Source organism: Sturnira hondurensis, unplaced genomic scaffold, assembly GCF_014824575.4.
Source record: "Sturnira hondurensis isolate 20B ecotype Veracruz unplaced genomic scaffold, ASM1482457v3 Scaffold0004136, whole genome shotgun sequence".
Classification (NCBI taxonomy): Eukaryota; Metazoa; Chordata; class Mammalia; order Chiroptera; family Phyllostomidae; genus Sturnira; species Sturnira hondurensis.
This window is the reverse complement of record NW_028076767.1, coordinates 22,481,245-22,725,037: the sequence shown is the minus strand read 5'-3', so window position 1 is coordinate 22,725,037 and position 243,793 is coordinate 22,481,245. Positions and strand designations below refer to the sequence as shown.

The 243,793-nt window shown below is 46.2% G+C and overlaps 1 protein-coding gene and 2 pseudogenes across 2 annotated transcripts; 1 reads left to right on the top strand and 2 right to left on the bottom strand.

Moving 5' to 3' along the window:
- Positions 1–505: 505 nt before the first annotated feature.
- CTNNBL1 (catenin beta like 1) lies at positions 506–150,722 on the bottom strand. Of its 2 annotated transcripts, XM_037044034.1 has the most exons (17): positions 150,570–150,722; positions 120,956–121,144; positions 117,507–117,566; positions 116,957–117,063; positions 105,038–105,177; positions 95,926–96,023; positions 88,046–88,139; positions 85,365–85,456; positions 78,677–78,749; positions 78,382–78,440; positions 76,790–76,938; positions 55,582–55,763; positions 26,895–26,992; positions 24,794–24,874; positions 10,244–10,381; positions 9,936–10,008; positions 506–697 (listed from the first exon to the last, which is right to left on the bottom strand). In XM_037044034.1, exons 1-17 carry the CDS (start codon positions 150,597–150,599, stop codon positions 609–611), a joined length of 1,752 nt encoding a protein of 583 aa, XP_036899929.1. In that variant the 5' UTR covers positions 150,600–150,722; the 3' UTR covers positions 506–608. The 2 variants fall into 2 exon arrangements, with proteins under 2 accessions (XP_036899929.1, XP_036899930.1); XM_037044035.1 differs by lacking the exon at positions 117,507–117,566 and having other exon boundaries at positions 150,570–150,721.
- LOC118985822 (heterogeneous nuclear ribonucleoprotein K-like) lies at positions 113,129–115,837 on the bottom strand (annotated as a pseudogene).
- A 12,544-nt stretch (positions 150,723–163,266) lies between the features above and the next one.
- LOC118985971 (40S ribosomal protein S15-like) lies at positions 163,267–172,200 on the top strand (annotated as a pseudogene).
- Positions 172,201–243,793: the final 71,593 nt, after the last annotated feature.

Sequence of the window (243,793 nt, the reverse complement as noted above, 5' to 3'; positions counted from 1 at the left end):
TCTTAAGCACCAAGTGGCTACTATCACTCCCACTCTGCAGACAAAAGAAGTGAGATTCAGGAAGGTGGCGTAGCTTATCCAAATTGCCAGGCCTGGCTACTCCCAAGTGTGGCCCTTACCTTGCCACTGGGGGCCACCTGGGAGCTTCGAACCACACCAGCGCCTGGGCCGCCTGAGATTCTGACTTCCTCCTTGTGGGGTGGGACCCAACAGCTAGGAATGCCCCCACCCCCACCCCCAGCGATGCCGATGCGGGTCGGGGAGGGTCCAGTGGCCGGCCTCACCGTTGTGAAAGCCTCCGCAGGGTGTGTCCGTGCGAGCCCTGGCCTCCTGTGAGGCAGACTCTGGGTCAGGGCAAAAGCCCCAGGGGGGTCGCTAGCACACGCCTCCCCCTTCCCAGCTGCGGCTGCGCCACAGGCAGCGCCACCCACCACCCTGAGCTGTGTCCACGACAGGTGCTGTGTGAGGACCTTAGAGGGCTCTGCTACAAAGAATGCCAGCCTGGGACTGAGAAAACTAGTTTTTATTTGTCTGAAAGTCAGGCGGAGCAGTGTGGAGACCGGGAGGAGGGCCCGGAGAGTGTCCACGTGGCACAGGGCCGGGCTGGTCTAGAAGTTGTCCAGCAGGCCCAGGATGCGCTTCTGCTCGCTCTCCCGGAACTCCGGGCTCCGGCCGTCCCCGATGTTCTCTGCGTACTCTGGGGAGACAAGGCAGGGTTAGGTGTGAACCGGGGCAGGGGTCCATCATCTCGGGGTCAACTCCACACCCTTCCCTGAATCCCAGCTCCCACGGAGGCGCGTTGCTGTTCTAATGTCTCCTACAGCCCCCAACAGGGCGGCTGCACCAAACTCCTTGACTTTGTCTTTGAGGCCCTCAGTGAAAAGGGCCAACTCACCTTCCCCTGCTCACATTCCCCTCCCGGCCACACATTTACTTGCTCATTGTCCCACACACATACAGTGTGGGCGCCCACTGTGGGCAGCACTGTTCCCGACAAGTGGTCCGCAGAGCACACCCCGACTAGCGGCCTCAGCATCACGCAGGAACTCACTGGAAGGGCGACCCGGGGCCCGGCAGTCTGTCTGAACAAGGCCTCCCGGTGATGCTGGTGCTGCTCAAGTCCCAGAACCACTGTCTGAGGCAATGGGGGTAAAGTCATGACGGAAGGAGACGAAAAGCTCCATTCTGGTGGAGCCCCCGTTTTAGTGGGGGAAACACACCATGTAAATAAAACATCGAGGGTGGTGGTCAGAGACTCACACGAACGGGAGGTCTGATGAAAGAGCCGAAGGGGCAAGTTAGCAGAGGGACACCCAGTGCAGGGGAGCTTGCTCGGTCCGGAGCTCAGAGCCCGGGATGGGGCTGGGCCCAGATCCTGCGGGGACCGTGGCCGCTGTACAACGTCTCCATCACAGGCCGGACTTCCGGTTTGTCCTCGCCTGTGCGCACTCCCACTGGACTGGAGCTTCTCTAAGGTAGGGGCTCTGCCTTACTTTCCACCACATCCCCCAGTCCCAGCAGGGCCTGGCTGAGAGCCCACTGTCAGTCTGGTGTGGCGAGTAACAGGGCAGTCGGGCAGGAGGACGGCCCACTGCGTCAGACCATGGCTCCCAGACTGGAGCTGCCAGAGACAGAGCAATGGAGACCGCCCTGGTAAGAGGCTTTTGCATAATAAAACATCTCCAGATCCCAATCTGACAAAGCCCAGGGAGAGAGGAGAAGGTGTGCAACCGTTCCCCCTCCCTCCTCACAGGGGAAATAATCTTGCTCCTGCCACTTCTTCATTTCTCCTCCTTCCTCTTTATTACTTTGGACATGTGCAGGAAAACGGGGTTTGGGATTCAGACCCGTGCCAGCTGTGTCTCCCCCCGGAAATCACTCTTTTCTGTTAGGCCCATCCATCACCTCCAATAGCAAATGGCTGTGATGCCGTCTGCTAGGGCCCCTAAAGGAGAGGGCTGGGTGATGGGAGAACAGGAACGGCGGCGGGAAGGCTGTGGGGCTGCAGGTGAGTGCTATCTCTTACTCACTTGTGAATGACCTAGCTGCTGCCCCAGGAGAAAGAGAAATGACCATTACAGCATTGAATACCCCCAGGGGCATGATCTGGAAGCTAGAGGCTTAATGGATTGAACTAACACTTTGCTCTGCTAATGTACTCGCAGACCCTGGAGGGAAGGAAGTGGAGGAATAGTCTGATCCTTTGGGGCAGTGATTTCCCAAGTACAGCCAGCCTCCCTGGAGGGACCTAATCTCTTTCTAGGTACACACACAGTAGAGGAAACCAGAGTTTGCATAAACCTCCTTGTTGGATCACCTCTGCCAAGGCCTTAGGAACAAACACCTGCCCCTCCTGTACACGAGCACCGGTCCCCAGGGCTGGTCCCCCCTGCTGCTCCCTCTGGCTACAGTCGGGGAGGAAACAAAGCCGGAGGGCCTGCTCTCTGGAAATGGGCCGTGAAGGGAGCCAGCTCAGCATGGGGGGCGGGGGGGGGGGGGTGCCTCTCACGGAGTGGAATGGAAACCCACATGCAGTAAGCACTGATGGGTGCCAGGCACTTATAGACGCTGTCTCATTTAATCTTCGCAGCAGTCCTACCAGGCAAAGAAAGCCATCTGTTTACAGGTGAGGAGACTGAGATTTACTAGAGCCAGAGCGATCTGCCCACGTGTGGAAGGGCACAGGAGCCGAAACTCGAAGCCCAGGACATGTGTGAGTGGTGAAGGGCCCGTGAAAGCCATCGGGGTGGAGCCGGTCTCCAAGGCGGCATCGCCTTACCGCAGTGGTATCCTGCCCTGCGCGTTTCCCATGTTGTGGGGACAGCTGTGAGCACTCATGGCGCCCAGCAGGGCACTGCATCTGGCTGCAAAGCTAAGACTCTAGAGGGAAGGACCTGTATGCAGGGACCTCAGGGGGCACATAGGCAGAGTGGGTCACTGAGGCTGCAGCCTTTCAGCCAGGTCACCACATGTCAGAACTGGCAGGGCTGGTCGTGAGCCAGGCCCACACGCAGCGTGACAAGCCCCCAGGTCTCCCCCACTGCCCCAGCAGCTGGTATCAACTGAGGGGTGCCTCGCCTGCCCCTCACCCCTGAACCGTCACCCCTCCTCATTCTCTGTCTTGGAGTAGAATCCTATTTGGAGCAAATCTTGGTGGTAGCAGCCACCTCTTGTTATTATGGCTGCTGCAGCGGTTTATAAATATTGAACAGACTCCTCCCAGAGGTCTTAGGAAAGAGTTCTCTTTGCTGCGTGTGTATGTGTGTGTAAGTGTGTGTGGAAGAGAGGAGGAGAGGAAGAGAGAATGCAGGAGAGAGATGCTAGAAGGGAGGAGAACCACGGGGCGGGGTGAGAGGGGGCGGGGGGAGGGGGCGAGAGGAAGAGAATGAGCTGGGCACACATCCACTCCCTCCTCCACTTCCCCATCATTTTCAAATAACAAAGGCTTTGCGGGAGCTGAAAAGAGGAAGCAGTGCTGAACGCATAAATATTAAAGCAAACTTTGGACAGCAGGTTTACTATTCAGACACGGAGTACAAGCTGTTCTGTTGATGTTAAAGGGGAGAGGGAGGGGCACCGGGGCTGGTGAAGACCTATCTTCCCCAGCAGGGACCCGGACCTGGGCTCACCAGCCAGGTTCTGATCACTGACCCTGAAACCCATATGCTCACCCTTTAAGAGATGCGGGAGGAAGAGGAAGGGGAGAGATGAGGAATCCCAGTATTTCCATATCAAAACACTTGAAGACACGGAAACAATCACAAAATAGAAACTGAGAAAGGCCTCAAGTCTATCGGGGACTCTCGCACAAAATGATGAATATGGAGGGTCTGATGTCACGGCTCTCGGGGGCGGGCATTTCACTGGGGCAAAGGATAGCACTAAAATGAAACCCACTGACAAAGAAAGGAAACTACCCTCCGCTCACAATGTGAGCAGGGTCCGCAGGGTCCTGTTCTCTGAGTCCTGAGGACATTTCAGCTGGTTGGAGAAGCATCCCCTCCCCTCCGACCCCGAACCAGGCCCCCAGGGAGTCTGGGCCGGGTGCAGGGCCTGCCCGAGTCTGAGTCTGGGCTGCTGCCAGCCCCAGGCCGCAGGATTAGGCCCAGGAAGGGAAGGGAGAGCCTCCATGCACTGACCACACACTCTATTCCTGGTCCCCAAATGCATGTCCACCTTGGCCTTCCTGTGAGGCATCTCCCCTTTAGGTTTGGCTCTCACAGAGGAGGAAGCCCAGGCTCAGACACGCTCCCCAGCTCGCCCAAAGTTACAGAGAGCCAGGGTTCACGCTGCCCTGAGCTGCCCCGTTATGCTTACTGCGGGGTTAGCCCGAGACTAGCCAGTCGAGGAAGCTGGCATTACCAGGCAGGCACTGTGTGTGGCCATCGGGCAGTGCTTTCCACACTGTACCCCCCCATTCCCACAGCACCCTTCTGAGGTGAGATCCCATCTTAAGAGGTGAAAGGCCTGCGGCTCAGAGAGGGGAAGCAGCTGCCCAAGGCGAACCCACAGGCCTTCCTCAGGTCCCGGCGGCCACCGAAGCCACGACCTGGTGCAAATCACATGCACGCCAACACGTGTCAAAAGATAAACACTGTCAGCTTCTGCAGCCCTGAAACCACGGAGGAAAAGCGCAGGCTGCCGAAAGCCCCAAACCAATATGGAAATACATGTTTATGAGCTTCTAAGAGATTTCAAGCCATAAAGAACACAAGCAAGTCAAAGGGCCAGGAGCCAGTTTCTGAAAGCGCGTGGAAGTCTGGCTCGGTCTTCCCGTCACTGGCGAAGAAGCCTGGAGCCAGCCATCCTCCACGCTTTCCTCTGCAAATAGCTTGGCACCCACATCCCCTCCTCACAGCTTTCCCCAGTGACCAAAAGCACTTAGAAGCGTCAGCGGCCTCCATGGTAACTCTTGGCACAAGAATTTATACTGAAAAGTATCCCCAGGTCGCAGCTCCTACTCCATGCCCAAGGAGATGACCACTCAATCTCTGCGCCTGCCAGTGGGGTCCTTCACTTGCTTTAAGAAGCCACCCCCTCACTTAGTTGCCAACTTCACAGAATGAGACAGAATGTGCAGGGTGGCTGCGGGGGCTGGGGGTGGCCGGGGAGCGGGGGAGTGAGTGAGTGTGGGTAGAGCTGCAGGACTGTGGGATAAGGGAGAGTTATGTGGACAGACGGTGGTGATGGCTGCAACAGTTAAAACGGTGAATCTTAATAGAGACGAATTTCACCACAATTAAAAAAGAAACAGCAAGCGGCTCCTCTGGGCAGCACTCAAAGCTCCCTTTAGTCTCCAGCAGAAGGGACTGTGCCTTGTGGTTCCCACTGCAGTCTGAGCGCGGACTTGTCATTCTGCTTCGTGCTGTGGTTGGTTACTTCTCCTGAGATGGGGCTGTATTCCCTGGGGATGGGACCCCCTCCATGTCTCATTCATGTGTTAGATGCCCACCAAGTTCCCCGCGATGCCAAGTGGGTGTTCTGCACAGGTAAACACCTGACTTTCTTTTCTTCAAAGGCTGTAGGAGTGCAGCAGCCGACCGACACAGTTAGAGCATCCTTCGTGCCAGGTGGACCAAGGCTGGGTATGGAAGTGAGTCTGGACCCACTTTCCAACATTAAGAGTGACTTGGGTAATGGCCCTGCCTCCCCTTAGCTTCAGACTCTTGGTTTCCCTACCTGCAAAATGGAAGTTGCAATCCTGCTTTTTGGGGCTATTGTGAGGACCAGAGAATATACACTAAAAGCCCGGCACAGAGGGTATGCTCAGGAGTGGCCACTCTACCTACTGTGGTTCTGCATTTCTGGAACGCACAAAAAAGCCTGAAGCCCCACCCCAGCATGCACCCCCAGTGAGCATGAGCTGAGTCCCCTCTCTGCGCCAGCCAGCAGCCGGGCACCAGGACAGGACAGGCAGGAAGACCGTCACTGCCCTTGCGGAGCACGGTCTGACCTGCCCTCCAAGAGCGAAGACACGGCTGTCCCCATGTGGGCACCATGGTCTCAGTCCCAGAGCGGCTACCAGTCCCGAAGAAGGCGGGTCTTCAAGCGCACTGAGTAAGCAGTCGCATAAAGAGGGACTTTAATGAGCTGTCAATTACTGCCGGTTCCCCTGGCACCCCCAGCAGAAGAGGAGGAAGAAGATCCCCAGAGAGAGGACCCAACTATTACAGGAAAAGGCCCCTGCTGGGCTTGCCTCATCAGCGCTTTCCTGAGACCTCAAGGGATACATCAGCTGTCATCCTGCCAGCAAAACTTAGGAAATATATAGGCCATAAAATCAAAGAAAGAAGCTTGCATCTAATTAGTATGTTAGAAAAAAAGGAAGCAACCCAAACTGAAAAACAAAATTAAAATCAAAGAGGACAGACTGATGAGCTGGTTTTCTTTATGAGGTTTTTTGCGTGTGTGCTCTGTGATGGAAGGAAGGGAGGGAGGGAGGGAAGGCTTTTTAAGAGGTGGGCCTGAGCACAGCCCAGCCCCCAGCCCCACTGCTGCCCTGAGGGTGCTCACCGCACCTGCTCAGGGGTGCAGAGAGGCAGGCCACATGCGAGGATCCACCACACAACTCTGCAAGCAGATGGGCTCCCCCCCGGGCAGGTGTGAGCCGGGCAGGGGCATGCAGTGCGAGGGAGGTGGAGAACTCTTACCTTTCATCTGAACAGAACTTTCAAATATTTTTTGAAGGTTTTATTCATTTATTTTTAGAAAGAGGGGAAGGGAGGGAGAAACACCGGTGTGCAAGAGATACATCCATTGGTTGCCTCTAGCATGCCCCCAGCTGGGGACCTGGCCTGCAACCCAGGCATGGGCCCTGACTGGGAATCGAACCGGCGACCTTTTGCTTCACAGGCCAGCACTCAAGCCACCGAGCCACACTAGCCAGGGCTAGAGAGCTTTCTCTGTTTAGTGGTCAGTATCCTGTGGGGGCCTCTTTGACCTGGGCAATGGCGTCCAATCTCCTGAGCTCTAGTGCGGACGCCCACTGCTTTCCGCTGCAGCCACTACCCGTCCGCCCAGACTCACTTTGCACCTGCCAGAGCTCAAGAGCCGCGCCCAGCACACTCCCAACCCCACCCAACGCCCCAGCCTCCGCACCCTTGCTTGGCCCCCGCTCATGTGGCCAGGGTTCTTGTGAAGGCCACCGACGTGCTCTGGGACCCCACGGTATAGCCTGTGCCTCCGGTACTGCTCCCCACTCCTCCCCGGGCACACTGTTCATCGTTCCCACAGCACTCATCGCGTTGTAACTACTTTAGAGTACCTTTCCCCACGAGACTGGGAACGCCTCAAGGGCAGGGTTCTTGCTCACTCTTTATTGCATCTCTAGTACTGGACACAGAGCCGGGACCGGCAATGCTCCCTGAGTGGCTGAGGAAACGTGTGTTTCATTAGCTTGTGCCACGGCCAGTGGGTACCTATCTAGGTCCCCAGGAGGCTGTGAACTCCAGGAGGGCGGGTGCTGAGTGGCACCTTAGTAGCCAGTGTGTAGCACTTCTCGCCCTGGGGAGGGTCTCAGTAAACATTTGCCAGTTTAAATTCGCACAGGGTTAGGGTTTAATTCAACAATGTTTAAAATGTTCATCGGGTTCCCACTGTGTGCCTGGCATGGCCCTAGGTGCTGAGAAGACATGGTGAATGAGCCAGACAATGTCCCTACATCAAGGAGCTTGCATTTTCATGTATAAGACACACAGAACGAGTAAACAAGGACATAAATAAAAACAATTACAGATCCTGATAAGGGCTGGGAAGAAAACAAACTGGGTACTGTGACGGGAAGTAACATATGGAGAGAAGTGGAAGGATTCAAGATTGAGCTTGGAGGCAGGACTGGCAGGGTCACTAGTGGGTTGGCTGCGAAGAGTGATGGGGGGGAACCCGAAGGGCTGGACCCCAGTCCAGAGGGATGGGTCTGCGGGTCTGGACAGAGGAGGGAACGAAGGTCACAGGAGAGAGGAACAAGGGTAGGGACTGAGCACGACTTCTGTGCAGGCCATTCACCGGCTCGGGTGCTCACCCAGCACTCCGTCAGCAAGTCACCGCTCAGCATCCGGGACGTGCCGGCACTCTGCTAGGCACCGGCGGCAGGGAGGAGGGGGAAGGGGGCAGAATAAACCATGACCAGAAGGAAACAAAGGCAGGCTCACAACAGAGGATTCTGAATAACCTAAGGTATATGTGTTACATGTGTTAGGGTTTCAGAAAGCAAAGCCCACTTACTACGCCCATTAAAAACACTTCTTTCTCCGAAGATCACTGTTTTGATTACAGGGACGGAGGTGTATGGAGAAGCCTAAATGCAAGAGAGTAGAGCTCAGAGTAGTAAAAAGCAAATGGCATTTAAAGGCTAGAGTTGCAAATCACCACAGCTACACCCCAGGGAGGAGGCGGCATGACACTGAGCAGTTAATTCGTGTGAGTGTGACACCAAGGCCGAGACGGGAGCACCCAGATGCCACCGTGGAAGGCAGGTCCTGGGCAGGTTCCTGAGCACGTTCCCCCCTTCTTCTTTCTCTGAGAGGACTCCAACACCTCCTTTGCTCCACCTGCAAAACGGGCGCCACCCACCCGCCATTTCCGCCTGCCTGGCAGCGCTGTGCTGACCACGTGGTTTCCGGTCCCCGGGCCACGCCTCCACTCCCACTGTCCCTCCCTTCCGGAGTGTCCTTGTCCAGGCCTTTAAGACCCAGCTCAGTGCTGCTCCTGTCACAGGGCTTCCCATGGGATTTTAGCCACGTCTCACTTACAACGATGATGATGCTAATTATCACAACATTTCATAAACCTCATTATAGCTAACACTTACTGAGAAGTTCTTAAGGGTCAGATATTTTCCACATATCATCTCATTTAATCCTCTCACCCATTTTATGAGGTCACAGAGCAATCAGGTAACTTGCCCAAGGTAACCCAGTTCTAGGGGCCACACTCCCCAGCCCCAGGGCTCTTGACTTCTCTTCACAACTATCTGCACATTCGCCTCCCACCTGCGACAGGAGTTATAGCCACTTACGGGCAAATGCTCTGCGTACATATAGCCTAATCCCTCACCTTAGAAATGGGCAGAACAAGGGCCAGAGAGAGAAAATGATTTGCCTGCCATTACTCAATCCATCCTGACTCTCTCTTAAACCTGGTTTATCAGTACTATACAGACCGACATGGGCCTCTATCCGCCATGTGCACTAGTCTGTGCTAAGTGGCCCGAAAGCAGAGATGCATCACAGCGCTCAGCTCAGGCACCCTGTCTGGTGACCGAGAGCTTGCTCACTGCCTGGAGGCCCCTCGAGAGCCACGCCGCCTGAGTCAGGACCAGCCAAAGACGATACGGCTTTTGAAGGACTTGCTAGGGCAAGAAGGGGAAACTTGTATGACTGAGCCAGGCACCAGACTAGACACTGTTATGTAGTAAGTGTCTCGTGAACCTCTGCAAAATTTCTGCTGGGTCATGCTCACCGCCGGGGGCAGGCAGGGCTCAGACCGAAGGCAGGCATGTTCTTCCTCTTATACCACACACCCAAGTTCACTGCCTTCTGGCCTGCATAACTCCAAGTATTTCTGGTTACTTCTTGTTTTTATGTCCTTAGAAAGCAATTTCCTTCTACTACATGCAGTTTAGAACTAAATTTTTTTTTTCTTACTTTACCTTAAAAATTTTTTTAAATGACTATTTCCAAGCTCTAGTGCTTCTTGTTTGTTATACGTTTTTTCAATTCTGGAACCGGAGGGTCAGAGGTAGGTAACAACTAGGTTAGCCTATGGTCCTCTGACAACGATGCTCTGGTCACAGTCGCCTGGTCACAGTCGCCTGGACAACACACTTAAGCTTTCAAGGCAGAGAATGCTGCGCCCCAAATCCCGGGGACACCGAGTCACAAAGAAAGCACCATCCGATCCCCCAAAGCCCCGGACACAAGCAACGGCCAACTCACCCTTGATGATGTGCCTCACAATCTTGATGGAGCTTCCTCTCATGTTCAGGATCTGGTGAACCCTCTGACGAATCTAGTGGGGGGGGGTGCGGGCAGTGAAAGGAGAAGTATCACTCGTCTCGGCACACACCCGAATACACCGCAGTGCAAGCATTCACCTCACCCCCATCCCTGAAAAAGAGGGCCCGTTTGGAGTGAAGGGATGCAAGGGGCGTGGGAGCCACCTCTTTCTCTGAGAGTCTCTACCTAAACAGGTGGCAAGGAAGGAGGCAGGGACAGACAGGCCCGTCCCGGGGAAGCGCCCCTACCTGGGGGACATTGGCATTGCAGATCTCCGCCATGATGTAGCAGATGTGCTGGAGCACGAAGAGCCCCGCGTCCAGGCGCCGCAGGTAGAACTCGTCCTCGATGTCGTTGTCAATGATTTCCCCTCGCCGGACCATGTCCTGGACGTGAACGAGTATTTGGAAACAGTCAGCGGAGTAAGGAAGTCTAGGCTTCTAGTCCACCCATCACACCCGAGAGACTGGTGACAACAACAAAGCAACAAAAGAAAACCCCTCCCCCCTGATTTATCTCCTCTTGTTCTAATGTCTTCCTCATGTTCTTACTGTTAATGGAGACGAGGCGCCCAGGGAGAAAAGAGTAAAGCCTTTTTTTCCCTATATGAGTCAAGGCCAAAATGATCTCATCCACAATTTCACCAAAAAAAATATGCTGACAGGGTCACAAATCTCAGCTACCTGAGAGTGAGTTTCCACTCACTCTTTACTCTTTGGTTCTGTTCTCCATAAACCACCTCTCTACATCAGACCTTAACTCTCTCTTCCAAAATCGACCCAAACACAGGGGAGAGAGTCCCCTTTCTCCACTAGTCTGTCTTGGAACCCGGTGAAATCGACGGCACATGTGCCCAACTTCCGTCTGTGTGTCACTTTGGGCTTCCGTTTTATCAGATGCAAATGCTGCCAACCTTCCCATCTCACTTCGTAAGTCCCCACGCCTCAGGCCAGAGCCCTAACAGTCTCTTCCTAAATCTCTGAAACCCTAGACCTGTCAGACTCACTGTCCCCATATCTATTCCTCTCTAGTCCACTCAGTTTTTTAAAGCTTTATCGAGATGCAATCCACACACCAGGCGATTCACCCACCTAACACGTACCACTGAATGGCTACAGTGCATTCAGAGCGGTGCGGCCATCACCCCGACCGCCCCACTGAAACAGCTTCATCGCCCCTCCCTCCCCCTGGAGCCAGCTCTGCCAAGACAGCTCTTCTCCCGACCCAGGGCCTTCACCGCCTTCCTTCCTGGGGACTCTGGGGTACCCCTCAAGCCAACACTGTTTTTAAGCAACCTCTGCCTCAGAGCCCTCCCTGACTACTTAAGGCTCACAGCGCCTCCTTTCCAAACCCAGGTGCACTCTTGACGAGCCGCTTCACTGCGTGACCTGTCCTTGCGCACCACACGCACAGCCACCTCGGCCACCATCGGCTCCCTGTTTCTACGCCTCCCTTTACCTCCCGAGGCCAGACTGTGCGCTCTGTGAGAGCAGGCACTGATCTTGTCCTCATACTCCCAGCTCAGCGCACACCCACGCCGGAATGAAAGGAAAAAGACACATCTATGTGTGGGGCTGTCAGCTTTCGGAAGAGCCGGGCGAGGGACGCAGACTTCCCCGAGACGACAGGTGCTCACCGCAAGCTTCTGATGACAACAATCCATTCCTTAATTCTGTCAGTAGTTTTACGGCCATGGTTGTCCTCCGACAACTGGGGCTTGTGTCACTGACGGCCGCCCTGGGGACTCTGCTCTCCACTCTTCCAAACTCGAAGGACTTACCACAATGGCCATCCATCTCCAACAAGAATCCTTCAGAGACTATTTAGACGCAGATAATGCACATTTTTATTTGCCCAGGGGGCCAGCCCGTAGCAACACAAGGCTACTTTTCATCCCGTTCCTAAGGGCCTCTGTCTAGGAGGCAAAGTGAGGCTGCAGACTCGCCAGGCTCTGCCCTGCCGGACAGATCACGGCCTCCAATCCCGAGCTTCATTTACTAGCAAATTCCTTGGTAATCTGGTAACAGTGTTAATGTTATGAGCATCATCAGGACTGATGTTCGTGAGGTAGCACTGGACTGACGTCCAAGGAGTTTAAAACAGAAGAGCCTCTTTAGTTTCTCATTTACGCCCAACCATAACTTCCTGCTCAAGGACTCCGACGCGTTTGGCAGCTTGGGCACCGGAAGGAAAATTACCCCTGACTTCCATTCAGGCAAAATGCATTTGCTGCTCACACTTTACATTTCTATAATGTTGTAGAGTTTAGGGCTGTTATATATGTGGCCCTTACTACCAGATATAAAGGGAGCAAAAAAGGGATTATTAATCCCATCGTGCAAATCAGAATCTAAGGCACTCGGAGGTTAAGTAAATGGCTCATAATTACAGAATCTTCAGTTGCCAGAGCATGGACTCCCTGGCGACAGGAAGCCTGTCCGATTCTCTCCGAGGTGAAAAAGAGGAACGTGCTGCGAACGTTCAGACCCCTGCCCTGCTTAGTGCTGTGGCCAGGATGCCAGTCTCACATCCAGTGAAGCAGAAAAAGGAGGAGCACGGGGGTAGGGGGTCTTGGTCTTGATCACCAAGGAAGGGGCTGAATGTCTGTCTGGGGAGGCCACAGGGACACAGGAAATGACCCAGAAGTAAAGGGTTACATACAGTGCGCCCACAAGTTACAAATAATTCCAAGAGGTGGGTGCTGATCAGGGCTGGTTAAGATGTTAGGGCACCTGGGAAGAGGGGACTTCGGGGTAGAGTTTCGAGGCTGCTGATGGGCAGGCTGGGCAGAATGAATGCTCTGACAGCGAAGGCCTTCCCGTGCTCTAAGGCCTCGGGGACGCCTTCCGCTGTCCCGATTGCTGCTCACTAGTCCCACCCGTGCCCCCCTGCTCTGCCTCCTTGCCTTTGATGGTGATGTTGGTATTCTCCCCCGCCCCACTTCCACCGTCCCCCGATCTCTATCACAACATAAAGTCTAAAATGTGATATTCCTTACAAAACTTCTCCTGAGATCTTTGAAAAACTTTTCAAAGGTTTCCAACTAAATGTGATTTTTTCAGTCCTTGAAACTCCCAAGCCCTGGGTTTGTACCTCTTTCATGGGGCGCCCCCCAGAGGCTGCCCTGTGGCCGCCCTTCAGGCGTGTGCCTCTTTCCTGTGCTGGTCCCTGAAAACAAGTCGTGTCTCACCCGTATTTGTTCTCTAGAAAGCACCGTGCGTGCTGTTTTTGCGTAGTAGGCTCTTGGAAAGCCTTTGTTAAACAGGACTCACGGCAGAAGTTAAGCGCCATTCAACGAGCGCGTGTGCAGACTCGTGTGGATGAGGCGGAAGAGGAAGCACTGGGAAACTGTGAGGGACGGTACCCTTGAAGCGAGCTGGTGGGTGGCTGAAATGCTGGCCAGAGGAGTGAGAGACGACGGGAGCGGACTGCACTGCACAGGAAAACGTCATGAACAAGAACGTGCAACCGCCTGCATGATGGACAGGTGGCTTGAGCACTGAGAGGCAGGCAGAGGCCACGAGGTCAATGGGTGAGAGAGGCAGACAAGATAGGGAAGAGGAGAGGGAAGGAGATGAGCCCCTTAGAGGTCTGCACACCTGGGAACTGGGAGTGGAACACACTCGTTCACCTACCCGAGACCTAACTATGGCCCAGGTGTTATACAATGGGCTGGGACCAGCAAAGATAAATACAACAGTTCACACAAGCAAGGAGATTACAGTCTAATGAGGTTAACGAATGGGAACAAACTGTTTTTTTAAAAATGTATTAATGGCTATTACAAGGTCTTCTCAAACTGCACTGAGTGTTGTGGGGACCCACGAGATGGATGGACTGACTGTCTAGAGAAGCCAGGACAGTTCAAGGAGAATGCAACATTTGAGCTGGATCCTAAAGGGGTTTGAAAGCTGGAGAGCATTCCATGCAGAGGAATAAGAGCACAAATAAAGGCATAGAAAACTCAAGTTGTCCGGCGTAGGAGAGAACAAGGCAATATCACTATCACTGAGAGGAAAAAAGAATACGTATGTATACACACATACACGCGTGATTATCAGATCCTAGCTAGCAACAGATGACATTATTTTTTTCTTTACAATTTTTTCCTTTCCTATATTGATTCTAGAGAGAGGGGAAGGGAGGGAGAACGATAGGGAGAGAAACACTGATTGGTCGCCTCTTGCGTGCACCCTCACTGGGGGACTGAACTCACAACCCAGGCATGTGCCCGACCGAGATTAAACTGGACACCTCTTGGTTTGCAAGACCACACCCAACCAGCTGAGTCACCCGGGCCAGGGCATACCCATTGTGACTGATTACTACATACTAGGCATTGTGTGGGGCAGTCTGAGTGACAACCACTGTTACCGCCACCTATCTACCTAAGAGGGGCAGCCAGTGTTCACTGAGGGCTTATTAAGTGTCAGGCTGTGCTAAGTGCTTTGTATACACTTATTCCTCCTCACACACACTGGGAGGTAAGGATTATTATCCCCATTTGGATGAGGAAACTGACTCGGGCAGCGCAACCTCCCCAAGGCTAGTGGGCGGCAGACCAGGGTTCAACCCAAGTCTGCCCTTTTCACACTACCATGTTCACGCAGGAACAGACTTCAGAGTTGTCCAGAGAACAAAGGACGATGCCCAGTAAGAGTGGTAGGAAGGCTTAAGAATGGAGCTCGGCAAAATTAGGTTTCTCCAGTTAGGCCAGAAATGCCCCTGGTGATTTTTCCTTTTTCACCCTCTGCCCCACAGTCTGAGTTCCTCTTACCCAGGCAGACACATGCCCTCCCTTCCGGTCTCTCTAGATGCTGTCATCTACAAAGGGTCGACCCAAGAGAGCAATGCCAAACCCCATTTTCCCTCTTTCTTCAGAACTTCAACACTCTGACAGCGCTCAATTCAACATTCTACTTTTAGACACATGGTCGCATGATTTGAAAGTGAAATTTTCAAATGTAGATCTGAGATACAACTATAGCTCATCTCCAAGAAAGGCATCACCGTTGCTGCGTTGAACACGCACAGAAATGAAGTGGAGATTGGTTTCTAAGACAAAGTCACCACCCTGACAGCTTCAGAAGCATCTCAGAAACCAACAGACAGAGAAGGCGACTGCCGCCGGGACGGCACCTTATCCAGCCTGTGATGACTCCGCCGCCCGAAGGTTTACTGTTGAGTGCACTCTGGGAAGTGGAAACAAGCGTGCACTCCTCATTTAAAGGGAAATATTCAAAGCAGCAGGGTAGTTCCGTATCACTCTGATGAAAAATAAGAAACCCTGGGGACAGTTCTTTCAGGAACAACTTTTCAAGTTTTGGTCTATTGTAAAAAGAAGTGGGACGGCAAGTCGCCTTTATTACCCACTCCCGCTATTACTATGTGTGGACAGGCTCAGCTTATAAATGGATTAATAAACTGATCTTGGGACAAGGACCCGACGTGGTGCTTTGGGGAAGCATCTGTGTGTGAGGAAGGAGAACCAGACGGCAGGAAAGACTCCCCGGGGCGTCTGAAACTCCAAAACGGCTGCCGGCACAACTCAAATCCCGGTCATCTAGCTGGGACTCAGTCTCTGGAGAAGTAACGTTACGGTAACATAAAAGTTCCAGCAATTAAAAAAGTAAATCATCACACACTTCTCTCCACCCCATTACTTCCCCTGTAAAAGGCTCCCGAAGAACTAAAGGGGTCTGCTCCGGAGACTGACGGTTACGCACTAGTCACATGCAAGCAGACTTGCTTCACCAGTGGTGGGAGGAATGAATCACGCCCAGCGGACCGAGGAGAGACATTCCACAAGTGACTAGACGAAGGACTGAGTGAAGCCAGCCGGCCCACGCACAGATCAAACCTGCAGCCCAACCCCCTTAGCACAGGGCACTGAACCAATAGGCCACAAACGTGAATTCTAAAGAAGGTCTCCAACCTCCTTTGCCTTCTTTCACACTCGGGAGACTTTCTGATAGCACGAGAAACGTGCGTGTTAGATATCAGGACTTTTCTGAACTATGATATACGAATTCTACAAACAAGTTTCTCTGCCAAGGTAGGACAGGGCACCAACAAATGATCTCAGCTCTGACACTAACTTACTAGTGTCCTAGGCAAGTCATTTAACTTTCCTTGGCCTCAGCTTCTTCACTTGGAAATAAGAAGCCTGATCTGGCTGAGGGAAGGAGGGGAGGGTTGATTCTGAAGGTCAAGTCTAACCTAAGTAAGGGCTGTAGAGTACCACATTGGAAAGGGTTGGACGCTGAGTCGGAACAATGAAACCCATTAGCAATGTCCACCCTGGCTGCAGGATAGGGAGTGGTGGAGAGCTTCCCTTCGTCTTCCTTGACCTGGTGCTCTCGAACATCACCCTTAGCTTTGATAACCTGCGACAAATCTAGGAAGGAAGCACCTTCATAACCAAATGTTATCGATTTCTGCCTGTTTACGGGTGTCTGGCTAGACTGACACTGCGGACAGACAGAGCTCCCAGGCCCTCAGAAGACCCACTGTGACACGGGTGGCAAACACAAGGCCTGCGGGCCGAATCCGGCCCTCCACCTCATTATATCCCGCTCGGCACCTTGTTTCTACCCACAGTAGCGCCAAGCTCTCACTTAACTGTTAAGGAGCACTTACATTTATGTGCTCCTAAATTACATTCGGCCCTCTGAAGGCCACCAGAGGCTGATGTGGCCCCCGGTGAACATGAGTTTGACACCCCTGCACTATGAGAAACGCCTCACATAGGAGACGACTCAACAGAACACGATGATCAGCGCTGACAATTAGCTCATCTTCTGATTAATAAATTAGACTCACCTGTAAGAAACAGACACCCTCTGGACCTGCCTTCACATCACACAGGCCATTTTAAAACAATGTGAGCCCATCAGGTGCTCTAACGAGGGAAATACGACGAGCGGAGATTGAAGGGAAACTCCGAACATCCGCACCGACTAAAGTATTGTAAACATGGCTCACTCTACAGAATTTCAGAGTGAAAAATCTACCTATACGGGGAATTGTACTTGAAACAAGACAGGAGAGTTAAGACGTAAAGGAAGTCTCCCTCGAATGAGTTCATTCACCTTGCACATTGGAAAAGAGTGAAGGGGACTGTCTTCTTCGAGAAGCGATGACAACTGAACACCCACACACAGCCCTCGACACGGCGAGGCAGCGTATCTGTGGTAACCTCACCTGCTGTGCGTGCCCCGTGTTGGGTATGTACAGCAAACACCACCTTCAGATTACACAGGTGCAAAAACTGAGACAGATGTCAGACGACTGCCACAGAGTTTGGTTAGAGACTTGCGTGGAACACGATTTCTCATCCAGGACCCTTTTCTATCAGTCCTCTCATTTGGCAAGAGACAGGCAGCCAAAATGGGACGGTACCACTAGCAAACCTCCCTGGCACGGTGCTAAGCACATTCGTGGATCTCTCATTTTTCATCAAACCCTAAGAGATAAGAACTATTACTATTACGACTTTTCATATGGGAAGCTGAGGCTTTATTAAAGAGAAATCTCACAAAGCTCATGGTTGAGGAAGCGTTAGAGACAGGATCAAAACTAACACAAGTCTGGCTCTGAGCCTGTGGTCCCACCCACAATTCAAAGAGGGAAAAAGTCTTTTGTTTTATAGACCTCCAGTCTACCTAATGAGCAAACAGATGGGATTTACGCCATATTGGGGACCACTGCCAATGAACAGCATTCTATGTAAGGTCATCTAGCTTCCTGGCCTGTCTTTTCCTTTTATTTTTCATTCATACATTTAAGAAAAAGTTTTGATTGATTTTAAAGGGAGAAAGAGAAACCATGATTTGTTGTTCTACTTATTTATGCATTCATTGGTTTAATCTTGTATGTGCCCAGACAGAGAATCAAACCCACAACCTTGGTGGATCAGGAAAACACTCCAACCAACTGAGCTACCCAGGACAACTGAGCTGTCCCGGCCAGGACAGACTTTCTTTTTCTTATAAATTGAAGAAACTTAAAAAGAAAAGCAGGGGGCAGGGGGGGTTGGGGAGGGAAACCTGTAGCTAGACTAGCAAATTCCACATGCAATTTGGAAGAGTTAAAAAAAAAATCTCTGAAAGGTTTTGTTTTGTTTATTCTGTAAGAGAGGACTAGAATAAAAACGTAGATGGTAATTCAGGGAATGGCGCATTAAGAAGAACAGATTGCAACTCGCAGTACCATGCGCCCGTTCGGGGGCTGCTAAAACCAACAGATTCATCTCCAAAGATACATAAGGAGGGGTGTGTGTGGCATCCAGGTGCCATTTCTGCAGGGTTGTGTGTGTTTTTTCCTCCCCCAGCTACAGCCTCACTTTAAATGTTAATTTATCTTGGAGAGGCCAAATCGCCACCTTTCCATGGGCTTCTATCTCCCTCAGCAGGCAAGTCACTGGCTTACAAGTGAGTATGTGGATGCCATTTCCAATCTGCCCCTGACGGGCAGCAGAATTGCCCCTGGCTGATGGAAGGAGACAGTCACAAAAGTAGCTGCTACGAAGCCTACAGGAATCCCTCTCACCTTAATAAGAGAGGACGTGACTCAGAGCCCCAACAGAGGTCATAGGCGTGGGCAGGAATTGCCCCACCACTTAGAAGAGGCCACTTTCTTTTTTCTTCCAAAGCAAGGGAAAATTGAAACCAGGAAGAGACGGGTAAGTAGAAATGGGAAGGCACAAACACCAGCAAAACAAAAACCTTCCTTCGGACTGTCAAAGAGCTCAGAGACTAGGTCATTTTCAGCTGCGCAAATCAAGGCTGGAGAAGACACAGCTAACTGACAGCGGCTCTGATAAGAATCCAAGGATCTCAGGCCAGAGCTGTGCCCCCAAAGGAGAAACTGACCACATGTCAGGCTAGCCTTCGCGCATGAGCGTGTCAGGTTTTACAAACAATTGCATTTATCTTCACAATGAGCCTCTAAGGTAGAATGAAAACTAGCACATGCACAGGACGGGGCACTTCCACGGAGAAGAGTTCATGTGCGGCAGGGCCGGGGTCGGACCATGCCATTGTAACACCTCCATCACAGGTGTGTCTTCGATTCCTATATTTACTGAAAAAACAAGCAAAGAAAAACCCTCCCAGATTTTTCTCATTTGAATTTTGACAACATACAAGCTAGCCTTGAAAGAATCAGGTCTTCCACGCATCAGTAGGGAAGTGACAATGAGCCCCACTGACAGGACAGAAAGGACGAAAAAATCAAAACACTGCTCAGCGCCCCAGGGCCAGGTAAGTGGCCGAGTCTGACTTCTGCAACTGCAGGAAGGATGACTGGGACTGGGACTGGGACAGGGGCAGGTGGGGGCAGGGAGGCAGCAGAGGGCGGGTAGGTGGACATGGGGCAGCGTGTGAGGGTGTCTAAGAAAGAGGGAAGCGGGAGAAAGGAAAAAGCACTATGACGCCCCCCCCCCCAACGCTCCTCCCGCCCCTCCCATCCCTGGCCTCTACTGACTCTAAGCTGTGTCTGGCCAACTCACGGACTGAGAAGGCTGGGAACCACTAGTTTAAAGAACAGCCGAGAGGAACTCTCAGCAGGACTCTCTTTTGTAAGCTTACTCCAGAAGCTTCTGGCACAGCTGGCAGAGGAATCAGGGGCAGTCCCATGCTTCCACTGTCTACTTACCCAGTGCTTTAGGGTCACGTACCCCCCAATTTCATTCCTGCACTTTACCCCCCGTCTGTACAAATCTTTGGAGTGTCAAATGCTAAGGAAATCGTCAGAGTCTGTTCCAGACATTAAATCCTGTGGATACTGTTTCATTACACGGAGTCCATCTTTTTCTTTCCAGGATGAAGCCTGGAATGATTGAACTGTAGCAAAATTAGCATGCAATTTGTAAGTCATTATGGAGCAAAGTATGTGGTAAGAACACTTTATTGAATAAACCTGCTGAGAATAATTTTCCCAGAGACTAAAAAAGGGAAAACTCTCTCTCAGACTCTCCTCCCTAAAATCCCTGCCTATAGAATTATGTCTTACTCTTGACAGTCAGGAGCCAGAAGGAACCAAAAAGTCAGGACCTCGTCCTTGGCACTTGCCGGGGCCTCATGTTGTGGCGTCAGGTGAAATCTGCTGAGACAAGCGTCCTGGATATTTGCAGATCACGGAGAACTGCTGCTCACTAGAAGAGTCTTAAGAATTACATGCCCTTTAAAAGCTCAGGTCAAATCTTGTTAACCAGGAACCCCAAGGGTATGTCCACCGACTATAACCCAGAAGTGGTGGGCAAGCGCCCGAGAGCAGAAGGCTCCGCCACTTAGATTACTGCAGGGAGGTGATTTGAGCTGAATATGTACAAAATCACCAATCTGTCGTGCAGACTCCTTTAAACAGGAGTGTCCTTCTGTGTTAAATATGGCTCGTTATGCCATAGACCCCACATAGTTCAATATTTTTGATTACAGAGCTCATCATAGAGAAAAATATTAGGGTTAAAAATGAGAGTTAAGGAATAATATAGAAAACCCAGGGCCCCCTATCTGTCTTCACATCAATGAGCAAATACTCATTTCATCTCACGAGTGGTGGTCCTTCATTTACTGCATGTCAATCACTATGTAAGTCCTAGGGATGTGATGAATGAGAGAGACTACAGTCCCAGAGAGAAAGAATAAACAAATAAAATAATTACAGGTTATAAAGAGGCACTGGGGATGGGGGCGCCAGTTTACACGTGGTGATCACAGAAAACCTCTCTGAGGAGGTGGCATTCGGCGGAAACCTGAAGGTTGGAGGAGGCATCCGTGGGAGAAGAGCCAAGGCAGAACGTCTGAGAAGTAGGGGAGTTCCGATCCTGCAAAATCCTGCAGCACTGGGGAAGGAAATGTGCATGTGTGTTGGAGGGGGGGTGTAGACGGTCCTCATAAATAAAACAAAAGGTTCTCTGGCCACGCCAGGCCCTGCGAAAGTAGCTTTCATGTGTGTGGTATCTATGTCAGCAATCCCTGCATATGTAATTCCTCAAAGCGCACAGTTCGGGACACAGGCCTCAAAAACACACCACCAGTGAAGAAGAAAATACGGCAGGCAATTAGGGTTCGTGTCCAGAGCTGGAGAATCGGGAAGAAACCTGGCTCCAAAGTCCAGCCAGCTCTCCCTCCGACACCTGCTCCTAGAGTTAAATTACCACTCGCCCCCTAACTTACCTTACCTTCCTACTGCCCCTCCTTTGCTCCTGGCCCTCTCCAGATTGGAAATGCCCTGTACGTCTCTAGCTTTCAAGGTTCAGCTTGAATCTCGCCTTGCCCACAGACTGACAAGGGTGACTCTTTGTACAGACGACTTTTTCCTGCTCCACAGGACCCCCAGCCCTCAGCAGCACTCCCAGCCCGCCCCCCCCGCCCCCCCCAGTGCCTAGCCCAGGGCCCTGCACAAAGCAGGTGCTTAAGAAACAACTGCCGAATGACTGGACTCTTGCCGGTATCAACTGCAAACCACGAACACGTGCAGTGTGCCCATGGAAGTCTGAAGTTTGCAGGAGAGATGACAGCTCTGAGACACTAGAAAATGCCAGTGCCTGATCCTGTCACCCGAGTCAATACCTGGCCCTGTCACCTACGATCTTTTTGTGTTGCTGACTTGGCAATGTGAAATACTGATTCATTACTGATCTGACAGTTAATGTCATCAAATGCCTGAGAAATAAGCAATCAGTTCAAGTCAACAAATATTTGCCGAGTTCCCAATGGGTATAGGACATCCAGGTTTCATGGAAGTGGGATGGGGTGAGGTGACAAACTGTTTATGACTTAAGAGAGAAGCCTGCATGAGGAGAGGTGAGAAAGAGGTCACTTTGTTCCGAGTCCCTTTATACCCGTGAGGCGGTTTCGTCTGCCAGGATGGAGCCTGAGTGCTGGCAGAAAGCACCGCTCACAAATGCATCCCTCAGCCCTCACTCTGCCCATCTCTCCGAGCAACACTGAGGTTGCTGAGCACTAATGGCTTTGGAATGTTTGCCAGTGCCCAGCAAAACGGCCTTGGCATCAAGGAGACAGATGTTTGTCAGGGAATGGCAGGGGCTCCGTGCCTGGGGCACACGGAGGCCCTGGGAATGCTGGGGAGAGTGGCTGCAGTGATTACTCTCCGTCACTGCTAATCAATTTCACACCCCCTTCAACGCAGATAATAGATAATCTTGCGGGAAGCAGGCCAAGTTTCCTAACAGCTACAGGCCAGCTGCAACCTGGTGGCCAACAGCTTACCTGGTCTTCCTCAGAACAAAACAAACAAAAAAAGCCTATTTCAGCTGCATTCTAAACAAAGCATCTGATGGCACCAAGACACTCTGGTCTGCTAGAGTGGCTCCTTTTGGGACATCTGGCAAGGAGGGCGTTCTTAGAAAAGCACTGCCTAGTTACTTAAAAGTAATGCAAGAATTCTAAAGGAAGCTAGGAAAATCTAGCAATAGCAGCAGCTTTTAGTTACTGAGCAAGGTAATACTTTATATATACTTATAATCTTCATTACAACACCGAAAGGGAGGTGTTATTTCCATTTTACAGATGAGAAAACCAAAGCTCAGAGAGGTCAACACATTTGTCCGAGGTCTCAGAGCTAGGAAGTGGCATTACTGAAATTCACACCTTCTAGGCTGTGGCTCCGCTCTGCAGAACAGTGGTCCCCAACCCTTTGGGCATCAGGGACTGGCTTCCTGGAAGACGACTTCTCCACGGACGGGGCGGCTGGGGTGGGGAGCAGTAGCGGAGGACAGGTGGTGGAGCTCAGGTGGTAGTTCGAGCAAAGCCCTGCCTGCACCCACAGGCCACTGCAGCTGGGGGTTGGGGACCCCGCTGTAGGAGACTGCTCGGCCACCAAGACTGCTCAGCCACCAATCAACTCCCTGTGCTTTTCATCCATTTCCATAAAATGGCAGCTACCAAAGGGCGTTCGTTCACCTGAACTGGAGGGAAAACATTAAGCTGGAGGGCACCTCAGAAATCACCCTTGCTGACACCCTGTTAGCACTGAGAGGCTGGGGCTGTGTGAGGCGCAGTGACAGGCACGGCTGCGCAGTGACGTGGAGGCGGGGCCTGCGCTAAAAGTCCAGGTCCCCTGACTCCCAGCTGCTCCTGCACCACTCCCCAAAATCTCCTTCAGCAGATAACATGGGGGGATTCAAGCAGACCTATTGTTCTGGTGGTCCCATGGCTATTTCCTTACAAAAGTCTAGGGAAATTTCAATTTGTTTCTATTTATCACTCAGACAAAGAGAAATAATATATTACTACCTCTCTTTAACACTCCCTAAGTGTCCATCATGTACAAGTTATTATAAAGGGCAGAAACGATGGAAAAGGAGCATTTAATCAAAGGACAAAACAAAAGGGTGTGGTGTGTGGAACAAAAGGACTGTGTGGGGGAAGTGCTAACATTTGAAGACCAGCCTCAGGATCTAGTCTCTGCCTCTTCTCTTGTACTAGTCCCACTGCGTAAAAGAAAGTCCCAGTCAATCAATTCAGTCAATCAGCAAACATCTGAGGACGCACTAGGTTTAGGGAGCGCAGGGAAACCACAGGAATGATCAACACAGGGACCTGTCTACGGGGGTCCCAAGAGCCTGGGATCTAGTCTCTCTTCCTGGCCCGAGGCACAGCTGGACAGCCCAGCACAGATGCAGGAGGGCGCTGACACTGGCTCTTCCACCAGTGAGGTTCCACAGCCTCAAGCATATCTCCAAGGCAAGAAGAGAAAACAGAGAACGGAGTAATCAGCCAATCAAGATCACATGGAAAATTAAGTCTACTACAGACTTTGAAAAATGGCAAGAAAAAGATCATTATGTGTTTTTTTAAAAAAGATCTTATTTATTTATTTTTAGAGAGAGGGGAAAGGAAGGAGAAAGAGGGAGAGAAGCATCAATGTGTGATTGCCTCTTGCGCACCCCCTACTGGTGACCTGGCCTGAAACCCAGGCATGTGCCCTGATTGGGAATCAAACCAGTGACCTTTTGGTTCTCAGGCTGGCGCTCAATCCACTGAGCCACGCCAGCCAGGGCAAGAAAAGGATCATTTTGTAATGTGACCAAGACTAAGGAATGTCTTGTAGGAAAGAATATGAATCGAACATTAAAACAACAGATACGAAAACCTGCCCTGATTAAGGAGACAGATGAGAAACTACAAAGGCCAGAGGTAGCAGAGAACAAAACAGAGGCTGATGAAGACACAAAAGGCAGGATAACACCACAGTAAGCAAAGCCTTCAGGGAAAAAAATCTTGTAGGTCTCATTTCCTTCAGCAAACATCAGCAGAGAAAATCGGGGTCAGTCATTCTGAACCGGGTGTGTGGGTTTTACTGCAATAGGTCTGAGCTTCCCTTCTCTAGATCTCCAGCTTTCCCTTGTAAACGGGAGACTGGATTCAACAACCTCACAGTTTCCTTTCAGCCCTTACGCCTTGTGGGCGCCCTCCCTTCAAACGCTGCTCTTCGACTACAGAAGCCAACAAGTGTGTGGATCCAGGCACACTCTGCCAACATGGCACCAACTCACAGCCAGGCACTTAGGTCAGATCTTCTCAGAGATGCTCTCGTCAAGGGGACTGGTACTGTCGCCCAGGGTCAGGCCTGGATCAGCCCCACACACTCTTCCTCCCAAAGGACTTTTACTCCTGTTGGAAGAGCTCTGCCCTTACCACATGTTAGATGGCACATGGGGGCAGATGGTGCCTTTGCCCTTGCCTGTCCTGGGGGTAAATACAAGGCGCACAGGGGACCCAAATGGAGTGCAAGCTAATAGCTGGCAAAAGGCAGGCAGGCATACGTACATGTTTTTCCCCTTCAATCTTCTTGTCGGCCACCTGCATTGCATCCAGATATTTAAAATGCAACTCCATCAGCCTGTCAACCTGAAAGAGAGATATTTCACAGGCGTTAGTGAGAAGGAAAGAGAATGCCAAAGCAAAAGAAAGGCGGAGCTCCTCTACATCTCTGTCACCCTTACAAAGGGAGACCCACTCCCGCGCTTCTCACATCAGAGCCGAGCTGTGCTTAGGTGCATGTCAGGGACGGATGGAGAGCTAAGGAGAGCAGAACAAACACTTGGGGACTGATGCGGCTTGAACACACGCCCGCTCCCAAAGGACGGAGTGCATTCCCAGCCCTTCGAGGACTCCCACGAATTCCAGTTGCAAAAAACAAGTGAGTAAATAAAAATTCAAGCCCCTTCGTGCAAAGAGAAAGGGCTTGAAGTTACATACTTGATATTCACTTAGAACTTTACAGAAATTTCTCTTTTTCGAACTGAAACCTTTCATGTTCAGATTCTGCCCCAGAGCTGATCTTTTTTTTAAAAGGTCTGAGTAAAATTCCTTCAGTTGCTTTTGAGTCAGAAGAGAGTAAAGAAAAACTCCTTCGGCAACTTGAAAAAAGAGCCTGACTTTTGCTCACCAACAACTTAAAAATCAGTTTGAAACTTAACAAAAGTCATGCTTCAAACATTCTCCTCTAAAACTTCCAGAAGACTGAAAAAACACCATGAAGTCAGCCCAGATTCCTAACCTATCTTTTTACTAGGTTGGCATCACCATGGTCCTTGGCACCCTGGTGTTTACCACGAGCCGCTGTTAGTGGTGAAGAGCAGAAGATGCCTCAACGTGGCATCGGCTAGTCCAGGAAGACCGTGCCCGAACCCTTGCGGGGGAAATGGTGGCTCTAAGCTCTTAAGTACTGTCGTGTCTATTATTTCCTTAAACCTTACAAAAACCAGATAAAGTAGGCAGAGGAGATAGATGATAACCTTGATCTTAAAGAGGAGGAAACCGAAGCACACATGTTACGTGTCGGCAGGGTGACTGGGCGGCTAAGACGCTCTGCACCCTCCCCCAGCGGCGCCCCGCCCCCCTGCCGTGCTACACTGCTAGTGAGAGCAGAAAAAATGGTTAGAGCCAGTTTCAAAGACACAGTCTCAACATCTCTCCAAAGTGGGGGAAAATTTCAGCCATACCTTGGACACAGGAAGGAGAGAAATTATTTTAAGTTAAAAGGGGGGCTTTGGCGCTTAATTTTTCCTCATCTAGAATTACCTACTTAGGTCTAGTGTGATGAAATACACAGGCTTTCTGGACTTAGGCAGCCCAGTTCAAAGCCCAGTTGTGCTTCTTAACTGGGAGATCTTGGGCAAGTCACATAATGCCTGTTGGCATCAATTCCCTTTATCTGTAAAGGTGAATAATATTGGATTACCCAATTCACAGTAATCAATCAATAAATGGTAGTTCTTATTACTCTTAAAAAAAAAAAAACAACTAACAGGCCAAAGCTATGGTTTGGCCTGTTTGATAACAATATAAAGTATTTGTCTAATCTCATTTATATGATCAGTCCCATGTTCCACAGCCCATCTCGAATAGGCTCTACCATTTCTTTTATCATCGTTTATTTTTATTACCACTGCCCAGTAAGGCTTCATTTGGTCTTCATCTCATTGACTCATCAAGACGGGTGTCCATGTGCGCATGTTAAAGCCAGGGAGAATGAGGCTCAGAGTGGCCCTCGTCTGGAAAGCAGGCAATCCAGGTTCAAATCCAGACATCTGCGCCCAAAGCCTATGCTCTCAACCACTCTGCTGTCTCTCCCCCACCCCTGTCACCCCCCAATCCTATTATACTCCACTCTCGCTGGGTCTAACTGCCCCTCCACATTCCCCCATCAAAGTCCTAGTTGATACCACCCTAGGTGTTACTACTCTGGGGCGGAATCCATTTAGAGATGGAAGGAAGGCAGAATAACCAAACCTTTGGCCTCCAAAGCGATGGGGCCCAGGTGCTGGAGAAGGTATTTTAGGGCAGGAACACTCAGGCCGCATCTGGGAAAGAGCCGTCTACCCCTGCAGCCTGGCCCCGTTCTTACAGCCCAAACAGCACCCACCTTCTCGCTGTCATTTTCAGTGAATTTATTCAGAAGCCGGGTGCGCTGCTGGCCTCTCAGGTTCCGCAGGAGGGAAGCCAGGATCGAACAGACATGCTCTGGGTTGGGAAGGAGAGAGGAGTACACGCTTTGATCAGAGCAGTAATTATTACCTCTCTTCAAGCTTGGTCTGATTCTATCGAAGGAGGAATAAGTAGGCCTTCCCTGACTGCTGCTATTGATTAATAAGACAAGAACCTAAATTGTGTCATTGGAAGACTAAACTGATCTTCACGTACGGCACACGAAACGTATTCAGGGATGACAGCTTCAAGGACAACGTCAGCTAGCGAATCAACACTAAGTTAGAGTCTCTGTTCTGCCTGGAATTAACTGATTTTTATTGTCCACAACAGAACTTCAAACTAATCCCCCACCTACAGAAATAACCTGTGGACAGAGTGTGAATACTGGCCATGAGATGAGCATATAGTGAACAAATACGACATGCTCTTATCATATCGTCAAATTACCTTGTCACTTTTCCAAGTAAACATCCCAGAATCAAATCAGAAATCCGACAGAACCCAGCGCTCTCACTTACATTCCGGTGCAGCTAAAACCCCACTTCAAGTTTAAAGCAGCTGCACAGTAAGGACTTCAAAACGGGAACAACGCTTTGTGGGTTCACATAACCCACGGAATTTTATTATGAAACGCTGTTCTTCTACCCTGGGAAGAAGAGGGTAATTGAAGGGTGTACTACAGGTAGGCTTCAACTGCAAAGAGATTCTTTCTTCAAAAATAATTTTTAAAAATCAAGAACAATGACCTTGAAAAGGAGGCAGCAGAAGTATTCTCATGGAGAAATGATGGCTGAGTAAAGTTTATTTTGAAATAAAATGCACACGGTGTGGACAACAAATATGCTATTTGAAAGTTGACCGAAGGGCATCTTCATATGCTGAGTTACCTTGCGTTTTCAAAAAGCACTTGAAAATTCAAGTAAGTATAAAGTCTCAAGTAAGTATTCTTACTGTAGCATAGATAGAACGTTATATTTGTTTTATTTCCTCACTTGTATCAGAAGTATTCCCCACATCTTCAGTTCCTTCTCAATGCTGGAGTTATTTAGTCCTTAGACTACTTTCTAGCCACATTCACTTCCGTGGGGATCTCATTTAGCCCCATGGGTTTAAAGCCATTTACATGCTGACAGCTCCCAAACAGCTTCTGTAACTCAGTCCTACCCTCTGAACGCGGACTCCTGCGTTCAACAGTCTGCCTGCTCTCCCTGCTGCGTGTCTAACGGGTCCTTTAAAAACCTAACTCGTCCTGACCTCCTCCTCGACCCTTCTCCCCGCAGTCTTTTCAGTCCAATCAGTGGCAACCAGGTTCTCCAGTTTCTCAAGCCACAGACAGTGAAGATGCCCTTGATGCTCTTGTCACCTGAGCCACAGGAACCTGTGTCAGCTTCACCTTCAAATCACGTGGATCCAGAGTGCCATCTCTTCTTTGGAGGGCCCCACAGGCACTACTCTGGTCCACGCCACCGTCGCCTCTAGCTCGGAGCGTCCAACAGCCTGTCTGTGGGTCTCTCTGGCTCCGCCCTTGCCTCCTCTGGCCTGGTCTCCACAGAGCATGCAGAACGATCCTTTTTCAACCTGAAGTCGGATCCCATCGTTGTTCTGCTTAAACCCCACCCCCCAGGGGCTCCCAACTCGCTCAGCCTACATGCTGCTTCTAATGTCAGGCCTGCTCCCGGAGCCTCTGCACTTGCCATTTCCTCTGAAAATGCTCCTCACCAGATTATCCACATGGCTTCACCTTCAAATCTGCTTTTACTCAACTGCCATCTCAATGAGGCCTTCCCCTGACTGTCCTGTTTCAAGCGGCAATGCCCCCACACGGTCTAATCCCAAATCTTATTTCCTTCCTTTTTCTTTAGCATGCATGATCTTCTAAAGTACAGCGGTATCTCGGTACTAATGATTTTGTTCCAGAACTCGTGATGAGTGCTGAAACTGACGAGTACCCAGCAAGCCACAGGTGATGAAGCATTTTCTCTTGTGGGGCAGAGCTGGACTCATACAAGTTCTAGCGAATGCAACGAGTCTCGAGTCTGGAGCAAGCACAGAGAGCTGAAACCTTTTTTTTTTTTCCTGTCAGAATACGAAGAGTACAGGGTTCAACAAGTTCTGAGGCTGGTGAGTACCGAGGTGTGACTGTACTATATTTACTTATTTATTTACTGCCTCCCTTCGGTTAGTATATAAGATCCACAAAGGCGCAGATTTTAGTCTATTTTGTTCATTGCTATATCTGAGGTCCCAAAATAATGCCTGGTACATAGTAGGTGTTCTGAAAATACTTGTTGAATAAATGAAAGCAGACTCTCAACACAAATTTGGGGGGAGAGAACGAGACAAACCACTCCTGAATTCTAGATAGCTGTCAAATGCCTTTGAATAGCTTCTATCCTTTTGTGTGTGTTTTGCATTTGAGAGTTAAGTGTATGGCTTTTTCCCAGGGAGCTATCAGTTCCAATAAAATATTTCTAACCAGTAGATTTGATTTTTTAAGTATAAAATTTTCCTGAAAATACGCAGTGGGCAGAGGTATGGTACACCTTCTCAAGGCCCCATATTTTCAGACATTTGTGTCAAGCTGGGAGTGAGGCGGCGTAATCTTCACCCTGAACAGAAGGAAGGGAGCAGGGAACAGGGAGAAGGCGGGGGGAGGGCAGAAAGTGGAGTGGACAGAACGGGCCCTGTTTTTGCAGGAAGGTCAAAAATATGGACCCAGGGTAAGACTAGTGACCCAAGACAGCTCAGCAGCTCAGGGTGAGAAAGCAGGATGAGAAAGGGAGGTCTTTGGAGGGACAGGACAGGGAAAGTCCTCTGACCTCTGTGTGTGCCAAGGAGAGATCAGAGGAAGGAGGAGTGGGAGACACGCCAGTTCTGCAATTTCGGGCCAAGCAAGTTGGATGTGGCTCTGACTTCTTCAGCTGGCAAACAGATATAGGACAGGCCATACTAAATGCAGTACATTCTAACAAGCTCAGTTCTAAAACTTTAAAATTAGCATGGCAACTGGTAACAACCTCCATGTATATATAGGACAATTCGAGCACACACATTCTGGCCACTTTTGCATGTATATTCTTATGGAAAATTCTTAGCAGTACAATTGGTCAGTGAAAAGGTACTGACAGCCCTGGCTGGTGTAGCTCAGTGGATTGAGTGTGGGCTGTGAACCAAAGGGTTGCGGTTCGATTCCCAGTCAGGGCACATGCCTGGGTTGCAGGCCAGGTCCCCAATGGAGGCCATGTGAGAGGCAACCACGCATTGATGTTTCTCTCCCTCTCTTTCTCCTTCCCTTCCCCTCTCTTTAAAAATAAAATATTAAAAAAAGAAAAGGTACTGACATATAAAAAGTGAAAGGCACTGATAAATTGTCTTCCCAAAAGGCTGCACCAATTACACTTTCCTTCTGTTTGTGTACACATGTGTCCACACATACAATGAGGGTGGAACTATATATATATACATATATATATATATATATATATATATATATGTATATATATATATAATGAAAGAGTATCTGTTTTCCCTTACCCTCACTCAGATTGGATATTATCCGACTTAGAAATTATGACAACCTGGTAGATGAACAACAGGATCTTCTGATTCGCATGTTTTTATTATTATTGTGAATGAGGTTAAAGCACCTTTTCTGATGTTTACTGACCATGTGTATTGCTTTCTGTGTAAAGTGCCTGGCCTTATCCTTTGACACTTTGGATTTTCTATGAGCTCTTTGTAAATTAAGAATATTATATTTGTTATATATGTTGCAATTTTTTTCCCTAGACACAAGTCTTTTGACAAATTCTTATTCAAAGAATTGAATAACTCTTATCCAAGAGTTAGTACCCCCATATTGCTTTGCTATAAGCCGCTTCAAATTCCTATTTGAAAGTAAGCAGGGTACGGTAACAACTGTCACATTTTCACTGTGTGTCTATGACAGTAGGCTTATTCGAGCCTGTTTTTTCATCGAATCCTCACTACTGAGCTATGGGCAAGGTCCTGTTCTCATCTCTATTTTACAAGTAGAATCCAAGGCTCACGGAGGTTAATTAAGTTACGTAAGGTCATGTCCTTGAGTAAGTAGCATGAGCTTAGACCTGAACCCAAGCTGCCTGACCGCAAACTGCAGGCTTTTCATACTGTATTTCATGCTTCCCACATAAAAGGTCATCATCATCAGAGCTTGCAAAGGAAGATAAAGAGACCCGAAGCAAAGTGTGAAGATCAGCTTCATGTGGGGCTCACTGTGTCCAAAAGATAGAGTCCCTGGGTTTTAGGCAGGTCCAGCCCACAAATACTGAAATAAAACTTCTCAGTCATTTTCCCTTTCAATCTCGCTGTTCAGATGCATGGAAAAGAGCTATAAGACAATGTTCCTTTATACCTCAACAAGACAGGGGGCGGGGCACTGGCAGCACAGAAAGGGGGTCAGGAGCTGTAATTCTCAAAAAGGAAAATGTAACATACAGGCGAATCACTTTCTTCTTGGCACCCGATCACATTAGCATGCATTTCCACAGACCATCCCAGCCTGGAGCAGGAGACACCTTAATCAATTGCAGTGGTACGCTAAGAGCAAATGACATTTACCTATTTGTTTGGGAGTTAAAGTAAAGTACAGGTTGTCAATTTCAGGAGCGCTGAAGCTGCCTCCATTCCTTCCATCTGTCTCTCTGGGTGTTAGGGCTGGCCGTACATCACCTGCACTACCAGGTAGGAAAACGCTTCAGCCACCCCAAGTCTCTCTCTCTCTCACACACACACACACACATACACACACACAGTTTTGTTGGCTACTAATAAATGTCGCTTCCCTAGGAACAGATTTCAGCCCAAGGTGGTGTCAGTTTTTCAAGCACCAAAAAGATGGGGAAGCTGCTGGCACAGAGAGCAGGGGCGATAACAGGCTTACCTGCCGGCCAGCGCTGCTCGGCCGCTCCGTCATTTCGACAGCATGAAATGGCGGTGAAGGATGGCTATGGAGCTGTCAGCACAGACGAGGTGGGTGTGGTGGCTCTAAGGCAGGGCTCAGGAGGAGCAGACCTTGGACACACACACACCCCACCCCACCCCTGTCCACTCTAGGGAGGAGAAGGCGAAGAAAATGTACGTTTTCAAGCCACTAAGCAGGGAGGCAGGGCCCGGGGTGGAGTATTAGAGGCTGAGCTGCAATTGTGCCAGCGTGACCCCCTGCCTGCCGGGTGCCCCCCTCAACCGGCCGCCTCAGACACTGATTAGTGCAACTTCCTAGGGGATCTGGTCCACTCTTACCCAACTCAAGTCTCCTCAGGGCCTCTCGAGGGTGATTAGCAATGGGTTAGACCCCTGGTTATATGCTAAAAGTTTGATTCTCTAGAGTCAGTTAAGAGTCCTGTAATAATTTCAGAGCTGGAAGGAGAATTAGAAGCCTTTGAATTCAATGTCTCTGGGGCTTTGAGTATAGAAACAATAGCCCTGATAAGGGATATTATTTTCTCTGGGTCGGAAGTACCTGTGTGAACCACTGGAATCTAATAGCTCTTTTATCTGTGCATGTGCATGTATCCATATGTGTATGTATGTGTATATATGCGTGCATGTATACATGTACATACATACACATATGTATATATATACACACACACACATATCATGACAGGCATTTTTGAGAACCTGACAAACCTTTATGCATGCTAGCCTTCCAAAATAGATACAAATGTAACATTTCCATGAAGTTTCAGAGTGTTCCACCTCTTAGGCATTGGTTAAGAACCCATGACCCATGGAGACACCCAGACAGGAGGTCTTTCCAAAATGGCACAACCGTGCTGTGGCAGTCGCTCCAACCAGCCTCTGCACATACCATTTTTACAAAGAACAGGATGGCACAGCATTTCCCATTCCCATTCTTTAAAAAAGTCTGGTGCCAATTCCAACAGGTTAACATGACCCCTCTCTGTAAGGAGACCTATTTGTGCACAAACAGGCCTGTTTACCACCAGGCCAGTCAGCGCCCCACTGCTGAGAAAGACTTGGGGGCGCACTGAGAGCACCAGCTCCCTGGACACGCACCGGAAACACCAGCAAGTGAGTTCACTAACCTACGTGGTGCTTTAGAATCAGACAGACGTGGATTCGAAGCTTGCTTCTGACACGCAGTAGCTGGTTACACTAAACCATGTTTAATCTCAGTCTCGGTTTTCTTATTTGTAAAAGGTGGCTGTTCCATCTACTAAATCCATGGCATCAGATGAGATGTGTGCACAGTAAGCACTCAACAGACATTAGTTTCAGGCTGTACAGAAAGAGCAATGCAAAAAGTCTCTGACCTACACACCTGTCATAGGTCACCATCCAACTCCTTCCACACTGCCTCCTGATCACAGGTCCACCACTACACATGTTCCAGTCTGCCTGGGTCCTCTAAACTAGCCCCCGCCGAGAAATACAGGAACTTAGCCCTGGCCAGGGGACTCAGTTGGTTAGAGTGTCATCCTGATACGCCAAGGTTGTAGGTTTGATCCCCAGTCAGGGCACATAAAAGAATCAACCAAGGAATGCATGAACAAGTGGAACAACAGATGGACGTTTTTCTCCCTCTCCAGTCAACAAATAAAAATTTTAAAAATACATAGGAATTTAGATTGCTTGACTTCCTCAGCTGATAGGGCTATTTTCTATAGCCCATGATTTGTTCTAACCCTAAAGTGGAGCGAGCCAACTTCACTCAAACTCTTTGATTCCACAATAAATTAAAATAACGTGCTAATGTGTGGCTGCTCATGAAGCCAAATAACAGAAGACCGGCAGACAGCCCGAGGTGGGTAGTGGCCATGTACTCGTAGGCTGAAGGACACAGCACAGCTAAGCAAAGGTGGTCTTACTTTTTATTACAAATAAAGGTACCTGGCCACAATAATCATTTGTCTTTTGATCTTGCTGCAAGAAATGAAAACAACACATGTGCTGGAGAAGAAATGAAAAATACCCCTCCTTCATGAGTTTTATAACCAAAGGACAAGTAATTATAGGGTATGATGTGGTACACACAGCAACCATTCCTTTACTTAAACTTCTGAGTACCTACTACGTACAGGCCGTGTACCCGGTCCTGGGTCTGCAGACATGAGAAAAGACTGTCCACTTTGGAGAAGTCTGTCATCCAATCAGTAGAGCTCAGAAATACACGCTACAATAAAGTGCACAACTAACCGCCACACATGGAATGTGCTGGGCACACATGTGAAGGGCCCCTAGTTCAGCCGGGGCTGGGGAAGAAAAAAGGGAGTGGGTAGGGGTGGCTATACAGGCTAAAAATTAGGAAGTGAGAACTGAGACAAAAGAAACACGTTTTTCGCAGAGACTCCTAGGGGGGCTGCAGAGCTGGATTCGTTACCCGGACAAGTGAGTGGCTGAGAGCTCTCAGCTCCCGAAGCTTTTTGGTGGTAGAGTTGGCAGACAGACAAAAGCCAGGACTTTGGGTTCTTGAAGGGTAGACCTGGACCATATTTCTGAAGTCAGGGATAAATGGAATACTGCTCCATTAACAAGTCTCCCAAGGTGGGGAGTGGGATGGGGCGTGAGGAACAGAGGGGCAAACGCGACTAGGTACACCGTAATAATCCCTAAATGGGACTTCCTCATTCTTCTGTGCCAAACCCCCAGACCTCAGGGATATCCCGCTTGCACCTCTGCTGAAGTTCTCGGCCCACGAGACAGGGGGAGATTACATCTGCCACGAAGGAGGAGCAGACACTAGTGAGCTGGGCCGGGCCACAGGAGAAAGCCCATAGCCGTCTTTGGCTCGGGCACTGACAATGAATCACCCGTTTAGTCATGAAGCAGAACCCTCCAGTGGATTAGGTAGCAGTGTTTCAGGAAAGACACCGATCTTGTCCGCCAGGGGCCAGAGGTCCATCACATCTAAAGTTACTCGACAGACAGTGACAGTGATGGGAAAGGGCGGACCCTGCTGATGGGGCACGCACTCTCCCAAACTGGGGGTCTGGAAGACTGGTGGGCAAGGGGCCCCTTGGGTTGAGCCCTGAAGAAGAAAAAGAGGCAAGAGAAGAGCTTGAAGGGAGAGAGGGCAGTGGGAACATGTATATTCCAAGTGGGTGGACATACGTGAAGCAAAGGCATTAAGCTGGAACACCCAGGACAGGGATGAAGACATGGGAGGAGATTGGGGTGAGGGAAGGGAGGGTGAAAGGTAATGTGTCGGAAAGGTGTAGGAGGGGTGCAGGTCACGGACAAATGTAAATGCTGGACGATGGGAAGATGGCCTGGGACTTAAATATTGGCCCAGCCTGGCTGGTTGGAGAATGAGCTCAGGGCCGCTCTGCCCACCCAGCTACAGCAATTCCCAGCAGCTCCAACGGTTAAAAAAATATGGGTCAGCCAGAGTTCTATTCTTAGTGTGGAAATGGTCCCTGTGCTTCAACTGTCAGGCCCACGTGCTGGCGAGACCTTGCAGGGCCACTTTAAAATTCAAGGCCACGCTGCAGAGCTGCCTTTGTTTCCACGGAACATCTAAGGCCATCAGCTCTTTCGTTTTAAGGGAGTCACGCAGTTGTGCTCTTCTCTCATTTCTAAAACTAAAATTATCTCTTTTTTTATTGCTGCCCACCTCTCTTCTCCCCCAGCCCCACCCTGAGCACCCCAGATAGACAGACATCCAACTTTCTGGTAGGACTCTGGACGCAAACAGGATGTGTAAAATAACTTAATTAGATTTGATTTGGACTTCAGCAGTGGTGAGTCGGAATACAGATGAATGTGCTCCATGCTTGGCACTGGCAGCCAAAGCAGCAGGAGGCCCTGTCAAATCCAGCCATAACATTGCATGATCCTCTGCCTTTATTATTATTTTTCCCCTTTTTACATTTCGTTGTAATGGACATCTGCTTAGCAGGAAATGTGGTAACCCAAGAAGAGTCACGCGTGCGTGCTCAGCCACTCCAGTTGCATACTGATGCAGGCGAGTCAAACACTCTTCTCAAGACAGATGGATCTGTGTCTATATATAGCCCCCTCCTTTTTTTAACACACACACAACATACATACATTCCTGTTCTTACCAACACTTCCTGAGTCCTGAGTAAGTGGCAGGCCCTGGGTTAGACACTGGGGACTTAAAGAGGCAACATTTACTGTAAACCTACTAGGTGCCTATGTGTGCTTTACACATATTACTTAATTTATTGTCACAACAATCCTATGAACATGTTGTATTAATCTCCCTGTTTTACAGATAAGAAGCTAGAGATTGAGCCAGGAAAATAAGTCTTCCTCGCAGGGTTTCACAGCAAAAAAAGTGACGTACTTAGTTCTACTTTAGTAAAACCTGGTTATTTTCCTCAAGAGTTAAAAACCATTCCATTTCACTAGTACTGCAAATAAAACCATGAGGTAGTTCCATCTGATGAAGTTTTCAAATAGCTGATGTCCACAGGCCGTGGGGAGGGCGCCCTCCCGCAGTGCTGGCTGTGTGAGCATGAAGGATGACGCAAGGCCCGAGGACCCTCTGCACAGGACGGTCCCCACAGAGGGTGGGCTCCTCAAAGGCAGGGCCTGCAGCGCCCTCACCTCTGTGCCTTCCGTATCTAGTCCTGTGCCAGGGGTTCATCCCATATTAAATTTGACACCCTGACAAAACACCATGGTGAGAGTTAGCTGTAGGAGGTGTGTACAGCCCCTGAGCGGGTCTGGATGAGTCAACTCCTGAATAAGGAGGAGGAATTTATCAGAAAGACAAATCGGGAACAGCATTCCAGACAAAACACAAGAGATTTAAAGATACGAAGGAGCACAACGCAGAAAAGGCTACAGGACTGCGACGTGAGGGAAGAAGAGGCAGGATGGAAATGGAGGGAGTAAGGAACACTCACTAACGGGTCAGGACTTTGTATTTGCAGGAATAGAGACCGAAGAAGCAGAGTCAGATCTGGGTCATAATGAGAATGCACATGACACGCGCGCTATGTTATACTTGGGTGTACCTAACGGTGAATCCTCCCTGGGCAAAACCAGTTAGGGATCTTTCAGGAGGAAGTCATGTCCTTGCCCACTTCTTGTGACAAAAAGGGAAGTGTGACATAAAGAACACTGGACTCCGAGAAAATCTCCATGTGACTGAATTGGTCTCATCTCCACCCCCTCTCCGAGCCTCAATATCCTTGTCTATAAAAAGAGAAGTGGCCTGGATGATTTATAAGGTCTTCTCTTATTCGATGATAAGATTCCAGTTACCAAACTCGGATGTGAGCCAGCAACCCCCCTCCTAGGGATCTACTTAGTAGCTAATGAGAACACAGGATACAACTTACGCGAGAATGTCCACTGCAGCTCTATTCGTAACAGCCTAAAACTTAAAAACAGCCTGTCCAAGGAAAGCCACAGCCACTCAATGGCATACTACTCAGCAACAGAAAGAACAAACTATGGATACGTACAGCTACACGGATTAATGTCAGAAACAGAAAGCTTTCCCCACAGAGTGTGCACTGCATGAGTCCCCGGATGAGGTTCTAGACGAGGTTAACCTCATCTACGGTAAAAAACTCCCAACAGTGACGCCTCTGTGAGGGGCATGAACTGACTAGAAAAGGGCATTGGGATAACTTGCTGGGGCGGGGGTATGGCTCTGTATCGACAGAGCATGTATTTGTCCCAGTTCATCAAGTAATGCACTCAAGATCTATGCAGTTCACTCTATGCAGTTTTATTTTAAAAACTGAACTCCAGGTTAATGATATTCATGCTGGAGTATTTCAGGGTGAAGTGCAGTGATGTCTGCAACTTCCTGCACTGGAAACCAAAACGGGTGGGCGAGGGAGTGACAAAGCGAACACGGTGAAATGTTACCTGTGGGTCTAGGGGGTGGATACAGAAGCGTTTGCTACATGGTTCTTCTGACTTTTCTTTACGTTTGAAAATTTTCATAAGAAAATGTCGGGAGGAAGAAGGCTAGTAAAAAAGAGTGAGAGGTGTGATCTTGGAATATAAATGATGAGATTCCTGAAGGCAATTTTTTTCAAAAGGTAGTTTTTAATATGTGTGTTGTTTAAAATTTTGACTGTATTTTCCACTGAAATGGGCACAGTGAAACCCATTTAACCTGAAATATAGCCAAAATTAATTCAGTATTCTCAATTTTCAGTCACAATGAGATTCCACAAACACTGTTTAAGCACCTACTGGATGCAAAGCAATTTGACAGGCGTTGCTTTTGGCTGACTTATTTCACAGTTCTCCTGGGGTTTCTCTCCCTCCTTTCCAGAGTTCTGGCAGCACTGTGGATTTTAAAATGTGTTTAAGTGCTATCTTAACTAATTTACAGCCCTGTATTTGTGGGAAAATGTGCCTTGCACCAAGAAAGGGATATGTATGCTCAAAAAAACTTCTTCCTGCTACGCAATTATTCTCCAAGGGCTCGGGGAGAAGAGAACAGAATGGCTGATGTGGCATCCAACATGCCGTTCCAGGGCTTGAGCTGAAAGCATGAAGTTCCCCAGGTCAAGGGTTCATCCATCGGGGAGGGCCCGCATCTCACATGGGTTGAAGGAGGGGTCCATGAAGCTGGAAGCACCTGGCACGTGTGTACACACCCATCTCCAGTGGAAAATGATTCCGATCTAGTTTGCTCTGGTCCTGCACTGTGAACCAACCCCATCGCTCCCGTGTGCATGGGGAACAATGCTGGTGCTGGGGAACACCCTAAAAACGAGCTGGGCGCCAGCAACTTCAGGAACTTGGAGAAGGCCTGACCAAACTCTGCCTGCGGAAGATGTTGTACACCACGGGGCAGCATTCTGACCAGCTGAGAGTGCCAGCTGCCTCCCCAATTTCTTCTCTTATTCATTATTAATAGAACTCATATTTATTTGAAAATATCTCTATCTTAAAAAAAACATGGCAGTTTCCCTTATTGGTATGACCTATACGTAGGCATGACCATGTGACTAACTTTGGAAAAGAGATTTAAGATGAACTGGGATTTCCAAGAAGAGACATGTCCCCTTCTGCCCTGCCCCCTCCTCTTTTTGCTTTCCTGCTGTCTGGAGTAGACAGAGTAACTGGGACTCTAGTAGCCATCTGAGACCATGAGGCAGTCTTGAAAACTGAAGCTAGTCACTCTAACAGGTGCTTGGGGCACATTAACAAGCACACAACCGTGGTCCTGTGATAATGGTGGTGGAACAGAATGACGGGAACCTGGGCTCCTGATGATGCAGTGAAGCTGCCAGTCTAGTCCTGCTGACCTCTGGACTTATCTCACATGCAAGAGAAACAAACCTTCGAAGTGTTCTGTTTTGTTTAAACCACAATTGTTTCCTAACAATTGCTCTGTTATGAGCAATCAACTGGGATTCCTAACTGATGCACTCACCCAGTAAATTCTTTTCTAGGAAGCACGAAGAGAAACTGTGTGTCTTGAGAGTTCACGTATTTACCCCCCAAAAGCTATGTATGGTCAGTCTTGCTTGTTTTTGGTCCAGCCACACATCCCATAGAGAAAGTTCTAGAAACAGCTGGCTGGTGAAAAGGCACATTCCCCTCTTTTCACCTGTCTCAAAGGATCTCCTTCAAACACTTTTCCATTGCACTTGAGAGAACCTGGCTGGAAGGACCGGCGCAGCTTTTTTAATCAACCCCCATCCTGTTGACGTGGCAGGAATAAGTGCCTGGAGTTTCGGCGCCTCCGTTTTACTTCTGCGTCCCCACCAACATTCACCACACCAGCACCCGCACCGGCAACATTCTGGCCTGGTCTGAGGCCACCCGGGCTTTCTGACCACCAGTCTGAGTCCCTTGGTGAGTCCCTTTCACGAAGACAGCTGTACCTCAGGTGAGGCTGGTCTGCTTACTAAGAGCGTATCACTTTTAGGAGTTTTTCACCTAGATTGATTTAAATAGACTCTGGGGCCTGGAAGGTCTTTCTCAGGGTCTGAAAAGCGTACTAACATCACTCCTCTCACTACGCATGCCCCAAAACAACAAGAAAAGCATTAAAAGTGTTTAGATCCTAAAACGAGACAATTTCCCTGAATATCTGTACTGTGATTTTATTTTTTTAGCGTTCTTTTCGATTAGCTTGCTGTATTCTCAAATAGTCCTAAAAGGCTGGGAAACACAGCAGAACCCTGGGTCATTACGATGACACAGTGCTTGGACTCGGACACACCCAGGGTCAATAAGCGTGAACACCAGAATTCTCCCACGTCCCCAGTGATTTTACTGCCCTTCCAATTTCCCACCTTCCAAGTATCAACCTGCCTCAATGCAGGGGAGCTCATCACTACAGACGCAAAGCAAGAGAGGTGTTTTCACACTCCTCTGAAAGCCATCTCTGGATGCGTTTTAGATCAGAAATTCAGCTTAGAAAAAAAAGGAAAGCGTGTTTCCAGGATGTTCAGGGAATGATCTAAACCCACCTGTTCACTACTTTCATCTTCTCCGCCAGTCCTGCCCTTCACACAGCCACGGTCTCCTCCTCCCATTCTCCCCACAGCGAAGTCCTCCTTCAAACTGCGGCAGCCTCACCAACTGCTAAGCCCCACACCCTCTTCTGCCGGACTCCAGGGCTTCAGCCGATTTCCAGAGAAACCAGCAAAGCCTGCCTGCAGACCCCACAGGCCTCAGGTTCACTTTCTCGAGGTCCGCCTCGACCCTTCTTCCACCAGCCAGGAACGCGACAGAGCACAAGGACAGAAGCGACTGCCGCGCGGCACTAACGCGGCTCCTTCGTTCCTGGTTCGAGACTGATGGACTGAGCCGCTCCACACTCTGGGCCGCACAGCACAACCACTGGAAAAACATGCAGTTGTGCCATGAAAACGCTTCAGGATCACATTCTAACAGGCTCAGACTCATAATCGGGAAAAGAAAGAAGGACCTGGTTAATCCTAAAAAACACACTGCATTTGTGAAGAACGATTTCATGCTTTGTTTTACTAACAGGATGTAATTACCAATTAGCAAGTATATGAAGTATTTTGCCATCACCCTTCTCTCACAAGCGTGCCTTTCCAATACACCCAGCACAAGCATTTTACAGCCTTGTACAAATAAAGAACTCGGAGTCTGGGAAGTCTCCACGCCCTTCCCAAAGGAGGTAAAAACCACTTACTAGTGGTCCACACAGGATTTCTGTGCTAGGTGCTTCACATACAAATTCTCAATATTCGTGACCACCCTTGGAGTAAATTACCCCGTTTCGCAGAGGAGAGATGACGAGGCCCAGAGAGATTATGTATTTTCTCCGAGTTCTCAGAGCCGGTAAGAGCCAGAGACTGATCTGACACTCAAGGCCAGCTTTCTTCCCGTGGCCCCAAATCTGCCTTTCTCATGGGGAACTCAATCTCCGAGCACTCAAGTTTCCAGGATACCGCTTAGGGAACTGGGCTGTGGGGAACAGGAGGAGAGCCCATTTTGAACAAAGCTATAAACGGAAATGCCAACGTCCCTTTGCTTTAAACAAAACAGATGGTTTCTGGCAAAAACTGACTTCTGTGAAACAAATCCTACTTGTCTAGCATTACGGAATCCAAAATGCATTCCCCAAAAAGAATTCCCCAGCCTGCTGCATCACAAATATTTGGTGAAGGGGAATGGTGAGCAGTCCTGGCAGATGCTGGGCGCGGCTGCAGACCGGCAGCAGTGTGTCCCTGCTGGCAGCCGTGTTCCAAACTCCCCCCAGCCTGGCCACGTGACTCCCCCTGCTCAGCGAGACCCTCCCCCTCCCCAGAACCACAGGAATTCTCCCTGCTCCCGGGAAGCCTTTGACATCATGCGTAGCAGCGCAGGACACACACTGCGACAGGGATCAGAAAATACAGATTTTATTCTCTAGAATGACACTAGAAAGCACAGCAATAATCAGGAAGGTACTCTTCTTTTCTTGGATTCAGTTTCCCCAACTGCCTATCAAACAGTCCTCTCAGCTTTCAACACCTATAAAACTCTTCTCTTTATGTCAGTGGTTCTCGGTGTGGGGGAGGGGGAGGAAGACTCCCTTTCTCAACCTCTCAGAACTTTCCTACTCACTTTCCACCTTTCCAGTTGTCCTGATCTCCTCGGGGAGGATCTGCAAGGCTCGCCCAAGGGGACTGGGAGCCTGTTTATTCCTTCACTGCTTCCAACTGCACCTTGCACCCGCCCCCTTCACAGCCTGTGGTGTGCTGTGCTGTAAACGTTATTCACGTGCTGTCTCTCCACTTCAGGACAGGGGTCTAAGGGGGCTCGAGGGACTCTCCCAGGACCTAACACCTTGTTTGGCATCATCAGGTGTTCAGTAAATACCGGCTGAAGACCTGAAAATGGAATGGGCTCACAGAAGAGGCAGCTGAGGTCTCCTCCAGGCCGCCTTCCAGACAAGGGTCTCACATCGGCTTTCTAAATGACAACTGGTTCAGGGCGTGCTCTTTTGAACGTGAGCCTCTTACGACATCAGGAAGTGTTCAGATGCAGGCACCTCTCATTTCAAAGCTTAATCCTGAGCTCGCTGCTTGTGAAACGCTTCTGTGGCCTGGGACTTCTGACAGAGATAAGACATGCTGAGAGAATACACATTTCCAGGTCCACTTCTTAAACAACAGCCGTCCCCCAGGTACATCGGAAAAGGGGGGGGGGGGCAGAGGGCCAGTGGTAGTTCAGCACCGACTACGAACTACAATAAAGCTGAGACAGAACAGCCCGTTCCACAGATCCCTCTACTCCAAGTGTGGCCAGAGGACCAGCAGCAGCTGCAGAGTCACACGGGACTGCGTCAGAAACACACCATTTCGGGCCTCGCCCCAAACTTAGGGAAGCAGAATCTGCATTTTAAAACATCCCCAGGTGATTTGTCTGCAACATAAACACGGAGAAACACTGTTTAAGATGAGGAATCTGGGATCAATGACACCAACTGAGGAGCCTAAGGTTACCCAGCTGGTATAAACTTGCATTTGAACTCAAGTCTGACAGGCATGCTCTGAAAGCTGTGCTCTTCTCACTGCACCGCTTTGAAGAACCATACCAACCTCGTAGTTTAGAAAAACACATCTAACTTAATATAAGATCAAAGGTGGCCCCTGAACAATGTCGGGGTTAGAGGTACCCACCCTCACAGAGTTGAAAACTCACGTATAACTTCTGACTCCCCCAAAACTTAACAGCCTACTGCTGACTGGACACCTCACCGCTGACATCAACAGCAGATCACACAGATCTGCAGGTATATTATACACCGTATTCCTACGGGAAAGTAAGCTAGAGAAAGGAAAATATTAAGAAAATCATACAGAAGAGGAAATAGACTTACAGTATTTATTGAAAAACATCCATGTATAAGTGGACCCACGCAGTTCACCACCACGTTGTTCAAGGGTCAACTGAGAGAAGAAAATTGTTCTAACAAAGTTTATGCTTTCAAAAGTTTAAATTGAAATTATATTTAAAAATTTACATCACACATTACCAAATATCAAAACTTGGTAACAGATCCTTCCTGCCCTGCCATACCAGTATTTAAATCCTCCTATTTTATTTCAAGAAACTACTAACATTATGGGTTGTTGCTTTGGTGATTAAGTCACCTCGCTTTTTGGCTGTCAGATGTCTCCTTGAGAGACTGAAGCAGGGCATAAAGAACCAGGGCATTAGGTTCCAGCAGACGTTAATTTAAACTGTGTGCACTATTTGAGAAAGTACTTAGCTTCTTTGGGGCTGTTTTCCTCAGGAATAAAACAGGTTGATAACACAAAGCTGATGTTAGGGGTAATGACGTCATGTAAATCTTGGAACACCAAACACGCGATAAAGGTGAGAAAGCATCTCCCCCATCATCATCACCCAAAACCTCGACGGGGTGACAAGACACACCATCAGGAAAATCAGCCTGTTACCGAGGCCAGAGAACACGAGTACTCTACAAGCTTGCCAGCCAGCAGGGATCCTTAAAAGAAACATGGTTTATTAGTAATCAAGAACATTCAAGAAAGTTGTAGGCCGATTTTTTTAGTGATTATCAAAATGATATGCTTAATTTATTTTATGGTAACCCTGTAGAAAACAGGGAACAAATTACTAATCATTTTCTTTCTTCTTTGGAGCCAGTGGAAAAAACACTACATGTGATACGCACCACCACCACATTGCACGTGTGCACCATTTCACAGTTGTACAAAGCCCTTTCCCCACACATAACCTTATCCGACTCTCGCACACTGTGAAATACTATTGTCTCCATCTGAAAGGTGGGAAAACCAACATTCAGAGACAGTGCATGACTTGTTCAGTCACAGGGCCTGAGCATAAGTTACAGCAGAAACATGAACCCAAGTCTTCAGAACCCAGCAGGGTCTCCTTTCTACTAGGCTACTTAAGGCATTTAAAGTTACCACTGTCACTCACCTGCAGAAAACCACGCCCACAACAGTTCATAAGGTCCTGTAACCCCACCCCTACGGCCCTTGCCCAACACACACATCCTTTAATAGACTGATATCTAAAAGAGAAAAGAGCTACTTCTCTTGAACCTGCTACCTGAGAATAATTTCAGTTTGGGAATCTATTGTTTGGCTACCAGAAAAGAATGTTCAACATCTTTCCAACCTCCTTCTTATGCTAATTACAGCTCATCAGCATCTGGACACCCACAAGCAAAATCAATCTGAACATAAAAGAGAGCCAAAGACATTTTCTTCCCATAAAAAAAAAGCAAACAAGTAAGACTACAACATGATTAAATACAAACATTTCCCCAACAACCTGAAGGCGGCTGCATATAAAAATCACAGCCTGTATCACAAGAGTCCAGGAAGCTGGACACTAACAATCCCACACATGTAATTGTATTCCTTTTGAGCAGTGAAATATATACAACTTTATTTTCAGTTTACCCCCTTCCACATTATATCTACCGAGAGATGCCAAAATTCAAACACTCAGACATTTTTTAAAAATACCACTGAAAGGCACTTTCACTTCCCGTTATACTTCAACCAAATGAACTTAGACACGTCAGCCTGCAGTCCATAACCTCATTTCCTCACCATGCTGATGTCCTAGCACACTCACACCTCTCGGAAAAGCCAACGTCACTAACCAGGCACCGCTCCCCTGTCCTAACTGGCATCTCTGCCACCTAATTGTTACCCTGAAATCTATGCTGTCTTCTAACAGTAGAGTCTGTCTTCCTACCTGTACTGGAAGACTCACCTCTGACAAATATGTCCAAGACAGAGTAAAAACAGGTTACATAATAGCATATTCCAGTTATACAAATTACAGGTACACACATACAACTCCACACCTAACAGATGTTTGAATGGATGGTGTCCATGATGTCCTCGGCAATGAACTCTGGGAGTGAAGACTAGAGGGCATTTTTGCTGTCCCACCATTCTTTTCCACATGCTTCAATTTTCTACATTAGTTCACTTTATTCATATTCAGAAAAAGCCGCCCTGGCTGGTGTGGCTCAGTGATTGAGCCTGTGAACCAAAAGGTCACTGGTTCCATTCCTCGTTGGGGCCATGCCTGGGTTGGGAGCCAAATCCCCAGTAGGGGGCGCTCAAGAGGCAACCACACATTGGTGTTTCTCTTTCTCCCTTTCTTGCCCTCTTTAAAAATAAATAAATAAAATATTGTTTTTTAAAGAAAAAGCCTTACTGCTATTTTTAACCAGCCTCCCCCCAAAGAGCCACCAAGTCAAGGTCTTCTCTTGGCCCAGAGAGAAAGTCATAGGGGTGCTTACCTAGGCTTGTGCTCTGGGCATTCTGGCCAGGATCTGGGGCTTTCTAAAAATAAGACGCTCAGAGTCCCAGTCCTCAGAATTTCTGGAGGTCAGGGCCCAGGCACATATATTTTGTCAAGTTCTTTGTGTGATACTGAACGATTATGTTCAAAAACTATAGATTTACGTCTCTCATTCTCACGAAGGGGCCCAGAGTGGGAGAAAGGAGGCCCGAGTGCTGAGTGAGGCACGTGACGAAAGGCAGGCGACTGCAGGCTGGCCAGATGGGAACACCAACGGAAGGCCGAAGCAGGGCTGAGCTCTAGACATGAAAGACCATGAGGAGAGAAAAGGCTCTCTGTGGACACATACAGCCAGGAAGAAAAGGACAAAGTGTGGCAGGGCAAAAATTGAGACTAAGAGATGGAGGTTACTTATGCAGTATTGGGGCAGGACTTGCTGAAAACCGAAATAAACTGAACAGGAAAAGACACCAAGCAGTTTAAGTTGGGCCCACTAGAGGTGAGCATTCTGGAATTTATGAAAAGGAAGAGGAGGGAGAGGACAAGGAGAAGGGGCGGCGGGGCGGGAGTGGGGAGGGAGAGTAACTATCCAAAAACTCTGGGTTAAAATCCTAGTAAGACCACACACTAGCGGTGTGACCGTTGGAAAACGACAGCTCCTCTCGCCTCGGTGTTCTCACCCGCAAAATGTGGGTAATAATACATGGCTCAGAGGGTTACTGTAAGGGCTAGACAAAATGAGACAATGAATGTAAAAGCCTATCAGAGTGCTCAGAACACACAAGGCCCCCAAACAGGAACACTAGGAAGCATATCCCAGTGAAGTTTGTGTGTTGAATTTTAAAACCCAGGGCCCACAGTTAATTACTGCCTAGCCCCTCATTTGGGCGCCACCCAAAAATGCTAAAGATAACCTAGGAAGGCTTGACTATTTCTCCACTGCTCCTTCTACAATCCTGGTATTTGTTTTATTTCTATAAAGAAGATACATTGCATACTAAACTATTTCTATAAAATTTAATCGAGATTATAAATGAAAACTAACAGTCATATTGACAAAATAATGAATGTTCCAGTGGAAAATTCTATATCCAAAAATAAGAATTCAGCTAATGCTGTCACTAAAGAACTGAGTTTCTACCTGGCGAAATGAAAAACACAGAAGAAAAAAAGAAGTGATAAATGTTTCTCCTTCATCCTTTCTACCCAGGCCCTCAGTATCAAAATTGAATCCTTCTAAATTAGCTGAAACAGCCAAAATAACTAAATTGAGTACTATACGTATGACCTGTAAAAATTCAGGACAGTTGAATAACATAATAAAACAAAAATAAAAGCAGCAATAACTACTAATATTAATGAGTGCTTACTATGTTCCTAAACATCATACATAAATAACTCAGTTGATTCTCACCCCAGCTCTGCAGGGTCCTAAAGGTACTCCCCAGGAGCGTAATAAAACACGGACCCACCAACATTACACAGACTGGTGGGACCAGAAACTCCGAGGATGCATCCAGACAACGAATTTTAAACAAGAATCGCTCTGATCCCAGAGTGACCCCAGATCATTCTGATGGGCGGCTGGGTTTAAGGCTCACTGCAGTCTGTTCCTCCCAACTTTTATTTTACTCATGCTGGTTTTTTCTTTTTCTTTTTTTCCCACTTGGATAACTCCACCTGGATAACCTCAATCTAAGGTTTGCCTCAAAAGCCCCATTTCTAAGGTAGAAGGGTTTCTTAGTCAAAGACAGAAATGCCTATTTCATATAGTAGGTCGGTTGTAAAGGCCTGTACTGCGGATGCCCAATAAATGTGGGTTGGCCATTAGCCTGTTTCCCCGCTCCTCTCTGTGAAAGAGAATTAGTTTCTTCCAGGGAGACAAACACATCCTCTGTTTCACCATCTTCCTTGTTGAAAAACAACCCACTGTGTTCTGCTTGGGAAGGAAAGGCCCGAGGGCAAATTCTTCACATGCCGGAACCAGTTAGCAAACCAGATGTGGAACAGGCAGAGTCATCCCCTCGAGCCTGATGAGGAACCCCCAAACCCAAACACACTGCTATTTCAGCATCCCTACATTCTATCATCCGAGGTCAGGAACGAGACAAGCAGCTAGCTGGAGGGAGAGAAAAGGAATTGATCCAGAATCTGTTCAATTATAAGGTTTCAAATAGCAACAAAAAGCAACAACAAGACATTTCCATCCTCGTTTAACATAAAGTGCCTGTTCATACATGACTTAATGCCATTTTTAAAACTAAATACCGTTCACTCTTCACTTGCTCATTGTTCTGACCGCTCTAACCAACTCTTCATGATTTTTAAGCTTGGGGAATACAAAAAAAAGGGGGGGAGGTATCTCTGAATTACCTGTTTACAGGTAATATGGAGGGAAGTGGGGGCCCTGGTGAGTCCTCTCTGGGGAAGCTTTTCGTCTGAAGGTCCACAGGAGTGGACGTTTACAATCCACCTCTGCGCATGGCAGATTCAGGGAAGGACAGCATTTCTTCAAGCGAGTGCTTCTAAAATTACCAACAGAGTACAAAGAAGAGGAATACAGATCGGAAATCCATCCTCATCGGTCACTAATATTAGTGAAATAGGCACTGTGCTAAGCACTTTATCTGTATTACTTCACTTAATCCCGACATACAGCATCCTTATAAGATTCCAATATTATTCCAATTTTACAACTGAGGCAATATAGGCTCAGAGAGGTTAAGCAACTTTCCCAAAGACACACAGCTAGTAAATGAGAGGAGCAAGGCACCAAGCCAAATCTTGTCTTCCTCCAAAACCCATGTTCTTAATCACCCATATCACAATAATTGTTTCACATGCCTCAGTGGTCATGGTCCCCTGTGCTGTTCCCGTGACTGGTGTGAGCACGAAAGACTACTTGTGTTTTAGGGAACACTCCAATGCCATTTCTTCTCTTAAGGCTTCCCAGGATCCCTAGAAATCTGGGCTTCCACACCTACTAGTAGAACATGTAGTAGAGCATGCTGTCTGCATCAGCATTAAAATAATCACTTATAATAAACTTACCAATCCCCACACTATGTTAGACTTACACAACACTAATTCTCACAACAATCCAAAAAGGGTGGTGCTAACTCTGATCTTATAGATGAATAAACGAACATGCATCATACTTTACCAGGGGACACAGTCTGCGGCCTACGGGAGAATGACAAACTGGTTAACACGGTAAGAGTTGCTGAATTCCATAATGCTTTAACTACAGGCACGGGTCTCAATCTTGACTGTAAATGGTACACGGGTGTGAAATAAATGCATTTATGCATTCAACCAACGTTTACTGAGCACCCACCACACACCAAACACTGTGAAAGACACTAGAAATGCCTAACAGTAACTTTACCAAGTCATTATGCCTTATAATCTGTGTAATGTGAAAGGGTAAGAGTCCCTACTGCCAAGCTGACCTGTCTCGGGTCAAAGCACCAAGATTAGAACCAAGGTCTTCTGACTAAGAACTTTCGACTTCATGAACAATCCAGAGAAGAGAGCAAGCTAGTTTGGTTGGACCCAAAAGAGCAAACACCGTGGCATGACTTTGTGAATTGAGTGTGAGGTTTGGGGTCAGACGCTGAGGGTCCAAGTCTCGGTTTAGCTATTTACCCACTGTGTGACTTGCTGTCATGACCTCCTTGAGTTTTCCTCACCATCAGAATGAGAAATAACAGCAACTTTGCGGGGCTGCTGTAAGGCTCAAATATGATCGGTTGTATGAGACACCCCTCCACATGCTGAAATGGCCAGGAGCAAAGGCCCTGGTAGGCTGAAGTCCCAGTGCCCTTTGTTTTAACCTACGTCGTCATCTCCTTTCTCCCAGAAGGGATCTTTCTCTCTAAGTCTCCCTATTCTCCTGCACACTTTAATAATGAAGTGCTCTGGTCTGATACGTTTTTGTACTTGCTAATGAGATTTTTTGGTAAATATCTGCAAAATTGCTTTTCTCACCCTTCCTTAAGCTATAAATTCATTGAGGGCTGGGAATGCCTCTCTAATTTGGTTGGCCGCATGCAGGACGGACCTGGGAGGACAGGAGAATTGGGAGACTAAGAGACACACTTATTAAGGCTACGGTGATAGTTCAGAAGTGATGAGGCAATGAAGAAGACCGATTCAAGATTTTTTCATACGGTAGAATTCACAGGACTTAAGATCAATTACATGCTGGACAGTTAGAGTTAAGCAGGGTGCATTGATTTTTGCTGTGGGTGGCGGAGTGGAGAACAGTGACATTTCCCAGGACAGGGAACTAGAAGAGACTTGGGCAGGGAAGGAATGAGCATGGTTTTGCAAGAGTTGAGTGTGAGTATCTGCTGGGGTTGTCTGCTGGTTGGTTGGCTGCGCTGACTAGAGCAGGGGTGTCAAACTCACTTTCACCGGGGGCCACTTCAGCCTCACGGTTGCCTTCGAAGGGCTGAAATAATTTTAGGATGGTATAAATATAACCACTCCTTAACTGTTAAGGAGTTGAAATTACATTAGGCCCTTTGAAGGCAACAGAGAGGCTGGTGTGGCCTCTGGTTAAAATGAGTTTGACACCCCTACACTAGAGTTTGAGAAAGAAACAAGGTCGAAGATTTGGGAATTAATGGCAAAGAGATAGAGATTATGGCTGCAGGTAGTAGAGGAGGTCACCTGAGAAAAGAGGGAATAGAATAGAATAGAATAGAATAGAGAAGGGAAAGGAGGGGAAAGGAAGGAGGGCGGGAGGGTAGGGAAGACAGGGAAGACACTGCCAAGACATGCGACAAGGAACATCTGAGGAACAGGCAGAGGAAAGGCACCTGGAGATGGACACTAGGAAAGAGTAGCTTCCTCCAGGACAGAAACTCTATTTCCTTCCCTTTCTCCTAGGGACCTGTCACATACTAGGTCTTTGTTACATTTTGAACACAGCTGGCCCCAAACGATGCCATGTCATTTACTACAGTTCACCATGGAGACTTTAAGAGTGTTTCTTTCTTGCCTGTGTTGATTACACTCCCTTCTTTCCCGACTGCAGGGGAGGCCCTGCCACCACCCTCTTCTAACCCAGGTGGGCGGCGGGAGCTCTGGCCGGCACTTCCTCACTGTTAGGAGTCCAAGGAGCACTGGCGACGACACGCTTCCTGACATGCAGAGCCCACCGGAATCACCACCCTCTGCGGATGACAGAATGTTATTCTTTAAAGCACTAACCTGCTATCAACTGCTGTCATTGCTCGTAAGGTAAAACGCGTGCACATGCCCAGCATGCACCGCACACACCTACGCACTGCTTGGCAGCTCACCCCCTTAAAGCTTACAACAGCCTCCAGGGGAACCACGTTAAAACAGCGCAATTAACTAGAACTGCTACAAACTCAATGACTCACCTACCTAATATATATAAGAAAAATTGCACCTATTTTAATCAGAATTTTAGAAAGAGACAAGAAGTAAAGGTCAAATGCCATTTCTGGATCCCAGCTCTTTTCTGCTCCCTTTCTACTCTGAAGCAGTTAACACCAAGGAGACAATACACACTGTGATGTTCTTTATAAAACCCAGGAGGCAGCCAATCATGCTATTGCACACAAGGGCAAGTTATTTCTTTCCAACCCATCCCCCAAGTGAAATGCCTCCCCTGATCTATTTCTGAAGGTTTTATTATGCAAACCTGAATGGATTTCAATTACAATAACTCTTTCCCTTCTCCACCCCAACTCACAAAAGAGGAACTAAATTACCAGCAATTCTAGGTTAGAAGGACAGTTTTTGCTTCTTCCTCCTCTCTGGTCACCTTAATGGAAAAGTTCTCCTCTCTCAACCCCTTTTGTTGGCTCTAGGAACACAGCTGCTTTTATATCGCCCTGTTATTTAGCATAAATAAAACCCACACTCTTCCGGTCCTCCCCCGGCCAAGGCATGCACAGTCTGCCTGGCTTTCCCAGGGACCTCTTGGAAGGATGGGTACAGCTGATTAAGCAGGGTGGGCAGCACTAGAGACAGGTTTGGTAGGGAGAACTTAGACTTAAGGTAACTACTTCATTCTGGGATCTATGTATGCTAAGCATACATGCCATCTAGTCTCACTATTTTTACAGATGCGGCACCTGAGGATCAGAGAATTCAGGAATTTGCCCCAAATCACATGGTTGCTAAGCAGTGGATCCATCTGCACCACATCGGTGGTACTGCCACCACAGGAGTCTGGGGACGCTCCTGAGACACGGTAAAGACTCAGACTGACCAGGATAAACTTAAAGGAGGCTGCTAACCCTGGCACGTGACCAGCCCCTGAGGTTTGACAAGACAGGGAGGCGTGCAGGCGGCCCTCAGGGGCGTCCGGAATGGCAGCCTGGTTCCCAGCCCATGCTGTGTCATTAGGAGTCGTCAGACTGCCAAAAGCAGCTGGCCACAGGGCGGCCTCCCCTGTAAGGAAGCTCTATCCACCAAGCTCTATGGTTCTTAAGGACGTGGCCCTGAAAGGGGGGGGCATGCTTCTGCCATAGACTCCAAGTCCGTGAGACAAAGTAAAATTTATGGCTAGCAACCCATTGGTTTTTGCTTCTAAACAAACCGGGGGACAGACCCCTCACTCCAGGAGTGTGACTGACGACCGTCAACATGGAGTCAACTGCACTGGCATTAACATCGCAGGACTCTGAGTTCCAAACCCACGTCTGTTCTTCACGAGCAGTCTTTCAGGAGAGTGGCCATTTACTCACACAGTCGCTGAACACTAACTATGAGTCCGCCACACGCCAGGGCCAGGCTGGGCCCTGGGACTAGAGGTGGCAAGGCCATTGGTTCCATTATCGTAAAGGCTATGAAGGCAAAGTCTGGACACCAGAGCCCACTAAATAAGAGGCTCTATTCTAGTCCAGAGGCTCATGATATGCCTCGCTGAGAGAGTGACAGGCAAACTAAGGAGCTGAAGGGTGACTAAAAGGTAGCCGGGCAGAGAAAATTGATACAGATTGAAGAAAGAGCACGGTGGAAGCCTGGGGGCCAGGGATGAGCTGGGCACATCTGTAAAGACTCCGGAAGGTCTGAGGCTGCTGCGCTCTAGCTTAGTATGCGGGCTGGCCAGCACACGGAGTACGCCACAGGACAAAGAAACCTTGCATGACGTGCCCTGCCCTGCTCTGCCTTCATCCTCATCCTGCTTTCATGGCGCAAGGGCTGGTATGCCAGCAGCAGCTAGCGGGGAGGCCCAGAGCTGTATTTTCTCCTCGGGGGATCACTTCCCTCCGGGTGCTGGTGCATTGGGGATGCAGGGCTCATCCTCACCAGCCACTGCAGTCCACACATGCCTTCTAGGAGCTGCCTTACCAAGCCATTGCCCTCACTAATACAAGGTTATCAAATTCCTAACGCAGGCACTCTAGAGCAAAGCACTGGGACCAGCATGTGCCTCGGCACATTTTTCAGAAGGAAAACAGCTGCTCACTGAACCCGTCACTTCTCCTCTTCTCAGTCCCACACACAGAGCAAGAGCCAGCTAAGGGCTGTTTTCCTTCTCTTTCTTTAAGTATGCTTGAGAATGGAATACTACGCAGCAGAAAGAAAGGCGTTCTTACCCTTTGTGACAGCATGGATGGAGCTGGAGAGCATTATGCTAAGTGAAATAAGCCAGGCAGTGACAGACAAATACCATATGATCTCACCTATAAGTGGAACCTAACCAACAAAACAAACAAGCAAGCAAAATATAACCAGAGATACTGAAATAAAGAACAAACTGACGGTAACCAGAGGGGAGGGAAGAGGGGCTAATGGGGAAAAGGGGGAAGAGTTGTCAAGGAACATGTATACAGGACACACGGACAAAGCCAAAGGGGGGTAGGATGGAGGGTGGCAGGTGGGGAGGGTGGGGCATGGCAGGGGTGGTGGGGAAAATTGTGCCTGAACAAAAATTTTAAAAAAGAGAAAAAAGAGCTGTGGCATCTAGTCTCTCGCTGGAACCCAGTGGGTGAGCCACAACACAGTCCTTGTGGAGCGCGCTGGGTTACAGAACAAAGCTGTGACACCAGGGCCCGGGCCTCAGAATTTCCAGGTAGCAGAGCTTCTGGTTCACTAATCTACGTTCCTCGTTCTAGAGACCAGGAGGGAAAATCCAGTTCAGAGAAGTTACAGAGAGGGTCTAAAGTCAAAGAGTCAGCTAGCTGCAGGACCACAGCTTGCTTCCTTTCTCAACTAATTTCCGAAACAATGACAAAGGTACCACCATCTACTTCATTTAAGGCTAAATAAGACAGCTCTTAACACAGCAAAACTAGGACTGTGGCAGGTTTTCAAGGAACGATGACTGTCTCCAAAATTTTACCTCCTAGATCTCCAAGACTACCTACTCCTTCTCCGATAGCCTCACCTTGCTGAATTTCTACTGAGAAAAGAAAAAAGACCACGGTAGGGCTGTTTATGCCTGGTAAATACGTTTACGGCTGCCAACTGGCCAGCACCTGATCCGAAGTGAACGGAACCCTCTGCTTGTTTTCAGATGCCTGGTTCACGGCTTTTGGGCTGCCTGTTCCTCCCCTGCCAGACCTTCTGTTGTCTCTGGGGAGCTCTTCTGATCAGAGAAGGTTTCAGTGGAGGTGGCGGCCACTGAAGACAGTCACATCCCCTTCCCTTTAGCCACTCCAGGGGGAGGACACTAAGCAAAGTCAATTTGAGAGGGGGAACTTTTAAAAAAAACCTTCGCCCCAGGATATGTTCACTGATTTTAGAAAGAGAGGAAAGGGTGGGGGGAGACGGAGGGAAGGAGAGAGGGAGAAGGAGGGACAAGAGACAGAAACAGAGAGATTGAGGCATCGGTATGAGAAAGAAATATCGATCGGTTGCCTCCTTCATGAGCCCTGACAGGGGATCGAACCCACAACCCAGGTGTGTGCCCCGACCAGGGATCAAACTCACAACCTTTTGGGTATGGGATGATGCTCCAAACAACTGAGTCACCCAGCCAGGGCTGAGAAGGGAAACTTCTATCTAGCAGGGTGAGGAATGCAAAAGATGTTTCAGATGCCAACCCCAATTCTATTACACACACACACACACACACACACACACACACACACACGATCCAAATCATGGGATGAATGTTAACTTTTGACAAGACCACCAAGTTAGCTCAAGTTCTCCTCCTCTCTTACACACACCAGCAACTCGCACCCATCCTTGCCCCGTCCCCACGTTAAAATAACCCTAGTACTAGGGTCTGGTAGCCTCCAGCAGAACTGTCAATGCTCGTAAATCCTGCACCTTCCGGGCTGCACTGTGGCCATTTCCTGGGGGGAGGGACGAAGCAGTCCACTAGACAACAGCAGGAAGAGACTGGCCTGCAGTAACTGCTCTGGTTACAGCATCGCAATTCATGGCAGCATTTTGCTGGGAGTGTGCACCATCAGGGAGGAGAAACATAAAAAGGGGAATCTGGGCTGTAAATAGTTTATTTCGGCAATTCCTGATGTTAGCTGAATCATACTTTAATACAGAAATACATGAAAGCACCACTCCGGAGGTGACATGTGGTGCCATCTCATTACTCTTTTCAAAAGGGTCTTCCATCAGAGAGACACCTTGCCACAAATTACAGTGAAGAAAACAAAACCCTCACGCACAGATGTATTAACAGGCCAGAGAGAAATGGAGCCACTAGGATTCACGCAAGCAGAGAGCCAGTGCGACCAAGGCCATCAGTGACCTGGGGGCTCTGGGTTGCTTTTCCACGCACAGAAAATGGAAAGGTAGGAAAGGAAAAGGTAGCACTCCTCGGCGTAAGAGTCTACTCCCCCAACACGGGTCAGAGTTTTTCAGGGTAGCTCTCATTGCCATCCTTTCTCCCAACGCACCTAAATTAGGCTGAGTGTCCCAGTGAATCCTACCTTCATGTTCCTTCTCAGTGGTCCCCACCTTCTTGATCTTCCTGGGAGATTTCATGAAGAGGGGAAAGATGGTTCGTAAGCCAAGAATGTCGACGAACTTATGGCAGTTGTCTGTGCCCTCGGGGCCAATCATGGCATGGTCCAGTACTTTCAGGGCGCTGCTCCGTGAGATCTTCTTTTCTCTGGGAACAAAAGAGGTTTCATATAAGGCATTTCATAGGGGTGTTCTGGCCCTTTTTTTAAAAAGGATGATTTTTTTTTTTTTAAAGATTTTATTTATTTATCTTTAGAGAGGAAGGGAAGGAGAGAGATATCAATGTATGTTTGCCTCTTGTGAGTCCCCTGCTGGGAACTGGCCTGCAACCCAGGCATATGCCCTGACTGGGAATTGAACTGCGACCGTGTGGTTCGCAGGCCCGCGCTCAATCCACTGAGCTACACCAGCCAGGGCTTTGGCCTTTTTAAAAAAAGGTATTTACAACAGTAATTACTATAATGGAAAAAATAAACAAAAAACAATTTAACTATCCACCAATGAGAAAATTATTACTTTATGTTATATCTACATGTACTACTACATAATTGTGAAAAATTAGGAGAGTTTGTAATAATACTAACAACTCTTCAAGGTCAGAATGATAAATATAAAAGTTAATACATTCAAAATTCTATATGAAGCCATTACCTCAATTATATGAAAAATATGCATTAAAACTGGCAAAAAATGGATCAAATTACTTATACGGGTTATTTCAAGGAGGTGTAATTACGGAATGCCTATTATTCCTTTGTCTTTCTTTCTAACAGCTTTATCAATATATAATTCACATACCATACAATCCAGCCATTTAAAAATGGCCCTGGCTGGTATAGTTCAGTGGATTGAGCACTGGCCTGTGAACCAAAGGGTCACTGGTTTGAGTCCCAATCAGGGCACATGCCTGGGTTGTGGGCCAGGTGCCCAGTAGGGGGCACACGAGAGGCAACCACACACTGATGTTTCTCTCCCTCTCTTTCTCCCTCCTTTCCCCTTTCTCTAAAAATAAATAAATAAAATCTTTAAAAAAAACTGAATGGAAGTGGTGAAGATGAATATCCTTGTCTTGTTGCTGATCTTAGGGTAAAACATTTAGTCTCCCACCATTAAGTATGATATTAGCTGTAGATTTTTTTTAGATGCTTTATATCAAAGGGTGAAGAAGTTCCCTTCTATTCCTAGTTTAAGCATTTTTTATCACGAAAGGTGTTGGGTTTTTGTCAAATGCTTTTTCTGCGTCTTACTATTCCTTTTTTCTACTTTTCAGTGTTTTTCATTTTTCCAAAATGAATGCTCAATACTTTTTAGAATTAGAAAAGATAAACTATTTTCAAGAAAACACAAAGGAGATTTTCCCTCTGGAATCCATAGGTCACAGACTAATCCTGCCACTGGCTACTACACTTGAAGATACTTCTGAAAGGAGTACCATTTTCTGTAACCTTACACTGTCTTCTCTAACACTCTGTGAGGCAGAGAGGAGCGAGTTGGTTAGCTCACATTTTAGTACAGCTGCTAAGTCAGCCACCCAAGCCAATATTCAGTGTTCACTGAGCACTTAGTATTGTGGTAGGCAAAACAGAAAAGCAAAACTGAAGATGTGTCTTCTGCTTTCAAAACCGTTTAATCTATTCAGGTAGACTAAACACGAAATAATCAGGGAACAGTACAAGTCAGTCAACCCCCCACGCATTATCTACAAATATTTAATAAATATGTCTTGTGAACAGGACAGATCAAGTCTCAGTTCTTATGGAGCTTAACTGCAGGAGACACATGGAAAATCAAGATACTTGATAGTGGTTAAGTGTCACGGAAACAAAGCAATGTGAAAGAATAACTGGGGAGAATACTTTGGTTAGGTAATTGAGGAAGGCCTCTTTAGGGGTAACATTTGTATTGAGAGTGGGGTGAGACAGATGTACATTTTAGGGGCAAAACATTAAAAGCAGAAGAAAGAGCCAAGTGCAAGGGCTCTGAGGTGAAAATGAGCTGGCATGATCAAGAAACAGACAAACAGCTGGCATGTTCGAAGCACGCCCCGGAGTGGTGTTTGGCTTAGATCAGAGACAGAAACGAGGGCTATACCGAAGGCCATGCCTCCTAGTCTTGTAGGACACAATAAGGCCTCCAACTAAAGAACTGATTCTAGGAGTTAAGAAGATACAGTTCAACATGTTTGTTCTGAGACTATCACGTGTTAGTTACTTTAGAGAGAGAGACATATATATATTTGGGGGAGTATGGGAAAAGACAGATACATATGTAAATATTTGAAAGGAGGTGAAAAAGGAAGAGGGGTGAGTATAGGCTACTCATTAGCAAATCTTGAACAAGAGAATCCATCAGCTTGAGAAAAAAGCCAGGCTAAAACTTTTTAAATTGTTATCTTTAATAATATGGACAATTTAATCATATTTTTAGGATTTCACAAGTCAATGGTAATGAGGAGACTAAAGATGTAAAAAAAGGGAGAACTAATAGACGGAGCGAGGTGATCGTCAGGCAATGGAAGGCAAGGCTGACCAAGAAGGTGCAGAGGCATACCAGTCGTTATATCGATGTTTCTCTCCTCTCTTTCTCCTCCCTTCCCCTCTCTCTAAAAATAAATATTTTTTTAAAAGGTGGTGATAACATAACACAAAGCCCTTCATCCAATTTCCTAGGTGAAAGCCGAAGAAAGAGAATCAGAAACATCCTTTCGAACAGCGTTTTGTGGAGGGAGTGCTATTAAAACGCTGCACTATTTGAGCACTAACAACAACAAGGCATGTGATCCTGGGTCCGAGAGCCGGCCAGGATCGGTGCCCAGGAGCGAAGGGAAGGAGAGTAGGCACGGAGCTTGCCAACAGTACTGCTCAGGGCACGACCATCCTGTTTACCTGTTTCATTTTTAGCAGTGAAAGTAGTGCATCCTAGGAAATCCCTCAGTTCTGGGTAAACAGAGACAGCTGGTCAGCCCATTGGTGCCACCCTCAAACACCAAGGATGTATTGTGAATATTCCTGCCCTAGTCCCCTTGCTGTGGAATCGATCAAACGATTCACCGATACTCACATACGACCTTCAATCCAGCTATTAAGTTTTAAAAAAACAGGCCACTGCTGAGCCTGTCTCCGTGCAACACGCTCTACACTAGCTGGGAAGAACCACAGGCTCCCTGTCTTCAAGCCACTGAAGGACAGGTAAATAACAAACTTCAAAAGCTTGAAGCAGTGAGAATGAAGACCGAGGAGGTGAGAAGCAGAGATAATTAACTTTATCCCAGAGAAGTCAGTGTAAGTGTCAAGTGGAAGGTGATATCTGAGCTGCATCTAAAGAAAGATCCGCCAGGCAGAGAAGAGAGCGTGACGACAGGGGGACAGTGGTGGGGAAACAGCAAATGCAAAGGTACCAGAGGCCTGAACAGCATGCTGCCCAGGGAACTAGAGGTTGTTCTGAGACCGGTGGTGGAAGACAGCCGAGGAGAGGTGGGCAAGGACAGGCCACGGCCCGCCCTACATGGGCTGCCAGGCGACCTGGACTCCAGGCCACAGATGTCAAGACGCCATGCAGTGTTTAAGGAACGGAGGGAACTAGATGGGTGCACTTCAGACAGCTCAGTCTGGCAGCGATGTGATGAAGGGTCATAGAGCTTTGGGTAGGGAGGACAGTGACAACGGAGTAAGTGAAAAATGACAAAGGGCTCTGACTATGCTGGTGGTATAAAAAAAGGCATATTTGTGAGACATAAAGTCTTAAATATCAGGGGCAGGGTAAACAGGGCTCCAAATTCAACAGGAAAGGTTTCTGCATCAACATAAAATTCTACCAGGAAACTAGACAGAAAATATATACTTGCTTTTACTTCTGCTGGATTTAAGCAACCTACTTTATAAATCTGGATTTACAGAGGTATGCCTAGGGCAGATAGTCATGTGAGCAGAAATTAGGGAATGGAGATAAATATATCCTCACTGTTTAGACACTCAGGAAAAAGTGTCTTGGAATGAATGACGGCCGCGGAACAGGCCGCCTTCAGTTCCCGGGCAGCACGCATTCCAACTGCTTCACGAAAACCACGGACTTATTGGAAATCCTGAAGCCAGAGAACTCTGGTTCAGCCAAGTCTTTTTTTCTCGCCTAAGCAAATTCGACAAACAAAAGGTTTAAAAGTAAAACCCTTCTTCAGGTAGGCAGTGCAAGATGCATTTAAAGGGGGGCAGTAATTGCATATTGATCACCATTTAGGCAAGCCGCATGGAGGTGAACTTTGGAATATTCATCGGGCTTAAATTCAGGCTTTTAGCAATCAATAGCTGACTTTCTTGGTCTGACGTTATTTGAAATATTTATTCTACTGCAGGACAAGTAGTTTATCTCAGTCTTGTCTGGGTTCATCGGGTTGTCGATCACGCCAGGACCGACGTGAAGGCAAAAGCCTCCATAAAAGTGAGTGGCTGTGGAAAATGACTGGGCGTCTCTGCTCCCTATTCTGCTGAAGTGAACCTTCTGATGAGGAGGAGGGGTGGGGAATGGTAAGTTTCCATTCTCGTTTTAATTAGCTTATTCTTTATTACACAAAAACATTTTTGCAATGAACATGCATTTGGAGTGTAATTTTCTGTTCATTTGTTGTTTCATCAAATATTTATGAGGTACCTAACAGGTGCCAGATATTAAGGTGAGGAGGTAGAGACAGGCACAGCTCACGCTTCTGAGGAGCCCAGTTCACAGGGGGGACAGGTAGGCAGAAAATGGATAGACTGAGAACAGCCACGCACTACACCACGTGGAGGTGTATAAAAAGTAGAATGTGAACACGGGAAGGGGGGCCGACCGTGTCGGAGCTGGGGAGGCCTCACAAGGACATGATGCGTGGACCAAGCTTCACTGAAGGTCTTTCCTGGACAAGCGAAAAGGGAGAGGGTGTTTCAAGCAGAAGGAACAATGGCTCATGCGAAGACACGAGAAGCGTGGAACATTCAGGGACGTGACGCAGGGTAGCGCTACAAGAGAAAGGGTACGAGGGGCAGCGGCAAAGCAGGGAGCCTGCTCATCTCGCCTACTGGAAAGATCACACTTGCCACAGTGGGGTGGACAGTATCGGGGGTGAGGGGGTACGGGGAAGCAGAAGAAAGAGAGATCTAAGAAGGGCAGAGAGACTGGTAAAAAAGGCGAAGTAGTAACAGACTAGGAGTAAAAAGGTTTGAGTTCATACTGACCCTGAGGTGCCTGTGAGACACGGCAGTAACGCCCAACTTAGACTTTCGCATCTGAAGTCCAGAAATGAGATTAAAAATGGGGAAATGTGGAAGAATCATTAAATCTATAGGAAGTAACCATGAATCAATGGTGTGAAGAAAACTACCCCGAGAAAGTGCAGAAAGTAAGTACCAGAGAGGGATGGAACCCTGGAAGAAACTTACTCAAAACAAGGAAAAGTCAAGTCATTCCCTCCCTGGCCAAAAGAGACTGAGGAAGGAGAAAAAAGTGACAGGCATTCTATCAAAAAATACTGTGAGCCATAAACTAACCCTGGCCAGGGACCTGAGCAGGGTATGTGAGATCAGTTTTGCTTGCTGTACAAAATAAACAATAAAGTTCACTCCCTTTTTAGCTTCCGAAATATAAGATCACTTTCTGGGATCCCGCATTTCTACATATCAGACAGGCAGACCAGCACGACCAAGTTCACAGTTGCTCTCAGACCACAGTGCGCACGAACACAGGAGTTCCGGGAGACGCTAAGGGGTACTCCATCAGTGGAACAGAATGATGGTGGTCTTCACGTTGCTAGACACGTTTTTTGAATTTTCAATTTCTATTCGCATCCATTTTTCATAAACAACGTTACCAACAACTACTTGACTACCTATGCTGGGAAACAAAACAATGTGTAAAACAGAGGCTAAAATTTTGGTTTCCGGCACCGGGGTGGGCTAGATCGGCAGAGGCCACTCACGGCATGGCTGGGCTGCCAGGAAGTGAGACAAACAGTCATCAAAAATCCGGAACCCCAGAGAGCGCGGGTTGGCGAAGTTCAGGTAAAGGGCCAGACGGAAAGTATTTTAGGCTGCACAGGCCACACGTGGTCTCTGGGGTGTCTTTTTCTTTGCATGTGTGAATATGCACACACACACACTATATGTACATACACACGGGTGTGCAAGTAGGTTTGTAGTTGTAATAAAAATAAACAATACAATAATTAATAAGGAATAATACAAGAATGTACTCTGTTTTGAGTACTCACAGCTGCAAACCTACGCTTGCCCACCCCATATACAAATAAAAAACACTTTTAAGATGTAAAGGCCGTTCTTGGTTTCCCGGCCACAGAAAACGGGCCTCAGTCATATTTGGCCCACAGGCCTTAGGTGCCAATCCCTCATAAAAGGGACCAACAAAGCCCAAATCTGGTTCTTTGAAAAGACCAATAAAATAGAAAAATCTCTACCAAGAGTGATCAAGGGGGAAAAAATAAACAAATACATTAAAATAAAAATGACCAGAAGGAGGGAAACTACAGTGTGGACACTAAGAACAACAGAACACAAGGGATAATTTTATGGCTAAAACCTGGAAAACAAGTGAGATGGACAAATTCCTAGGAATATATATTTCCCCAACTGACTCAAGAAAAATGAAAAAGAAAATCTAAATGTGACTGTAACCACTCAAAAACCAGAATCAGTAGTTAAAAATCTTCTCTCAAAGAAAATTCACTATTAAGTTCTACCAAACATTCAGGAGGGAAATAATTCTAATTTTACCCCAAACTCCTACAGAAAATAGAAAAATAAGAAACACTGTTCAACTTTGTTAATAAAGCTATCAAACAAACAAAACCTCTAATACCAAAACCTTTCTGAGAAAAAGTAAAATTACAAGCCAATCTCATGCATAAATATAGATAGGAAATTTGTACATAAAATATGGAACCCTACAAACATATAAAAAGAAGGGCTTATCCTGGGAAGGCAAGGTCAGTTTAACAGCAGAAAATCCATTAATGCAGTTTTCACTATATTTTCACTTAAAATACATCTTAATAAATGCAGGAAAAGCATTTGATAAAATGACTGATCAAATCTGTGACATAAGAAAAAAATTTTTCTTTTTTTTTAAAGATTTTATGTATGTATCTTTAGAGGGGAAGGGAAGGAGAGAGGGAGAGAAATATCAGTGTATGGTTGCCTCTTGTGCGTCCCCCGCTGGGAACTGGCCTGCAACCCAGGCATGTGCCCTGACTGGGAATCAAACCTTAATCCTTTGGTTTGCAGGCCTGTGCTCAATCCACTGAGCAACACCAGCCAGGGCAGAAAAAATTTTTTCTTAATCTGATAAGTGCTATCTCAAAAAACTCAATCCAAATATTGTACTCCATGGTAAAATGCACTCCCTGGGAAAGACCGGTTTGCCCATTACCGATACTCCTGTTCAATACTGCACTAGAGGTCAGAGCTAGTAAAATTTGAACATATGCACACACAAATTAACAAATTATTAAAATGAAATGTGAAAAAAATAATCCTGTGCCCAACTATTAACTTCTACTACCTAAAAGAGGCATATACCGTGGTTTGCTACAAAAAGTTTAACAACTAGCTACCCAGGAAAAAAGCACTGATGTGCTGTGTGCCAATTTACATGGTGTAAACACTCCCACCACAGCTCACATCACTAAACACTGTGCTGGAAAGAGAGCTGTACAACCAGCTCTCACGAGCCTCTATGAGCCAGCTCACACAAGCCACTGCTCATACATCCCTCCTCCCACTGCAGACATTGGCTTGGTCATGTAACTTTTTACAGTCAATAAAACGTGACTGTAAGTATTATGTGTGTTTTTAGAGGAGACATTTTAAGACTTATCAAATCATTCAGCATTTTCTCCCCGCCATGGGAGGCATGTCCCATTCAGCACTGTTCCTTCAGTCTGAATCCCAAAATTAGATATGGTGCAGAGCTTCAGATGGCCGGTGATGGGTGTACCAGGAGTAAAGGATAAATATTTGTCATTGAAAGTCCTTCAGATGTAGGGGTAGTTATCACAATAAAATGTGAGTGGCATGTTACATAGCAAAGATGCTTAATAAAAAATCAATACACAGCCCTGGCTGGTGTAGCTCAGTGGATTGAGCTCAGGCCTGCGAACCACACGATAGCGGTTTGATTCCCAGTCAGGGCACATGCCTGGGTTGCAAGCCAGTTCCAAGCAGGGGACTCATGAGAAGCAACCATACATTGATATTTCTCTCCTTCTCTCTTTCCCTTCCCCTCTAAAGATAAATAAATAAAAATCTAAAAAAAAGTTTAAAAAAAAAAGATCAATACGCAAAAGTTAGTTGCATTACCATCCACCAGCAGTAAGTAGTAAGAAAATGTAGTTTAGAAAGTATTTTTTAGAAGTATATAATATACTGCTGGACTTCCACTTTGGGCCTAAGGGATTTATACCCCCCTCCAAGCCTAAAACAAATAAGTGAAAGGACAAAACATACTGTACAAAACAGTGGTTTTCCGATAACTGACATCGCGTAGCACAATACAGGGATCCCAGAGAGGGAAACACATGTGAGGACCCCAATCAGCTGCTGTGAAGAGCAATGAGGCCTCAATGAAGGGCGGAGACACCCTGGGGAGTCCAGGGAGACCCGTGCGCTGGATGCACGGCGCAGAGCACCAGGACCGAGAGCTGCACAAGGGTCCCTGCTGAGTCTTCAGCTGCGTGCTGACTAGAGCACGCATGTGGGACAGAACCATGGACAGAAACAACAGTATGGGGATAGCCGGGGTTGGGGGGGGAGGTAAATGGAGGGCAAAGGGGGATAAAGCAGCGACAACTGTAATAGCATAAACAATGTAATAATAAAGAACATACATATGAGGAAACTAACCGTGGCTGCAGAAAGGAATCCTCTGAAAGAAGAAGGGGAAACAACCCCTGCAGCTCGCTGAGGACCAGAAATATCCTGTGTTCCCACCAGCTGCAGCGGGAAAACCCTGTGAACTCAGTCCACCCGACAGAGTCCTCAGAAGGGTGTTGCCTCAGTAATGGGGCAGAATTAGCCACAGACTCAAAGCTAGTCTGGTCCCACCTACCAGCACTTAAAAGTAAGCCTCAAAAGGAACAAAACGTTTTCAAAGTAATCAAACTACATCTCAGAACAAAGCTCAACAATATTTGTAAGGACACCTCCCAAAAAATTCAATATCCAACAAAGTAAAACTCATAATATCTGAATTTCAGTAAAAAACTAAGAGGCATTCAAAGAGGAAGAAAAAGTATTACCCATAAAGTGGAGAAAAATCATCAGTAAAAATAACACGGATGACAAGAACTAAGACAGTTATTATGACCACATTTGATATGTTTTAAAAGATAGAGAAAAACTTCAGCATGTTAACTAGAAGTAGGTTAGATATAAAAAAGACCCACACTGAACATCTAGAAAAGAAAAATATAATGTCTGATGAAAATACAATGGGTGAGATTAACTGCAGATTACATATTGCAGAAGAAAAGAGTAAGTTTGAAAACACAATAAAAACTATCTAAAATAAAACACAGAAAGGAAAAAAAAGACTGAAAATAAAGTGAATGCATCACCCGTGAGCTGTGGCTGGACAATTTCAAACAGCCTAATATACATGAAACTGAATTTCCTGAAAGAAGGATGGGGGCAGAAAGTATGCGTAAATCTGAGAATTTTCCATATTTGATGACATCTATAAACCTATGGATCCAAGAAGCTCAATAATAAACCCCAAACACAAGAGACATGAAGAGAACCACACTAGATAGAAACTATTCAAAATCAATGATACGGAGAAAATTCCAAAAACACCCAGAAAATGGGGGCAAGACTGCATTCGGAAGAACGTCTGTAAGAACAACGGCAGTCTGCTCATCACTCCAGGCACACGCCAGGCACTCCAGGCGACAGCGAAGCAGCACCGAGACTACACTACAGGGAGAGGAAGAGCCCTGCGAACCCAGAAGGCTGCACACACCTAGTGAACGCACCGCTCACAGGTGAAGGCGAACACTCCTGCAGACACAGACGAGCCGACAGAGGCCAGCACTGACAGACCAGCACAACACAGGAAGTGTGGAAGGGAGTCACTCGGGAGGAAGGCAACCGCTGACGGATGGAAGTCTGGGTGTGCACAGGCATGAGGAGCACTGGCCATGGCAAATATCTAGTAAACATAAAAGGCTTTTTTCTTAAAAAAAACCTTTAAGAGTTAACTGACCACTTAAACAAACAAACAAAATAACAGAGAGCAGGATTTATGACATACACAGAGGTATATACACATACACAACCGCAGCACCAAGACCAGGGGGAAGAAATGAGGTTCTTACGTGATACGTGAAATGCTGCACTATCACATGAAGACAGACCGTGCTAAGCTAAAGGCAGATACTATAAGCCTTGAAACAACCACTAAAAAAGCAAAGGGAAAGAGCTAAATAAGTCCCCTAAGAAATAAACATGGAATAATAAAAATATTATAAAATTCATCAAATTACAGACTTAAAACATGTGCGATTTAACATTGGAATGATGGCCAGCCATGGACTCTGATGGGAAGGGCTCGAGCAGGTCCTACACCGTGTCCTGCTGTGTTATCTTGCTCAGTTTAACCTGCCTTCCCAGCCACAGCACTTTCCTTTCCACTGCTGAAGAGGGGACCCTAGCGTGGAGGGCTGGTGGAAGGATTATTTTGTGTTTTTGGAAGTATGTTCCTGGTGCCTTGAGAACAGGTGCAAACCCCTAATACCTGTCTAAGAGAGAACAGCAAGACTCAATGAGCGGAGGAAGGAAACGCTTGTCGGACAAACAACAAACGAGATCTGTGCATGCAGCTCAGGGCACAAACTGTATACAGCCCCGTCGGGAAGCACAGCTGACGTTATTATTTTGCTTTTGCAGTAGAGTCCTGGAGACTGAATGTCAGAAGAAAAGGTGGCTCTTAAAAAACAGTAACAACAACCAACTCTGTAAAGGACAAGAAAAAAAACTGCAATAGGGTTTGCACATTCATATATGTTCATTATGAGCAAAACCACTATTGACAAGATAAAATCTAAAAGAATAAAAGTCCGAGGTTAAAAAAGTTCCCCAGGCTGGACTACCTACCGATGGATGTTTTGGTGCAAGCTCACAGCCCAGAGTTGGGCTGCAAAGACTTACCTTGCAGGTGGCATGCCATTGCCGTTTTGTTTGTTCCCTTTGTCCGGACACTTTCCTTCAGATTGAAGGATATCTTACTGAAAACCACCAGAGACATAAAAAATGGGTGGTTCCTGGAACGCATGTGCCTGTGTACCCTCCTCTCTCTCTTTGTGCCTGTACAGTTAATAACCAAGATGGGTTCACTGTATTTCTGCTGTATAATCCCAGACTGTGTTGGTACATATCCCTTGGGGTTGCGGTGGTCTCTCTCTCTCTAACTGCAACAGGGTTTTACAACAGAAGTAATAAGCTTCATGTCAACATTTTCAAGGAAACTGACAATGTAATTCTTCTGTCTCCCACTGGCTCTGTTGTTCCTTAAAGAACAATAAAAAGTGTTTTGTGGTGGCAAGAAGCAAACGATTCGGAATATGGGCTATAATTAAACTTGATACACTGGAATCTCCTATTTGTAGCAGCCACCTCATCAAAGAGAGACATCTGTGACCAAGAACGTGGAAATAGCAAGCCTCTCTCAATCCAGAGGACAATGAGGGCATTCGGATAGCTTGACCTTACTTCCTGCCAAATTCTAAAATGACCAGTACTGTATAAGCGTCATCTAGTCTTATTTCTGTAAATTGTACCCTCTTCAGCTAATCATTGGTAAACTGCACAATAAATTGTGACTTTCTTAAATTTTATTTTGCTCTCAACTACCCCTGACCACTTGCTTCATAGAAAACTACCACTTGCTTCATATTCATGCCTTCACTGTTCTGCTGTTAGCCATGGGCCATGCGGACACCCTCTCTTGTACCCTAACTCCTGACTCTCAAATCAAAAGAATGAGATCAACCTCCCAGACACACAAGGAGCAACATTCTCTCCAGTGGAGACTGGTTCTCTCTCTTTCCATACATGGTCCTACACTGTCCAAGAGGTTCTGCGCCTCCCACTGTTGCCTCATCTTTTCCCTTTATTGAAACACTACAGTTGTCTAAGAAATTCCCTTTTTGGAGGTTCCTATACCCTACGATGGGTACCTGCTGCTTTTCTCACAGCATGAGTTCCATTTTCAAATATCACTTCAACAATCTTTTCCACCTTTCCAAAATGTCTTCATCTGTCCTTTGGCAGAGAGGGAAAATAACAATAGCTTTCATCCCCCTTATTGATTCTGTCAAGCACTGTGAAATCCAGACGCTCTTAACACAGGAATGGAAACGTCACCTGACAACGAAATTCACACCTGGGTGGGAGGGCAAACAGGGGAAGGGCTATGCAGTAATCGCACAGAGGTACTAGACTTCCAAAGAGGCCAGGCCCCACAAACAAAAGCTGAGAGACCAGAAATCTGCATGAAGGGCTTCTTCGAACCTTGAGCACAAAGGTTGTAAGAAATGAAAACCTAAACCATAACCCTATGTAACTAGAAGGCTCACAGAGGCAGGGAGGTAAGAGTGTCCCGAAGGGAGCTACACTGTAGTGTGGACACCGTGCTGGCTTCTGCTCTGCAGCCTCGTGGGGCACGCACCAACCAGGGCGGCGAGCCCAGGACCACAGCTGAGCCCGGCTTCCTCAGAACCTTGAGGATCACAGTCCCCTCTGGCCTGTTCCATTTTGTTCAGGCATGAAAAAGTTTGAGAAAACATAGGACTAAACACCTTCAGACAGGAGACTGAGTTCTCTCACTTTCATGGCCTTTAATAAGTCACTCCTCATTCTTTGGCTCTACCTGTAAGATTTACCAGAAATTCTATGACCCAATGATTCTAAACAGCAAAAAATGTTTTTCAGATTTTTCTCATTCACTTAGAAAATGTTTACTGGGAGATAAGTGTGTATCTGTTGCTCGGTCTTGGGATACAAAGAGGAAGAAAACCTGATCTCTGCTCTCAAGAGTTGTATAGGACAGCCAGAGACAGAGGTTTACCACACAGTGTGTAAGTGCTTCTAGAGAGGTAAGCAAAAGGTGCCAGAATGTAATCCTAAAAATTTAGGGTGGCAGTGGTATAAGTACAGGGCTAGGGGAAGTGACATACTGGCAGGGGCTTCTGAAAGAAGTTAAGCCTAGCCTTGGCTGGTGTAGCTCAGTGGATAGAGCACCCATCTGCTAACCAAAAGGTCCCTGGTTTGATTCCCGGTCAGGGCACATGCCTGGGTTGCGGTGCCCGGCTGGAGCCCGGTGTGCGGCAACAGATCAATGTTTCTCTCGCACACTGATGTTTCTCTTCCTCTCTTTCTCCCTCCCTTCTCTCCTCTCTAAAAACATAAATAAATAAAGGTTTTTTAAAAAGAAGTTAAGCCTAAACATCGAGGGTGAGCCACCCAGAGGAAATAATGAGATGTTTAAGGAATCTAAAATAGCGTGGTTTGGAGAGTAGAATGTGAACGTGTGGAAAGGAAGATGAGAAGAGATGACCATGGGAGGGTCAGGCAGAGCTCACATCCTGAAATGACGTGGTACCACTTCCAATTTCATAGGAAAGGAAAACCAAAGTAATTTTAAAAAATCAATTTCACTCACAGAAAGAAATGGAAAGAATAATTTCCTTATTTCCACAAAAGAAGGACAATGAGGAAAGAACCAAAATACAAGACAAACAAAATAAAACCAACAAAAAAAATCATTAGAACAAAATACACTGACAAGAAGAGGACAAAGGATAAGAGCCATTAAAATAAAAACAAATACCTTAAATTCATCTACCTGAAGACAAACTTTCACAGTGGACTGAAAAACCAAATAAAAAACCATATGCTCTTAATAAGAGTCATGTGTAGTATAAAACGACATAAAAAGCTAAAGATAGAATGATGGAGTCCTGGATTTGGCAGCACAAATACTAAAACTGAATGACACAGGGCGTATGAGCATGGTCCCTGCACAAGAGGACGTGCAGATTCATGAAGACTAAAGGGTGGGCAAGGACATAATAGTAAACACAAAATTATACAAGAATTCAAGAGTTTATTACATGCAATAAGAGGACTATTTATATAGAAAAAGACAACTAGAGATTAAAATAAAATGAGCATCTACTTACTGAATAAGCAAGTTCAACTATAACAAGCAAGAAGAAGTAGGAAAAAACTCCACAGTCATAGAGATATATGCCTCCTTCAGAATTTGACCAAAAAAGAAATAAAAAGATAGATACAGAAGAGCTAAATATATTTATAAAACTGATACAGGAGATACTTATAGCACTTTATATACCAGGAACACAAATCCTATTCAAGTGACTGTGAAACACTTAGGAAAAATAACCATCTACAAGACCACAAAGTCTCAAATTCAGAAAAGTAGGTATTTTTCAGCCTATATTTTCTGTTAATGTAGTAAGATAACAAGACTGAACCCCTTGGAAATATATGATGAAGCTAAGCAATTTTAAGAGAACATTTCTAACATTATCTGAGGGGTGGGGTTTGGGGTGGGAAGATTGAGCAAAAAAGAAAACGAACTCACGGACAGACGAGAGTGTGGTAACTGCGGGGGTGAGAGGGGGAGGTGGAAGAGGGTGTAAGGGAATGAATGGTGATGGAAAAAATACAGTAAAAAATAAACTATTAAAAGTAAGAGAATTATTTTGAAAAGCACTAAATGTTCAACTCAGAAATTTAGAAAAAGGGAAACACAATGATTGGAAAGTAGAAAAAAAGCCTGAGAAGGCGAAACGTACACAGATACAACACCAAACCAAAAGCACAAACAGTCCCAGTCACTTGTAACAAATCTCACTGAGGAAAAAAGCAGAGGAATTTAAATATAGAACATTAGGAATTTTTAAAGGGATATAAAATACAGGGAGTAAAAAAAGAGGAAATGAAATAAATATATGGAAAAGAATTAATACAAGGACAACTGATATCAATAAACCTGAAAGTTTGTAAGAAACTGACAAATTTCTAGAAAAATATCAAATTATCTTAAGAAAAACTAGAACACTGATAAAAGAAATAAAAAACTGAAATAAATGAAGAATGATACCATGTTCATGGACTGGAAACCATCACTGCAAAGATGTCCATTCTTCCCAAAACAATCTGTAGATTCAATTCAATCCAAATAAAAAATCCCAGCAGGATTTTTCTAGAAATTGACAGGCTGATTTTACAATTTATATGGAAAAACAAAGTAACTAGGCATTTGAATGGAACATTGCAATAAGTGACGCTGGAACTGGCATCCATAGGCAAAAATAATAAAACTGCAGCGGACAGTCAGGCATGAGCAGAGCAGGAAAGATATGCCCAGTACTAAAGGTCACCAGGGCAGAAAGCCCTGCATACCAAGCAAGGGGCAAACCTGGGCTGGGACTCTGGCCCCAGAAAGACCCTTCCTCCCCCAGCATATCGCAGGTAATAATGCTAATGCGGTTTGGACCCCTGAACTGTCATATACCTAGTCACATAGTAAACCCCTCAAAGAGGGAACAAAGTTCCAGAGACAAGCATTATGCCTCAAGCAAGGACAACAGATGATGGGACAGGCCCTGTGAGCCAGCCTAAAGAAGTTGTCAGCCCCTCTCACCTAGCCCCAGGGGTGCGGTGGCCCGGCAGGCTGCATGCAGCCCAAGATAGCTGTGAACGTGGTAAATTCAACTTCATCAAAGCCAAACTTACGCTCTTTAAAAGACACCACTAAAGCATGAAAAGGCAAGACATGGACTAAGAAAAAAACATGTCCAAAGCATGGACCTGACAAAAACTTAGATCTAGAATAAATCATACTTCAAACTCAATAAGATAACCTGAATAAAAAAAGACAAAAGTAGCATAAACAATAAAGGATAATAAAAATAAAAACAAATTTCAGTCTTCCCTGGCAAAAAAAAAATGGACAAAATTTACTTAGAATAAATAAAGTAAGTTTGATTTTAGCAAAAGAAAGGTCAACATGTATATGGGAAAATGTTCAACATCAAATTAAAACTACAATACAAATTCATGCCAATGGCCAAAATTAAAGTGACAGTAACAAGTGTCGCAGAGGATGTAGGCAAGTGGAATCCTCATGACTCGCCAAGAGAAATATAAAATGATACAATCACTTTCAAAAACAGCTTGGTAGTTTCTAATAATAAACTTAAATTGAAAACAACCTAAATGACCATTAACTGTTTAATAAATAAACAAAGTAATATACTGGAATGCAGAAACTAGTGGAATACTATTAAGCATGAAAAAGAAACTACTGACACATGCAAAATGAATCTCAAAAACTACCTGTTGAATGAAATAAGCTAAACAAAACACATACTGTGTAATTCTACACATACGAAGTTTTGAATGATGTGGTTGCCTGGGGCTAGAGGTGGGCTGGTAGGAACTAACTGCAAAGAGATCAAGTGAACTTTGGGGAGTGACAAAATCTATCTATGTATATGTGTATGTTCAAGATGGTAGCCACTAAGCCACATGTAGCTACTGAGCATCTGAAATGTGGATAATGACACTAAAGAGCTAAATTTAAAGTTAAATTAAAAAGTGACACTTGATTCAGTTATTGCAAAATATTTAAGTATGCTTGGAGAAACTTGGGTATGGAAATCTACTATTGCAACTATAAATTTTATGAAATCTAAATATAAATTATGTACTTTAACTGCCTGCATGTAAAAATGATGATTTTTTAATGTAGTGAATTAAATAAAATATATTATTAAAGTTAATTTTGTTTCCTTTAACCTTTTTACCACGGCTACTACAAAATATAAAACTGCACATCTTTCCCTAGCTGGTATAGCTCAGTGCGTTGAGCGCCAGCCTGCAAAACCAAGGGTCATCAGTTCGATTCCCAGTCACAGCACATGCCTAGGTTGTGGGCCGGGTCCCAGGTTGGAGGGCGTGCGAGACGGAGATAATTGATGTTTCTCTCTTGCATTGATGTTTTTCTCCCTCTCTTCCCTCCTTTCCCCTCTCTCTAAAAATAAATAAATACAATGTTTTTTATTTTTATCTTTTACTTTTAGATCGAGGGGGAGGGAGGGAAGAAAGAGAGGGAGAGAAACACCAATGTGTGGTTGCCTCTCACGCATCGCATTCCCCACCAGGGACCTGGCCTGCAACCCAGGCATGTGCCCTGACTGGGAATTGAACTGGTGATCCTTTGGTTCACAGGCCGGCCCTCAATCCACTGAGCCACATCAGCCAGGGTTCACTGTTTCTCTTCAATAGTTAAGAAACTACCCTCACTAACTACTGAGTTTTGTGGAGGGAGAAATCCTGTCTTCTTCATCTCTGGATAAGCCTAGCACTTAACGTAGAAAGTTAATATAGTACAGTATCAATGTTTTAGAAGCTACAGTATTATTCCACACACTTTGCATGTAGTGTAATTCCCACAGAGTCCCTGCAAATTTGGCACTGTTACTCCCATTTTTCAGATGAAAAAACTGAGTCGGAGATCAGAAAGACCAGAGTAACTCACCAAATATCCAGAACCAGTAAGCGAACGAGCTATATTCCAAACCTGCACTCACCTCGACTGCACAACCCTTCTTCTGAGACAGGGATGCGGAGAAGCTCCATAGCTGATAAGGACTACAGGAACCTTCTGAGAGAGAGTAATCCAACCCCCAAAGGATTTATGGCTTTGAACCAGCAGAGATCAGCTCAATCCAACATGGCAACTAATTTCACCTTGCAGTAAACAGTGGCCTCATTTTATGCTCATTGTACTGTATTAACATACTAAACGACACACCCCTTGCTGCCATGATAAAGAGAAGGCCCCTGTGAAAAACCAAAATGGCTGAAAGGACTCCCCAAGAAGTCTCCATCCTGTTCCACAGAAAGATCCCGAATATTCCTCCTCTGTTAGCGAATGCCCTACCCCTCGATTTAATGAGCCCCCATAAAAGACGTGAATCCCACTAGGGAAGGACCGCTCTGTCTGAGGAGCAGGCCACCCTGTGTCTCACTGCTTCACCCACACACTTTCACTTTAAACCCTACACTGGCTCACATCTGAATTCTTTCCTGCGCAAAGACCAGAATCCACAGTGGGTCGCAAACCCCTGGGTCCCCAGGCCCCCAGAATGCCTGCATCATTTCCACACTGTTCTGTACTGCCACCCTTCCAGGGGCACATTCATGACTATTGGATGAATGCCTGAATCTTAGTGAAAACCAGTATTCAGGGCAATGGAACCACAGAAATGTTCCTGAACTTCTAGCGTCAGAGCTTCCTAGTCCTGAACAGGCTCTCTGCAACAGGCTCTCTGCAGGAGAGCAACCTGGCAGCTCTTGCTAGAAGATCAGGAAAAGATGAATCTAGCAGAAAAAAAAAATCCCCTTGCAATTAAACTTCCCATTTAGGAGTCCAAAGAACAAAAATAACAAAAATAACATAGAACAAAGAGCATGAGAAAGAGAAAAAAGGAAATGCTGAATCTGCTAATATAGCTAATTAATGCAAAAGAATTAATCTAACAGTAACTTCAGCATTCAAAAATGAAAATTTAGGAGATCCTAGAGGTAGCTTCTAAGTCTTTTGGAGCTTCTTGTTTAATTAGGCTCCCAGAATCTCAGCATTCTTGTTTGCATAATCCCTATTTTTGGTTCTTTATTCAGCTCCCCACCGCTGCACGTTACCAAACCATATGCTACAGGAATACATCACTTCATATTTGCTCTCAGCCATCCAAAGACACTGGCAGCTCAGACCTTTAAGAAGCTTAGGAAACTAAAATCCCTGCAGAGTGTAGTTTTAAGGTTAGAAGACCCAGGAAGCCAAATGCATCTTCTTTATTTGCTATTTGCTTGAGAAAGGTTGGTCATTTCAACAAAGGACAGGCAATTAGAAGGGTAAAGGAGATAAGCAAACAAAAGACTCAAGAGAATAAAGCTAGCAAAATCACCTGAACTATATAGGCCTCTGAATAAATTTTAAAGCAATTCCACAAAGGAAGATTTTCGATCAGTTTAAGGTCAGGTATGCACTGGACAAATGAAGAGTTCTACTGGGCCTACGGCCTGTACAAGCCTTTAAGAAGAAGATACAAGCTCTGTCCAGAAAAAGTCTGATCACTGTTAACATAATGAGAATGGTTTGGGTGACACCCACGTAACCTGGCAGCCAAGGAGAGTGGACTGGAATGCATATGCATGTGGTATTCGGTCAGTGTATTCAGCCACACTGCAATAGTCAGTGGGGGCGGCGGCAGACAGCGTTGAGCAATCACGTGTACTGTGTGGTCATCACATTCAAAATGACTGAGCAAGTAGAGCAATGAATCTGCATCAAAGTTTGTGCTAAGCTTGAACGTTCCTCCACAGAAACTATTCAGGTGATTCAGAGGCCACAGCCATGGACAACGGGTCCATAGCTATGGACTGGCAGCTTCATAATGACAACGTGTCCGCTCATGCATCTCGTCTTATGCAGTTTTTTGGTGAAACATCAAATCACCCAGGTCACTCAGAGCCCCTGAAGCCCAGATTTGACACCCTGAGACTTCTGGCTTTTCCCGAAACCAAAATCACCTTTGAAAGGGAAGAGATTTCAGACTGTCAATGAGATTCTGGAAAATACAACAGGGCAGCTGATAGAGACTGGGAGAACTGTGTGAGGTCTCAAAGTGCCTACTTTGTCGGGGACTACGGCGTCCTTGTCCTATGTACTGTGTTTCTTGTATGTTGTATCTTCTTCAGTACATGTCCCTGTTTGTCACATAACATGGCTGGATACATTCTGGACAGACCTCATATTTTAGAAACATATACCTTAATAACATTATAAACAAAAGCAACGGTCACCATAGAATTTGTTACAATAGGAAAACATTAGAGGTAACCTCAGTACCAACAACAGAAGAACGCCAGGTGGGCTGTATTCCCTGAGTCCCTCGTGCAGCTATCAAAACTCTCACGAGGAATACGCCACAGGATGGGAAACAGCATGCTAAGTTGAAAAGGAAGCCATGTAGAAAATTGTATATGTGGGCAGGCCTAAAAAGCTGTTAAAAATAAGAAAACAGTTACAGAAAAAAGAAAAGACTAGAAATCTACACCCAAAGTTGGGTTGTATTAGGCTGGTAATAGTACCTTACCAGTGTTTTAACAGCAGCTTTGAATGCCTACATCCTAAATTGCATTTAACAGATATATATTCAACTTATAAAAATATTTTGTCAAAGAAATGGTTTGACAGAGTTTGCAGTGTATTGAAATAGAAGTTTTAAGACAACAGACTCTGGCTCAGTTTCATAAAGAATAATTCAATCATGATTAGAGTCTTCCAACCATGCAAACGTGACCTAGTCTCCCTCACTCTAGAAAACTGTTCTTGACTCTACACCACATCCTGGTCACCACCCTTCCCCTGACCCCCATCGCTCTACTCTCTTTCCTAGCCAAATTTTTCTAAAGCGTTATGAATAAAGATACCTCCCATTTACCTCCAGCCTTAGGATTCTGTGCAATATATTAACATGATATCTGTTTTAAATACTTTAAGAAATTAGAACATAAAAAATAAAACATACAAGACAGGCACTACAAAGAGAAGTTCTAGAATGTCTTGTACATTTTCATATCTGCTATGCTAGGCACATAGCATGTGCACAATTCATTACTGAGGCTAATGTATATTGAAAACTATGTATAAACAACAACATGACTGATATTCTTTCAATAAAATATAGACAAACTTATGGCATAGATAGGTCTATGTGGGATATAAAAAATTGAGCTAAGTTTAGAAATTAACATAGGATATGTTTAGAAGTTTAAGATTTCCCAAAACCAACACACAAGAGAAGGAGAAAATGACACCTCCCTCAATGTAGTGGTCACATCACCAATGGACACAACAGGGCACAAACAGAGCGGAAGACACTTTTGTTCACCCACTCACTTTAGGAAAGACCACACACCCCCCTGAAGACTTTATGGTTTTCTACATCCAGGACTCTCAGGGAATAAGGGACTGTAACTACATGTTCTTGAATCCAGGCAAAAAACAATGGAGAGTTAGGAGGTGAGAACGCACCTGAGCATGAGATTCATCAGCTGCAGGCCCTCACCCTTCAGGAAGCGCTCCCGGTTGGAACTGAGCATTAGGCAGGAACAGAGCGAATCAAACAAATTCTCCATCATCTCCTGCTCCTCGGCAGTGCTGGGATTGTGTCTTTTAAACACCTGTCAAGCAAAGACAACAGAAAGCACAGAGCCATGAGAGAATGTCTTTTCATCAGCCAACACTCAACAATCTCCAAAGCCTGCCTGTCATGATAACCCCACGGCAGAGGGAACAAAAGCTTACCAAACAAAATTCTCATTAGTTTCCACAGAGAAACGGTATTGAATAAACAGCTACCAGTTTATGCAAAAAACCAAAACACTCAACTGACCACTGGGTCCGTGAAAGGTTGAGAGTTCCAAGGAGGCAGATGTTTCAAAAACAAATTTACTATGAACTATAACACAGGTACAGAGAACTCCATAAAGGACACGCACGGCTGAATGAGCCTGGTGAACACCTCGGAAACCAAGTCAAGAAACAACTTTGCCCGTTACCCCCAAAGCCCTCTGCTTGCCCAACCCAGCCGCAACTGTTTCTTCACCTTCAAAAACCCCACCGCCATCCCGAAGGGTAAATCATGCCTCAGCAGGAGGAAGAGTTTTCTAACCATGAGGGCTACTGAGCTGCCTCGTGCAGCAGTTGTGGCTCTAAGTCAGGGGAACAGCTTAAAGCAAAAGCTTTGTCTTTGCCAGAGCTACGTGTGGCATGTTAGAGGAAAGCCTTTTAACAGTATATGCGTGCCCTTACAGTCTACTACAAAATGATCAATAATCTTGCAGGAACAGGACTAAGCACTTTCCCAGAATCGAAAACAGATTCACATTTCAAAGCTCTATTTTATGGGGTGGAGGCCAAGCCACTCGGGCTGCTGGCACCAAGACGGAAGCTGTATGCAAACTGACATCTCAGTCACTCCCAACACTCTCAGAATTTTATCCAAATCGATCTATTTTCAGTCCTGATTTTGGAATAGCAGAGATCAGATTTGTTAGGAGAAATCTTAACAGTATTTTCAGAGTGCCGGCAGAACAACATCCCAACCAGATTTACACTTCTCACAATGAACAAATGGCGACTTCCAATTTCTCATTCTGGCCTCCAGTACCACGTCCTTCCCTACCCTCCTCTGTGACCTCCATCCCTCTGCAGTGGAACCTGCAGTCCTTGAACTTGTCTGGAAAATGCAAAGACTCCACTTTAGTGGCAGACTGGAAGGAAAGGAAGTGAATAACCTTGGAACTGGGTCAACTGAAACTAATTTGGTGTCCGTGGCCCCAAACAGGCCCTTGTGCACGCAGGAAGCACACCTCTTTTGGATTGATAAATACCAAAGGACCGAGCGAGTCCGCGCCAGAAACACAATGCTTTCTGGTCACAAAACACAAATGACTAGGAAAGGGAGGCAAGTCATGTGCCTCCACTGTAACCTCAAACCTAACAACGTACTCCGCAGGCCTTGCAGCACATGGCTTACTCCTGCCCACAATTTCCAGCCCCACCTCCCAGTTAAGGCAGCCCGTGTATCTTCGTGGCAGACAGGAAGCATAAGAATTACTCACGGATAACTGCTGAAGAAGCACATCGATTCCATCCAGCTCCCCAAGCAATTCCCTGTTTTCTAAAAGGGGAAAAAATAGAGGAAGGAAAAAAATGAAGCTAACTGTCAGATTTTACAGCCGTCTAACACTGATACATCAGCAAACAAAATCAATACAGCTTGACAGAGTACAAAAGCTGCACGGAGAGCGAGAGGACGAGCAGGGGGATGCCAAAGGCAAGAGAGCTTGCTGTCATGATCTGAAACAAGCCTGGCTGCTGCCCGAACGGAATACCAACACGGAGAGGGAGCCTCACCATCGTTGTCCTGCAGTAATATGGCCAGCACCTCGCTACAGTACAGTTTGTTGGCATCGAAAGGCATCTTCGCCTGGGAGGAAACGGGAGAGGTGAGAAAAAAACATTATGGGGCCCCGTTTCCCTCCCCAGGATGAATTTTTCACAAGTACTAGGACCTGACTTAGAGAGAAGTAGAAGTTAGAAAGAGAAAAGGCAGGTTAAGGGTAAAAAAAAAAAAAAAAATCTGCCTCTGATCTCAAGAGACAAGACTCAATTACTACATAGTAAAACCATAAATAGCAGATGAGCTCAACGGCTCTCACTTTCCTAAGGCTCTCCTCTCACAGAGGACGTAGATGTCACCTCCTCTGTGAAGCTTTCCCAGAGTCCCCGATTTGAGAGCCTAGAGACTGTCTAGCACATAGTATACACTCAAATGTGAACTAGATGAATAATTGAAAATTTTGAACTTTAAAAAAAAAGATGTTATTTATTTTATTTTTAGACAGAGGGGAAGGGAGGGAGAAAGAGAGGGAGAGAAACATCTGTGTGTGGTTGCCCCTCAAGTACCCCCTACTGGGGGACTTGGCCCACAACCGAGGCATGTACCCGGACTGGGAGTTGAACTGGCGACCCTCTGGTTTGCAGGCCGGTGCTCAATTCACTGAGCCACAGCAGCCAGGGTGAAATTTTTGAACTTTTAAGACTAAAATTCACCATGAAGCTTTGTTCACAAGTTATACTCACAAAATTAGGCTGTAAATTAGCTGACACATTAGAAAAGTTGGAAAGAAAGCAACTTCTTATTTAGATTAGTTGAATGTATTTATAACAAAGTAGTGCCTTTGATTTTTTAATGTTTAAAATTTAATTTGAAATCATAAACCTATCTGCTTGTGTGCCATAATCTGCCTACTATTTAAAAAGGAAACCATATTAAATATGCAGAACTATGTTAATATTTTAACACCCAAATTACTACCCACAACTCTTCCCCTGCTGCGCGGTCTGCTATTTGGAGTTTCAAGGGGACTCATCTACAGCACAGACTCTCTCTCATGGCCGCCCCCGTCGTTGCTTCAGTGGCTAGACTCAAATCTCTCACCGTTAACAATGCCCTTTGGATAAAGGTGCAGGGAGGAGAAAGCCTCATCAGTGTGTTTTTATTTACCATACCCTTGATTCTTAAAATGCAGGAACACAGACAACTGTTAATCAGCAGCAGCCTTGCTACCCAGCCAGGATTTTGAAATGACAAATAAATTCTGTTTCTGGAGAGGACAGGGGAAGTGTTTATCTTGACACCAACACTTCCATCACCTTAGCGCCATTCACAGTTCTGTTTGGACATTGATTTTGTACTTAAGAAGGAAGAGTGGCCCCTGATGAAGCAACAGCAGCCTCTTCTCAGTTTTCTGCGCACGTCTCCCTCGTCAAGCCTAAGTGCACCCCACAGGGTTTCTGGTTTCAGAAGGCTGACCAGGTATGACCCATCTTGGATTAAAAGATCTGTAAATGCAAGGTCTTACGTGTGCTGACTGCAAGGTATGCTCCCTGGCCAAGCTTACAGCCTTGTTTTAAGAAATTCAGTATAAGAACCAGGGTTTAGATGCAATCTGTGCATGTGTACTGTCAGAAAAACAGGTTTGTAAAAATCAAAACACAGAAGTGAAAAGTCAAGGGGTGAGCATTTGCACCAGAATTGAGAATTTGTTAGTCGAATTACTTACTCAAATTATTTAAGTTGCAAGTATTGCCATTTTAAAAGACTTAAGCCAGCTCTGGCTGGTGTGGCTCAGTGGACTGAGTGCTGGCCTGTGAACCACAGGGTTGCTGGTTCAGTTCCCAGTCAGGGCACATGCCTGGGTTGTGGGCCAGCTCTCCAGTGGGGGACACACAAAAGGCAACTACGTATCGATGTTCCTCTCCCTTTTGTTCTACCTCCCTTACCCTGCCTAAAAATAAATAAATCTTTTAAAAATAAAATAAAAGATTTAAGCCACATCAACGTACATGTTTTTCCAGGGTCAGGGTTCTTATTTAAAACAAGATACACTTAACAGAAAGAATCCAAAGCAATCAGGCCACTAGAGCAATAGCCTCTCCATGGTTCCAATGTCTCCTTTGTTTTGTCTTTGATTTTATAAACTCCTGTCTCAAGACAGGGGATAGATTTTCTCTTAAAAAAAAAACACAACAAAAATATTTATGGGGCACCTGCTCTATGCAAGACAAAGAATTGAATATGACGGCAATTTGACATGAACGCTGTCTGTCGTTATGGCATGAAATTACGGCACTGAGTTAAAATTAATTTTACCAGGTGACACAGTCACATTACCAAAAGGCCACGACTCTGGGAGCAGGCGTACCTCGGTTTGGCTAATAAGCACGCACAACCTGTGTGATGTGCACGAAGTCTGCAGCTCCCAGCTGCATGCCGAAGTACCTAAGGTGTCGTACTGAATTCACAGGGGCACCACAGGATATTTTCAATCGCCAAGGAAAGTACAATGACCTTTGACATTTGTTGAACTCTGCATTAACCACTAGCTCCAAATACATCTCTTTTTATGACAGCCTATTTTTGTGAAGTTGGGTTTCGGTGGTCACCGTGATAAAAAGAACTCTGTGAAATAAGAAAGCAGGTGGTGTTGTTCAGCCTGATTGCAAGGGTTTCAAAGCTGTGCAGACCTCAAGTAAGTAACTGTATTTAAGAATGAAATAAACATACATTTTTTAAATTCACGTGTATTGTTTTTTCAAATGGCACTAAACTGTTAAGATGTAAAGATGTGTTGAACTGTCTGGACCTGGCTACTTAATACATGGACCTGTTACGTCCTTTCCAACACAGGGATGCTCTAGAAACCGAACTCTGAGACTAACGGCACAATGAACTGAGAATGGGCATCTATGACCCACAGGACATCTCTTGGTCCCAAGTTTCCTTACATGTAAAATGGAAATAATAACCTCTTTTGGGAGCTATGATGAGCATTAAATAATATGAAAAGTATTTAACACACAGCAGGCACTAAAAGTTTTTCTGATGACTGGAATCAGAAATATCCAGATTAGAATCTCAGCTCTATGGCTACCCACCATTTCATCTTGGCCCAATCACTCTGCCTCTCTGACTCAATTTCTCTCACGTTAAGTGAAAGTAAATAATGATCGCCTCATGTGATGGCCGGATTCATAAACTAGTGTATATGACAGGGGAACCCCCCCCCAAAAAAACCAGAATTATCTTCTGGAGGGTGGGCCCCTTGCAGTGCAGGCTTCCCCCACCAGGTAAGTGTTCTAGGAACCCATCTGCATCAGTGTACCAGCTGGCATTGTCCTGAGAGGCTGTAATTGGCTTCACTGAATTTTTTTATGACGCTTTCAACATGTTTGCCCCTTTCATGATATATCTGCCCACCCCACACTAAGTGTTCAGCAGTTTTTGACAAAAACAAAAAACAACAACAAAAAAACCAGCATGACCCTCGTGCCCCACCCTCCCTATTCACCCAATCTTGCCCCAAGTAATTTTTTTGTGTTTCTTTATTTCCCAGGATGAAAAAAGTCCTCAAAGGGAACTAGTTTACCCATGTGGAAGAGGTGAAACAAACAAACAAACAAAAAAACCAGAAGCACAAAAAGGCATCAAAATTGACAAGTTTCAAAAACTGTTTTGAGCAGTGGAAAACATCTCAATAGGTATATTGCATCAAATGGAGGGTACTTTGAAGCTGACTGAAGTTTAAACATATGAATAAATACACAATTTTTAATAAATTCTGGGGTTTTCTGGGTCCCCTCTCATACTTAACAGGAACCTGAGAGCTGAGTTTCCCTCTATTGAGAATTCCTGACCCCCTCACCACTCCCCCGCCCAAGAAAATCTACAGCTTTTGCTGTGTGACAGACACTTCAAGGTGTTTCCAATTTTCTCAAACTAAATTCAGAGCAAAAAATCAAAATCATAATTTCATTCTTTTTTTCTTAAAATACAGGTTCTTTGATTGAAAAGCTTTATTCCTATAAAGGAATAATCTAATCAGAAAGTCAAAATGATTAGGCCCTACAACCCCCTAACACTGAACCCTGCAAGCTTCAGACCCTGGGAAGGGGGTCAGTTTGGAAAAGGCCAGGCAGAGGCAGAGGCTTTAAAGACAGCCAGGCCCTGCTGTTACAGGCTCCCCCCCACACGTGCCGTGGGGCTGGGCAAGCATGTTCCGCTCTCTGGGATTCATCCCTCACCTGCAAACGGGGGACAGTAGTGCTCACTTGGAGGGTGGTTTGTGGGAATCAGAAATAATGCATGTGCAGCACCGAGGATACCACCTTGCACAAAATAAATAGCCAATAAATGACACGCACACTGGGTGGGGAAAACTTAGTGATGGCGATGGTGATGAAAATGACAACCAAATATTTTAATCTGGTGGAAAAGAAAGAAACTACGGGCTATGTGAGGAAAAAAGGAGAATAATCTTTTATGTCTAGCCAAAGACAAAAGTCACCAGCTAGAGATGACAGCCTCCAAGCTTGCAAAAGACGAAAATACCAAATTACAAGGTCACTTGGTCAACACTGGAAGAAAGGAGCACTCATTTAGCAGGTATGGTCTCTTGGATGTGGCAGAGGAAACCAACGGGACTTGGGCCTTCTGGGGCTCTCTTCTATCCAGGAGCCTGGTGATCCTAAATCTTTCAGCTGTCAGAGTAATTACAGAGTCAAGCATAGGTTTGCACTCAGCATGTACTCGCCTTGAATAAAATTAAACTTCACCTTTTTGAAAGCTGCTGTTTTGGAAAGTACAAAACAATTATGCGACCACCCGCAGCCAGAAGCTTCAGGTTATTTCCTCAGCTCACCTCTGCTACCTGCAACACATGGGGCAGGTTCAGACACGTCCACAGCCCTGTTCAACTGTCAAAGCAGGCTGTGCCCTGCAACATCCCAGCTCCTGGTCCAGAAGCTAAGAACTCAGCATTAACCAGTTGTATGTGTGGTACAATGTAGCCAATGCTCAGTTCATTGGCTCCTAAGCTGAACACTGCAACTGTTTTCGAAGTATTGATTTAATGGGGAAACAAAGAGGAATCTTAATTTTGTTTCTTTAGAAAAGAAAAAACTTTTGGGTTTTCGTGTTACTTTAGATTGAACATAATATCCTTCTAAGTTTGTATTCCCTATTAAAAATCAACTGTGCTGCAGTATCTTTCACACTACTGTTATTTGCTTACTTGCTAAACCATTAATGCAATCATCTGCAATGGATTTCATCCTCATTAGCACAAATTAGTGAGATTTCATTTAGTGGATAAAGAAATCCATGAGTATCTCTATATACTGCTAGGCGACCAATACAAAAAGGGGACTAGCCAATGTGTCATGCACTTTATTATTTGAGGACTACTAAATACATATGGGATGATCAGTTAAATAGCAAGGTTTTACCAAACAACATAAACATAAATAATCTAGGATAGTGGTTCTTAGACATTAGCATGGATCAGAATCACCCACATATTAAAACTCAGATTGCAAGCTCCACCCCAAGCTGGGCAGACCCAGTGGGCCAGGTGGGGTGGGTTTCAAGAATGCATTTCCAACAGGATGCCAGGAACCATTCCTGGAGAACAACTGGGAGAAGATGCAAATATGCCAGAGTTCTTGCTCTTAGGGGGTTCAAGGAAATTCGGAGCAGGACAAGGAGCACATATAATACAATGAAAGTCTTCCAGGCGAGGTAGAAAAGGTGCTCCGTGAAGGTAAGTGTCACATAGTTATGGGTACGTAACTGTGAGAACCGAGATCTGCTCACTCCGACAAGAGATCCAGCAGGAAGGAAGTAAAATGGCTGATATTGAGGAAAGAAAAGTGGCAGGGTGGGCTGCAGGCAGAGCGGTGCAATGGAACCAGGGCCTGAAGGAAGTCTGAAGGGTTGGGCTTTAATTCGAGCTCCACGTCTAACTAGCTGTGTGAGCTTGGGCAAGGCACTTAATCTCTATAGATCTCAACTTTTAATTTTTTTTTATCTGAAACAGAAAAATATTTCCTTTTGGGTCTAAAAATGATGGAGGCTACATGAAAGACTAGGGATTTAAGCTGGTTAATGAACAGCGTGTGTAATCTAAAAATATACAGGAAAGACAGGAGTCATTACTGGTGGACGAGGGGGCAGGAGCAAATACAGATACAGAAGTCAAAATAACTTTGACCTCTGCAGAGCAGGGGTAGGTCGAGAGATGTCTGAAAGGTAATAAGGCCAATTTTCAAAACCGAGAAGTGGAAGGGTCAGAGAGGCCAGGTCAAGGGGCTTTAAAAATTACTATGCATTTCTATTTGTGAAACACACCCCCCTATATTCACACAAAGAAATCCTGGGAGGGTAGATAAAACCCTGTTTGTTAACAGTGCTGCCTCTGGGAGGCGGTGCTAGAAGCATTCGGCAGAGGAAAACTTTCAGTTTTATACCTTCTGTACCACACGAATCTGTTTATATTTACAGCATGTCTGTATTATTTTCAGAGGTATTAACGTCTTCTTTTAAAACAAAACAAAGAAAAGAGGAAAACAAAGAGGCAAGAAATAGCAAAAAAATTCCCGAACTGGATCCTGCGGCCCGGGGACAACAATCCAGGCCAAGGAGCCGCAGGAGCCGGGCCCAGAGCGAGGCCTGAGCTGCCTGTCACAAAGCCCAACCTACCTTCAGCCTCTTCAGCAGCCACTGCAGAAGCCCCTGCTGGGCAGCCTCCGTGCACATCTCCGGCCGGAACTCAGCCATGTTTTCCACAATAGCTGAAGGGAGACAGACACCGGTCACTTGGGAAGGCGACTCTGTTCCACCTGCACCACGCCTGCTTCCCACGACAGGCGTTTCATTCCTCTTCCCACTTCCCTCTTTGCCTCCCAGCCAGATGCTCTGTTGTCATTTTTAGATTAACCAGGGAGATGTTATGGAGTTTATTCCTTCAAGTTATATTACAAGCCAAACTTATAAATGAAAATGACGGAATTCTCAACAGGGGTGCGAGAGCTCCTGTGCTCACAGGGAAAGCGCTAGAAGAGAACACGGAAGGATGGGGGTCTCCAAGAAGACCCCCTTAGTCGTCACTGCACTAGAGTCCCAGAGACCTATGGCTAAGGACACGGGGGGCTAGACCGAAGCCTCGATAAAACGTAAGGGGAAAAAGCCGGGGATGGTGAATTCAGAGTCTCCTCCTTCCCTGGCTCATCCACTTCCAGTTCCCTTTGTCTGGACTGCAGGGGAACCAAGCACGACCCTAACTGAACAAAATAATGTGCAAAGAGGGGAAAAGCCATGGCGGCAGAGGTAACAGCCAGGTACTCAGAAGATTGGCCCCGCTGTCTCCTACAACAGCCAAATTGTTGCTTAACAGAGAAGTTAAAAACCGGGGGGGCAAGAAAATCATTGCATAACTATGATACCAAAAAGGATATTAAAAAAATCACACCCAATGCTTTCATCTCCTTCAGGGCCCCTTCCGCTCCACACCCTGTTATAGAACAGGCAGTCCCGTGTTCTCTAAGCACCAAGCCCGGAAGGAGGAAGGGCTGAAGAAGCTGCCACTGCCAGTACTTCTTCCCTCGCTCCTTTGCCCATGTCAGTCTTCCAAGGGCAAGTCAAGGCACCGCCAGGGAGCCCCTTCGGGGAGTGGAACACAAAGCCTTGGGAGCAGGGTGGCAGCGAGACCCCCGGGAAGATCATTCCAACACCTTACTTTCTCACGTTTTTTAAGAAAACCAACTCATTCATTTAAATAAGCTCATTCTTATTCTTCTGCTTACACTTTAGATGGCTCCTTGTTTCCCCTAGAAAAAATCCAAACATTTTACCATGGTTTACAAGGTCTCCCATAACCTGGACAAAATTACTCCTCTGGCCCCATCTCCCGCAGCTACACGTCTACACTTTCCCCGAAGCTCAGGCCCCTTCACGGCCTTGCAAATGCTGCATCCCTGCCGGAAAGTCCTTCTCACATTTCTATGTCAGAATGTACCTGTCTTCACACTCAGCCCCAGTAGCTCCTAAACAGCAACTCGAGCCCCTTCCTCTTCACTTCCACAGTGCTCTCCACTAACTCCTATCATGCCATTTGTCCCCCTGTGTTAGCTTTCCCTTCCATTCAAGACTTCCCATCGGCCAGCCTCTGAAGAAGCAGAACGACGCCTACTTCATTTGTAATCTTCCCCAGTGCCCGGCGCAGTGCCTGACCAACATCCGGGCTCATTAAGGGAGGGAGGGCTGACCTTGCTGAGCTGTTGGTAGGTGACCAAGCTGAAACTAGACAGATTTCTTCAGACCTCCAGGCTGGTGTTTTTTCCATTACATCAGGCCCTTTTAATTAACAGTCAGTTAACACTTCTGATAAGCTTTCCATTCACCAAAATTCAGCATTAGGCTAACAGATGGCAATGCCAAGTTCTGGCTCAAGACCAGGGCCAGCCCCCAAATTACAGATTATTGTGCTCTCTCGCCTCTCACTCCCTAGGTGCCGTGTCTTCCTCCTCCTTTATGACAATCTTTGCGGAATAGAGCATAAAACTACATCAGAAATCTGCGCCAGACACAAAAGAGCTGAAAGAAGATCTAATCTCATCAAACTTTCCGATTTTGCTGGGCCTTGTTCATTTCTCAAGCTCTGCTCACAGATATGTCACTTACGGGTTTAGATGACAGTGACCAGTGATAAGGAGGGCTACCCCAAAGCACCATTTTAAATAGACTATTGGCTTGGCAACTTCACAGGGGAAGATGGGAGATGTTAGAGCAGCAAGTCTGGGAGGGAAAACACTGCAGAGGAATTCACTTGAACGGGTACGTGATGCAGGGGCAGCCGGGCCGACGGCAATATTTCAGCTCGGGGTCTACGTGGCAAACCACACATAAGAAGAGGAGAAAACCTCTTTTTCAAATAAAATGCCCTATAAAGATACACACTTGTTCAGAAGTTGGTGGTACCACTGAATGGAAATGTGCAGGAAAAAAACCCCACAATGTAACGAGATTAAAAAGCTGTAAATATATACAGTTTCCAAAGCAAAAAAAGAAAGAAAAGAAAAAAAGAAGAAATTCACTCTACTGAAACTTCATCTTAACTTTTGGAGGCAAAGTCCCACTAAAAAGGAGCCAGCGATTTTGTCCAGGAAGGTGAATTTCTGTTTTATTACTTTCACGCCAACCCAAAGCTGCAGTTATATGAAATTTACACAAGGGTCTTCATTTCTGAAAAGGCAGTTTGGGAGCAAAAGGAAAGAAACCCCTACCGCTCTTGCCTCTATTATGAAGGAGGGAGGGAAATGAGCACCAAGCCCCCAGACAAACAAAGACACGCGGGAGCCGGAGCCGACCGCGCCCGCCCTCACCCAGGGTGTTGTGCACGCCGTCCGCCTCTTCCTTCACAGACTCATCCAGGCGCTCGAGGTTCTGCACGAGCAGGGCGACCACTTGCCCGTCCACCTTCACCACAGGGAAGCAGAAGGAGAGAGGGATACACGTCACAAAACAGTCCCCAAATGCTCCTGTTCCTATACTCACTTCTCTACTGGAGGAAAAAAGTAAACAATGAGCCACCTCTGGTTTAGCACAGGCTCTATGATTCCCACTATGTTTTGAGCCTTGAAATGACTCTGAGGCAAGGAAAGGGCAGGCATGATTATTCCTGACTTAAGGCTGAAGCTTAAGCCCTGGCTGGCGTGGTTCAGTGGACTGAGTGCCAGCCTGTGAAGCAAGGGGTCGCTGGATCGATTCCCAGTCAGGGCGCATGCCTGGGTCGTGGGTCAGGTTCCCACTGTGGGGCGAGCAAGAGGCAACCATGCATCGATGTTTCTCTCCCTTTCTCCCTCCCTTCCCTCTAAAAATAAATAAATAAAATCTTTTTAAAAAAAGACTGTGAAGCTTATGGAGACAAAGTATAATGCAAGGATATAAAGCGAGTAAGTGACTGTGCTAGTACATTTGAACCTAGGCCTTCTGATATCAAGTTGTGTTCTTCCTACTTTTCTGTGGTATTTAAGCACCTTACAAAACTGCCATCTAACGTCAGGTCAACAGTTCATTCAAGCCCAAAGCATGCTTCTAAACCACAGGACTGAGGCAAGTTTCATTGGTAAATTTACTAGCCATACTCTACACCAGCCTTGAAAGTTAGGATTAAACGCAAAACATTCCTAACTTTCCATGCTAAGCTCGCCCATACGAAACTATTACCGCTGATGAATTTTTAATTCCTTTTTGAAAAGAATGTTAACATAATGAAATGCTTTATATTTATATTATGTAAACAGAAATTATATTTCTCATTAAATTTGACTCACACAATACTTCAAGGAAACCTTCAATAGCCACATCATACAGCTGATATTCAAGAGATGAGTAACTTAGCCAAGACCACACTGCTACTGATCAGTGCAAGCAAAAGTAGAACCAAGTTCCCTCTTTAGGAGAAACGATGTTATTCCTGCTTCCCAATACCTGACGGCACAAGCTGTGGTCTCCAGGAGACAGCCCTCCAGGTAATCCTGAGGCAAAATAAGGAAGGCAACTAAGGAAACACCTAATAATCAAGAAGTGATTATCTATCTGGTCCTAAATCTCTGAGTAATAAGTAAATCACCTCAGTAAGTAAACCAGTTTGGGAAGATAAGACCCTCCGTGTACTGGCAGTGTACCCTTGCTCGCTGCCTCAGTTTCCTCACTTAGAAAATAAAAACAAGTTAATTAAAAAGTTGCAAAGATTAAGTGAAAATGTGGGGCATGCCTTGCCCTGGGTCTGGTTCAAAAATCAAGGAGAGAGACCCTAACCTTCTAAGCATTCTTCCCCTGGTTATTCACTGCTCATCTCTCCTAGGGACTATGAAAAACTCCAAAAAAACTCCAGTTCTCAGCAGGCAGGCGCCACACCCTCATGCACCCTGGCGAGCTCTCCAAAGTCTACAGCAACGCTGTCCACAGCAGATGCTCAGTAACTTTTGCTAAATTTAATTGAGAAAACACTTACTTTATGCCTGTAATCAGATCTTTATATGTGCATCTATATTTCCCCATTTACTTTCATACAATCCTCAGAGCTTCTACAGGTGAGAAAGCAAAGGTCCAATCGGCTTAGCCGAAGTCTCAAAGCTTGTGGCAGAAGGGACCGTCTCTGGGACCCTATTTTTCCCCTTCACATCCTATCACTTTGGCGAGGTGAAGAGAGCAGAAAGGAGAAGGAAATGATCTCATCGAACCGACACTGCCAGGCACTTGTGCATAAGGCGCTCTGCAGACCCAACCCAAACTGAGCCTGAGGGTGAAGCAAGGGCAAGAGAGGGACCATTAAACGAGGCCTCTTCACTCTGTCTCAGGGAGACTTAGGGAAGCACTGTGATTACTAATTCGTAATTCTCGGTCACAAATGAAGTCGACATTTTTCTAGGCTCTCCTTTATGCCCTGGTATGAGGAACAATTAAAACATTAGATGCATATTTGAGGGGATACTGATGCCAAAATTGAGAACTCCCATAAATCCAAGAGCTGTTTTACCCTCTTATGTGGAGAAGGCAAGCTTGCTCTCAAATCTCACGACTAGCAAAAGCTTCACAAAAGAAATCCACTGAAATGTTTTCCTTAATTAATTGGACAATTTGGGTATGCGAAAGAAAACAGAAAAACATCTAGGGGGAAAACATGAACCATGTCGGTTTGTTTTCCTGTAAACCACCCTGGCTGACGTATGATCCCCCCCGAACCCTAAAGCAGCAGACACTCCGACTCCGGTGAGTGGCGCAGCGCTTCCCAGTTCCGAAGCTGCTTCACCAGGTTGGACTGCTCATGGCCGCCACACCCACACGATTCTCCCGCTTTCCTCGATCCCTAGTTATTATGTTTCCCATCTCTGCTCTCCGGAAAGTGGGGACAGTGGCAGTAAGCAGCCCATTCAAATCCCAGAACTGAGTGGGTATGGATAATGGGTATCTGGCCAGAGGAAAAACAGACAGCTTTTTTTTTTTAGCTTGCAAAGTATGAAACTTTATGTTTAGCTGGGTTAAACAGAACTTTATCTGATTGCAGGAGGGTCAAAGCAGTCACAACACATTCAGCTCAGAAACCCTTGGAAAAATATTTGTATGATGCATAGCTCTGGATATCGCCTAGTAAGAAACAAAAGTTAGCATTCTGTCTTACTCCCTCGAACCCCTTGGAATCTACCACCTTCATGCCTATTTTTTGAAACTCTGACCAAGTCTGAAACTAAAAACAAATCCTGATTAGGGATTAAAACATTAAAGGTTGCTCAGCCAGAGCAACCCTAGCCTTGGAAATCATGACTGTTTAAGCCTGACGTTTTCTTGTAAGTCACCGGTTATTTCTCACTTAGCAGGTCTCCCAAACAATATTCCAGCAGGTCTGACTGACAAAGTTCAAGGGCATAATCAGACATCCTCTCCCACTTGACCAGCAAGAAAGGCTACAAGAGGAGAAAATAAAAAAAGAGACAGATGAGAGGGTTTGAAGGAATCTTTCCCTATCTTGCACAGTTTGCCAATAAGCTTTCTCAAGAATTCAACTGGAAAGATTCCTACTAAGGAATCTTTCTACCCAGTAGAACTCTGTCTAGTGGAAATTTCGTATTTTAAAAACAATAGTAACCCCCCACACACTGACACCCACTGAATCCTGATAAGCAATTAAGTTTTGAGTCAACATATGGTAATGTGGTCATAATGCAAAACTTACGCCTATTACAACCACCTTGTAATATTTTTGTTCCCACTCTTGCTCCCAATCCACTGCCCACACAGCTGCCAAGACTGGTCTTTTCCAAATGTTAGGCCTGACCATGTTACTACTCCCCTGTTTACGATCCTCCAATTCTTCCACCCAAACTTACCACCGAGGCCTACAAAGCCCAGAGTGGCCGCCCTGACTACACGCTCTTCACTCGCCCCAGCTGTACTCTCACAGCTCTGGCCTTTTTTCTGTTCCTCAAACACGCAAAGCTCATTCCTGCCTTCGGTCCTTTACACTTGTCCTATGTTGCCTTTGGTCATTTCGAATGTCTGGTTTCTTCTTGTCACTCAGAATGCAGGCCCTTCCCGACTAACTAATCCAAGGGTGTCAAAGTCATTTTCACCGGGGACCACATCAGCCTCGCAGTTGCCTTCAAAGAGCCGAAATAATTTTAGGACTGTATAAATGTAACTACTCCTTAACTGCTAAGGAGCTGAAATTACACTCGACCCTTTGAAGGTAACTGCAAGGCTGAGGTGGCCCCTGGTGAAAATGAGTTTGACACCTCTGATCTAATTCAATGTGATTTCCCAGTCACTCTACATCACGTCACTCTATTTTAATTCTCTATGTAACAGAGAACCACTATCTGTTTCTTGTTTATTTACTGTTTCTCTCCGCACTACAACAGGAGCTCCACAAAGGCGGACTGTCGGTCTCGCTCACTGCCATACACACAGTTCCTAGAATCAAGAATACGCCGAGCACTCGACAAACATTCAGTGAATGAATGAGCGAGTGAATTTCACTTGAGAGCAAACACAGATGAAGGTGAGGATGTTAACAGAAATGGAAAGGGACGAAAGTGATAGGATCCAGAAACTTGTGTAGCAAGCGCCCTTAGAGCCGCTGAAAACCTGCCAACCTGAACAGCACAGTGCATCGCCCACCAGCCCAAGGCAGATCAACACAAGACGTCGGAGTTTAACATTTAAGCAGGGTTAACTGGGAGTAAGAATGGGAATGGACAGCAGTCCCCTGGCTCTCTACATCAAAGCCACTCTCACTAAACTATAGCAAAGGGCGGCTCCCAGCCACCCCAACCAGCCCTACAGACGGCCCACAGTTCCGCCTCCTCTGGCCATGACCCCTCGGTCCACCCTCACATTAAGGCCCCTGCCCCTGCAGAGGCCAATACCTACAGCCCTTCCTGACCCTTCCCCATCAGAGGTGACCACTCCCTCCTCATTTCCACAGAGGCTCTCACAGCCATTCTTAATAGTCGGTCTTACTAGTCATCCTTTTTAAAAAACTAAACCTCTATCGTCCCATGTCTTATTTAGGCCCACAATTTTCAAAAGGTTTTTTTAAAGTATTTGTTCAAAATGTTTTTTGAATGTCTGCTGAAATGAAAAGATTATTTGTTGAACTCAACAAATATTCATAAACATTTCACTTCATGCAGAGACTGATGTTCACAAAGTACTCATTAGGTGCCTTTGGGAAGATAATACTAGGCACAGTACCTTAATGAAGATAACAGGCAACTTTTATTGGGTGTTTACACTATGCCAGGCTCTGTTCTAAAAACACATTAAATATCTCATTAATTCCTCACTTCAGCCTTATGCAATGGGCACTACTACCGTTATTCCCATTTTACGGAAGAAGAAACTGAGTACAGAGAGGTTGGGTAACTTTCCCCAGGACACACAGCTGGTAAGTGCCAGAGCTGCCACTCCCAACAGGGACCACAATGCAGGAAAGACAAACTATGGATGCCTATAAGCCAACGTGACAAGTGCCAGGGTGTACAAAATGCTAGGGGAACACAAATTCTGCTGAGGTGACAAGTCTGAAAAGACTCCGAAGGCAAGGGATATGGTTTAAGTTTACAGGATGAGCAGGAGCATTCCTGGTGGCCCTGGAGAAGCAAGGCGTACCGAGCTGAGGCAGATGTGAGCGAAGCCCTGGAGTTGCCAAGCACATGGCCAAGTTCTGGGACTAGCGAGTAGAAAAATGACTGTAATCTGCTCACAACTCTCAAGAAACCCAAAGTCCTTTTTTAGAGATGTATGCCAGAGAATTGCCATCAAAACAAATATGCTTGCATTTACTACTCTTCAGAAAGGAGTCTATTTTCCAGGCTACCAAGCCAACTTGTTACAAAGCACAAATATTCACCTTTTGCATAAGTCATAGCAGTGAATGTGTACCAAATTTTAAACTCCAAAGATGCCTGAACAGCACTCTCTCCCCACAAATGTGCGCTTCTATTGCTTAGGACTTCCAACTGGGAGAAAGAGCAAGGCAATAACTGCAAACCGCACACCACAATAAATCCTGCTACGTGCCCTCCAGCCTCTGCGCAGGCAATTCCAGGTCTCTGATATTGGCCCCAAATTAAAACTATGAAGACAACTCAACCCTTGTAATATGAGAATACTTATCAAACTTCTTCCTGAATGCAGCACAAGGGGAGGAAGGAAAATTAATGGAAGACCGCCCACTATTTCTGCTCTCTTTACTGATGGCTTCTGATCAGCTGCAAATAGCATAGGGGTGTCCAGGAATGTTCAACTGTTTGTGATTCACACCAGCCCCATTGCTATAAAGCTATAAAAGTAAAAATCTTTATATCATAAAAAAAACCCAACTAAACCAACTATACAGCCGCTACATAATGGCTCCCCAGTCTGAGGAAGAACTGTTTCTTTCCAAACAAACAATAAACTCTTCAAGATCCAATGTTTGTTGGTGCGTTTGGCAACAATGAAAACACAAACGGGGCTTTTGTGCAAACTGCTGTTTCTGAGTATGTTTTACAGGCAGCAGACAGACTAGCTGTTCCTCTCTTGCCTCCTCTATTCACACAGGCAAAGGATGGTAATTAACGTTGGCCCAGGGACCAAACAAAAAGGCTCATTCGGGGCCACCGTAATTAAACCTCAGGAAGGTAAGACCGCACAAATGACACTGTGGGAACACAGGGAGGGGGCAAGTGCCACCGCCTTCCTTCAGATGTTCCTCAGAAGGACCCCCCTACCCACCGTCCTCTTCTTTCTGCAGAGTGGCTCCAAGGAAAAAGAAAGGTCCCAAATTCTACAAAAGTCAAAGTTTGCTTTAGGAAGAAAACAATGTCGATAAAAATCTTCATCATATTCAGTCAGAAATGGCCCGCTGGCCTCCAGCCTCACTCTCTGTAAGAGAGTTTTTCATACCCAGTGGGTTCACAACCCCTTCACTTACGAGCAGCAAGCATGGCACATGGGAAATTTCTAGTGTCCAGAACCTTGAGAGAAAAAGGGTGAGGAGGGGGTGGGCAGTGCAGCAGTGGGGTCTCAGAGTCACTTGGGACCCCGGTCCCAGCCATGCTGACTCAGAAGGTCTTGGACGGGGCTGGAAGGTGGCCTCACGAGCACTCCAGATAATTCTGGCCCAAGTGACTGTGAAGATCCAAGATAAACTCTGCAAACTGCATGAAAACCAGCACCCACATTCATGCCGGACAGCAAAGACCGGACAACAGAAAGGAAGAAAATCAGCAGAGCCTTGCAGAGGGTGGTAGGGTGGTAGGCAGACAAGGCGCCGCAGGGCGAATCAGGGTAAGAGGCTGGGTTAGACTCACTCCTGCCACAGGCCAGCTGTGGTGCCTTTTCAGCCTTTGAGCCCTCTGATCACTGGTGAGCCAGGGAAACCAGTGTGGGGAGACAGGACTGCGGTGGGGGTCAGAATATGCAGGCTCTAATCTCAGCTGTTACAGGGCTGGCTGAGTGACCCACTGGAACCCTTCACTTCAGCATCTGGGGTTCCCCACGTGTAAAGTGAGGAGACGGGACTACAGGCTCACCCTACACATGAACTCCTGGACTGGCTGCTGCCTGGAACAACAGCCGAGGAAGACTGCGAGGCCTCACCAAGGCTCCGCCGGCAAGGCTCTGAATGCCAGATCAAGGGGCGCGTCCTCCACAGGCAGGGCCGCAACTCCAGCCTGGATGAGCTAGAAGACTTGTTCTTACTTTCAACGTTCTCCAAATCCCTGTCTGTGAAATAAGGAACGCTGACACTTGTCTTCACTAGCACTCGGAATTATAAAGGCCAGGAGAGAGAAGAAACATCTGTGAAAACTCTCCGTGAAAAGGTCAGGAGCACCACAGTCGAGTGCAGAGGAAAGGAACGTGGAGTCACAGAGAACACAGGTTCAAACGCCAGCTGGGTGACGACGAGCAAGTTGCTCTGTCTCCCCACGCCTCGGCGTCACGGCTGTGAGTGGGAAGAACGGCGACGATGCCCATCTGCGAGGATATGGTGGGGATTACACGCAGTGATATTTAATAACCCCTTCCCTGACATAGTTCCGAAGAACAAAGTGCCCAGAGGCTGCATTTCCACTTTCTCACTCTCCTCACTCAGCCCAGCCTTGCCACAGAGCAATACCTGTCACCCAGCTGGTGCCCCGCACAGAGACAGTGGTGGGGACGACGTCAGCAGCTCGCACAAGCCTGCAGAGCCCCAGGGGGATGTGCAACTTACCAGAGCATCGATGAGTACTTCCGCTCCCTCTTCACTCTCATGGAGGGTGTCTATGTCTGTCAATTCCTGCAGCAAATCAACCACAGCTATGGACACATGTGAGAAATGTTAAGGGCATCGCATGCATACTGAAACCCTACTGACATTTTATTAAAATACGTGGTTGGTTCCCTCCCGTTTCCCTGTCAATCACTTCATCACTGTTTACCTTTAATACCTGCTGGTTTAACTAACATCTCTTCGACAAGTTTCTACTCACAGAGGGTGTTCAACAAATATTGTTAACTGACTTAGTTTCTTTCTTTATGCTGCCTTCCTGGCAAACTATTCTACAGGTTAACTGTGTTTTTATAAATTTCAAAACTTAAATAAAATCACTCAGGAGGTCACTTTTCCAGCAATAAGCCAATACCCTTAGCCTATCTCATAATTTAAATGATCGGAACTCAGTATAACCTTAAGTACTTTGTACAGTTCACCTTCAGAGGCAACAATGACTTCTACAATGAGATGGCTGGTATTCACCGAAGAGTTTTCAGAGACCAAGGCATGACAAATAGATTTGAAATGGAGAAGGAAGGCCCTGGCTGGCAGCTCAGTTGGTTGGAGCGCCTTCCCATGCACCAAAAAAAGGCTGCAGGCCCGATCCCCCGTCAGGGCACATACCTACATTGCGGGTTTAGTCCCCTGTCGGGGATGTACCAGAGGCAACCGATCTTTATGTTTCTCTCTTACACTGGTGCTTCCCTCTCTCCTGCTTCCTTTCTCTCTGAAATCAGTACACATATCCTCAGGTGAGGATTTAAAAAAATGTAGAGGAAAAGATTTACACTGGGCTCCCCACCCCTCCAGCCCCTGCTGCTTTGGACACAAAAGAAATGTAAACAATGAGAATTACACAGCTGGAAAAATGAGAGAGAAAGAGGGACATACAACTGAAAGAAAACATGAAGCAGAGAAAAAAGGAGTTATTCTTGGAAACTTGGAAACTGGTAAGTTTCTCTTCCCTCATCTTGGAGACACACACAAACAAACACACACACACACACACCCTCCACCAACCCACATTCACTGAGAGCCCATGATGAATAACGCACTGCGACAATGACAAAGGCTAATCTACTCTTCATTCTGGGCCTCAGTTGCCTCATTGTCAAATGAGGAAGTTAGATAATCAGAGACATTTAAAAAATTACACCCCATAGGCAATTACTAACATGTAACAAATGAAGAATACAGAAACAAACTGCAGCTGTCCTGAAAAAGGAGCAATCGACTTGAACTGGGAAATCAAGAATGATCTGTTAAAAGGGATGAGACAACAGGGAAGGATGAGGGCAGGTAGGCTAGGAAGCAAAACAACAGGAATAAAAGCAGAGAGATTAGAACGTACAAAGGCATATAAAGAGGAGAAGAAAGGGCATAGGAGGGGAGAGAGAAAATGACAACTGTAACTGTATGAAATAACAGTATTTTGAAAGAATACCTAACAGCCGTGCGCAGGCTGCCCTGAAGCACTGAGGGGTGGGGGTGGGCAGCGGGAGGGGGAGGGCAGGCAGTTGGTGCTGAGGCGGGGGAGGGGAGCCAGGCCTGAAGGAGGAAGGTCTTCAGCTCACAAGAGTCCGAAAGTGAGACAAGGGTGAAATCAGAGCAGCTTCACTAGAACTGGAAAGAGACAATAAGTAAAATGAAAGATACAGGGCATATTAACAAGAATGACGGAACTTGCTGTCAACTGATATACCAGGTATTTTGCAAACATCTTTCGCTGGAACAAAAACTACCTGGAGGTTGAGAAGCTGACCATCATGAATAAGTAATTAAACTTCCTGTGTCATATTCTTTCACTCTTTAAAGCCATTATTGACCCAAAACATACGCATTAACTTCATGTGTACAAAGAGCTTAAAGGTCTTTGGAGAAAACTCCTTCACGCTTGTAACCTTTATTAACAAAATAACCAGAAAGCTTGTTGACACATACACACAAAATGTATCATACTTGACACTTGAAATATATATATAGTGAACCAAAATACATCAGTTGTTTTAACTGATTAAAAAAAAGACTACAAAAGTAACTCTGAGCAGCCCTAACTAACTAGCAGGAGTGGATAGTTTTCTCTCCCTGAAGACTGCAGGAGCCACATCATAAGAACTGCCATTTTTCACGGGTGTCATCATGCCAAGCACTGTGCAACGCAGTGCTCACAACAGCGTGAGTGTGACCCCCTTTTACAGATACGCTAAAGCTCAGAGTCATTAAGTAACTTACTGAAAGGTCACTACAATTGTAAGGAAAAATGTTAGGCCCGTCTGATTCTAAGAACAATAGTTTGGCCTCTAAGCTTCACATTAATGGACGGGGGGATGTATACCAGGCTTAAACAGGGCCAGAGTCAAGTACATCCCAGCTTCTGACCCTACCGTAACCACAGAGAAGAGAACTGCCATGTGTTCCCACCATAAATTACTAAAGTCCAAGGAAAAAGAACAAAATGCTGACAACTGCCCTTCCTCCTCCCAGCACGTTTATTCTCTTGAAAAGTTCTGACATGGATCTTCTTATCTACTCACATGCTTATTTTCTATGCCTGACATTTCACCCCCATCTATCTATCCACCCTTCTATTCGTCCATCCGTCCGTCCACTAGAGTCAGCTGTCTGTAGGGCCAGGACGTGAATCGGGCATGCAGTGAGTACTACCACTACATCCTTCGAGTAACACCACGCATGGCTAAATACTTACTAACTAGTATGTGGTGATTATTAATTAATTAAACAAAGCCCCAAGAGGCAGGTGGGATATATGAATATTAAAGAACAACAGATGAGAACTGGAGCACACGTGTGGACAGGGGTCATATCACACGCATCTCCGCTTCACATCTTCAGTGAACTGATCCATCCCAAATCATCACTAGCCACAGAACATCACTGAAGCCCCCCTCCTTTCCTTACAGCCTAGATTCCTCACTTGTGCAATGGTGGTAATGATCTCTGCCCAGCCTAGCTCACTGAGGAATGAATGAGGTCATGTATGTCGAAGGCCAAGTAAGTCAAAGCACTGAGAAAATATGAAAAGCACTATAATAAAGACTTGTTAGCAGAATCTTGCCACAGTCCTCTAAAATCTAAATGGCCAAAGTCCTCTAAAGTCTCAATTTCAGCCAACAAAAGCATGATCCTCCCTTTTTCGGTCAGTTAGAGGTTAGAAGATGTAATTTCACATCTCAGCTATGCTGCACATTCAGCTTAATAAGGTCCTTCTTCAGCTTCCACAGTCCTATGGGCCAGGTGTACTTTCCTTTGCTTAGCCTCCAGCCATGCTCACATATGTGTCACATTAAACCTAGGAACTTTTTTTTAAAAAGGAAAAAAAATGGCAGTGGCTGTGGTTTTATATAGAAATAGGACATGTGTCTAACTTTCACCAAGCAAAGTCTCATCTCGTAATGGTCCGGTGCATATCTCCTCGTCTACTCTCCAGCCTCAGTTAAGAAGTCAAATAAGAAATCAGTTACCAGCTCCCCAATCTGGTAAACATCTCATCAGTCCTACCACTGATTTTAAATCAATTCCCAACTTTCACCAACTAGCATCTCAGCAAGGCAGTAATGAGTCCATAGTTATAATAATCAATTCCTGGGTAATGTAACACGACCCAGAAGACAGAGGTCGTTTGAAGACCAGAAAGAGGCACAGGGATGGAAACTACAGATAGACAGATGAACTCTCAATCATGATGAGAAAATCCAGCAAGGTCTGCCACCCATCCAGCATTTCTCCACAGGCAGACTAGCTCCACAAGCAGGGGTGATGGGTTTTTCCACTGTAGTTACAATTTCATTTCACAAGGTAAAAGGCTCTCCGGTCCAAGTATAATAGAAAAACAGAGAGCCTGTCTCTCTGTGAATTACTAAAACACAGTTTTTGATAGCCTATTTTGTCATGTCGAGTAGAAGGGCCACCCCACTCACTCCCTCTGTACCTGTCCACTACTGGGGCAATAAGCTAGCGTAATAGGAAGTGAAGTTGAAATAACCTGCTGGGCACAAAGCGGTCTGTAACACAATGGCTCTTGGAAAACAGGGAATGTCTGCATCTATTTTTTGGCTCCGGATATGTGCTTTTGGGCCTGGTCCCCTGGAGAGTCCTGGTGCAGAAACTGAATGTCAGTCTTATTAATCTCCAATAAGATATGTCCATAAGGAATTTTTTTAAGATACAGAGGAACAAGACATAGTAAAACAGGTGGCTTTTTTTAAAAAGTCACTTTTAATAAGCTTCCTTAAGAGAAATGAACCAGTATAGATTCAGAATATATAACTGATTTAATGGGACAAATAGAGGGCTTTCTAAAAAATTTTTATTCTTTTATTCATTGAATAGGATAGTGATTAGATATAGCTCAATTAATGCAGATGAATTTCAAAACACAGAAAAAATGGTCTTTTCTCCTTCTGAAACATCTAGCAGAGCTACCTAGAATGAACCTGGACTCATAATTTTATCACACTCCTAAATCAGATTAGTATGAGGAAAAAAATACGCTCGTTTAACATTTATTAAGTACCTAGTAAATGCTAGTGGGCACTGTTAGGCCACAGGAAAATGTCTGAAACAGGCCACAACAACCCTGCTTTGGGACATAGAATTCACCTAAAACTCATTAACGAAATAAAAATTACATTAAGAGGTCCTCTTCCTAGATTGCCACTTTGGCACTTTTTACCTAAGCTGACTTTCTTTGGAGCATGTTTAAATGGCTCCCCCAAAATGGGTGGTTTATCGGTACAGATTATCTGGGAAGTGACACTAACAATGAGAAAAAGAAGTAACTTCTTTTTGATATAACTTTGATTCTGAATATATCAAGACGAAACTGGCTCCTAGCAAAACAACAGCTCGAGAAACACAAGTCTTGTCAGCCAGCGCTTACAGGAAAGCACTGGAGCCCAGGCGACCTCCCTCCCAGTCCAATTAGAAGACAGCCCTAAGGAGGCCACACCTTTCCCGGCCCCAGTCCTGCTCATCCACGCTGGGGCTCTCACACGACGGGCCCTGACTACTGGAACCACCCTCTGGAATGAGATGGTGTGTCCCAGGCCATTTGTTGCCCTTCAGCATTCTCAGGCCCAAACTGCTCAATTCGATTGATCCCTGCTAGTCTAGAAAAACCTGTCTGCTCCTTATTTTCCAATTCTCACAGTAGTATTTCACAAAATCCGAGGACAACTTTGCAAGCCTGTGGGCTTTCTGGAATCTGAGGAAACTAAGCAATGATTTAGAAAAGAATTCCAGACGGATCAGAGCTGTCCCATCAGCACTAGTGATGGACTTGGTACTAACAAATCTCTCCCTTCCTGCATACTAATGTGTGCATTCTCACTGCACTGATGCCTTAAGGGAACACTTACAGTGAGACCTCTGATCACAAACAGATAGAGAGAAAGCAGACTTTGAATACACTGGGTATAGATTACTGGATAATTTTAAATTAAAGAATAGGGCATTTAGCTACAATCAGTAGTTGTGATTTTTTAAAATGGGCCTGATACCCAGTAAGTATATAGTGACTACACGAACAGCCAGTAAGAGCATGTCAGCTTCCAGTAAGTGATGAGGAACAGCAACTTCCATTGCCAAGGCAGAGACCATGAAAATAAACTTGAAAAGCACTCTAATCTCCATATCTGTCAAAAGCTTACCCATCTCCAGTATCCAATTCCCTAATCACCCCAAGCCAGAGATGACCCACACCTTCTCAGAATTCCAATGGCATTTCCTGAGCACAGTACTCCATGGGCACTTACCACCACGCACAGTAACCTGAACGCTTTTGCTACCAACTGGAGTTGCTGTTTCTTGTTTCCCTGACAGAACCCAACAGAGCTAATCATACTAAGGAAGAGCCCAGGAAATGCCGTGACCTACCACAAGAACTTTATAAAGGAATCCATTGACTTGTCACTCAAATTGAGAACAAAGCAAAGATACTCATGGGTTTGATACCTTGGAGGGTTTTTTTTTGGTGGGGGGCAGGGGCAGGTGGTAGCAGAAAGAGAACTCAGCAACCATCTGATGTTTTATCTTCTCCTTGTTCTTTCAGGCAAATTGAGTAAATCTGGCTTAAATGAGGCCACAAAAACTGTTTAGCAATACCTTAAGAAAATATCTTTAAACATAGCTTTGGTGTTTTTTCCCCTTGCAGAAACATTCCAAAAGGATCACAAAAGGGGGGGGGGGGCTCTAAACATGTGTAAATTATTTACTTTAAAGGGAAAATTGTTTTAAAAAGCTGTATTTCTGCAGGGCCGCAGCTGCTGGACCCCACCTCGTGCTCTCTCCTGATGCATTCTGTCTTCCATGCTCTTCCAGGGCCGTGCCCCGCCCCCTCCTCCCCACACCCCAGAGGTGCTCTTCACAGACCAGAATTCCTCTCTGCAGCCAGCTGATGGCTGGGCTCCAGCCTCTCAAGGGGGGAGACAGCGCAGAAGCGCTGACAAGCCCTCACCAGCAGCAGCGATGCGGAGTGCCAGGGTAAACTCTGAAGCTGCTTCTCACGGTTGAAAGGACAAGGCACAAGCTGTTTTCTCACATCCGCTGCCTCTTAAGGTTACAACAAACCAGCCTCTGATCCAATTAAAATCCCTATAGTTTATGTTTTCTCAGAGAAGGACAAAGCAAAGATGACCTGTGCTTGCTGGGAACATAACCAGCCACGTATGGTCTTGGGTGATAAATGAAGAGTTGAAGATCAAAAATTTAAATCACTGACTGCCACGAAGTTGTTTATTCACAGTTAGGTGTTTCAGGCAGTTACAGCTGTACAACGGTAAATTGTTCAACAACCGTTTCCCGAAGAAAAATGCCCATTATAGATCACAGACAAGAAACAAAGCGCGCTGCTGCGGAGAGCCCCACGCGCCAGCCGAAAGTGGACCCGTCAGATGGGAGGCAAGAGGGCCTACCCTTTCCCGAAGCTGCTTTCAAGAAAAATTATACTTTGAGGAGGCTGACATTTACCTTAATTGCTGCATCTAATTAAAATTAGATAATTAAAAAAATTTTCAAATGAACTTTAAATTTGACGTAGGACATAATTAAAAATCAAATTTAAAAAAAAAATATCATTAGGGCACTACGGTGAAGGTTGGCATACAAGAGGGGGAAGAAACAGTTTAGCTCTCAGAAGACGGGAGGGAATGGCAGCCTGTCGAAGTTGTTGCAGGGGGACTAATTTTTTTTCCTTTTTAAAGACCAGGATTTAACAACTGGCAACAGCTGTGCCCTTGCCGTTCCGTGAATCAGGCTTCTCCTCAGCGGGAACCAGGCTGGTGACTCAGCGAAGCACCCGCCTCTTTGGAGAGCTGCTACTATTATCTGGAGTTAGCAGGAATAGAAAGAGAATGAGAGGTGGGCTTCTAGAAACAAAACAGGCGACTTCTGCACTACCACACAAGGTGATGACTGCCTGACTGCAACTCCGTCAGGGCCGTAGGGGACCCTAGGGAGAAGGCTCGGGGTGCACTGTAAAGCACAGCGGACTGGGAATAGGGGGCCTCGAGTGCCAGCCTCAACTTCAACAGACAGCTGTCCAATGTGGGAACCTCAGACTTGTCAATAAATAAGTAGGCACTGGGCTAAGTCATCTCTCAGGTCTGTTCAGATTCTAAAACTCTACCAATCTGTGCAGGTGAACTGCAATGGGAAGTAACAACTAGACTAACTCTGTAAGGAGCAGCGAGCACCTTAATAGGGCTAATCATATGAAGATGCCCAACGTATATGTTTATAGACTGATGCTGTTCTGCTGTTCCGGTAGAGCCTAGGGCTCCTCCGGGTCCAACCCAGTGCCTGATTTATAATAAGTGGGCAAAGCATGTCCACTAAATGCATTCATAAAACCCAGTACTGAGCTCATCCAGAAACAAGCTATCTGACCAAGGTTCTCATACAACCCAGAACTCTGCAGCGAACCCGGGGGACCATTCATCAATCCAGGGACTGACACAGTGATTCTGAACACTGGTTCACATGGCATGAAATATCAGAAGTGGCTTAAGATCACCCTTCAGGAAATTAAAATTATTCACTGATTTATTTCTATGAGAATTATCAGGCAGGAGAGAGCCTAGTCAGACATGCTCTCAGGAAAGAGATGGCCAGGAAGACGGGAATAACGTGAAGCAGCAGCAGATTCCCCATGAATATCACTCAAGCGGACGAACTGCACTTATCTCTTACCTTTGAAACCCTGGGTGCTGACAGAACACTTACTGGAAGAAGATGTCCTTTAATGAACACAGGCATATCAAAAACCTTCTGCACGAAAGCAGTTGCACATCAGATGGCAAAGCATAAAATGGTTTTCAAAGCCATGACTCAGATTCAGTTACAAGTAACGTTTACTAAGTGCCCACTATGTATCAGAAACTGCTCAGCACTCCAACCATCTCCTTTAATCCTTCCAATAACACTGAAAGGCAAACGTTATTAACTTGGTTTTTGCAGATGAGACTACTAAGGGTTAGAGAAGCACCAAATTCCACACAAAAAAAGTGAAGCAAAGAGTCAAATCCAGATTGTCTGTTTAGGTCTAGAGCTAAGTCAATAAACAGTGAATGTTTTGGGGCACCCAGCCTTTCTTTAAGAAATTGAAAATATAATAGTGGACAAAGCATAAAAGACCCTGTGTTCCTGGACCTTCCAATGTGCTTTCCATCATGGTTCGACTCTAGTCTCAGTTCCACTGGGGCATCTGCTAACAGAATGATGTTGAGACCAGAAATTCAAATCCTGCCTGGTCTTGCTTATTAGCTTCCAAATCAAGATCCAGAAAAATGAATGTTGTTACTGTGTGAACAGATCCATCACCATGAATTCTAGTACTAATGAGAGCAAATAAGACAAGTAAGGACTGCCCAATATGTACTCATACAAACCAGGTTTTTGAATGAGTGAAAGACAGCGTGTGTTTCAAAAGGGGATATAGTTAGAAGGGGGACAGAACCTGAGGCGCGACAGCAGAGATGGACAGGAGAAAGACAGTAAACAGCACTCCCTGACCATGTCGGCCTCCCTGCTGAGGACAGACCCCAAAGGATATCCGTGTTATCGTGTCCCAGCAACCCGAGAAGGGACTGCACGGCATTCAGCTCCACCAGAAGGTGGTACAGGTCTGGCATGGTGGCCACCACGTGCATCTCCTGGATGATGTCATTTAGGTCCAGCTCGGATTCCATAAACCTGGGAGGGGAAAACAAGACGGCATCATTGAAAGGAAGTAAGTGCTATGAGCTCTGAGGAGCAAACAGCAACACAACCCAGGCAGACAGACAATCTGTCCAAGTGTCTACAACAGACCAACCAAGAAGGACCCCCATCCAAACATCATACTGTCACACAATTTCCTTGGGAAATCGATTTCCTCATTACAAACATCAATCTTGGACTCAGATCTCATTACAGGGTTCCCCTTCCTCTTGTAGTCACAAGTTGCCTTTCAGAGGCTCCCAAAGCACGTCGCAGCAGTAAGCGATCTGTCCACCAGTCCTGTGATTAGCTAGCATTACCCCCGGTGTGGCGATTTTGTTGCCTAAACATAGTTATCCTACTAATCCAAAAAAAAGGTTTCTCTTACTTGCTACTTCAGATCAAGGGCTATTACTTCCCTTACCCAAAAGAAGATGGAGATTCTGCTGCCATCCAAAAATACCCTCCCTCCCCCACATCCCTTCCAGAGAGCTAGCTGATTACGAGGCAGATCCCAAAGCAAAGCAGATCCAGTCTCTGGCACACCGTCACCACCATCATACTTCATGTAGCATCGTATGTCACCCACATTTCCACACCTGAACCTTTCAACAGACCCATGCCCTGGCACTTAGAATCGGTCTGCTCTGTTTTCCCATCCGCATGCCTCCCTCCCCCACCCAGTGTTTGACACAGAAGAAATGCCCACTAAGCCCAAGACAGGAAAGTTCATTCTGAGAAGGAAATAATATAATCCATGCAAAGCAATCCATGAACAACACCCAACTGAGAGTGGTAGAGGAATCAGTGTTTAAATAGACTCTGAAACCAGACTGCCTGGGTTTGAACCTGACCTACACATCGAGCTTCTCTGAGCCTTCAGTTTCTTTATCTGTAAAGGAGATAATAAATTTACCTATCTCATAGGGATACTATTAAAGAGTAAATGGATGAATAGAAATGCCTGGCAAGCAAAAAGCACGATATATTTGCTCTCATTCCTCCTCCTCCTCCCCATCCTCCTCCTCCTTTACTGCTACTATTGCTATTATTATGTCTGTCTTCCCTGCTAGAGTGTAAATTTCTTAAAGACAGGAATTATTTTATCTCTATATATCCAGTGATGCCTGCTTAACTGAATCGAGGCCACAAAGAAAAGGAGCGTGAGTGGAGACTCTTGAAGTCATAAAGCATCATCAACTTCCAGGTGCCGAAGGGCCAGGCAAATCCCACCTTTTTAGAAATCTGGATTCTGTGAGGAACAAAATCTGGAGACTATAACCCTTTAAAACATGTCCATATTTTAGACAATACCCCTAACCATTGTTTTTCCCCATTACTATTTTAAACCATAACATTTATAGATATTTTCCTGATTACAAAATATTATTTTTAGTAGAAAACCGGGAGGAAAAAGACAAGCCCTCGAAAAATAAATGGAAATCATCTATTATCTCATTAATCAGAAATAACCATTGACAATATTTGGGTATGTTTAAGTCATTTTTCTCAACTCCTACCCTTTCCCCTACTCCCCCCAAAAAGCAGCCTACATAGAATGTAGTTCTATATCAATCTTTGCTACTGTTAACACAGGCTGAACACCTCCCCTTAGCACTAAACGTGCTTCCACAACAGGAAAAGCCAGGACCCGGCGCTGCTGTCAGTCTCTCTCCCCACCCCCCCCCCCCCCCCCCCCCCCCCCCCCCCCCCCCCCCCCCCCCCCCGCAAACCCCTCACTGAGCACAGCGCTCTTCCCTGCTGAGCCCAGATGCAGCTTCAGAACCCTTCTCAACTCAGTGTTCCAAAAAGGGACCAGCGATCAAACTTGGAGCAGGTGTAGGAGATCAAGCCTATACCTGAAACTTCTGTTCTAAGTAATACATCGTCAAAAGCTGCACGGTATTCTCTTATGGATAATTCATTTTATTCATCCCCCTTTGTCAGACATTCAGATGGTCTCTAATTTTTTTCCCCTACAACAAGTGACACTACAATGACCATGTTTATCATTATTGTGTTAGGGTAAGTTCCCAGGAAGGCAAGTGCCAAGCCAGAGAGCTCACATCATTTAGCAGGTTTTGCTATATTCTGCAAGAAAGGCATCAACAACGTATAAAGTGCCTGTTTCCCTCGCCATCTTCAGAAACAGTACTCAAAGTTTATCCATTTAAAATCTCCTCCAATTTGAGATATGAAATTTAACTTATTTTTTATTTTACATTTCTGATACTAAGATGCTTAAAAGTTTGTTAATGTCTATTAGCTATTTGTATTTCTTTTTGCCAATTTTATATCAGGGTTTTCATTTTATTTATTGATTTATAAACACTCCATATATTAATGAAATTAATTTTTCTCATATGCTGCAAAAACAATAATAAATCAGAGAAAAATATTTGCCCTTTAATTAGTATACTGTGCTTTCTGACATAAAGGTTTTTAAAATTTAAGTAGCCAAATCTTTGCCATTATGAACTATATCTTACATGTATCCTGAGCAGTATTTTTCTATGTTAAGATCAGATATATTTTATGATATACTTTTATGTACATTTATGTTTACATATTCAAATATTTAGGAGTAAGTAAATCTGAAATTTATTTTAGCACACAATATAGGGCAAAGATCTAACTTTGTTTTCTGCAAATGTCTGACCAATTGCTCCAATACTGTAATCTACCCTTTTTCTACAGATTTGAAGAAATGCCACCTCTATCATGCAGTAATTTTTTTTAAGATTTAATTTATTTTTAGAGAGGGAAAGGGTAGGTGAAAGACAGGTAAACATCAATGTGTGGTTGCCTCTCAGGTGCCCCCTACTGGGGAACCTGGCCAATAACCCAGGCATGTTCCCTGACTGGGAATTGAACCAGTGACCCTTCAGTTTGCAGGTTGGCATCCAATCCATTTAGCCACACCAACCAGGGCCTCATGCACTAAATTTAATGTGTGCGCTCATCTGTGTATGGGCTTTTCACTCCACTTCATTGATCTGTCTATAAATTCTTGAGCCAGGATCATACTTTCCTATTGTTACAGTATATTTTATGTCTGTTATTGCAAAATACTTCCTTCCTAGTCTTCTTTTTCAATGCTTCCTTGTCTATTCTTACCTGTTTATTATTCCAAGTACATTTCAAAATTATTTTTACTAAGATTCCCCCTCTATCCACACCACTTTTTTAAGGTTCCTTTCACTGTGCTTATGAATAGACCACCTTTTTAGATTGTTCTCATCACCTAAAATGTGGAAGCCAAATCAGAAGAATCATGAGTTGGAAGGGCTGGTGCAGAATTCAAATGTGTCATGGGGTACTAGGTCTGGATAATCTCTGAACCTAACGGACTCAGCAAATCTCTAAGGCTTATTTGCCTTAAATGAGTACGTTAGCCCTGGCTGGTGTGGCTCAGTAGACTGAGTGTTGGCCTGTGAACCGAAATGTTGCTGGTTTGATTCCCTGTCAGGGCACATGCCTGGGTTATGGGGCCAGGTCCCAGTTGGGGGCATGCAAGAGGCAACCACTGGATGTATCTCTCCCACATATATTCTCCCTCTCTTTCTCCCTGCTTTATTCTCTCTCTAAAAATAAATGAATAAAAAAAATTTAAATGGATACTTAAAAAAATTCTGATTTCTGAAGAGTAACTTGACAAAAGATTTTTATAGTTCACCAGGAAGAAGTGGCAAATGAATCTGGATACGAAACAGTAATAAACAAAATCATGTTGAGTACAAGAAAAAGATTTGGGGACTTGGATGAAAATGAATGAATGAATGAGTGAGTGAGTGAGTGAATGAGAGAAGCCTCTGGTGGTATCCTACAAGGCACCAATCTTGGGCCTGTTAAAGTCAATTACATTATTTTATTGGTTTTTTTACATCAATAATCTGAGTGAAGGAGTATAAAAGACAAACTTAAGCCCTGGCTGGTGTAGCTCAGTGGATTGAACACGGGCCTAAGAACCAAAGGATCATGGTTCGATTCCCAGTCAGGGCACATGCCTGGGTTGCAGGCCAGTTCCTGGCAGGGGATGCATGAGAGGCAACCATACATTGATATTTCTCTCCCTCTCTTCTTCCCTTCCTCTCTAAAGATAAATAAATAAAATCTTTAAAAAAATTTTTTAAAAAGACAAACTTAACAAATGTCAAAGTATACAAAGCTTACAGAAAAAGTGAACACAGCAGCTGACAGAATCAATTCAAAAAGATCCTGGCAGGCAATGATGGTCCATATCTAACAGGAGAAAATTACCCAGGGTCCACACAGAGAACGTCACTGAACCAAAAAGTCAAGGATAAAATGCATAAGTTGGGAGAGATACAGTTTAAGAAGGGCACGTGTGTAGAAAGGTTTTGATGGTTAACTTGGTCAACTGTAACCACAATGCAGATCGGACCACGAGACAGCTCCGCTAGGTCAGACACCACTCGTTCATTTCCGGACGCCCGGCCCTGGGCCCCACTCCCTGGCCCACGGTTCAGCAAAGACCTGCCAAATGAAGGGGCTGAGGGAAGGAGCTGCCGCACACGCTGCTATGGTTTCGGGCTACAAGAAGGCAACACAGAGTTGTCATCATGGTTAGATGACCCTAAAGTTCTATGACATCTGTTATGGAAACCATACTTTAGAAGGGATATAAAAGCTAATTTGGGGAAGCGCCCAAAATTATGAGGAGTCTAGATATCCTCTTGCGTGAGAATCTGTTAGAAATTCTTTTTCATTTGAAGCTGAAATCTTAAGAGTCAGAACTGCCAGATTATGAAAGGTGTCACTGGAGGTCATTAATAAAGGGTGATTTAAGAAAAAAAAATCAAGAATAGAAGGGAGAATAGACTGTGCCTTTCAGTCCCTTCCAACTTTGAAATTCTTCTAAATATACAGTCTTAGTCCAATGTCTTTTTAAATTTAGAAAGTCATCAAATTATCAAAACAAAAAAACAAGCAGAAACTCAACTGTGAGCAGGAAAACATAAAAATACCACCGGGACCCAGTATTACATTGAGTAACAAGACATCATGGAAAACGCCTGGACTTGGGGAATGAGACAGACCTCAGTCACGGCCGCAGCCACACTATTTACTGGCTGTGTAACCACTAGCAGTAAGTCACCAATTGTTTCCTGGGCACAGACTTGGTGCCAGTGACTGTGCTAAGCACCGAGGATATAACAGATGACAAAATAACCCAAGCTGCTGTCCTCATGGAGACCCTAGCCTAGCACAAATATAGACAATCCATTAAATGCAATTAATTGTAAGGATCCGGTGCTGTCCAGGAGATGCCACTGCAGCCCAGATCACGGGACATCACCCTGGTCAAGGGAGACAGAAAATAGCAACTAACCTACCTCTAAACCTCGGTGCCCTTAATTCTCCTAGCTGAATCACAGTGAGGATTCAAAGAGATAATAAATATGAAGTGCCTAACAATAGTTGGAACATAATAGGTGCTCAACAAATCTAGGCACCCTCAAGTTTGCTATACTTAACAAAGAAAATTTTATTCTTTTTTGTCAACAAAGCACAAGCCTACTCATTTAAAGAGCACACTGCAACATTTGTAGAGGGTTGTCTAGCCAGCAAGTACACCATCAGTAATGAATGACTCACAGCTGGGGGAGTGGATCAAGTTAGAGGCCAATGGGAAAGCAATAGAGCAACCTATTAAAACAGCAACACAGGCTGAGATGGGGCCATCGGTTCCATCTGGTATGACGGAGACTATTCTGCCAGCCTGTCCATGTGCATTTGCTTCAGATCAGCAGGATATTTTCTTTCAACCGTAAGAGTGAATATTAGCAAATGACCAGCAAGTGCAAACATATAGAAAAGCAATAGAAACTGATGAGTCCTCCTGCAGACACAAAACCAACAATCAAGGCACAGAGGACATCAACCATCCAGCCACGTCAGCAGTTCTCCAAGTGTGGCCCTGGAACCCCAGAGCAGAGGTAGGAGGTGGGTGGAGATCCTTTTAGGGGTCCAGAAAATCATAACTATTCTCATAACAATACCAAAGTATTACAAGCACAGCTTGTTTTATTGAGCTTCACTTTATAGATACTGCTTTTTTAAAAAAAAAAAAAACAAAAACAAATTAAAGGTCTGTGGTAACCCTGTGTCATGCAAGTTAATCAGCACCACTTTTCCCAACAGTAGTTTCATTCACATCCTAACTCTGTGTCACATGTTGGTAATTCTCAAAATATTTCAAACGTTTTGATTGTTATTATATACACTATGGTGATCTTTGATGTTACTAGGGCGAGAGCCTCCACCAGCAAAAAGATTATATCTTGCTAAAGGCTCAGATGATGGTTAGCGGTTTTTAGCAACGAAGTACTTTAAATTAAGGCATGGACATTGCTGTTTTATACATAATGCTACTACATGCTCCGCAGACTACAGCGCAGTGTAAATATAACTTGTATATGTGCTGGGAAACCAAATAGTCACACGACCCCCCTTATGCGACATTTACCCCACCCCAGTGGTCTGCGACCAAGCCCTCGATACCTCTGAGGCAGGCCTGCGTCTCCTTCTTCACTCTCATCCTCTCAGGAGGGAACACCAGAATTTTCCAAGGGAATGTGCCGATGTCACTGCCCTGATGGCTAAGCAGATGTGTACTTGTGTATTCTAGAATTTTCTAAGATAAGCTCTTTGGAATGCACTCATAATTGAAGAGTACAGAGGGGTCCAGAAATTTAAAAGTTTGAGAACCTCTCAACTCAGTAATTCTGCCCGTGAAAAACTGACTTTCGAGGGAAACAGCCCCCTCTACTCAACGCGATGTTGGGAGGAAGACTACCCAGTGCAGAGATTACCAAGTGCAAAGGATAACTGTTGCCCGAGTCTGAGCTGCAGCCCAGTGAAGAGAGGCATTTTGGGGTGTGCCGTCAAAATGACAGTTGCGTATATGAGAAAATACATTTGAATGTCTCTGATCTCAACCAGAAAGTTTCACTCAAAAATGCTCTAGCAATTTTCACCTTAACTGCACCTCGCTGGTCTAGAGAATTATAAAAGACACTGCACCACTAAGAATTCCAGAACTCACGGTTGAAACACAATGTAGTTTCCTAACCACTTTGGAACATTTAAAAAATGTTTCTTACGCATAATTTCAATTTTAAAATGTTCAGATTTAAAAACTTAAATAGTATATAAATTTTGTCTGAACAGAAAACACTGTTGATTTTTTTAAATAAACAACATTTTCTTAACACCAGTTTATGAACTGTAACACTACAGCACCTGTGGCACCCAAGATGTGGCACCTGACCTGCGGGAACTCACTGCCCTAAACCAACAGACGGACACCCACCACACGGGCAGAGGCAATGCTGGCTGGCACTCTGAGCAGTAAACTGCAGGTTTTCCTAGGTTCCCTAAATTTACTTTAAAAATCATAAAATGTTTCTCACAAAAAAAGAGCATCACTTTCTACATAATGCTCTGAATAGAGGCCAGGGACATATAAATGATTGGCACTTTTCCTCCCTAAACCCCACGCCCCCAAATATGACAGTGACCACAACGCAAAACATTCATGATAGTTACATAGGGGGGCGTTCCTTTTTAACCACCAACAATGAAGAAAAATTAAAATTCACTCACTGTGCTGCTGTTTCCAAATTTCACTGTCAATCTTTACACACCCTCTCCCTGACCCTGTTCGTAAGGAACTAGAACATTACACCTGGTGAACAGCAAAGATTTCACTACACCTCAAATGCAGAACACCTACGAAGCAGAGGACTGTTGGCTTTTTAAACAGAAGCAAATTAAAAAAAATAAAAGATGCAGGACACCTTCGTTCTTCACTAGTTTTAGAAAAAAACTTTCCAGGATACAGCTTCATGCTACACACACACACACACACACACACACACACACACACACACATCTTGCATCACAAACCTTCAACATCCGCTTACAACAAATTCTGTGCATTCTGCATCTGGCCCTGCGTTCCTGTAACGGTGACCATCCGATTTCAGACTGTTTTAAAGGCTCATCAATTCTGATCAAAGCTCCTGACTCATGATGAATTTGTTTAATCCTCTGACCACCTTTGCCAGTAACAGATCCAGACAAATCTTGGAATAGTTCCTTGTGTAGTAACAACAGGTCCCCCAAGATCACCATATGAGCCTACAGAGGAGTCATCACGCCGAGCCACCCTGCGGTTCGTAAGCCACCTGACGTTCTGAAGGGCTCCACGTATCCACTGCAGAATCCCAGGTTTCACCAGCACCTAAACCAACCACGCCATCCTAACAGACTCCAAGTCTTCCTTTTCTTGTCACAGGCCGTTAGATGTCCTCCTCTAAGTGGTGCTGGTGGAGGGGGAGGAAGATTCCGTGCTCTGCTACCACCCCGGCCACCCTGGCCAGGAGGGGCCCTCATGGGGAGCACAGATCACCACGATCTCTTCTAATGGAGGCATCGGATGCCCACTCTGACCAGGAGGCGTTCTGTCAAACGGTCTCTTCTCCACATGGGAAATCCCATGGGACACCCATAGCGGTCACCAAACAGCGCTGTAAAATTGGGGTCACAGGGCTGTGCACGTCCTCTGATGGAAGACTGATGTGAGCTCGAGGATGACCTTCACGCTCCCTACAACCCCGACAGGTCTTCCTCCAACAAGGACGCCTGTCAGTGGAATGAGGACAGCATTCCTGGAAAAGCCAGGCTGTTGTCTGAGTGACCTCTTGAAGCTCCTTGATTTTAGCAACTGTGACCCCAATAACTCCCCCTGCCAGACTCTGATGAACCAGCAGACTCAATTCACAAAGTCACTTCCTTTCCAGGGTTGGTAACGTAAGCATTCCACAGCATCCGATTCGAGCGGGAGCCGGCCGGCTGCAGTGGGCCATGGCGACTGCAGGCCCTCTTCTAGGGATGCGTAGGGATCGCAAGGTAGGAATGAGTTTCTTCAGAATTTCTCCAATTGTTTCAATATCAGCACTGCAAACAATGGCACTATAGTCTGTATGCAGGTCCTTAGTATTCTTCATATGTATGTATGTATGTATATATGTATTTATTTATTTATTTTCTTAGAGAGAGAGGGAGAAAGAGAGGGAGAGAAGTATCAGTGGGTTGCCTCTCACACACACCGTGACCAGGGACCAAACCTGCAACCTAGGCATGTGCCCTGACCAGGAATCAAACCGCGACCTTTCACTTTGCGTGATGATGCTCAATGAACTGAGCCCCACCGGCCAGGGCAAGCCTTAATATTCTCGCCTCCTTTTCCAGTCACTGCCCCAGCACTCTTGCTCTAAGACAGAATGGAATTCAACCATCTCGTCACTGTTTCTAGATCTTTTAAAAGCTTGTTCCTCTTCCATACCTTCTGCAGAGCATCTACCAAATTCACCACTGGTTTTCCTGTTGGGGAAGGTTTCCTCTGGCTATTCAGTTTCTATTCTCTTGGATTATAAGGAACACCAATCTATAGGCTGTAAGCAAGACGTTGAGGTTGGTACAGCCCAGAAGGAGGACAATTGGATTTCATAAATTTCCAGAGTTATCAACCCAGGGCATCGCTTCCTCATAATGTATCCTTAGGTTCTGAGCAATAAGTGTAATAGCAAAGACATGAACGGAGATCTCATGTTTACTGAGCACCTACAGAATGGCAGATACTGTATTAGGTACTATAAACAGAGACAAACAAGACACAGTCCACCTCCTCCAAGGACACAGAGTCTAATGCAGGAAGACCTCTGAGTACAGAAATACTAAAACAAATGACAAAGATGTTTAAGACTGACGCCATTCACTGTGGACAAGAACGTAGCAAAAGAGACCTGCTGGGGGCAGGATAAAAGAATTCAGTGGGGAATCGGCAGCAGCTATCCGAGTTTACAATGTACATACCCTTCTATATGGGAGTCAACATTTACCCTATAGAAACACATTTTACACCAAGGCACAGGCACACAAAGGTGCACTGCAGTATTGTTCACAAAAGCCGATTTTTAAAATAACCAAATGTCGGTAATAGAAAAGCAATAAACAAATCATGGTACCTACAAACCATGAAATACTATAATCAGTCCCACACACACAGAAAACACAAACATGCATAGAGTAAGATGAAAAGCTCTGGTTATATGACCAAAAAGGTCAAGGTGAAGAATAGTACAGTATAATTTAGGTGAGAAAAAAATATTTGCGTGTATATGTAAATAAGTACACAGAAGAGAGTCCAAAAGGACACTCACAGCCGTGTTCACCAGGGCTCTCTCAGGTAGGGGAATGGAAAGGGGGTCAGTGCGGTGAAGGAGAACTTTCTTTTTTTACTCTGCTTATGCATGTTGGTATCTTTTACAATGAAAATCCACTCACGTGTTACCTGTGTAATCAAACACACACACACACAGTGCAGATGACAAGGGCTACTCCATGGTGAAAGTCAGCACAAAGCCTGACGGGACTCAGGTGTCGGGAAGGCTGGGCTGCGGTCCAGCCACTCTTGCTGTCAGAGCGCTGTGGTCCTAGGCCCGGTAACCAGGCTCTCCTCTCACCCCTCACTGAAGAAGTCCAGAGAGACACAGTGGGCCACAGTAGCCCTACCAGGTTGCCGGGAGGACCTGATGACCTCCGATACCTCTGTACCTTTGTTCATGCTAGTCACACTGCCTGGCACATCTTTCTGTGTTCCCTGCTGCCTACTAAAGTCAAGATCATTCTGCAAGGCCCAGCTCAAATACCACCTCTTCTGTGAAGCCCTTAGTAGCCCCCAAGTTGGTATTCACAGCTTCTTCCCCTACGCTCCCACAGCCTTCTGTATGTATTTCTCTTAGAGCATATTTCCTTCTGTGCATTTATAGCTACTGTGCCTCAAACCAATAAACTTGAGTGCAAAGACTATACTATCCAACTCCTAATTGCCTAGAGGCCTTGGACATACTAAGACTCATTAAAAGTGCATGTCCCGGGAGGGAGAGGAGAAGGGCGGGAGAGAGAGCATCAGAACATTAAAGTCTGTATAAATACGAAAATCCCTTTAGTCGGGATTCAAGACTGACTGAAAGATACCAGAGTCCTCATTACAGGACTTCACAGGGCACGGAGCAGCCAGTGTGGTAATAACCACATTAACTATCACTTCCTAGCTGTATTAAATGCCAGGTCGTATTAAATGTATTAAATGTATTAACTATCTCTTCCTTAACTGTATTAAGTGCCTTCCTCTAGGCCCTGAGAAGAATAACACAGAAAAGAGTTAACAGGACAGGTCTCATCTTGACAAGGGCCTGGTTCCCGGGCTGCCATCTGGGAATGTGGCTTCTGAAAAGTTCCCTGTGTGATAAGGCTGTTTTCTCTGCCTTTCCTTCTGAGGGTCTGGAATTCCGGTTGGCGTTCCTGGCACAGCATGGCTACAGGACTTGGAATCTCACGTGGACTTGTCTGGACAGAGACACTGCACACGTGCGGATACATTTCTCTGCGGGGGAAGGGAGCACGTCAGCCTGACCCCACTTAGGGGGAGGGAGGAAACATGGGAAGTCTGTACACGAATTTCCCCAGACTCTGCTCGGTATATCTTTCCCGCTTGCTGACGTGGTTGTCTGCCCTCAGTACCAATGACTCTGAGCCCTGTGAGTCCTTCTAGTGATTTCCCAAACATGCAAGTCGTCCTGGGACTCCTAATCCAATCACACAAACCAAAGCAGACAAAACAATCAAAAATAGCAAACAAAGCACCTCAGAGGAGAAGGGTATCAGCAAAACAGGGCCTTACTTCTCTGGATTGTCTGGAAACTTGATCCGCAACTCTTGGTTTTTGTATGACCTTTTTTCAAATGTAAGGATCATTTTCTTCACTGAGCTTTCATCCAATGGCTCCTCCTGGTATAAAAGGACACATACAACAACTGTCATTTTCCGTGGGGTTTACATGCTGCTCTGCCACTCGCCGCTCTGGGTGAAGTGCACGGCACACGGTCTGTCTCCCCCACTGGCACACGGTCTGTCTCCCCCACTGGCACGCTCGTTGGCATCACTCCATCTTACATCTAGCCCAGGAAGTCCATTTTATGGTGTTGAAGACTCAGTCAGCAAATATTTCGTGAGCAGACTGTAGGGCATGGAGTAAGCAACAATATTGGACAAATATTAGTTAATATTATTCTTGTCCTTGTTCTCCTTTGTTGTAGGGGCAAGATCACACTCAGTGGTTTAAAAAGACTTGCTCAGTAAGTGAGACTGGCCCTCAATCTTTTCCCCACAGGAGGGTCAGCAAACTGGGGTCCACCAGCCAAATCCAACCCTCCGCCCGTGTCTGTACCGACCGTAAGAACGGCAGCTAACTGGCAGACTCCTTCCACATTACTGTGTCTGGTCCTTACTACCTGCAGAGGAGGGAGCCACACAGGTGCTTGGAATCCAGATGTAACATCAAGAATTAGAGGAAACATTTAAACACTAGTAGATCACACAGAGTTTTCTTATTTCGTATACTAGAATAACACCTACACAAAGGTATATAAATTTCTGAAAACTAAATCATTCCCACCAAGAAAATCTATACTAAAATTTCAGAAATGTTTTCTCTTCAGTTTATTTTCTACTTTAACGTAATGTGCCGCAATACACTCTGCCTAACCCTTTCCCAACTCTTAGCTTTATAGCTCTGTAGTCGTTGGCCGTAACTCACACCTAAAAGCAATAAAGAAACTGCTATGAAGACACCCTGAAACAGATCTTTCTAAAAAGCACTGAATCATCCCATAATTTTCTAAGTACACTAAAAAATGCTAGCTATTGTTTTGTTAAATCTCAATTTGTTTATATTGGGCTTTAAGTGGAAGACACCAATAAATTCGTTTCGGGCAGGACACATTTCTCAGATTCTTAACCATGACTCCTGGACCCTAAGGTAATCTCCTGGACCCCCAGCCCCTCCCCAGGGTCTACAGCTTAAAGAGAGGCTCCCAGACATGGTAAACACTGAACTCAGCGCCCTGGCTCCATCAGCACCCGAGCCTGGCTTCACCGTTCACTAGTCACACTGCAGTGTTACTGCGCTGAATATAATCCTCAAACCCTCACCAAATCCAATTGTTTCTGCCTCATAATTCTTTCCTGAATTCATCCACTTGACATTCAGAATAAAATTCCAAATCCTTCACGACATGCAGGGTAGGGTAAAATAGATTTACAGTCATGAGTACGCAAAATGCAGTTTATTCTTGTATTACTATTGGTGGTTGTATTACTTCCCGTACAAACAACCGTAAACCTATTCTTGCCCCACCCTGCCCGTAAGGAAGGTCCGACACGACCTGGCCCAGATAACTGGCCCGACCCCAAACCAGGGAAAACAGCCCTGTTGGGAGCCCACATCTACTTGTTCAGTGCTGACTCCTCTGTGCCCTCACCGTGCTTGGCACACGGCAGGGACCCCGTGAAGAGCTGCTGAAGGAATGAAGAAAGGAAAAGAGAAAGAGGACAAGAGGAAGAAAGGGAGAGAGGAAGGGAGGAAATACTACCTGTATCTTCTAAGGTCACAGAGGAGCTCTAAAGAGATGAGGTACACACGATTGTTTCGTAAACTAGATGATACTACGTCAACAGAAGCTGGTATTCTTACTATTCACAATAGGCACCAGGTACCCAGCGTATCGCTGGGATTTAACTAAAATAAACCAGATTTCTAGGAAAGAGTTAAATCACTTTCAAGCAACCTCAATATCCACTGCTCTTCTTCCCCTTGGCTAACATCTTGCCCACCCTGTAGAAAAAAAAGTATTAGTGTTAATGCAGCTCTCACAGGATTCCCAAAGTCCTAGCCTCTCCAGGGACTGGCCTTCCCCCCTCTAATTTCTCTCCAACACTGCGGGAAAACTGAATTATCAGTCTTAGTCATCGGCCACAGCAGCATCTCCAATAGCTCAATGTCAGGAACCAGAGGGAGGTTTCAGAGAGATGAATGCTGGTGAGGTAGCTCAAAAAGGACAATAATATTTTACAAGTTCACGTGACTTTACAGGGGCAAACATCACTTGTTTTTCATCAAATGGGACTTTGGTGGCAGTGAGAAAATAACTCCTGAACTTGGAGCCTTCCATGTGTCATTTTTACAAAGCGATCTCTTTTTCCCTGTCCCTTAACAGAAAGGCTGGTCCCACATTATATTTCCGTCTCTCAGGCTGAAAACCACTTACCCATGACAGCTACCATCCTAATCCTCCCGTACCAGCCTTGCCCTACACGGGAATTGTACCTGCCAATTAACTGCTGCTGCAGGGCCAAGAGATTGAGCAGAAGAAGCTAGCGAAGAAGGAGGGAGAGAGGGCAGAGAGAGGGGGAGAGGGAGGGGGAGGGCAAAGCGGGGAGGGAAAGAGCAGGAGGGGAGGGAGGGAAGGCGGGAGGATGTGCTCCACATGCTGTCTGGCTGAAAGCCTGGCAGGGCTGCTGTCCTCGGAGAGGGCATTTGGAACTGTCTCCCACCACGGATGTCCAATGTGTCACCACCTTTTAGGGGCAGACCCCCAAATTAGCCCTGGTATGAATGCTAATGACCGTTATCGTCATAACACAGTAACGACCTTTGTGAAATACAAATCAACTTTTTTTCCCTCTTAGATTCACACTATTCCAGCTTCATTTTTAAAATCCAAACTTAGCATCATGTCTTTGAGAGAACCAAAAAAACAGCTGGGCCTTAAGAATCTATTTCCATAATTCATATTGAACAAAATGCCAAAGTGAAAAAGAAAAAAAATTTTATAAAAAAAAATGCCAAAGTGAAATAACATACAAGTTAACACTTAAGGATTTAAAGAGACACAAAGGTATGGCCATTTTATTTTTAATCACTGATATTTTTACCTCTCCTCTTTTCAGCCTCATCTGTTTATTCATTCAATAAATATTTATTAAGGGTCTACCGAGCACTAGGCATTGCTCTGGGCACTCTGTGTGCTGAACAAAACAGAACCATCCCTATTTTCACAGGAGGCTGAGGAGGGGACAACAAATGAGTAAAATAAACAAACCGACACTTCACACCGAGATCAGCGCTGCGAAGAGAGCACTGAATAAAGCAGAAGAGAATGCGAGAAGGACTTGCGGGGCTACCGCAGAGATCGGAAAGACTTCTCTGCGGAGGGAACATCCGAACGGAGACCCGAATGAGGACAAACCAGCCGCAGGAAGGGTGTTCTTCCTTAGGATGAGAAGAGCGTTCCAGTGACAAGCACAGAAGTAAGGACCAGAGACAGGGGTGGGGGCAGAGGTCTAAGGAACCCTGAAAGCAGTAGAAACTCATCTCTCCCCCTAAACTGCATTTTTTTCAGTAACCCTGAAACACCTAATCCCTCAGCTCCCCTGAACTCCTCCAGTTTTGCTGCTTTGCTAATGCCATTTCAACTTCCTGAAGAGTCCATCGTCCGCTTGTGCGATGAAATCCCACCATGTCCTGAGTCTAGTCTAGAAAGCCTCCCTGAGCCCCTCGGTCAATACCAATCACCCTCTGGGTCCGCGCTTGGGCCCCGATTATGACACATAACCCAAAATAATTTGAAAAATTTATCTGTAATGTTCTTTCCACTTTTGCAAAATGCTTCCCCAATGTATTGTCCTACTTAACCTTCACTCAACTCTGTGAAACAAGTATTCTTAACTCCATTTTACAGATTAAGCTAGAGAGCTCAGAGTAATTAAGTATCTGAGACTGCACTCTACAGAGACTGTCAGAGCCAGCCACCTCAGCTCCCGCCCATTTCTGCCACCTTACCTCTTCCTCTTCCTCCTCACCCTCTCTGTCAATAATCTGAAGGAGCCTTTTTTTGTCATCATCTGCTTCTTCTACCACAGTCATTTCCTCTTCCCGATAGCGGCCACGTTCTCGAGTACCAGCCTGTTTCCGACGCATTTTCAGCTCTTCCTCTTCATCATCCCGGGGACGTTTTGTGCCCCTGTTGGGCTAAGAGAAAAAATAAACACAGGATTTCACAGCTGGAAAAGGTGTAGAATGGTGTACCTAGCAAATATTCTAAAAGCTTCCAAGAATTCCCCAACTAAACAGCACTACTGCATACAAAATGGGTTAAAGCTCTAAGTGGTATCTTTCAAACATTTAATGATTCTATAAATACACGATTAAAGTCAACTATAATTTTTATGGCTTGGTGTTTTTTTTTTTTACAAAATTTATCTAATATGCAAAGTTTTACCACTTCACAAAAGCGCCTATACACACAGAAATCATAGGAAACAGAGTTGCTTTGAGATGGGGACACTGGCTTACACTCAATTTACTTGTTACTTAAGGAAAAACAAAAAGCCATCTACCTTGTAGGTGACTTTAATACACATAATCCCCAATACCAATCCCTGAGCACATAGCTTTAATTCACGTCTAAGGAAGACTACCATCACCCCCAAATAGTTCAAACAGAGAACATTACACGTAACTTCCAAGGGTCTCCTGCACTCCAAAGTTCCTACTTCACAGAAGAGTAGAGTAAGGCCCAGAGGTCAAGTATTACCCAAGGTCACGAAACCAGCAGCAGCACTAAAAACAGAAGAGGCATGGCCTGACCCCTAGTCCTGAGCTCTTTCATTGGACTGTTACAACCTCATTTTGCCCGAACACTGCAGTTTCTGGAGTTCTCACAGTTGCTTTCCGTCAGTACGGAGAAACAGTGTTGCACTGGGCGCTGAACTGCTCCATGTTTGCTCAGCTCAGGTCACCGCTGGTGTGACTTCAGGCGTCTCATTTAACCTAAGGAAGCCGTAGTTTCCTCATCAGCAAATGGAGATTATAACCCTTTTCCCTATGAATTTCAAAAGGATGCTTTTGTGTGTATGTACCATTTATTTTGTTTTTCCAGCTTTACTGAGATATAACTGACATATAACACTGTGTAAGTTCAAGGTGTATAGCATGATGATTTGATTTGCATACGTATTGTAAAATGATCACCACACTAAGGTTAGCTAACACCTCCATCACCTCACATAATTACCTTTTTTTTAGAACACATAAGAACTGCTTTTAGTGACTTTCAAGTTTATAGTACAAAATTGTTAACTATACTCATGCCATTATACATTAGATTCCCCAGAACTTATTCATCTTACAAACGAAAGTTTGTACCAAAGGATAAAAGAATTCCAAACTATAACAGCACCAAATAAATATAAAGATTCTTACTATGAGGTAATCCACATGACTCTGTCTTCCCCAACATAAAACATTTGCATTAGGCTCCTCAAATAACCTATTCTTTATCTGTTATAATAACCAACAGTATGGTAGGTGTGAGATGGTATGTTACTTCCACACAGAAAATAATGTCCATTCATTGCCAGCTTGCTAAATTGTCTGGTAACAACAGACACATTTCTAGTGCACACGTTACACATCTCACTGTGAGTTGACACTCACACTGTCACTGCACTTTACTGTCCCAGTGGTGCAAAGTCACCCCCGCTATATTCATGTACCCTGCTTGTTCCACAGACCAGGTGCTTCAGTAACTTTAAGCATATGACATTAGAAAACTCACAATAGACAATTTGGTTGGTGGGGTACCACCTGCTATTTTTCACTCTGTTCCTCGTCTCACTGAGATAGGTTATAATTTCATATGATCACAACCTCTTCCCATAAATAAAACAATTTATTGTCGTCGCTACTGGTCTACACTTTAAAAAAAGAAAAACAAGAAATCAATATGCCAGCAAACACGGACCACACACAAACGGAGGTGGTGGTTTTCATGGGAGAAGGGGAAGGAAAGGAAAGGTGGCTTGCTCCTAAAAGACAGCAGGCTCCAAACTAAACCTGCAGCTCCCCAGCAGGTGGGGAACTTCAGCCCTGGGAGCACTAATTCTTTTAGGCTCATAAAACCAGCCCTGCTGTGATTCTGATTAGCATGAGACTGCTGCAGCAGCCAAGTCAACGCAGGAGCTCCACAGCCCCCCCAGAAAGGAGATTTCTGTGTTGTTTATCACTGAAGGCACAGAGAAGTAGTGGACCACAATTAAAGGGAGAAAGCTAAATACTGCCACAGCTCAGAAATGCAAAACAAAAGAACACTAGCAATATCTCTTTTGAACACATCTGCCAATCCACTCCTTTAAAACAAACATCTCAGAGACCCAGGAGGAGTTTCATCTTTAACTCTAATAATTTCCACTGAAATAGCACGCCTTCTGCAGAGAACTTAAAGCACCTATTTTAATCTTCGCTGCATCTCTGGGGAGGAGAAGTAGTTAACAGTTCTATTTCATAAGCAGGAGACAGAATGCCTGAGGTCCTTCAATAAACTCTTGCAAAGACAACCTGGTGCCTCCTAAAAGTTGAACCTGGTCTCTGGGGAATTTGCTAATCTACTCTGATTCCAAGATCCTAACTGTGACGGGTTTGAGGGACTTTTAGGCAAGAACATATATACACATAAATATAATACAAGACATTGGCAGAGTTAAAGTAGTATTTGTTAAACCATTCATTTAGCAAATAATTTATTAAGGAATCCCAAGGCTTGAAGGGGCCTCAAGTAATCAGCTGGCCCAGCAGCAGTCCCAGGCTTCCATTAGGGCAACCATTTTCAACCTCATGGCACACATGAACTAATTACTAAAATTCTACAGCAAACCCCCAAAATATATTTTTTGCCAATCTAAAAGAAAAATAGGTACGATTTTGATTCATTCACACCAGGTGGCTACAGTTGTGTTGTCTGTTGTCCTTTGTTTAATTTGACAATCTAACAGAAAAGAGGTCAGTGCCCCTGGCTAAATAGCCGGGTACTGCGTGTTTTAAAAATCCTTGTGGCACACCAGCACACCGCATGCAGCACACGGCCTGAAAACCACTGCGTTAGGGTAGCGTCGCAACGGGAACACAGATAGACGGGGCCACTGTGGATTCCTGACACAAGAATAGCTTTGTTAATCTTCGTGAAGAGTCTCAGCACAGCATCACTAAGAGGGCGACCTTTAGGTTCCCCGACTCCTGCCCTCCTCCCATGGGGTATTCATTTCACTCTTATCATGACACCCTGTGGCAGAGGACAGCAGAGCCCATTAGGGTGCTCTGATAGAGCTCCCTTGGCAACATAGCATTCTCCTCTCCACCAGACGGGTAAGCTGTTCAAAGGCCCTGATACACACTCTGTTTCAGCACTTTTCTCTCCCAAGGCCAAATCTTAAGAACTTCTGTTCTTTACTTTTCTCCTCAACCCTTAATTGTCTCTTTTACAGATACTAACATTCCACATAGAGAAATTCCTATTCATTATTGAAATGTGACAGCTCTGAATAATAAAGATTAGGATTCATTTCTTGAACAAATGTCAACTATGTATAAGACACTGCGTTGAGGACTGCAGACCTAAGTGTAGATAAGACAAACACTGCTTTGCTATCATGGGGCTTAACAGTCTCGGTCTGTGCAATCAAAATATAATGCAAACTACAGATGTAATACAAAATGTTTTAGCTCTGGCTGACATGGCCCGGTGGACTGAGTGCCAGCCTGTGAACCAAAGGGTCGCCGGTTCAATTCCCAGTCAGGGAACATGCCTGGGTTACAGGCTAGGTCCCCAGTCAGGGGGCACAAGAGAGGCAGCCACACACTGATGTTTCTCTCCCTCTCTTTCTCCCTCCTTTCCCTCTCTCTAAAAATAAATAAAATCTTGAAAAAATAACTTTTTTAGTAGACACGTTTTAAAAAGTAACAAGAAACTGATGAAATTAATTGTAATAATACATTTTATTTAATCCAGTATGTCCAAAATATTATTATTTCCACATGGACGAAAAGTTACTACTGTGATATTTTACATTTTTTGTTTTTATATTGAGTCTTTGGAACGTGGTAGACATATTTTACACTTACAGCATGTCTCCATACAGACAGAGCCTCATTTCACGGGCCCCGTAGCCACGCGCAGCTAGTGGCCACCACAGTGGATGGCACAGACCTAGCGGATATTCCTCCAGGGAGTGCTCCTGTTCCCAAATAAAGACTAAAGGGGACTGTCTTTCCAGCAACCCTGACTGAAACGGGGACTCATATAAAGGTGAAGTCCTGTTTGTGAAAGATTCCCTACTAAAAATTGTGACGCTAACACCACCCTGACCTGAAAATAAACTTCCAGATTATAACGACCAGTACTCACCCCTGAGAGAGTGATCAGTTGAACAAAGGAAAGCGAGAGTAAGTGGGCAGAGCCCCAGAGCCTTCAAACTGATTCCACTACAGAGGAGCCCAAGGGCGCTGAATCTGCAGCGGAAAGGAAGGCCTTCGGCCTGTCAGCGAGGTCAGCAGCTCAGGCCCCGGCTCTGCTTGTGTTTTACACGGCCGACCCCAAGAGATGAAGCCATTCTTCCCAGTCACCTGTGGAGATTAATTTGTTTTGGTATCTGAAAGGTATATGGAATCCGTCAAGATGAAGGAATGGCAAAAAAAAAAAGTTCTTAATAAAGTCATTTCTCTGCCTCTGCTGTCCACAGAACTAGAGGGAAAAAATGATTAACTCTTAACTTCTGATGCACCAAAACACCAGCCTTTAAGTCGAGAACCGTTACAATCTTCTCCAGTCCCTGCCTCACTCCCAAAAGGCGGACAGCAGTATAAATGCCCGCTAAGAACTGCCACCATCCAACCACACCGCTCACAGCCTTTCTGGGATACACAAAGGATTCTCCCTTGCTCAGGGCTTCCAGATTTTATATATATATACGCCTTTACTTTCCAAAACTCTTGATGCCTATTATGCATATGAGAGAGTGTGTGATGGATGATTGTATACACACATAAGGGTGAGCAAGTGTAGGTTTACAGTCGCAATACAAATAAACATGATAATCAATAAATAATAATACAAGAATAAACTCTATTTCATGTATCCACAAATGAAAATCTACTTTTGCCCACCCCGGTATATATGTCACCCACCTCCTAAAAATAGAACTCAAGATATTTCCATGAACTCTTTGAAAGAGTTAAAAAATTAAACAAGCAATCTGCCTAGAATACTCCCTGTGTACCTAGACAATATCCAACCTAAGCTTTAGGTTTCGTTTTCCCCTCTCTCTTTTTTTTTTTAATTAAAAAGCAGTGAGAAGCTGTAGCTATAATGAGGGGCTGTGGGAACACACAGTTAGTTATATTGGGCTCAAAGTAATGTACCATAGGAAGAGACTACATCACCAGAACGAATCCTAAATTAAAACTTCACTATGAAACCCACTCTATTTCCTCTGAGCAGCAACCTATATTATCACATTTGTGGTCTGTCTCGACCTCAATTAGACTTGAGGGTGGGGGCAGGGGAGAAAAAGGACTTCTGTAATAAGCAATAATGGTATCATTATGATAAATTATGAAAACACAGAGTGCAATTATTAATGCAAAGAGCACATTTGTAACAGGATATAACAGTGTAGATGTGTATTGGGGGGAGTCTAACTATAGCTCAACATTCCAAGTTACCTGGCTATAAAAGGGGGTAATTTTCATAAAATGCACTCTCAGATTAATGGAAGAAAAAATACGTTCAATCCTATTAAGGAAACGAACAAAAGCAAAGGAAATCTTCTATAACCTTATGATAAACCAGGAGTTCTCTCCCCACGACCACTTCAGAAGAACCTTTCAAGTGGGGGCATGAAGAGCTATTTTCCAAATATCAACCAATGATAAGACTCAGAAGTCTGAGCTACAAAAGACAATACAGTTTATCCCTCTTTTTCTAGAGAGGGAAATTGAAGCCAAGTGGGTTTAAGCAACTTGTCTTTGGTGGCCAAAAATACAAGGCTTCTAATTCCCATACAGTCTTTGTCTTCACCATACTAACGCGTCATTGCCAACCTGTTTGCAACGGTGATATCCTGCAGGAAGAATGAGTTTTAGAGTCAGATTTTCCTGCATTCAAATCTGGTCCCTCTAACTTAGCAGTCATGGAAAGTATTTACCCTCTCTTGAGTTTTTTCAATCTATAAACTATGAACAATACCCACTCGCACACAGCCATTTATGTATAAATGTATGTATGCACATAAAGGGCAATGTTTCTAAAGTATGAGCACAGTGTGGCCCAAAACAATACGTGTAGCTTCCTACCTGTATTTGAAACACCTGCTTCAAAATCAAAGCACGTCAAGGTTGAAAAGAGTTTCCCATTCATAGGTTTTTAAACGCAGATCCTCTTTTACTGTCAAAATATTGGACAGACCCCCACCTCCTGCTGCACTTTTTAGTATCCAGTGATTGAGAAAAACCACAATGACAACAAAAACCTTACTTGCTGTGTGCTAACACATTTCACTGAATTCGTGTTTTTAACACCCATACTTACGAGAGGGGAGAGGAAAGGAGGAAGATATTGAGACTCGTTCTACAGAAAATGCTTGTGTCCATCTGGATTCATACCCTCTTGCAGCAATTCTGAGGCACGAAGACATTCCAAACTTTAGGAGCCCTTGGTCTGACCCAATCACCGATCTGAGGTTCGAATCCCCTTTAAAACATCTCACTACACACAGGCTGGGGTTTTCCAAACGTTTCCAGAGACAGGAATTTAACCTCCTCCCTAACTTGTGCCCCTCCATCTTTCGATCACTCAGTCCATTAAATTGAGGTGAACCTTTCAATTCATCATTTTCTTCCCTGGTCCCTAATCTTCCCCTTTTAAAGCAATATAAAACAGGTTACTCTCACGCTCACATTTGGAAAAAAAATCTTCATATTATTTCAAGACTCTAGTCTTATTTCTTTCTTATCTCTCATTGCCTTTTCTTTTTCAGAATAAACATGATCAATATGGGGGAGCACGCAACAGAGGAGAAAAGGAAGTATATACATAATTAAATTCCTTCCTACCATTGTTTGGGGATTTCATAATTTTAAAGCTTTCTGATATCTCTTAAAATAATCACGCATATGGAATATCACAAACCCAAGTTTGTAGAAGCATTGGTTTAACCAATTTGAAATGCTCAGAATCATCTGCTGTTAACCTTGCCTGATTCCATTTTGTCAGAATAAAATGGAGTTTTCAAATATTAATTTTTACCAAATGGTAGTGAGTGGCCTGACCCAGAAGTTACAGATGAGCTGCGGTAATGAGTTTTCCCTTGCCTTTGCTGGCTGCACACTCACTGGTGACATTTTACAACTAGGACTTCCAGCTCAATCAATATTTGCAGGCATGAAACCTGCCAAAGTTAACATCAGGGATCCCTTGCAAATTTGCTTAAGGCACCAGAACTGAAAAAGCTCACAATCTCTAATTCTACAACTGCCATCAGCCAAAGTTCATAACTAGGGATCAAAGGCATCACACACCGAATATTCTACCCACCTGAAAGGGTTGTTGTGATGATTAAAACACCTTACAAAAGGGCCCTGTGTAAACTCCAAAGTGCTATACTAATGTAAGGAATTATCATCATACTTTTAAAACTACCCCAGTGAAAATTCCAGATATCATATATATTATACCCTTATAAGACGTAAAGGTTAGCCCTGGCTGGTTTGGCTCAGTGGCTTGAGCACTGGCCTGCGAACCAAAGGGTCACTGGTTCAATTGCCAGTCAGGGCATATGCCTGGGTTGTGGGCCAGGTCCCCAGTGGGGGGCGATCAAAAGGCAACCACACATTGATGTTTCTCTCCCTCTGTTTCTCCTTCTCTTCCTTTCTCTCTAAGGATAAATGAATAAAATCTTTTAAAAAAAAAGGTTATTGTAGATAAAAAGGCTTAAAGCTTTAAAAAAATCAACAAATCATGGCAGTTTACTGCCATTTTTTTTCTCTAGAAGAAAAACTACACACCAAAAATTCCTCAAAAAGCCTCATTTACCTAATTCCCAATTTAAAAAATTATAGGTACTGAGATGATAATAATAATGGAAAAATGTAAGTTTTATTAATGTCCACAATGGGGAGGGGGTGGAATCAATGTATCAAAAATACAATCACCAATAGTTTCACTTATGACCTATAACCTGATTGGCTGATAAATAACATGGATGTGATTTATGATCTAAATTACTAGTCATGAAGATTCTACTTAATCAATTTTCCTACCAAAAATTTTTTACTACTTGTTAAAGCCTCAATATATATTCACATCACCCCCAAAGGGTGCATGGGTTTCTTTTTTAGAAACACAAACTATACTTTAGCGTCCATGATTTACTTTGACATGTTCTCTGATTAATTCTGCAGCTGTATCAGAAAGCTGAATGTTGATTCAGTTTATTTATCAAGGCTAACAGAGGCACTGGTAAAATTTTGGAAGTAAACTACCTCCATTTCAGGAGACTTATGAATGTTTTGTCAGCTACACCAGAACCATTATAATTCATTCATTCACTCAGGAAGTGTTTACTGAGCTAATCGAATCTAAACATCACTGTTAGGTGCTGGACAGAATATCAGACATCAGCCCAAAAACAATAACAGAATTACACTGATCTAAAAAAAAAAGTAACATAGTACGATGCAAAGAAGAGCAAACCAATAATCAGAAACGTCAAGGTTCCAGAGAATCACTTAAGAGTCACATGACCTTAGATAAGTCAGTTATAAAAATGACTTGTTTACAAATGCATTTATAAAAATGCTCTGCCCTTTTTCAGGTACTTCACAGGACTGTCTTTAGTAAAATAAGAGAAATGAGACTATATAAGATAAAGTGCTTTGAAAAAAAACTGAGCCTGGAATTCAATTTCTCTTAATGACTGCTAAGTGCAAAGTCATATATATACAACAGACTTTTAGAATTATTTATAACTAACTTCTGACAAGAAATATACATCACAATTATGACCAAAAAAGAAAAAATACTAATTCCTCTATAAGGATATAAAAAGGGACCCAACTGAATCAGAAATCAGGGAAATGCACATGAAAGACTCCAAATAGCCAAGGCAATTTTGAGAAAGAACAAAGCTGAAGGTATCACACTCCCTGATTTCAAACTATATTACAAAGCTATAGTAATTAAAATAGTATGGTACTGGCAGAAAAAGAGACACAAAGATCAACAAAGAACCCAGAAATAAACCTACACATACATGGTCAATTAATTTACAACAAAAGAGCCAAGAATACGCAATAAAGAACAGCCTCTTCAATAAAGAATGATGGGAAAACTTGACAGTTACATGCAAAAAAAAAAATGAAACCAGACCACTGTCTTACACCGTACACTAGAATTTACTGAAAATGGATTAAAGAAAATGTAAGCCTTGAAATCATAAAACTCCTAGAAGAAAACATACGTGGTAAGCTCCTTGACAAAGGTCTGAGGGATGATTTTTCTCATCTGACACCAAAAGCAAGAGCATCAAAACCAAAAATAAACAAGTGAAACTACCTCAAACTACACAGCTCCTGCCCAACACAGGAAATCATCGACACAATGAAAATTCAGCCTACTGAATGGAAGAAAATATTTGCAAACCATGTAGCTAATAAAGGGCTAATATCCAACATATACAAAGGATTCAATAGCAAACAAATAATACAATTGAAAAATGGGCAGAAGATCTACACGTTTTTTTTCCCAAAGAAGACATACACACGACCCACAGGTACAAAAAAACGATCCTCTCCATCACTAATCGCCATGGAAATGTAAGTCAAATCCACAATGAGATTATCTCCTCACACCTGTTAGAATGGCTATTATGAAAAAGACCAGAAATAACAAGTGTTGGGGAGAATGTGAAAAAAAGAGAACCTTTGTGCCCTGCTGGTAGGAATGTAAATTAGTGCAGCCACTATGGAAAACAGCATGGAGGTTCCTCAAAAATTAAAAGTAGAATCACAAAGGAACCAGCAGGTCCGATTCTGGGTATTTACCCAAAGAAAATGAAACACTAACTTGGAAAGATGCCTGCACTCCATGTTTACTGCAGTGTTATTTACCATAGCCAAGATACGGGAACAACCTAAGTGTCCACCGATAGACCAATGCATAAAGGAAGTGGACAACATGGATGGACCGTGGGGGCATTATGCTAACCTCTCTTATATGTGGAATCTTAAAAATAGAGAGAAATAAAAATAAATATATCTACAAATGTAAATAAAACCTATCTCATAGATACGCAGAGAGTCATGGTTGCCAGGGGTAGGTGACTATTTACACATAAAAACCATGAGGTATCATCATCAGACTGGCAAAAATGGAAAAAGTAAAAAGCTGACAATACCATGTGTTAGTGAGGATATGGAGAAACAGGAACTGTTCAAACTTGCTGAGTGGAAGGAGTAGAAATGAATACAGAGCTAATTTGTGATACCTAATAACACTTCAGAAACATGCAGTCTATGACTATCCTAGCAATTCGACCCTTATGTACAATTACTAATATTAGAGGAATTCCCAGACATATGCACAAGGAGATATTTAACAAATATTCACTGAAGCATATAAAACAAGAAAATTTCAACTATCAAGGAATGCATACTAAGCAGTAATAGTAAAACAAATGCATGGCAATAATAATCACCAAGTTCAGGATAATAATTACTTCTAAGAAGGATATAAAGCAATCGGATTAGGGGAACGTTCCAGAACACTCGGTGAGAAGCTGAGGAGCAGCAGCTTCCAGAGCTGTGCACCCTTTCCTGCTCCTCCACACCTGCCTGGGCCCGCTCACCAGCTGTCATAAATGGTGAAAGAAATCACTCACTATGATGTTTGGGGGGGTCAAACCCAATGCCACCCAGGAAGAACTGAAAGAGGCTTACTGGCCTTGAAGTCCCACCCTGATAAGAATCCAAATGCAGGAGAGAAGTTTCAACAGATTTCTCAAGTTTAAGAAGTGCTCTCGGCTGCAGAGAAAAGGGAATTACATGATAAAGGAGAACGGGTGGTAGTTTAGGCTCCTCTGTGGACATCTTCGCTATGTTTTTTGGAGGGGGAGAAGGATTCACAGGGAAAGGAGGGTTGTGCATCAGCGCTCATGCACTTGGTTCAGTGTCAGACCTCCTAATGGGGCCAGCGAGTCACCCTCACTGCTGGCGTTTCATATACAGTAGTGAGTGAGTGGACTATAATCATAAAATGCTCACTACTTGCTTTTGTTTTTGTTTTAATATTCAACTACAGTAGTGTTTTAAAAGTTAGATGAAGAATAAACTCAACATCTAAAAGCTCACAAAAAAAAGAAATTGGATTAGGGAGGGTTACACAATAAAACAGGATTAGGGAAGGGTACACAGAAGACTTCTATTATATTTATAATATTTTATTTTTTAAAAAAGACCTAAGTTAAATTTGGCAAACTGACATGTTTATGCACACACCTGGGGGGAAAGGGAGAGAACGCTAGAAGCTGGCAGGGGCCATGAAGAGCAAGTCATGCCCAGCTGGTTGTAATCCCTTGATACGTCACTGCTAATTTAAGGTCAGGGGTTTATGATACATATTGTGTACCTTCAACCCAAAAGACATTTCGCACAGTTACTCCAGCAGGGAGAACTCTGGATAAAGAAAGGTGGATGAATGGTAGCACAGATATGCAGATCCATAACTGGTTGAACCTGGAGAGTGTGAGCAGTGAGAGACCTTTGTTTAAACTCAAAATAGCAGATATATAAAGTCCCTATCGGGGAAAACATGACTTAAAAACAACTCATTCAGAAAAGCCAATGGTTTTAGTAAATTTCAAATTCAATGAATCAACAGGATGACTAACTATAATTTTTTAAAAGCTAATTCATATTAAGGGAGTATTACTAGAAGCATAACATCCAATTCAGCTTCAGTCCCAAGAAATTGAGTTAGTCGCCTCACTTTAAAAGAAGGCATTACAATCTAAACGATGCATGAATAGGACAGTAAAGGGTCTGAAAACCCTGCTATACAAAAAAAATCAATAAGGGAATCAGAGAAGATTCGAAGAGGGACCCGGAGTCACCTTCAGTTGTTGTACTTAAACAATTCCTCGGAATGGGGTAAACACCTTTGGCACTACCATGAATAGAGGCTCACTTTCCTTCCCCCTTCATCCCAGCTAGAGAAATCCCACTCAAGCCTTAAGTCCCAGCTCAAAGGTCACCTTCTCTAAGTCTTCCAAATGTTCCAGTGAAGACCTCTGAGCTTCCACACCTCGATCAGCACACGACACATGCACTAATAAACCATCTCCTCGACTCCATCAAGGTAGGAATCCTGGGACCCGACCCTTGTTGCTAATACCACAGCACCTAACAGTGGCCAGCTCACAGCAGGCATTTAACCCATGTTGCTAAACCACGGAGAGACAACAGAGAACAGCTAAACCAATGAACTACAGGAATCATAACTTACTATTAGCAAATGTTTACAATGTCAGCACATTCTCAGAGCTCCTTGGGTCATCAGGGTGACTGCAGCCAGGCAGAATTCATCTGCTCTCTACACCTATATATTTAATCATCTTATGCCACCCTGGGCTATATTCTATACAGGGGTGGGCAAAAGTAGGTTTACCATTACGAGTACATAAAATACAGATTATTCTTATACTATTATTAGTTATTGTATTATTTATATCACAACTGTAAACCCACTTTTGCTCATTTTGTATCTAGCTTAGTAAACATTCTAATGGTGGCACCAAGTGATATTCAAAGAGTAAGAATAGCAAGATTCAGATTCAGACAAAGAACATCAGTACAACCTCCTAATTTAGAGATGAATAAACTAAGACTCAAGGGAGTAGCCCGACTTGAACGTGAAGGCACAGAACTGGGTGTGGATTCTCACCCTCCTTTTTATAGGAGCAAGGTACACGACCTCCAGACTCCTTTCGTTAGTTGCGACCTCAGAAACTAGCATCTCAAAGACAATCTGCATCACCACTCCCTGCCGCCATCACCTTTCAAACACACTAGAACTCTCACTACTTTTCTGCCCACGCCTTTGGCCAGGAAAACTCCTCTCCGTAGTTGCTCCCTGCTCAAGTGGAAGTCCACTGCCCAGGACAACTTACTGCCACCTCTCCAGATGAAGGTTTCAGTAAGAACTCCTTGTCCCATATCATTTGGCGAACCCACATTGAGCCCAGGGAGATGGGTTTTTTGGGGGAGGAGAGGGTGGGGGGAGGACCTACCATTAACACCAGTCCATGTTAAATCTTTAAACATTAAATAACAAATTAACGTGCCAGGCTATTTAAAATTATTTGTTATTTCAAACCAAGGCTCAGACACAAGAAATTCACTTTTATTCAGGGTGACACAAGGCTGTATACTTTGTAAGTATGTGTCTCAGAAGTTGGGGCGGGGCGTAGTGTGTGCGCATCCAGCAGCCCCACAGTGACTTTGCAAGTTACATGGTAAAACTGTTACATAAAATGCCGACCAGGAAGTCTCCAGACAGTGGAATATTGCCTCTAGGAATGAACAACTTCATTAAGACTAAAGTGGGGCAAAGAAATCTTTACTTTGTCTATAAGTTGCCTCTAAGGTCATCACCAAGAGTCAAAATGGCATTCCTCTTTCAGGAGTGGGTGGGGAGAAAGGGGTATACCAGCAGGAAGACAGATGGGAAAGAAAAAAAGAGCGTCGTGAAGACGCTCTGAGAAAATGAGAAGCGGCATGAATGATCCAGGACTGAGGAAGTGAGAACCAGCTCATAAGTGAGACAGGAATCATTTTATTCATTTGCAAAATTTAGGTCTTCCACAGTTACTCATTAATTTTAATGGCAACGACATGGCTTTCATCTCAGGAGCCTAGGAGGCCGTAACTATCTCTCTTATTTCTTTTAAAGGCTTAAAACTTATCCACATAAGTCAGTTACATAACAGCTGTCACATTTATTTCAAGGAAGACAGAACTCACATGAAACTTTACCTTGAGTATCTTGTTAAAAAGCGGTATTTCTCAGCATTATAGGTAATACCCGAGAGTCTGAAAACAGAGCCTGAACACACAGCATGACATTACAAGATACTTTCCAGCACCTGAGAGCTGATTTACCTATCTCTCAGCTTGATTGAAGCACCTGGTATAATGGCCTCAATACAAGCCTGCTGATGAGTCCATCAAACACAATGAAGAGAGACGGTTTGATGTCTGCTTTTGTCCAAGATGCACTTTACTATCCTCAACTCAAAGGTTTTACTTATTTCTAGAAGCTTTATAGTTTCTAGAAATAGTAAAAGTTAGCAAAATACCTCCCTTCCCAATAAAGACAATGATGGCGGCTGAGTTATTTTTAGAGTTGGAACCATTCCCTCCACAGAGCCACAGAGAACTCGGACCGCCTGTCCACCTGACATATGCTCAAATGGAATTTCTCTGATGGCCTAGGTACCACCTACAAATTCCCACTACAAGCTCTGTCCCTACCACCACAGTGCTCTGTCAGGGAGGCAATAAAATTGACTTAAAAGTGATTCTGAACTAATAAATGCTCACTTCAAAAAACATTTTAGGATACTCAATTTCCTAGCGATAACATCTAGTAGACCAGATAAGGCAACATATATATCTTGCTGGGCAGGAAAAAACTCTACCAAGGGCTAAGATAATTAAATGAGTATCTTTTACAGATAGGTAGATACATAGATGATAGATAGATACATATTGTCTTGAACCATCTCCACACCTTGTAAAAGTTTTCTTTGAAACTTGGCAGGCTTGTTTATGAAAAAAAAAAAGAATTGGCTGCCTTTAAAAAAGGCCTCTCAAAACAGTGCAGTAGCAACTGTTTTGTACGTGATGCAAAGACATTATTACGTGTTATGATAGCTTCACTTTCTGATAAAGGAAAGTGGATTTTCATAAGTGGGTTTCCTCGGTGGGTGAATCTCTAATCAGTTACCAAGTAGAGAACAACATCAAGGCAAACTACCCATTAGCTGTCAATTTAGAACGACTCCAGAAAGCTGGCCCCAGAGCTCCACTGATATCTTTTCAACAACCCCTTAATCTTGTTTATAACACCTGTGTTAAAGCAGCCCAACATCAATCCTACTCACTTGTCGCAGGCTGAAATTACTTAGAAACTTGAGGATCCTGGTAAACATATCAAAAAAAAAAAACAACACAGAAATACACTGGCTAAAAAACCCTGTACACAAGGGAATCCTGCCAGCCACCTCTTTTTAAACTGTGCTGCATAAGTAAGCCAGGACAGGCCTCAAGAGGCAAAATCAGATATAAATCTCGAGAAGAGCTTCTTGGGAGGCACTGAGGCCAGAGAATCGCAGGGTTTAAAGAAAGTAGAAAGAACTACTCCTACAGCTTTCTCGTCAAGAGGTTACCCAAGCTGTATAAAGATAATTACCATTAACTGTGTGATTATTATGTACCAGCAGCTTAACATTTCATTACCTTTTTAACGCTGCTAATTCCATTCCCTGTTTCTTTGAGGAAATCAAGGCCCAGGTGACTTGCTTAGGGACTGCCTGAGGTCAGAGCCGTAAAATAGTGGCGATTGAGATACTGCCAGTCAGTCTAAGCCTAAAGCTCTGGCTCTGTCTCTCACCCTGCGACTGGGAAATTAGCCTGCCTTAACGGGTTTCTGTCCTTACTACAGATCTGTTTCCTAAAGCTACTGAAACTTAAGAAACCTTTTAGCAGCTCTGTTAATTTCCCTGTTAGAAACCCACAGACAGGACGTAAGTAAGAAAGTGATGCTAAGCCAGTCCCTCGAACAGGGGCGCGTGGTCCAGTGGGAAGAAAACGGACTTTTGTAGTCAGACACCCAAGTCTGTTACCACTACAGTGTGTGACCACAAGCAAATCACCGCTGTCTCATCCTTGGGAAAAGCCAGTGTGTAACCCAGAAAAAGTACTTAATAAAATGTTAAATAACAAAAAAATATATCAAACAGAAATGGCTATGCCAAACACAACCAGCACAAAATAAAAACTAATCTTGTTGTTTATATTGACTCTTATTTATTGCCCGTAAGGCTGGGTAAAGAGAAAACAGCAATTATGGCCCACAGTAGACTTGCAGTAAATCTTTGGCAAATAAATGGATCAATCAATCTCTCGCTTTGGAGTCAGAGACAACTCAGTCTTTAAAAAAAAGGGGGGGGGGAGCCAGTCACCTCTCAGATTCCTACTGTATTGAAACTGAGCTTTTATGAAGCTCATCTTCTGTTGCATAAGGCAAGTGTCACCCAACCCAGGGTTTCCACTGGGCCACTATCATTCACAGACACAGCTTCATCTACTCCCCGTCAGTGGAGAACAGGTAAGAAAGAGAAGGCAACTGCTGAAGTGCTAGGTCTCAACATAATAAGATGCCTAGAACAGATGTAAATTCAGCACCTGATCAGTGGTTCACTGCTTCATTCACTCATTCCCTCATTCTTTCCTTTCTTTAGTCAAGAGACATTTACTGAGCATTTACTATACAGCAGGCACTGATGTGGGCACTCCCTGTGGGGAATGCAAAGTCCCCTGGGAAGAGAGATACTAATTCAAGTAATTCCAATAAAGAATTGTTGGAAAAGGCAGTATCATGCATGCACTATTTTAAAACCCCACTCAACCACACAAGAAGGGGCCTTGGGCCGGAAATACTTCCTTACCAAGACATAAGGAGTTCTTACAGGCTGTGCAAGGCTTACCACCTTGTTTGGGAATATCTTACCCTGTTTCAGGCTCAAGGAGTGCTCCTGTTCCTTTGTTCTGCTTTGTATGTATGTCAGCAGCCCTCGGGCATACTACTACCTTTCAGGTCAGGGTCCTTCTGCTGCAAGAGAGGGGTACAGGCAGGCCAAACAGCCGTGGGGGAGGTAGGGCGATTTAGCCATGTGGGACCACTGCACACCACTGAAGCTGATTTTCCTTTATCTCTTCTCTATGTGAGTAACGCATTGCTCCATCCAGTGCTTGACCAAGTTGTGTTTTCCTTGGCAACTCCAACACCAACATGCAATGGGCAGAAATGTCTGGAGTCCTCCCCAGGGATTGATAACTAGTGCCCAGTGTTCTGCTCCCCTGGGTTTGATAAAAAGTGCATGGTGTTCTGCTGGACAAGAATGATGTGCGTGGTAGACTGAGGCAAGTACAAAGTAGGGTCACGGTAGCATTCTGTTCCGTTCTACTCACTAGGTTATTTGCTATCTTAAACTACCTCCATCCCCTGGAGCCCTCTAGTAGGAAAAAGATTCTACCATCTACATCCTGGTATCCTTAGGCAAGTTACTAAACCTCCGTGAACCTCCTTTCCTCATCTACAAAATAAGAATAAGAACACTGACCTCCCAGGGTTGCCTGTAGGATGAGAGGGAATAACAAATACACACCAAATAGCACGATGCCTGGCTTTCTGTGGGCTCTAACACTTGGTAATTGCCAGCCCTTTGTTTTTTGTTCTTTTGGCTGGGTGATGTAGGGAGGAGAAAACATGTATTATTTCATTTTTAAAAATGACAATTTCTCTAAGTTCCTCTGCGAGCTGCTTTTCACTCATTTCGAATCAGGAATATACCACCCTGTAAGTAACCCCCTTCTCTCACAAAGACAATCTGTCAACTAAAGGCAAACCTGCCATTAACACACAGGCAGTATTTCACGCCCAGCTGCATACTTACCTCCCAACATCCTGTTAGGCTCAGTGTCACGATCCTGAAAAAAGAGCTACATTCACCGCACTCAGCAACTGAAAGTTCACGTGAAGTCACTGAATATTGTCTCTCTGGCTTCATGCAATGTGAACTGTGCCTCTGCTTCATGCAATGTGAACTGTGGCTAAAAATTGCTTTTTTAATTAAAATGAGACTTCACCTCTTACTGAAATTCACAACTAGAACGTGAGGCCAAATATCAGACCAGTTAACCAGTCTACATCTTTCTCCAGCAGTGGTTTGAAGCACTCGGGGGGGGGGGGGGGGGGGAATTATTAATTTAAACAAAATGTTTAATCTGCTAATTACAGGACAGGATCCGAGAGGATGGAAAGTGATTTGCAGTCTTCATTATGAAATTCCCATGTGATCACTAGCACAAGTCAGGTCAGCCAGAAGGCAGACACCATCATTTTTATTCCTCCCACTGAGCCTTCTGTGCCCTTATAAGTTCTGGGGGGGGGGGGGGGGGGGGGGGGGAAATCTTTGGGGGAAAAAAAGTACAAGAATCAGAATTTCTGTCTCCCCAAGTTCATTATGCTGCGTGAGGTGTAAGGATCCCTAGTGAGAAGCTAGAGAGACAATATTCAATGACTTCACAATGGCAGGCTGAGCAGCCCCAGGGCCTTTGAAACTCTAAAGTCTGGTAAAAACTACCTGGCTCAGGTGGTTCTTAAACAATTCTTTTCATTTGCTGAAAAGTCCTGTCATGGGTGGTAAGAGATGCATCGAGAATTCGGGTAGTGCCCACCAACGGCACCAGCGGTCCGAAGGAAAGCTGTCCCTCCACAGATGGGCTTGCACCGTGGCTGATTCGCGTTCTTTCTGCCCGTTCGGATCTCCGTGCGCTAACTCGGGGGGGGGGGGGGGGGGGGGGGGNNNNGAGAAGTTACCAACTCCCACAAGTCTGGTGGCAGGACTCCCACCGGAGAATCAGCAGAAACAGCAAGGGCAGGCAGGTAATGATGCCCTTTCACTAGGGAAAGTTCTTTTTTAAAAGTGTGTGTGTGTGTGTGTGTTTAATTTTGAAAACAAAAAGCAGCCATTCACGGCCACTGCTCACTGCAGTCACTTTCACGACTGGCAGAACTGAAATTACTCCCTCAGCCAACTGAAAAAGATACACTGGAAGTAAGCAGAAATGGCTGTGCCCCTTTAATTACTCAGTGTAATGCAAAACCAGACACTGAGAGACAGCCACGGCAGATCTGGACAAAACAGCAGTCGTATTTAATCATCAGTCCAGACCATCTGCAACTGTTTTGCAGAAGCACATAAAGTTTATGGATTCCAACGACAAATCCCCGGGTGCTGAGGGTCAGTCGCAATGTCCTCGGGTCCACCAAGGGCCGCTTTCTTCATTCTCCCCAGGCCAGGGTGCTCAACCAAAGGCACCGTGCCCACGTTTTCTGTGCCCAGCCTGGCACTCAGACAGGGTTGCCCCTTGATTAAGCCAGAGCACAGATTAAATGTTTAGAACTGGGAGAGTCTGCAAACAACCTAGGCAGGAAAGCAATTATCGCAGGGAGAGCACGAGCGTCAGCTGCAGCCCTCTGCAGCACAGAGGTGAATTCTACCCGCTCTGAACAGCTAAACTGGCCAGGGTGCGCCCCGACAATCCCTTCTCCATTCCAGGGACGCAGTGATCTTTTAAGACAGAAACCAGATTGTGTCGCTCCACAGCCTAAAACCCCTCACGGCTTCCCACTGTACTGACAATAAAATCCAAAAATTGTAGGGTTTCCCCTCCTCCCCACAGCTGACCTTTCTGCCCTTATCTCAACTGTACCCTCCTCATTCACCATGCTCCGGTCAGACTGACTGAAACGTGACAAGCTTATCCCCACCACAGGGCTCTCGTGTTGGTTTTTCCCTTGGTCTACATCGCTATTCCCACAGCACTTCATGTGGCTGGGTCTTTCTCATTCAGTTCTCAGCCTGAGAGAGCCTTCTAGAACCTTCTGATGTTCCCCTTAACCTCTCCTACATCAGCCCTTTGTCCCCCCTTCATATCTCTATTTGAATTACCTTGTTTTTGTTTACCTAGTATTTGTCTGCTTGTATTTGTACTTGTTCTCCTTGTTTATATTGTCTGTCTTGCCTCCCTAGATATCAGTGCCACAAACACAAGGAACTGTGACTGTCCAGTGTCGACCTATCAGCTCCACTGTGGGCTGGTAAATAAAAACCAGATTATCTTCATCCCGAGGTCAGCGAAAGACCTAGTGAGACCACTGCAGTACATTTTCACCCCTGAACTCCTTTCAGATCATCGGCTGCCTATCGGCGTATTATCTACTTTGGCTCGTTGAACTTCCCAGGAAGTTCAACTACCCAGAAATGCCCAAAGTCAGTGACTGAACCTAGACAGATTTGAAATCAAGCACAGAGTATGACGATGCTCCTCTGCATGTGGCTGACCATATTTCAATGGCAGGTTTAAACGACTATTGAACAGTTTGTTTGGCATTATTCATGTGCTCATTCTGTTAACACATAAAATAGAGGATTAACTGCATTTTTTACTTGATTCCTCCCCACTCTAGTTAAGAGCAACTGAGTTCAACAGACTTAAACATTAACAGTGCATCTGTTCTCTGTTGGTGTATCACGCTGGAATGCTATTTTCTTTGCAGCTTTGGATAAAAAGAAAAGAATTGTAGTTACAGTTCGTCATGTTATCTTTTATCTCTTCAAACATTAATGTTTCCACGGGACTAAGCTAATAGGGTCTCATATTAATGATAAGAGAAAGTTGAGCATGTTCGGGTTACATAATTATTGACACTTTCAGATCAGTCACTCCTGGAATCCCATGGAAAAAAAAATGGTTTTGACCTGTTCAGCTGAAATACTAGAATCAAATGGCTGACCCTAGAGAAGGTAAGAGAATTCCTGCTATACTTTCTGCTAAATCCTTTCTCTGCAGCTATACAAGGCTCAGACCAAAACCAACCACCTCCTTCAAGAACTTCAGTGGGAAAAGAAAAAGGAAGAGTAATTGGTAAATGAGATTCCTGGCACCAGAAAACAGAAAAACTGAGATATCTAAGTGATATTAAAGAGACTGGAGAAAAGAATTACTGTGTTGATGACATAAATCTTGATATCACTGACTGCTAACTGTGGTGGGACAGAGTGTGTTTTAATCTATCGCAAACAGTTCTATACTGTGGCACGTGCGGGTGACAAACGGTTCTCATTTCCTTTTATAGCATTCCAAACCTTAATCTTCAAGGGACCAATGACCTTGGGAATACTAAGGCAGCTTTGCAGAGTGCAAGGAAAACATTTTTTGTTATAGCATATGCATGAAATAACAAAACATATGCATGTTTGTAGTTATATCAATAATAAAAATTAACAGCTAACATTTACTGGGCACTCACTGTGTGTCAGGCACTATACTACTGAGCGCTACCCACACTGTCTCATTTAATTCTATATTTTAAAAAGATGGTGAGGTGAGATAAACAGTGCTATATAATCTCCATTTTAAAGAGGAAGACCTGAGGCTTAAAGGGGCTAATTAACCAAACCAAGGCAGCCAACAGAGGAGGGATTCAAGAACACGGGTGCTCTCAGAACACCATGTGCTTTGAATCATTTTCTCCAACAACACTGGAGAAATTATTTTCACCACCCACATTCTCTAATGTAGTCACTTCTTATATATGAAAACTTCTCTGTTGGGACAAGCCTTCTAAATTCAATCTCCCAATTTAAACAATGGCCACCTGAAGGCTCTCTGCCTCACGTTCATTTCTGAAAGTAGGCATTTACTAAGACCTATCTTCAAGAAAGCTGAAACATACAGGGCTGAGGTCTATGATCAGAGAAGAGTATTCTGTTGGCCTACGGAGAAGATAAAAATACATCCACTATGTCAATATAAGTAAAGAGTAAGAACGACTAGAAAGCTACTTATTTGACCAAGCCCCGCGAGTCTACAGTAAGATGATGGTGCTTGACACGGAAAGGAAGGAACAGAGAGATGATTCCTGATGAAGAAAACACTTCTCTACAAAACCCTCCCCACCTCCCAAAGGCAGAACTGCTCCTGCCCCTGTGCCCTCGACCGCATCTTGTTCCGCCTCTGTAAACGGCACCAACGCTGTGCGCTGAATTAATCAGTTTTCAAATCTGTGGGATGCCCCCGCTCATCTATAAGTTCCATGAGAGCAAGAAGGGTGACTTAGCCCTGGCTGGTGTAGCTCGGTAGGTTGAGTGCCAGCCTGCAAACAGAAAGGTCACTGGTTTGATTCCCAGTCTGGGCACGTGCGTGGGTTACCGGCCAGGTCCCTGTTGGGGGCATGGAAGAGGCAACCAATCAGTGTTTCTCTCCCTCTTTTCCTCTCTCCCTTGCCCTCTCTCTAAGAAAAAATACATAAAATCTTTTTTAAAAAGAGGTGCAACTTAATCACTTTCAGCTCTCAACACTTTGACTCCCGAGAGAAGAACTCCTCTGCTTATGAACTTGTATGACCACAGAAAAGAGCCTTGTCTTTCCATCTTTGAGCCCTTTCATCTGAGAAATAGGTCCAAGCCTTCTTCAAGTCCTCCTGAACAGTGACACCACGGACTACAATGCAAAATCAGGGGGAGGTGGCAGGGCAGGCGGAGAGAGGCAGGGGATTGTGTGATACCAGAACATCTGGCCAGAAGGTACGGTAGACACATGAAAACCAAGTCAGGGCAAGTGAACTAAGAGCTGTCTACGTAAAGGTGCAGAAAGACAGAAGACAGAAGAATGGATGAACCAAGAAAACCCCTGACCTTAAAGAGGGCATTGACAACCTTCAAGAACGTAGCTCTTAGAGATTCTACAAAATAACTGACCACTCAAAAAAAAGTCAAGTTCATAAAAGACAAAAGAAAATGACAATTAAATGCAGTATCCTGGTAATATTCCAGAACAGGAAGGACATTAGTGGAAAAACTGGTGGTATCTGAAGTAAGTCTGTGGTTTAGTTACTAATATATAAATGTTAATTTCCTGATCGTTGTACCATTGCTATAAAATATATTAGTTTAGGGGATGCTGAGTGAGGAGTACATTAAAACTTTTTACTCTTTTTGCAAATTATAAGTTTAAAATTAGTTCAAAATAAAAAAATCTTAATGTAGGTTTTACAGCAAAGTAGTAAGACATAATAAGGAAGAAGACAATTCAGAAACTGAAGTAAAAGATTTGAATCCATCTTTCTTGATGCCTAACATAAAAGCAGAGATACAAGTCAGCAAGCAAACAAGATACTAGAACAAAAGCATTCCAAAGGGGGGAATACCCAGAGCGTATTTGAAGGCATGTAGTACTTCACTCCCTCAATCATTAAACATTTGTTAGGCAACAGTTATGGGGAAGACATTGCCAGATGCTGGTCCCTGCCTCTAAGTTCACTGTCTAGTGGGCAAGGAGACTGAACATACTTGTTTGTGAGTTTGGAAAGAATGCACGAGGGGAAGGAGAAAGGATGAGAAGGCTGCAAAGGGAGGAAATGAACTTTAAAAAAAATCACTTAGGAGATAAAACAGAAAACACCCTGAAATGGGAAAAGCACATGAGAATAGCTTTTTATCTGTTATGGATAAAAAAGTCACTTCTAACAAGAAATAACTCCAAAAAGCACTAGTCTGAACTGCCGTACAGAAAGAGACTACTTCGAGATGCCATCGAATGACCTCCTGATTAGGATAACACCCGAAGGGCTGCGAGTCAGACAGGGCCCCCGGAGAATGAAGGGTGCCTCTGGTCACCTAGTGTTCCGAACGCCAGTGTTTCCCANCTTTTTATCTGTTATGGATAAAAAAGTCACTTCTAACAAGAAATAACTCCAAAAAGCACTAGTCTGAACTGCCGTACAGAAAGAGCCTACTTCGAGATGCCATCGAATGACCTCCTGATTAGGATAACACCCGAAGGGCTGCGAGTCAGACAGGGCCCCCGGAGAATGAAGGGTGCCTCTGGTCACCTAGTGTTCCGAACGCCAGTGTTTCCCATGCGCACACCACCAACAAAAACACAACAGGAGAGCCCAATTACAGACCACATCACTTTAAGAGACAGAGGCAGATAAAAAGAAATACAGATGATAAACACAAGAAAAAATGCTTATTAAAGCAAATTTGAACTCACACTTTCTATACCTGTGAGATTGATGGGGAAATTAAGTCATGACAACGCGTGGTATCAGGATTGTGGCAAAACCAGCACGCGCGCCGCTCTCAGCACTGTACACTGACAGAAGATTAATTCCACACGGGCACTTCGTGTTACTCAGCGTAACTCCGGCCAGGGTGACTCCTTCGTCTCCCGCCACTCCCCTCACTCACTCAGTGCTCTGAACATTTCGCTCCCCCACTTTGGCTTTCACTAATCCAAGTCGAGAATGATTCTCCTCGGCCTCCTTCGTTGTCCACAGAATTCCTACTCATTCAAGACTGAGATGCCAATGTCATCTCCCTTTTCTTCAATGACCAGGCCAAACCAAATCCATCCCCATCAATACACCTCCTCTCCTCTCCAGGCATATCCAACCATTCCCTCCATTGTGCTTTATTCATAGTTAGTTGTTAGGATGTCTGTCTCACCCCTCAAATTGTGAATACTTTAAGGTCCAGATAATGTCTTAACAATTTAAGTACATGCAATACTTAGCACAGGATACGACACGTGGTTAATTACTAAGGACAGATGGGAGGGAAACGCCACATGAATAAAGAAATTCACTGCAATGTTATCTCCGAGAACAAAAACCTGAAAAACAATCTAAATAATTACAAGGAAATAACTTAGGGGAAAATGGTCGGCCTATCACTTGACCAAAAATATACAAACATTAATAGTAACATAAAGACCATGTAGAAACACAGGAAGTATTTCTGACAATGTCAAACTGAAGATATAGAACACAAAACAGTTATACACAATAGTTATAGCCATGCAAAACCCCTAAAGACTGTGGGAATATAAAAATAAAGATTAGTAGTTTTCTTTTTCTCAATACTTTAATATTGGTCTTGTCAGCTTACTATCATTACAAAAAAAAGACAAATAATAAGGGGAAAGGAGCAGGATTATAGATTCCTATAGGCAACCTGCAATCCAAGGAAACACACTGATATCACCTCATAGGTGAAGAGGGGAGTGGGTGTCTGCAATATTGACAAAACCAAGGGTCTCTGACCCCATCTGCCTCAAACAGGACATTTCTCATGTCACAAAGCAAGTCATTTCCACTCAGCCAAGCTGCACTAAATATGAATTCCTCACTGCAAAACTTCAGATGCAAGAACTTTTCCCAGACATCTGTGGAATTAGTATTAACGAGAACGCCCTGGAGTTCACATGCACGCCTATGCAGTAAAAACTTCTCAGCCAGGGAACGGGTGGGCACACTTCCTGATGAGATGTCTAGGCCTGGAGGCATCAGAAAAGTACATTTCCATATTGCAAACATAACTGGTTTCCTCTTTAAGACTTTTTCCGACACCTTCTGTCCAGACTGTAATTCTCCTATCTTCCCAAATGAAGAGTTAACATGTGTCAAGGATATAAGGCAGAGAGAAAAAGGCCCTGGCTGCCTAACTCTATTACTAGAAGAACCAATCTCAGCAGAAAATTGCAATCTTCCCTCCAAGTTGTCTCAAAAATGAAATTTAGTGAGCGCACAAAGAATGTTAAATACTTTTACTAAACATTTCTTGAATTACTTATTTTCTTTGCTTACCTTGGCCTCCGAATTTCAGGAAAGAAACATAAGTTGCATAGCTCAATCCCCTCATTTTAAAGGTAGTTTTCTAAGTGGTTTTAAAAAATAATGTTCAGAGAGGGGAAGTGACTTTTGTCCTGAATCACTCAGATAAGCAATGACAAAGGAAGGATTAAAACTCAAATCTTCCAGATTTTCGCCCCAGTTCATTCTATTACATCAAGATTTTTTATCCCTTGAAGTCTCTGGAGCTCTTGGCCTAAATTAGTATCACAGAATTTTAAAGCTAGAAGGGACCTCAGAGAGACTTACTTAATCCCCTCATTAGTCATATGAGGAAACTGAGGCCCAGAAAGATTAAGTGATTTGCTCACAATATCTGGGATGGCAGGGGAAAAGTATAACTTAAGCCCCCCAAAAACTGCAAACTAACGGCCACAAGAAGAAAGACTGTCGCAACTGAAGAAATTTTTTGAAGACATGTAGATCATCTAAACCAGGGGATCTCAAAATGTGGTCCCTAGACCCTCACGTCACCTGGGATCATGCAAACTCTGCGGTCCCACAGGACTTACTGAATCAAACTCTGGGGGTGGGGAAGTTCAAATCAGACAACTTTGCTCCAGCCTGGCCCTGAGAAATAAACTTCAGTATTAACACTGATAACTATAATCAATGGCACTTAAAATTGATGCATTCTTCTATATGTGGAACATACTTCAGCTCTGAAAGTTTTTAAAAACCTGAAAACAAAATGGAAAACTACATTTGGGTAGGTTCCACTTCCACCTCTGCTCCTTAACTGGCTCTTTGACCTTGGCTAGGTAACTTGACCTCTCAAACTTAGAGTTTCCTTTTCTATAAAGAAAGGCAGGCAAAGGGGCATGTTGAGAATTAAAATAAGAACTTATCTGAAGGCACGTCAGCTCAGCATCTGACAAAGCAGACAGACAGTACAGCACAGTGGTTAGGAGCTCCAGCAACGAGGTAGGTCCTTTTTTGTACCTCATCTATGCAACAGGGATGAAAAGTAGCACCTTCCACCCTGGCTGGTGTGGCTCAGTGGACTGAGTGCCAGCCTGCAAACTGAAAGATCACAGGTTTGATTCCCAGTCAGGAAACAGCCTTGGTTAGGGGCCAGGCCCCCAGGCGGGAGCATTCCAGAGGCAACTGACTGATGTTTCTCTCCCTCCCCTCCCTCTCTCTAAAATAAATAAATGAGTAAAATATTTTTTAAAAATAGCACCTCCCTTATAGGGTAATTATAAGAATTTAGATAGATGAAGTAGGTACGTATGCATCTTTCATACCTATAAAACGCTACTGTTTCCAACGAGCTTTTGTATCCATTAACTCAGAAGACCCTCACAACTTCCACAAAAGGATGTGTGCATCCCTTTGAATGACTACAGACTAGATTCCAACCTGTACCATCTTTTAGGAACAGGAAGTGTGGACATTGATCTTTCAGAAAGAAAAATGCATGAATAGTGTCTCTGGGGAATGAACAGGGCTAGAACCGTGGAGATCAGGATTCTGCTTTCAACTCTGCTACTATCTGGGCCCATAACCTCAGGGCAGTCCCTTCAGAGAACTCCTAAAATGGGGTTCACTATTCATCTGCAAACAGGTGCGTTAAATGAGGCTATCTAAAATACCTCTCAAAATAAAACCCAAACTCCGTGTTGTGGCCCACAGCAAGGCCCACACTGCCTGTCATCGGCCTACATCTCCAGCTTCACCACCTGCCACGCTCCTGCTCACTCACCACATTCCATCAGAACTCTTTCTGGTCCTCTCACAGGCTGCACCAGCTTCCTGCTTCGGGGCCCAAGCGCTTGCTCTTCCCTCTGCCTTGATCATTCTGCCCGTTCCACTTAATCGGCTCCTTCCTAGCCTTTGGTCCTCTGAAGCCTATTCCTCAGAGAGCCCTTCCCAGTCCACGTTATCTAAAGTAATAGGCCCTGTCCCCCACTCCCAGGGGTCATTTTCCTCAGCAATACTGTCCAATAAAAGTATTTTGAAAGCCCCAAACAAGCAAAATATATAACTTTAAATTTTCTAATAGTGACATTAAAAGTTTACAAGAAGGTAACATTAATTTTAATAATATATTTTAAGCCAATATATGGTATTATCATTTCAACATGTAACCAATGCAAAAATTACTAATATATTTTACATTCATTTTTTTCATACTAACTCTTGGAAATCCAGTGTGTATCTTACACATAGAGCAGAAACCAATTAGAACTAGCCACATTTCCATATTCCAAGTGTGGGCAGTCACATGTGCCCAGTGGCTAGCACACTAAACAGCAGCGCAGTTCTACAGTAATATCTGCATACTCTTCAAAGCACTTAGCACACTCTGATTCTTGTTTACTCACTTATTCTCTTATTACTTCCCCACCAAACTATAAGCTCCACAAAAGCAAGAACTTTGTTTAGTTCAGTGTTGTATACTCAGTGGACACAGTGCCTTGGATATAAGGTTCAATACATATTTGTTGATCAAATGAATGAATCTCCTCTAGCATGAGTCAAGAGCTAGCCAGTCTACAACCCAAACATATGTACAATCACTCCTTCGACAACTCTTTTGTTTCCTTTCTTTCATGCTCAATTACTGTCTTAAAAGGAGAAATCTCTTGGCTATATCCCTCCCCACTGCCTATAAGTTCTGTCTCATCTCCAAGATCAGTTCTTTGCATAGTGGCTTAAGTAGCAGCACAAATATAATTGCTCACATCTATTGAATGTTCACTATTTAACAACCATTGGTCTAAGCTTCACAAGAGACCTATGTGGTAGGCATCAACATTGCCCTCTTTTACAGATGAGGAAACCAAGGCACAGACAGGTTAAGTACTGTGTTCAAGGTTCAAAACAGAGATTCCAGGCAACATGGGGCTCCAGGTTCATGACTCTTAATTACCTATCCTCTAAACTGCAGAACTGGTCCAATACAAATATGAGGCCAGCTATATCTGTAAGTTTAGTAGCCAACTTAAAAGGCGAGTAGCTACATTAAAAAGTAAACACAAACAGGTACAATTTAGATGATTTTATTTCACCCCTTCTCCATAATGATCATTTAACCAACATGATCAATGTCACTGATACGATTAATATGATCGTGTAGTCAACACACAAATTTTATTTCTTTCATACGGAGTCTTCAAAATCCAGTGTGATTTTACCCTTACAGTACTTCTCAATTCAGACTTGTCCCATTTCAAGTGTTCAATAGCCACATGTGACTAGTGGCTACAATATTGGACAGAACAGTTCTCCTGCCTCTGACAAGCAGCCTCTTCAGGAAATCAAAAGAGGGAGGAAATTTTTGAGCTGGGAGCCAGGAGACCTCAGCCCTCATCCTAGCTCTTACTTGTTGAGTGACTTTGGAGAAGTCCTTTCTGCCCTCTGGGCCACCGTCCCCCCACAAGTACCCTGAACAAGGAGGACAGAAGATTCCTAGGCGTCCGGCCCGTGCAAGAATTCCAAACATTTCCCGTTATCTGCAGTTAATATGGGCACAGCTTTCTACACTTTAAAATATGCTTTCAGGTCCATTAGTTGATAGAGTCCTCAAACAACCCTACTAGAGAACTATTAGTGTCTCTGATTTAAACGTATAAAACCTGGGGCTCAAAGAGGGCAAAAACGATTTGTCAAAAAGCCACGTAGGCAGTCAGTGGAGAAGCCGGGGCTCAAATGCAACGAAGGCCGCCCCCTCCCACCACCACCACAAACTCAGTGGGTGGGGCAGCAGAATGCTCAAGAGGGGCGGCAGTGAAGATGGCCTGGGGCCTTCAGAAGAGTTGAAGGGAACCAGGCCCAAGGGTAGAGCGAGAAGGAGTCAAGGCTGGAGTTGAGAAGGGGCTCGAGCCTTGAGAAGGAATAAACTGAAAGAGCCCAGGAGGTTCTCGAGAGGCAATGAAGTGAAATGAGAGGCTCGGACTCCGGTGGCACGAGAAATGAGGGGACCTGGGCCCGCAACTGAGATGACAGGAGGTGAGATAAGGGACCCGCGGCCCCTGCCTGGGAGAGGATACGGTCCCCCAGCTCTCTCGTCCCTCCTACCTGGTAGCTCAGAAGTTCGCCCACATCCATAGTTTCAGGAGCAGCCAATACCGCTAACTCTGGTTCCTTTCCTCCACTCAAACCCAAACCTAGGCCGCCTGGGCAGCGATTCCAGCCACACTGCCGAAAAGCACCGTGAGCGGGGACGCAGAGCCAATGAGGTAAAAGTGTGCGCGACGCGCGAGCCAGCCACACTGCGTTTAAAGGCAGCGCTGCCGTAAAGCGCGCTGCATTTGTGACAGCTCTGCTTCCGCCCGGAGCTTGAAGGGGGCGGGGAAGGGGGCGGGGACTTGTAAGGGGGCGGTCCTCTGAGTGAAAAGACCATAAGATCCAAGATTGTTTTGCACGCTTCCTAAATACAGGGCAAGATTTTGGGTGTTTCACAGCAAATCTCGCGTTCCTCCCAGTGACCTATGCAATTTTATTCTCCTTTTTACAGATGAGGAAGCTAAGGCATACCACTGCACTGTCCAGTACTATACCCATCAACCACATGTGGCTAATTAGAACTTGAAATATGGCTAGTGTGAATTGAAATGTGCCATAAGTAAATAAAATATTGGGTTGGCCAAAAAGTCCCTTATGTATTTTTCACAAAATAAAAAACACAGTTTTCATTTTGTCCAATACCTTTATTAATTTGGACATTTTGAATATGTTGCCTATCTCCTGCTGTTGGCTTATAGAGGGTAGAGGCCAGGGGTGCTGCTAAACATCTTCCAATGCATGAGACAGCCCCACAGCAAAGAATTATTTGGCCAAAGTGTCAATAGTACCAAGAAACTTTGCAAACCAGTTGCATTCAAGTAGTCATGGGACATTCTCCGTAACACTGCACAAATCATTTTTTTTTGCATTTCAATTGTGTTTTTACCTTTCTTGAAATAATAAAACATAATATACTGAAAGTGTTGTGTATTTTCTTCCATCTTCAATATTAAAAGGCTGCACACAAATTCACCAATTTTGACAAGTTTTTTGAATCACGCTGATGTAACAGCTGTCACAATACAATCTAACGAAATTATTTCGAATGAAGTTAAAGACAGTTAAACACTACTAGAGCCATCATACCGAAAAATCATAATGGACTTTTTGGCCAACCCAATACACAGGCTTTTTAGGACTTCTGTTGATTACATGTTGAAGTGATATTTTGGATATATCAAGTTAAATAAAATCTAAACTTAATTTCACACATTCCTTTTTGCTTTTTAAATGTGGCTGTTAGAAAATGTAAACTGCATATGCAGCCCTCTTTGTGGAGGCTCCCATTGTATTTTGTTGGATGGGGCTGTCTCAGAAAGTGTATTGTCCAAGGACATACAATTCAACCGTTACTGGCTAAAAAACTACTGATGGTCACATTTTCCTCTTTAGGCTTCTGTTTATTCCTCTGTGCAAGACCTGGTGGGTTCTGGGTGATCCTCTTTCGACCTAAGAAATATAAAAAAGGTGTTAAGCCTGTCCTTGAGTTACCCCTTACCCTTTAGCCACCTGTCCTTCATGTCCGTGTCTGTCTTAGTCTGTTCAGACTGCTGTGAAAAAAAAAAGTTGTACACTGGGTGACTTATAAACAACAGAAATTTATTCGTAGTGGTTCTGGAGCCTAGAAAGGCCATGATCAAGGTACTGGCAGATTCATTGTTGGGTGAGGGTCTGCTTTCTCACTGTGTCCTCACATGGCAGAAGGGGGTGAGGGAGTTTCGCTTGCCTCTTATAAAAGCACTAATCCCATTCATGAGGGCTCCACCTTTATGACCTAATCACCTCCCCAATGTTCCACTTTCTAATACCATCATCTCGGTTGAATTTTGCCTTATGAACTTTAGGAGGACACAAATATTCACACCACAGCCATGCTTATAACCATCCTCCCCAGCCCATCTTTGCTGTCTCCAATTATACAGAAATTATTTTTATTCCTCAAAGTGGTGAATCCTTAGGCCACAAGTCCCACGACTCAACCAGTTCTTTCTCATTCTTCAGGTGTCAAATGTTACTTTCTTTGAGTAACTCAACTCACCTTCAGTCCAGGTAAGCAACCTCCCCTCATTATTCTCTTCTGAGCACCTCCTCTACTGCACTAGGTCTGCTTTTGTAATTTGTACTTAATGGTTCATTATTTGCTCATTGACCAGCTCCTTTCCTGGACTCAGGATCCATGAGAGCAGGAATTGTATATGTCATCTTCACCACTAAATCTTAGTACAAAAAGCCTAGTACAGTGCCTGATGGAGGCAGAGGTTTCGCAGTGAGCCTTGTGGGTCATGGTAAAAAGATTAGATTATATGCTAAGAATATTAGCTCAATATTAGAAGGTTTTAAGCAGCAGAGTTTTGTGATTGGGCTTATGGTTTTGTTTTTGTTTTAAGAATCACCTTGGTGATTCTGGTTTCAAATGGGTTATGTCAGTGTCTTTTCCCCTCCTACTTAGCTCTAAGTATGGGCTTTGCCTTGTTCAGGGCAACAGGATAGAAAACTGGTGGGAGTGCCCTTTGGAATTGGGTGTCCTTTAGAACTATGTCCTAGTTCTTGATATGCTGGAACCAGCTTGTACAGACAGGCTTGCACAAGCCTATGGTTAGATTTTCAAGAAATTTGCAAGCAGATTGGCATCATCTCCGTGGCTTGAAATTAGCCACAGTGGGAGTACTTACATCATGGAAATGATCAAATGCTGCAAATTAGGGTTATTAATTTTTCAGTGATTCTGGTCAAAGTTCCAACACATCTATCTCCCTACGTGCTCTCGGGTATGTTCCTTTCTCTAAATTGTAGTCCGTTCATCTGTAAGGTATTCCACAAGTATTTCCTGAGTGCCTACTCAATGCCAGACACAATTCTGGTTTCTGAGGATATAGAAGTTCGTAAGGAAAAAAGTTCCTGCCCTCTTGCAACCTACAGTCTCCTTTGGGAGAAACGCTAAGGAGAAAAATATCGTCACGAGACTCATTTTACAGCTCCAGAAACAGAGGCCAGTGACTCTGCCTCTATGTACCTGATTGCCTCTCCTGCAAAGTGGGCATTAGCTGAATTTGTCTCATAGGATTACCGGGTATTTACATGAGCTGCTGCGTGCAAAGCGCTTAGCACAAGTCTGGAAGAGAAGAGTGCTCATTTATTGTTTGATGTTAATATTATGAGGAGTAGAGTGGGAATTGATGGGGATAGGGAGGTGGGAAAATGAAATTATTCCTTATACACTTTCTTTTGCAGGCATTTTATCTTGTCCATGTGTCTTTAGAAACCAGGCCTTAAAAGAATCATAAGGCAAAACCCTTTGAGAACCATGGTTGGTGAGCCCCGTGGAATGGGGACAGCATGGTCTGGCAAAAAGGTACCATTTGGACTGTATTTCAAGGATGAGATGAGTTTGCCAAGGGGACATGGTCAGAGATGGGCAACACAGGCAGAGGAAAAGGCGTAATCAAAGACATGGAAGTTGGACCATCTCTTGCAGACCGGTCACAGGGCATATAGAGGGAATGGTGGGAAGTAAAGCAGGAAAGTGTAGCTGGGGAAGATTATGGATAGGGTTGCCAGATTTAGTGCATAAAAATATAGAACATTCAGTTAAATCTAAATTTCAGTTAAACAACAAAATTTGGTATAAATACATTCCATACAATACTTAATAACATACTAAAAACTTTTTAGTTGCTTATCTGAAACTGATATTTGACTGGGCATGCTCCATTTAATCTGGTGATTCTAACCATAAAGGATCTTGAATACTATATTAAGATGTTCCCAGTTTACCTTGATGAGAAGATTCATTGAAAATTCCTTGGGGCCCTGGTTGGTGTGGCTTAGTGGATTGAGTGCCAACCTGCGAACCAAAGGGTCAGTGGCTCGATTCCCAGTCAGGGCACATGCCTGGGTTGCAGGCCAGGTGCCCAGTAGGGGGTGCACAAGAGGTAACTACACATTGATGTTTCTCTCCCTCTCTTAGAAAAGAAGAAAAGAAAAATGAACTCCCTGGAACCTCCCCAGAAATGAGGCTTGGGGCACTCATTCTTCAGGTCTCAGCTTCAGGTCACCACATCAGAGGCGTCTTCCCTCCAGATTCTCTATTAGCATTCCTGACCATTCTCCTCAGAACACTTGTGATTTGTGTGTCTATGTTTATTTGCTCTTTACTCATTTGGAGTCTAGTTTTCCTTCCATATTCTAAGCCCCAGAATGCCAGAGATTGCTGTGTTGTTCACCACAATAGCCTCAGCACCTAACACAACACCTAGCACTTAATTGACACTCACTAATAGTTGTTAACAAATGACCCAATCAATCCACTGATTGATTCATTCATCCCTGGCAATATACTATCAAATCCCTACCCTAAATCCTGACAAAATGCTTTTCTAACTTTAAAGATAAGGAAATGGAAGTTTGGAAGAGCTGTATATGTGCAAAGTAAAATAAGTCAGACAGAAAAAGACAAATGCTATATGATCTCACTTATATGTGGAATCTAAAAAAAGAAAGAAAAACAACAAAGAAGGTTCATGGATGTAGAGAACAGACTAGTAGTAGCCTGAGACAGGAGTAGGAGGTGAGTGAAATGGATAAAGAGGGTCAAAAAGGTACAAATAAATCATGGGGATATAATATACAACGTGGGGACTATAGTTAATAACAGCACATTTAATATTTGAGAGTAGCCAAGAGAGTGCATCTTGAAAGTTCTCATCACAAGAACAAATATTTTTAACAATGTGTGGTGATGGATGTCAACTTAACTGTGGTGATCATTTTGCAATATATGCAAGTATAAAATTATTATATTGCATGCCCTAAACGAATATAATGTTGCATCAATTATACCTCAGAAAAAACCTAACAAGGGAAAAAGAAGAAGAGCTACATGCTACGCACCAAGCAGTCCAGAAACGTGACGACGATGCTAATTTCAGAGTGGCATGTAGAAGGGAGATGGGAGAAGGGCACCACCCAAGAGGCTGTATGTGACCTTTTTAAAAAATGTAATGGTGCCCTGGCTGGCATAGCTCAGTGGATTGAGCGCGGGCCTGCGAACCACACGATCGAGGTTCGATTCCCAGTCAGGGCACATGCCCGGTTGCAGGCCAGTTCCCGGCAGGGGACACACCAGAGGCAACCATACATTGATATTTCTCTCTCTCTCTTCCTTTCCCCTCTAAAAATAAATAAATAAAATCTTTTTTTAAAAATGTAATGGTGAAGAATTATCCCTTTCAGAATGCTTTAAAAAAAGCTGTGGCTGCCTAGGTTCTTTAAACTTTAAGATTTTGGCACTTCAAGATGTAATCAGAGTCGCTTCCTCCATCTTTCAATACCCCAGTAAATTATTTATTGGAGCAGCCATTTAAAAAGTGCCCACAAAAAAAACACTCATAAAGCATGTTTATCACCAATATGGAGCTCCTACGCTGCAACCGTGGGCTGAGAAGAAACACGTGACAGTGCCGGGAAAATCTTGGCTCCCATATTTAAGCTCTGAATGGACAGTGGAAAGGGGGATATGTTTTCCGGGGAGCAGAATGTGGTGTCTGAAGTTCAGGAGAAGCCCCTGTTCCCTCTGCCTCTCATTTCCCAAATGCAGGCCCCTGGATCCTCTCTAATCTAATATTTTCAAACAGTTGTGGAAACTGAAATGTAAAGAGCTTAGCTACTTGCCCACAGTCGTGGCATTAGTAACTGGCAATATTCCAGTCCAAGCCTGTCTGACTACGCACTCCACAGTAGGGACGTGGGTTCAGTTAACCTTTAAACAGTACTTACGGTTCAGGCACAGATTAGTAGCAAATGCTCAAGAATAATTAGTTCTCCCAGCATGCACTGGTCTCCATGAAACAGGAGGAGAATTTTTCTTCTTAAATACACTGCGAGCCAAGTGAGGACTCTAGAGTTATGGGTATGCAATGACAAGGAATTATTTTGATGTGGGGTTGTTGTTTTGGGGTTTTTTTGAGGTATGATAATAGAATTCGATTCGATTTTTTAAGCTCTAATCTTTTAAAGATACATACTGAAATCTTTGTAGGAAATAATATGATGATTGGAATTTGCTGCAGAATAATCCAAGGGCAAGGCAGGAATGGGTGAGGATGGGGACATTGAGGCTGGGTGATAGAGACATTGGAGCTCATGTTATTGTTCTCCTGCAGCAGACGGCAGCTGCAGTTCCAGGCACGACATCAGGAAGAGGAAAAGGGAAGAGGCACCATCTTTCCCTGAGGCGTTCTCTTGGGAGGAAGGGAAAAGAAAGGAAAGATGTGGGTGGGCATCAGCCGTGACCCTTGCACAATGAAAGGGTTCTGCGATAAAACGTGTAGGGCTGGAAAAGCCATGAAAACTGGCTCCCAATGGTTCATAAGAATGTAATGATTTTCATAAACCCCTAATTCTGAGGGGCTCCCTTCATCAATGCCAATGGCCTTCATGAGTCATGCCAATGACCTTCATGAGTCAGACCGTCCAGGGATGCTTTCATGATAGGGGCTGGAAACAACTATTTTGCAGCCACTAACTGGGGGTCAGTGAAAAGACATCGGTCAAGACCACTTTTAGCTTGGGAAATAAACAGGCTCCTTGGCCAGTGAACTGAGGCAGCTTAGCACTAAGGATGTGTATTAGTTACCTATTGCTGTGTAACAAGTTACCCCAAGACATAGTGGTTTATAATAACAATGAACATTGATTATCTTGCATAGTTTCTGTGGATTGGGAATTTGGAAGCTGCTTGGCAGCATAGCTGTGGATCAAGATCTCTCCTGATTGTAGTCAAGATGTCAATCACTTCCAAGATGGCTCCCTCAGATGCCTGCAGGTTGATGCTTCCCATTGGCCAGAAACCATAACTCCTCACTGTGCGGATCTCTCTGTCTGGATGCCTGAGTGTTCTGGTACCACGAAGGCTAGATTCCCCTAGAGCAAATGATCCAAGAGAGATCAGAGCAGAAGTAAAAATGCTTTGTGACCTAGTCCCAAAAGTCAATGTCCATCATTTCTGCAACTGCTATAAGTTGGGCAGAGTAGATCTATTCATTGTGGGAGGGGACTACACAGCACATGAATGATGGGAAGCGAGGTTCATTCGGTCCATCTCAGAAGTGGAGCCTACAGTCCCAGTCAAGCTTTCAGATGACTACAACCCCAGCTTATATCTTTTTTTAAAAGATTTTATTTATTTATTTTTAGAGAGGGGGAATGGAAGGAAAGAGAGAGAAAGAGAAACATCAGTGTGCGGTTGCCTTTCACGTGGCCCCCACTGGGGACCTGGCCCGCAACCCAGGCATGTGGCCTGACTAGGAATCGAACTGGCGACTCTTTGGTTCTTAGGCCAGTGCTCAATCCACTGAGCCACACCAGCCAGAACCCAACTTATATCTTGACTGCAACCTCATGAGTCATGGGGAGCCAGAATCATCCATCTAAGCTGGTCCCAGCATCCTAATCCACAGAGACAATGAGAAAATAAGTGCTTTAGTATTTTTAACTTCTTATTTTTTAGGTACTTTGTTATGGAGCAATAGATATACGAAGTTGAAGCAGGTTAGGTACCAAAGATTGACACTCTGATTATTGGCAGCTATTGTGACCTGTTGATAAACTGAGCATTCGATTAATATGCGTTAGACTCCCTGAACAATTCCCAGCAGATACCAATGAAGACAGTGAAAGGCCCTGCACCCCAGATCAGCTGCAGGAGCAGCCGCTAAATTTGTACCTTCTCACAGAGGATCACGATGCACGTCAGTGTATTAAAAGCTCTGAGCAGTCCGATAGGGGGAAGCCTGTTTTAACTTTCTTTGACCCCATATTTTCCAAGGCCATTTTACCACAGAAGCCATTTTTCACGTTATGACTTAGTAATTCCATGGAAGCAGTGTTATGAGAAACACACCCTAAGAAAGACTGATCTGTGTCAACCTCTTTAGAAGTTTCATGAAATTCTCTACTTCAAGTGAAATCTCAAATTTTTGCCTAGAAAAATAAACTATACATGTCCTTGTATATGAATACATTTAAAAGACCTCAATTTTCCCAAGCTGGACATCTTGAGCATATAAATGATGTCACAATAACATTAATTAACATTCTGTGACTCAGATCTTCCACCTGCACCAGTGTCAGCCCCAGCTCTCACAAACGACTGAGTTCTTTCTGGGTGTGCATATGACCATGTATACGCCTGGCTGGTCCTCTCGAGGGATCCTGTGCTCTGGTCTGTTCATTGGCACTTCCTGCCCCCAAGTCACTTAAAGGGGAACCCTGCCCCCCACCACTGCTGCCCTGTCCAAGACATTGCAATCAGGCACTCCAGAAGCTGCACCTCCGGGGTCCAGACTGTGTCCTGCAGAGTTATGGGGTACAGGCATCTCTCCTCAGTGCTGAGTGACACATCGTCTGGACCCCAAAGCAGTTCTGCTTAAACCCTGCATTCACCTTTATGTCCACTATGAGAGTCAGCCTTCATCCCTGAGTCAGACCAGGGATGATCAGACAGCCACTGATCTGAAGAAGTTGAAGACTCTAAGATGGACCCAGCAAATCTCGTTTCTGGTATTCACGCCACATGTAAACCAGACAATTCCCCATTTATCCTCAGGTGGCCACACACAAAGATTCTTTCCTCCCCTCCCCCAGCCCCAGAGGGCCTGCTTTCCCTTCTCCTCCTCCTCCTTCACTGCCCCATCATCTGGTCCCTCAGACTCCAAGCTCCATCCAATCTGCTGGGCCCCGCTCTCTGAATCTTACGTGAAGAAGATGCAGAGGTTCTGAGCCTGCCTGTTAGTGAGGATGGTCCCTGAGCAGTGGGCTTTGAGGGACTTTAATTTTCTTCTTTTCGTTTACTTGTATTTTCTGCATTTCTATCTTGAACAAACTCTATAAATATCAATAGAGGTAATAAAACAAAACTAATTTTTCTCTCCATGCTATTTATTAACATGATTTGTAATGCCACAATCTTGGCTTTGTAAAATTACATCGCTCTGTCCCCCTTGGATACACACTGCCTCCCCTCCCCACACACCTCTAATCATCCTATTTCTCTCCGTGATAAACAGCCACTGTTGGTATTTTAGGAATGGGTTTTACAGAGCTTGTTACAGTTTATATTTATATTTATGTTATATGTTTTTATTTATACCACCACCTTATTCCAGAAAGGATTTAAGGTGGCTTACATCAGACCCATAAAACACAGCAAGGTAGCATAAATTAAAAGAAGGTGAAAAAAAAAAGGAAAACCATGGAGAAGAGCATAAAACAGAGATAGGGATGAAGCTAATATGAAAATGCTTACACAGAGTCCTGGCAGGTTGCCCTGAGGAGGCCACTGGTTGGTTTTAAGCCATTGACGAGCAAATATGAAGACAGACACTTGGCCATTAACTAATTGGCCCTTCCTACTCCAACCAGCTCAAACTGTGCTCCTGGGGAGACTTTCGTGAATGAGGCAGAGCTGTTCAGAAATCCAGTTGTGGAGGCTTGGTGGCTGCAGAGCAGTTCATGAACAAAGCATTCAGTGGCTTTCACTTTTTTTTTTGTATCCTCCCCTGATGACATGCTCACTGATTTTAGAAAGAGGGGGAGGAGGAGAGAGAGAAGGGCATCAATGTGAGAGAGAAACATTGATCAGTTGCTTCTCATACCTGCCCCAACCAGGGACCAAACCCACAACACAGGCATGTGTCCTGACCGGGAATCGAACCTGCAACCTTTTGGTTTACAGGACGCCACTCCAACCACCTGAGCCACACCAGTCAGGGCGCAGCTTTCACGTTTTATGGCAGAGCCTCGTGCGAGACAGTACTTGCTTTTAGCACAAAAATTATATATTTACTGGTTTGAAATTTAATTTGTCACTAGTTCATGGTATTCTGCAAGAAAGACAATGTTTTCAAAATATTTCTCCACCATCTGAAAAAGTTGGGAGACACCCAGTCTGTGCTGTGTGTAGGATTGAGTTGAGCCGCAGTGTTTGAGCCCCTATAACGTACCAAGCACTGTGCCAGAGGCTGTAAAAGACTAAAGCGTGAGAACAGAAAAGCAAATGCCTTCCAGAAATGTACAACATAGTGGAGGAGACCCATGCATTTTGATTTTGATTTTTGGTCATTCCGTGATTTCTTTTCGAACTACTTTCCCCCTAGGCTCTTAACATAAAGGCTAGGAAACCAAGAGTCTTCACTGCACTCATTCAACAAGTATTTATCAAAAACCTACTGAGCATAAAGCAACATCAATTATATGTCGTATATGTTCTGAAGTCAGAATCTGGCTCTGCTGCATCTGGCTGAGCACCCCTGAGCAAGTCACTTCACCTCCCTGCACCTCCTCTCCATCATCTGTAAAACGTGGGTAAAAAGAATCTAACTGCTATCATAAACAACAAAAATGGATGTATATTTCTTGCTTATAAAAGAGTTGAATGGGGATGGTTAGCACGTGGCCAGGAAGGAAGGAAGGAAGGAATTCCTGGGGCCCTGAAGACCCAGCCTGCAGACGGTATGGGGCTGCCTAGAGAGCTGAAGGATGTGTAGGAATTACGTAGATGACGTGGAAGGACCAGGCATCAGGATCGGCGTGTGCAAAAGACCTGTGGTGAGAGAAAGCACATCTGAGGAACAGAGAGAGGGCCAGGATGGCTGGGGACCCAGGAGTGAGGGGGAGAGTGGGGCAAGGTGAGGCAGCGGAGGTGGGCAGTGGCCAGCCCACTGAGACCTTGTAGAATGGGAAGACAATTTTGGTCTTTACCCCACAGAGGAAAGGGAAGCCATCGGGGACTTTAAGTCAAAAAAATGTGTCTGTATAGAAGATGTGCTATCAGCGCCTCTCACCCACACACCCAGCCCTTCCGCTTTAGTGTACAGTGGGCACTTCCAACTGCCGGCACCTGGGTTTCTTTTCCTGAGGACTCTCTCTGACCACAGGGACAGGCTTTGCCTGCCTGTGGAGCAGGTCAGAGGTGCCAGAGAGCTAACAACCCTCCCCACTTGGGAGTAGCCCTCAGGCTGATGGGACTTGGCAGATAAACACCAGCTCCCCTCACTCCTCAGGTGAGATAACTCAGACCCACGTGTCATTCACTGGCTCCCCGAGATCCCCAGTGGGATCAAGGCCCAGGTGCCCACAACGCAGCCAGCTTGATAACCCCTTGACTGGCTGCTTTCCCTCCCCTGACTGACTTTCCTACCCCCCACCAGTGCTAACCAGGAACACTCCCCCCATAAACTCTGTACATCTGAGTGCTTCTCGCGGGCTTTTGGGAGATCTTTTTTTTTATTTTTATAATTTTTTAAATTTAATTCTTGTTCAAGTACAGCTTTCTGTCTTATATTCCCAGCCCTGCCTGTCCCCCCCTTGCTCCCCACCTCCCTCCCATTTCCGCCCCCCACCCTTAGTTATTGTCCATGTGTCCTTTATACTTGTTCATGTGAGTCCATCCCCTTCTCCCCTATGATTCTCTCCCCTCTCCCATCTGGACGGCTTTTAGGAGATCTTAAATGACATAGTCTATCATAAAGATGATGGATTTCTGAGAAGCAAGGGAGGATGGGGTAAGACCGCTTGTCAAGGCAGGAGATGACGCCGGGGCTCGAACTGAGTGACATTGGGTTTGGAGGAAGTGGAGGTAAAAGCAGAGAGACCAAGCCGTACAGCGGATGTGCAGGAAAAGGAGGAGGGCGATGGGAAGGCTGCCTCCTGGGCTTTGTCCTGCCTAGAAGGGAGGGCAGGGGGAAAGGTCAAGAATACATATGTTAATATTTTTGAGCATGTCACAGAACAGCTTGTAACCACCAGATTTTCTAACACTCCCTGCTGTCTTTCTGCCCTGCCTGGACACGTCAGGCTCTAGAACAACCTGGCTGCCTCCATCCAGGGAAGCCTGCCTTTTCCCCTGCAGGGCAGGACCCAATAACAGCGTTCTCAGCCAATAAAGGAGGCTGGTGCACAGGAACAAAATATTGAATTAAAAACAATACCAGAACCGCTGAACTCGAGCCACCCCTGAACCGCCTGTGCAAACCTTTGTTCTGCAAACTGGTAACAGGGGCCCCAGGGAAATACTGTCCAGGAGAGCAGAGAGGAGGGAGAGGGGAAGGAGGGAAGCAAAGGCTTTGCCACAGTTGGCTGAGCCAGCACTGGAGAGCAAGGATGCAGCCGCCAGAAACCCAGTCTTGAGCTGTGGGTCCTGGCCTCAGTCCCATCTCCATGAAGTTGCCTTGGAGGGGAAGAACTCTGAGATCTCTTAAAGGAGATCAGGCATTCTGGGATCTGTAGCCTGCCTCCACCACAGTGGTTGATGCGGTCAGCTTGAGTAAGTGCTTAGATACGTGGAACTTCAGTTCACTGGCTCCCAGTGGTCCCCCATGGGACAAGCCTCAGGTGTCCACAGTGCAGCCTGCTTGGTAACCCCTAGGCTGGCTGTCCTCCTTTCCCACCTCGCCACCATTTGCTTCTGCTTTCCCCTTTCCTTCATGTGACACCCTGACTCCGTCCACATAGTGGGAAGCATGACCACCTGTAGCCTGCAGATTTAAATCCCACAATTTGTACCTTGGAAAGAGATGGGCCCTGCCCCTAGGTTTGAAAATCTAAAAAGGTTTCTGATTGGTTTAGCTTTGGTTGGGTGTCCACCTCTGGACCAATTAACTATGGCCAGAGGGGTGGAGCCAAGTAAAAAGGTCCCACTCCTTCAGGAGCCATGGGGATAGAGGAAGGAGGTATGGCTGCCAGAAGGTGGGCTCAGAGGAAGGCCAGGGGACAGGAGGTGGGTATGGCAGGATGAAAGCAGGCCCTCTACAAAAATGGACATCCTTGACACCATGAAATACTGACTCCAGCACTAAGACCAAGGGATGCCTCTCAGAAATGAAAACCACAATGGCAGAGGGACAGAGGGAGAGCAAAGACGCAAACCAAGCCAAAGTGCCCCAAACAGTGTGGGGCAGCCCAGGGCTCAGTCCACTGCCTGCTGGCTACACTGTGCGTGAGGGCCAGGGTGGGATGCACATGCCGCTCCTTCCTGGTATGTCCTTTAGCGTTGCCTGCTTTTCTCAACTATCAGGGATCTTCAGGTGCAGAATAACACAGTTGTTGTAACTTGAGACGTGAAAGGTCCAAGCAGCCTTGGCCAAGGGGAAAGTCCCCCAAGTAGCCCTGTGTGTGGCTGACCTGTGGCTGCAGAACCCCAACCCAATCCATGAACACTCCTGCTAGAGCGTGTCATGATGTGTCAAGAGCCATGGGCTGGCTCCAGCGCTTCCCTTCTCTGCCTCCAGAACCAGGAATGCAATTCCAAGGCCTGGAAGCCAATATAACCACCAGCACGTGGGAGCTAGATTTGGGTAAGTGGCAGTCAGGTGGGTCTAGTCTTAGGTTGAGAGTGGAGTGAGTGTCGAGGCTTCCACAGAGGCCAGAAGCGCAACGATGGCAACAACAGCCACCACTGGTGTAACGGAGTGAGCACGTACTATGCACCCTGCACTGTGCCAAGCAACCCTTTCTGTCCATTTTATTTTAATCACCAAAGCCCTATGATGTACTATTCTCATGCCCAGGAACTGAATCTCACAGACGTCAAATGACTTGCCCAAGGTTACACAGCTAGGAAGCAGCCAAGCTGGGACTTGAACCTGGCCCTGTCCCTCAGCTTCATCTCTTCCCCAAGCCTAAGCTATGAAAACAACCACTTGCCCTAGCATCCTTTTTACCTCTTGTATCAGCCAGAATGCTTCGGGCTGCAAAAAAAGAAATCATCAACTTAGCTGCTTAACAATAAGAAAAACATTTCCACTCAAAGATTAAGTTCCAAGGTACCATGGCTGCAGGATGTGATGTCAGCTTCCATCTTCAGCAGCTCAGTGATGTCATTTCCATCTTCTCAATGTGTCATCATTAGTGTGTCACTTCATCTACCTGGTTGCAAGATAGCTGCCACGCCTCTAGGCATCAGGTGTAGACGTGACCACATCCTGCAAAAAAAGAGGGACTTACACCATCTCAGGACAAGACATCTTTCCCAGAAACCCTCCTTGTATCTCATTGGTCAGAATTTTTCCCACTCCTGTTTTCAAACCAATCACTCACAAGGGAAGTGGAAACTTCATGAATGGCTTGATAAAGCCCATGACTATTTGTAGAAGGATGGATTACCTCCCCCCAACACTAACAACTGGGGTCCTGTTGGAAAGGAGAAAGAGAGCGGTGACTGGTTTGGGGTAAGCAAACAAAAATGCATGCTACTCCTCTCTTTTCTCTTTCAAATTCCTACTATCACTTTTCCCTACCAGTTGACATTTTATTCACCCTTTAAGAATCAACCAAAATATCGATTCTTCCAGGCAGTCTTCCCTGATTTTTTTTCTCCATCAGATTAATTGCTCTCCTCACTATGCTTCCTCAGAACTTGGTACGATGCTACTTATGTGGTCTTTGTTACATTGTTGTAGAGGTGGGCTCAGGCTTTAAAGTAATTGGACCCAGGTTCAAATCCCTGGTCTGTTACTTCCTATCCCCAAGCCTCGGCTTCCTCATCTGTAAAAGCATACATTTCTTTTCAGGCAGTTTTGAAGATTAAGGCAGAAAATGTGACTTCAGAAGAAGGGAGGGGGAAGAAAAGAAACTATCAGGCTGGACCAGGCAAAACTCAACTCTCAGTAAGAAAAGCAAAAGTCATTCCAAGGTGCCAGCCACACACGGCCCCCTTCCCCTGAAGCTCCCCTCTCCCTGGTTTCCCCAGGAAAGTCATTTTTCATCCCCAAAGTCATCTGGCTTAGAGAGAAGGGGGAGATGCAGTGGCAGGGTCTGCACGGTGCCTGCCCCACCGCCATCCATCACCCAGCCGACAGAAGCTCACCTCCCACAAATAAAGTTATGACAAGCATCCCCAACCCATTCTTTCAGCCATCGCCTCCCTGTTTCCATCATCTCTGACATTATAAGCCATCAGCCAAGCTGTTTGTCACTCCTCTGACAGGGTCTTCACATCTCGGGCAGGAGGGCTGTGTGAGGTATGGCTGGACTCAAGGGTGCATGTCCCACCCCCACCTGTCATTAGTGACCTCAAGCTATTTCCCATGTGCTTTCAGAAAGGAGTGGGGGTCCAGAGATGGAACAGAACTGGTGGGAACCAAACACCCGTTCATTTATCCATTCAGCTAACACGTGTGAAAAGTCCTACTGTGCCTGAACCCGGTTTGGCCGAGCTGCAGGCACAAAGAGCAACCGTGCACAGCCCTTGCCCTTGGAAAGTGCCCAGTAGAGAGAGGAGTGGGAAACAGGCCCTGTGAACAGACAGTGCCAGCACAACTGTGGGAGCATGGAGAGGGGTAGGAGCAGAGGGAAGGCTTCCTGGAGGAGGTGTCCTTTGGGCTGAGACCTACAGGACAAGGAGGAATGACATGAGAGGGGCAGAGTGAATGATTCCTTGAAAGGCCCCCTTTCTTCTCTGCAGGTGTGTGTACTGATAAGCCTCCAAAGGCAGAGTGGAGTGGAGGTTTGGGGGAGAGAGGAGAATCATAGGCCAGGCAACTGGAATAGCATGTGCAAAGGTCACGTATTCGTTTCCCAGGGCTGTCGTGACTGAGCTGGTAACTCAGAACAACAGAGATGTATTCTCTCACAGGCTGGAGGCTAGAAGTCTAAAATTGGGGGGTCCACAGAGCTGGTGCTTTCCAGGGGTTCTGAGAGAGAACCTCTTTCACCCCCCTTTCGTAGCTCGCAGTGGCTGGGGGCAAGCCTTGGTGCTTCTTGGCTCATAGATGCACCACTCCAAGCTTTGCCGCTGCTCTGTGTTTACCTGGCCTTCCCCTCTGAGTCTCCATCTCAAATCTCCCCTTTTCTCTTAGAAGGGTAGCTATCATTGGATTTAGATCCACACCAAATCCAAAGTGATCTCATCTCAAGATCTTTAACTACATTGACAAAGGGTCTATTTTTAAACAAGTCACACTTGCAGGTACCGGGGGTTAGAACTTGTACATATATGTATTTAAGAGGGGACACTATTCAACCCACTGCAGACCCAAAGGCCAGAGAGTATCACATATTTGGGGAACTAAGAACGGCTAAATGTGGTCAGAACACTTGAGACCGGGCCAAGTTCAAATCTCATCCCTGTTACTAATGAGCCACCTAGACCAAGTCCCTTAACCTTTCCGAGCCTCGGCCTGCTCACCTGCAATGTGATTTGCCCCTTGGACCTCTGAGGGCTCTGAAGGTGAAAAGTAGTCATTCTACTGAAGGGCCAGCTCCTCAATGGGAGTCTGTCTACCAGAAATCTTTTGGTTACAAGACACAGAAACCAGTCCACGCTGGCCTAAGCAGGAAGAGGATTTATCAACTTAAGTAGCTAAAGAGCCCAGGAATAGAACTGCTTCAGGCTCTGCTGGATCCAGGGCCCAGGTGACATACTCCGGATCCAGTTTCTTCCACCTAGCCTCTCTGTCTTGTGCTGGGTTGTTTCGTTTCAGGTTTCCCGTGGAGGGCCCTTTGTGCTGGGTATCTTCCATGGACCCTGCGGATTTGCACTCCACCCTGTCCACTCTGCTTGATGGCGTGGAGGCTCACCTGAGTGAGCTGCATCAGTAAGCTCCCCCTGCCCTCTGGCTCCCAGTGGGGTCCAACCAGCCATGGCAGGAGATGAAGGGAGGGAGAAGGTGAGGGTAGATTATTTCTGCCTCCCGGTTCCTCCCTGTCAGATCCCTCTACCAAAGGCCCCTGCTCCTATTAGGCAGCTTCCTCTTAAAGCCACAGCTACCCTTCTTGGATTCTAGCAACCACATCCTGCCCTTCGGGCCTAGGGGTGCTAAAGTCCCTACTATTACTAGGCCAGAGGAACTGCACCATCCTTTGTTGGATTCCCTAAACACTACTGACGCTTTTGTAAACAGTCCCTTTATTATACTCTCCTGAAATTACAATTAGAGTGTGTCTGTTTCTTTTAAGAATCCTGCCTGATATACCCCAGCAGCTCATGGCTCTCCCTGACCCTCTTCTCCAGGTGGTAAGTAAGCCACACAGTGGTCGACTGTTACCTTGGTGGCCCCCAGTAAACCATGCCTTCCAGGATCCATGCCCTTGTGAGTTGCCTCCTACGCTGGATGCTGGCTGGGCTTGACCATATGACTGGCTTTGCACTGTGGAATATTAGCATCTGTATGCTTTATAAGCACTTGTCTACCATTTGGTCCTATGCAGAGGACTCCTATAGTGTGGGGAGGAGACCATAAAACTTTGGCCGTGGACAGACCTGGCTTCTTACTCTAACTTTCTTTTGGGGAAGCTGCTTTGGGCTCTGCTCAGCCTCTGCGAACTCATCTGTAAAACAGGTCAGCTGATGCCCGCACAGATGGGTGGTGGGGGTGGTTCCCAGATTGTGGCAATTGTGGAAGACAGACAGGTGCTGCCAGACACCCCTTCGGGGGAGAGCTTGCTGCCCAGTATGGGGAGTGCCCTCAGCAGTGTCCAGCGGTCACCCTTTCAGGTCTGCCTCGGCATCGCGGAGTCGCCTAGCCTGAGGTCCCACCACTCCCAGAATAGCCTGCATTGAGTGACTGAGTGAAGGGTTTAAAGGCTTGTCCAGGCAATCCTCACCCCAGAGTTCCCCTCAGGGTTGGCTGAGGCTTTGCAGAGCCAGCATTAGTTGGCTTCTTCACCTATCCAAGTCTGCTTCCTCCCTTTCCTTTTACCGGTGTTGACCCCTAATCAATATCTCACGCCCCAAACTCTACTTACGGAGATCCCAACCTGCAATGGATGCCAAACACTTAACCCAGCCTGTGGCATTTGGTGGACAGTTGGTAAAGGCTCGCTGAGGGAGAACTGGCTCCTTGCTCAGGAGAACGGGAAAGAGAAGCTCTCTGGAAAGGGAAGTCTCTGAAAGGAAGGAAGGACGGGAGGGCAAGGGAGGCTGGCGTGTAGACTGCCGGGCAGTAAGCAGGTGCTGCCGTGGAAGGGGCCTGCAGGCCGGCAGGGGCAGCTCCTTCCTCAGGAGGGACACGAGGGTCTGTCCAGGGGCACCCTCCCTACCCCATGTGTCCTGCTCACCAAGCCAGCAGACCAATCATGAATGAGGCTTCACTCAGCGTAGCAGGACCAAAGAGAGGGACAAGTCAGGGCTTTCCCCAAGTGGTCCATCTGGGGCCCTGAGGTTTGTGACCCCTGGAAAGGTGGCAGAGGCCACTCAAATCCTGAAGCAAAAGCCCCCTCCACCGTTTGTAGAATCCTAGAGTTCTAGAATCTTGGAAGGGGAGAATGGGCCTTCCAGGGCCGTCCTCACAAAACTGCAAACAATTCTTGGATCGAGGGATTCTCCTGTTGAAAGGCTGAAAGGGGCCTGCAGGCTCTTTACCGGAGCATTTCTCTCTCCCTGAACTCTGAGGGCAGACCCTAACCGTGTGGCCTGGAGGCACTGACTACCTTCCTCTAGGCCAGGTGAACAAACCCTCGGGGGGCCAGCTGCTGGGTGTGGAGTCAAGGGCACAGGAGGAAACCAGACCCTCCCGGAGGGAGGGGTCGGGGAGGGAGAAATGCAGGAAGACAAGTGTCACAGCTGGGAAGGGCAGTGTGTAGGAACAGCAGGAGGTGCAGTAGCTGCATGGGAGGCACTGACTTCATGCAGGGGAGGGCTTCAAATGAAATGACATGCGTACCAGGCCCGACTGCAGAGCCTCAGTGAACGATCCTTCTCTTCCCTTTCTCTTCTGCTCACAATCCCCTGTTCCCTATGTTTCCACGTTACCCACAGCCCACTGAGGAGTTTTGGAAGAATGCAAGGGAGACACTGGACCGATTCCTCCCACCCAGAAAGATCCACCCTTCACAATGTGGGGGGTGGGCGGTGTGCTCAGTACAGGGCCCTCTGCAACGGCAGCTGGAGGCAGCGTGACTGATTTCAGAGAGACGCCCAGGAGGGGGATATTTGAACTGGATTTTGAGAATAGAAGAGGAGTTTACCAGGCCAAGAAGGTGGAAGCAGGGGGGAGGGGAATTCCACAGGCCTCCTGTGCCTGTTCAATGAATTGCTAAGCTCTTCCCTGACTTTCTGGTCCTTATTTCAGAGATGAATTGAAGCAGTTACCCACCCTGGATTTACAAATGGAAAAACTGATGGACATAGGCATATCTATGCAATGTTTTTATGGTAATAAATATTTTAAATTAAGTTTTGAACAGCAAAGCATGAATGTTACTCTTTTTCCCATTTAAAATACTAGAACTTAAACACGGTTTGTGGATCTGTTCAGCCAAGTATCTTTCTTAGGTCAGTAATGCTAACAGTGATGAGAATAGAATATGTAATCGGATTTTGGTTGCTCTAAGTAACAGAAAAGTAAAATTGCATTTTATTCTCCACACAGCATTCATTTCCTGTTACCATAATCGCCAAGCCGGGCATACAAAGAGAACAATGTGTTCTGAGCCCAAGCTGGGCCTTGGGATGGAGAGAAGTTTTAAGAGTCAGGGGCCAAAATGAGAGGCGAAGGGAAAAGGAATTTTGATAAAGCTAATTTATTTTACTCAGTGAATTGCCTTTATTCTGAGATACGTTCTTCCTAAAGGGGGGGGGGGAGCAGTGTTTAAAATCTCCTTTCATGGTGACAGTAAATGGTCATTGTTGGCCAGAGTTTTTAAATGTTTTCACTTGGCAAAACGAAAAACAACTCTACATTGTTCTAAAAACAAATGGTTATATTGTACCCATCCCTGACACCTTTGATTTTCAGAACCACTGAGACAGAAGCCAACCGGGGGTAGGAGACGTTTAGGCCCGTTCCTTCCCATCATTTGGGCTCTGCTCCCTGTCCCCTGCATCCCCAGAGTGACCCTCCCTGACAGCCCTGCCTAAAGTAGCTTCTCTCCCCTCTCCCATGCCTTCTCTCTACTCTGTCTCCCAATTTCTTCCTTTTGGAACACTTACCACTCTCTGAAAGCATCTTGTTAATGGGCATATACACCTATTTCTGTCTCCTCTATTTGAATATAAGTAGCATGAGATCAGAGCCATGACTGTCTTATTCACACATTCTCCCCCGCACCTAGCACAGGTGCATAGTAAGTGCTGGCGAAGTGCTTGTGGAAGTTAGTTAGTTAGTTAGTTAGTTATAGAGCTTGGGCACTCAGGCTGAAGAAAACCAGGAATATCAGAGGGTGAAAGATGCTGTGCGGTGCCCTGGGCCACAGCCCTGCAGCTGCAGCCGTGGTGCACAGTGCCCAGCAGTCTCTTAGTTTTTCCCCCTCAAGGTCTTCTTGGAAGCCCTGGTCCTTTGCTCAGCCCACTCACAGGCACAGCCCAGAGGTACCAGAATGGTAATGCCTCCGAGCAATGCTCAGCCCCTGGGGGACCCAGAGCTGGTAGATAAGTCCTCCAGTCTCCTGTCCTTTGGGTGAACAACTCTGCACAGTACTCAGAGGGTCCCGCCGGTTGCCCACCACAGCAGTCAGCTCCTTCCCTATCTCCCCACTCCCTCAGACTCGCTTCCTGTGATCAAATTCCACTCCCCCCCCCACACACACCCTCAAATCACTTGTACCCAAATTCTTGTCTCAGGCTCTTCTTTTGGGGAGCATAACCTAAAACAGGCAACTCTTAAATTCTCTTCACTCATTTGTCTGAACCCCAAGTTTCACCTGCCCCCCTGTTCCCAAGGGACGGAGAAATGCCCCTCCCTCAGCCTTCCCTCCTTGTCCAGCAGACAAACTGGCTGGTCTTGACCATCTTCCAACACAGCCCTGAGCTCTGAGAAATTTTAATGAAGAGACTTGGCTGGGCACCTGGAAGGCAGGTGCTTTGGAGGCAGAAAGGGAGGGTGGGGACTTCTCTAAATGAGGCTGTGATGATTAAATCATTTGCTATTCCCTGGGCTCCCCCCGCCTTTTGTTCTTTGGCTGCGATGTTGCCTCCAATCCATTATCTTCCCTTTCTCCTCTCCATCTCCCGGTCCACAGCCACCTCAGCGGGAAAACTGAGCTGGGCTGATAAAGTACAGCCAGATGTGCATAGAGAACTTGACACTTTGCGAAGGACTTTAGAGGCCAAGAACTATTTATAAAGCCTTCTGCAGTTTACAAAGCACTTCATGATTATTATTATTATTATTATTATTATTAATTATTGATGTCATTTTAATACAAATGTATATTAGCCCCAGAGAGAAATTCTTTCCTCTTCTGCCTCTTCTCTTGCTAAGCAAGGGGAGAGCCTGGCTAGAAGAGTTATGCAATCAAAATTCATTTGTTTGGCTTCCGGACAGACAAGACGGCAGAAGGGGAACAGAAGAAGAAGTGGACCTTCTGCAAGTTCACCTTCGGCAGCGTGGATCTTGATCAGCTACTCGACATGTCCTACGAGGAGCTGATGCAGCTCCACTGTGCCAGGCAGCAGCGCCGGCCGGATAGCGGCCTGCGGAGGAAACGGCACACCCTGCTAAAGCGCCTGCGCAAGGCCAAGAAGGGAGCTACGCCCATGGAGAAGCTGTAAGTGGTAAAGACACGCTTGCGGGTCTGTGCCAGGGATGGTGGGGGCAGCACCATGGGTGTGTACAATGGGAAAACCTTCAACCAGGTGCAAGCCAAGCCGGAGATGATTGGCCACTACCTGGGTGAGTTGTCCATCACCCTGAGAGGTTTTTCTTAGGCTCCACCGAGAAAGAAATGCCCATCAGCCATAAAGTAGGCAATAAAGGGCTTTATTGGGGGTTGTGCTCCTGGGTGAGATTCCACGGTCTGTAGGATGAGGCCGTGGAAGTCACACCCGAGCAGAGAATGTAGTGGGGTTTTATTTTCGTTGGCTCCCCGTGGGAGCTGGGGATTGGTGCCCTCTGAACAAAGAAGCAGTACAGCATTGGTGGTCTCTTCCTCGGACTCAGGTTACTGTGAGGATGTCCGTCTTGGCAAAGTCCAGCCGGAGCTTCCTCCTATCCCTGCCCACCCTAACACACCCCTAAGCCAGTGAAGTATGGCCAGCCAGCATTGGGGCCACCCACTCCTCCTCCTTCATCCCTCTCAAGTAGCCAATAAAAGGACAGAGTTAGAAAAAAATTCATTTGTTTGTTCATTCATTCATTCACTTTTTGGTGACTTCTCTGTGTCTAGACCCTGAGGATACAAAATGGTGTCCTTTTCACCAGGAACTTATAGCCTGGTAGGCGAGTGTGTTGGTCAATGTCTGATCAGGAAACACTTGAATATTTACAAAAGAGCAACTTTCAGAAATGGAAGGGGATGGAAGAGCTAAGAAGCCACTGGCAGCAGTGAAGCAGTCCGAAGATGTGTAGCACCAGGAGCCCACTATCCCCCCTGGACCTAAGGGATAGAAGGGGGTGGTGTCAGCAGCCCAGGAGGGGGGTCATTTGGTGTACAATGGAGCTACAGGTAAGCTGGAGAAATGGAAGAGACGCTGCCACTGGTAGAGATGCTGCTTAAGACTGAGAGGGAGAAATACCCTGGCCTCTCCTCTCCCTTCTTCCTGCCTTCCAATCTCCCACCAGTGCCCCCCATTGACCAAACCCAGCTGGAAGCCAGCCATCCAAGAAGCCTGCAGCCTGCAGTGTTCGACTCCTCCTGCAATACATAGCAGAGTGGTAGTGGAGTGAGGACTGGAGATGTTGGTAAGTGGGAGATGCTACGTGAGAAGTCTTGGGATGGGGTGAGAACCCAGTGCTGGAGACCACAAGGAAAGAGCTGTGGCTCACCAGGACGAGGGGAGGAGATCTGTGGGAGCTGAACTTTGAGGGATGAGCAGCAGTCTGCTGAGTGTGCGGGTAGAGAGGTGCCCTCTGAGTAGCGGCACACAGGCAAAAGTGTAGCAGTCGGGGAAGTTTCGGCTGCAAGTCGTAGAAAATTCCTGTTCTTGGGCCTTTTGCTGGTCCCTTTACTCTCACCCATGCTTGGGATGCTCTTCCTCCTGCCTCCGGTCCAAATTCTTCTTGGCCCCAATGCCATCCTTTCAGTCTCCTTTTTCTAAATGCCAGAGCTGGAAGCTACTTTTCCAATGCCCCCTCACAGCCAAGGCATTTGCTAGTGTGACAGTACCTGGCCTTCCTATCAGCCAAGAGCTCCTGGTAGGAAGGAGAGGCATTGCCTCCACTTCTGCTCCTTCCCAGAGCATAGCACTGGGCAGGCATCTAGCAGGGACTAAGGAGTACAAGTACGTATTGAATGAATGAGTTAACAGACACACACATTCATGCCATTCCCCCTGATTTGACTACCCCCACCACATCTGCCATAACAATAGCCCTTTTTATTGAATTTCCATATCTGCTTCCATAAGGGAGCTCACTGAGTCTCCCTAGCAATTCGGTAGATGATCACCATTATCATCTTCATGTGACAGAGGAGGAAACTCAGCTCATAAAATTTAAGCAATTTGCCAAAGTCATTCAGCTTTTAAGAGGCAAAGTCAAGACTGAGGTTTGGCCTTACTAGCAGTGTGAACTTGGAGAAGTCATTTCAAGACTCTGAGCAGAGCTCCCTCCAAAGCCCATGTTCCCTGGGTCTCCCCAGGCCAGCCAAATGACAGTAACGATAATAACATTATCTCGTGTTAACTGAGCATTTATTATGTGTGTGTACTGGGCTCAAAGCTTTGCATTCTTTACACTGAAATCCTCTGAATCTCTTTACACTGAAGTCACTGAACCCTGCAAAGTGCATATTCCTGTCTTCAGTTTGCAGATGAGGCCGTGGAGGCTCAGGAATCAGTCAGTCAACAAATCAACAAATATTTGTCAAGCACCTCCTCTATTCTGGGTATTGCTAGATGCTGGGGACCCAGGGATGACCAAGAGAGCTGTGGGACCTGCCCCCATGGAGCTAGTAGTCTTTTGGGAGAAACAGACCCTGAAAAACTAATTAGAAATGATTTTGCGTGAATACCCGTGTCCTGGTTGTAATAGGTAGTATGTACTGGAGAATCTAACCTAGTCTAGAGAGCCAGGGGAGGCTTCCTGGAGGAGGTGATGGTTAAGCAAGCTGGAGGTGAGTGATAAGCAGGCATTATTTAGATCTCAATTCTATGAGGGACTGTGATCAAGTGTTTGGCAACGTTACATGCCCGGCTTGGGCCAGTCCCCCAAGGTCCCCCAGAGGCCCCACTTTGTAGACACACTCTCGGCTGGGACAGTGGCCTGGCCCACTGCAGGGACTAGCGATAATCTCCTAGGCCACCTTTGATGAGAGATTCCCGCCAGGACCAGAGCATCTGGAGTGCTTTGAACCCGGCACCAGCCAGCGCCTTTCAGGAACAGCCCTACTGGCCCTGAGGCTTGTCCTCCAGGCCCTGCTGGCTGCCTGGAGCCTTGGCAGACAGTCAGGAGGCAGCGGCCAGGAGGGAATGACAAAGAGAATTCGATTTCCATTTTGTTCCTGGTTCCCTGTTTCCAGTCCAGATGCCTCCAGATCTAATTCCGAATAAATAATTATACTGAGTAACCCGGGTCCCTTGGTGATTAAGTAAACAGGCCGAGGGGGTGGAAATTGAATTAGTGCAGTGTGCTCAGCCATTATTACCCGCCCCTTCTCATGAATATTAATGAGGGGTTATTATGAAATGTAAATGCTGCCTCAGGGGGTGGGAAGATCGGGGTGGGGGTCAGGGTGAGAGGACAGACCATTAGTTCAGACAGCAGCGTGATTGAAGGCATTTTAAAAATTATGTCAGATCTTTCTCTCCCGTACCATGGCAATGTTTCTGGACGCATCATTTTTATTAAAATGAGGAACAAATTTTAATTTGAGGATAAAATTAGCATTTTCCAAGCAGCTTTGGCAGCAATGAGGACATATTTTACTAGAAAATGGACATTTGGGGCTGGGCGGTGCAGAATTGGGGGAGCTGTGGCTGATGGACGATTAGTTCTCTCAGTTCATCTCCAGGCAAGAGAGTAAACAAATTAATCTCTGAACGGGAGCAGCCTGGAAGATGATGAAAACCTGGAGGAGCCAGCAGTGTCATAGCTGGGAAGCCAGGAGGTGTCACCAAGGCCTAGGTTCTCCTTTACTGCTGGTTCAGAGAGGTTAGCCGCTTGTTTGCGGTCACACAGCAAGGTGGGGCGCTCTGGCTGGGTTCTGCGGGCAAGGTGGAAATTGGGGATGGAGCTGCATCTCCCAGACAGGCTTTGGGCAGAGACACAGCCTTTCCTTCCCCACCTTTATCACTTGACCTCCATGCCCCTGTGCTGTCTCACTTCAGTGGCTCCAGCCTCTGCACTCACCATTCCTTCTCCATCTCCTCCTTTCGCTACATCCTGTCTCCACTCTGTAAACTTCAGTGCTCCCTACGGCCCGTAGGCTGAAGATCACACTCCTGCTCCTGACATTTAAGTCCCTCTAGGATCTGGCCACAATCCACTTTTCCAGCTTAAGCTCCCACTGCTCCTTGCAACTGTGATCAGATGCATATAGGAAGGTGAGAAGGTGAAGGTGGGAAGACAGGAAAGAAGGAAGGGCAGGAGGGAGAGAAAGGAAGAGGGAAGGAATGTGGGGCATTAAAATATTTCAGACTTGCTAAATATTTTGTATAAGGATAATAACGATGACCGCAAGATCATAGTAATCACTCTCACCTGCTGAGTGTTCACCCTGTGCCAGCCACTGGCCTGGTACCACTTCATACTCCTTTTGTCCCTGTGAGGCAGGTATTGTTATCTCCACTTAGCAGAGGAGGAAACAGATGTCACACAAGTCGTAAATGACAGAACCAGCCTACTGAACATCAAAATCTGCATTCTTGCTTATTGCACCTCCCACCTCACACGGTCGTCGTTATTTCCATTTCACAGGTGGAGACAAGGAGGCTCAGTAAAATTAAGTGATATTTACTACCTGAAAAAAACAAGTCCAAGCAAGAGAAATAAAAATTCTCCAAGCCAGCCATGTGTCATCTTCCTAAGCACCACTCCTGGAGAATAAGATAAAAGGCACTGAATAGCCAGGTCTCTGCCCCCTGCATGCAGTCCATGGTGTCGGGAGCCCCAGAGGAAACTCACAGCCTCCCAGATGCCCAGCCGAGCCAAGGCCCCCCAACAATGCCCACCAGACAAAGCCTGTAGGTGGATCCTGCTGATTCTGAGATGCAACCTCTTCCTGGGGCCACGAACCCCAGGTTGGTGGAATGAAACCCTGATGTGGGACTCAAGCATTATTTCCCTGTGCTGTGGACAGGAAAGAGTGAATGTGATGGAACTTCTGCATTTTAATGACTTCTTCAGCACGCCTCGCTCTACACGCTCACCGGAATAAAGGCTGGCAGGTGCAGCTGAGTTAATCAGAGTGGATAATGGAGGGAAAGACAGGAATCACTGGCCAAATTGCAGCAGAAAAAAAAAATGGAGCAAAAGCATGAGATGCAAGTCAAAAGTGTCCCATTAAAGTGTGATGATGTGTAAATGGCAAGGACCACCTTCTCAGTCCCTTTGTAGTTCTAACGCAACACCAACCTGTGGGGATGTGCGGACCGAGTGGTACATGAGATCGCTTTTGGCACTACACAGGTAAACATTTTTTATCTGAGTAGGTATGTTTAATAAGAATGAGGAAAATATAACTAGCATGTAAAACCTGTGATTTGATGCATATTGTTGCCTGGAATGAGTCTAAATTTCCACCAAAGAAGCCGTTTCATTTCTAGTCAATGAAAGAATACTTTCAAATTTGAATGTAGGAAACATGTAACGTTGTCACTATGTACCAAAGTTTGGGGGAGACAATATTCTAGCTCCTTATTACTCAAAGCGGGGTCCACGAGTCAGCAGCAGCAGTAACAGCAGGATCCAGGAGAAACGCACACCTTGAAACAGCACCCAGTTAGACCTACGGAAAGAGCATCTGCATCGTAACAAGATTCCCTGGTGATTCACATACACGTTTGTATGTGTACTTTGTTTTAAAAGCACTGTCCTATCTTATTCATCAGTGGGGACAGTGAAGATCTTCTCAGACTTGGCCTCAAAGAAGGAGCACTGGACTGGGAGGCCATTCCAGCCACGAGACCCTCTGACTCCAAAAAGTTTACAATCTTGTAATGACAGGAGAAGAGACTGCGGCCCAGAGAGAGCAAATTCAAGACAGCAGCCTGTGATTGTGTCAACCCTGGGACCAGGCCAGGTCTCCAAACATCTGGTTTGAGAGAACGGCTCACAATAAAATTGCTGTCAGCAGTGCAGCGTGGCTTAAAAAGAAATGATTGTTAGAGACATCGCAAGGAAACAACACCTAGGCTGGCCACTATCTTTTGTGAATACAGATGTAAAAATCCTCCATAAAATACTAGCAAACCAAATATAAAGAGGATTATATACTACGATCAAGTGGGATTTATCCCAGGAGTGCAAAGTTGGGTTAATACATGAAAATAAATTAATATAATACACCATATCAATAACACAAAGGACAAAAACCACATGATCATCTTAATAGATGCAGGAAAAACATTTGACAAAATGGAATTCCCTTTTGTGATAAAAACAACTCAGCAAACTAGGAGTAGAAAGGGACTTCCTCAACCAGATAAAGGCCATCTACAAAAAAACCGCCCTTGACCCACTGAAGGTGTCCGAATGCATTTTCCCCCCAAGAGTAGAGGAAAACCAGCACGGTGCTCTCACCACTTATATGCAGTATTGCAGTGGAGGTTCTGGACATGGCAGGGAGGTGAGAAAGAGGAATAAAAGGCATCCAGACTGGAAAGGGGAAAGTAAAACTATCTCTATTTGCAAACAATCTTGCATATAGAAAATCCTAAGGAATCTATATCCTTTTTTAAAAGCTATTAGAATGAATGAACGAATTCATCAAGGTCACAGTGCACAAGATCAATTTTCAAAAGTTAATTATATTTCTATACACTAATAATGAACAATCCAAAAATAAAATTAAGAAAACAATTTTTAGCCCTGGCTGGTGTAGCTCAGTGGATTGAGCTCGGGCCTGAGAACCACACGATCGCGGTTCAATTCCCAGTCAGGGCACATACCTGGGTTGCAGGCCAGTTCCCGGCAGGGGACACACAAGAGGCAACTGTACATTGATATTTCTCTCCTCTCCTTCCCTCCCTCTCTAAAAGATAAATAAATAAAATATTTTTTTAAAAAGAAAACAATTTTTATTTTTAATAAGCAAAACAAGTAAAATCTTTAGGAATAACTTTAACAAAAAAATGCAAAACTGGTAGTCTGAAAGCTACGCTGTATTACTGAAAGAAATTAAAGACCTAAGTAAATGGAAAGACATCTCATATTCATGGATCAGAAGATTTAATATTTTTAAGATGGCAGTATACTCCAAATTAAAACATAGATTAAATGCAGCTTTTATTGGACTTCCAGCTGGGTTCTTGTTTTATTTTGTCATGTTTTAAAAAGTTTATTTCTTTTTTTTTCTGCAGAAAATCACAGCTGATTCTAAAAGTCATATGGAATTGCAAGAGACTTCAAACAGCCAAAACAATCTTGAATAACGAAATCAGAGGAGTCACTCTTCCTAGTTCAAAAAGTTACTACGAAGCTGCAGTAAGCAAGCCAGTGTGGGGCTAGCTAGACAGAGAGCTCAATGGAACAGAACTGAGAGTCTAGAAATAAACCCTCACCTTTATGGTAAGTTGATTTTCAACAAATGGACAAGGATCACCTTTTCAACGGGTAGTATTAAAACAACTGCGTATCCATAGCCAAAAGAATGAAGTTGGACCTGTACCTCACACCATATGCAAAAATGAACTCAAAAGGGACGATAGCCCTCAGTGTAAGAGCTAAAACTATGGAACTTCTAGAATAAATCAGAAAAGCCAAGCCTCATCACCTCAGGTTAGTCTCTTAGAGACAATACCAAAAGCACAAGTGGCGAAAGAAAAAAAAGATAAATTTAACTTCATCAAAATGAAAACCTTTTGTGATAGTCATCAAGGAAGGAAAAACAGGACCCATAGAATGGGAGAAAGGGTTTATAGACCATGTATCTGACAAAGGGCCTTGGATCCAGAATGAATGAAGAACTCTTACAACTCAGTAATAAAATGATGAGTGACTCAGTTTTTTAAATGGACAAAGGATCTGAATAGGCATTTCCCCAAAGAAGATGTACAAATGGCTACAAACACACGCAGAGAAGCCCAATGTCATCAGTCGTTAGGGAAATGCACATAAAACTCAGAGGTATCACTTTACACCTATGAGGACAGTCAACAATAAAAATACAGATAATAACAAGTGTTGACGAGGATGTGAAGAAGCCGGGACCCTTCAGCACTGCTGGTAGGACTGTCAAAAGGTGTAGTTGCTTTGGGAAACCATCTGGCTGTTGCTCAAAATGTTAAACATTGTTACCATATGACCCATTAGTTCCAAACCTATGTATATATACTTAAGAGAAATGAAAACATATGTTCACACAAAACGTACTCAAGTTTTGAATATGTTTCAGCATGAATATTTATAGCATCATGAATATTTATAGCATCATTATTCATAACAGTCCAAACATGGCCCTGGCAGGTGGTTCAGTTGGTTGGAGCATCATCCCACACACCAAAAGGCTGGGGGTTCAATTCCCTGTCAGGGCACATACCTAGGTTTCGGGTTGGCTCTCCCATCAGGATGCTTAAGTGGGGCAACTGATCAATGTGTCTCTGTCTCTCCCTTCCTCTCTCCTTAAAAAGAAAAAAATCAATAAACATATCCTTAGATGAGGGTTAAATTTTTTTAAACAAACAAACGTGAAAACAATCCATGTTTTCCATTGACTAATAAATGGATAAATAAAACATGGTGTATACATACAATGGAACATTATGTGGCAGTCAAAAGGAATACTGACATATGCTACAATATTATGCTAAGTGAAAGAAGCCAATAACGAAGGACTGCATATCGTACAATTCCATTTGTGCGACATGCTCAGAACAGGCAGAGCTATGGAGAAAGGAGACTAGCGGTCGCTAGGGCAGGGTGGGGGAGGGTTTGCCTGGAGCTGGGAAGAAATGGGACCGACTGCTAACAGGTACAGTGTTTCTTTCAGGGTTGACGAAAATGCTCCAAAATGGAGTGTATTAAATGTGGTGATGGTGTCCAACAACTCTGAATGTACTAAGCCATTGAGTCATGCACTTTAGATGGTGAATTGTGTGATGTGGCGGCCAGAAAAACGGCCTCCCAAAGACCTCTATTTCCTAATCCCTGGAACCTCTGAATATGTCAGGGTACAAGGCAAAGAAGGATTAAGGTTGAAGATGAACTTAAGGTTGCTGATCAGCTGATTTTAAAATAAAGAGATTATCCTGGATTATCTGATGGTCCCAATGTAATTGCAAGGGACCTTAAAAATTGGAAGAGGGACTCCGAGGAGAGAACCAGAGAGAGGCCATCATTTGAAGGACTCGTCCCAACATTATTGGCTTTCAAGATGCAAGAAGGGAGCTGTTAAGTAAGGAATGCAGGCCAGCTCCAGAGCTGGAAAAAGTAGGAGAATGAATTCCTGCAGCGCCTTCCGAGTCCCGCTGACACCTTCAGCCCAGCTGGGTGAGATTTGTGCCAGACTTCCAAACTACAGAAGCATAAGCATAAGATAATTCATCTACACTATTTTAAGCCACTCAGTTTGTGCTAATTTGTTGCAGCGGCAATAGAAAACTAATACATACAGAATGTGAGTTACATCTCAATAAAGGTCCTTTTAAAATAATGGTTCTCTCAGGCTGCATCAATAGGAGCATGCTGTCCAGCAGGAGGGAGATGGTCGTCTCCTCGCAATCTAAGTGAGGCAGACTCCATCTGGAGTTCAGCTCTCAATGCTACACTGCGAGAGGAATACGGGAGAGCCAGGGTGAGCCCGCAGGAAAGTCGCCAGGAGGTGGAAAACCACGAGATGATACAGGGTGGGGAATCATCAGGGGACTTGGGCAGGTCAGCCTGGAGAAAGGAAGTCCCGAAAGTCTCTGTCCTCTTGTTTCTCAAGGTTGTGGGCACCGAGGTGGGGCTGAGTTTCATGGGACATTCACAGACAGATCTACAGACAATTCAGTGTTACCTATGGACAGGGTTCAGCTTGTGATGAAGATACATTTTCTTTGTTTAAAAATTTTTTCACCCGAAATACAAGGTTACCTAGAAAAAAATAGAAAAATACAAATAACCAAGAAGAAAGGAAAAAAACACAAATAACCACTTAACATTTTGCTGCAATTTCTTCATGCTTCTAGCTGCCCTGCTCCGGGAAAGTAACACCCTGTCTGCCTTCTATCATGATATTCCCAGGGTGTGGCTCAAAGTCGTCCATCTTGGCAGGCTTGTCGAATGAATACATAATGCACACACACGTTTTTAATTTACAGAAATGGGATGCTACTGTACATCTTGCTTTCTAACCTTCTCTCCCCCATTACCAATATATTATGCATTTCTTTCCAGTTCAATAAATACACATTTACATTAGGGATGTAATAGATACCTCCAGACTGCAAATAGAATTCAGGGGGCCCATGAATTTGAACAGGAAAAATTTACATCCTTATTTCCCTAACCTCTAACTAAAATTTCTCATTTCCTTCAACTTGAATGAGGGCGGCAAGCCACAATAGCATTGGCAGCATCTGCGACTTCACCGCCAGTAGGGATCGCAGATATTTTCATATCAGAATACCATTGTTTCAGGTATCTTCAAATACTGCCGACACGCATCATGACTTTGAAATTGCAATGGTGTTTTCACACCTGCTGCTGGATCTTGGTAGTGAGTATATTAATAAAGCATGATATATTATGCTATCAGAAATTTCAAAATATTTTGATAACTGGATTTCAATATAATCGGTCTTCTTGGGAAGTTTAACATCTTTTATGTGTTTAAAACTATTATTCTGAAAGAGGGCACAAGGGTCACACATAAAAGGTCCATGGTACATCAAAAGTTGAGAAGCTCTAATCTCAACTACTGTTTTAAAAAAAACAATTATTTTGAAAGAATTTTAAATTTATAGGAAAGTTGCAAAAAATAGTACATTCCGCCCCCCCACCAGCTTCCCCTAATGTCCTCATGTTATATAATCAAAGATTAATTATTGCAGGAAGGAAATTAACATGGGCACAATGTTGTTAAGTGATCTTCAGACCAAATCGGAATTTCGCCCGTTTTTCCACGAATGTTCTTTTTCTGTTCCAGAATCCAGTTCAGGACCCTGCATTGTGGCTCATTGTCACGTCTCCTTGGTCTCTTCCAATCTGATGATTTCTCAGTCTCTCCTTGTCTTTCGTGACCTTGACTGTTCTGAAAAGCACTGGTCAGTTAATCTGCAGACTGTCCAGCAGGTTGGATTCGTCTGCTATCTTCCCAGGATTAGATCAAGGGGGAGCATTATCTAAAAATAAAACCAGAGTGATGTTGTGCCCCTCTTAGGGCACATAAGGTTAACATGTCTTTTTTTTTCTCTGTCTCCTAACAGTCATGAGGCTGAGGGTGAGGAAGGAGGGAAGACCAGACAGGTTGGAGGGAAAGCACAAAGAAGAGGCTGGCAGAGCCGGGGTTGAGGACCCGACATGTCTGCATTATATTCAGGCTGCAGAGTATTCATTATATATTTAATTGGATGAAACATCATTTACTTAATCAGTCCCCTTCCAATAGACTTTTCACTTATTTTCAGTTTAGGGCCAAATAAATCAAGTAGCACTATGTGATGAGCAGAGCTGCCTAGAGAAGGAAACAGCAGCCAGAGGGGTGGTGAGAATCCTGTCCCTGGAGGCATGCAACAGCACAGCGGCAGCAGATGCCGCACCCATGTTCTTGCCAAAGAGCATTTGGTGACCCAGGGCACTAACAAAATGTGCACGGATAATAATAAGGGTGCTCACCTCCCCCGGATCTTCACTCAGGCACCCCTTCTGCAAGGTGGGCAGGGCCTCAGCCCCATTGAAGAGTGAAAAAACACTCCCAGAATAGGCCAGGTCTGGTTAGTATTCTGAGCTGCCTGCTTCACTGATGGCTAATTGCCCCTAAGAGCTGCGATCATTGGAGGGGAAAATGCAAGGTGGCCTGACCTTTGCTGGGCTCAGCCAGCCAGCCAGCCTCCCAGGAGAAAGGTCTACCCTGCCACTCAGCTCGATCCCTCTCCCTGCTGCGATTGCTAATGGAGCAGGGTGGCTCAGGGTCCCAGCGCCAGGCAGGGGGGTGCCTCGGGGCTGCGGGGGCGTCAGTGCTGACCCTTTTGGCTGCTGGGTCCCTAAAATGTGCACAGTAGAAGGTACAATCATTTTTGGAAAACTGTGAGGCAGTATCGAGGAAAGCTAACCACATGCCTAAGCAACCCAGCCACTGAAGTCCTAGGTATATACCCAACAAAAATAAGTGTTTACTTCTACCAAAAAAGATTCATGGAAGCTTTATTCAGTCTCCAAAAGCTGGAGACGACTCAAATGCCCATCAATGGAACAGATAAACAAGCCGTGATATATTCATCACATGGAGCACTTTATGCCAATAAAAAAATAAGCTACTGCTACACGCAAGAACACGGATGAGTCTCCAAACGTTGTGTTGAATGAGAAATCAGACACAAGAGGCCGGCCGTACTGAACGAGTCCATTTGCATGAAGTTCAAAAACAGACCAACTGGGGTGACAGAAATGAGAATGCTGGTTACCCTTCGGAGGAGGGGGGCATTGACTGGGAATGGGTCCGTGATGATGGGGCTTCTGGGCCGCTTTTCTGCAGTTCGGTCTGGGGGGCAGTTCTGGGGCTATAAACACTAAGTAGAAATGCATCAAGCTGGATACGGGTTTCTAGGGCTTGTAAGTCCTGCTTTAATCTAACAACTGCAGCAGCAGCCGCCGCAACGAGCAGGCTGAGAGTCAGGGGCGGACTCTGCTGGCTCAGGGGGGTGGGAAAGGGGCAGGGAGGGGGTGACAGGTCCCCGCTCTGTCAGGACTTGCTGTGTGACCTGCAGATCAACCTCTCCAAATTCTTCAGCTTGAGAGGGAGCTGATGACTCCTGCTGCCCTTGCCAGGGTATTGTGTGGAGGACACAAGGGTGTGCGATGACAAACCGACTTGAAAACTGGGAACTGATGTCAGGGATTGACTCAGCCAAAGTGTACTAAGCACACACATGTGCCGAGGGAGGGACCGGGCACGTAGGACACACAGATCAGACCCAGCCTCAGACTAAGCGGGGATGAAAGCGACCAACCCACCAGCAAACAAATACAAATCACGATGAGGGTTATACAGAGGCCAACAGGCATGAAGATGGTAAATAATCAGAGGTGGGGTGAGGCCATGGGGACAGCCTCTCAGAAGAGATGATTTGGAAGCAGAGACTTGAAGGACAGGAAGGGGTCGGGCCTGCAGAAGGACCTTCTAGGCAAAGGAATCCAAGAGGGCAGAGACCCTACGGCTGGAAGGAGCTGCTGGAAGGAGCCATGTGTGCTCACAGAAATGAAGGGAGGCCTGTGTGGCGAGAGAGAGCAAGCCAGGGAGTGAGGATTGGGGGTGCCAGGTAGGGGCAGCCTGTGTACCACCTGGGGGACAGGGTAGGGGTTTGGGGTTTTGGTTGAAACATCAGAAAGACAGTGGAGGGCTTTGAATCAAGAAATAAGGTAATCTGCCCTGGCTGGTGTGGCTCAGTAGATTGAGTGCTGGCCTACAAACCAAAGGGTTGCTGGTTCGATTCCCACTCAGGGCACATGACTGGGTTGTGGACCAGGTTCCCAGTAGGGACCATATGAGAGGCAACCACACATTGATGTTTCTCTCCCTCTCCCTCCCTACTCCTCTCTCTAAAAATAAATAAAATATTTAAAGAAAAAGAAACAAGGTGATCTGTATTTTAAAAAGATGACTTCAATGACTAGCTATGAGCCAAACATAAAAGATTACATAGATAATAATTCCATCTATGTGAGATCCACACATCTCACCAAAGTAACCAGCAGTGATGGAAGTGAAAATAGTGGTTAACTTTGAGGGTTGTGATTTGGGAGCTGCGGGACCCCTCTCTTGATCTGGATGAAATGTGCAAACGTTTAAAACGTCACCGAGCCCTGGCTGGTGTAGCTCAGTGGATTGAGCGCGGACCTGCGAACCAGATGATCGCGGTTCAATTCCCAGTCAGGGCACATGCCTGGGTTGCAGGCCAGTTCCCTGTAGGCCAACTCCCAGCAGGGGACGCACGAAAGGCAACCATACATTGATGTTTCTCTCCCTCTCTCCTTCCCTTCTCCTCGAAAGATAAATAAATAAAATATTTTTTAAAAAAGTCACCGAGATGTGTATGGAAGACCGGTGCACTTCACCGGTGCACTTTTACTAAGATATGGCATACTACACTATTCTTATGCCATATCTTAGTAAAAGAAAAAAAATAATAAAACTTAAAATTAGCTGACATTTTTCTTGGCTACCATTTTTTTTTAAAGTAAGGTTAATGGAGATATAATTTCCATACAATACAAGAAAGGCCCCCTTTTTAACGTGCACAGTTGGATGAGTGCCGACAGATGGGTACACCAGAGTAACCACCACCACCACCAAGACATAGAACGTTGCCATCGTCCCCCAAAGTTGCCTGGTGTCCTTCGCAGTTGATCCCCTCCCCCACCCCAGCCCTGGCAACTGCTGGCTTCTGTGTCTATAGATTGGCCCTTTGCAGACTGTCATTTATTGGAGTCATTTAGTGTTTAGCCTTTTGAGTCTGCTTCTTCCACGCTGTAGAACGCTTTAGAGATTCATCCATGTTGTTGTGGGCATCAGTGTTTGTTTCTGTTTACTGCCAAGTGGTATTTCAATGTACGGAGGTACCACAGTTCATTTATTCATTCGCCAGCTGATGGACCTTTGGGTTGTTTCCAGTTCGGGGTGATTATGAACAGAGCTGTTATAAACATTTGCATGTGGGTCTTTGGTGGACATAGGTTTTCGCTTATTTTTAATTTTTAAAAAATATTTTATTGCTTATGCTACCAAAGTGGTCCCATTTTTTCCCCTTTATCTCCCTCCACCCAGCCTCACCCCACCCCAACCCCCCAGGCACTCCCCACACCATTGCCAATGCCCGTGGCTCACGTGTATACATGTTCTTTGGTTCTGGCCTTCACCTTCTTACAAGCAGTCCCTACTCTCACAGCTGCCAGTCTGTTCCATGCTTCTACGTCTCTGAGTCTGTTTTGCTCATTAGTTTCTTTAGNATTTTTAAAAATATTTTATTGCTTATGCTACCAAAGTGGTCCCATTTTTCCCCTTTATCTCCCTCCACCCAGCCTCACCCCACCCCGACCCCCCAGGCACTCCCCACACCATTGCCAATGCCCGTGGCTCACGTGTATACATGTTCTTTGGTTCTGGCCTTCACCTTCTTACAAGCAGTCCCTACTCTCACAGCTGCCAGTCTGTTCCATGCTTCTACGTCTCTGAGTCTGTTTTGCTCATTAGTTTATTTAGTTCATTAGATTCCACATGTAAGTGAGATCATGTGATATTTGTCTTTCACTGACTGGCTTGTTTCTTTAGCATAACAGTCTCCAGGTCCACCCATGCTGTCTCAAAACAGAAGGGCTCCTTCCTTTTTACTGCTGCGTAGTAGTCCATCGTGTAAACATGCCACAGCTTTTTCATCCACTCATCTACTGACGGCACTTGGGCTGGTTCCAGATCTTGGCGATTGTAAATAACGCTGCAGTGTACATACGGGAACATATATCCTTTTAAATTGGTGTTTTGGGATTCTTGGGATATAGTCCCAGAAATGGAATCATGGGGTCAAAAGGTTTCCATTTCTTTTAAATATGTATGTTAGTATTTGGATTTTTGGAATATATGATAAGTGCATGTTTAACGTTATAAGAAACTGCCACTGTAGTTTTCACAGTGGTTGTCAGGCCCTAAATACATAATCTCATTTTACTGTCAGCACAGGTGAGGAAAGCGAGGCTCAGAGACTGAGCAACCTACCCCAAGCCCCACAGTGGGTAGGTAATAGTGCTGGGCCCCCAAAGCCCCCAGGCAAACCCTGCTCTCAAGCTCCTCCAGAGTGGCCACTCCTGTGAGTAGGGCCAGTGGTCTGCCCAGGGCCAGGCTCGGACAAGTTCCAGACCAAAAGCTAAAGAAGAGGAGACAGGGGTTGGGAGAGGGGGAGGGGAGCGTGGGGTGGGGAGGAGGAGGAAGAAGATGAAGGAGGAGGAGGAAGAAAAGAAGAAGAGGAAGGAGAAAGAGCGTAAAGAGAAGGAAAGGAGGAGGAGGAGGAAGAGGAAGGGGAAAGGGGGAGGTGGAGGCGAGGACGGGAAGAAGAAGAAAGAAAGGAGAAGAAAGGAAAGCCAGCTGACATGAAAGTGGAGAAAACTGTGAGCTACAGACAAGTATTAATTTGTCTGAAGTCAGCTGTTTCTCTCTGCTCCCAGCGTCCCTCGGTCCCCTGGCAAGTTTTCAAATTAAAGTGCTGAAGGCACCCCTCTCTTTTCTGACCCCCACGTGGCAAGGGCTGGCACGGCTGGGGCCGTGGCCAGAATATTGTCCAGAACCAGCAAACCAGAGCCCCCACCCACCCCCAGCCCAGATAGACCTGGACCCCGGCTTGCTGGGAGATGGCTTTTCTGAGACGGGCCTGACTTCACGGGCCACGGGGGGGGAACCGAGGTTAATGAGATTCTGATGAACCTGCAGTTTCCATTTTGCGAGGCAAAGGGCCCAGAGCCTCACTAATTAAAGGGAACTGACCTGTAAAATGAGTCTGGGGATGGATGGTGGGGCAGGAAGGCAGCATTTTTTTTCTACTTTTTTTTTTCTTTTTTGGAAACTCGATAATTTGGGAGAGGATGGTGATTAATTTCCAAAATACCCTTCAGAGTCTCACCTTTCACACATCACTCCCTTCCTCACAGCCCTTTGTTGTTTCAGACGAATGTAGCTCTCATAAAGCCAGAAACACTGACAGCCCCGCACTGCCCCCAGACGCAGTGTGCGCGACGGCCCCTGACAAAGACTGTCCTACAGACTTTGCTTCCCCCTACACATCTGTCTCATGGCTCAGTGATAAGGTGCCTCAGACACATGGGGGTGAGTGGAAGGGGCATGTGGGTGCAGGGAGGGGTGTGGAATGCCACTTCCTTTCTTCTTTAAAAAAAGAAAGGCAGGACTGTGATTGGTGGGAAGGGCAGAGAACAAACCCCAGAACAGGATGTGCACTCCTGAGGGGAGGGGTGGGACCAGTCCCGTGAGAGGGAAGCTCAAGGTGAGGCCTGCCGCTTTGGGTTTGTTTCTCAGGAGCTTCTGTCGCCCCAGCTCATAGTCCCCTTGTCCACACTCACCGGAAGTTTGATGGCTTCATGGCCCACAGCCTGCTTCAGGGAGTCTGTGCTAAAGACCCCAGCTGCCTTGGTGGTGCATTCTAGTTAGATGGGGAGAGCAGGCCCAGAGACTGAAAGGGACAGGCCCAAGGACGCCCAGCAAATCAGCCTGGACCTGGGCCTTGAAAGGGGTAGCGGGAAGGATGGGGGGAAATCTGAGAAACAGAGAGATGGACACACAGGCTGAAAGAGCACGGAGAGATTTCTGTTGGTTGTGTATGCAATAACAATAACATCTCACGGTCACTGAAGTCATATTCCATGCGAGACCCTAGGCTACATACCTGTCAGCCAATATCCGATTTAATCTTCCCAACTCCGAAAGATAAGTATTCTTACCCTCACATGGGGACACCAGGGTTCAGAGAAGTTAAGTGACTTGGTCGCGTCTACTACGCTCCATGCTGTTAATCACCTTCCCCTACGCTGGGGGCAACACCGGGGGCCTGTTCACACGTGCCATCCCAGTGAAAACATTAATAGTGCCCCTTTCTTGGTCCAAAGTGCCTCAGTTTAGGTGAAACCCCATCTGACTCCCCCCTCAGACTGCATCTTCTAAACTGCTCCCTGTGGGACATGCCCAGCCCAGGATCCAACACACAAACAGCCAAACCCAGACTCAGTTCTGTCAGGGCTCAGGAACCAGGAGGTAGGGCCCAGAGGCAGGGGCTTCAGCTCTGGAGTTAGCAAAACCCAGGCTCCCACCCAGCTGTGTGACTCTGGGGTGGTCCCTTGACTTCTCTGGGCCACCGTTTGCCCGTCTGTAAAGAGGGGATAACCATGGCTACTTCCCCAGGCTGTGGGAATGACCTGGAGAGCGTGGTATAAAGTGCCAGCGTCTGTTTGCTGTGATGACGCGGCTGACGCAGGATTCCAGCCTGTGCCCCTTCCGCAGCACCCGTGGGTGTCCGCTGTGTGCACTGGGTTTGTGTGTGCCAGGATAGAGCTTGCATACAGCTCTTTCTCCAACGGCTCACTTNCCCAGAGGCAGGGGCTTCAGCTCTGGAGTTAGCAAAACCCAGGCTCCCACCCAGCTGTGTGACTCTGGGGTTGTCCCTTGACTTCTCTGGGCCACCGTTTGCCCGTCTGTAAAGAGGGGATAACCATGGCTACTTCCCCAGGCTGTGGAAATGACCTGGAGAGCGTGGTATAAAGTGCCAGCGTCTGTTTGCTGTGATGACGCGGCTGACGCAGGATTCCAGCCTGTGCCCCTTCCGCAGCACCCGTGGGTGTCCGCTGTGTGCACTGGGTTTGTGTGTGCCAGGATAGAGCTTGCATACAGCTCTTTCTCCAACGGCTCACTTTGCAGCTCCCTGCCAAAGGGCCTTTGCACGTGCTGGGGGGTTTCGTTTGCTTGTTTAGTGAAAAATTGTGTGCCAGGCACCATTCTAAGCATATGACATATGTTAATTTACCCAATCCTCACAATTACCCTATGTTTAAAAATGAGGAAACTGGGGCACAGATAGGTTATTTTTTTTGCCCCAAATCACATAGCTGTTGAGAGACACAGCTGGGAGCTGAGCGCAGCCAGCTGGGTTAAAGGTCTGCCCGGTAACTACTCACCTGTGACCCAAAGGTGCTATCTCACCCTACTCCCGCCCCTGGCCTCTCTACTGCCTCTGTCTGGTGACTCCTGCCCACGCTTCCTGTCTCTGCTGAAATACCACTCCCTCCACTGGCTGCCCAGCCTAAATCGCATTCTCATCCCTGCCCATGGAATAACCCCTAGTTCCACTCCTCACGTTCCTCCAGAGCTGAATATGGTTTGTTATTCTCTGTTTACTTCATCATCCCTCTCCCCTACTAGATGGTACATTCCAGGAGGTCAGGGGCCATTTTTATATCCTAAACCCCTGGAACAATGCGGACACATGACAGGTGTTTGATAAATATTCGTTGAAGGAGTGAATGAACAGAGGCAGAGAGGGAGGAGGGAAACTAGAAGCTCTCTGCAGACAGGAGCTGCCCCTCACTGTGCTTCATTGTGCCAGGAGTCTGGTCCATGGTCTCGTGGTGCATACTAGGGCTCTCAGAATTGGTTGACAGACTGCATCAGCAGCTTGGTAGACCCACCCCCTTAGGCCCTGGGGCTGGGGCAGCCAGACAGGGCAGGGCTGGTGCCAGGCTTGGAGCAGTTAGGGACTCAGTACTCTGTAGCTCCCAGCCTTTTCTCTGTCTGCACCCATGCCTCTCCCCAACCCAACCCCTCCTTTCTCCCTTGTTTTTTTCCTTTCTGAGATGAAGCAATGAAATGATTTTTCTACTTGAGCAGTTTTCAATTTAGATTAAGAAAAATGTGGTCTGCAGTCACTCAGCAAGAGGGCCCGGCAGCCTCGTTCCTCCAGGGACTGAGGGTCTCTCAGCCACTGACAGAGCAGAGCTGGTTCTGGAGGGAGGAATGTGCAGAGGGTTCTTCTCACCGCCCCCTCACCCCCGGCTCTCACGCTCATTCCCATGACCTGGCCTCCTCCTGCCTTCCTGGGTAAGGGACCAGGATCAGAAATCGGACAGAGGTGGGTGCATTCAGGCCTGAACCCACGCAAACTTTGTGACCTCAGGCGGGTTCTGTACTTCTCTGAGCCTTCTTGTTTCTTTGCTAAAGCGGTCAACGGTACACTTTCTAATTTGGTCCCTGCCTCCCACCCAGATCGAAAGGCACCGTCCCAGCCTTCCAGGCTGTGGAAGAATAAAGAGCGAGGACAACACAAGGACTTTCTGTTGGGGTATGACAAAGTGGGTGGAGCATCAAAAACCCCAGGGTGAGGGCAGGACACAGGAGAGAGGCCTTGGAAGGAACCTTGGCAGGTTCCAAGGAGGCCCTCAAGGGGCCAGAGGTCAACTAAGGCCAAGGCCAAGGCCAAGGGTGTCTGTCGTGTGTGTTAAGGGGCAGGGGAGGAAAGAGGTAGACCTTTGAGGCCACAGTTCTTTTCTGATCCTGAAACCTTTATTCCTGGGTTAGATTCCTGTGCTGGTTGTTAATGTTGCCTTTCAGAAAAAGAAGCCACTTTTGTTTATGTGGTAAATAATTAATTCTAGTTAGCAGCAGTCTGGAGTCAAGCTTCCCTGGGTCTCATTCCCTGCTCTCCCCCCAACCCCCACCCGGTAGCTGTGTGGTCTTAGGCAAGTCATTCGCCCATGTCTTAGCCACTCCAAAATAAATGCATAATTTCCATACTGCTCTGCTTTTTGGGGTTTGTTTGTGTGAAGATTTTTTATTTTGTAAATCAACTTTATTGAGGCAAAACTCATAAATGATAAACTGTGCCCATTTTAAATGCACATTTCAATGAGTTTTGACAAATTTATACACCCATATAACCATCATCACAAACAAGAAAATGAACATGTTTGTTATCTTAAAAAGTTCTCTCGTGTGCCTTCCCAGTCGTTCTGTTGTTTCTAAAATAAAAATAATGGGTTCTCCAGCCCCCATGACAACAGGTCTTGGCATCAGATAAGCAGTACGGGGAGGTGCACAGCGCCCACGCTGTGACTTAGCCTGCGGGCTCCTACCCCCATTCTCAGACACACACTGCCCTGAGGACCCGAGGACCCACGAGTTCTTTCTCAGAAAGCCCGCTACTGCAGGATCCGAGGTGTGTTCTCTGACACCGACAGCCGGTGGCGAGCCACTTGACAGCCAATCCCTCCTCACGCAGACAGCAGCTCCAGCTGCCAGCTGGGCTCCCTGGGCCACTCGCCATGTGTCCTTCTGTCTGACACCTTTAGGAGTTTGTGCACTCACTGCTCCAGGGAAGGCTCGTGCCTGCCATGTGTCACCCGCCGCTGTATGCTTTGTGCCTGGGAGGGGCCTGGCACACAGTAGGTGCTCAATAGGTAGTTGCAGAATGAATAAGAAGGGGGGGCTGCTAGGCAGGGGACCCCTGATGACGTGTGAAGAACATCATACACCTCACCCAGTGGTTTCCCAAACGTCTGTCCTTCCAGTCCCACCTTCACAAATGTGCTTGGGCGCTATCATCTCATTTACATTACATTAGCTCAATCAGTTTTGTTCTCTCTGTCGCATGTTAAACAACCACAGCACCATGGTTTCACCTGATATACATGGAAGTTTCATGTAGGAAAAAAAATATATATATATATATAAAATATCATACATATGAGGTCTGTCTGGAAAAAGTCCAGCCACTGTTAAGGTAACGAGAATGGTTTGCATGGCATCCATGTAACCTGGCAGCCAAGGAGAGTGGACTGGAATGCACGTGTATGAACAATGATGACTTCACTGTGGTAGTCAGTGGGGGTGACAGACACCATTGAGTAAGCAGGAGTACTGTGTGGCTGTCACATTCAAAATGAGCCAGGAGAGCAATGAATCTGTATCAAATTTTGCATGAAGCTTGAACATTCCTCCGCGGAAATTATTTGGATGATTCAGAAGGCTGCAGCTGTGGGCAACCAGTGATTGGCAGCTTCATCACAACCACAAACCCACTCATGCATTGTGTCCCTTGCAGGTTTTTGGTAAAACATCAAATCACCCAGGTGACTCAGCCCCTCTACAGCCCAGATCGGCACTCTTCAACTTCTGGCTTTTCCCGAAACTAAAATCACCTTTGAAAGGGAAGAGACCTCAGACCATCTATGAGATTCAGGAAAATATGACAGGGCATATTGGGAGAACTATGTGAGGTCCCAAGGTGCCTACTTTGAAGGGGACTAAGACATCATTGTCCTATGTACAATGTTTCTTATGTCTTGTATCTTCTTCAACAAATTTCTCTATTTTTCATATTACATGGCTGGATACCTTCTGGACAGACCTCATATATATGATATCATGTATATAACTTACTATTTCAATATGATTTCAAACTCTCCAGAAAAGTTGCAGAGCAAAGCTATACCCCCCTTCACCCAGACTCACCCTTCATACATTTTGCCCCCTTTGCTTTCTCATTCTCTCTCTATGTATATTTATACCTGCAGAGCTATGTGTTTGGGAATTCACTTTAAAATAAATAGTGCACTAGATGGTAGTACTACTCAGAAACACTCACTGCACCCCTTACTATGTGCGTCCCTGCAAAGGATTGTACTTCCTGCCTCACCGTCTATAGGTGTGGCCACCTGACATGCTTTGGCCAATGAAATGTGAGCAGAACTGTTGTGTGCCACCTCTGAATGGAAGCTTTAAGAGCCGTCATGTGGCTCTGCCGTTGCTCCTTTCCCAGTGTAACAGGAGTATTCGAGGCAGTGGCTGCCCCTTTAGCACGGTTCTCAGCACGATGACATGGAGTGGAAACAAAGCAGACCCACGAGTGGCATGCAGTGTGAGCAAAAGTAAAACCTTATGCTGAAAGTCACCGAGATTTATCTGCAGGACAGTCATTTGTTACAGCATAACTGTATGCTGGTGGACACAAATGCATCACTATGAAAATGAAAAGTGTTTATGTAGCACCTAAAAAAACCCCAAAGTTATGGTTGAATAGCCCTTTCAATAGAAGAGGAAATGGGTGCTCCCAATGGGTAAGTAGTTTTCCCAAAGCCTCTCAGCAAGGGAAGGTGGCAAAGATGGTCCAGGGCACTGATGTCTGGGGGCTCAGTCTAAGGGACAGGCAGTGGAACTGTCATTTGGTGAAACAGCTGTGTCAGGGATGCCCCTCCTAGACCAGCTTCTCTCCTTGCAGCGCACCTATCTTCTCCCCCCTGGTGCCTCCGAAACCACCAGGAGCCCTTCCGGCCCCATCCCTGAAGCTTCTCGCAGCTGAATGCCAGCTGATTCCTGTGAAGAAGTTCACTGCTAAGAAAAGGTGTTAACTGTTATGAAAATGCCAGCATAACTAAGGTATTAGCTAATAAGGATTAACACTTCTCAGGGTGTTGGCATATTAATAAGGAACCTCAGGAAGACCCCACAATATCAAGAGCCTGAGGAACAGAACTCAAGTGGTGGCAGAATAATTTGGTTCTGAAATTCTTTCGGCCCCTGTTGGGAACTAGGCCCTGAGCTAAGACATGCAGCTACCATGTTGCCTGTGCACAGGGCTATATAGTACACACAGCACTTGACAGTTCACAGAATACTTCCTCACCCATCATCAGCCCAGGGAGCTAAGATTTTTCTACCACGGCCAGTGAGCGAGCTAAAGTCCAGAGACGGGGAGTGAGTTACCCAAGGTCATGTGAGTGAGGGGACTGGCTTGCTTCCACCATTACCTGACTCCCAGCCCAGTGCTCCTTCTGTGGACCCTGACATCCTAACACAAGTGGAGGAGTAACCGCTGGGGGTCAGGGCCCCTGAGTTCACATCTGCCTTCCTCCTGGGCCTAAGATGGGCTCTCACCACAAGGAGTCAGGGCCAAGGCCAGGCTGGCTCTCAGAATAGCCGTGTCTTTCCTGCTAACTTGCACTCACCTTTTCAGATTCAACTCAGGCATCACTTCCTCCTAGAAGTCTTCTCAGATGGCCATACACAGCCTCTCTCTGGGCTCCCAATATATAGAACATGTCTTAGTCCTATACGTTGCATCAAAATCATCTCTTTACAAGCTGGAGAAATCTATTGGCCACCAGTGCCGGGCACACAGCGCAAAGTGGAGGAAGCTGCCATAAGTGCTTGCTGAATGAATGAATGAATGAATGAATGTCTTCCACGGTTCGTAGAGAAAACTCACAAAGTAAACTCCATTGTTCATCCTCCTGGGGTGAGACTTATACAAAATGTGGTCATTTTAAAGTGAAGCAAGAGATGAGCTATTCTCATTTCCTGAAAAAAAAACCAATATTTTTCTATTCATCAGCAATAGTTCATTTTTGTCTCTTTGGATACCTCTGTGTGTGTGACTGTGCATACAGATTGTGTCTACCAGTCAGCATTTCCCAGGTATCCTCTATGGACTAGTGAGTGCCGCAGCTTGTGAACAGAATGCTTTGGACTAAAGGACCGTCAGACTGGACATAACTGGATGTTACGAGAGCGCAGGAGCTGGGGCTTCCCACAGGGGGATGAAACCTCGGAGGGGACTAGCTGTGTTTTCAGAACCAGGAACCACGGAGGGGATGCAGTCACTGGAGATGAGAGAAAAAGTAGAGAGAGCAGAAAAATAACCTGGCTTCTCCCTCCCCTCTGCCCTCCAATCTCTACGTGCTATGATCTGAGAAGGAAATCAAAGATGGGGCCTGCTCTGAAAGCTTGTGGGCCATAAAGCCTCATTTCACAGTGTGTTCCTCAACATGCTGTCCTGCAAGACACTTCTTGAAAAAAAGATTCCGAGTCAGATCAGGTCTGGAAATGCTGTGAAGCTCCTGGAGCACAGCAGAGGTCTAGAGGCCTTCTTCCTTGTCTCGTAGTGAGCCTCTCAGCCCTGGAAGTATGCAAGCAGGGACTGCACCAATACTTCCCACAGTATTCAAAGGGAACCTCCTAACTCTGGTTATCCAGCCAGACTAAACGGTGTTTAAGGCCCTCCGAAGCTCTCCTCCCCCAGCTCTATTAATGGCTCTACCATCCTCCTGGTCCCTTGAAACACGAAGCTACCTGTGATGCCATCAAGACAGGGTCCCTGAAGGTCCTGATCAAGTGCCACCTCCCTTGTGAAGTCACCCCAGAAGCCCCAGCAGAAAGAAGACTTCTCTTTCTGTCACTCTGCATGGCTTTTCCTCCATGCTGAATGCAGCCACCCCTGTGTTGGTTGGCTTGTGTCTGTGTCTTATCTGGCCTGATGGACTGGAAGGTGGAAACTAAAACCCACTCATAACCCTCTTTATATCCCAACCCCGTGCCCTGTTCATAATAGATAGTCAGTAAGTGTTAGGTGACTGGACGGATAGGTGAGTAGATGAGAAAACAAAAGCAAGGGAGGCAGAGAAGAAAGAAAGAAGAAAAAGAGTATGAAGAGATGGAAGAGAGGGAGCAAGGGTGGGTGGATAGATGGATGACAAGAGTGTGGATAAATGTGGGGATGAGAAGGTGGGTAGTGCCCTGGCTGGTGTAGCTCAGTGGATTGAGCGCAGGCCTGCGAACCACACGATCAGGGTTTGATTCCCAGTCAGGGCACATGCCTGGGTTGCAGGCCAGTTCCCGGTTCCTGGCAGGGGATGCATGAGATGCAACCATACATTGATATTTCTCTCTCTTTCTCTCCTTCCCTTCCCCTCTAAGATAAATAAAATCTTTAAAAAAAAAGAAGGTAGGTAGATAGAAGGATGGATGAGTGGATGAGTGGATGGGTAAATGGATGAGGGACTGGATGGATTGATTGGCAGATGAATTGATGGGTAGATGGATAAACAAATATATAGAAACTGTGAGGCGCTATGCAGTGGGTGCCCAAGAATTGATACATGGGTGCAGCAAATTAACACAACCATGGGGGACCTTGCCACTGTATTTGCAGAACACTTTTACATAATATGCAGAGACTCTCAATTGTTCCAGGTGAAAGAAAGGAGGAAGAGGCAATGGAAATGGTGCAGAGTTGAAGTCCCACTAAGCCACCCCTGGACCCTGACACTGTAGGTATGACTATAGCAATAACATGAGATAGCAAGATCCTGAAAATCCATGCACCTAAAAAGATTCGAAGGTTTTCAGGTTCTGTGTTTCTAAGACTTGACATTTAAGATTCTGTGTCTTTAAGAACTCTTTTATTTCAGAGCAGGCTGACAACTCTCAGGGAGTTGGAGGGATAGGGGTGGGGGAATTGAGCAAAAAAGAAGAAAAAAGAAAAATTCGTGGGCATGGACAGCAGTGTGGTGATGTCCTGAGGGATGGAAATTGGGCAGGTGGAGGAGGGTATAGGGGAGACAAATGTGATGGAAGGAGACTTGACTTGGGCTGGTGAATGCACAACACAATGTACAGCTGATGTGTTCTAGAACTGTGCACCCGAAACCTGTGTCATTTTGTGAACCGTTGTCACTTCGATAAATTCAGTAAAATAGGGAAAAAGAATTTAGAACATTCTTTATCTCTACCAACTTGAGCAAGATGCCAGGCACTGTTCCAAGCACTTTACAAGGAGTAGCTTCTTTCATCTCCACAACCACCCATAGTACAGACACTCACATTATCCTCTTTTTTTAAAGATTTATTTATTTTTTAGAGAGCAGGGGAAGGGGGAAAGAGAGAGAGAGAGACATCAATGTGTGGTTGCCTCTCACGTGGCCCCAGCTGGGGACCTGGCCTGCAACCCAGGCATGTGTCCTGCCTGGGAATTGAACCTGTGACCCTTTGGTTCACAGACTGCACTCAATCAACTGAGCTACGCCAGCCAGGGCTCTCTCATTATCCTTTTAATGAGGCCCAAGGATGTTGAGTAATTTGCCTTAGATCACACAGCTAATAAGCAGATGGACTTGGACATGAACCCAAGGCTAGTCAGGGTCCAGAGTCCATGCATTTCACTGCACGATCCTACCTAAAGGGACTGAGAATCCTGTAAACCTGAGTTTCCAAGATTCAGCGCTCAAGGATTGAAAAGCCTGCAGTTCGGTGGCTCTGAGCATCTCTACACCCAGGAGGCTGGGTCTTTCTCCTGGAAAAGGCTAGAAGGAGCCTTCAGAAGCTGAGGAAGGAAGGGAGGGGAGCCCAGCTGGCTCCCGCAAGTGCCAGCCCAGCTGATGCCAGGCGCCTGGCCGTCAGTCTTCCTGTTAACCTTGCGGGAAAAACACATTTGTGACAGATAACAGGCACAAGAGTGTGTGCCTGCCCTCCGCCCGCTCCCGAGCCTGATGGATGGGCTACATGGGCCCCCCCTGACCTGTGTGTGTACCGTTATCTGCTCGGCCAAGGGAGGCTTTTCATCATGTCGACAGCTTGGCAAGGCACACCTGCTGGGCCTGTGTCAGCCAGAGCCTCTAGCGTCCCAGGAGGAAAGAGAGGAGGTAATGGGAGGGGTGGGGCAGGAGAGATACAGAGAAGAGGACCAAGAACCCCATGACAGCAGCAACTCAGGCCCAGAATTGGCCCTGAGGGTGGCACCAAATTCTGGGCACAACGGGTTGCTTCTGTTTCTGGGGATACCATGGATGTGCTGTGTGACTGTGGGCTAGTTACTGAACCTCTCTGGGCTGTAAAATGAGATTAAGTTTCACACCCGGTCACTAGGTACTGTCAGTTCAATCTCCCAGTCTGTCACGATCCTATCCATTTCTCACCATCATCTCCACTGTGACCATCCTGGTCTGGCCCACCATCCTCTCTTGCCTGGATTCCTTGCTCTTTCCTGACCTCTATGCCAGCCAGAGGGAATCTGTATTTACAAAGTCAGATGACATCGATGCCTGCTTAAAACCCACCAGTGGACCCCTGCCACACTTGGAAATATATCCAAACTCCTTCCCCGGCCCCTGCAGATTCTGGCCCTCCCTCCCTGGGCAGCATCCCCTCACACCTGCTCACTGGCTGCCAGGTTCCAACCACACTGCTGAGTCCTCTCCCACGGCTTGGCGTTCCCACATGCTGTTCCCTCTGATGAGTAAGCGCGTTCGCCTGTGCTTTGCACAACTGGCCAGCTCCTTATCATCCACAGGTATCAGTTCGGTCTTCGTTTCCTCGGAGAGGCCTTCTAAGGCTGAAATAGACCCCAGACCCCAATCTCACTCTATAATAACACCCAAACTATGCCATTCCCCAACACTTCTTATAACCCCGAGTCATGTTGTTAATTTATTTGTGCATTTATTGTCTGTCTTTCCTGCTAGAATGTAAGCTCCAAAGGGTCATGAGTTCTTCTTTATTCACCACTGTGTCCCTGGGTGCTTCCTCGGTACTAAGCCATAAATTCTCTTCCAACCCAGGGTCTTTGAAAGAAGTAGTACGATTTCCAAAGAGTGAGCTGGGGAGCGCGTTTCAGGTGAAGCAGCGGGGTGTGGGCAAGGTCAGGAGGTGGGGCCATGGTGATCCTGGGGGAGGTGTACAGGCTGAGGCTCGGAGTGGGGAACGGGGCTGGGCCTCGGCAGCCAGAGTAAGGACTGAACCCTGCCGTTCCTGCCCTCCCTCACCTCTGCAGTCCCCTGTCACCTTCCCTGGCACCCACCCCTCCACCCCCGCCCTTGCCTCAGCCAGAGCAAGGACCGGAAAATAGATGAGTCTGTTTATGAAGCCCATAACGTTGCCAGCAAAACAAGGCACTCAGCAGAGCAGCCCGGCGCCTCTAATGGGATATTATTTATGTCATTTTCCTCCCAGCACTGGAGCCATTACCGCCTGAGATGGCGCTCCGTCACCCTCCACTCCCCCAGTGATGTTCCAATGTCATGCTGAAGGATGTGTGCTGCGGTCGTCCTGGCTGGACCTGGGGGCACAGGGGCTGGGCCGGACAGCAGGGCAGCCCCCCGCTCTCTGCCAATGGGAGGCCACCAGGCCCACTCCTGCCAGCGGGATCTAGCTTGTCCTGAGCTGCTCTGGGTGCTGGCCACCCTGCCAGGCATTAAGAGTCTTCCCATGGCTCCCCAACTGCCCTACAGATAGAGTCCCCTGTCTCCTGTTGGTCAATAAGGCTTCTAGGGCTTGGGTCCTGCCCACCTGTCCACCTTCAGCTCTGGCCACTTGTGCATAAATTGCGGACTCAGGCAGACCTGGTGCACCAGACCCAATTTATGTACCTTCCCAGCCTGACTCAGTCTCACCTGTTTCCTCATGCTCAGTGGCAAGCCTGGCCACTGCCTTTGCTACATCTTCTCAACAGCTGTCTCAGTCTCCCCTCGGTGAGGTCCAGCCTTCATCCTGGCCTCCATCGAGCCAAGCTGCAGCAGCTGACACGTGGATCCAATCCAAGCTGAGAGAGGCTCCGGCTCCTTCTGTCACTTTCATGTTCAGATAAAGTCCCATCCATGGGATGTGGGACCCAGCTTTCTCCACAGCTTCCCTGGGGCACCAAGGAACAACACTCCAAGGAGCAAGCTGGGACCACTGACAGTCAGGACAGAGGAGGGAGCTGCAGGCTAACAGACTGTTCTAAAGAGTGGAGGCTGCCTGGCTGGTGTGGCTCAGGGGTTGGGTGCTGGCCTGCGAATCAAAGGGTCACCAGTTCGGTTCCTGATCTAGAGCATGTGCCTGGGTTGCAGGCCAGGTCCCTGGTTAGGGGCTCACGAGAGGCAACCACACGTTGATGTTTCTCTTGCTCTCATTCTCCCTCCCTTCCTCTCTAAAAAATAAATAAAATCTTTAAAAATAAAACAAGAAGCAAAGGCTCCACGTGGTTTGCAAGTACGTCACCCCAAGTGGCTCAGCCCCCTGCTGCCCTGGCTCAAACACCTGTGGCCAGCTCAAAAACACATCACCTTTGAACTTGCCTTCCCTCCTCCCCACCTCACTTCCCTCTCCCCTTCATTCTTTCACCCCCATGACACACGTGAGCTTTGCTTCAGCCTCTGTGTCCAACTCCAATTTCACTACTTCTTGCTCAAGTATCTGGGACAAGTTAAGGAACCTTGGAACCTTTCTGAGCTGCAATGTCCTCCACTGCAAATGGAGAGAATATTAGTTCCTACCTCCCAGGGCTCTTCTGCATCCTCGGTCAATATCAGGACCGCCTGCATTTCCTCCGCTGGACACCGCTTCCCTGTGCCAGACCCCGGCACATGCCGTCTTCTTTTTGAGGAACAGTCTGATGACCACCCCATTCATCCTTCATGGGGACCTTAGATATCATCACCGGGGGGACACTCCTGCTCCCCCAGATTGGGTCAGTGCCCCTCCTTTGGACCCTACCGTCCCATTCGCTTCCTCCCTGATTTCACTGAACGTGGAACTGCGCCTGTTTGTCTCCGCAGACTGGAGTGTCCCTGAGGGCTAGGTTGTGTATGCTCACCTTCATTCCCCTGGTACCCAGCATAGTGCCTGGACACAGAGTGTGCTCCACACACGGTGCGTTCAAGGCCTCTTTCCCGAGTGAACGGATGACCTCGTTTCATCCTTGCCACAGCACGACATTGCAGGGATTATCATCGCCTTCTCATTTTCTGATCCGTCCACTTCTGTTTTTATCTCTTTAAATGTCTTCCTTCCATTTGCTTTGGCTTTATTGTGTTATACTCAGAGTGTCTCAAATTGAAGTTTTAATTAATTAATTTTTTTAAAGTCTGGCTTTTTTACCAACACGTTACAGGCTAAAGATTTCCCTCTGAATATTATCTTGTCTGCATGCCACTGGTTGGGATATGACATACTCTCACTGCCTTTTTGGTCCGAATGGCTTGTATTTGTTTCCATTTTACAAGTCAGGAAATTAAGAATCAAAAGGTCTCGCCCAAGACCACAAAGTGAGAATAGGGCAGAGTTGGAATTTGAGACCAAGGTAGGAACTATTCATTCATTTCTCACCAAACCCCCCGCCCCTGCTCAGGGCCTGACACTGAGTAGGGACTTGTGAGTTATTCTTTTCTCAGCCACCCCCATTCTTTCAGATAAAGGAACCTACCCAGAAAATCATGTTGACGTGCCCAAGGTCACACTGCTGGCAGGTGAAGGGGCTGGATTTCCATCGCCGGGCTGGGTGGGTGATTGGGGTGTCTGGGAGTCAGGGATATTAGAGGAGGAAGCAGGAGACAAAGGTTCCAGGTTTTCTCTCCCTTTTTTCCCTGGTATCCTCGTGGGGTCAGAGGTGGGCACCAGGATGGGCGTCCAGCTGGCCTGTGCCCATCAGCAAGGAGCCTGAGTCTGGGTGCTTCTGCCAGTCCCACGCTGCCCCCTGACATTCTGCCTGAGCTTAAGCATCGCCCACCTGGGATATCAGCCCTCTTTGGGCAGCCCTCTCTACCTCCTGTCCCCCAACCCCATCCAGGCCCCCTCAGACTTGTAAATCCCAGCGTGGGCCCTGCCCCACCTTGTTCAAACCGCCTCCCATGCCCCTGGGACCGACTCCAAAGTCCTCACTTCAGTATTCAAAGATCCCTGGTCTTGTCTCCTCTTCCCGCTTGCTCGGGAACACACACTAGGAGCCCACAGCTCCTCCCACACCTCTGCCTTCGCTCCTGCTGTTCCCTCCACCGGGAACGATGGGCTCCTGGGGGCCTGGCTCACTTGCTGCCCCCTCTGAAACTCTGGCCCTGACCTCTCACATCAGGATCGCTTGCTCCTTCCCAGCAACCCCTCAGCAGGTGCTCTCTCCCTCCATTACGGCACATACACTGGTAACCGCAGATCAATGGCCCTCACTCACCAAGCACCTCGAGTACCAGTGCTGTGCTAACGCGCATTTGAAGGCACATCCTCCTTGACTCCTTACAACACGTTTGTCCACCCCCATTCCACAGAAGGAGAAACTGAGGCTCAGAGGTATCGGAAATTCTCCCAAGGTCACACACCAAGCAAGCCCAGGCTTTCTGACTCTGGAGCCAGTGATTGTAACTCCTTTGTTGCGCCCCTTTGCAGTGAGTCCCCCCACTTCGAGGGGGCGGGTGGGGGGACTGTGTGGTTCTGTTAGGTCCCGCCAGCACTTACCTCAGTGCCCGAGCTTGTAGGCGTATTTATTAGCATCCATGTGTTGTGAATGAAGTGTGAGATAACAAAGAGCGGCTGAGTCCTAAACACACTCTGCACTCTGTTGAGCACCTACTACATGCTGGGCACTGTTCTGGGTATTAAGAATAGAGCAGTGAACAAAATACAAAAATCTCTGCCCTCAAGGAGTCGGGCGAGAGGAGACAATCTGCTGGGGCGAAACCAGCAACCAAAGATAAGTAAGTAAAGGGCTGAGCACATCAGATGACAAAAAGGGCTATCAGGGGAAATGGCATGGGGTGACAGCATGACATGTGGGTGTCCACAGTGCAGGACAGAGGCCCCTCTTCTGGGGCCCCCTGGGAGAAACTGATCCAAGAGGAGACAGATCTCCATTTGGGGGTCGAGGGCAACATGGAGGGGTAGGGTAGGTGAGCAGATGGGGTGGGTGGGCAGGTGGGTGGGCCCAGGGTGAGGTCCGGCTCCCTCCCCTGCACCAACCTGCCTTGCCCTCACTCCCGTCACCTCCCTGCCTGGCATCTAACAGGCTCAGAAAAAGTGGCCCACGGGAGGAGCCCTCCAAACCCCCTCCTGCCCCTTCCAACCTCAGCTGAGCCGTGGCAGCACTAACCGTGGCAGTGTGACAGGAAATGGCAGCTGAATCGTTGCTTCCTCGTGGGCCTTGTCGATGATCCTCACTGTCTTCACTCCTGCCCTCCAGCCCAGGGCTGCAGGGCAGGGGAAGAGGGCTGTTCTTTTCCAGCCTAGCGCACAATGACCTTGGCAATGATGACCTTGGCAATGACGTCCTTGAGGGTCCCCAGAGGAGGGGTGGGTTTTGGGACCTGTGTCATTGTTTTTCATCTGGTGGCCCCAGAACTAAGGTCACAGCCTCCAGGAAGCCTCAGACACCTCAGTTTTATTCAGGCTGGGGTGCGAGAGGGAACTGACCGTTAGTGAGACCTCTGTGCCAGGCATTTCACTCAAACAATTGCCTGCATCCCTCACAATCATCCTACTGCTCCATGTAAGAAAAGAGAAAACTAAGGCTCAGAGAGGTTAGTTAATGAGCCTGAGATCACACAGCAGGTAAAAGGCAGAACAGGATTTGCACTCAGGTGGGTCTCATTCAAAGGCCTTTGCTTTGTCCTCTAGAACTCTGGGCTCCAGGGTCAATCTTTCTGTCTCTTGAAACTCCTAGCGAAGTCCAGGGCAACCCGTTAGTGAGCTGCAGACAGAATACATTGGGGTCTCAGGGCAGCTGGGGCTATGAGACCAGACGAACCTTAAGTTCTAGTCCTGACTGGGCCATATCATAACTGAGACCTCAGGCAAGTCTCTTTCTCTCTCTGGGCCTCCGTTTCCCCATCTGTAAAGTGGACAAAAGGATACCCTTTCTCTTAACATGGTTTTAAAGGTGGGTGAGACAGATGCTGGGCAAGAAAGTCCTTGCAGAAGGCACTGTTTGGAGACAGTGCAGGCACAGCACAATCAGAATCCAGGAGGGGGTTAAGGAGAAAGGAGCTTTTGTTGTTCCAGTGGCAGTGGCAACATCTTTGCAGTGAACTTCACCTGTTTACAGTCCATTAGAAGCCATTATTGCTGTGTCTGGGGCAGACGCACACCCCTGACCTTGACGCGTGTCTGACAGCCTCTGGCAGCAATCTGGGGAACAGGAGTCACTTTGGCAGCATTTAAAGGACCACAAGGGTCTGGAGGCCTCTTCCAGTGCCCTTCTCCCTCCCAACTCCTGGTCCACAGCCTCTGCCAGCCAGAGGGCAGAGGAAGGGGCCCAGCTCAGGTTCCAAGTGCTTAGCCATCCCCCAGCCTCTTGGGGTGGGTCTCCAGGTCACCACATTGAATTCTCAACCTCAGTAAAGCCACAGTGAGTGAGGAAGAAACAAGTAGACAGCTTGGGCTGCAGGGATGGCAGAGGAGTTTGATCCAACCCCCTCCTAGTGTCCAAGAAAGGAAGAGACCTGCCCAAGGTCAGAGAAAGAGAGCCAGAAGGACAGCTGAACTGCCTTGGCTTTGAGATGCTAATGGTGGGAACGTCAGGCAGTGGCCAGTGGCCTGTTGGCAGTAGGCCAGACAGAGAGGAGGGTTTTATGTGACATTGCAGTTGTCACCTCTGGCTTCAAGAAAGGCAGACTCTCAATGTGGGTGGCTCCAAGCCAAGGTTCTTCTTACCAGCTTCCAAGGCCTGGGAGTGCAAGGGAAGGAGGACAGGAGATGCTGCTGCCATTGCAAAATCGGCACATTTGTCTCAAATTCTTCGCTTTCCTTTTCTGCCCAACTCCCCTTTTTTGCTTTTTTAATAACTTTCCCCGAAGTATTCAGTGTTCCCAGATTTTCTCTTTATTTCTCTTCAATAAACTCTTTTTTTCCAGAAAGTATCATTTATACTCAAGTGTAAATGACTGACAACTCTAAATTAGTGGCATTCCCTCATATTTTAGCAGGACTTTAAGAAAAAGGTAGGAAGAGAGCCACACATCCCCCGCTTCCCCACTTGATTAGAACTCTGTCTTTCCCTGCTAAGTTCTTATGTTTCAAGAAACTCAAAACTTTCTTCCTCAGGAAGCCTTCCTCCACCCTCCAGGCTGACCTGGGCTTCTCTACTACGCCTGCCTAGAACTGAGTTCCTTCCCTTTGGAGATCTCCATCTTTTGGGCTGATTATTTGCTACACATCTGTGACCCAGATTAGACGACGAGGTCCCTGAGGGCACCTTTTTGCTCTCCGGTGTATATCCAGCACCTAGGAAGGCCCCTAGAACATAAGAGATGCTCAATAAATATCCTTTGCATGAATACATGAACGGTTGAGTGAAAGAAATCTGAGGGAGCTGTGGATTCTGGACTCGGTCTTCATTCCATAACAAACAGCCCCCTGCAGGCAGTGGCACTCGCCTAGGACACCAGTGGATCCCGCTGTTGCTCCATCCACCCCCTTCCCCGGGCAGGCTCAGCCATCCCCCTGCTTCTGCAAATCAACAGCTGTTCCCTTCTTTGCAAAATTGCCCTTAGCTGACCAAGGCCACCTCGTCTAAAAGCGTCACCCTCCCTCTCACCCGGGCAGCCTACAGCCAATGATGGCTGGCCATGGGGAACAAAAGGCTGGCCTCCTTGCCTCAAGTCAGGGACAACCCTGCGGTGCCATGTAGCCACTTATGCTTCAGGGCCCTCTCTGGGTCAGGCTAAGGGTAGACTTGACCTGACATAATATCCTTGCTTATCCCCTTCCCTTTCCCTGTCCTCTCCCTCCCTCCTTGGCACCTTTTCTAAAGAACACTTCCTCAATAAACCCCATGCATTGAGTCCCCCTCTGCTCCAGAACCGCAACCTGAGACCAGCACTTCCCAAGTCTGTCATGGGCTCTAGGTTCATGACCCCTCCCTACTGGGGAATTAATATTTACTAAGCACGCGCTATGTGCCAGAGTCCACACAGGATGCTTTACATCTATCCCAACCACCTGATGAAATAGGTCCTCTTATTAACCCCATGTCATAGAGAAAGAAACTGAGGGTCACAGAAGGTTCATGACTTGCTCAAGGCCATACAGTTGATAAATAGTGAAAAGGGGATTTGAATCCAGTTCTANTAATATTTACTAAGCACGCGCTATGTGCCAGAGTCCACATGGGATGCTTTACATCTATCCCAACCACCTGATGAAATAGGTCCTCTTATTAACCCCATGTCATAGAGAAAGAAACTGAGGGTCACAGAAGGTTCATGACTTGCTCAAGGCCATACAGTTGATAAATAGTGAAAAGGGGATTTGAATCCAGTTCTAACAAGTGAGGCAATGATGGCTACCTATCACTGTAAAGCAGGACGGCTATAATTGTAATAGTACAGAAAAAAAAAGGAAAATCAGGAGTTGGGAAGGATGGTAAAGAAGACTTCTTAAAGGAGGAAACATTTGAATCTTGAAGAATGAAAAGGAGCCTTTCAAGTAGATGAAGAGGAAGGAAAGCCTGCAAGACAGAGGGAACAGAATGTGCAAAGGCGATGAGGCAGAAATAGGCATGTATTTCATGTAGTTCCAACAAAGAGTGTGATGTACATTGAAAGATATGCTTCAGATATAGGCTGGGACTGTGGCCTCAGTTCTTTGGGTGCTAAGTTAGAAAAACTGGACTTTGTCCTATAGGAAGTTAGGTACCACTCTTGGGTTTTAAGCAGTGGAGTAACATGGTGTATGTCTGTTTAGGAAACTTACTCTGTCCATAATGGAAGATGAATTAGAGGAGAAGACTTGATCCAGGAGGCTATTTAGGGAAAAGAGGGCAAGGTTGCCTTTTAAGGCTATGAGGATAAAGAAAAGTAGGTAAATTCAAGAGAGAGTGATTTGGGAGATAAAAATAGCAAGTGTAGGAGGATGGACTGGGGAGACGAGGGGAAAAGAGGAGGCTGGGATAATGCCCAGGTGTCTGTCTTGGGTAGAGCCTCTTTCTGAAGTGAGAAAAAGGGACAGGTTTGGAAGAAGGATAGTGAGCTCAGCTTTGTACATGCCAAAATGAGGCTTTCTCCTGGGGGGGGGTAGACACACGGCATATCTGTCCTGAAGCCCAGGAGACAGCTGGAAGTTGATGTCCTCTGTCAAAAACTCGGATTGGTTCTCTGTGACATCATAGAAATAGAAGGTACAGTAAATGAAGCCTTGACCGTGAAAATATTTATTGATCTAACTCAGTCTTTTGTTTTGAACTTTCTGTCCCAGGTGAGTTTGCTAGAATCAACTTCTTTCAAACCAAGCTCTTTGGACCTTTCCAAAAAATTTTTAGGGTCATGAGCTTCCTGCTGTTTGGTGCCTTCTCCCCCCACCCCCACACTGCCACCCAATCCTTTACCCACCTCTCCCCCACCTCACCTCTCCAAAAAAAGAAAGGGAAAAAAACGGTGGAATGGATGATTTGGGAGCAGAAAACCTCCAAATGGGGAGGTTATATCCTCGAGACAGCAGCATCAATCACCACATTTTCATTATTAAGTAACATCGCGGTGTGCCCGGCTGATTCTGCACCTTATCTGAACCTAGCAGCTGTGCCCTAAATTCCAGCCGTGGCGCCTGTCTGCAGGAATTCAGTTGCCTGTGTTTAAAATGAGTGTTAGCATCTATCATTTCCCCACACCAAATGGTTTTGTGTCAGTGGTTGGCAGTGCTAATCCGTCACTGGGGTACTCCACTGCCCGGCTCAATACCCTCTTCGTCACTGTTGGGGAAAGAAGAATGGGAGGCCCCCAGGATGGGGGGAAATGTCACCGTGAGGACAACTGCAACATTTGGGACTCTTCCATACACACACAAATCGGGGTAGGAGGAATTCCATCTGTGTCTATTGCAGGCTCTGACTTCCTATTCCACCGATTCTTGGCAGTCAGGGGTCTTCCATCATCTATTCTTGAGTCAGCGTGGTAGTTGGTGAACCGTGGCCACAGAAGACTGCGGGTCGTGGCTCTGTCCGTGGTGCTGAATGGCTGTGGTGCTGGGCGGGGTTTTCAGCTCTCCAGGGTGCAGAACCACAGAGCATGCACTAGAGAGAACTGTGCACCATCTGGTGTGGCATGTCTCAACCCCTTTTGAGAGTCAGAACTCTTTCAGGACCCTCAACTCACAAAAACATGCAAAACCCAAATTTTGCATACACAGGCCAAAATTGGCCTATTATTTATGGGGTTCATGGATCTCAGATACAGTCGAACTTCTTCATTTGACAGAGGGGGTGGCCTTCTCGTGGAGAGGAGGCTGTCTGTTAAAATATGCAGAGTGAATAGAAAGAATTTGGGGCAAGGTGAATGAATCTAAGAGAGTGAGATACCGTTGAAAACAGAAGGGTTTAAACCCAGGGGTTTGAGTCAGCTAGTAGTTACTAGATTTGTGGCTTGTGGCATGTTGATACACTCCCTAAAATTCCATTTTCTCATTAAGGAAACTGGACAATGGGAATGCAGACTGGTGCCGCCCCTGTGGAAATCAGTGTGGGAAATACCTCAAAAAATTAAAAATGGATCTCCCTTTTCACCCAGCAGCCCCACTTCCAAGGATATATCTGAAGGAACCCAAAACACTAATATAAAACAACATAAATGCCCCTATGTTCATTGTAGCATTACTTATAATCACCAAGATATGGAAGCAGCCCAAGTGTCCATTAGTAGGTGAGCGGATGAAACAAGTATGTTTTGTAAATGTAAACATTTACACAATGGAACACTACTCAGCTGTACAAAAGAAGAAAATGTTATCCTTTGCAACAGTATGGATGGACCTGGAGAACATTATGCTAAGTGGAATAAGCCAGTCAGGGAAAGACAAATACCATATGATTTCACTCCTATGTGGAACCTAACAAACAAACTGAACTAAAGGTAACAGAGACAGACTCACAGATGGAGAGCAGGGTGATAGCTAAGGCAGAGCGGTAGGGGGTGGAGGGACTGAGCAAAAAGGAGAAATGTTGACCATGGACGTGGACAACAGTGTGGTGATTGCGGGGGTAGGGGGACATAAGGGTACTAAATGGTAATGGAAAATACAATAAAATATACCGTAATTAAAAATAAAAGATTTTTAAAAAGGAAATTAGATGATAATATTTAGTTTGTAGGATTTTGATAAGGACTAGTGTTAGTGGGGGTAACAGGCTGTGGTGGATGCTGAGATGCACGCTCAGAACCCCCTTCAGAACTAAAAGATTTATTCCACCAGTGGGGGTGCCACTGCAGGAAGCCACCAGCTATCAGTCTCCTCCAGGAATTGCCTCGGCTACAGAGACCTGCTTCACCCACGGTGACACCTCTTCCTGGGGCAGCTTGCACCCAGCGGCTGATTGAAACAGCAATGTAAAGACCCACCCCAACTCTGGACAGCTGAGCTGTTGTCCCAGCTTCAGAGCCATCCCTAGGGGTGGCCGAGGCCTCTGTTGAGTCCGCATCACAGCTCTACGTTCCCTCTTCCCAGGCCACTTCCTTCCCTTCTCATCCAGGGGCGTTGACCCCAAGAGCACCACCCCCCACCAAGAAGCACCCTGTATGCTGATCTCCACCTTCGAGTCTACCTCACAGAGAACCCAGTCTGGGATATAAGACTAGGCCAGTCGCTGTTGGTTAAAAGGCTTCTGGGTTTTTCCTGGTGTTCTTGTTGCTTGCATTTGGAAGCCATGACTCCTGTTTCTCAGTCAAGTGCTTTCCTGGCAAAAAAAGCTATTAGTTCTGACCTTTCCATTGTCCCAGTCTGCTTCTCTTTCACCCACTGACTTGGTACCTCTTGGAAGAAGATGATACTTGGATTGGTTACTGTGATTGGCTATTGATACTTGGCTACTGTGATTCTTTCAGTCCAACGTCTGCCTCCAGGTATCAGAAGGCCTCCAACTGAGCAGGCAGGGGTGCTTAAGCTACTTGACGGAGTGTCCTGCAGCCATCCCCCTTCCTGCTCCACCCTGGAGAGGCTCACCTCCCCCCTCACATGCACTCGGTCCTCAGGGGATACCCGGGCAGTAGCAGCACTGTCTGCAGCCAGAAAACTCACACATTCAATCCTCAGCCAATGGTTGATGAGCACATGCTGTGTGTAAGGCTCTGTGCTCTGGGGCAAATCATTTCCCGTCTTATCTTAGGGGGCTCCAGGAATAGAAATGCTCATTCATTTAGTTGTCCATTCAAGCAATACTTATGGAGCCAAGCCTTCTGTTGTGCCCCGGAGAGATAATGGTGAACAAGAAAGATGTGATCACTACCCTAAAAAGATCACAGCCTAGCGTCTCCCATTCCAATAGGCTTTTCCCAGGGTTTCATTCCTTCTTATTTACCAAGAAATTCTTCCTTCTTCTAATCAAAATCCCTTTGACTTTAAACTTGTCACGTGCTTATTTTTCCATTCTGTGTGGCTATTATCTCACCTTTGAAGAGCCCCTTACCCACCATGCCTTACATATCTCTCCACTTCTCTCTTTTATTTATTTTTTGACAGAATCATCTTTGAATAACTCTAGGCTAAGTCGGATTGACAGTAAAGAGGCCAAGGTCAGAACACCATTCACCCACATTGGTTCATTGGCATCACTGGGTAACCAGATGGCGCCTACTCCTAATCTTTGCCCACCCTCCAGGCCTGAACTTAGAGGGTGGGCGAGACTGCCCATCACTGGGTGAGAGCATCATTTCTTTGATGAAGGACTGTCTTGCTGTCCTTAGTGTCCCTCTGCAAGGAATAATTATACTTCCTATTGTGAAGATTGGAAAACTGAATCACAAGGCTGAGATTACTTGGGCAAGGTCATCCTACTCTCCTGAGGTTTAAATTCTACCACTGAACTGAAAGGGAGAGACTGACACATGCAGCCATGCAGACAGGAAGAGCAAGCGACAGGTAAGGAGAGGGGGGAAGGTGGGGGTAGAGGACCATGTAAATAGGGCCCGCATGAGCGAGAGGCAGAGGGAATGAGAATAGCACACAAGAACTCAGCCCCAACAATGGCTTCTTTGCTTTCCAGAGGCATTTATCTTTCCTTTGACCTTATATTAAAAGTGCCTATTTGTGTTGAGATTTTAAATGGAGATTTTTCTCTTTTTAAAAAACATCCCTGTGCAATTAGCACGGTTCTATATTAATTTCTATTCATGCCAGTGGGTTCATATTTTTTTTCTCTAAAATCACTGGGTTGGAAGGGACAGATTGAAAGTCATTTGGCTTTGCGTTGGCCTGGATTCAGAGCCTGAGGCCCAAGGGGTAGAGGTGAGGTGGGGTGGGGTGGAGGGTCAGTGCACCAGGCTGAAAACTGGAGGGGGGCTGCCCGACCGTGTTCTCAGGCCCCTGACTTCTGTCCAAACCACATTGCGTGCTGCATTGTCAGCTCTGACATTCCCACGTCAGGGGGCTGGTGGGAGAGCCAGAGCTACAACCCCCTAGGATTCAGCCTTTTGGCATCCTGGAGGTGGTGTCTCAACAGGATCTTGAAGCTGATGGCAAACTGAAAGTCAACATGGCCCCGAAGCCGAGTTTGGGCCTGGGAATCTGACTGCCTGGGTGTGTGTCCCAGCTCCACCCATCACTGTGTACATGCCACGCTTTACATCTCTGGGCCTTGGTTGCCCGCATCTGCAGAATGAGATCAGTAAGATGATGACCTCCTAGGGCTAGTGTGAGGAGTCAGGAAATGACAGCTCATGATGACCTGGGCACAGTGTCTGGCGCCCAGCAGGCGTCCGATAAATGTTCGTGGGTTGCACGACTATCGTTCGTGCGCTTACACCAGAATTCTGCAAGCAGAGGAGGCACGGGAGGTGACTAAGTATATAGGTTCTAGAAACAGGTAGAACTGGGTTCAAACTGTTGTGTATTTATTTCTCCGTTGGCTGGGAGTCAAACTGCCTGGATCTGTGTCCTGGCTTCACCACTTACTGGCTGTGTAACCTCACACCAGTCAGTTACTCCTCTGAGCCTCTGTTTATTCATAATTAAAGTGGAGACAATGATAATACCAACCTCGCAGTGTTGTTAGGAAGACTAAATGAGAACACACATATAAAGGGCTTAGCGTGGTGCCTGAAATACAGTAAGAGCTCAAAGAATGTTCCTTAAAAACAAAACACACCCACACATAGGAATTCACAAAGCAGAGAAATGCAGTGGTAGGGTTTGAAAACAGAGGGCAGAGCAGGTGCAAAGGCCCAGAGGCATGAACAGTCATGTGTGATAAGGAGGCTGGAAACAATAAGGCATGACTGGAGCAAAGAGTGAGGAGCCTTTGGCCATGCTCTTTCTCCTCCCTCACCGTCCCCTGCAAGGCTAATGCCTTCAGCTCCCCTCTGAGATGCCTCCCCCACCACCCTGAGTCTCCGGATATTCTCTGCCACTGAAACTTGTTGACTGTCTTCACAGCTCCTAGCACTGCTTGCCTCTATGTAATAATTTACTGGTTTGATTCATGTCTGTCTCAAGACTGTAAGTACCATGAGGAACCTTATCTCTTGTACCTTGTACAGAACTTTCCCCACAGTAGACATCCAATAAATATTTGTTAAAAGGAAGGAAGGAAGGGAAAGAGAGAGGGAATGAGGAAGGAGGGAGGGAGGGAGGGAGGGAAGGAGGGAAGGCCAGAGGGAAGAAGGGAGAGAGAAAGAGAGCATGAGATGAAAATTCTTTATACCCATTTTACAGATCTAAAGAGGCTCAAATAAGTGAGGCCCCCTCCCATCGGCCCATAGCTACTAGGAAGCTGTGATATGAAGTCAGGCCTAACAGACCCCCGAGTGTACCTTCCCTCTAAATCATTGATTGTAAGAGATGATATTGACCATACAAAATAGATAACCAATTATATACCAAATGCCCTTGGACTCAGCACAAGGCTTAAACAATCTCCAACATTTTGGAGATTTCTGATGTGCTCCGAGTTCTCCTCCTTCCCTGCCTCCCCAAGCATAAGCACCATCCCAAGTTGGCTGTTTAGCATTTTTGTGCATGTTTTTATACTTTTTACACTGATGTGTCTGCTCAAACATCATTGTTTTATATGTGTTTAGACTCTTTATCCTCCTCTGTGCATCTTTCTGCAAGCTACCTTCTTTTTCACTCAATATTATGTCATGTGCTCCTTCCCCACAGCTCCATTTCATTTCTTTTCACTGCTGCATATCGGTCCCCTGGATAAATAATCCACAGTTTATTTATCTTCTCTCCTCACTGATGGACATAGAGGTTGTTCCCCGCTTTATGCAACTTGTAAACTTTTCTTGAGAACGAAGTTTTGGTGGAAGCTCACCATACAAAGCAGATAAAGTGTATCTGGTCACCCAAGATGAGGAAGGGGCTGTCCCAATGGCCAGTGATGGGATTCTGCTACCGGGAGGTCTGTAAATACTTCTGGGGCCTTCCTCCACATCAGCCGTCAGCAGCAGGCAGGAGGGGAGGCACGAGGAGGCGGGACCGTGAGAAAGAGGTTGATGCTGCGTCAGATTTGAGTCTGCGCCTTCCAAGGAAGGCTGAGCATTCCCTGTTGAGTCTTTTCTGGGTCCATCCAACCTTATCTTCAGATACACACACGCACGCAGATACTTCGTGTGATTCCAGGTGTGCACCATGCTTATTTCCACCTCTGTTTCGTACTCTTCCTGCCTGGCACGCCCTCCCTGCCTTCCTCGAGTCCCGCCTACCCTCCAAGGCCCAGCCCACGTCTCGTCTCCTGCATAAAACCGTCCCTGACTACCCCAGCTCAGGCCACCTCTCCTGGAGAGCACATCTCCACCTGGGAGTTGGGTTAAGTTAAAATTAGACTCGTTTGGGTGTTTGTTCCAGGTCAGTCGAGGCAGATGAACCCCAGCCTGACCACCCACCAGCTTGCATTCTGTTCCAAGTCCTTCTAATACCCTGTAGGGCTTTGCAGCACCTGGCCCTGCCACTTAGCTTCATGTATTTCTCTTTCCCTCCTTTCTCACCCTGCTGCAGCCACACCAGCCTCCTTACCAAACCTGGCACATGCCAACCTTACTCCTGCCTCAGGACCTTTGCCAGGCAGGTATGCCTTTCCTCTGAACAGTCACATGGCTTGCTCCTCACTTCTTTCAAATCTCTGCTCCAGTGCCCTTCAGCGAGCCCTTTGCTGACTGCTTCCTGTATCTGCTCCCCTAGATCTTCTATCCCCTTTCCTGGTTTATTTTCCTCCATGGGCCTTGTCATCATCTGATATATCCTATATTTCCTTTACTTTTCCTGTTGATTAACTGCCTCCTTGATTAGAATGGCAACTCCGTGAGGGAAGAAATTTTCGTCTGTCTTGCTCACAGCTGCAAACACAGATCCTAGAACAGTGCTGGGCCCATTGGAGGAGCTCAACGCATAGTTATTGAATCAATGGCTTTTCGTTTCTTCAATGTAAAATGGAAACACCTCCCTAAATCGGGACCTTATGAGGATCACATGAGTTAACAAAAGTAAAGTGGTGCTTAATAAATGCCACCATCACCCTCAATCTGAGTTCCCTGCCAACCCAGAGATTCTATAAAAGGTCTAGAATGAGTTCCCTCTACTCTGAGTTGGCTGCCCTTGGAGTGGCAACTACTACTAGTGGCCACTTCTGGAATTACAGGCATAGTGCCCCAAGGAAATGCAAGCCTGTTCTTAGGGGCTAAGCTTAGTGAATCCCCTTCTAAGGCCAGCAAATATGCCCAGAACTCCTGAACCAGGCTCCAAGGGGGACAGCAGCCACCAAATGTTTGAGACACCCCCAGACCCACATCTACCTGCTGCAGGCTCCCACTTTCCCCAGCACCTGCCTCTGCTCCTTTCCTGGGTCTGGTTTTTAATTCCATTGCACTGTTTGCCTTTGCCTTCATTATCCTCTGCCTGTCACAGAGGGGTTAAAGTGTTGAAGCAATGTCATTTACAGCCTCCCGTTGCTATGCAACAGATCCATGTGAGCCTTTGAACTTCTTTCTTAGCCACTGAAATGTATCTGGTGGAGTGATGGGGGCCCTGACTAAACTATTTGATCACCTGGGACAGGTTGCCAGGCTGGTTGCCTTGTCCCTCTTGGGGACTGGATAGGACTGGGGCCCTGTTTCTCCAGGCCTCACTACCCTCAGTCTCCCCTAATTAACCAGCACTGCTCAGGGCCCCGTAGGTGTCCAGCCTCAAGGTACACATTCCCAGCAGCAGAGATGAATCGGACCGAGACCTGCCTTCAGGGGCCTCCCTGTCTCAGCTCAGAGAGAGACTATCAAACAGGCCAGAGATGCTCCAGAGAAGGTGACTCTTTGAGTTTCAAGAAACTTTCCAGTAAGGGCCCAGCTGTGCAAATGCTGGGAAGCAGGGAAAGCCCTGGTGCCTCTGGACGCCGGCTCTTGCCCAGAGCTGTGGGACAGCGGGAGGGTCTGGTCCCGGGCTCAGCTGCCAACCTTCTGTGTGACTTCAGCTCTGTCCTTGCTCCTCTCTGGACTTCAGTTTTCACTGGGACATGGTTGGGACAGAGACTGCACAAGCTCAGAGTTCAACAAAGTGGTGTCGTGTGCCTACTGTGTGCATGCTCCTGGGGGTATGGACTGGGGTTTGCATACTTTGTGATTAAAAAAAAAGTTTTGAATTTATTTTAAAAAGCATTAGACAAATATATAACTAGTACATCAAGAAAGTGATGTGACATTCTCCTTCAAAATCATTTTAGTTAAGTTTTTTTCAAACAAGTTATTTTAAAGAAAAATATTGAGTAACTAATAATATAGGTGGTGCCTAAAGATCTTGGTGCCTAAAAATCTTGGTGGCCAAGATTTCAGAAGCACTAAAGCAGGCTCTGAAAGCTCTTCTGCTTCGTCGGCCACTTAAGGACTAAGGCTGCCCAGTGCTTCCCATTACTCCTAAGCCACAGCCCTGGGACACGCCAGCTGAGATGTGACTTTCACGTTACAGATGAATTACATGGGCCCAGTGGTTACACAGCAAGTCGGTGGCTTGGAGAGCTGGGCTTTGAGCCTGTGCTCATTCTCCACGTAACACGGATATCGCTCACTGGTCTCTCCCAGTTCCCACGTTCTATGCAGGCATGAACTGTGAATTTTCACTGACGGCATCCAGGAGCACACCTGCAAAGTCAGCCATGCTGGAGACAGTCTGCCTCAACAGATGTTGAGTCCATTGTTCCTCTTCTCTGGGCCTCAGTTATGCCATCTGCACAATGGGAGAGTGCCTGACAAGATTGGGCGGGACCTAGAGTCATTTCCAGCTACATGTTCTTGAAGACAGAGGTTTTCAAAGGCCTATGAATGTCCAGGAAACTAGAGGGAAGGGGAAGAGGCAGCTGCTACATCTCAGGCCTCATTTCTGTGCAAATTGCTCTGAGCTGCAAAGGGCCCAGGGACCTGGAAAGATGCTCCTGGCAGTGCCTTGGCCCAGACTCGTCCATCTCTCTGGGGTAGCTGGCTTGTTTGGCCAGATCTATGGGGTCTCCTGAGGACATCTCTCCCTTCCTGCTACCAGGTGTCAGTGCCTGACTGAGAGGGTGACCAACTGCCCAGTTTGCCTGGGACTCAGGGGTTCCTGAGATGTGAGACTTTAAGTTTTCAAGTCGGGATGGCCCCAGGCACACTGAAACAAATTATCTACCCACTGCCTCATGCCAGATCATCTGCTGAGAGCCTAACTCTCCTCTCCTCCGGGAGCCCTCATTTTCCAGAAGAAAAGAGCAGGGACTCAGAGAAAAATGAATTGCCAGGGTCAGAGCTGCCAGGGGTGGGGCTGATTCTCAAAGCCAGGTCTGGGGTGGCACTTGACATAAATCCTTTCATAGCCCAAGAGCCTTGGCATGTCCAGAGGGAAGTCAGAGAGGAGGTGGGTGACTCTGAGTCAATACCCTAAGGCTCTCTGGCCTAGGTCCTCTGTGCCGAAAATGACATTGTCCTCTTTGCCATGAATGTCAGAGACTTGGGCTGTGGTGCCAGCTCCACCCACAATGGGCTGGGTGAGCTTGCACAGATCACGTGCCCCTCTGACCCCCAGCCGTTCCTAACTAGAAAATGGAAAAGTTATCTTGGAGCCCCTTTAAGACAAAAGCTATAAATGAGTCTTACAGAGCATCAGGTTGAATTGCCTCTGCATTTTACAGACGAGGGAAATTAAGGCCCACAGAGAGAAGCAACTGAGTCTTGCAATCGTACTTGCCTATGGTCATGGAGAATGTAGTCAAAACTCAAAGAGGAGCAGAATCGACAGGAAGAGAGGGGAAAAGGGAGGTGGGGGTGGGGGAGAGAAAGAAAACAAGTGAGAATTAGCAGCTGCCGTTACTTAGTTCCTGGATCTAGCCATACCTAAAGTCCACTTGGGCATCCTAGTGATTAAGTCAGTAAATACCTTCTACTACTTAATCCAGTTGGAGATGCGTTTCTCTCCATTTACAGCCCAAAGAGTTGTAAGCAATTTATACCAGTTCCTTTATCCTTCCACTTAGGGATCTGGGGATATGTGTTTTAAGTAATTAATTCATTCATCCATTCAACAAACATTTATTAGCACCCACCATGTAATAGGTCCGGTACAAGGAACACAGTGATGATATAGTGATAAACGAGACACACGGTGGGCCTCAGAGGACTCACAGCCAAGTTAGGGAGGCAGATTGGAGAAGAAATTAGAGCAGCGAAGTGTGGTGGAAGTCTGCAGAGAGAGAGAGAGACCGTATGCCGGAGAGGGAGAGGGCGAGGTGCTGCGAGGCAGACGTCGGGTGCCTGCACAGGCAGGTAGAGAGGTCAAAACAGCGGTCTGCCCCTTGGAAATGGTGTGACGTGGTTGGGGATGAAGAGGGGTGAGAGAAGCAGAGGAAGGAGAGGCATCTGTGTGTGGAGCCACAGTTTAAACAGATCAGTCACCGCCTGCTCTGTGACTGCATCCTGGGCAGACCTGCTCGGTTTCCAAGATGAGTAAGATGTGATCCTTCCCAGGGTGGAGGGGGAGCCAGAAGCCCACAAACAAGGGTGCTGGGATATTACAGAGGCTCGGGAAGCAGTCTGTTTGTTGAAATACTGCGGGTGGTGGCCAGTTCCAACTGGGGAAGCGGGTGTCACATAAATGTTCTTACAAAAATCAACTAAGCTGGGTGTTTGATGGTTAGGTGAGCAGGGATGGAGTGTGTGTTTCAGGCAGAATTCTAGGGGCAGGGATGGTCAAGGGCATGGAGCCATGGAACAGTCAGCCATGTCTGGGCGGCAGAGCAGCCTCAGGCAGGCAGACCAAGTGTGAACCCCATTCTGCCACAGCTTCGGGCGGGTTTTCCTCAAAGCAGATCCTGAGCCAAGCACCTGGGTGCAGGCAGTGTATCGGAGAGGCGAGCCCAGCACTTGGAGGAGCAGGGCGAGAGAGCAGGTGGGGGAGGAAGACAATATAGCTGTGTCCCGAAGTAGGCTGCTGCTGCGGGCGACTGCACCTCGGTCTGGCCGGGGACCCGAAAGAGCGTGTGTGGAACAACAGGTGGCAGAGGTGTCCCCTGAGAGGCCAAGAGGCCAGAACCTTCCCCTCCCTGACCGAGGGCAGCCCCTGAGTTTTTAACTCCAGGCCCATCATGCCTGCCCCTGTGGGCTCAGTCCACTGCAGCTGGCCAGAGAATGTTCTCGGCATGTCCAGGATCCGTCTACAGATGACCCCTGGGGCAGTTCGAAGGCGGGACGGACCCCTGCCACTCACCGGTTGTGTGAACATGGCCTTTCTGTGCCTTGGTCTTCTTTCCTGTAAAATGGGGCTGATACCAGTACCTCCTGTGTAGAAAACATGAGAACGTGAAATGCCTCACACAGGCTTCTTGGAGATGGCTCAGAAAATGGTTAACTATTGTCATTTTTAGGGAATTGCGACCAGCTCTGCATGGCTGGAATGGAGGGTGGAGGCGGCAAGGACAGCAAGAATCGAGTGGGAAGGGGAAGTGGGGGTGGAGCAGAGAGGGCTGAAGCTGTCAGCACAGGTGGGGAGTCTGAACTAGGGCGGAGAGGAGAATGCGCAGGACTTGGGGACAGACGGAGGGGAGGGAGTTCAGATGTCTCCCTGAACAGCACCTGGGCCAGGCGTTCATTCACAACGGCCTCCGTGACTTCTCTGCCCCGAGCACCGTCCCGGGAGGTGGATCCTGGCTCATAAAAGCTCTTAGTGTAGGCAGGGACATAACACTGGAGCAGAAATAATAGTAAGCTGAGTAAAAGCCATCAGAACAGTCATCAAAAGAGAAATAGGGAGCTGAGTGGGAGGGAAGTGTCACTTCCGGGAGGAGAGGTCAGGAGATGCTTGACTGGGTTGGGGGTGTGGTTAGGATCTGGGCGTTCTGGGAAGGACAGAGGTGTGGGCAGGTGAAGTGAGGGCAGAAAGGCGGGACTTCACAGGGAGAGCTCAGGGAGGGCTGAGTGGGTCCGTGTGACTTCGCCTGCAGAGCAGACCTTCCTGTGTAACTGTGGAATGGGAGTTACCTTGGTGTGTCCAATTTGAGACCGCATTTGAGTTTAAAAGTTTGACAGCACTGGCTATGGGTGTAGCACAAACCCTACATGGGGTGTGTGGGGTGGACACCCCAGAAGCAGACAAAGATGCCTGCGTACGTGATTCATTAAGGGGTGCTTCCCAGGGAGAGTGGGAAGAGAATAGAGGAAGCAGACCAGGGAAGGGGAAGAAGCCAAGTAAGATACGTGTGTTGGTTACTACTTATTGCTGTGTAACAAATTTCCCCAAACTTAGACTCTGAAACCATCAACACTTACAATCGCAGCATTTATTTTGTGGGCCAGGAATCCAGCAGTGGCTTAGCTGGACGGTCTGGCCCAGGGTCTGGCAGGAGGAGGCAGTCACGGTGCTGGCCAGAGCTACAGTCATCTCAGGGCCTGAGGGCGGATCTGTTCTAAACCCACTTTCCGAGTGTTGCTAGACCTCGGTCCTCACTGGCAGCAAGACAGACGTGAGGCCCCTGCCACACGGACCACTCCACAGGGCCGTTCATACATGACAGCCTGCGGAAAGACAGACCTCCCCGAAACAGAAGCCACTGTCCTCATGTAACCTGTTCTTGGACGTGACATCACAGCACAGCCTACACTCAGAGGGTGGAGATCACACAAGCGTGTGAAGACCACAGGGTGAGCATCTTGGGGGCGTCTTAGAGGCTGCCGACCACGGTGAGATGTTAGGCGAGTCCCAGCCTCAGCCTTGTCCCACGGGACCTCTGGGGTATCTATTACACCTTGGAGTTTGTCCAGCCTCCAGGCAAGGAAACTGGGCTTTCATAGCCCTGAACCAGCCTGTCACTGCCTAGGCCCCCCAGGTGGGACTTAACACCCAGGCATTTCACTTGTTTTACAGGCAAAGCAGCCATGTGGGCCAAAGGACAGGCCTCTGAGGACGGTCATGGGCATGAACTTTCAGGAGCAAATCACACAAAAGTTGGGGAACACACACCAACCCCGTAAAAGAGATCCAAAGAGATCCCGGTGGCACACTGATCGTGTCCCCAACAAGGGGGTAATTCAGACAGATTTAGCAACATAAAGAATGTCTATTTCCTTTAATCATCAATCTCACTTCTGGAAATTTCTCTTGCAGACATACTGAAGAAGAAACAGCCTAAATACTCATCAGTAGGATCTGGTTAAGAAAGTTATTCACAAGCTGGATTATAACACAGCTGCTAAAAGAACTAATATGAAAAAATCTCCCGGACACATCACCAAGTGGGGGGGAAAGCAGGGTGTATCGACCCTGTTGGAGAGAAAGAAGTGATTTGTGTACATCTGTACTTGCAAAGGGATGGAAATTTTCAAGTAGGATAAGCAATAAATTATTATCAGCGAAACGGAGTCTGAGAACCTGGTGGGAGGGAGAAATTTTTAATCTATATCTTTGGCAATATAAGAATCTATGTCTGTGTGCATATACTACTTTTGTAATAATTTTTAAGCTTGTGTTCAGACAAAAGGGACTGAACCCAGAAACTCAAGTCCCTGGAAGCCACTCATATGTTGGTGACACTTTCAGCCCCTGACCATGATCTGAGGACCCAACAGAAGCGGTATCTCACGCAGCCCAGAGTTGTCACTGGGAAAATTTTGGGTTGGGTTCAGTGAGATTGTTTCTATCCCCTGTCTAATTTGTTTCTGCGTTGTGTTCTGTAAATTACTCTGAAGAGCAGATTGTATTTTCTACTTCACTCTAAAGTTTTATGCAGCTGTTGGCCAGAAGCATTACAGATCTGATTTTGACAGCTATGTAAATTACCAGCCTGCAGCAGCCCGCTCCTCTCTGGCCCCATCCGGGTCATCTTCCTCACGGTCACCTCCAGAGCTCTAAGCAGCCAATCCAACGCCTTCTCTCCCACAGCTGCTGAAATCTCCCCAGAACTCCCCACCGCCCACAGCATAAGCAATGATGGTAAAAGCAGCCACTGATTGAACACTGACTATGGCTCAGGCCCTGAGCTTTGTGCTTCACCTGGGTTGTCGGAGTTTTCCGAAAGACCCTGGGAGACAGGGGTCATCTAAACTCTTCGAAAGATGAGGAATCGGAGTCACAGAGATGTGAAGTTTTTTCCAAGTTCACACAGCTGGGATCTGGCTGAGCCCCAATCCAAAATCCCATTTGGCTTAAAGAGCTGGATCTGGGTTGAGAAAATACAGACAGGGCTGGGGAGGGCAGTAGGACCAGACGAGGAAGTGCCTGGCGTGGCAAGGCTGAGGATAACGGGGACCAAGGACGGCTCTATCCTGAATCCTCTAGTCTTTGTTCAGAATGACCCAAGGTGCCCCCTTAAGACCTTCAAGGTCCCCTTCCTCCAAAAATTGTTTCCGTGTTTTCTACCCCCCGGGAACCACGCATTCAACAAATTCAGTGCCATAAACTGTTAAGTCTAGGGACACGGCCCGCCTCAGATGATTCAGGATGATTCAAGCGCATTAAGTTCAAGCTCACCTCCTGCTGTGCCGCCTAGTTCCTAACAGGTCCAGACCAGTACTGGTCTGAGGTCCAGAGGTGGGGGACCCCTGTTCTAAGTCATCTTTTCTTACCTGAATGACAGCACCCTAAGCGGATGGATTTATGTCAGTTACAGAACCAAGGTGGGAGCCAGACAGATCTTTGGGATGGACACGGGCCCTACGGGGCAGTGCGTGTGTCCCGGGAGCAGCTGTAGTTGAGGCAGGAAGACCAGTAGCACGCACACCCAGCCCCCTCTCTGTAGCTGGCCCCTCCTTGCCATAATCCTCCTGATAGCCCCTAAATTAGGGACTTCACACAGCCAAATGACTCTGAGGACCTGACTTGTGGCCCGGTCTTAATTTATAAAGATGACTGAGTGACAATATGAAGAGGTTAATGCCACTGAGAGAATTTTTATCACTTACATTTCCTAAGAGAGGGGAACGAACCATACCATGGAGGGCCTCACACGGAAGAGCCAGGTTTGGTCAGGAAGCGGGAGCAGGGGCAAAGGGAAGGCATAGCCACGGCCTTTACCCGGGTTTCCCCAAGAAAGGCAGGGCAGGGCTGGTTAGTTTCAGTGACTCCAGTGAGCCTTGGGGCATAGAGGCTGTCCCTAGCTTTCTGGGTCCTAGCCTCGGGTTGATTTAGGGCTGGGGATATAATGGCTTGGTATGTGTTAGATGAAGGAGGTGTTTCCGAGAATGAGCTCTGGATAGCAGGGAAGATAGAAACAACTTTGGTCATCAGTTTGGGCCTGTGACTGATGGATGCCAAATAGACAAATACAGAATCCGACAAAATCAAGTTCAAGTAAGAACCCAGTGGAAAACCACTGACCCCGTCTGGTTCTTACATATGCACCCATTTCACAGATGGAAAAGGGGAAAGGACCACCCCAAACTTTACACTGCTTTTGGATTGAGATGAGGGCCCACACCTCTTTCTCTGACTCCTTTAGGTTGGTAAGTGTTGGGGAGCATTTGCAAGGCTAGATAAGGAAATCTTTCCCTGCACAGGTTTGACCATACCCTGCCCATGCCAGCTGTGTGCACTGAGCTTTTCCAGCCCTGCCCGTCCCATTGGCCCTCCTCAAACTAGTCAGCAGATGAGAACATCACCTCTCCAGTGGTGGGTTCAATGTCAACATGATTCCATCTCAATAATCTGTGAGTCCAAACCAGCCAGGGCAGAATGACAGGCATAATGTGAGACTGCTGTTCAGGCCTTTTTTGCCCTCCTCTCAGAGAAGAGGTTTCCCCCCTTCACTCACACACACACACACACACACACACACGCGCGCGCGCACGCACGCACGCAAGCACGCCCACGCTGCCCATTTCTGGTGTGTTCACATTCCTCAGGCCTCAGTGGTAACGTCCCTCTCCTGGAGAGGACTTGCTTGAACACTCCGTATGAATTATTTCCCTGTATTCAGATAGTGTCTCTCCCAGCACCTGTTTGTAATAGTGTATATATTGGCTGGTTTATCTCCCCACTGGCTGTTGCTTCCTGAGGATAGGATCATGTCTGTCTCATTTCAACTTCCTCCCCAGTGCCTGAAACATCTAATGCAGGCAACAAATGACTGGTGAATGAGTGAATGAATGAGAATGGGGCTCAAAGAGGAGAAATTATTTGGCAAGGCTCCCAATTGCTGTTATAAGGAGCAAGGAGAGATTCTGGTTTATCTGTCCTGGCCCTGTCTCCCCAGGAGTTCAGGCACGAGGGAGTGGACTCAACCTGAGTTGGGGGGGGTCCTGCCCCCCACTGCCTTTCTGCCTGGAGTCTCCCATTCCCCTGCAAATGGAAGGCCCAGGATTCCTCTCCATGACACCTGTCCCTGGAGAGCATCCCCCCCACGGAACAAGGAGGGGTAGGGCCGCTGGCCCACCCTGCCCCGCCCCCACACCAAACCCCTGACCGGGTGGAGAATGAGTAGTCTGAGCGCCCACCGCCACCGCGAGCCTGAAGCAATCAGGCGCCCGACCTCAATTAGCCCAGTGCCTACGCGCGCCAATTACCGCGTCAATCACTGCGCCAGAGGCAGTGGAGGGGAGAAAGAAAGCGAGTTGGGGAGAGGGAGGGCTGGCTGGAGTAATCTTGCTGGCCCCAGACTGGCTGAAACCGGTCCAGACTTCCGAAGAAGAGGCTGTTCAGTCCCCTTCTGCTTCTAGCCCACCCCACACCCCCAGCTCAGGCGACTCCTGCCAGATGAAGGGTTGGAGGGCCTGCACCCAACGCCATCCACCTCCTCAAGCCCCTTTCCATGCACACCCTGTGCAAGCCTCAGTTTCCCCCACCCACCAGATTCTAAGCTCTGTTAGAGCCTGTATTTTGCCTATCTTGTACACACTAGACACTCAATAGTGAATAAATGGTGACTATATAAATAAAGAGCAAATCTGTTACATGGGAATCACAGTACCGCAGAAGATGGTTATGGCGACAAAGCAAGATGTCAAGAGAATTATAGAGAATGGTCACACAGCGAGTGTTCTAGAGATGCTATTACTGTCCCCACCCACTTAATCAAACGACATCTAATGGCACCATCTTTGCGCCAGGTTCTGGGCCAGATGAAGGGGACGCAGCCAGGAGGCTGGTCTCCTGTACACAGCTCATGATCTGCTAGTTGTGACCAGATTGTTAACGTGTATATTCTCCACCTGATGCCTCCCCTTTCAGGCCCCAAGGCATTTTTGACCTTGAAAATTATGAGGTGGGGGCACAGAAGAAGGGCAAAATGAGACGGCTGGGTAGGAGAGCACCAAGCAGGTGAAGCAGTCCCAGCTCCTATCCGTGAAGAATTTCCCGCCTCCCCGCTCGCCCCCCAGCAGACAAACAACACACAGGGCCCCTTAGTTTTTGGCCCCATGGTGCCCTTTTTCATGTTTCTTTCTTCCGTTACCTTTGAGGAACCCCTTCGCTCCCCAACCATCTGCCACGGAGAGGCCAGAGTCACGAGGCTTCTCCACCCGTGACTTGGTTAGCCAATCAGAGTCCTCCAACAGTCTGGACACAATGATTGGTCCAAGGGCAGGCCTGTGGCCCCAGCAAAGCCAATCAGTGTTTTTCCCTGGGATTGTTATAGAGAAACCGAGGGGCGAGACTCTCAGCTAGAACGGCTAAGATGGCTTGGATCTGGGCTTGCTAGTGGCCATTTTATTGGCCATAGTGAGAGGCTTTTTGCATAAATAAAGCTACACCTGAGAAAGATGGAAAGACAGAGTGAGACATTGTTTGAGTCCTTGGGTCTATCAGTTACGTGAACCAACAAACAGAATCTTGCCCAAGCCGTTTGAAACTAGGTTTCTGTCGATTGCAACCAAGGATTTTTTCCTTTTCAAAAATTTCCACAAATGGTTGTGTCTCACTATTATAATAAAAAAATAGAGATTCTTTAGAAGTGCTCAGAAAGGTGATGTGCATTGTTTTCTGTTCATTTGTACTTTGTATCACTTCTACAATGACAAGTATTACTTCTGTGATAAGAAAAAAAACAAGCAATTATTTGAAAACAGATAATTTCCTCTGATGCTGAAACATAATGAGTAAAAGAAGCCAGGCCCAGTTCCTACTGTAAGATTCCATCCCTGTGAAGTTCAAAAGCAGGCAGACTGTGCCTATGGTGCCAGAGGTCAGAAGAGTCGTTATCCCTGCAGAGATGTGGACCGGGAGGGCCACAAGGGAGCCCTCTGGACTGTTGGAAACATTCTGTATCTCGATCTGGGTATTGGTCACATTAAAACGTCACTGAGCTGCTGCTTAAAAATTTGTGCACTTTACTAGGTGCATGTTAGACCTCAATAAAAAATTTTGAGTAGAAAAAGAGCATGATTGATACTTCTAGGCACTCTAATTTTACATGGAAAATGAGAACTCTTTTCCCCATAGGGATTCAGAAACAAAATAACTCAATAAAACAATTTAAGTTATACATTAAAATAACAAAAGACAAGATCACGAGGCCCCAACCTTCTATCACCACCTCTGAAAAGGCTTTCTCCCCTGCTGAGCTTCTCTCCCGCTGAGCTTCTCCTCTGCCGAGCTTCTCCCCAGCCCCGTGGTACTGTCTCTGAGTAAGATGTGAATCAGAGGCTGGAAGATGCAACAGAATTTCATCGTCCTAGAACAAAGAACAGCCTGGCATTTGGAGCGGAAAGGCCTTGCTTTCCCAGCAACTCTGCAAAAGTGATTTTTAGTATTAATGGGCAGAACCTTCTCTTGGATTGATCCCCCTTTTCACAAGACTAATTATAGATTTATTAATATTTATGGGACTCTCGTCACAGCCGATAGCTCTTATTTGAGGACATTAAGCCTTATCTCGGTACCTCCAGGAAGGGGCATTTGAAGCCAGCTCTAATTGGGTGACCCGCAATCAAGATAGAAGGGAAAAAATGACAATAGTCGGCCTGTTGCCATATATTAAAATACAGTCCACCCAGCTTAATAATTATCTTTAGAATTAATAATCTTGCTAGCCCAGGTTTGGGCCCTAATAGCGGAAAATCGTATTAAATACTTTGCTAAGAGCAATCAGCTTTTTGATAAGGCTAATGGCCCTGGCCCTGGCCCTGGCTGTTTCTCATCTCTGAGCTCTCTGTTTTCCTTCCCCAGCAGAAGGCTACTTTGTTCCGATGGCTTGTCATCTAGAGTCAGCATCACCTGGTGCTGTCTCCCGACAGGGCTCCTGCTGCCTCTCTCAACCCCATCCAATCCACCTTGGGTGCTGCAGTGAGACCTACCTTCAGATGACGCTGCTCTGGCCCTGCAATGCCCCCACTCTACCATCTTTAGTGCCCCCATTGCCTACCATATGAATGGCATGAATGAGGCAGCGAGCCCTCCACAGTCCAGCCCCAACTGCTTCATACTTTGGTCCCTTCAAGGACCCAAGTCTTTAGCCACATAGGACAATTATTTCTCTGTTCCCAGGACACATCTTTGGTGTTAGAGAAACAATGCGGGTTTGGAAATCGGACCACCTGGAGTCAGACCCCAGTGCTACCAGTCGTTTGACCTTGTGCAAAATGCTTGACAGCTTCAAGCCTTGGTGACCTCACCTGCAAAAGATGGATAAATACTATCCACCTCATATGGTTCGTTCCAAAGATTGCATGTGATCAAGTAGGCAAAGTGCCTTGCCCAGCCAGAGTCTGGCACACCTGCAGAACAGGTATGCAGTTAATGCTTGTACCAGCCCCCCTCCCTAATTCTGAAACTTTACATCCTTCTACCCGGTGTGCAGAGGGGAGTGTGGGGCTTCAGAGCTCAAGTAATTGAGAATTCAAATTCAGGTCCAAGTGATCTTGGTAAGTGTCTTAATCTCTCTGAGCCTCAGTTTCTTCATCTATAAAATGGGTATAGTAGTCCCTACTACCTACTGCTGTTAGGAGCCGTAAACAAAACATTGCATACAACATGCTTACAGTGCCTGGCACATAGTAAGTACTCAGCAAACATTAATTACACTGCTGTTGCATTCCTAGTCATCAAAGTACCAAAGGCTTTCTCTTGCAGGAAGCCCTCCTGCACCTCACCTTTTTCTGACCCTGTCTTATAATGTTGTGTACTCTCCACCAGTTATCTGGATGCTTTCATCTGTCCCCGCTGCCAGTCCCCAACTGGGCTCTGAATACTTAGGGACAAATCATGCCGAGCTCTGTACTGTCTCTCAAGGCCTTCAGTGCCTGGCATGAAGTTTGGCACAGAGCAGGCACTCACATGTCAATAATAACAATAATTATAGCCAATCAATACTGCATGCTCACTATGTGCCAGGTAGTGCAGTGAGTGCTTTAAAACAACTCTTTCAGCCATTACATTTTAAGATCCATAGCAATTAACCATTCATTCTTACAAATAAGCCCATAAGGTGGGTGCTGTTAGTATCCCCAGTTTATAAGGCAGGAAAGTGAGGTGTGGAGAGGTGCAATGGTTTGCTCAGTTAGGAAGGAGAAGAGTCAGGGACCAAGTGCATGCAGCCTAGGGGCTGCCAGAAGCCCTTGCCCGCCAGCAGTAGGGAGCTGGAGTTGGCAGTGTTTCCCCAAACTTGTTTTTGGCAGACCCAGGAGGCAGAACTTGGCTTTCTTTCCCCCAGGTAGAGAGCAACACAATCTCTGTGCGAGACTCTCCCCAACATTCTCTCCTTGACCTGAGCACTCTTATCCTCACGTTATAAAGGTGGCAACTGAGGCTCAGAAAGGTCAAGTGAATCACCTAAGGTCACAGTGGATAAGTGGAGGAGCTGGGATTTGAACCCAGGTTCAGCAGCTCCAGTCTCCTTCAGGACTGGTGGGCTCAGCCAGTTTTTACTGGGCTGACCTCTGTCCTGCCCTCCGTGCCTCTTTCCGAGGACTTCGACCCTTTGCCATGTGGACCGCAGCCCCTACTCTTGCAGGGCATGAGGACTCTGGGCCCTTCCCTGCGCCCTCTAGCCCTCTGGCCTCACACCAACAGGTGGGCTCATTTTAACACCATCAGAGTCGTCTTTCTGGGATCCAGGCCCTGCCCTGCCTCTGGCCCTTGTGCCCTTCAGCTGAGGGCACCTGAGCCCACCTGGTCTTCCTCCTTGAGCCACAAATGCTGGGACTGGGAGTCAAAGGCAGGCATCTACCTGAATTCTCCTTCCTGACAGCCAATATGCGTAACAGCAGAGAAACACGCAAAGAGCTGTGTGTCTGGGGAGGACGGAGGTGCCTGGGCGAAGCAGGGCAGGCTGTCTGGAAAAAGGCAGTGTGAACTGGCCTAGAAAGGATGGGTTCACTGGGCAAAAGGAGGAAACCAAAGCCCTGGGGGCAAAGTGAGCAGGAAATGCAAGGAGGCAAAACACTGTCCTCCAGAAAGAGCCTGATTGGCAGAGGCCGGAGTCAAAGCCAGCGATGTCAATCCACAGGTGTGGAGTGGGGAGGGGTGTCTGTGATTCCAGAAATTTAGGAATTGGGGCTCACCCTTCTATGTAGAGGGGCCAAGGAGCAGTGGAGCAAAGAGCTTTCCCGTGACACCCCCTGCTCTCTCTCAGCAGCCATCACCAGATCAGCGATTAGGTGCTGCCGACAGGTGCCAGGCAGGCTCCCGCTATCGCTGCTGACACCCCTGACAGCCGCTCCAGCTGTCTCCCAAAGGAGAGAACACCCGTCTGAGACCAGACTGATGAGGTTGTCTCCAGACAGGTGGCTGCAGAGGGAAAGGGAGACAGGCCCCATTACACAGTACCCCCTGCACACCTCCCCAGCGCCCCCCAGCAAGAAACACTTACTCACCGGAGAGCCTCAAAGGGCCTTTCTCTTGCTCCCCTGGCCTCATTGGCCCAGGCACATGCACAGACATGGTCTTCGACTGGACCCGTGTGAGAGCCCATCTAGGCACCCTGTGACAATGATATGCGTGTGCATGGATACTGACATGCGTCTGCACTGGAGCATGTGTACACAAACATGTATATGTGCACACACATTTGTACCAATTCTCAGACAGAAAAGCTTCCATAGGCACACACATCCACATTCTAACTCCTACCCATTCATGAACACGAATGCACCTGTATTCACACATAAACACTCAGCTTCCAAAGCTGGGTTCTCTCCAACAAAGACTCTAAGACAGGGGTGTAGTAGTTGCTTTAGGATCACAGTGAGGAAGATAGGAGACGAAGAGGGTGTGTTAATGAATGAGCTGTCACTGCAGGGTCCCTGAGAGTCAGTCCTGCCACATAAGGGTGTGGCTCCTATACATTAACTTTGCTGCACCTCTAGCCTGAGCAGATCCAGGAAACGCCCTTAGATGGAAACAAAGACATAAGCATGGGCAGGAGCCGTCTGCAGGGAATATACCAGGGAGGCCAGGGACATGAGTGGGGCGTACCCTGCTCCACACAGGGTATGCCCAGTACATATAGTCTCAAAAAGATGTGTAGGAAGCCCTGGCTGGGTGGCTCAGTTGATTGGAGCATGGGCTGTGCACCAAAAGGCTGTGGGTTTGATCCCTGGTCAGGGCACATACCTAGGTTTCATGTTCTATTTCTAGGCACGTATAGGAGGCAACCAATCAATGTTTTTCTCTCTCTCTCACACTCTTTCTCCCTCCCTTCCTTTCTCTAGAATCACTAAACATATCCTCGAGTGAAGATTTTAAAAAAAACACATTTATAAGAGGAAATTAAAAAACAACAACACGTGAAATAATAAAATACCACCTCACACCTGTCAGAATGGCCATCATTGAAAAGCAAGAGATAACAATTACTGGCATGGATATGGAGGAAAGGGAACCCTCGTCACAGGTTGTAAACTGGTGTAGCCACCAAGGGAAACAGTTGGAGGGTGCCTAAAATATTAAACATAGACCAAGGAGGAATTTCCGGGTGGATGGACGTTTCCAGCCCCCGAGCTCACCGCTGCTCAGCCTGAGGTCACAGACTGGCACGAAGGTGTGCCGCTGCCCTCTGGGCCTGCTCAGCAGCTTCCCACTGAAGGCTGGAGCACTCAGCTTGCCATTGAATTGAGGTTCGCAGCACCCACTGCGCAGGCCTCGGAGTGGGTAGGAACCACCACTGGGTGGCCTTGAGCTGTTCGCCCACCAACTCCTAAACAGAATGGATATACGTTTCATGGAAAATAAGTAGTTCCTAAAAGTTGAAAAAAATTAAAAATACAGTAACCATATAATTCAGCAATTCCACTTCTGGGAATATACCCAGAGGAAACAAAAATGCTGATTTGAAAAGATATTTGTAACCACTGTTCAGTGTAGCATTAGGTACAATAACCAAGATGTGGAAACAATCTAAACATCTGTCAGTGGGTGAACGGATAAAGAAGTAGTGAGATATACACACAATGGAATATTATTCAGCCATAAAAAAGGAGGGGATCCTGCCATTTGTGACAACATGGTAGGAACTTTAGGGCATTGTGCTAAGTGAAGTTAGTCAGGCAAAGAAAGACAAATCCTGTATGATCTCACTTATATGTGGAATCTGCAAAAAACAAAAACAAAACCTCACAGAAAAGATCAGGTTTGTGGTTACCGGAGGCAGGGGCAGAAAGGGGAGGTGGAGGGAGGGAGAACTGGTGGAAGATGGTCAAGAGGTACAAACTCCTGCTAGAAGATGAGTAAGTACCAGGGTTATAAGGACCTACAGCATGATGACTACAGTTAGCACTGCTGAACAATATAAAAATATATTATGGGAGTCGCTGAATAAATCTTAAGAGTTCCCACTGTAAGGGGAAATTTTTTTCTTTTTTCTATTTCTTTATTGCCTCCATATGAGATCATGTTAACTAATTGTGGTAACTATTTCACATTATATGTAAGTTAAACCATTATGCTGTGATATATTAAACTGATACAGTGATGTACATAAACTATATCTCAATAAAACTGGAAAAAATGAAAAGACCCAAAATAATTAAAGAAAGAAACACAGGAAAAATATATGTATTGATTCCAAGAGGCATGTTTTAAACATATTAACATCCCTAAAATTAGGAAATACCTTACAACCAAAAGAAGCAGCGAGGACTTCCAGCCAAGATGGAGGTATAGGTAGACACACTGTGCCTCCTTGCACAACCAAAAGAAAGACAACAACAAATTTAAAAACAAAAAACAACCAGAACTGCCAGAAAATCGAACTGTATGGAAGTCCGACAACCCAAGAGTTAAAGAAGAAACATATATCCAGACAGGTAGGAGGGGCAGAGATGGGCAGCCACGCAGAGAGGACTCGCCTGTGAGGTGGCTGGAGGACCTGGGCAGGCAGCAGTTGGCAGAGTGGGTGCGGATAAACTGAGAGGAACAACCCGGGAGCAAGACAGACCACGCAACCCAGAGTTCCAATGCTGGGAAATAAAGCCTCAGACCTCTGACTGAAAAAACCTGTGGGTGTTTGCGGCAGCAGGAGAAACTCCCAGCCTCACAGGAGAGTCTGTTGGAGAGACACACAGGGTCCAGTCTTAGAACATACAAAAACCACCCACCTGGGCATCAGCACCAGAAAGGCTCAGTTTCCTTGTATGCAGAGGAGGAAGTGACTGAAAACCAGCAGAGAGCTGAGCAAGGGGCACTGTTCCCTCTCGGACCCCTCCCCCACGTTCAGCGCAGTGACATGGGTTGCACCACCCTGGTGAAAACCTAAGGCTCCGCCCCTGACTATGTAACAGTTGTGCTGAGACAAAAAAAAAATATGGCCCAAATAAAAGATCAGAACAAAGCTCCAGAAAAAATACAACTAAGTGATGAGGAGCTAGCCAACCTATCAGATGCAGAGTTCAAAAAAATGGTAATCAGGATGCTCACAGAAGTGGTTGAGTATGGTCACAAAATAGAGGAAAAAGGGCAGACTATGAACAGCAAAATGAAGGAAAATGCACAGGGAACCAACAGTGACCATAAGAAAACAGGGACTCAAGTCAATAGTTTGGATCAGAAGGAAGAAATAAACATTCAACCAGAACAGAATGAGGAAACAGGAATTCAAAAAAATGAGGAGAGGCTGATAACTTCTTTGAAAAAATAATGAAGAACATCCCCAATCTGGTGAAGGAAATAGACTTCCAGGAAGTTCAGGAAGTTCAGAGAGTCCCAAAGAAGTTGGACCCAAGGAAGCACACACCAAGGCACATCCTAATTACATTACCCAAGATTAGAGATAAGGAGAGAATCTTAAAAGCAGTAAGAGAAAAGGAAATAGTTGCCCACAAAGTTCCATAAGACTATCAGCTGATTTCTCAAAAAAAAAATCTTAACAGGCAAGAAAAGTCTGGAAAGAAGTATTTGAAATCACAAAAGGCAAGGACCTACATCCAAGATTACTATACTCAGCAAAGCTGTCATTTAGAATGGAAGGACAGATAAAGTGCTTCCCAGATAAGGTCAAGTTAAAGGAGTTCATCATCACCAAGTCCATATTATATGAAATGTTAAAGGGACTTATCTAAGAAAAAGAAGATGATCAAAAATACAAACAGTAGAATGACAACAAACTCACAACTATCCACAACAGAACCTAAAAAAAAAACCAAAAACAAACACAAAAACAAACTAAGCAAAGACCTAGAACAGGAACCGAACCACAGAAATGGAGATCACATGGAAGGTTATCAGTGGCGAGTGGAAGTGGGAGAATGGTGGAAAAGGTACAGGAAATAAGAATCATAAATGGTAGGTACAAAATAGACAGGAGGGAGGTTAAGAACAGAATAGGAAATGGAGAAGCCAAAGAACTTATATGTATGACCCATGGACATGAACTAAAGGGAAGGAATGGGGGGTGCAAGATGAGGGGAATAAAAAGGGAGGGAATGGGACAAATGTAATAGCATAATCAGTAAAATAACTTTTTTAGCCCTGGCTGGTGTAGCTCAGTGGATTGAGCGCGGGCCTGTGAACCACACGATCGAGGTTCGATTCCCAGTCAGGGCACATACCTGGGTTGCAGGCCAGTTCCCAGCGGGGGACTCACGAGAGGCAGCCATACATTGATATTTCTCTCCTTCTCTCCTTTCCTTCCCCTCTAAAGATAAATAAATAAAATCTTTAAAATAAATAAAAACAAATAAAATAATTTTTTTTTAAAAGAAGCAGTGATTTTTAACATTTCTTTCTAGTACATAAAATGATGGTACACGGTATCATTGATAAGGTCTTAGACTTCATGAAATGTGCTGTACATGTAAGTCCTGCCACGTGCCCAGAGTATTCCCCAAAAGATACACCGTAAACAAGGGGAAAAGCATGGGAGGGATACTAACTTTTATTTTATCGCACCATGTCAAAATATAATTTACTTGTCATATCATTTATCCTCTAAAAGTATACATTCAGTGTTGTTAGCATATTCACAAAGTTGTGGGATAAACACTACTACTTAATTCCAGAACATTTTCATTGGTCCTCAAAGAAACTCCAAACAACGTGGCAATCACTCCTCACTTCCCCTGCTCCCAGCCCCAGGCAACCGTATTTTTTTTTCCCCTGTATCCATGGCTTTTCCTTTTCTGGATATGTCATATAAATGGAATAATATAATATGTGGCCTGTGCGAAGCTTCTTTCACTTAGCATAGTGTTTTTAAGTTTCATCCATGTTGTAACATGTATCCGTACTTTATTCCTCTTTCATGTCTTAATACCATTCCGTTGCATGGATATACCACATGTTTTACCCATTCATCAGTTACTGGATATTTGGTTGTTTCTACCTTTTGCTATTGTGATACTGTTGCTATGAATATATATGAACAAGTTTTTGTGTGGACATGTGTTTTCCTTTGTCTTGAACATCTAACTAAGAGTGGAATTGCTGGGCTATATTGTAACTCTATGTTTAACCTTTTGAAAAACTGCCACTTTGTCCGCAAAGACACTGTTCCATTTTACATCCCCATCCACAGGGTGTAAAGCTCCCAATTTCTCCAAATCCTTGCTAACACTTGTTATCACCCTTTTAAAATTATTCCTATACTCATCCTAATGGGTAGATTGTGATATTTAGTTCCTCTCTGGTTTTTATTTTTTACTTCCTTCTCGCTTTGGATTTAGTCCTTCTTTTCCTAGTTTCCTACGGTAGAAAAGTAGGTTATTGATTTGAGAGTTGTCTTTTTCCCTATAGATGTTTATAGCTGTAGATTCCCCTCCGCACACTGCTATCGTGGCACTCTACGCATTTTGCTGGGCTTTCATTTTCATTCATCTCAAAATATTTTCTTATTTTCCTTGTGATTTCTTCTTTGACCCATTGATGATTCAGTGGTGTCATTCAATTTCTACATGTCCAGGATTTCCCTAAAGTCTTTCATTATTAATTTCTAGTTTCATCCCATGTGGTCAGAAAACATACTTTGTATGATGCAGATTCTTTTAAATTTATTGAGAGCATTTTTGTGGCCTAACACATTATCTACCCTGGAGAATGTTCTATGTGCCCTTGAGAAAAACGCTATTGTTGACAAAAGTATTCTATCAATGTCTGTCAGGTCAATTTATTGCATTGTTCAATTTATTCAAGTCTTTTATTCCCTGGATCTTTTGCAGAGTTGTTCTAACTATTATTGAAAGTAAAGTTCTAAAGTCTCCATCTATTATCGCCGAATTTTTTATTTCTGCCTTCAGTTCTGTCAGTGTTTGCTTCATATATTTGGGGGGGCTTCTATTGTTTGCTGCGTGTGTGTTTATAACTGCTCTGTATTCCCGATAAATTAGACATTTTATAATTATAAAACGTCTTTATCTCTAGTAACATTTTTTGTCTTAAATTTTATTTTGTCTAGGATTAGGATGGCTTCTCCAGCTCTCTCTTGGTTTCTGTTTGCATGTTACAGATTTTTTCCTCTTTTAACTGATGAACTAGGATTTATGTCTGCCATTTTGCTTTATTTTCTTAGGCCTTATGTCTTTTCGTTCCTCCCCTCCTCCAGCACTGCTTTGTTTTGTGTTAAATGGATGATTTTTAGTATGTCATTTTAATTCTCTTGTTGTATCTTTTATTATACTTTTGAGCTATTTTCTTAATCGTTTCCCCGACAATTACTATTAACATCTTAAAACGATTTAGTTTGGATCAATGCCAATGTACTTTTCATAGTATACAAAAACAGCTGTAAGAAAGCTTTATTCTCCCCTCCTTCTTTGTATTATTGTTGTCATACAAATTACATCTTTATACGTTAAAGCCCAACCACATAGTTTGATAATTATTGTTTTATGCAATTTGTCCTTTAAATCAGGAAGGAAAAGACAAAGTTACAAACAAAAGTACTCTTATGCTGCCGTGTATTTTCCCATATACCTTTCTTTCCTCTTTACTTCTACACTCTGCTTCTTCATGAAGACGTGAGTCACTCTTGCTTAGTGTGTTTTCATTTTATCCTAAAGGACTTCCTTTAGGATTTCTTATAAAGCAGGTCTGTTAGTGACAAAGTCTCTATGTTTTTAATATCTGAGAATATCTTAATCTCTTCCTTTTTGAAAGACAGATTTGCTGGCTCCTGCTCTGTCCTCTCCAGTGGCTGCCAGGCCGCTGGTTCACACAGCGACGGTGGTGGCAAGACCCGGGTTCCAAGATTCCTGTGAAACTGGGAAGAGGGGATGAGATGAAGGCAAATTGAAACATCATACAACTCACTGTTTTTAACGAAGATTCAGCCATTTTTCTTGAATAAATGCTCCTCAGATTGTTGTCTTTTGTTTCCAATATTCAAAAAATAAGTGTATTTAAGAGTTTTTCCAGTGTTCTCATTGCTTTTATGGAGCAGATTTTTGGAAGCTCTCCCCTCCACCATTCCAGAGGTCAGCTACTAGGAGACTGACTTTTCCTGTGTAGTTTTTTGCTTTGTATGAAGTGTTTTTGCCATGCCCAGGTATTACCCAAGCAAACAGTGCCATATATGCAAAAGCAAAGAGGGTAGGTCCACACATGTGCAAGCACTCACACAGTGATGTGGGAACCTGCGCACATAAGTATACTAATCTGTCTGTGACACACATTTGTCCTTCCACATGCAGGAGGGACAGGGTCAGCTCTGTGCTTCAGAAAGGTCACCCTCACCCCTGTTTGCCAAGCGGAGCGTGGAAAAGATGAGGTGGAAGGCAGAAAAGCCAAGAGGAGGCTAAGTGTCATCCAGCAATAGTGAGGGTGTGGCCTGGCCTAGGGGTAGCCACACCAGTCCACAGTTAATTACCCCTAAGCCCCCCATGCATACATGGGCCCAACCACATGCATGTATAGGTACATAGTCCATGTGCTCAGGCATGCATGCATCCTGGAACATGCCATTGGAGTTAAAGAAAGATGTGATACCAATGTCCCAGAGGGGCAGGAGGACTGGATTGTGAACCCTAAAGGGACTTAATGAGAAGGACAAGGTTCTTGAGGGAAGGGTCTGAGGGAGGTGTGGTTTTCTGGGCCTGATGCTCCCTTCAGTTCTGTCTTTGGTCCCCTGACTTGCTATCAACTCCTCCTGTGGGACCTGTCACTTCCCTTCCCCTGAGCAATTTCTGCAGATGCGGGTTATGTTTGTTTGTTGCCCTGATTCACCCCTGGAGTTCCTGTCATCCTCAGCCCTCAGCCACTTCATTGCAGGGAGCACACAGACCGAGGAGGAAGCTGGCCTGGCAAGATCTCGGCCGTAACAAACACGCTGGGTCATCTCGAACCTGTGCTGACACCAAAGACGGCAGGTCTTCTAGGTCCAAAATGCTACCGTTCAGAATTCTAAACAATGCAATGTCTTTTTACTACAAATTATTCCAAATATCTAAAGGATAATAGAGTGAAAACCAGAGTACTCACTACCCAGTTTTAACATAACAAAATTATGCCTTTTTACCTTTAAATTTTTAAGATTTATTTTTGTCAGCAAACAGATACATTAATCCGCTCTCAGGCCATTGAGCATTCGGTTGGTTTCCAGGTTTTCGCTGTTGTGGGCAGAGGGGCTACGGGCATCGCTGTGGTGTCTCCCTGCGTAGACACCCGGGAGTGGACCTGCTGAATATTCAGCTCCGTGAGATTCTGCCAAACTGTTTTCCAAAGCAGTGGCATCAATTTGCACTCCACCAGCAGCGTCTGAGAGGTCTTGGGGAGCTGCGTCCTCTGCCAGCCTCACAAAACAGAAAGCTACCCACAGCCAAGATGAATGAACAGTAGCCACGAACAATAGATGTGAATCGCAGCAATATCATAACAAGTGGCAGAAGGCAACACAGGGCAGACCAGTCTTTGTAAAACTCCATAAACAATTCATATACACACATACATATGTGTATATGCATGTGCATGTGTACATATATGTATATAATTAATAACTATCCCTTCAAAGAAATTAAAGGTTACAGTGACAACCGGAGACCCCTGCATAAACCACTCCCAATTCAATTCCCTTCTCTTTCTCCCCAGACCAGATGAAACTCTCTCAGGGAATCGGACGTGTCGCCTTCTTAGCCACCTGCGTTTTTCAGTTTAATGACTGTGAATGCAGACACACTGTTGGTGAGTTTTTGATACTTACATGAACAGTGTCACATCATAATAGCCTTCTGCAACTTGCTTCCCCACCCCCATCCACCAGTACAGTTTTGAAATTTATCCATGTTGTTACATGGGGCTGAAGTTCATTACCTGTCCCTGGGATGGTCAGTTTACTAAATTGCTACACTTTAGGCCACCTTCCTATAGATGGCAGTTAAGTAATGCTGAGTTTTTCTGATAATGAGATTCTAAGTTCCCCAAATTGTACCATTATAATATCTCAATAATACCTCAATATCTCAAAGGATCATGTCAAATGATCCTTTTCAAACATGAATTCATTTTTTTTACATCCTTGCCCTTGATTCTATCTCCATTGTCCAGTCAGTGTCTTCTTGGTCTTGCGTTGGCAAAGCCACAGCCCTGAGAGGAAAAGAAAGGACTTTGCACACGGACGACAGAGATAGAAGAGAGGCTGGTGGTCTAGGAAGTGACCAGGCTCACAGTTACCCCTGAGACCCCAAGGGTCCCCTCAGCTGGGCTTCAGGGGAAGAGCTGGAGGAAAACCAAGAGCTCCTAAAGCCACAGGCCCTTGAGAAAGGAATCCCACCCTGTCTCCAGGGCTGAGGGTGAGACAGAACCCACAGCCAGGTGTGGAGAACCAAAGCAGCACTGTCGTGTGCTCCATTCCCGTCTGAGCGCCAGAGAAGGTGTGATGGGGCGCACAGGCCTGAGGTGCCCGGCATGGTGAAGGAGCACAGGTTGAACTTGCCAGGCCCAGAGCAGGCTCTCGGCCAGCAGCACACCACCGGGACCAGCAACAGAGGGGCAGCGTGTCCTGATGCGCAGACAACAACTGAGGGTCATTGTCCTCCCCCACGGTCTGCGTCAGTCCTCCAACCCCATGAGAGGGGAGAGGCCAGCTGCCTATATTTCTCCCACGGTGGCAGAACAGGGCCCCCCCAAGTGGAAATGGCGTTGCTGTACAGAAAAGACAGCTACAAAAGAAAAAAAAAAGACAAGACAGCTACGTTCCTGGTAAACCTGGGTATGAGTGGAGAATTACACCCTCTGCCCTCAGAGTTCAGGAATCTGGATTTCAAGGACAATACACTTTCCAGGTTCCCAAACCTCAAGTTTCCAGGGCTGTTTGGAAGAAGGAAAAATCTAGCCCTGGAGCTGCTGAGGACTTTGCCAGGATTGGGTCCATGTTCCTGACTCTGCCCCACTTCGGGACAGTTAAAGATAAAGAGGTCTGGGTAGGGGAAACCCTGGAATGGGTTTCCATTGGGAAACCCACTGGAATGCCACAGGGGAAACTGAGGCCCAGAGAGGGCCTGCTTTGTCCTGGTCACACAGTTTGCAGTGCAAACCCAGGCCACTTCCCACTTACCCTCGCCCCCTTCCCCACCCATGACTCCTTCCCCAGTCTGGGAGGCCTCCTACCCTCTGCTAAGGATGGGAGCCTGCAGTGGAAGTCCAAGGTCAGCTGGGAACGTGTTCCCCGCTGCCCAGGCAGCCAGGCTGGCTCCCCTGGCCCAGGCTTCTCACTGCCGAAGGTTGCCATCCATTTTCTGTCCACCTCATTTGTCTAAAACCCATGAAGAAAAATCACTCCCGTCTCTCTGCCTTTGCTGCCGTTGTGATATATGGCCTCCATCAGGACCCCCCTTCCCCAGCTGGCACCTTCCTTCTCCCCCAAACCTGCCAAAGCTGGGGTCAGGGAGAAGGAGCAATCCTGAGCCAGCTCGTAGGGTGTGTTCCCGAGACATTCAGGAGATGGATGGCTCTGCCTGCCTGGGCTTTGTGGAGGGAAGGCGAGTCGACATTATCGATCATCGCTGTGTGACCTCCGGCAATCCACACCACCTCTCTGTGTAATAACTCCCGCCACAACCCCCTCCCCCAGAAGCCACACAAGGTCTGTTTACAGCTCTTACTACTTCATCTGCTCTTTCCATCATCTCTGCAGGGTACCTGATGAGAACAAATAAACAGAACTGCTAGTTTCTATTTACTCTTCATGCCAAACCCCACACTGGGCACTGGGACCCCACAGCCACTGTCCTTGATGAGCCTCAGCACCACGGGACAGAGCCAGACATGCAGAAAACAAATGCACCACCCCAATGTCGAAATACGATAATCATGTGCTTCCTGCAGACGGAGGCGCCTGAGATGAGGAAGGGGGTTCCCTCTGCTAACCATGGGGGGAGTGTAGAGAGTGGTGTGCGTGTGTGCCTGTGCGTGCACAGCTCTGAGGGGCTGAGCTCTGGGGCTCTGCAGGGGGCGGGGCGTGGGCTCTGGAGTTGCACTGCTCGTACTGACACCCTGCTGCGTGACCATGGGCAACTTGCTTGGCTTCTCTGAGCCTCCCCTGACTTTTGGAGAGCTGGCAATGGGAATTGGCGGGGGTGGGGGGAAAGAGGAGAAAAGTTGTGTGTGCCAAAGTCACTAACTCATATAAAGTACTAAGCGTGAGACTGCGGATTTTGAAGAGTGCTGGGAGTCTGCCCGGAGGACAAGGTGCGTGAGTGATTTGGGCACAGGGAACAGCCAATACACGGTTGTGGACCTTGGGAAACCTGAGCTGCTGGGAGAGGCCGAAGCTTAGTGTGAGTGGCCGGAAGTGCTGACCCAGGAGACTTGGAAGGCCAGAAGCTTCTACCCAACCCCAGGGGCAATGGGGAGCCATGGACAGTTTTGAGCAGGAGAGTGGCAAAGTCAGATAGAGTGCTAGAAAGACTGACTGGGGAAGAGAGGTTGGAAGGGTCGAGCTGGGATGCAAACCCTGGTCTCTCCTCTCAAACGCTCTTGCACCTTTTCAGTAGGATTTCAAATCCTTAATAAACCAGAGCTGGATTTTCCTGAAGTCCTCAGGTACTGGCCAGGTTCCCATTTCAGATATGTGTTGGGGGTGGGGGGAAGGGAGGAACCCAGCTTCAGGGGGGAGGCTGGGGGCCTGGTAGGGAAGGGCCAGGACAGCACCCCCCCACCCAGCCCTTTCTCAGTGGTCTGCTCAAGCCTAGCTCCCTGCGAGGAGGAGCGGAGGCTGTCAGGCATGTCCGAACGGCGCTCCTGGCTGCCTCAATTTCGCAACCCCTGAGCAGCTCAGACACCGTGAATGGACCGGAAATTGAATGCAAAATCAAAATGCAGCACATAAACAGATGCAAAAGTCATTTGGAGCCAGTAACACAAATCACCTCTGGACTCCAGCCAGGCAAGTCCCACGGAGGCTGAGCTGGCCTGGCCCAGAGGGGTGCTGGATGGGGCACCCCCTCCGCCCACCTTCCCTGGCCCCAGCTCTCCGCTACTGACCCACGCTGCCGATGATCTCCAAGGTCAGCCAGGCCAGCTCCTCAGCGTGCAGGCAGGGAAACTGAGGCTCGGAAAGACAGGACAGAGAATTAGGGCCCTGGTCAGATGGACCTGGGTTTTGATCTATCTCCTCCACTTTCTAGCACACGTGACCTTGGGCCTGATCCTCAGTGAGGTCACCAGGCAAATGGGGAGAGGGCCCTCCTCACAGCTTGGGTAGGGAGACTGAAGGCAACCCTGGGTGAGGAAGGGTGCCCAGGGTCAAGGTAAGAAACGTGCAAACGTGTAGGAATTTTTATGCGTTTATTTGAGCCAAACTGACAATTGCCAGGAAGCAAAATCTCAACAGACTGAGAAAATGCTCCGGGAAATGGCAGTTTTACCACTTGTTTTACTCATCAGAACCAGAGGGGAAGCCGTAACAGGGTCACACGAAGTCCACTGGTGCTAGATTAGGGAGGCAGGAGAAAGCAAAGCTAGAAATCTCGGAGATGGACAAAAAGTAGAACAGACAGACACATATTCTTTCACGCTGGTGGGTACAGGATAGTTAACTGACATGATAACAATGAGGGAGTCACATGGAACTTCAAATTCCTCCTCCCCCCAATTCCCCGCACTAAAAAAGGGAATTCCCCAACACCCCAAGTCCCCCAGCTGGGCACCCTGGGTGCTGCAGACTGACTTTTCTTTCCCTCAGCACCCAGCTAGCAGACAAGAAGGTGGCACTGACATCTGACGGTTAGGGACACCAGCGAGGCACGTTATGGTTTGCAGAGCTTGTTTCCAGGACCTGGCTTGGTCCTTTGCTCCCCCACCCCCATCAACTTCACAGACAGAGAGAGACAAACTTTTTCCCCAGGAAGTGATTTCCCCAGGGTCACCTGCTGTGGCGTTGAACAGGGACAGCAGGGATTGGAATGCCAAATCCCTCTGTCTTTGTGTCACTCATTCCTTCAACAAAAGGACAGTGAGCACCTGTCAGCTGGGTCAGGCTGAGTACTTTGGGGCCTCATTCCAGCCCTGCTCTGTACCCCTGGGAGCGGCAAGGGTCCCTGGGCGGCAGGCTGAGAGCCAGGGCCCACCTGAGCCACCAGGAGCTAAGGGGACGGGAATAGAGGATCAGAATGGAAGACAAGAGGAGGAACCTCTGGCTGGGGCCACTGGGGAGCCAAGACACAGCAGAGAGAGAAGAGGCAGAAAGAAAGGCAATTGCACCTGACACATCTTGTAAGTACCTACTGTATACACCAGGCACTGAGGAGACAGTAAGCAAGACATAAGCAGACACAGGCCTTACACTCTGGTGGCGAGAATGACATTAAACGATCACCCTGATTTGTAATCATTCATTGCAAACAGGGCCTTGAAGGGACGTGGAACAGGTTCTAGGAGCGTTTGATGTAGGGACATGAACTGGGCCTGGAGGATCAGAGAGGGCTTTCTGGAGGAGGTGGTGCTTGGACTGAGACCTGGAGAGTGAGAGAAGGAAAAGGAAGGAGGGAAAGAGAGAGGGAGGGAGGGAAGGAGAGGGAGACACAGAGACTAAAGGAGGGGGAGAGAGGAGGAGAGACAGAGAGTGGAAAGACAAAATCAAAAGAAGAGAGTTTGAGAGGAGGGGATGGGCAAAGAGAAGGAGCCAGAAACAAGAGAGACAGTTGCAGAACGATGCAGAGAGAGGCAAGTCAGATTCAGGCAGCTAGACAGGCCAACCGAGGGAGAAGGCTGGGGGAAGATGGGTCCTA

Excerpts from the sequence above, each read along its gene's own strand:
- CTNNBL1 (XM_037044034.1), bottom strand. The coding sequence starts at position 150,599 with ATGGATGTGGGCGAACTTCTGAGCTACCAG. Across the intron at positions 105,178-116,956 it reads TTTCCAGACAATCCAGAGAA|GTTTATGGAATCCGAGCTGG; the intron begins GTAAGGCCCTGT and ends TTCCCCTCCCAG. Across the intron at positions 85,457-88,045 it reads CGGCGTGCACAACACCCTGG|CTATTGTGGAAAACATGGCT; the intron begins GTGAGGGCGGGC and ends GTCTCCCTTCAG.